At 44.4% G+C, this 288,358-nt stretch overlaps 5 protein-coding genes and 2 long non-coding RNA genes across 20 annotated transcripts; 4 read left to right on the forward strand and 3 right to left on the reverse strand.

The window, feature by feature from the left end:
* The first annotated feature begins 36,342 nt into the window (after positions 1-36,342).
* On the forward strand, positions 36,343-77,779 carry SLC1A4 (solute carrier family 1 member 4). Of its 3 annotated transcripts, XR_008576488.1 has the most exons (9): positions 36,352-36,938; positions 46,889-46,931; positions 48,406-48,468; positions 54,822-54,988; positions 59,049-59,282; positions 60,406-60,600; positions 62,035-62,169; positions 75,192-75,343; positions 77,641-77,779. XR_008576488.1 is itself a non-coding variant. In XM_054821258.1 (8 exons), exons 1-8 carry the CDS (start codon positions 36,427-36,429, stop codon positions 64,812-64,814), a joined length of 1,584 nt encoding a protein of 527 aa, XP_054677233.1. In that variant the 5' UTR covers positions 36,343-36,426; the 3' UTR covers positions 64,815-74,281. The 3 variants fall into 3 exon arrangements, 2 of the variants coding, with proteins under 2 accessions (XP_054677233.1, XP_054677234.1); XM_054821258.1 differs by lacking the exons at positions 75,192-75,343; positions 77,641-77,779 and adding an exon at positions 64,580-74,281 and having other exon boundaries at positions 36,343-36,938; XM_054821259.1 differs by lacking the exons at positions 75,192-75,343; positions 77,641-77,779 and adding an exon at positions 63,904-74,281.
* On the forward strand, positions 77,651-92,871 carry CEP68 (centrosomal protein 68). Of its 7 annotated transcripts, XM_054821252.1 has the most exons (9): positions 82,035-82,649; positions 82,765-82,884; positions 83,473-83,525; positions 86,109-86,519; positions 87,021-88,469; positions 89,839-89,961; positions 90,191-90,287; positions 91,128-91,282; positions 92,423-92,871. In XM_054821252.1, exons 3-9 carry the CDS (start codon positions 83,520-83,522, stop codon positions 92,471-92,473), a joined length of 2,292 nt encoding a protein of 763 aa, XP_054677227.1. In that variant the 5' UTR covers positions 82,035-82,649; positions 82,765-82,884; positions 83,473-83,519; the 3' UTR covers positions 92,474-92,871. The 7 variants fall into 7 exon arrangements, with proteins under 7 accessions (XP_054677230.1, XP_054677228.1, XP_054677227.1 ...); XM_054821253.1 differs by lacking the exons at positions 82,035-82,649; positions 82,765-82,884 and adding an exon at positions 77,695-77,779; XM_054821254.1 differs by having other exon boundaries at positions 82,035-82,884; positions 83,473-83,595.
* A 1,117-nt stretch (positions 92,872-93,988) lies between these two features.
* On the reverse strand, positions 93,989-108,598 carry RAB1A (RAB1A, member RAS oncogene family). Its single transcript, XM_054821260.1, is given in 8 exon segments — positions 93,989-96,059; positions 96,343-96,474; positions 97,525-97,620; positions 98,874-98,969; positions 101,133-101,205; positions 108,167-108,249; positions 108,252-108,518; positions 108,521-108,598. Coding segments are annotated over 8 exon segments (1,008 nt in total). The 5' UTR covers positions 108,584-108,598; the 3' UTR covers positions 93,989-95,861.
* A 2,936-nt stretch (positions 108,599-111,534) lies between these two features.
* On the reverse strand, positions 111,535-135,293 carry LOC129205217 (uncharacterized). Of its 3 annotated transcripts, XR_008576657.1 has the most exons (7): positions 134,931-135,293; positions 134,440-134,578; positions 130,102-130,147; positions 128,581-128,640; positions 128,066-128,122; positions 118,532-118,636; positions 111,535-117,170 (listed from the first exon to the last, which is right to left on the reverse strand). It is a non-coding gene; the product is annotated as an uncharacterized LOC129205217 (long non-coding RNA). The 3 variants fall into 3 exon arrangements; XR_008576658.1 differs by lacking the exons at positions 128,066-128,122; positions 128,581-128,640; positions 130,102-130,147 and having other exon boundaries at positions 134,931-135,036; positions 135,120-135,293; XR_008576656.1 differs by lacking the exons at positions 128,066-128,122; positions 128,581-128,640; positions 130,102-130,147.
* On the forward strand, positions 135,251-160,890 carry ACTR2 (actin related protein 2). 2 transcript variants are annotated; one of them, XM_054822422.1, is made up of 9 exons: positions 135,251-135,383; positions 142,324-142,434; positions 147,238-147,453; positions 151,491-151,563; positions 153,965-154,101; positions 155,114-155,263; positions 155,942-156,087; positions 156,486-156,618; positions 157,832-160,890. In XM_054822422.1, exons 1-9 carry the CDS (start codon positions 135,294-135,296, stop codon positions 158,000-158,002), a joined length of 1,227 nt encoding a protein of 408 aa, XP_054678397.1. In that variant the 5' UTR covers positions 135,251-135,293; the 3' UTR covers positions 158,003-160,890. The 2 variants fall into 2 exon arrangements, with proteins under 2 accessions (XP_054678397.1, XP_054678398.1); XM_054822423.1 differs by lacking the exon at positions 135,251-135,383 and adding an exon at positions 135,667-135,849.
* A 23,853-nt stretch (positions 160,891-184,743) lies between these two features.
* SPRED2 (sprouty related EVH1 domain containing 2) lies at positions 184,744-250,029 on the reverse strand. Of its 2 annotated transcripts, none has more exons than XM_054822420.1 (6): positions 249,419-250,029; positions 211,589-211,766; positions 210,074-210,242; positions 207,311-207,375; positions 187,703-187,852; positions 184,744-187,258 (listed from the first exon to the last, which is right to left on the reverse strand). In XM_054822420.1, the coding sequence occupies exons 1-6, from the start codon at positions 249,463-249,465 to the stop codon at positions 186,608-186,610; spliced, it is 1,260 nt and encodes a 419-aa protein (XP_054678395.1). In that variant the 5' UTR covers positions 249,466-250,029; the 3' UTR covers positions 184,744-186,607. The 2 variants fall into 2 exon arrangements, with proteins under 2 accessions (XP_054678395.1, XP_054678396.1); XM_054822421.1 differs by lacking the exon at positions 249,419-250,029 and adding an exon at positions 221,343-221,441.
* LOC129205219 (uncharacterized) lies at positions 248,735-252,284 on the forward strand. Of its 2 annotated transcripts, none has more exons than XR_008576660.1 (3): positions 248,735-249,426; positions 250,463-250,697; positions 251,232-252,284. It is a non-coding gene; the product is annotated as an uncharacterized LOC129205219 (long non-coding RNA). The 2 variants fall into 2 exon arrangements; XR_008576659.1 differs by having other exon boundaries at positions 250,463-250,653.
* Positions 252,285-288,358: the final 36,074 nt, after the last annotated feature.

Here is a 288,358-nt window from a genome sequence, read left to right on the forward strand (position 1 = left end):
CCTACGTAAGTAGCAAACTGAACAGAGAAAGCAGTCTCTTAACTTTCCAAGTTTTTTATTTCTGCCTCATTTGCTGCTACCTCAGACTAACCAAAACTCCATGTTTGTCTAATATAAAACAACTATTTTTGCAAAACTCTTCAAGCCACAGTAGTTTAGCTCCACCACAATAACTCACCACTCTACTATAGCAAATGTTAATATATGAAAAAACGTGCTGGGTATAAAAAAAAAAAGAGGAGGAAATTATTTAATTTAATGCCTCTACATTTCAGTGCATTTGATGGAAGACAGAAGGCATATTTTTCATCAGCCAAAAAATAGCATTAGTGGAAGGCTACTTTCTTTGCCACGTCACACCTCATGTGGCTGTTGGCTGTTAAGCCAAACCCCATGCATACCACCAAGCTGAGTTGAATTTCATACCCATGGTGCTTCCCCAGAGCAGATATCCACAGAGTCCTTCTGGTCTGGGACCTGGGGAATCCCACCCTGCCCCATAGTTCAGCTCTTAGTGACTGTCATTTTGCATATCTGTGTGATGCCTGGCCAAGGTCTGGACAAAGCATCCCTGGTGTCATCACATCACTAGGCTGTCCAAGGTAAGGCCATGGTCATTCAAGGCCTTGTCTAGACTCAGTGGAAAGAGAGACCATATAGAGGAGAATCCTGCCTAGCTATAACTCCTATTGGGAGAAATGTCTCGTGCATCTTCTAGGCCATTGATTGGGGCAACCCAGGATGACAAAAATCCGTATTTAGGTTTTTCAGAGAACTGCTTGAAATTGGCTGAGACAAATACAAGGCAAATGTGAGGTATATGGGGAAAAGGTCAGTAAATCTTGGTGTCGTACATAATATAAAGGTTTTACAAGGAAAGAAGAAGCTGCTGTAAATAGCAGAAGGGTGATTAGATCTGAGGCTAGCAAAAAAGTTCAGCTGAGAAACAAGGACAGCATAGATAAGCTGAGAAGCTTTCAAGGAACCAGGTTTTTTGGGCAAAGCAACAGATCTTCTACATGCAACAGTCACCTGAAGACAGAAGCAAGATTTTACTGCCAGCTCACGTACAACCTCACTGTAGAACTGAGAGCAACAGCAGAGAAGTTGGTCGGCATGATGGTCATCTGAGTTTGCCAAAAAGCCAGATGTTCCTTGCCATGGGGAAATTATATTCCGCACCTTGGCATCTGGTTCCTGTAGCTGCCAGTAAAAGAACAGGACGGGCACATTGTGTGGAGGGGCAGGTGGCACATTGCAACGGCTTTTTCAAATAATTACCAAGAAGAAGTATTACGACAATTTTTGGCTGAAGGGATACAGATAAACGCTGTGAACAAGCTCTGTGAATGCAGCTCCGGGAATCGCTGAAATTAGCATTTATCGCTTGATATTTCAGAGTGCCAGGGTAGAGGATTTCAAGAATGAAGGATTATTTGGCATTAAACCCCTATTCCTGGTGCTATGCGCATCAATGAACAGATCCCTAAGCGAGCAGCCAGGCAGGCAGGCCATGAGTTATTGTGTGCTCGCTTGCACCAACTTGTACTCTGAGGGGTGAACACCAAGCTCTTGCTAGCCTTCCTGCAGGGTCGGGCATTTCAGAAACTGATCTAAGAGCAAGCAAAGGGCTTGAAAAATAAGACAGAAAACCAGCAATTCTCTTTATACTGCATTCAAGGAATGAACAAAATGCTTTAGAGGCTTTTGCAAATCTGGCATCTCAGTTATCAGCTGGGGCCACACTATTGCCTTCATAAAGCTTCTGTGAGGTCCTGTTCCTGGTGAGAAGAGCAGTATGAGCACAGGAACAACAGCTCCAGGAGCAAATCCTCTGCTCATGGGAGAAGGTTATCCATTGTGGATCCCCACAGGGCAGAAGTTACACCAGCCTCGTTGCTCCCCATCCTGGGCCGGAGGTGCTCCAGCCAGTCCCTCCTACCTTTCCCTGGCTACCCATCCACCACCATCTCACTTTGGCTTTTGCCAGTCTCCACGGGGCTAAAGAAAAGGTAATGGGAAGGTCTTGAGAAGTCTGGAAAAATCAGGAATGCTTCCTAAAACCTTGGCTTGTGTGGCATCCATCTGCTCAGAGCACACATTAGCGGGTTGTTTCTTCTGTTCTAAATTAAAAGCTGTGATAAACTCAGCTGCTCTCAGCTCCGTCACCATCTTTATCCTTTGGAGTTAATTTGCTGAGAGGAAAGGGGCTATTCCCACCTCCTAGATAACTACTGGCCTGAGTGCCCTGCACACTGGGGCAGACCTCTGCATCCCACCGTAACAGATCATGGGTCTTTTTGATTTTCCCAGAGCTGCCAATGGAGCACGGCAGGGTCACGAGAGGCAGCAGGGAATCTTCGGGATGCAGCTTGGACTATGTGCGGTGGACCTGCCCGGCTCCCCGAGCATCGTCGCTGTAATCACGGCGGAGCTTGGCAGATGTCTGAGACACCGACACTAGCAATTAAGTGCAATTATCGAAGGAGGCGTGTGTGTGTTATATGGAAACACAGCCCTGCCGTGAGTGCTGATGTTCAGAGGTAAACACGGAGCCGCGTGGAGAAATAAAAGTCAACTCTCTGAATTTTTATTTTTTTTTTTTTTACAGATCCGCTCACTGTTACAGAGCTGAGGTTTTTTACAGAGACCTTGTTCAGGTGGATGAGGGACACCCCACTCCTCCCCAAATGCCACAGAGGGATGAGGATCTGACCACGTCCTCTGTGCAGAATTACCCCAGCAAATCCTACCCACAGCGGGGATTGGTGAGACATCACCATGAGGGAGTGAGTAATCTCACGAGCTCTTGATCAACATGGTGGGAAATAGGATGGAGAAGGTGATGTGGGCATCCAAAGGACGGATGAAGACAGATCCCACAAACTGGGAGCTCCCAGTGTTATGATTTATACGTTGTTTTGGGTTACCTTGAGCAGGGCTGAGCAGGAAAGGTAGAACAATGACCCAGATAACAGTCCTGGGGAAAACAAAGGAGAAGATGTTTATTGGGGAGTAGCTCCTAGCTGGCTCCAGCCAGGCGGAGAAGAGTTTACTCTTCTCAAGGCTAAATCCGAGATCAAAAGGGAGATCTCAAACATTAGAGGACCCCAGGGCCCAGCCAAGGCTTGGGGAGGAGGGGGATGGAGAGGGATGGAGCTGTGCCTGCTGCCAGCAGCCGAGGAGAGCAACCGCGTCTTTGAAAGAAATAAAAATGGCTTTACTTGGATGGAGCTGGTTTGACATGGTTCTGACTGGCCAGCTGGAAGGGACCACTGGGCACGAAATGCCAGACAGATGTGCCATAGCCACCCGGGAGGGCTGTCCCTCTGCTTTAGGGGACCACTGGACCACCTCACTTTGGCTTTCCTCTGTTTGGCAGCATGCACCACCTTGAGGAGATGCTAACACCTCCCCTCCCTGAAAAAGTAGCTCTTGGGGAAAAAAAAAAAAAAAAAAAGATAAAATATTGCAAGGAAAAAACAACTTTGCAGAACGTCTGTCTTTGGGCTAAGGAGCTTTGAGAGGTATCAAGCAAGATTTTTAAAAGTGTCTTATAATTATAAAACAAGAAGCCATGGGTTTGTGCCAAAGTGTCCTGAAGCTACCAGAGGGATGACCTTGAATCTGGCCCAACGGGAATTGAAGGGGATAGTACATTATATCCCCTCAACTTCAAATTACAAATGCCTCAGGACAGCAGGGTTTTTACATATCAAGCAGAGTACTTGGTGAGAAGATTTGAGGTGAGAATGGTAGCCCTTTATTTTTCTGAGCATCCCAGAAATGTATTAAGGCCATAGGGAATGTTAATATATTTTATTGGACAAGCTGCTAGAGCTGGAAACAGCTTGTCAGCTGTTGGGCACATGAATGCTTCCAGAATAAAAGCAAAAAAAACTTAAAAGCTTTAAAAAAGTGCCCAGAAATACTTCACTCATGCCAACACCACCTTAAATAAACCATCAAAAGTAGCCAGACAAAAAATAGAAATATTCCCAGAAACCAAAGAAGTTCTGTGAGTGTGGATCAGCTTTGGGCAAATTATAGCTGGTTTGCTTAAAAGGCAAAATATTTCCCCACAAAATTTTCCTAGAGAGTGTACTCAATCCTCCTTTCTTTTCTATCAAAACTTGAAAATTTAATTAAAAGATTGATTGAAAACCAGCCAGGCTTGACACGGGTAGAACGTTGAACTAAACAGTTTTCCTTTTATTCAAAATTCTCTTTTTTTTTTCCCTAAAAATAGCACTATAGGAAATCCCTGTGGATTGGCAGGGTATTCTTGTGGTTGCCGGGAGAGCCTGAGCAACCCAGGCATCTTGAACAAACAAGACGTGATGGCAGGAGAAATATTGATATTGTGAATGAACCCAAACGGGGGAATTCCAGCTCTGAAGACTCATTGCATTTTGTGTTGGATCCTATTCAGTGTCCAGGACCAGACAGCTTGTGAGTTCGAAGCTCTCCCAGTCACTGGGGTAGTTTTGGATTTCTTAGAAACGCACTTTAAAAGACAAGACAAAAATCAAGGCAAAATAGAATGTTTCTCATTCTCTGTATTCTTTCGTGTTTCTTGCTTTCCTACTTCCCTTGGTTTATGGTATGAGTCATAAGGAAGATTAGATGATTTGCGGTGAACCTGTACAGCCGAAGAGTTATTTAATCACTTATTACCCAGGCACTTGCTACCTGCTTTGCCTATCTGGAAGTAATTTTATAAATAAACAAACAATCAAACAAATAAATAAATATTTTTTTTTCTCAACTGAGAGCCTGGATATTGGTCTGACATCACTTATTCACATTCAGAATTTGTGTCATGTCATGTTGAGTCAAGCTGTGGAGTTTATCCCTGCATCCCCTCTCACTCCGAGCACTTCTCCATCCGAAGAAATGGGGAATGTTACGAGCAAAGTCCACAGGGTGTTGTTTCATCTATTACTATGCAAAAGGCACTTCGAGCAAGGTTGACATCAAAGTGCTACCGTAAGCACCAAGCGTAATAAGCGCCAAGGAAGGGCTGCCATGATTCATACATCAGGAGAGAAGCAGAGACTGCAGAACAGCATTTCCCTCTCTTTGGTCTCCTTATTGTGGTGAGGTTCTTGTCAAAGGCACAAAAAACCCCAGCCCCTTGGAATATCAGACATTTGTTTAAGTCATGGTGGCTGCCAGAAGATAATAGCCGTCAGTGTAAAATTACATATCATTCTGCATAATGCTGTGCTGATTACCATGAAAGCGATGGCAGTATTTGAATTTTACTCCTTTTTTTTTTTTTGCCAGTCTTTGTTGCCATGCTTAGCTGAAGAGCTCGACGTGGCAGCCTTGCTAAGGCAGCCTTTTGCACTTCGATCTGCGCGGCTGGCCTGACGTCGCTCGTGAATCGCTCTTTTGCCACTCAACAGAAAGTTTCACAGCAGGTACCTGAGGGCAGGTGGACGATCCTACCACACATCATCCTCGCAGAAAGCCTTTGTGGGCTCCTCCTCGGGTCCCCTTCAGCAGCAGCGCCGTATGGCTCTCCAGTGATGGGGGAAGTGATTTCCACCTTCCTTTCAGGTCTGAAGAAGGGAAGCACAAAAGCCTGAAGTCACTTGCCTGCATTCACACCTGTACGTATGGAGTCACAAGGAATGATGTATGCAGCCACTCACCCAGGCATCCGTCAAGTGCCTTTAGCAGCACCAATACCATAATGCTGCCATGAAACAGAGCTCAGCTAAGATTTTCCCTACCACCACCTTGAGTATTTACCCCAAGTATTTCTCTGAAGTCGTGGCTATGCTTCCCACAAAACCCGAGCTAGACTGTTTAAGATGAGCTCAGGTTAAACCGTGACATCAGTGTCATGGTGTTATTGCAGTAGGACAGTCCTGGAACTCTTGACCAGGGGGATAATTCATGAGAGATGCTTAGGAAGGTACTATTTTGTGATGAGCAATTATCTAAAGGGAATCCTCTGCTGAGAGAGGAGAATGTTTTGTAGCCACGACAAAAGCTGGCACTTAATTCTACAGGATGTGAAGAAAAAAAAAAAAGGATTATCACCAACATTTCTCTGTGCTACAGGATGAGACACTGCTTGAGTCAGGGATGCTGCTGTGGGGAGTCAACTGGATTAAGAAAATAATTAAAAGAGATGTAGGAATGAAGTACGACAAGGGGGATAATTATGAAACAAGGAGCAGAAGAAGGGCTGATGTTTTCACCTTAGCAATCAGGAAACCCAGTCAGGACAGCTATTCAGTCACAAATGAAATGTATTTCAATATCTCTGCTTGCCTGGACAGCCGGGGCTCCTGCGATCATCTCCTGTGAAGCACACCCATGGTGGCAAAAAGCGAGAGAGCAGCACATCTGGGGTATCGGGGTAATGTTTGGACAGCCAGATGTGTCTGTCGGCTTCACACTGTGCCCCGCCTTGGTCAGAAAGCGTTTGCCAAAATGTTGAGGAGCTGGAGGTGCCATACTTGCCCATCACCAGCTACTAGGTTTACTGGTGGCACGTGGTCCTGTGGGGCCTGAAGAGCCCTGGTTTCACGCAGCCAGACTCTAACCCAAATTAATCATATATGTGCTGCGCTTAATAAACACATAGGTGTCTCCTTCCTTCTGTCCTGTAGCAATTTAGCTGGTAAAACTGTAATTCATGTGGCACATCCTCGAGTCTCTGGCTCCGCTGCACCCAGTGCCGCTCACGCGGAGCTGCGTCTGAAGTACAGAAGGGGTTCAGGGTGATGCTCAGGTGCTTTCCCGATCCCTGCTCCCACCACTTCTTCTCAAAGGACTCTAAAGGGGTTTTGTGGGAAGCCTGAAGATGGGATTTTTGGACTGTGGGAGGGGTTATGGGTCACAAAAGCATCTGGAAAACATGCCAGGCCCCCTAAAGCATGAGGTATTGCAAAAAAAGAAGGTGCACTGCTCTCAAAGGAGCTGGCATGTCCCCTTCCCATGCAGGAGCTTGCTCTGCATACAGCTGAACCCACCTTTCGTTCACAGCCAGCTTTCCAAAGTCCAAGAATTCACTGTAAACGAGGCTTTCTGTGTTTTAACCCACCCCTGGAAATGCTGTTTCCCCTCTTCCTGGCATCACAAAGCTGCCAGCAGTGCTATTTCAGAGAGCAAAGACGAACCGTTCATCTTCTTCTTTAACACCCTCAGTTTTAGCTTAGGTCAAGACGTGCTCATCTACCATTTTCCAGTGATTCACAAGCCAGAAAAAGATCCTGGCTGCTTTAGAGGAGGGATGCGCGGAGCCCTCAGTCACCGTAAGTCACTTTTCTGCCAAATGCTAATTTTGCATCAGAAGCATGTTTTACTTGGATTTGGAGAGGACTTTTTTTTTTCCTTTTTTTTTTCTTTTTTTTCTTCTCAGTTCTGTCATTTGAGGACACACTCTGCCTGGGAGGTGGTGAGCACCAAAAAATCCTGTGAAATGTGTGGGTGCCAGAGCCTCTCATGTGAGATTTGGGACCAGGTCCTCCTGGGGTGCATATTAGAGTAGAATCTCCTGATTTTTGAGGAGCAACTTCATCAAGTTCGTAATCTGTACGGTGGTCTAAGCAGGATGTTAAAATTAATCAGGAAGGTGAAGTTTCATATAGGGTTCTTCAAGGAGAAAGATTTCTTAGGGGGTCATTGAAAGCACATCTTTTTTTAACTTTTTTTGGTCTATTTGCTGCCATCTATCTTTAAAAACCTTCTTGCCCGGTGGCAGCAATAAGGAAGTCTGGTAGGTTTTATGGCATTTTCAGGACTTTTCCTTTCTGGTGATCTGTATACTTGATCTTGATCTTTAGCTGTGGTGTTCTCCCTTTCTTTTCCTTATTTTTTTCGAGATAAGCCATGTGATTATTAGCTGCCACAGCAAATACATGTCGATGATCCTGAGTTAAGAGGAACTAGAGCAGTCGGTACAATTGCAAGCTCCCCTTCTCCTTGTAGATAAAACTTGGTAGGTCTTACTGGATCCACACATGCTGTCATGTTTAAATGATTAAATGTTGACCCTCAGCGGCCCAAGCCTCAGTAGTATACAGTGAAGATGAAGCTTGCAGAGGACAGGCCTCCTCAGTAATGAAGTCAGTGAGGGTGCCAGAGATTTGAGTCCCTGTTCCCCCACAAACATGGTACAGGCTGCACCACTAGCAACCATGTGGAAGTTTCTCTTCTTTCTTCATTTTCCATCTAATCTAAGATTCAAGGTTTCCACCTAATCAAAGGTCAGAGTGGAGGCCACAGACAGATGACAACCCACAAAGTCATGCTGTGAGATGGCCTTGTTTGGCAGGGTAATGTAGAGTAGCTCCACTGGGAAACAGAAACTGTGGCCAAGTTTGGAAGGGAGGCAGGCAAGGAAAAGAAGAAAGAGGGGAAGCAGAAGCCAGAAAATTCCTCTTCAACCCCTTTCCCACCACTTGTCTCATCACTGTACACTCCCATGAACATTAAGTGTGAGTGAAACAGCCTGAAACACCAAACAAAACACAGGCTGTAGCCACAGAATTAAGACAGAACGAATTAACATAGCCAAACATTATCCCTCCTCTGGGAGATGTGGGACATAACCCAGCACAGGGAAACCTGCTTTGCATCTTGCATGAAATATGCCCAACCAATATCTTCAGCACTTGGTCCCCAAATGAGAGCTTCTAATTATTTATTTACATCTGTGATTGTCTCTGCTTGATGCTCACATACCTGTGTGTGCTGTGGAAGCTCACTAGCAAGTGATGGGAAAGCCCTATTAAATCATTAAGCCTCTCCCCTGAAGTGCGGGCCGCGTGCTCTCGATCTGACAGAAACCGATACTGCAGTTTATCTCTGTCAGAAGCACTGTGAACACTTAGTGTCTGTCTCTTAATCTCATCGTTCTCTTAAAATACCACGTCTTTGGGCTCTGCTGTTATTTCAGCAGAAAAAGAGAAACGTGAAGGGGAGATATTGTGCTTAACCGACCTGATTGCCTCCTGCAGTGAGGTGACTGGGTCGATGAGGGGGAATGGTGGATGTTGTTTACCTTGACTTTCATAAGGCTTTTGACACTGCCTTCCATAACATCCTCACAGGCCAGCTGAAAAAGTGTGGCTTAGATGAGTGGATGGTGAGGTGGACTGAAAACCAGGTGAACGGCTGGGTCCAGAGGGTTGCAGTCAGTGGTGGAGGCAAGTGGTGGTCCCCAGGGGTTGATACTGGGGCCAGCGCTGTTCAACATCTTCATTAATGACCTCAACGATGGGACAGGGTGCATCCACAGTGAATTCACAGACAATACAAAACTGGGAGGAATGGCTGATACACCAGATAGTTGTTCTGCCATCCAGAGGGACCTCAACATGCTGGAGAACTGACCTGTCATGAAGGTCAACAAGGGGAAATGCAAAGTGCTGCCCCTGGACAGGAATAACGGCAGGCACCAGTACACACTGAGGGCTCACTGGCTGGAAGACACCTCTGCAGAGAAGAACCTGGGGGTCCTGGTGGACACCAAGTTGCACATAAGGCAGCAATGCATTTTTGTGCCAAGGAAGGCCAACAGATTGGGCTGGAGGAGGTGATCCTGCATCAGGAGGGTTGTTGCCAGCAGGTGGAGGGAGGTGATCCTTCCCCTCTGCTCAGCACTGGTGAGGCCACATTTGGAGTGCTGGGTCCAGTTATGGGGTCCTCAGTATGAGACAGACAAGAACATATTGGAGAGAGTCCAGCAAAGGGCCAATAAGATAATGAAGGGACTGGAGCATCTTTCATGAGGAAGGGCTGAGATAGCTAGGACTGTCCAGCCTGGATAAAGGAACGCTCAGGGGGGATCTTATCAATGTGTATAAATACCTGAAGGGAGGGTGTAAAGAGGACAGAGCCAGGCTTTTCTCCGTGGTGCCCTGTGACAGGACCAGAGGCAATGAGATAAACTGAAACACAAGAGGTTCCCTCTGAACACCAGGAAATGCTTTTTCACTGTGGGGGTGACCAAGCCCTGGCATAGGTTGTCCAGGGAGGCTGTGGAGTCTCCATCCTTGTGAATATTCAAAAGCCACCTGGACATGCTCTTGGGCAACCAGCTCTAGATGGCCCTGCTTGAGCAGGGGGGCTGGGCCAGATGACCTCCAGAAGTCCCTTCCCACCTCAACCATTCTGTGACTCTCTGATTCCCTTTCTGACTTTTTTTTTTCCAACTGAGGAAGCATTCTCTGCCTCACATTGCCTATATTTTTCTAGGCATCATCAGCCAAGATATTTGGAATCATTAGCCAAGATTTCCAACATGGGCAAACTGAATCCTATTCCCAGGGCTTCAAAGACAGATACTCAGTAACAAGCGCTACATTTCATCAGGTATTTCACCTCTCTCCTCCAAAGGAATGGCATTATAATCATAATCTTCAGTGGGTATCAGCAACTGTAGGATTTTTTAATCCAGTAAACTAGGACTGTGTTATAGCACTGTGATATTAGCAGGGTCTTCCTCTGTTAGGTCTTGCCTGTAATTTATATTTCAGTAGGGGAAACCATTTGTACCCCGCCAGATCCTGAGTTGGCCAAACGTCCACAAGCCTATTGCTAATCTGCTTTCTCTAATGAAAGCATCAATTCCTAGCAGCGATAGTTGTCATTAAATCAATAAGACACGTAACCCATTCTTCTGCTGCCTCACATGAACACTTGAGCAGCTTGTTAACAAGATTTGCTAATGCTGAGGTCCCACAGTCCAGAAGTTTCCCACTAATGCCACAAAACATAATGGTATTTGGCTTATGAAAGAACTTCCCCAGTTTGCTTTGTTCCCCTAAATATTTTAACCCTGTTTTCCCTCTGATTTTTCAGCATTTGAAACCTGTGAAGCAACTTTGCTCAGGTGGAGGTGGTTCAGGCTTGAATGAAACCCTGACAGCAAATGCCAGGCATCGTTTTCTGCAGGTAGTCGAACACTGCCCCAGAGACAGTCAGTTCTTGGTTTGCCCAGCAATTTATTTTTCTCCCAGGGAAGCACTAAACTAACTCCTAGTCATCCCTGAGGGGTTTCCTTCTTTCCCTGGGATCTATTCCTGATAATTTTTTTTTTAATCACTTGAAAGTAAAATAGCCCCCCTCTTATAGTCCCCCAACACTATTTTGGCCAGTAAAAACCCCATTTCTGGAAATCTGGAAGCTAGCTAATGTTTTAAGGATGAGGAGATGACCCCAAGGTGGGCAGAATATTTCCTGACATTAAGGTGCAGCTGATGTGGCTTTTCTCTTGGGCAGCAAGAGCAGCCTGTGCTGACAAGGGGGTACTACTGTGGTGCGAACTAGCCTTTTTTACTGGTTTTACATGTTTTGACCATCTCCCTGAAAGACCTTCATCCTTTCTCCATGCACATTTGTGTGACATAGTGGGATCGAGGACTGGAAAAATAAGGATCATACCGCTGAGCTGCTGGCTTGTAGACCGTAATTAGTTTATGTCTGAAAAGCACAGCAACAGCGAAATGTTTCACATGTGTCTGTTCAGAGAGACGAGCACAGAGGTAAGGAGGGTGATGATGCTAGAGGAAGAAGAGGAGAAATATAAAAGGAGCAAACAAGCTGGCAAAGAGAAGGCCAGAGGTGCTCAAGGACGGAGACACAAGAAGTCAAGCTGATTATGGAGAAGAGGCTGTTCTTTAAAGCATAAAGGGGAGCAGCACAGAGAGATGCAAAAGAGCAGTAACGACAGGGAGATGGATCAGATGGGCAAGCCGTGGATTGAAGGCAAAGGCACAAAAGGGCAAGGACAGATACGTACGGCTTTGTAATTAGTGTCTATGATTTATGTTCGCTGCTTTGTCGTATCATCCTTCCCTGGCAGATGTCCTGCAAGCAGCAGCAGTCAGGGGGGTATTTGGGGAGGGGAGAGAGGGGATTTTAAATAGTCAGGCTAACCATGAGGTATGGAAGGAACTTTCTAGTAGTCTGTACAACTTACCCAGGCAATTTGCATTAGAAATATATTCTAAATTAAGTAGTAGCTGACCTTTTTAAAACAATTTTAAGAGATCTCTTCTCCCTTTACCCCAACATTTGTGCAGGTTTCTGTCCCCTCGGTCACAGCCTGAGCACTCAAAGCTGGTTTGGGTTTCAGCTGGTGGCTGGTGATGGGCTGGGAGGAGGGAAGCAGGAGCAAAGGTGGTACAGGGGAAAAACTTCGCTGGAAAAAATCTGCTGCACTGCTCCCCTTTCTCCTCAGCCTGACCATCCTCTTTCCAACACACACACACACACACAAGTTTCTATCCCATCCGTTGTGCCACGTGGCAATCACTTAATTAGCTGGTGAGGCTGTGAGGCTAATGGAGAAGCTGGAAACCAGGGAGGAGGCTGAGATATCTAATTTTGATTTATTTTCAATGAGTTTTTTCCATCCCTGCTCACACAGTTAGATTAACACCATAAGTAGGGAGCAATGGGCTAATCTTAAACCAGGGCTGGCCCGGAGAGAGCTCCATCACCTCTGGTGCCCGTCATGCAGGAGGGGGCACCCGAAGGAGGAACTAGGGCTGCACAGGAGGAGAAGCAGGAGGCAAACGGGGTGAATTTGGGAAAGGAGGGGTGCACTCCCTTGGGAGCAGAGGTCGGAGAGGCTCGGCTGTTTGGAGGGGGCCAGCAGCAGCCACAGCAAAGGCAAGTGGTGGGGCAGGAGGGATGTGCGGGTTACCGCGAGCTGCTCTGCTGAGTGTCCCTCGGGGAGTGAGTCAGGACTTGTGGGCTCACCCTTTCCTATAATAGTTGGGGCCAAGGGTGTTTACCCTGTCTGCTTGGGCAGCCCAAGCACAGGCACCCTTTGTAGTCCTCCCACCCCTGGGAACCCACCCGCAGCTCCAGGCTGGCGGGCTTCATGCCCAGGGCACCTCGGGACTCGTGTCCCTCTCAGGGGAATCTAGAAATAATGACACTATAGACCCATATATAAATGCAACTACACGAATATATTAACTTTGCTTTGCTGTTCAATAGCTCCAGGAAAACTCTTTGGAGTGAGCACACCCCAGTAAATCACTCCCAAACAGCTAATTTGTTGGCCCGGCAGGACTCACACCATGACAGCCTGGAAATGAGACTAAAAGTGTATTTCCCCCCACCTCATATTCTTCTTCTGGAATTTCTTTTGCTGTTTGTCCTGGTTTTGGCTGGAATAGAGTTAATTTTCTTCCTAGGAGCTAGTACAGTGCTGTGTTTTGGATTTAGGATGAGAATAATGTTGATAACACACTGATATTTTGGTTGTTGCTAGGCAATGTTTACACCAACTCAAGGACTTTTCAGCTTCTCACACCACCCCGCCAGCAAGGATGCTGGGGGTGCACAAGGAGTTGGGAGGGGACACAGCCAGGACAGCTGACCCAAACTGGCCAAAGGGGTATTCCATACCATATGACATCATGCTCCGTATATAACTTGGGGGAAACTGGCCAGTGGTTGGGACCACGACTCAAGAACTAGCTGGGCATTGGTGGTCTGCAGGTGGTGAGCGATTGTGCTGTGTATCGTTTGTTTTGTATATTATTTTATCATCATCATCATCATCGTCATCATCATCATCTTCCTTTTCTGTCCTATTAAATTGTCTTTATTTCAACCCATGACTTTTACTTTTCCCCCGATTCTCTCCCCCATCCCATTGGGGGTGGGGAGCGAGCAAACGGCTGTGTGGTTGTTTCAGCCACCTGCCAGGTTAAACCATGATGCTGTTTTTCCGCTGATCCGCAGGTCCTTTGGGTGAGCATCTGGTACCTGTTTGCCCAGCTTGGCTGCTTTTTCTTGATATCCTGGCATCTTCCCGGTCTTCCTTGGAGGCTGTATCAGCTGCCCTGCCCTTAGCAGAGCTCAGGAGGAGCCTTGCCTGGGAAATGGGGATTTGCTGCCTCTTAGGCCAAACAAGAGCACACACTCGTGGTAGTAAAGCACTAAATCTCCTCTGATGTTACATGTAAGAGATGCAAACCCCTGGTTTTCTCTCTGGTCTGGGGAATAGGCATCCCTGGTTTTCCTCTAAGGGAATCTGCAAACAGCAACTGAGAAACACAAGCCAGGTAAAATACAGGGGTCCCCATTTCCACTGGCAGCTTTTAAGGGAGTCTGTATACCCTAAAAAGTCTGGAAACAGCTGCAAGGGACAGTGTCCCCAGCTTGTTCCTGGCCAGAGCTCATCCCTGTGCTTGGAGATGACCTCTCCTCCCAGCTGTCTCCTGCTTCCCCCTGGAGCCAAGAGCCTGCAGCAGGCTCTTGTGAAAGATGCCTCAGCCAAGCGTCTGTGGATCCCAAATTATGGAATAAAAGGAAAAAGTGGAATACTTTAAGAATTAAATCTTTTTTTATTCTGGAAAGCAAAGGTTACTGGCCCAGCTTGGCTCAGTGTGGTGTTTCAGGTTCTCCAGAGGAGAAATGGAGGGTTCTCCCTTCCTTTCTTGGAGCAGCTTTGACAAGTTTAGGAGGGAGGGAAGTGGTGGGAAGGGATAGGAATGAATAAAATAAAGCTGGGGGAGAAAGAATGTCCTGATATTAATATTCACTGCCCAGTTGCAGATAGGGAAAAAAAATACTTGGACGTTTGCTGCCCTTCCAAAACCACCTTGAAGTGGAAGTTTATAACTGTTTAAAAAAATGTGTATTAAATAATATTTACCTGCCAAAACTCAAGGGGAAAAAAAGAAAAAAGACATCAATTAGAGGGGGAGTGGAAAGTATTTTGACTGAAAAATGTCAAGAAGCTCTCCTAGAAGCACCAACAAGCAGCAGTGACTGTGCTTGTTACAAAACAAGCCCCTCTTCCCTACATAGAATGTTGGCTTTATTTTTCCAGTTTCAAATCACCTACCTTTCCCACAAGAAAGCCAAGTAAACCCCTCCAAACATCCAGACTACCCCACTGAACTCTCCAGAAAGCTTTGGGTAACAGAGAGGAGGAAAGAAGAAAAAAACCTCAGAAACAAAATACGACAGCAAGGTCCAGATCCTCAAAGACCTAAAAATAGCTCTGAGGACTGGGCTCTGCGTTGGCGATGACATTTCAATGGAGAAGCTCTTTCTGTGCATCCTGGCTCCTAGCTCAAATCTGGGCAGGGAGAGGGATTTTCTAGGTGTTTGGGTTGTTGCAGGTTTAGTGGCTTGCCGATGACTTCTAGGTTTTTTTATTCCCTAATCCTACATGAGCACTGTAGGCTGAGAGAGACATAATCCAGGCTCCTTGAATGAATCTCACAGAGTTTTGTTCTTAGACAGAAAATTAATCAGGTTAAGCAGGGATTAGAGGAGACACACCACATGCCCGCTTGGCCACATGCAATCGCAATTGTTTATGTGTGAGCTGGGAAAAAAAATGGTTTGGGAAAAAATAGCTGTAAAAATTACTGGGTGTTCCAAAGCAAAAAACAGTAATAATAAAAATGAACCTCAGAGGTCTGGGGAGACTTTCTCAAAATGGCAATCCCATGGCACTGAACAGCCCTGGAGGTCCGGGGCAAAATATATTTAGGATGGAGCCAGCATCCATGGAAAGGTGGAGGTTCAATGGCTGTGGATGGGTCTGAGAATATCAAGACAAAGCTTTGCTGAGCAAAGAAGGGCTGATAGAGAGAGGATACCTTTAGGCCGCTAAGATCATGAAGATTCGGGTGGTGATTTAAAAACTGCAGTCGCAGTGGGTGGGCGGTGATGGCCCACAGGTTGTCCTCCTCAGACCCAGCATTTCTCCAACCCTGAGAGGCCAGGCCCTGCCCTGCCTGCTGTGCTGGAGCCAGGCTTGCCGAGCATGGAGCGTGGTGCCCGCTTTCTGGATTTTCTATTTTAGGCAGCTTCCGTCAGAGGTGAGGAGTTGAAAGTTGCCATGCCGACAGGGAAATTTCAGGCCCTAAAATAGTCAAAACTTGCTCCTGCATCATGCGAGCGTGCGTATGCTTCCTGCGAGGGAGGCGAGGACTAGGCTAGGAGGGCACAGGGAGGCTGTAAGGATCCTGCCTATGCAGGGGGGAAACAACTCCCTTGAGAAAACATCCATAGAATGCTTTCGGACTCCTTCTTTATAGGTACCTGGATAAATTAAGCAGCAGCAGGTAACAGGCAGCAGCAGCAATGAGGGGATCCTAATGATCACAGCATTAAAAAAACCTGATTATTCCTGTTTTTATGATTATTGTCACTGCTAGAGGCCTTAGCCTCCAGACCGGGGATCCAGTCCTTGGTGTAAGGCACGGAGAGCAGAGGAAAAGAAACCGGGTGGTTTAGGAGGGAATACGCATTTCTCAAGGAGCTCTTGCACTATGCTCATGGGGCAATAGTGGTCCATCACGATATAAAAGATTTGCAGCTATGAGCTGGAGATACCTGAGGGCTGCGCCAAGCACCCAGCTGTGTCCTGCTGATCATGGACCTGAAGCCTCCCGTTGTGCAGGACTAAATGAGCTTGGTTTTGCATTTCCCCCCGCTGTTCAATCCAATTTGACCAAAGATCCCCAAATGTGGGTTTTTTGTTTGTTTGGTTGGTTTTTTTTAAAAGGGGGTAGCCTCCACAGAGATTCCCAGACCACTCAAGGGGATGGCTTTGCCTCTTGCACATGCTCGGGTGAGGTTATTCTCCAGCCTCACAGAAGCACAAATGCAAAGGCTGTCTAGCCGTCCCTGAGCGAGGAGAAAATCAATTTGCTTCACGTGCTCAGAGCCAGCCGCGCTGCCAACCCCAACAGGCGCTGGAGCATGTCTGCAGCCACCAGAAGCGAAGCCCAGCAGAGCCCAGGAGGCTCCGCGCCATGGGGAGACTCAACGTGCATTTTGGCAGGGGGAAATCACAGCTCATCTTTCGTTTCCCGGGTTCTGCCTTTTTTTTTCTCTCTCTCTCTCTCCTATTGTTTTTCCCCACTCACCCCTCCAGCCAGTTGTCGCTCCGCAGTCCACACTTACAAATGTAATTTCTTCTGATGTATGAATATTTTACAAGCGCTCCCTCCCTGGGGACGGTGCCTGCCGAGGAGGAGGCAGCCTCTGCGGGGATGGAAATGGTAGCAAATGACAATCTTAATGAAAGATCTCTTCTCTGAGGGCATCTCTGCAGAAGAGTACACCATCCTGCAAGAGCTCCCAGCTCATCAGAGGACGCCCTGCTATCCGACTGCTTGACTTGCCTTTGGCCATGGATGGTGGCTTGTATAGAGAAATACAGCTTGGTCTTTTCCCAGGATACTCTCTTTCATAGGTATGGAGATGTGTTGGGATGCTCTGGTCTGAGCTCCTTGTAAGACTGATGGAAATATCCTACTATAGACGTACAATGGCATAGCCTAGAGTGTGGCATGATGCTTTGGGTGAATTTTTTTCTACCTGATGTCCAGACAGAGGAAATTCTTCACATAATTCCCTCCATCCTGACACACACAAGTAGCTGATAATCAAAGCGCATATCAAATCCAAACAACAACTAAGCATCTTCACCAAAGAAATGTGCACATGGGCCCATGTTTCCCCATACCTCCATATCTCCATCCCCTCCCAATCTCCTTGCCTGCAGGCCACCGAGAGGGGCTGGCACCCAAGTGACATGTTTTCCCGGGTGCTTGTGACCCCCAGACTCACCCAAGGTTTTTCCATTGAGGCCTCCTCCCCGCTGGATCTCTCATGCTGTGTGGGACCTCTGGCTTCATACCGGCATTCTCTGCCCCATCCAGACTCAGGATGGTCGTGCGCATAAACATTCACATCTGCCTGACCCCAGCAGTATGTATACAGCTGTGTGTATATATCCCACTGTATGTATAGAGCTGCCTTATAGATATCCGAGCTGTCTTAGGGATCTGAATGATACATCTTAGATGCATATTAGGTATTTATCCGAGCAGCAAGCGCAGCCCATGCAGGAGCAGCAGCCACGGTGCTGTCTGTCTCTCCGACAGTGGGTGGCACTGTGCAATCAAAATAGCTTTTCTTCCCCTTTATTCCACTATCTTCATTTTTCAGCCTGGTGGGATTTGAGCCATGCGGTTTCAGAGGGGCAGGGAGCATGGGTTTCACACCGACAGCATCTCCAAGCCGAGGTTCATCGGAGGGGAACTCATACGGCAAACTGCTTCCCTAGGAAAATCAGAAATGGCAAAGTTGCTCTGAAGGCTGAGCCTGGTTTGACTTGTACTCTTCACTTTTTTTTTTTAAGTTTTATTTAAGGAGCAAGATGTGTCTATTAGGAAAAATCGAGTATCGTTGTTAATTTGTTTCCCTTTTTTCTGGCAAAACACAGACAATAACTGCTGGTCCACATTTTCAGGATGGTCTTAGTTTGTGACACTCTCCTACACATTACTTTAAAATATTGGGAGTCGGTATTGGGACTCACTCTTGATAATAAGAGATGTGGAACTCAATTTTCATCTGTTGCAATAATTTTTCATTGCATTTCTGTTCTGTTAGAGATCCAAGGGAGATACTCAGGTCTGGCTTTCATCTGCCCTAGGACTTTCTCATCAGCATGCTCTCCCTAATTAGCTCCCATTGCAAAACTTCTGCCAAATTGAACTGACCACAAGCGAATGACAGTGAGATGGTGCAGTCCATGAGTCCATGAGCGATGGTACAGTCAGGTTCATCACTAGGGAAAAGGACACAGAAATGTTAGCCCAGATTGCTAGGCTTAGCAGGAGCACAGAGCACTCAAACCTGTATGAAAATGATGTTCTCAAAGAAATTAATAAAGTTTCTGTGATATTAGGGAACATGAGCTGTATGGCAAATTGTATTTAAAAGCTGAATGGTATTTTTTACCTAAACCACACCCTTGACAGGGAAACAGTGGGACGCTAAAGAAATAATGAGAAAACAACCACATGTTCATGATAAAAATGCAGAATCCCCTGCCATCTCAATGGAAGACCTGGTTTCAAGGTGGCCCATGCACCAGAGTAAAATCCAGTGTGTTGTGCTGGGTATAACCCAAACCGGAGTTTCTCAGGTGAGGGCTGGTGAATCACTTCCAAGTGATACATCATACCAGGAGGTGTCAGTGTATCCTGCCTCTGCTCTGTATGCTTGCCGGGGTGTAAGGTAGGAGCTGCTCACAGTTTGCAGCTGGGACTGGGTCTGGTGCTAGGATCTATTTGATGGAAAATTGCCTTAAGCAGAGGGATGGGATCAGCTTTCAACAGCAGCATGGTCTGTGGAGCAAAGCAGCAATGTTTGAAGAGGTCAGTAGGGAAATTACCACTTCTGTTTGGCTCTTCAAATAGGACAGGGGTATATCCATATTTGTACAAGTCTTGGTTTCACCCTAAATGAAAATGACCCCTAAATAGGATGATGCTAGGAGCAAAACACTCTGCTCACGCTTTGCTCAGGCAACCCAAGTAATGCGGTGCCCTGCTGAAGTCAGGGTGATGGAGGGTTTGTAAAACAATACATCATGTCCCTGGAGGGTATTTTATCTGAGGGTCCTCCACTCTCTGCCACATCTTGGCCAGTTCACCTTCCCCAAGATGGATGAAGACCCAAGTGAGGAAACTGGAACACAAACATCTTCAGAGCCAAAATCATTGTGTGACCCTGGGAGCCGCTGGTTGTGCCCACAGCACCTCAGGCTCAGTTTAGAAGACAAGCTGTGCCCAGCCTGGCACACTGACTGTGTGGGCACATCCATCAGCAAAGATGTAAGTCATGCCTGGAAAATAAAATGCAAACAAAGCGAGTCTGCAAACTGGAAATGCTCAATGATGTCACGTGATGGGGTCTGTGCTGGCGCTGGCAACCAGGAGGGCTTGGGGAGGCCCTGCTTATGGTGGTGATGTGGGACCCAGCTTCCCTCCACAGAGAGAACATTCCCAGGACCTCAGAAAGCAATAGTTTACCTTGGAGTTGTGAGGAGCTAATCCTTCATTCTTTTAGATGTTTAGAGGAAGTTTTGAGGAGAATAACCATGCTTCATTTGAGGGCCCGAGCTAGAGAAAAGGAGGCTTTTATAGCACTTGGAGCCCTGGTCCCTACACACAGAGGGAGCAGCGATGGACATCAAATCCCCCTGAAGTTCAGCGAGAGGCTGGGCAAGCATACACAGGGTTCATGCAACATGGTGGACACTCATTGCAGACCCCAAAAAAGCTACACCAGCAAAGGACATGACCATGCCAGAGGGAGGACTGCTTTTTCTGCTTCCAGAGGAGACCTCTTTGGCAATTACAAAGCACACTCCACTTTTGCAGGCCAGAGCGAGTGACTGCTGTCTCCAGGTACTCCAGCTCAAGGGACAACGGCTTCTGCGACACCGGTCCATTACCGATCCCAACTGCCTTGTGTCTCCTTTCACAGCTGTGTCAAGGTCACACCCTGCTCTTCTTTATTTTAAAGCAAATGACTCCATGGACTTTATGCTAACACTTTAGATTCTCTAGTGTCTATACATTAGCTTAGCCTCAGCAACCGGTGGGTTTACATTAGCTCATGCTAGCTAGGGGCTGGCTCAGCCTCTTTGCTGATGGTGGTGCCATATGTTTTAGTGTAGCTCCAGCAAGGTTCGTCTGAGTGGGACCAGATGGGAAAACAAGGGGCTCTTGTCCCAGGGGAGATGTCTGGGGGTGAGAAAACACCAGTTTCCCTGAGGCACGCTGCCTTTCTGCACCTCAGCATCCGAACTGGCAAAGACCTCAACACAACATCAGCCTCTCTCCTCCCTTTTGCTGAGGCCCTGGGGTTCAGGCGTACAAACAACACGGGCCAGACCTTCACCATCCCCTTCACAGCATCTGCTCTGCTCGGATGGATGGTGCTCGGTTGCAGGGAAGCACCAGGAGACAACATCCACCGCTGTGGGAGTTGCTGTTGGTGTGGTGTGTTTTTTCTATTTGCTGGTAGAAAAGCCAAACTCTGCCCTCACAATGAAATCTGTGAAGTTTTATTGAAAATCAGGCAAGGTAACCATGGTCCTGTCACCTATGCCAGAGCCTGAGGGGCCAGTTTCTCCTAAGATCAGCCCCACCAGTCCCCCATCTTTCTTCCTCCAATGGGAGCAGAAGCTTATCGCTCAAGAGCTGTTCCCACCATTCCCTTCCCATACAGCGTATGCCCCAGTTCCTCATCCTTTTGGTGGCAAAATTAAATTCAGCCTACGCAGCTGGAAAATGTCAAGCTTCGCCCAGACTTGTGCCTGTCTAGTGCCCACGCAGGCTGCAATGCTCAGAAAGCCCCAAGGCTGAAGCCCTTGGCTCAGACCTGTCCACCCACCTTTGCTCTCCATCACTCCTCTTCATGCTGACTGTGGACATTATGCTTAACGTGGAGGATTCACAGTCCTGGCCTGAAGGGTTTGCCATCAACAAGATGCCCTTTATGAAATTATTTCTGCCAGGGTCGTTTAATAAGAAGTGTTTTGCCATGTTTTATCTCGGCTGGATGCCTCGGTGGGACTGGCGGCAGGTTTGCTCCAACAGGGCCAGAGTCTCGCCCATGAGCCAGAGACTCTCAGAAGTGGCTTTGGCTTTTCCCAAATTAGGCTGCTTGTGACTCACAAACTCGTGTGTTGCTTTCAGATGAGAGAGAGAGATAGAGGAAAGATGGGTAAATAGGCAGACTGGTGCAGGTTTCATCCCAGACTCTGCAAATTGCTTTAGCTAAATCAGAGATGTTGCTAGTGGGCTTTTGACATGTGATTCCTGCCTGCTCCTCAGTTAACCCTTCCCTGGGAGCAGAAAATGAGGGGATTTAATTTCCTCACCAGGACCAAATCACAGTGCTAGGAAGGTGAAATGACCACTCCTGCTTGTCTGCTGTGGGGGCCTGACAAGCAGTAGGACCATGCGATGTGTATGGGGCTCCATCACGGCTCTCCAAGTGGCTGGGGGACCTCCGGGTTTGTCCTGAAATCCTTCACCAAAATCTGTAACCTCTCCCACCAGCCTTCCCATCTGCCTGAGATCTGGAGAAGGAATCTCTGCATACAGTAACCAGCCACAGGTACGGCTAAGGAAGGAGTTGGCAACAAGAAGTTGGGTAAAACTGTCCCATGTCCCCTTCATGCTGGATAGCTGCTTCACAAATGGTGGGCTATAAGCTCCCAGGAAATTATTTTTGAATATGCACAAGGCTAAAGGGGAATTGCTGCATTCCTGCTGGCTGCACAAGAGCTGAGAGTACAGTTACATACCTGCTTGCAACAGTTTAATTATTAGAGACTTGAATTTCACCAAATGTATTCAGAAATAAAAGATGTATTTGCCAGTGAGGCTTCTGATACAATGACAAGAGAAGATCCTAAGATATTTGTGGGGTTTTCACTTTTGGAATTGGTTTATCTGGTGTTAATGAAAATCTAGGCATATATTTAGGAGTTCTCCCACTGTCAGTTGGAATTGCTTTCCATAGAGCCCAAGTCCTGGGGAAGGGCTCAGGGTCCTGAATACAATATTTACCTGTTTCAGAGTTGGAGCTGTGTACCCTACGTGTTTGCATGTACTCTCACACAAACTAACACATCCTTTCTTATTTATCCATTTCAGGCTCTTGTGAAATACTTCTATCAGATTCTGTGCATTTTCAGCTTTGAATGTAATTACTCAATCTTGCTAAAACTGTTTAAATGCGATTAGCCAATGCAATTATACCATAACAGAGCTGGTCCAAAAATTAAAAGCAGCAGAAAGAAAAAGAGAGGAGGGAAAAAAGAAAATCGAGGCATTTGCAACAGATTTTTTTTTTATTACTTTTCCTATTTGACGGTGAGGAGGGAACAACCCTCTGAAGCTAGAAAAAGATTGGTTTTAAAGTGGAAAAAAACAATCCTGCCTTATCATCAGAATTCATTCCTTGAAAACAGTTTTCTGTCTGAAAATGCTGACCCAGGGAAGATTTTTTGCTGTTTTCCCTGTAATCCTCTTCAGTCACCTGGAGGCACATGAGAGATGGCATCGCCTTGTTCCACATGAGCAGGATCAACAGTGGTCAATGTCCCGCAAAGACAAATGCATCCGGAACCTGCTGCAGCTGGCTGGTGATGCTCTCCCGTGAAAGACGCTAAGCCCCGGTGATCTCCTTGTGTTCCCGGGGCAATCATTTGGGGATGAAGTGGGAACCTTGCTCCAGGTCTGCAGGCAAATGCTGTGCCATGCACAGCAGCATCTCAAAGGCTTGCATACTTCTTTGCCCAAAATAGTCCCTCCAAGAACATCCAGTGGTCAGTGCCTCGGTTTTCACTGACAGGCCCTGAGGTTGAGAGCTTTTGAAAAACAGTCCCTTCCTTTGCATTCGGTTCTTCACCATTTTCTGCACCATGTGAACAGGCACATTAAACCTCCAGACACCAAATCAACACGACTCTCCCAGCTCAGTAACGGAGGTTAGAAGCCAGCTGAACAAGTTGAGGCTTACTTCTGTGCATTCACTTTTCATTCTTCATTTGACTAATTAAGCAAGAAACCTGGCTTGTAAATTAATATGATTAAAACAAATGAAGCAGTGTAGAGTACACCCTTAACTGCAGATCATAGGTCACTCCATCTGTACTTGTTTGCTTAGCCCACTCCGGACAAAGTCCTAGCAGGTTTTGAGCATTTAATTGTCAACTCTTCATTTTTTACGGTTCACTGCTTGCAAGCCCACAGATTGCACGGGCATTGAGAGACAAAGGCCAGATCCTGCCCCACTGGGAATGAACTGTATCAACAAGATGGGTGAGCGTGCCACCAAGCTGTGCCTGGCCACTCGTGCTGTACTTTGGATTGAACAGAAGTAGGAGGCAGCGGTGTTTCACTGCCGAGGAATTTCCTACCTTGCAAGACCCACAGTACTGACATCCTGTCCCCATCAGCTTCGTGTTTTCAGCTCAGGCTGGATCTCACAATTTGCCCTGAACCCCTTCTCTGGCTGTTTCCAGCTGGGAGCAAGGGGAGGCCTGTCTCTGGTCACGGAGCTCGTGGCTGTAGCTCATCCTTGTGCAGGTCCTGGGGTACCCTGGCTGCTCCCTTTTATTTCTGCTCAGCACCAGATCATTAGGGGACTCAGTATCACCCCGACACCATTTGCACAATTGTGCTGCAGCACTGGAAGTATCTGCGCTCTCCCTGGCAGCACACATGGTCCCTTGGAGGAGAATTGATAAGAACCCAATCATTTAATTCTGGGGAGGGAAACAAGGGAGATCAAAGTGACCTGTACTCCTGTCTCAGTCGCGCATCTCCTGGCCAAGCTGGGGTGAAAATGTCACGAGGCTTTTGCAGGCGGATCTCTGACCCCTTCTTAGCCAGGCCCAGCTGAACATCTCCTTTCATGCCTCGTTAGGAGCTGTGGCCCCTGTACAGGTAAGTCAGGATTCAGGAGGGATGCAGGGGAGGACAAACTCCAAACACCAGCATTTTTCTGTGCCCCAAGGGCATAGGTGAGACTGCATCTGCCGGCTTGAAGTGGATATTGTTCCTGGAATTTGGGATTCCTTTCGGATTAAGCATCGTGCAGCGCTCACAAGGCTCCACTTAGCCGACATGTCTGAGCTCTGCCTGAAAATCTGATTTCCCTGTCATTACTTCTAAAGCTGTACTTGCCTCTCCTTCTTTCTTGATTCTTTTCATCCTAGCCAGTTGTAACATGCACCTCCCTGTCATGTTCTTCAGATGTACTGCTCTGTTTTTACTTGAACTAAATAATTCTTCATGCTTTTTTCTCCCCCCCTTTCCCAGTATTGGCCCCTTCCCCAAATTCCTGGCGCAGGCAGTTTGTTTTCCATGGTTTTGCTTCAGCTGAGCTTGGTTATTGAATGTGCTTTCTTCCTTCCTTCCAGAGAGACTCCTGGTCCAGCCCCTGGGCTGTTTTTCCAACACATTGTTTCCATGTCTTTCCTGTCCTCCACTCCGAGAAGATTTAGTTTTATCCTGTAAAAAAGTAGCAGTAACCTTTTACATCTCTATTTCTGGCCCGTTTTCTAAGGACACAAGGTGTATTTAATGGTGCTATGCATGAGTATGTATTTGTCTACCTGTTAATTCCCTCATAACTTGAACCCATCGGCCAGATTTAATGAAGGCGGACAGAGAGTTAGGGGGGCTTAAAGACTTCAGTTTCTGAAAAGTCTCTTGAATATGTGTGAGTGAGCAGACAATGAAGGTGCTCTGTGTTTCCTAACCAAAGAGCAGAATAGATACTGTGGTTTTGGGGGGAAAAGCTCAAAAATGTGACCCAAGGGCTCCAGATCCAAAGGCAAATGAAGAACATACACTTAGTTTTCTTTTAAAACCCATACTTTTTAAACCATAAAGTCTCGTGATTTTGGAGGGACCAGACTCATGACTTTTAAACCCTTGGGTATGAAAGCAGCGATGCTGGAGTCTCCTTGCAGCCAAGAGTAGTCAATAGACCATCGCAACCCCACAAGGGTACTGCCTTGCCTCCTCCTGCGTGCTGGTTCCCTGCCAAGCCGTTCCTAGAGGCAGGAAAGCAACACTCCCAGCCTGGAGCTATGCTACTGCCTCCAAATATGTGGTACAGGTCCAGGGAGGGGACAGCACGGGACAAAGCAGATCAAAGAACTGGATGTACTGGGTAAGTTGCTTTACCTTCCCGTGCCTCTGCTTCTCTTCTCACCCCGCAGAAACCCTTGACAGTAGGACTTTTCCCTGCTGTGTCTGTACAGCACCTACCACTACAGGGTTCCCACCAGGTTGTGCCCTGCAGGGAGGGACTGCATCGGGTCCTAAAAAGTAATAGTTATGGGCACAGCAATCTCATTCAAGTGACACAGGATCAGCATCACCTTGGAGAGCAAAGGGGATAGCCTGGTTTGTAGGAGGCATTTCTCTGGGGCTTATGTTACTTGGATGGGTGCCCCTTGGCTACGGTTTGTCTCACAGGCACTCTTCCTAAACAGCTCCAAGGAGATAAAAAGCTGAGGTGGGGGAAAAGGAAAGAAAATGGAAGAGTAGGCAGGAAAGGAAGACAGAAATTGGGAGACAGAAAGCAGGAGACAGCTCTCTTGTCTGTCAGAACAGGTAGCTGCTGACTCAGGGCAAAATATTCCCATTTGAAAACCAAAGATCTTCCCTAGCCCCAGCCTCCAGCATGCGCAGACCCTGCACAACTGGCCAGCGTGGAGTAGGTCAGCATTGCTCCCCGCTGAGGAATACAGTGGAAAACAGCAACATTTGCTTCCTTTAGGAGTTCAAGTCACTCCCTGTATGGTCTGATAATTCAAGGAGGGCTTCTCCAGGGTGTACATTTGCCTTCTTTCCTAACTGTATTTCGCTGCAATATGGGTGTTTTACCTACAGTTCCCACATGAAGAAACCCCCTTAGCTGTAACCCAGCTTCTCTCTCCCTGCAGACAGCTATTTACAGGATTTCAATGGGTAGGTCTGAAATGGTTCCATGTCCAGAATCACCACTGCCAAAGGAAGGAGACGGAGGTCTTTGCAAAGGGCTTTAATAATCTTCCTTTTGCTCTGGCTGACAGCTTTCGGCATGCGTCCCACATTCTTCAGTAGCCCTTTCCTTAGCAATGAATAGGCTTTTAGCACGCTCTCATAATGGTTTCTTTTCCTGTGGCACTCAGAAAAAGCTTTCAGCCTGCTCCAGCTGCCACCTCTGCTGCCTCTCCTTACCCACCAGAAAGATGCGGTGGCTCTGCTCAGCATATCCTCTGCTGCTAACAGAGCCACAGTTTCACCTCTGAAAAGAGGTGGCATGTGAGCAAGGAGTGGAGGATGGCTTTGCCTCTGTTTAGTTTTCTTAAAGCTCCTTTGCAAGCTGGGGGTTACAAGGCTGAGTTAGGACCTTCACCCCCCCGCCACAAGAAGCACACGTGCTCTGCGGGTCAGCAGCCCCAATGCAGGATCAGGGGGCTTCAGGCTGGGGCTGCCACCCTGCTCTGTGGCTGCACGGTGCCAGAGACTGAACTTGCACTCCCCGATGCAGGAGGTCTTGGCTCTGATTTAAGGCAGGTGGAAAGTGCATGCTCCTCCTGCCTTGTTTTCCTCGTCTTAATTCCCAGCGGGGCTGTTACTCCAAAACCTGCAGGGACAGGACTCTTACACAGCCACAGTAGTGTGTAATCTACTCTGCACGGGTATGTTGTTGTTTATTTGTTTTCCTCCTGGATTTGATAATGATGCTACTTAATTAGGGAGCCAAAATTGCTTTAGTTCAGGCTAATAAAAAGGCCTTTGGAGCTTCCAGCATTTATCTCAGACACCTACATTAGCAGGTAGCCTAGACAGCTTTGAAAATTGTACAATAGATAACGTAAGATCAGATTATCAAAGGCTTTGAGGTCAATGAGAATTACAACCCCCAGAAAAACATTAGGTACCTATGTACTTTTCTAGGTCTGGCTAACGCGACTGAAACTGTGGACTTCAGCAGCAAAAAGCTCATTTTCAGTGATGCAAACATGATGGGAGGAAAGGGAGAGAGTGGCAATGCAACACGCTGCTGTGACTTCTCAAGAATTTGAGGTTATTTTCATGCTAACCTGCAGTCTCATTGCATGACTTTCTGTGTTTCCCCTTTCTCTTAATGTTGTTTTTTTGATTTCGCTACCCAGGAAAGCATTGAGTATGTGTTTACCATTTTCCTTATGTACATGTGACTCCCCCACATTTCCACAGATTTCTATGTGTCTTTTCAGGATTAAAGAGAAAATCTACATCCCCCCCTTTCTCCAACATTAAGACAACTGCATTGTGATTCACACAGAGAGTTGGGACAACAGTAAACACAAGGTAAGTTTTAGCCTGGTTCCTAAAATATTGTACATTGGCACATGCACTGGGAGATGTGTCTCTATGTGGCTCCATCTGTCCGTCCCTCATTAATAGCTCTTGAGCCCAGCATGCAATTTCACCGAAATTTCACCAAAGGGTGGAGACCTCACAGGAAGTGTATTTCTGTGAGTTTCATAAAAATAGGCAGGTTGGCTGAAGAGGAACCCTTTACTTCAGCCCCTTCACTTCACAACAGCTGAGTTGCTGTCTGAGATTACTTCTGAGCAGAAATCTGAGGATTCACAGCCTTGGAGACCTACAGCCTTGTTAGATGGGTTGGTCTTAGCATCTCCTGGGCCTGAATGCCAAATTCCCTTCATCATAAAGGAGGGAATTGCACTCGGTGGCTGAACGGCAGCCTCGGACAACAGAGACAAAAAAGCCGTAGCACTTTCTTAAATCTGTATTTCACAGATGCAGCAAGCACAGCAAGGTTTTAGTGGCTTGATACTTTTCATGGGTGGTTAATACACCCACTTGGTGAATCAACCAAGTCAGAACACATCGCTGGCCAGATGCCATCTTCTGCAGTAGGTCAGATGCAGTCCTGCTAGCTACCTGCCTCTCACTGCCCTAAAAGAGATTTATACGGTTCCAGGGTCTTGGTGTGAATGACCAAATACTTTTCTTCAACAGTCTCCACTTCTTATACCAAACAGATATAAACTTAATTTTTCAGGGAGGGGGGGGAGAGCTGTACGCTGACCATTGACATAAACATTATTTTGGATACCCACAATGATGAGGTATACTCGTTTTAGTAACACCGCATCTGACAATCTCAGGCAAAGTGGTGTGGTGCTAAAATAGCAGTCTAAAAAATGGAAGTACTTGCTTTCTCCTTGGCACTTTTACTCCTGTTGCATTACAGCAACACACACACACAGAGCAATTGCTCTTTGCTCCGGGCTAGTTACTTTTCTGCCTAATCCATGCACAGCTGTCAGGGGCCTTGTAAGTACTGGCTGTGCTTGAATCTGCAGCCACGGACCTTGGCAGCAGTGGAGGAAGCTGTGTTACTGCAGAAGCACAGCATCGAGTAGTGAAACAATTCCTCTGGTTGTAACGGGCTGCCTTCGTTAGCTCCTGCCTGCTGACTCTGCTGCCTTGGCTGTAGCTGGCAGGGGAGAGAGGAGTTTCCACCTATCATCAGTCCGTGCCACACTCTTGTGCTATGGTCTCAAGGGGTACAGAAGAGCCAGGAAAGATGCCGAGGGTGACGAAAGCATGTGCTGAGCTCTCTGTGCCACTAACAACTTCTCTTTAGTCTGGAAAAAAGAAAAGACAGGGTTCAAAAAAACAGTGGATGTATTTGCAGGGGAAAATGCATGGAAGGCATTCAAATCCAAAGGACTGCACTTGAGCTGCAGGTTGTTGGATACTTGGAAAATATTCTCAGGAAATATCACATGTTCTTGCTTTGCTTATTCTTATGTTCTTCCTTGCCAGTATGACTGTTCTTAAGATATTTTGATGCTCTTTTTGCATGGCCCCAAGGATCTCTAAAGCTGTGGTTACATCTCAGAGACCTGTTCAGTCCACATATTTGCTCCCACAGCCTCTTGGTGTGGCCACTGTCACACTCCTGCAGCACGCTGGGGGCATGGGAAGACATCCTCATGGGCCAGCGGGCAAAGGGCAGCCACACAGTCCCTTACGTTCCCTGGCAGAAGCTTTACCACTCCTGTTCGCTGTCATCCCAGTTTACTGTCACCCATAATCAGGGATACAGTGTTCATTGTCATACCGTAATCAGGGATAAAATGTGTAAGGATAGAGATTCCCCTTGCTGCTTCTAGCCACTGAATCACAACTGACATTCAGAAATTGCTCATGCTTTTTTCTGTCCCTAATGTAGCTTTTTATAGCATATTCCATACAGCTGATGTAAATCAAGTCGTGCTCTGCTTGTGTATTAATCCTTGAATGCCAGGCAAATCCTCAGCTGTCTAACTTACCTGCCTCCTGCCACCAGTGAGGTGCTTTATCAACCCACAGCCATGGGAGAGATCAGCAGGCACTTCTACTTGGAGCACTTGCAAGTTCTTCATTCAAGCATGTTTCCCATAGTTGAAACCCTCCGATTGTTTCCCTTGCTTCTTTGATAGCAAAGCTTCACCGCGAGAGGAGGTCACATAGCTTGTTTTCCGATCAGCCCAGCTTGTTTTGAAAAGCATGACCCTGCATTTCCCCTGCCAGCTAGAGGCAATGTCCCCTGCGAGGACAGGATGTCACACGTCCAAGATCTTGAACATCTGTGCTTGTCCTTACCCTTTTCCCCTGCTCTTTTCCCACATTACCCTCAAATAAAAATCTCAGGAAGACCCTACGAAGGAGAAAATGCCATTATTCTTGAGAGGCAGTCAGGGCCCTTCTTTTTCAGCATGTACCAGTTTGTTTTAATTCATATGTGTACATGATTATAGTTTTGAAAAAGGGGACAACACACCTAGTTTTAAATTTACTCCTGGCTCAATACAACTTTGTTTCCAGAGCCATTCAAAGGAGCCTTAGAGTAAACAAGTTGGGGGGGGGTGGGGTATTGGTCTATATTTTTCATCTTCTTGCTGGTAAAACTGCATGTGCCTTTGGAGGATAAAGTTAAATATTTACCCTAGGTCAACCATCCCTGTCTGCAGAGTTTATATTTTGTTGGAGTTTGGGCAAGCAAGTGATATTTGCAAAATTCCTTGCCTGCCTCTAGTATTAGAAAATGCATTCACAAAGGCCTTTTTTTTTTTTATCCTCAGAATATTTTGGATCAGGCATGAGAACTTACCTAGCCTGAATCCACGTGTGACACTGTGGTAGGATTGTGTTTGGGACTGGGTTATTTTAGTTGCTAGCCAGGAACCTTCACGCAGCAGAACCTGAGGAATATTCTTGGGATCACTGAGGGCCAGGGAGGTTTCTTTCCCTGGTTTCGGGTGTCTTGAAATCAGGCCTATTCTGGTAAGTCCAGGTGGCTGCGTGTGGGTGGCTGGTCCTGCATCCAGCTTGCAAGTCGGTGGCACCAGGAAGAGCTGAGGATCACACTTCATGTTTCTCCCAGAGGCAGGGGAAGAGCATTTCTGTGATGGGGCTGGAGTCTGTCCAAATTTCTTGGCATCCCAGGCTCAACAAAGTCTTCTTGCCAAGCTAAAGTCTGCATACCAAGGAAGTGCTCTAGGCCTTCCTGCCTCAGCCAGCGTGCTGTGGCTCTTCTGAGGACTTCATTTTGCCTGGTGGAAAACAAGCTCTCTCCCACATGCTTTTCATGTGTTCTGCTCAGAAAAAGGTCACTTTGTAATACAGCTCCTTGGGACACTGCAGGCTGCCCAGAACACCTCCGTTGGGATGTTTGGGAGCACCTTTATTCAAACTTGTCTTTAAAAACACAAATATAAACCCCAAACCCTTCCTGCCCTCTTCCCTTTCATCTTACTCCATCCTCCCCCCACCATGACTTTTAGGCATCAGTCTTCAAACTACTTCAAATCGAAGCAGTCACGGGAGACGGGCTGATAGATGATATCTTTCGAAGACTACAGAGTTTTCTGTTAGGTGTCCCAAGAACGGAGGGTAAGCAGCAGCCAGACCCAAGGAAACTCCTGAAAGCTGCAAAAGACCTTGCAAAAGTCTTACGAAGAGGAAGATAGTGGCAGGAAGACAGAAGGAAGCAGAGGTGACATGATGAGTGTTCACCGCGCTCCTGCTGCTCACAGCTAGCATGTGGTTTTGTAGGAAATGTGGCCCGAGGGCTACTCTAACCTGTGCCAAGAGGCCATGTGTTGGGTGTGAGACTCAAGGAGCTGCAAACAGCTCTTTGAAAACCTTCCTCTCTAGCATAGAAACTCAAGTGTGATTTCTTTCAGACTTTGTGTTGGCCTTCCTCAGGTGTGGAAAACCTTCTCCTCTGCTTCTTATGGGCTTTTCCACCCTCTGAAACCAATGTCGTTGGAGCACTTTTGTGCCAGCAACTTAAAACATGTTGATGTGACCCTATAAGTGATGGAGAAAACACCCACCAGATGGGTTTATTATCATCATAGATTATCAAAAGCTAAGGGCGTAGCAATTGCTACTTTATTTCACATGATTTGCTCTTTCAGAAGTATTTGTTACGTATGGTCTATTATGCCTGTGCTTCGTGGCAGTACATAATAAAAACTAACATATGCAGTAGGACAGATAGATACTATGTGGTAATGCAGAGTGGATTCCACTTTTTTCCTTCCCTAAAAACAAAAATAACAAGGCAGAAGCTCTTTTTAATACCTTCATTCCTGGCTGAGATGAGCAGCACTGTGCAGTTAACAGTCAAATCTGACTTTCTCCAGAGATCACAGCTGTTGCTATCCAGAGGTTTGATTTTTATTACGGAGGCCACCATGAAGTTCAGAGCTAGCTCCAGATGTGGATGTCCTCGGGGCCAGGGTAAATTTATATTTTGGAGGTCAGGACAGAAAAGAAATAGGATGCAGTTCAGATGCCAGGTTAAATCTCCTCTGAGAAACCAAAACTCATCTTGAGTTTGTAATGTTGGGTGAGTATAATATACACAGAAGTCACAGAGGGAGGAAAATAATGTTTTTCTATGATATTGTTGCACAGTCTGGTTTTGGTGAGACCTACATTGAGAGTCAGGGGTGGTGGCATCACGCAATAGAAATTACCTGAAACCCAGGTATCCTAAACCAGTTGCCTCGGTCTTCTCCATACTCAGTGGAGCACAGTAGATAACCCCATGGGAATTTCATCTCATCTGCCTCAGACACACCTTTTAAAAGGGGATGACCTTCCCTGTAACTCTACTGACTATGGAAAAAGCAAGAATTAGACATTAAATTTCTAGGTGCCAACAGCTAGATTACATAGATCCCATCCTAAGTGTCCATCCCACTGATTTGCAGCAAGATTGTGGTAAAGGTTAACAGTGGGAATGGATGAGCAGTAGGAAAAAAGAATTGTAAGCCTTTCCTCCGAGAGGTCTCGATACCAACTTCCCTCAACAAAGCGGGATCTTTTCTGAGGAAAACAGCTCAAAATAAGTCCTGTATTCTGCTTGCTTGGTGCTGAAACATAGAGGGGAAGGACCTGATTCCCTTACAGCCAATTTTTTCATTCCCTTCACTAAGGCTGGAATTTCAAATACCCACCATCAAAAAAATAGTATCAAGCAGAATTTGACTGGAAATCAGCAGGAATTCTTCTTTCCTGGGCCAGTGGTGAAAACTATGTTGGCTCTCTCCTCACTGAAAGCAAAAGGAATTTTTTTATTTTATTTGAAAGTAACTGGATTTCTTTCCTGTTTTGGGGGGTTTGGGTTTTTTTATTATTTATTTGTTGTTGTCTGTCCTCCGCTGATTTCTGGAGGAAGCACCTATGCAGGTGAAAGCCATCTAAGACAAAAAAATTCTTCAAGTCACAATAGGGAAAGTCAAAAACCTTGATTTAGAAGCACCAGCAGGGTGGACATTGGAAACATGCAGACTCACTCACTGGAAAGCTCCCAAGATCTACAAGCGCTGAAATGAAAACATGACACAATGGATCAGTCAACGGTTACTACTGAATAAGTCAGCAGGCTTCAGAGTTAATCACTGCAGCCGACCATGAACTCTCACAGGGTGCAGAAAAACAGTTAGCTTTGCCTAGAACATCTTTGGGATGATGTCCATTCATAGGGTGGGAGGTTCACATGTTCTGTTGTCTTCTTGGCAAAAGCCCTGTCATCTGAAGATATGTTAAGAGAAGAAGGATAACTGTTTAGATCAGTGTTTAAATCAGAAAATCAGGAGGGAATAAAAGGGAGGGGAAACTGGGAATCCGAATTCTCATGAGGTCATTTACCAGGAAACTTGAGACAAGCATGCCTACGTCAAGGAGTTCTTCACAAAGGGTTGGCTATCATCAAACAGCCTTAGCACGGTGTCCTGGTTTCAGCTGAGAGGGTTAATTTTCTTCATAGTAGCTAGTATGGGGATATGTTTTGGATTTTTGCTGGAAACAGCATTGATAATATAGAGATGTTTTTGTTATATGGACCTATTGTTGAGCAGTGCTTACACAGAGCCAAGGCCTTTTCTGTTTCTTGCACTGCCCTGCCAGCAGGATGGCTGGGGGTGCACAAGAAGTTGGGAGGAGACACAGACAGGACAGGTGACCCAAAATGACCAAAGGGATATTCCATACCATATGACATCATGCTCAGTTTATAAGGAGCTTGGGGGAAGAGGAAGAGGCGGGGTGGCAGCATTCGGAGTGATGGCGTTTGCCTTCCCAAGTGGCCGTTGCACATGGCGGAGCCCTGCTTTCCTGGGCATGGCTGAACACCTGCCTGCCCATGGGAAGTGGGGAATGAATTCCTTCCTTTGCTTTGCTTGTGCACGTGGCTTTTGCTTTACCTATTAAACTGCCTTTACCTCAGCCCACGAGTTTTCCCACTTTAACTTTTCCAGTTCTCCCGATGGGGGGAGTGAGCAAGTGGCTGCGTGGTGCTCGGCTGCCGGCTGGGGTGAAACCACGACACACGGGTTAAAAAACATGCAGTGGGATCTACAATTTTGGAGGTGTATGTTCTCGCAGGTCACCTTGCTGTTCTCCTGGCACTGCTCTGAGCAAAGTCAGCCCCACAAAGATGTGGGAACATCCTCCAGGACAGAAGGAGCCTGCTTTTTGTTCATAGGGTGGAAAAGGTTCTATTTTAACTCTTGTACATGTGCTGCTACGGATGAGTTTTCCAATTTAATATGTTCTTCTTGTTCACACTTCCCTGAATTTCTCCCCTTGCTTTTCAGTTTGCATATGGGAACAGCATTTCTGTTCATCGTTTGGTTCTAGAATCTTTTCTCTGCTGAAACAGAGAATAAAGACTTCTATATTTTTGTATTTATTTTATAATTTTCTGTTGTCCTTCCTTTTTCCCTCTTCTCTTCCCCCTTTCATGGGTAAATGGAAAGGAAAAAGGGTGATACTGGGAGAGAACAGCAGGGAAAAATGCAAGGGAAAAACAAAGCATGATGTTTTCATGAGGAATACTCTCAAATTATTAATTAAAAATCCATTTTAGAAATGCTTCTGATGGGGAAAGAAACAATTATTTTGGAGAGTTAATTGTTTATTATTCACAAAAAAAAATATTCAAACCTATTTTAAAAGACCCACGTAGCATTTTGTTCATTTTGAGGTCAGTGGAATTGACCGTCTTTGAAAGTGTTTGCAGATACTTGCTTTCCTGTTTAGTTTAGTCCTTGTTTCCTTTCTCTGCTTATCCTAATTTGGTGGAACATTCATTCCCAGACTTCCACAAACCAAGTGTTCCTCAAAGGGAAAGTTATCAGGAAAAAAAAAATAAAATCAATAAAAATATGTCTGGTATCTTGAGTCAAATTTTGGTGCAATAGCAAGCTGTGAGTCAAGACTTTGCATCGAGCTCTGAGGTGGGTGGTGATGGGTGCAGTTGCTCATTGGTGGTGTCATTGCCTATTTAGTTGGAGACAATCTCCAGGAGCTCCAGCCATGGTGTAGGGATCTTCGGGTCTATCCACAAGGCTGGAAAGCAGAAAAGATTCTTATTAAATCGGGATTATTGCCCCATCACGCTCTGTCAGTCTCTTTCATTAGTCTGGTCTACTCGAAGAGCGAATGTGTGGCTGGTTGTTTTCACAGCACGTTTTCTGCTAGGCTGTGCTTTGCTGATGTCAAGGGAATGAACTGACATGAAGCCACCTCTAAAACCCAAACATCAGCCGAAGCTCGTGCAACTAACTCCATCAACAAACATGACAGTACTGTATCTCCAAGGCCTGTGTGGATTTGAAAGCCCCAAGTGTCCTTTATCAGCCCCCCGTACCATCAGACATCATCTGCTCCTCAGACAACACACTTGTGTGATCAGACGTGGGTTTCAGCCCAGTTCCTGAAGGAAGCGTGCTTGGAGCCCACATGTCTGTGCCACCCTGCCAGCAACAAGCCCACGGACCCACTGGGATGTCTTTGACTGTGGGGACAGGAGGCACACCTGTCGAGGTGCAGAGGATGGCTCCTGCCTCTCCAAGAGCTTCCAAGAGAGGAGGTGAACACTGAGGGGATGTGTGTGAGCCGTGGGACACTGAGGGGATGCATATGAAGCACAGGGACACTGAGGGGCCATAGGTGAGCTGTGGGACACTGAGGAGCAGACACGTGCGAGCTATGGGACACTGATGGGCATGTGTGAACCATGGGGACACTTAGTGGGACGCTTAGGGAGACACTTAGGAGACGTGTGACCTGTGGGGACACTGATGGGGACATGTGTGACCCGCAGGGAGACTGAGGGGGACACTGAGGGGATGTGCATGAGCCACAGGGACACCGAGGGGGGCACTGAGGGGATGTGTGTGAACCATGAGGACACGTAGGGGCCGTATGCGACCCGTGGGCACGCCGAGGGCGCGTGGGTAGGGCGCGGGCGGGTCCGTGGGGGCGCAGAAGTGACGTGCGGAACCCGCGCGCGGCGATGGCGCTGAGGAGACCCAGGCCGGCAGGCAGGCGGCGTGTCCGGCACGGGCGGGCTCTCCTATTCGTGGGCGGGGCCGCGCCTGATCGGCACCACCCCCCGAGGGCGTGGCGCAGGGTCCTGTCAGTCACTCGGGCAGCGCTCGGTAGTGGCACACGAGGCGCCGCGCAGGCAGACGGAGAGCGGGGAGGGCGCCGCCGCTCTGCCGTGCCGGGCAGCATGGAGGCGGCGGCGGATGAGGAGAAGGCGGGCAACGGCCACGCAGAGGGCCCGGCGGCGGCGGAGCGGAGCGGAGGGGGTCGGCTGCGGGGCTGCCGGGGCTTCCTGCGGCGTAACGCGCTGGTGGTGCTGACGGTGTCGGGGGTGGTAGCTGGCGTGGCGCTGGGCGCCGCCGTGCGCGGTGCTCAGCTGAGCCCGGCGCAGGTGGCCTACCTGGCCTTCCCGGGGGAGCTGCTGCTGCGAATGCTGCGGATGGTGATCCTGCCGCTGGTGGTGTGCAGCCTGGTGTCGGGAGCCGCCAGCCTGGACACCCGCTCGCTCGGCCGCTTGGGAGGCATCGCCCTCGCCTATTTCCTAGGCACCACGCTGCTGGCCTCCGGCCTCGCCATCGCCCTCGGCTTCATCGTCCGCCCTGGCGCCGGCGCCTCCGCCCTCAACGCCCCCGGGCTGGGGCTGCCGAGCGCCGTGCACACCAGCAAGGAGACGGTGGACTCCTTCCTCGACCTCGTAAGGTGAGGCCGCCCCGCTCCCCCCCATCTCCTCCCTCCTTCCCGCCCTCCCTGCCGCAGCCGGAGGATGATGACAGACCCGGCGGTGTTGCACGTTGCAGCCGGCGGCTGGGGAACCCCCTCCTCCCCCCTCCTTCCCCCCCTCCTCCCCCCTCCTTTTTCTCATCCTCCTCCTTCTCCTTCTTCTTCTCATCCTCTTTCTCGCTTCTCCAGAGGCACCACCTTCTGCCTAGGTATCCACAGCCTGGTCAGGTTTAGGGCTGCGTGATGCTCTGTGCCTCTTCCCCCTTTTATTTTTAATTTTGGCTGGGTGGCTGAAAGGATGAGTCAAGGCGTGCTCAGAGCTCTGGGTGCCTGGGCCCGTTTTTGGTCCTGCTTGGAGGGAGAGCGGCTCCTGGGTGCTCGCTGCAGGGCAGACATGGCCTTGCCTAGCACCTTCTCCTGCCCCACTGCTTGTCGTTGCCTGTCTCCCGCAGGCAGGGCAGGGCAGCTCTCCCCATTCCTCACACACACCTTTTTTTTTTTTTTGTCTCCTCACACAAATGCCAACCTGCCTTTTATAGTGCCCTCCTGTAGGTTTGGGCATGGAAATGCAACCCCAAATTTCCATTGAGGACATACCCCAGATGTAGTCCAGCGTGAGGACAGCCTGTATGTTTGTGAGCTGTCCATCCCACCTCTGCACCTTGCAAAGACAAGACTCGCATTCCCCACAACTACCTGGAAGCAAGGCTTCCACTTCTAACCAGATCGTAGTCTTTTTGTTTTATTCTTATTCATTCTTACAAAGTTGCAGACTTCACCTTTTCTTTTTTTCTCAGAGCCCATGTCCTGTTGAGATCTCTCTAGCTCTTTAAATAAGAGAGGAACACTTACACAAATGAGGCAAACATCTAGCTAGCTTTTTGAGTATCGGACTTCCAACTGCAGTCTCTTGTGCTTTGATGAATCTTGGTGCAGAATCCCAGATGTGAACAGTTGATGTGTTTTGTTATCCCAGGTCTGGGTCACAGGGAGGTAACCTGTGTACCAGTGAAGTGGCTGGAGAGTTGTGCTTAGCAGATATCTTGGTAATTACAAAGCTGAGTGCATGAGTTTTATTTAGATCATTTGCTTTGCTTTTGTGACTTCAGTTTTTCAGCTGAAAGGCTTTTTCAGTGTGTCTGGGTAAACAAATGTGGCAACAAAGATAAAAAGAGTTTATAAAAAAAGCCAAATCAACAACAAAAAAACCCCCAAACACAAAGCTGTGTTTACAGATCCATGTTAATGTGCTTTTCTCCCCCAGAGAGAGGTATGTTCCCTTTGCACAGAAAGTAAGTCTGGTTTGTCCCATTGGCAACCACGTACCTGGTGTCCTGGGCCCGCCTCTCTTAAGGACCAACAATTATGGACCTCTCTTAAGGACCAGCAATTCCTGACAGAGCACATTAAGAAGTAAAAACAGGATGGTGAGAGTAGGTGGGCTGACTGTGAAGGTGACATGGAATTGAATTGAAATGTAGGCAGGTGAAGGAAAATTACAAAGAAAGGAGTCAGGACAACCAGGAGAGCTGGGAAGACAACTATAGCGGTGGCTGGCCCGAGTACATCCTCGCATGGCTGCTGTAGCTGGTGTTGCATTCCTGTGTTGCCACGCAGCAGAGTAGGAGGTAGCTGAGAAACTGGGCAGGGATGCTCCAGTGAGCTTCAGGCTGTGGGTAACATCTGTGAAGGTGGGAGCAGAAAGCTGCTTCTTGGTCTGGTCTATAAATGCAGGTGGAGAGTTAATCTTTGACGGGGTTATAATGGTGATGGGATTGAGTCCTTAACTCCAAAGTAATGCTCATATCTATGAGACTTTGGTAAAGCATGTGGGTTGCAGAGGGGTTTGCTTCTGGGAAATGAGGGGCCAGGGGCTTTCCCCCAGTGCATGTACAGTGGGCTGTGAATTCAGCTTTTTCTTGGAAGGGCTGTTGCAGCCACATTATTGGGCAGTCCAGTTGTCACAGCAGTGACAACGAAATCCAGTCCATAAAAGACATGTTTGGACGTGGCCACCACTAAAAGTCCCAGTCTTAGCACAAATCCCCAACAGACCCAGGGTGGAGAAAGTTATGTGATTTTCTGGAAATAAAAAAAGGCAGAGAGAAAGAGATGTTGTTGTTGTTGTTTATTTATTTCTTGAAAATATGGGTGTTCTGGTTTGAGCATCGATCTTGGTCCGTGCTGTGGTGGAAGGTACCAGAGTAACCTCATCTATTGCCTTCCATGTGGGTGGGTCTTGCAGCATCCTGCTCTTTGCTTTTCCTTTTCTCTTTCCATCATGAAACTTTGTATTAGATGTATTAGATGCAAGAAAACTTTGTTTTCAATCATGTCACAAGACTGTCCTTCAAGGCTTCACTGCTCAGTTTCAGATAAAAGGTAAAAATGAGGCACAAATAATAGCAAATAAAATAGCTAAACTGAGTCCACCATACAGCACTGAAAGCAGATGAAAATGTAGCCCCAAGGGAGAAACAGCAAAGAGGAAATCACAGCTGTGAATCAGTATTTGCCATGGCTTCTGCAGGGACGACACAGGGTGTCCTTTCCCAGGATGCAGATCCCTTCTGCTTTTGGGTAGTGTATTAGTTAATGACCAAAAGATGTTGCTTTCCATTGTCACAACGATGTCTGGAGGCCAGTTTAATGCTTGGTTGTGGTTTTCTGTTTCCAAGTCTAAAGCTTCCACACAAACATGGACCTATACATGCAGACATGACTTCTGGAAAAGAGATTTATCTTGGGCTTTGGTACCAAAATGAACGATGACTCACTGGTGAACTAAAAGGCTGTCTCTGTTCTGTTTTGTCCATTGACTGTAACCTCCAAGTCCAATTTGTCTGCCTTCCTCTGGCTGGAGGTGCCGGAGCACCCTCCTGGTTTTCCTTCTGGCAAGTGCAGGAGGCAAGCCTCGAACATGCTGTCCTCTGCCCCAGGACATGGGGTGGGGACAGCAGAGCTGTCTTTGAGCCCCATAGCAGGGATGCTGATGGCTCATCTCATCTTGGGTCTGTCATGCAGGCAGCTCTTCGGAACACCCTACAAGGTGAGCATGGCCAAAGGCAGGGAGAGGCTGCAGCTCAGTGATCATGGCAGCAATCCAGCAAGTGTTCAGATGTGCTTCCACAAGGCTGGTGGCTTAAAAAAACCAAACAAAACACAGAAGGTGGGGTGTGGTCTGAACCCAAGGGGGGGACCTTGGATTTCCTTAATTCTGTCCCATGTCAGTGAAGAAAGGCTTCTTCAGAGCACCCAGTTCAGGTTCTTACATTAAGCCAGGCCCTGGAGCACTCTTACTCCACATGCTCGTAGCTGAAAGTGGACCTTGTGAACATCTCCAGAGCATCTGACATGGAGAACAGCTCGGTTATACCAAATAGGTGAGCACTGAGTGCCAGCAGAATATGAAGAGAGTGAAGGGAAATTTTAGAATTTCTGGTTTCGTTCCTTACTTATTTGTTTGTTGCAAAGCAATGGAGAATAAAGAGTGCTTGTCAGCTTGGCTATGAAGTGAGCAGCAGGTGGAGGAAGAGGCTAGCTGTGATATGGTGGGCTCAGCACCCACCTGGGTAGGTGACACTGCAGAGAGCCAGCTTGGCTCTGATGGTGCCAGGCATCTAGCCAGGGAGAAATGGGTGAGGAGGAGAGAGGTGGTGACAAGGAGGTGACTTCAGCCACCGGCTAACACAGCCCACCTATAGCTTGTTGGAAAGCAGTTGAAACAGCAGGATCAAGTGTTTTGCAAGAATCTATTGATTTGTTAACACTTTTGATGGGCAGTTGTCAAGACTGCATGTTTCGATAAGGTCAGAGTTTTGTTTTAGCTCTGATTTATATTTGCTGATTCAACAAAATGAAACAGTTTCACAGGAACCTATTGATCCTGTCAAAATATCCAACAGTGGGTGATCCTGGCATTTCATTTCAGCGAGATCAGTGTTTTGCTGTAATTTTATACAAAAGACTTAATTAGAAAATCTCACTCATCAAAAAGGAACATTTCAACAAAATATTTTATAATTTTTTTAGGGGGAAAAAAGGTCTGGAACAGGCTTTCTTTGCCCAATTTTGGGATGAAAACATGTTTTGAAACTGTGGACCTAGCTTTGAGAAGGGAATTCTGTTTTTAATCCAGCTCTAGCTGTAACAGTCCAGGGATGGAAGGAGGTAGCAGTAGCATCATCAGCTTTTTATAGGAAGGGTACGCAGAGGTCCAGGTGTTTGCCCTGAGCAGTAAGGTCAGGGTTTCTCAGGCTGCCAGGCAAAACTACAAAAGCAATTTTAAATATTATTGCTCCTCACTGCCCTTTCTGTCTCTCTGCTGGAGGTTACCAGCTGTGCTGCCAAAGGGACTACCCACGGCGCCGTCAGCAAGCCTGTGTGTTGGCTACGAGCACCTTCAGAGCCAGAGGGAAGGCAGGCATGAGCTCAGGCGCAGGGAGAAGCCTTGGTCGCATTTTGCTGTCTGGGCTGCAGAACAGATGGCCAGGGTGGACCATGGGGTCCAGAGCACTCATGCAGTGACCCTTGCTCGGGCACCAGTTGCTCCAGTAGCACTTGTTTCCTATAGCCTTGGACTTCCCAATGAGTCACCCAAAAGCAGCAACTATGAAGGCTGTCTCTCACATCCCAGTGTGGAAAGAGAGCAAAAGTTGATCGTTAGGAGAAGAAGGGGAGATGCCACTTTTGTGGTGATAAATAGAGTAAGAAGTGACTGGGGAACAGCTGCAGTTAACACCAACGGCGGGTTCCAGAGATAGGCTAACCACTGGGTTTCATAGCTGGGTGGCCAGCTCTTACTCTGGGATACCCTCAGGAAAAAGGGAAGTAGTAAATGCTGCTGCCCACCTTTGCTTCTGTCGTTTTCTGAGCCTGGATCGTCTCTTGAAGTATAGGGATTGCTGACTGATTTTTTTTGTAGGAACAATTCAATGTTTTCATTCATATGCCTGCACTATCTGGTGGGGTTTTGTTGGGTTTTTTTCAGGAAGCCTCTGAACATTTCTGCTCCTTCCTTTTGTTCTTTATATTCATTACCTTTTACAACTGATTTCCCCCCCAGTTATGTTTTATTTTCCAAGCAACAAAGATGCAGACTGGACTATTAAGGCAAAAAACTACCAAATATCTGCTATAAATAATCACTTTTTCAAGTTTCTCTGTGTTAAAGCAAATGCATGCACTCATAAATATGGAATCATAGAATGGTTTGGGTTGGAAGGGACCTCAAAGATTATCTAGTTCCAACCCCCCTGCTATGGGCAGGGATACCCTCCACGAGACCATGTTGCCCAAAGCCTCATCCAACCTGGTCTTAAAATATGTATATGTCCAGGGCATGTATTGTACATCCACATACATATCAAAAAGCAGATGAGAAAAATTGTTGTGTGATATTGAATTAAAATCTTGGGACAGAAAGAAAAATACAGGTACTGGAGCAATCCAAACTGGGCTCTGGAGGGTTGCAACAGATGGCAATAAAGTTGCTGTCAGTGGACTCCTACCATTGAAAACACTTCATTGAAAAAAACTAGGAGATAGCGCAACACAGAATATTTTTTCTAGGCTTTCTCACAAAAATATGTTTTCAGCAGCAAAGTTTTTGGCGTCGGATGTGGAACCTTTTTGTAAGAAGCAATGCAAGAGGAATGTGTAGTATTTTCGGGTTTCATTCTGCTTGCCTGAATTTCCCTTCGTGCTTTTGCTGCCAGAGCAAAGTTGTTTGCAGAGCTCGAGCAACATAACTGTTTCTAAACAATTATTAATAATAATCCCTTACACATGCAATGAAGGAGTTCCTGTGCCATCCTTATCCTGCTGGTGGAAAGATACAGGGTAAGGAAGAGAGGAATTTGCCCGTAATATCAAAATTGAGAAGGATGGAAGCTACAGCCCCTTTTTGTTCCCTTTACAGCCCCAGGTTTCCTTGATCATCTGTGATTCCCACTTGCAGATGCTGCAGCTGAACTAAGATTTCTGTTAGAGCAAAAATGCAGTGAGACCTTCCTGGTAAAATTGGTTAGGGGAGTAATGGTCCCTTCTTGCCTAGTGGGAGCAGCTTTTCACTGGAGAAAAGAAAAAAGCTGCATTTATCTGGCTGTGCATGGGGAAATGGTGTGATGAGTACAGTATTCAAATAAAGTATTCAGACCCTGAAACTCCCATCCTTGGTGCTGCCGCTTTCTGGTTCCTCTTTTAAGAGGATCCGAGACGGGTGCTTTCTCACACTGTGCGTTGTGCAGGTACGTGGAGGTTTCCTGGCTCAGCCCAGCTGCCACTCCAGCCCCAGGACACAGCTGTCACCCTTGACAGCTGTCCAATGGATTTCTGATTTTTTTGGGGGGAGGCAGAGGGGAGGTGGGCTGTCTGCATGACTTGCAACAGGCAGAGAGAGATTTTTCTGCCTGGTGCTCGGCGAGAGGAATAAAGTCTCGCTGTACCACCTACTTCGTCTTTACACCACAAAGGCGGTTGGGTCTGTGTGTGGGTAATCCATCCCTCCCCGTGGAGCAAGGTCCCAGTAGCAGTGGAGTACCTGGTATGCATGCAGCACGTCTATCCCCCTGCCGTAACGTTGTGTATCGCTGGCTTGTATCATTCGTGCCACGTACAGCAAATTTCATCTTTCTTCATCAAGAGGCCAGGGCTGCCTGATCCCAGACCCCTGTGCCGGGCTCCTTATCACCCAGGCTCAGGGTTTCCTCAGCAGTGTGCTCTTGCGATAGCCCTATCTGCTTCAAAAAGGTAACTGTGTTCTCTAGAATGGGTCATAGCAGTGGTAGGGACAGGGCCATTAGAAACAGCAGCAATAGTGAGGAATCCAGTGATATAACTGTGGTGATTTCTTTAAACTCCACGTTCACATCTGGTACGGGCTTTTGAAGCTAAAAAAACCTTCTCAAGATTTATTTGGTCCACACAGAAAAACCAACTGGCAGACACCCACATTTAATTTGCATGCCAAATTACCCAGCTCATCAGCTTTCCTGTTCCCTGGTTCACCCAGACAGGAGGGATGTTTGCGCTTCCCCGTGCGACTCCTCCACTTGGGTTTGGGATCACGGCAAACGTTGGCTCGCAGGAACAGAGCTGGGTCTGGATTTCTGTGGTGGGTGAACTTTGCCTTGCTATGCGTGATGAGCAAAGCCTACAGGCACAAGCACATGATGAGCCCAGGCAGGTCACCGGCCAGCTTTTGGCTCTCCCTGGAGCATGCAGCATCTTGACCCATTTTTTTAGGCATTGCTGTGGTGTTCTTGCACAAATCCACCTTAAGCTAAAAACCTGTGTCCTGACCCACCCGTAATTAAAGCTTAATTTAATTCGCATGCCGATTGATCTTAGGTGAGCAACGAGTGTAGTCTGTGCAAAACTCATGCCTCTAAGACAAGCCATTTATTTGTTGGTTGTTTTTTATGAGCTGACACATTTTGTTCTTAAACTTCAGGATTTGAAAGAAAGAGGAGCAAAACATTAGTTTATGTGTTGTTGGGACTTTGCAGTCAGGTGTACTTAAAGGTTGGATTGAACAAGAACACACAGCTCTTTCTGAGCTGCTGAATTAAGATCCATATTTTTTACTTAGTGGATTGTCAAAAATGTTCTTTGCTGTCCTCAGAGTTGAGTCTTGCAACCTGTGTTCCAGCAATAGAGTGACTGCTACGTGCTCGTATTTGAATAGCTTTAGTGCTGTTCACACTTGAAGCAAGAACCTACGCCTTGCCTTGCTGTAGCAGGGCTGCTGGCATCACTCAAGTATATGCTTTAAGTATATGCTTGGAGTTAAGTTAGTGTTTAATTACTGAGGCCCATGCCTGACATACTGTGTAAATTATGGATGGTTTGGTTTCTTGGCCACATTTAAACATTGGAGAACCATATTGTTTAGGCTTTAGAATTGCTTCCTTTGGCTTTGTTTCGTCAGGATGGAAAAGCTGATTTAAAAAAAAAAAAGTAATTTGATTTCTGGTTGGTTTTCAGGGTTTTTTTCATCTCTTTGCTTCTTCAAAATCCAGTCACTTTTTTTGTTTTTTAAAAAAAAGTAATCATCCTGCTATGAAAAATCAAAAAGAAATATCCTTATTCTCCTAACAGCATGTTATGTGGTTGGGTTTTTTGTTTGCTTTTGGTTTAGGGGGGTTTTTTTTTTGTTAAAACTGTGTGCTGAGCCTAGGCCCATTTGTATATGTGATATTTTTCTCCCGATAAAAGTAAGTTTGCTTTTACTTTACATGAGGTTTTTATTCACCAGACAGTTCCAGCTGTGCAAGAATTGATGCTCGTTAGCTGTTCCATTGACCTTAAGTGACCAGTTCTTAAGCATCTTTGCAGAGTTAGAGCTTTCTCTCCTACTTTGAGAGCTGTATTCTCAAATTTTAAGGAGAAAAAGTTGCTGTTTGTTTCATGCTCAGTGGAACATAGACTCCAAAAACCAAATTATTCTTAGAGCAATTTGGCTTTTGCCACTGCCTCCTAATACACTTGTAATGGAGCAGAGAGAGAGGCTGAGGTAGTTCACAGCAGCCACTTGTTTGATGAAGGTCCATGTACTTCATGTTGCTGTCAAGGCTGTGGGAAAAGCCTCACTGTGCAGCAGGATAACGGGAGTTATGCAATGGAAAAGACCAAAGTCCTTTTCTGTACCATATCTTAATCTCCCTCTTGCTTTCAAAGATTTGACTCTCCTGCTCCGTTTCTTGCTGTGGTTCGGATTTGCACTTTCCATGTCATTTGTGGAATGATCACAACTGAGAGCCTGGTTTAAAATCGTGTTTGCCAGGGCAGCTACAGCAAAAACTGGGAGGACGTTAGCAGGGCACAGCCTGGAGGTAGCTGCAGCTTCCTCGGAGCAGCTACCCAAATGCTTTCTGCCACGGTTAACTGGTTATGGGTAAGGTCTTTCGTTTCCTTACCGTAAGGAGGTACAAGAACTCTTGATGTACTCGGCTGGCAGTATTTTCAGTTCATACCCGTAACCTTCCTGCCCTCACCAGCTAAGGTCCTGCTGTGACCCCAGAGATCAGCTTTTATTCCTATTTTGCTTTCTGACACAGCAAAAAAGGCTGCCATTTGGCTAGGGGAACACATGCTCTTTGCCCACCACAAGGGGAGAAAGGAAGTGTAACAACTATAAAATACAAGAAGTGAGTTTTTCCTTACGTGGTCCAGTTAACCATTTTTCCTGTTCTTGTTGCTTCATAGATGCACATATCCACTGGATGCCCAGTAGAAGTGTACATCGCTTTGCATACTATTCTCTCTGCAGAAACCTGATGCTCAATTTGCATTTCTGTATGAAGGCACTACCAAATTCAGATGTTGCAACTTTCCATATGAGTTGTCCCTACTTTCATCTGTGCTGTTTAACCCCTTAAGCCCTTGCGGACAGCTGCTGGCCTGTGATACTGTTCTGCTTTACCTTGGTGTTCAGGGAAGCTGACCTTGTTGTGTTGAAGGGTTAAGCCGTTTTCTTAAGTGGATTTTTCTGATTGGATTGTCCTTTGTGTTGATGCTGTGAGAAATGTCTAATCACACGAGTAATGTTAAAAATCTTCCTGACCCTGGAGGCCATAAGCTGTTGCTGCAGCTGGTGCGGCTAAGCCAGTTTCTGTAGCCACTGGCAGATGGGTGTGTATAACTAGCATTGTGTCTGATTGCCTCTGGTGTCCCTACCCAAATGGTTAGGTGTGGCAGACAAGCAGGGACCTTTTTACGTCAGCAAAAGAAGGTGGTGTTCACACCTCTGGAGATGCAGCAAGACATCTGTTCTGTGCTCCCAGAGTATCTTCCGTAGTACATACCTCACTAGTGCCAGTCTGCCTGTCTTTGCAAAAGGAATTCAGTTTCTGAGAGTAAAGCACCTTGGTGTGTTCGTTTCAGAAGTCCTACAAGAAATATTTCATTTTCTTGTTTGTATTTTACAGAAACCTGTTTCCTGCAAATCTTGTTGCTGCAGCGTTCCAAACGGTAAGATACGTGTGGACTTTTGACATTAGCTACAGTGTGCAGACAAAGTGACTGCTCTTTTTTGAAAAAGAGATGTAGAAAGATGTAGAAAGTACCAAGATGTAGAAAGATGTAGAAAGTACCAAAAGTTAATTTATTTATAATAGGTGGGATTTTTAAAAGCACCTGATGTAATCAGACATACAGCTTCTGTAGCAAATGGTTTGATTTTGAAAAATACGCCTCAAACAAAAGCATATTTGTAGCCTATGTTTTGTACCTCCACCAAAAATGTTCTTTTAAGTTTTATACTTTGGGTGCTGTGTTGGGCAGCAGTGGCAGCTCTGCTTTGTGTCAGGCTCCTTGTTACTTTGCAGGAGCTAGCTGGGAAAACCCTTGGGTACGTAGTTTGGAGCTGGGCTTAGAACAGACTAAAGACTTTTAGGCTCCCATGTGTGTAAGCGTTACCTGTTGCCTGATGCTTTTATTCAGTATTTTCCTTTGTATCCCTTGCTGGATTAATTGCTCAGCCTGGCTTCTCTTCTGACAGAGGACAAAGTGTGGTAGGATGGTAACTGGTACCAGAACATAGTGTGGTCTAAACTGATGGACAGTAGCTGTGGAGCTCCAAGAAGATTTTTATTATTGCTCATTTTAGATGACTGGATAGACACTGTTGAGAATATTGCTGTGGGCCAGTGTGATTCTTTATGGAGAAGAATCACAGGAGCAGAATAATAGTTTTTGCCCTAATGGTATTCTGTGGGTTTGCTTTTGTATCAAAACCAAGGTCAAACTTTTAAAATCAAGTTCTATTTTGAGTGTATACATGATACGGTACAAGTCAACATGCCATAAATAAAAACAGGAGCAATACAAAAATATCATTAAGAAAAGGATATGCTGTGATACCTCAAGTGTCAGGGTTCTGTATGTTCAGGGATGAATTAAAGTCCTCCTTTCCTCTGTGCTGCTGTTGTGACAGGTAATTGGCAAGTACATAAGCTTTTCTTTCCCCTATTTTATATCTAAAGAAAACAAGCCCAAAGAAGTACGCCGCTTTTGCGAGGTGTCTAGCTTATTTATCAAAGTAAACAGTTGCCCTAGATTTTAGATAATTTACTGACAATTTTAATGCCTGCCTTACCATTTCCAACAGTGAAACAGTGCAAGTGCCACTTGCCTTCTGCAGGAGTGAGTGCAACAGTGTGGTGTGTGAGCAACAGCAGGGTGGAGGAGAGGGGAATTCCTCGGCTGCTGCCCAAACCTGGCAGCTCAGAGGGTCACAGAGCACTTCTCTGTTGCCACATGGGGAAGGAGCTGCATATGCTCTCACTCCCTTTTCTTGCACAGGACAGGCTCGTTAGCCTCCATAGTACGGCCTCCAGAACAAGTCTTCCTAAAAGTAATCTACTCCTTGTGAAATGCTAGATGATATGGTCATATTGATGATGTGATCAGCAATTGTTGTTTTGTTTGTTTTCCTTACCTGCAGTATGCAACAGAATATAAGATGCTGCTCAGAAACACTACCTCTGGAAATGTCACGTGGGAAAAGGTAAGGTCGCTTCTTAGGTTTTTATACAAACCCTTGTCAACCGTAATATTTGACTACTTTGTAGTCTTTAATCCTTTCCAGCAGTCATTGGAAAGAAACAAGTACTTTTCTTTGCCTGGAACTGTGACACACACAAGCCAGATGAGTTACACACAGCCACACAAGAAACTATGATGGATAGGAGAGTTGGGCTCAACTGATCTGACCCTTGAGACCTTACTTTTAGGCCATGCTTTCTTAGACCTGGTCTCACTTGATGAAAATTTTTGATTAGTCACTCTGCCTAATGTTTCCCAATAACTTTCTGTAAACTTGGAATTAAAAAGCAATCAGGCTGGCTGAATATGTCCCTTAAACATTACTTTTCATTAACAGTTTGGAGAGAAAGAGCTTTTTTCCACTACCCAAGCAAGGCTCTTTAAAAAAACCCAAACAAAACCACCAATGAAGTGGTTAGTTGAGAATTTTTTTCTTGTTGCCATGCTACTGAAATTGTTTAAAGCAGTAACAAGTGATCTGAAGGAGTAAAAATTATAGACAGAACATTACAAGTAGGCTGCTATTGCAGTGGTGTCAAAAAGGAGACTAATTTGCAGGTGTAGCTGAGTGTTACCTGCCATATGTAGCTCGTAGGACTTCCAGAGATGCTCTGTATCCCATTAAGTGGCATCTCCCCTGCAGTACGGGGCTATCAAACATCTTTATTATTGGCCAGAGCCAACATATTGCAGGTCCAGCAATAATTACTGTTGTCTTACAGGCAGCATGCTGTGAAACAGACCCAGTACCCCAGCCTGTGATGTGTCACCTCACTCCAAATGAAATATCTCATGTGCTTTCATGGGATTTTGGGGAGACAGGTTTGAGACTGGAAATGACTTCCAGGATTATTTTCTATTTCTCAGGTTCATTCTGACTCTCTGAGATCAGTATCGGTTGTTGGGTTACTATATTTTTAATATGATTTGAATGCCCCTAGTGCAAGAGACTTGTAATGTTTGTATTTGTCATGGAAGGGCTCAGCTGGGGCTTGCCCACCAGTTTGTAAAACCATCGACAAAAAAGCAGTTTATGCTCATCCAGAGGGACTCTGAAGCGTAACCCTGAACACAGGAAACGCTGGCCTCATTACCTTCTCCTCGCCACGCATAGTGCGTGAGCAGGCGGTGCAGAACGGTGTGTTTCCAAACTCTGCTTTTGGCTGACAGGCTGAACTTTCACCAGTCCCGGAGACAGGGTGACAGGTGACTTGGATGGCACAAGAAATGAGCAGGGGAAAAGTTAGCCCTTGCCTAGAAGCCTGCTATCACACAGTGAGCGGTCTTGCTGGGAAAGAAGGCAGCTCTATCTGGCCGGGCCTCTGCGCTGTGCCTGTAAGATCCAAGATCTGCACTCACCCCATCTGACATGGATGCGCCGCAATGACTGCAGAAGGGCACTGTGATCCCAAAAGAACACTTTCTCTTCTCACACCATTATATCTTTCAGCAGCCTTGTGCTCCTAAAAACCAAGTGCAGTAGGAAAGGCTGTAACAATGTGCACTTAGACATGTGTGTTTGCTTACAGAGTGTAGAGTTAGTTATTCTTCATTTAAGCAGGAGGAAATGAAAGGTAAGTAAGACTCTTCTTATTCATCTTCAGTGTCAAGTTTGATAGGGGGTCCTTGGCAATCAAACACAGGTCAGGGCCAACCTTATCCATTTGGCATAGGCTTGGCTGTCAAGTACTTTTTTTAATGCTTGCTTGAAGCCATCACCCTTCCTCAAGAGATAAGAATGCATCTTTTGGCAATTTAAAACGTGCGATTCTTTTTCAGTTTTCTTCTTTCGTTTTTGCACTTATCAGACTCCTGTTTGATGCAATATCAGAAAAAATATTCTGAATTTGTCAGTGGTGCCTGTTTTTGCCAGCGGTCATGATGTAAAGGTTATTTCCACTATTACTTTTCCAAAACTTTTCTTCATTTGTTGGATCAAAACCAGAGCTGAGCTTCTTTAGTTCCAAAAGACGCCCTACTGTCTCTAGGGAAAGAGCAGACCAAATAAAAAGAAAGCATCGTCTCAGTTTTGTTAGCTCAGTTTCAGGACTGGTCAGACGATACTATTCATGGGTAGATGATGATTAAGTTTGGAAAGGAAGAGTATGATTTTTGGATAATACATAGTATAAATATCATAGTGATAGAAGTTGGGTTCCAGGGAAACAGGATGATATTCCTACCTAATGTTTTCTTTCATCAGCAGAATATTTGATTGAAGAGGAGAAATTTTTTCCTTCTACTTTTTATATGAATAGCATAGAGCAAAATTTTCCATTGATTATATTTTTCCCCCACCACTGGTTAATAGGTCCTGTCTTCTCTCGCTGATGGTATGAATCACGTAGATGTCTGCTCAGCCACGTCCTTTTTGTTGTTTCACATGCTCCTCTCATGTTTACCTAGCTTTCATGGCTACATCCTCTTTGTTTCTTTGGCAGCAAGGCTTCCTGGGGCATGGGCTATCTCAGTTTCCCATCTGCAGCACAGGGAGACTGTGGAGGACTCCAAGTTCCTCTTGTGGCAGCAGTAAAAATACACAAACTGGTGATTGCTCTTCTTCCTCACATCACATGGCTGCATTTGCTTTTCAGCCACTTACTACTTGGACAGGTCAATGTCAGCAGTTGTTTCCTTTGCTTCAAGAGCTAAAAAACAATAGGATCTTCAGAGAGATTCAAGGACCAGAGGAGCTCCATGAATCTTCCTACCAGAACACATAATTTCAAGCAAACAATAATGTGTCCCATAGTTTATCCAGGAACAAAGCTCTCATTAAAGCTGTTTTTGTTTGGTGTCCACAATGCTGCTTGGTTTGGCAGCTCCTTTGAGGTGATGCACTCATGTTAGAGTACAAAAAGGCCGTTCAGCATCTGCCAGTTTTAGAGGCTGGGATTGAGAGGATCTTCCGTTGAGAATTTACTGCTGGACTCTTTCCATATTGTGCTGCAAGGAGGTGAAATTCCCTGAACACTGCAGATTGCTCCCTGCAAATCAAGGGGATGATTCCCTGCAGTATGTTACCACTCTGTGCAAATGATGGGCCTTCTGCCTAAATCTGCAGTGGTGGAAGGCCATAGGGAATATTGTGTGTGGTAAAGAAATTGTCTCAAGAAGGAGAATGGGAGAGCAAGACCTGAAAGGGAGGACAAGATGACAGTGAATAGAGGGAAACAGCTAAGAAGTTTTTGGTGGCTGTGCACAGAGTCCTCCCTCTGTTCACCAAGAATTCACGGGTCCCCAGATCACAAGAGGAAGCTTGAAGGACTAGTAAGCATGAGCACTTGGAAAACAGCAGCAGCAGTGATCACAATGCTGGGAGCAAGGTAGAGAGAGACATCTCTGTGTGAAAGAAGACTAAACTCTGTATTGTCATTCTGGTGAGGTATAGGGGAGTTTGAGGAGAATTGGCCAATTTATGCACAGTAGACCACTGTGAAATTTAAGAGGAAAGGTGAGAAGCCACCTGTGTCCTGGTTGTAGCTAACTGAAGACGCTACTATCTCTTGCCCTCTAGCTTCCCAAGAACAAAATTCAGCAAGCCTTTGGCACCCATGGCTCTGAAGAAGGTGGAGTGGCTGATACTTGTGGGGATTGAATGACCTAGAAGAGCCCTGCACTTCTCTTAGTCAGTGAAGTCACCTTCCAAATTAAGCACTAGGAGCTCTGGTACTGGTTCTCCTGTGCGCCTCCCAAGCTCTGTGACCCCATGTGCCCTACACAGCTGGTGGGAAGCTGAGCAATCCTCTTGCAGATTCAGTACGCTTCTGCCTCAGTCCTGAGACTAGATCTTTGAGAAGTCCAAATGGTAGCGGGTTGCTGGGCTTCAGGCTCATGTGGTTGCATTTAATGAGTTGAGAAGCAAATCTCCAGTAGAATGAGTTTAAAGGGTGAAGATGGTTTGCAAAACATCAGTATAAAGTAGTATAATGAAATTTCCTCCCAGTAACATCCAAGTCAGGATCCTGGGCACTTTCAGCAGCTTGAAACATTGAATTTCTGTTCCATAGCAAAGTTTGATAACTATTTTTTTCTGAATGAGAGCCAAAACAAAAGAGCATTCAATGTTTTAAGGATTTTTTTTTTTTTGTGGAAAAAGTTTGGGCCCATTATGGTAAGATTCTGTTCCAAGCTGAACTTTTCATATTAGCCTTGTATCAAATGATCCCAATATAAGATTTTATATCATAAAATAACAGAAAAAATCCAAAAACCAACCAAACAAAAAACCCCCCAGAAGGCCAAACAAACAACAAAGTGAAAAGTTATGTCAAAATTAGAGTGTTGCATTCACTCCATGTGAATGAAGTAAGTGTTTCTTTTCTGGTGTAAAAATGTTCACATTTTGCCCAGGTTGACATTTCCAAGAGAAAGCTTTGGTTTTGATGAAGTGACATGGCAGCATTATTTTACTACACATTTACTTTCTTCCTGCTAATAAATTAGTCATAAAAATTTAGGACTCGTATATCTATGAGTACATTGTTACTGATAAATTGCCACTGAAATTTTGTTAGATTCTCTTCATCCTTATGGTAAACCTTATCTGCTACCCTAGAGTTAGATTTTACCAACAGAAGTGGAAAATAGAAAAAAGTGTGCATGTCATGTACACAGACAGTTTATTCAATTAATAGGTGGGTGTCATTTTTTTTGTGTCTAATTTTTCTAACCACAGAAGAGTTTAGGGCCTCCAGGCACATAAAACAGAATATAGACAAAACTATCCAGACAGAAAAGTGTTACTGTGTGTGGAGAAAGCAGCACATTTCTTCAGACATCTCTGGAGATATACTGCACCCTATTCTTAATAGCCTGTCCATGTTTTCAATTCTTTCAATCAGAAATTCATTACATACTGACAACTTAGCCCTGAACAAGCAAAAATTGCAGATCCTATATCTAATTATTAAAAAAAGCCAGAACCTTTATTGTTTGTAAACATTTTTGTTAACAGCAGTTTAGCCTTCATGCTTTTGTGTATAATTTATGTTTTATCCCCTTTCCTGCAGTACTTTATTTCCACTTGCCACTAAGAAACAGTCCAGCTTAGTATACTTCCAGCAAAAACATCATCTCAAGTAGGCTGGTTTTATCAGATTTAGCAGATCAGTATCCCGAGTTCTTTAGTCAATATTCATTTCAAGCTTTTAGCTCAGAATATATTTTTCTTTCCTAGTGTTGAGCTAGTGTCTACTTAAACTAGCCAGAAGGGCAAAACTTGTATACAAACCTAATCTGTTTTAGAAGCTCTTCCAAAGAAAACAACAATTTGACATGTTGAGCTTGTACTGCCAAGTTGGGGGGGAGAAACCAGTTTGTCAAAACAATTATATTTTTACAAAGCCACAAGAACACTCATTCAGTTTGTATGATACTACATTGCCAAACAAGGTCCAGCTGTCTCTCAGAAACAAACCGTGAAGGACCAGCAGAGCATACTTGTGAGTAGACAAGTTTTTGTCAATAGGTGGATCCTGTCTTTATCCTCTTACCACACAGCCACATGATTTCTGAGAAGGGGAACAGGTATTTCTTCTGTGCTGTCTGTATCTCCCATGGCTGACGTGGACAGATGAATGAGTAGGTTTCCATGGCTTGCTACCTTTCTCTGCCCCTCTCCCCCCCCTTCTGCTTCATGACATTGGTATTCTCATGGTTTTCACTTTGGTATAAATATTGCACTAAAGTGATGGAGCTGGCAGTTTCTGAGAGCAGATTCCCATCAGAGATGTCAGGAAATAAGAGCATGTTTGGGGCCAGACCGCTGCAAGCCTCTTGCAGGTGTCATTTGTTTGAGGTGGTAGAATATCATAGTGCTGACAGCGAATGATGCTTGGTGGAACAAGCAGAGCTAGGAAGTCAGTATCATTGATATCTGCCATTTATACCTGTGGTCTTTCCCACACCCTTCTTCCCTCCTGGAGAAACAGGGAGGAAAGTTTCAGTCTTTTAACCACACGTGTGTCATTGGTGCTCGTGCTGTTTCGCACCTCCAATGGAGCTTGTCCCGAGTCAACTGGGGAGGTTTGCTGTTCAGGTCACTGAGAGCACATGTATTGTGTTGAAGGGCATGAGGGGAGGTAGTGGCAGGCCCTTTCCAGTGAATCCATGCCAGCTCATAACTAGGCAGGTTTGTATCTGGACTGTGTCCAGATCTTGTTTGGTTCCCTTCAACAAAATAAGTCGTTCTCTCCCACAATAGGTTCTGCTTGTTGATTTCAGATCCATTGGGCAGCAACAAAATGAGGTGACCCCTTTGTTGGGTTTTGTGCTGATCCCACATCTAACAAGCTTCTTTTTTTGCCTCTACAGATCCCTGTTGGTACTGAGATTGAAGGGATGAATATCCTGGGACTGGTGCTGTTTGCTCTGGTTTTAGGAGTGGCACTGAAAAAGCTTGACCAGGAAGGGGAAGATCTGATTCGGTTCTTTAATTCATTCAATGAGGCAACTATGGTCTTGGTTTCCTGGATTATGTGGTAAGTGTGTGACTGCAGATATGTCTGCAGTACAGTATTATGCTCAGTTCAGGAATCTCACCATTTATCCATCTCTCCGGCTTTTTCCTGCCAGATCCCTCATCGCAGCAAAAGTGAATGTCATGGTGTCACATGATGGGGTCTTTTCTTCTTGCTTGTGCCCTGTAATAAGACAGTCACGCATAGCTTAAGGTATCAGTCTGGAACGCTTCAGAGGGCTGCTTAAAAATCCTCTCCAGGACTCCTTTTTGATTAATTAGTTGAAAGGCAGCTTTCTATTTCAAAGCAGCATAAGCCCGTGGCTAGCTGCCATCATATGCCTAAAGCCACTGGCCCTGAATGAACAAAGGAGATGTGAGCAAGTGAGGAATAGGGTCATGTGAAGGCCAGGGATGTTTGTGCTTGGAGTGCACTGTCAAATGCAGTGTATAACTAAAATCATACTTATAGCATCATGCCTTTTTTTGTTGGTCAAAAGGTTACTTGTACTGACCTGAAAGATACCCAAGGAGATCAGAAGGTAGCCCACTCGCTGATACTCATTTGAGAGAAGCCCTGTTGAGTGCAGGAATACAGAGCCCCACCTGTCCACTTGCAACAAAGGGTGATGGAGAACCTATGTCCCTTCGTATAGAAGGGAGGAACAGTCTCCAGGGCTATCCTCTCCATCCTACTGAAACAGTAGTGCTAGCTATTGAGTGTTTTGTTGTTGTTATCAGCAGAGCCTGAGTTATACAGTGGATCTTTAAATCTCTGTTCCTCTTCTGAGATCGCTCTCATTTTCCTGGGTGAAGCAGGAACTAATGTTACTAGCAGAGTGATCAACTGTTTCTTGTTTGTGCTTGCTTCTCCAGAGATGCTTTTTTCCATTTTACATCCCTGAGAGCAGGTATTTCCTAAGGTTGATTGCTTACTTTGTCTCCTGCCTGTTAATGAGCAAATCTATTATTTCACTTACTTCCCCAGAGTCCAGAGGTGTTTATGGGGTGAATGTTGCTCTGACCAATCTCACAAAGCTTTTGGCACCAAAAAAAGTCTGTATGTTAGGATCTGGAGTGCACTGAACTTTCTCAGTTTCTCTTGCCAACCGTGTCCTGGGCTGCATCAAAAGAAGTGTGGCCAGCACGTCGAGGGAGGGGATTCTGCCCCTCTAGTCCACTCTCGTGAGACCCCACCTGGAGTACTGCATCCAGCTCTGGGGTCCCCAGTACAAGAAAGACACTGAGCTGTTGGAGCGAGTCCAGAGGAGGGCCACGAAGCTGATTGGAGGGATGGAGCACCTCTCCTATGAGGACAGGCTGAGAGAGTTGGGGTTGTTCAGCCTGGAGAAAAGGTGGCTCTGGGGAGATCTAATTGCGGCTTACCAGTACCTGAAGGGGGCCTACAGGAAAGATGGTGAGGGACTGTTTATGAGGGAGTGTAGTGACAGGACAAGGGGTAATGGGTTTAAGCTGAAGGAGGGTTGATTTAGATTAGATGTTAGAAAGAAATTCTTTACTGTGAGGGTGGTGAGGCACTGGAACAGGTTGCCCAGAGAGGTTGTGGAGGCCCCATCCCTGGAAGTGTTTAAGGCCAGGTTGGATGGGGCTTTGGGCAACGTGGTCTAGTGGAGGGTGTCCCTGCCCACGGCAGGGGGGTTGGAACTAGATGATCTTTGAGGTCCCTTCCAACCCAAACCATTCTGTGATTCTATGATTCTTGCTAGGGAAGAAACCAGTATTGGAGGAGGCAGGCATCTCTACAGAGCGGTTCAGGCCACCTAAGCTGGGGTAGGACCAGCCTCCTGATCAAGTTTTTTGTCAGGTAGGATGAATCTGGGCCTCAGAGCAGTATCACGGCTGTTCTTGTGCAGCTGGATGGGTCTAGGCTGCTCCCATGAAAACAACAGTACTAATACGTCATATGTAAAAATAAAAATACTCATAAGGACAGCTAGCTAACAAATTAACAGTGGGCCATTTCTCACTCACTTTCCAAAGCTGTTGGAAAAGCTATAAGCTTACCTTAGCAGAGGTATTTTTCCTCCCGTCATTCTGCATTTTTCATTCTTAGTATTTTCCTCCCTCTAAGAAGTGGAAAGGTTTTATTAAAACAACTGATTTTACACAGGCAGATCTCTGTGTTAGTTGCTGTCATAAGGGATTGAAAAATTCAAAGTGTCAAAGCTTAAGTCTTTTGAGTGTAATTCATTGGGCATTGAATACTAATAGGAGGCAGTTCTTGTATTCAGCTCATTACAGTGCTAACACTTCAAGCCAATCAGTTGGTATATAATCCTTTACTTTGTGGATTATCGGGACCACAGCTGACTCTTAACACCGCAGTGCACCATAGCCCTTACTTGTTCCCTTTCCTTCCATAAGGCTCTTGTGTCACCCTGGCATTTATGCAAAATCTGTCAAGCTGCATGTATTTCCAAAGGATACTTTGGAATGGGTGAAATCATACTACCAAGAAAAAAGGCAGCTTGTGCTTGTATCTAGTCCCATTCAAGAGCCACTCTCATGTTTAGCAGCACTTTGGTCTCAACTTTCAGTTCCTTCCTCTCCAGCTTCTTTAAGCAGAAGGATCCAGTCTCAGCTCTGAATCCAGTATTTGTGTTTGCAGAGCTTGTGCAGGACCGGGGCTTAGCGGGATCTGGCTAATCGGGGTGCTCAGAAATGTAGTACAAAGGCAGTATGTCGCAGAATTGGCAGAGGCTAAGTGGGGAAGGTTCAACAGGATGCCTAGAGATTTGGCCAAGGGAGGACAGCGAGAGGATGTTCACATTGGTCTGGGACATAAGGAGGTGCTCTCTGCACAGAACCAGGGAGGGAGAGGCAGACTAGGAAGGAGTGAGTGATTTGGGCAACCTTAAGGCTTGCCCACCTTTCCAAACCTTTGCATGCTTAACCAAACCTTCTGAAGTTTGTCCTGACTCCATAGATCAGCTTCTCTGAACATTGGCATTGGACTGGTGAGGAGAGTGGGAGGAAAGCCATTCTTCATTCCTGAGATGTACAGGCAGATCTTTTGTAGTCATGTGTGTGCCTGGGGCAGGGTTTTGCAGAGCTGAGTGATCTTTTAGTATTTATTAATCTTAGAAGCGGAAATGGAGCATGGACAGCATCATCAGAAGTACTCAGACACAGACTTCCCAAGTAGAGCTTTGGAGGAGCTGACACTGGGCCTGAAGTGGTTCCTGCAGTTCATTTAGTAGTAGTTGTGCTGTAGGTGCAAGGGCAATTCTGTCTTTTCAGGGCTGTTCCCAGCTGCACTACGGGGACCAGAGGTGTGGCTGTGACCTGCAGGTGGCCCTTCCCCTGGCGCAGCTCCAAATGTTCCTGACAAAGAAAACTTCAAACAAATGCTGACGTCCTAAGACGTGGCATGTTTCTAGATAGGAGACATGGGAACGTATGTATATGTGGCTGTTGGCTTGAGGAAAGCTCTGGAAGCATTTAACTTAGCCTTTTGTAGGCAAATAGCAGTTAATTGCTCTTTGGCATGTGCAGCAGCAGCCTTTAGCTGAGCTCTCTGCTATGGGCATAGCTTTTTCTTTCCTGCAGTGAATATGTTGCACCCAGTATGTTTACCATTTTAATGACCTAACTTCATACTTCTGCTGATGGTCACCACATGTGTAAGATCCTACTGTTCCACCCCTTTCTCTGCTCCAGTGACACAATACTGCTCCTTTTTCTTTCCTACCATTTGCTGTCCCTTCAGCAGTGACTTTAGCTTTAGGTCTTTGCCTGCCTTCCTCCCTGATGGACTAAAACTCCACACTGGTGTTTTGTCCTGATAGCTTCTGCCAGCATTTCTGCTTCCTGCTTGGCCTCCCTTCAGCACTCTCCTAGCTGTGTCTTTGGGGGCCGAGGTGAACTTTTTCCATTTGACTGCTTGCCTTCCACCAAGCAAGAGTATTAAAGAGGCCTTCCCAATTTGCTTAACCTGAGTGTGTGGTGAGTAAGATGCGTCAGTAGACGCTTTAAAAGAATGTTATCTCCAGGACGGGAAATGGCATATTTTTCAAGGCTTTTTGTTTGTACTTAATGACAGGCAATATTTCTTTACCCAGGTATGTACCTATTGGCATTATGTTCCTTGTTGGGAGCAAGATTGTGGAAATGGAAGATATTGTGCTTCTAGTGACCAGTCTGGGAAAATACATCTTTGCCTCTATTCTCGGCCACTTCATCCATGGAGGAATCATTCTGCCACTTATTTATTTTGCATCCACACGTCAAAATCCGTATCGTTTTCTCTTAGGACTTATCACACCACTTGCCACTGCTTTTGCCACTTGCTCCAGGTGGGTTTCTGTGCTTCTTTTGGGATTATAGCCTGGTTATATTTGTCACTGTACACTGGTTATATCCCAACACCAAACTGTGTTGAGTTTTAGGTGTGAATGTTGTTCCTGAGATTGCAAAAAGAGATTTCTGAGTGTAGAAAGTCTCACTGCTGTCAGCAGCCTGCCACACAGCACGTGTTGATAATTAGCTGTTGAAAACTATTCCTCAAAATATTGGGACTGTAGCATAATGCTGAGTTGGAAATTTTTTGGGGAAAAGGTGAAAGTATTTGCCTTAAAAAGATCCTGCCAGCTGTCCTTTCAATTTTAAGTAAAGTGAGGGTCAGTAGTGAGGGACTTTGTCCTGAGAAGTTTAGTTCTCCAAGTTCAGAAGGATCTGGAACAAGTTTAGACTAAATTTGCAGGAGCAAAGCAGACTTATTAGCTAGTGTAAAGGGACTTGACATTATTGATTTAAAAGATCTGGTCTGATCAGTTTTTATTTGTCATAACCAAACTATCAAGCACGTCATTTACACTTTCCTCAAGGGACAAACACCTGATCAAATATTGTAACTATATAAAATCATTTCAGGTCATCTCTAAAAGTAGATGCATGTCTTCACAGGAGCTGAAGTACATGAAGTAGGAGATGGTTTATGAATAAAACCATGTAATTTATAATGCAAGAAATCCAACAGTGGTGATGATGATGATGATTATTATTATTATTTGTTCATTTGAGAAGGTACTAGTACAACATTAACAGATATTGCTGTTGTATCTATTGTATTTATATTGGCATCTATTGGTGTATTTTGGTGGTTTGAGACTTGATCATTCCACAGCGCTGTTAGGCTGCATACTGTGTTATGTCATGAGTTCTTGCATCTGGGAGATTAGAGTCCTTATCAGCTATTTCTGGATGGAAGCAGATTATTAAATACCGCTGCTCGAGACCAATAAGGAGAGTCCCTCATGGCTATCGTGACAGAGAGGGACTATAAAATGGCATCGATGTCTTCACAGTCCTGTCTGCAGCATGTTAGAAATATGAAAGCCATGAGATACTGACTTTCCTTTCAGTGCACCTTGATGCTTTATGTTTGATTGTTTTTTTTCCCCTATTCTCTGTTTCTAGCTCAGCCACTCTCCCGTCGATGATCAAGTGTATTGAGGAGAACAATGGAGTCGACAAGAGGATCAGCAGGTTTATCCTTCCTATTGGGGCGACTGTAAACATGGATGGAGCTGCTATTTTTCAGTGCATGGCAGCTGTGTTTATTGCTCAGCTGAACAATGTTGACCTCAACCCTGGGCAAATCTTCACAATTCTGTAAGTGGCTTGCTATTGCAACCACATCTTTCTGGCCCCCAGACACATTCAAGCCTGTGGTCTCTCTGTTAATAGCTAGCAGTTTGCATTCCACATGTCTGACCTAAAGCTTGCAAGCTGCTATGAAACGTAATTATAGGGTGATTAAAGGATGGAGTCTTTCAAGCTTTATAAGATTTGCCAGAATCTCGATTTAATAAAAGGTGGAACCTGGGAGGGATAATTGAATTCTTAACAGACTTTGAACTGCTTAAAGCTGTTTCTCACAAGAAATTGCTCTCCTTCGTTAACCATCTCACTCCCCCACCCTCCACTCACCATTAAGGTGGTAACTGAGGCATGCTGCTCTACCCAGAAAGCTACCCCAGATTCCCCCTCTGAATGTCTTATAAAATCCTCCTGCCAGCTCCTCAGTTCCTTATGTATCAATTTCATACTAAAGACTCTGCTCATGCTTACCTCGGCCCTTCCTACCATGGCATCACTGGCTTCCCAGGTCAGACCCATTATCATTCCCCTCTTGACTGCTTTGGCCCATTATCCCCTCTACCACCTCAGTGCTGCCTCTTCCTCTAGGACTCTCTCCCCTCCGTGCCTGGAATATCCTCCCATGTCCCACATCCCATGAAGTGTCATTCTCTTCATTTCCCTCCTCAGAATCCCTTCTACAAGTAGTTCTAGCCCCTCACTGTGTGGAGAAGCCATAGCTGTATCCACCAGATGCCTCCTAGGGCCAGTTACTGCCATTTTTTTATCCTCCCTGGCCAGGTTTTATTTCCTTACTTATTGCATTTCCCAGTATATTTTTTGTCTATTTAAGGCAGGGCTGGGGCATTATTTTCTTTGTGGATGGCCCAGTTAACCTTTCAGGTACTCTTAGTGAATAAGATGTTAATACAGATCTGAGGATTATTCAGCAATAGCCCAAGGAAAACTGTTGTAGAAATCTGCACACAAAAACGTGTGTAGTCCATGTGTATAGCACACACCCCGCAGGTTTCCACCTCCTGATTTAGGGTCTGAGTTTGAATGCAAACGAGACACAGAGAAGGGAGAGCAGTCTGCATGGCAGACCTCTATACATTTGGGATCGGGAGATGTAATATACTCAGCATATTTGAACTCATACACAACTTGGATATATTAGTAAGGCAGCGGGATATAGTTGTGTTGGTTTTTTTGTGAAAAGGCAATCATGGTATTAAACACAGGGCCATCGCCTTGGTAGCTGCTGTGGATGCCTGCTGAGCAACTGTGCTCTGTACCCATTACCCATCAGCTGGCAGGAAAGGGTTTGCCTGGGAAGCAAATGATCTGTGTGTCCCATGGTGTAGAGTTTGTTTACAATTCCCATAGCGGGGAAAAGTGTGACGTAAGTGTAGAAGAGGAGTGCTGCGGAGCTCCTGCTAACTGGGTACACGAATTGATTTGCAGTGTGACAGCTACCGCATCCAGCGTGGGTGCAGCCGGGGTCCCAGCCGGAGGAGTCCTCACCATTGCTATCATCTTGGAGGCCATTGGACTACCCACCAACGATCTCTCCTTGATATTAGCAGTGGACTGGATTGTGTAAGTACTTGAGGCCACATGTATCTGCTGTTATATGATATGTAGCATGTTCAGCAGGAAACACGGAGCAGGGTAGTCAAAGTAGCGCAGTATAAAATAAAACCTTACAAGATATGGCTGCCTGCAGAACAGGTAACTCTTGACAGATAATGAAAAAGGTGGTCCCTTCTCAATTAAGGCAGTTAGTATGCTAAAATCCCTCTTCAGCTTTTTTACTCGGCCTTTACTGAAACGTATTTCTTCCTGGCTTCAATTCCCTTTAGAAGAATTGTTAAAAGTTTTTTCAAGAAGGTGTTGATATTGCTGGAAATTAGTTGGACAGTAGGAGGGAAGGCAGAAAAAGGAAATTGAGTCTGAATAGTGGTGGAAGGCTTTCCTTGTCACATGTGTGAAGCAGTCTCCATCAGAAGTTGTTGTCAGCTATTGTTTGAACTATTTTTATAGTTTGAGACTGGTCAAAGCACCAACAGAAGTGTCACAGAGAGGTGCCATCCATTGGCAGGGCAGGGACGTAGAAGGTCTGTGGCAGTCACCACAGCTGTGGGCAGTGTCACGGCTGGAACATGCTGCTGGGAGTCACAAGTTTAGTACACAGTATTACCACCTTTCCTTTCCATCTTGTGGGAAAGAGCTAAAAGGTCAGACCTTTGCTTGGCTCCTCCTCTTCTTTCCAAGAGCCATTCTCCTCCTTGAAACATGAGAGATTATCTCCTTGCCAAGCTCTGTTTGGAAGAGCTTATCTCACCACTTAACATAGTTATGTCCATGTTAAGGCCTAAATTTACCTTCTGTTCTACCTAAATTAGATTAAGGAAAGCCTAGAAAATTTGTTTTGCTCTAAGTATTGGGGACCCAGCCACAAATGCATGATAAATGTAAATGCCACATGCAGATGATTTCTTATAGCTTAGATGAGCCCTGTGGAAAAGGATGTCTCTGCTTTTCCTTGAACAAGCATCTGAGCACTCATGAATTACAGCATGCTTACAGTTTAAATGCTAGTGAAGTAACCATGATCTGATAATTTAAAAGCATAATCTGCTTTCAAGCCATCTGGCTGAAGTTGGGTAGTGGGCTGAACTCACTGGTCAGTGGGTCAAGCGATCTGCATCCCATTGGGGATTTTTTCCAGTTGATGGGTTTCTGGGCAGTTTAAGCTGGTTTAGACTGTATATAATCCCTCTGCGTTGCTTTTTGGAAACACCAGCCTCTCTGTATAGATGTGTACTTCCACAGCAGATGTGGAAATTAGGATGCCCAAGGACAGCCTTGAATTCCAGAGGCTGAGGAAGAAGGCAACTCTATTACCTCTTTCCCTTTCCACACCACATGTATCTGTGGAGCATAATCATATTCCTGCAGCTTCATTAGGACCATCAAACTCTTTCTTCCTGTCACCTCTTGGGAATCGGCCACCTCCAAAGGACAGGAGAGACAGGCAAAGCAGTGGCTAGCCCTTTGTATCCCATCTTCCTAAGGGATTACAGTAGAAGTGGTGTGTTCCACAAGCTGTACTTGCAAGTGCTTGGAGGCAAGAGTGAAAAGCTTGCCCTTCCTTTTACTCCAAGCTGCCCTCAGCCTGTGTGATGCTGGCTCCTTAGTTTTAAAATACGTAGCATCTCTTTGTGATCACTGTTTTTCTAGTCAAGGAACTCAGCCTTGTGGTAACAAAAGGGGGAAGGAGGGAGGGAAGAGTCCCATGTCTTGTTCTAATGCCAGCCATTTCGTTACCAGAGAGGACCGCAGTTACAAGTTCAGCACGTGTTGAAGTTATGCTGCAGAATGATTAACAGAAGTCTCAAAAGGCACCTGAAGAAATTGTTCTTCTTTGTGAACCATAAACCTCCTCCATTAGACCCTGGGACACAGTAGTTTTGTGGTGTAGGACCAATGATTATGACAGGTGCTACTAGCAAGAAATCCAGAGAATGCAGTCATTCTGCCTGCTTTTGGAAGCACCCCTTAAGCAGGTGTTTGGGTTAAGGTACAAGTCTGTATAGTTAACAAAGAGAGCTGGGTGCTTTGAATCACCTTCTGGATAAGCCCAAATTAGGTTCCTGCTCTGAACTCACATTTGAAAAACACTGGCCTGGGGAAGAGGAAGAGGAAGGAGATGGGCTGGGAAAAGAAGGATGCCTGAGAAATAGTACCATTGCTAACCCACTGAGAGACCAGAACCAGTTGATAGTAACGGTTGGGCCAACCTTAAACCAGCTCCGGTGCACATTTTTTAGTTCTGAAATGGTGATGATACTTCTGTGGAAAATACCTGTGGTAACAACATCTCCCTTGTCTAGCTCCACTGATGTTAGTGGAGATCAGCAGAGGTGAATCAGCTCCCCTTATTGTGTTGTATCTCTCTTAAGCTAAAAGCCCGCTGATTTGTTTTTTTGTTTCTGATCTTAACCAGGGACCGAACCACCACAGTTGTGAATGTGGAAGGGGATGCCCTAGGAGCGGGCATCCTTAATTACCTGAATGAAAAAGAACAGAAAGAGAAAGAGCAGGAGCTAAAGGAAGTCAATGTAGAAGCAGTTGCTAACAGCAAGTCTGAAGGGGAAACATCGCCTTTGGTAACCCACAAAAACCAAGTCTCCAACACAAGCAGTACAGCAGACCCTGAATCCAAGGAATCAGTATTGTGAACTAGAGGCTGTTCGTCAACGCGCGTCCTAGAGGTGGACTGGGGACTCGTTAACGCACCTAGACGTTTGCAGTGCTAACAAGGGCTGGATGGCTCTTGAAAGTTTTCAGTTCCAGTCTGTTCTGAAACACGCTGGCCTGGGGAAGGGGAGGGAGGTGGGGTGGGCAGAGAAGGGGTGTTGAGAAAGAACACTCACTTTATAATACTATTTTGATATTTCATATGTATACATGTATATGTGTTGTATTTGCACACACATACACATGTATGTGAAAACAATGCCATTGAGACTTCTGGTTTAACAAGACTTCTGTTAGTAAAGGCTCATATGGGTTGCAGATGGGGAAGTAGACGAACCCAGTATGTGCTTATTGTAGGGAAAAATTAGTAAGCTTATTGTGCTGCTGTTCGAATGGAGATGCAGTCTAGAAACTCCAGAGTGGGTGAAAATGTTGCTTAAATTTAGTTTCTGGCCTGGAAACACTTACTGACCATTACAGACACAATATGAAACATTTTTCTCCCACTCCCCTTCCTCTCCTGTTCTTCGATCCCTTAAAAACATCAAGTATATCCTGAAAACTAGCTTTTTCTTTTTTTTCTTTTGTTCAATATCTGAATTAATAGCTTATAGGGGTCCAACCCTTGTTCGTTCCCCCACTGCATTGCAGCTCATAGCAGCTTTCCTGCCTTTTGGTGAGTAACTCCCAAACTTTGGGACCAAACATAGGAGATCTTAGTGCAGATCAAGGACTGGTTTTCTCCTTTCCTCTAACCAAGCTATTAAGGAAAAAATCCAGAGAAAACACAAATTTTGTTAAAGTAATCCCTCTGGTGCTGAAAAAAATGTAGAGTCTGTTCCAGCATAAATATGTCTGAAATAGACTTGCCTGTGACAACATCAAGAAATGAAGAAGTCAGTTCCCTTCATAAAAACACGCATGCTCCTTTGCTAGCACACCATGTCCTGCTCATGTTTATTTAATGGGTCAGTCCAAACAAGTTAAGTCATATCCCTCTTCCAGCAAAATTGAACAGGGAAGGAAAAAATCTGAACGCATGTCATGTGGGAACTGACAACAGGCAAGTCTGAGTTGGCTTGGAAGGGGAAGAGAAGAGGTGAGTTTATAACCCTGTGTAGTTAGTGTAGATCTCTGTGTGTTGGGACAGCTACATACCTATTCCTGCTAGGAGTTTGGTCCTGCTATAAATGTCCTTCCGGCAGCAGCTTACAATTAATAATTCTGGGTGGTGCTGGGCCAGGGTAATGCTTAGTGGCAGATGGTAACCTTAGCTTGAGGCTGAGCCAAATGCTTCTGGATTCTGACTCCACCTTTTTTCCTTTACAACATACTTTCTGAATTTGCACCCCAAACCTGAACAAAGTCCAGCAAACTCATTGCAAAGATCTTGTTGATTTATCCTGGCTTTTTGGACAGCAAATAGTTACAAAATTATGGCTGCACATATGCCAAGAGTTGCCTGGACTTGTGATACTTTCCCTTGGCTACTTTAGCAAGATGATTGCATATGATCAGTCTCCACACTGTTAATTGAGCAATACATATTTACACTTAGCTTTGATATAAAGTATTGCTAAGTCTTCCTTTTTCTTTCTCCTCTCTTGCTTCAGAGGAAGCTATCTTGGAAAGATAACCAGTTGCTGATGTTTATGTTCACGGCACTAGGAAGAGGCAGCTCCAATTTCATAGCAGCAGCCTTCATTTGCAAAGCATCCTTCCTGGTAAAGGGACACAATGAATTTTGCAAAAAGACGCTCAGAATGAGATGTGGCTACCTCTGAGGGAAAACACAGTGAGTGCGTCATTACTGGCTCTTTAATCATGTGCAGCAAGGCTATGCAAACAATCAAAGTAGGAAAGGATTAGTCAGCCCACTGAGAAACTGCAGGTGGAGTTTCTTTTTAACCAGTTTGTTTATAACCATGTCTGCAAAATTTGGTCATTCCTTGGCTCATCTTCAAAATGGAAGGAGACAAACATAATTCTCTAGGGACGTCCTTTGCCCAGTATTTATTTCATTTTTAGCTGATCAAGACCCACTGAAACTTTGCATTTCCTCCCAGTAGAATCATCCCAACTCCTTTCAACTCAGGAAACCAAAAGCGCACTTTGTAGCCGACAATGAAAGTGAACAAAGAGGTGTTTTGAAAAATGTTGGAGGTTTGAAAAAAATGGTTCTCAACAAAACCTTTTTTTTTTCTTTTTTAAACAAGTCTAAGTATTTCTTTGAAAAATCTGAATGCACCAGAACCCCAAATACTTTGATTTTAAAGCAGCATATGACTATCTCAAGGAAGCTGAAAATCATGACTGTTCCCTGCGGGCTGGGTTTTGTAGTTGCATTTTAGCCTCCATCAGACGTTCAGCTCCTCTGATGCTCTCGCTCACCGTGAGACATGCAGCTGGCATCGGGACGTGAGAGCAGGCACTCAGATGACAATTCCCATGAAGCATCACAGCACCATTTCAGACTAGAACATTTCTCAATTTTCAATTTTTTTCACCCCAAAGCTGTTGCCTACAGGTAAAAGTACTCACCTGGGCGAGTCCAAAGGCGGGGCTTCTTCAAAGGCAGAACCATGCCTTGCTGTATTGATCTTTCTTCCCTGTGGTGCTGCAGCTTAATTGCATCACATCCTTGTAGCAGTGTGCCACTGGCTGTGGCACATTCTTTCTGACAGTAGGTCCCAGGAAATGGCAAATTAAAGCAAATACCTCAGAGTCTTAGTATTTTCCTATAGCAATGCAGAAGCTCAGAGTCTTTGCTGAAGAATGCCTCTCCCAGTCCCCACTAGTGGATTGCCACTTTTTGCATCAACGTGAATGTCTATTCCCATCTAAAGCTTGTTAGAGCAGTCAGATTTAAGGAGGTCAAATCATTCTCATAGCAGGAATTTAACCAAGGGAATCCAACACTCCTTCTCCTGGAAGCAGGTGCCATAGGGTTTATATGAACCTTGAGTCTTAACCTGCCAGAAATCTGTAATCTTACAGAAGCCCGACTTTGGACTTACAAAGGTGCCGGTTCTTTTGTTGTTCGTCCACAGCAGAGGGATCCCAGAGTTTTCCATGGAAACAGGAATGTTGGGTAACTACTGCTTGTCAGAACATCTTCTTGGTCTTTTCTGTATCATCTGTGTTAGAAATGACATTTCTTGTTTTTCTGTGATGTTCCCATTCCTCACAATGGCCATGAGGCATCTTTTAGGGCTCTCCACCTGGCTTCAGATTTTTTTTCTTAAGGTGTAAATGTAAATGTACAAATGTAAAAGATTATGCCCTGTCAGACTGTAAAAAAATAGGCACATTCCAACAACTGCCCTTGTAACAAGGTGAATCCTGATCGAAAGCCCGATGAGATAGAAGACTTGCCATTTGCTTCAAGTGGTCAAGGTCTTCAGGTAAGGCCACTGGGAGAAAAATGAAAGGGCCGTTGAAGGATATGCATTTTAGATGCTGTCCTTGACCTGCAGTGCAATGTGTTACACTGGGAGCTTCCTGTTTCAGGTCCCTGTGCAGCCTCACTCCAAGAGGCTATGAGCTGAGATGGCTGCTGGTGCTCAGCAGCAGTGCAGGTGCAGCCAGTAGTACCTGCTCTGCTCTCACCTAGGCACTCCCCAAGTCTGGTGCTGGTGTGGTACTTAACTCTGATGTCTCTTGACCGGATGTATGTTTATGTTCTCCCAACATGACTGTAAATTTGAAACCTTTAGTCAGTTGCTTTTTCTTTCAAGAGGAAATAAATTCCATCTAGAAAACCCTATTTTTCTTTTTGCTTTTAGTCTTTCTTTTGGAAGGTACAAATTCTCTTCTTAGGAAAGCAGGCTACAAACAGCTCACGTCCTACCCTCTGGTGCAGTGATTGCTTGCAACGATTGCTTTTTGGGAGAAAGATATGGGAATATGGAAGAGAAGTGTCTGCAAACATTTGGCATATGCAATCCCATTTGGTCTCTGATACCATTTATTCTTCCACCTTCTCCTTTTCAGTGAAGTTTCTTTGACTGTTTTGGACCATCTTTTATTTCTTCTTCTCAGGTCTGGCTTTCTACTCCATGCTTTATCCATCACTGCCAGATCTCATTCCATTTCCTGGAATGCCTATGCTGTTTTTACGTATTGGTAGCTCAGGTATAAATGGGAAAGTGGACCAAGTTTCGAGGGCTCTAGCTGGTCCTTGGGAAAGTAGTTTACATTCTGCCTTGCTCCTGTCCTTAACTCACCAGAGGTTTGAGCAACTTAGTAATTTAAAGAGTTTCTCTGAGAGCGCGGAGCAGTATCTGTGTCTCATCCTGAGAAAGGTGCTTGTTCTGTGCCGTGAGATGTGGCTATGGATGCCTGAAAAGCTGTAGTGAGCGATGGAGGGTGCCAGCATTTGGCTGCTATTTGGATATTTTTTAGTAAAGACTCATTATTCCCAAGAACTGAGCTTTAGCTCGGTCTCGACTGGTGCGTTGGTAATTGCACTACAAGATTCAGTAATTGCAAAGGACTTGAAACCCTTTTGGGGATGGCTATTGCAATCAGGCTTTTGTGTTGAAAACAGACTAGGGCCGTCCCCTGCAGGGATATGACAAATAGGACTGTGTCCTTTGGACATAACAGAAATGTGGAGCCAGCCAAAGTACCAAATCAGTTGGTGAAACAACCTCTGCTTTGTCTTTTCTGGGCAGCCCCGTTAAAGCCTGAAGAGGCAATGTCCTGACCTGGAGGTGACGAGAGGTTGGGGGGACAGTGTGAGAGGCAGGAGGGTTTCAGATGTGCTTGCTCTGTTCCTATGCTCTTCCCTGGGCATTTGCTGTGGCCAGTGCCAGAGATGGACACGACCCATTGTCACCATTCTTACACTCATTCTGCTGTGGTTCCTCCATGTTTTACAGCAGGAATAACGAAAACTGAGGCATTTAGCCAGTTCCTCTTTCAGTCAAGTCAAAGGCCCTGGTATCTTCGTGACTGACCACCCTGCCATATGTTGTGGGTTATGTCCTCGAGAGCTTGACAAAGGTACAAAACCACCACTTCTTTCTGCAAAGATTTGCAGCGTTGGTGAGCAATCCGGGCTGAATCTTCACTCTGGTCCTCTGCTCGCACAGCACATTTCTGCAGCCACTGGAAAGCATCCTCCTGTTGAAATCATGGTTTTTTCCCCTGACCCTCCCACAGGCAGTGAGCAACGGGCTTCAGGTAGAAAGTCAAAGGACCAAAAGACAAACTCTGACCAAAGGAAAAAATGTCACATCTTCATTGATTTTAAGTGGGCCATGGCAGTTCATGCTTATTTGCAGACCTGCCTGTAAAGACTGATCCTGTGACTGATGAGCAGCACAGAATTAGGCAGGGCACATAAATCCTCTGCCTGTGCTTCCTTTTCTGTAAATTAAGTTTACAGATACTTATCTGTCTCTCACATGCAATAGTGTGGAGGATAGTGAGTCGGAGTGTTGGGAAAGCACTCTTAAGACACAGAGTGCTAAATCTTAAAAAATAATGAACTTCTCAAAAATTCGAAAGGAATCAAATAATTAAAGTATGCATCATGAAGTCAGAGTGGCATTGAGCTAGAGTATGAATGACTGACAGAAAGGATCCAATGTTTGGATTTGCAGGGCTAACTCAGGGAAAAGGGGGGAGCAGTGAGAGTTGCATTTCAAAAAGCAGACGTGATTTAGTCAAGGGGGGCACAGTGCTCTGTTATATCTGCCTCCTTCCATCTCCACCTGGTGTACCATGAAAGCCTGGGTTCAGGTAAAATATCAGACCTCACCATCTAAATTAGGAGCCTCGATGGTTTCGTTTCTGTCTAGTTTCAATGGAAGAAAGAGCTTTTCAACTACAAAATAAACAAATCGTCTTGGCAGTATGGGCAAAAAAGTGGAGAAAAAGAAGGAAGAGCTGGAGGGTTGCAGGGGGAGCATCACAGAGAACAGAGTAAGCAAGTGGACAGAGAAGCTAAAACACTGAAGGAAGCATCTTTTCCGTGGCATTTTGATATAGATAGTATCAAAAAGACTGCAGAAATTTGTCCAGCGTGTAGCAGAGGCAATGCAAATCTCTGTCCGCTGGCTGGCCAGGATTTCAGGGAGAGGCAGACACCAAGTGCTGATGTTTCTGAAGCGATCGTCACTGAGCAACAGTGAAGCATGTTGCGCGCCGGCGTGGGGCTCTGATAAGCTGCTGCTGGCTGCTAGCCATGATCACGGAGGAATAACGGTACTACAGTTCTGGATCAGGGATTGACCCACATTCCTCCTTGTAGGATAGCTGGGACAAATGCTTCTCAGATAGATGCATGGTAGCCATTATTCTCCGAGGACAAAGAAGACCTTGTTATCTATGAAGCATATTGATGAAAGCCATGTTCACTTGCTGCTTCAGTTTCAGGAAAGAGGGAAAAGGGTATGACAAATGATCTGAAACTTCTTCCAGACATTGGGCAGCACATTGAGACAGTTGCCACTGAATATTTTAAGTCTGATGAGAAGCGATCAAGAGCCTTATTTGGCTCCCATAGCTCTCTGTCTTTACATCTGATCACCGGCTTGGGAAGTTAATGTTAACACAGTGTTCATTGTCTGCATGGGGTCTTTACAGACATTTGTGACCAGCAGGCACCATTTCACAGCTGCAGAAGTGAATGCATGCAGGAAAAGTTGAAAGAACACTTACTTGAGTCATGCGAAGAATCATTGAGCAGGCTAGGAGCAGACCTTGAATCCTGAAGCCAAGTTCATTTTTAACTATCAACTATCACATACCTAAACAAAGTAAAATATGGGGGTTTATAAATATATTTTGAGTACTGATACCAGAGTATTAATGGCATGTTAGTGCAGGATGATCGCTTCTCTCTTTGGAGGAATGGAAGGGGAGAAGTGTAGAAGTAGGAGAGTTATCTTCCCTCTAGGATGGATTCTTTTAATAAAACAAGAAAAAGAAAATCTCTTTTTCATTGAAGAGTTCACGGTATGGTTGCTTATCAAATTCTATCTCAGTGTCAGCAGATAGATCATCTTCAGCAGCTATGAAATCTCATTTGGAAGTAACCACTGATCTCAGTGCCAGCATGAGGTGAGGACTGCGGACATTTCAGCAGGCCAGCTGCTTTTACTTGAAGGCCTGCTCAAGAAGCATTTATATGTGTCTTTCCGAAGGCCACAGATGCTGTTTGCAAGGCAAGTAGGCCTACCGACAGGAACCAGCATGCGGAAGTGAATTTTGGGCCAACCCTGTTGTAATGCAAAATTAACAGTGTGGTTTTAAGGCACAGAGACCAAGAAATTCTGTATTAGACGTTCCTTAGGATAGCTTTCGCTTTCTCCTTTTGATAACAACACTGAGGAAGTAATACACTTCTTTTGCAAGCATGTACTTAGTAACTGAAGCTAAACTGCATATGGCATGGCAATGCAACTTAAGTTAATTGCAGTTACATGTTGTAGAAGAAATTACCAAGATAAAATCTCTGAAGGAAACTGTTTACGCATGCCTGAATCCCCCCAGATTACATTCCCACAGAAATAATTGTGCTTAACCATAAAAAATACTCCAAATATATTAACTGGTTTGGATTGTAGCTTTTTTAAGAACCGGAAGGAATGCCACAAAATGGACGGGCCAGGGCCATCGCTGATGCACATTGATGTAATTTCCTGAGCTTTCAGTGGCCTGTGGATTTCTGATGAAGATGATACCTCCTTAGCAGCATAGGGTCTGGTTGTCTTAAGATGATCATGTTCAGTAAAGCAGCAGTAAAATCACATTTTTAAAATCTGTTGGCTATAACTAGAGGGATTTTACGTGCTCACGGTATTTTTACGACATGATGCCTCCCACAAAAAAAATGCGTTTTCTAGATGGTTAGTGTTGATGCAGAAGCAAGGCTTCCTCATTTTTTGATCAGTTTTCCTTCTCTGTATTCCTTTTGCAGAGTCTGCTGTGGTCCTTGGACTCTGCCCAGACCCCAGCAGGACCAGGGTCCTGTAGTACATAGATTAAAGATAATCTAGTCCCATGTGAGGACATAGACTGTCTCACATTCTGTTATGAGGGGATGAAGATGTAGCTTCAACTTTGGAGGGGGGGCTGGGCTGAAGAAAACCCTACTTCATTACGGCAATACCTTAATAACATTTTACACTTAATAAGTCAAATATTTGTGGCCAAGCTAGCCCAGCCCTGGCTGCCTCCCTGCTCTGCCCCACAATAAATGCTCTTGACATTACTTCCCTGAGGACCAGTGCGGAGGTAATATGTTTGCCATCCCTGAATATCACAGTCTTTTAAGAATATAGTCTTATTTAGACTTTCTCTGTCACCATCCTGGCTACGCTTTTGTAAAGTCATCAACAATGCACGTGCTGTGCAGGATGGAGACTATGCGCAGCGCTACAAATAGCTGAGCGTACCTCTGCTAATGGGAGATGAACCTCTCTTTTTGAATTGCTTCTTGTTTATGGCAAACTGAGACTGACTCACTCACCACTTTGTGAGGGTGAAGATTTTGATTAGATTTTGATTAATCCCTCTTGATTCAGGGACAGCAGGACCACCCCTAAGGCATGAGGAGTCTCTGCAGCAGAGGTACACAATCTGCCTTATTATCCTTAAAGGTGCCTTGTCCTGGTTCCCTTCAGGACAAATTCCAAGTTGCTGTTTGGCTTTCAAATATAACTATGCACCAAAGGTGAGAGACTCTGTTATCCCTGGAGACAAGAGGGAAAATGTGATGTCCTGGTGTGGGACAGGGAAAGTGAGTTTCTTTTCTTTATCCTGTAAGCTCTTGGTCATCAGTCGTGCCTCTGATGTGTGTATGCGTGTGTGTGCTTTTATTTCTACATGAACGTATATTGCTCTAATTAGGAGGGAGGATTCTTGTATTTTTATATGCTAAGCCATTTGATTAATTACTTTAATAAAATGACAGATGAACTCTGAAATTCACTGCCATCTGCTCCAGTACAATCCAGTATCACGGATACAAAGGTATCTGCCTTCAGATAAAACCTAGTGCTTAGAGTAACCACTCCATTGAGTAAGTACATGTGCCATATGGGTGTGTTGATCCTTGTGAGTATCTGTAACTGTTCCTGTTTTAAAGCTATGGGTTTGATCCATGTGACTCTGTATCAGCCTTTTTATTATCTACCAAGAACAGCTGTACGTGCAAATGTGCAAAAAAGACCATATTTCTGTGTCTGGGGCTGTGTGGCCCTGGGGTAGGTATTACGGATGTTTACTGTGTAGTGTACCCTTTGGCATAAAAACTCTCCCTGCCTGCCCAGGGAGAAAACAGTCCCGGGGTTCAGGTTGACATGGTTTGTTGTATTAGGAGGGTGACACAATAGGATGCTCTCTCTCTCTCTTTTTCCCTTCTCTCATGGCAATGTATATTTGTTGTCTCTTTGTGTAGCTTCTCAATCTGAAATAAAAATCACCCCAAATAGAATTCATGTTTCCATCTTTGTTTGGAGAAGACCTAGCTTTTTAGCTGGATTAGCCTTGCCTAAGCAGCTGGCAAGCTCTCTGTGACTCCTTTGGAAATGTCCCTGAATGGGAATTGTGTAACTTGGTATTCGGGTCCACTTTCCCAGACCGTGCCTTTTGCCGGCATGCCGGTGTCACTGATTACCGCCATATCACTCCATTTAACCCCTTCCCCTGGAGCCCAGGGCAAGCCTACGCAGGGTAGCACTTCTCCAAGCCCTCTGCACAGATACTCAGCTCTAAAAGGGCTTGCGGAGAGCCCAGATTAGTAGGTATTTTTTTATTGATGTGTGCCATAGTGGAGCACAAGAGCTGACAGACCTGCTGCCTAGTCTGCCAAGAAAACAGAGTTTGTTCCCTGGAGAAGGATTGAGGAGTGGGAGAAATCATCCAGCAAAACCTTTGCAGTAGGCAACTGGACTGGTAAGTTCAGGGTACTTTTGCATTTGACACACGCAGTCAGTCTGAGCAGTGTGCTGGTTCCAGAATTGAGGGCCTGGATTTGCTATCAAAGTGGTTTTGATACAGCTTTTCCATTAAAAGCTCATACATGTCCATAGGGTAGCTTTTATCCTGAGATGCAGAATGAAGAACATCACAAATTCTGAAAAAAATCTACTATGTAAGTGTAGTTTGGTTAGTTTCAAGCATTTAATTCTGATCCCAGAACTAATAAACAAGGGTGAAAAATTTGCAAGAATTGCAAGCACCAGAAAAAAAGAAGTATAATTTGAAGGACCTGCCTCTGTATGACTTACAAATTGTGACTGGCATTGTGTCTTGGTATGGGAATTTTATGAAGCCATCAACGTTGTGGTTTCCAAAAAGCCTCTCTGACCCCGTGGTTGTGTCTTTGTCTTCTCGTCTCCCAGCAGAAACCCCAAGGAGATACCTGGAGGAACACTAGACCAGCGAGCTAACAGAGAAGCCCTCTTGAACCTTAGCCCCTAGCCATTCAAATGCCAGCTTTGGATCCAAACACAGCTGCTGCCTAAAACAAGCAGGTTTTCTGGCACCTTCGGAGGTAAGCAGTGGTTGTCAGAGCTGCAGTGCCTCGCCATTTGAAACACATGAAGCTGTATGAGTCCCATGGAAAAAAGTGGCATGATTGCTTGTCTTTAATGAGAACTGAGTCAAGCCTCAGACTGAGTCCCAGCTGACTCAAGCCAGACATTATTAGAGCTTGCTAGGCATTATTATAGATAATTAGATAAAGTTTCTTATGATATTTCAACAAAGAGATAAAAGTTGGAAGAAGTTCTAATTAAAGTTCAACGACCTTATTCTGTTTTTGTACTACCACCCTGGCCACATGCCTTCCAATTTCTTAATAATTTCACCTTTTTTTAAGAGAAAGAGAAAGATTTTTTGGGGGAAAATCCTCCTCACTTCTTCTTTCTAAAAAGTTATAGGCAGGCAACGCACATTCGTCTACTTCATATGAAGAAAAGCATTTAAAAATAAATTTATAACAAAAGCCACTGCTATTGTTGTAACTTAATATTTGCAGAGGAAATCCAATTATGGCCAAGGAGCAGATTAGTACTTTTTTTTTTTTTTAATCCCTAGTTTGTTTGATTAAGATAGATATAATTATAGGGAGGTGCTTTGTGACTTAGTTAAACGGAAGACAACCCCATTTTGTTCTGCTGTGAAATGAATGGTTTGAGTCAAACAGGTCGTGTGGTACAGCTGCGCTAACAGGTCATCTCTAAAATATGTAGATTGATGTTAGTTTGTTGAAAACCACATCTCTGCTATCTCCCCATTATGAGCATTCAAGCAAACATACAAGTACGTTGTACCTCTCGGGAGTCTCGTGAGATGTGACGTGCATGAAAATAGCTTGGCGAGCTTACAGCTAACTTGCTGTTCTTGCAAGTTCTTGCATCTTGGATGTCAGAGTCAAGCCATCATGCTATGGAAGATACCTGTGGTTTTAGACTGGGCAAGCAGGGTAGCCGCTGGAATTTATTTCCACATTTTGAAAGTTATCCTCATGATTGTAAGGGTTGGGTTTGTCAAAATATATGCCAGGGACCAGGCAAATTACAAACTGGCTCTGAAACCTAGGGCCAGAGATGCAACGCAAAAGCCACTCCACAGGCTTGGGTAACAGGACTTCACCCTCTCCGCAGGATAGTGATGGGCAATGTGATGTAAATTACTGTAATTACTATGTCACCAAAACATGTACCCAATCAGGCAGATCTGGATTCTCTTCATCGTGGTGTGCTAGAGTATAATTAGATGGTGATGCCTACAGCTACTAGAGTTTGAGGGAGGCCTACAAGCATTTGGAACTTGAATCTCACAAACCGAGTAGGTTCCAACCAACAGCAGCCAAATTGTTAAGATTAAACTTCCCTGGTACTGCATCATTGGCTTGAGTGATTTGACTCGCTGAGCATCCTGAAGGCACCAGGCTTTGTCCTTATAGCAGTACCATTCTTGCTGAGGTAGGAAACCAGTGTGGCCAAACTCAGTATAGACCTTACTGAAGGGGACTATGGTATTTATTTACATTTTAAGCTGATTCTACCCACCCGCATTTGTTCTCTTATAGATTTCATTCACTCATGCTCACAAGCAATGAGACATGGTTGTTCAAGTGGTCTGGCCCCTATCACTTGCGTGCAACATACACAACAAATGATGACAGCTGTCAAATCTTCACTAAACCTCCCAGTTTTGGGACAATTCTTTAATGATCTTTAAGAATCGATCGGGTTGTTTTGTGGTGGTCCTTCGCTGCAGTCTCTCTTCCTGCTAGGCTGCCAGGAGAAGGAATGGGAGAGGTGATATGCTGCCATCCGCCTGTTATCAGAGAGGAGGGTCTTTCACGAATGAGTGGTGTGTGCTATAGTCTTATCAGTGTGCAGACCTTCTGGGCTTGACAAAAACAACATAGTCCCAATTTTTTTGCTGGGAGTGGTGTCACTTGTTATTAAATATAAGTTTTTCTTAACCCCCCCTGCTCTACTATTTCTTCTGATGCTTACATAAACAGATTTTCATTCATACGAGTCCAAATATTTCTTTTACAAATCTCTGCGCTGATGACTGGTTCCTGCAGATCCCAGCTCTAGTTTTGCAGACCCTCTCAGTTCTGCTCAGGACAACACACACATGACAAAGGGCCAAGACATCCCAGCAATTAGAACGAAAAAGAAACCTCTCACATTCCCCACTGAAAGCAGCAGTAAAATCTCACATTTAAAAAGTAAAATTAATCCAAATTATTCATTGCCCATTATAATTCACGTTGATTGAAAGCTGCCACCACCTCTTGACCAGCTGGCTCCTGTTTTTATTTCACAGCAATGTGTCACCTTCATCCAACGAGAGGAAAGGTGAAGCGTCTGGACCACATCAACTCCATCCCATTCATCCCCCTCTGCACCATGGGACCTAGCCCTGATCTGCAGCTGTGGGGCTGTTTTAGGGGGCCTGGATAGAGGTAAGGAGATGTTTTGGGGGAATATGGGAACTTGAAACACCTGTCTTTGTGGCTGGGTCTCCTGTTGCTGGCAGTCTGGCCAAGCTGTTCGTGGTGTGATGGGTACATCGTGTGGCCAGAAAGGAGAAATGCAATTTCTGTTTGACCTTTTTCTCAGGCTAAATCCTGCCACTCCATCCAGCTGAGCAACCAAGTGGTAAAGAACTGAAATTGCCCAGCCACTAACACTGGGGTTCATTGCTCTGCACTTCAATGTTGACACTACAATAGATGTCTCTGTAGTTTTTCCTCTTTTCTTCATTAATCCTGCCTTACATGTTTCATTTGCCGGCTGCCTTGGGTGTGCTTAAGTCATATTTTCAGGCACTTCTCCAAATTCAGGAAGAAAAACCAGCAGCTAGCTTTTTTAAGAAATATTTTGTAATAGTGCAGTAGTAGCTATGATGATCTAGAAGAGTGAGGGAAAGTTTGCAAGCTTTTCATGCGTCTTCTCATGACTTTATAAAGAAGCTAAAGCAACGTGGCTGAGTTTGAACCTGCTTATTTAGATGTTACTAGAGTGACTGCCCAGCTGAACAACTGGATTCCTCAGGGCCTACCTTAGGTCCAGGACAATAAATAGTTGATTAGTGACACAAATGTCGGAACAGAGAAAAATCTGCAGGTCCCACCTGGAGGAGAAGGTCTGGGAACATGGAAAAGCGCAGGGCTGAAATTCATAGCAATATCAGAAAAACTAAGAGAAGGTCTGGGCAACAGAGGCTGCAAAGAATTAATCTAGATGAGAGTAATTAACCACACTAATACTAGTAGGAAATGGTAGATTAAGGAGCAGGATCAGGAAGTTACCTACGGGCAGTCAGAAGCATGACTCAAATGCCCGGTGCTGGGATTAAGGCAGATACTATACCAGGGTGTGTAAACAGAAACGCAGCCTGGACTACCATACCAGTTTTGCCTAACCATAGCCAAGCCTGTGATGGAGATTTGGACCAGGTTTAGGTGTTGAGCTTCAAAGAAACATGGCCCAAAGAGTGAGAATCAAGAGGAGAACAAGGGAAACGGTCCAAGATGTGGAAATCCTGACCTCTGGGGAAAAGAAAAGGATTGTTAGCCTCAAGTAGAGGAGGACCTCTCCCTGCAAACGCCTTTCAGAGAGGGGTTAGGCAGAGCGAGCGCACAGTGAGCAGAGTTCTGAGCAGTTTGTACAAAGACAGCTCCTGCCCAGAACCACAGGTCAGAGTTTGCCAGCCAGCCTGTCCTTAAGGAGCGAGGAATGCAGTGCTGTCGGCTTGCAGCAGAGGTATTTTTATAAATCAGTGCCTGAGCAACTTTAACACAGGAGAGGAATAATGTCACTTTGATGTAGCCAACAGAAGCAAAGACGGCTTGTGGCAGCTCCTTCCCACCTCGATGATAACAACACTGGAAGACAGGCAGGTGTACTAACGGGTTACATGTAACATCAACTCTCCGGCTGTCTGAGGCACAGCATCAGAAACAGAGTAATTTTCCAAACGCAGGCAAATCCTCCCCATAGATAATGCCATACTGCTGGCCAAAAGATGGCAAAGTGATTATGACCAGTCTTTCTTATCTCTGCAGTACTCTATTCATATTGCTAGCAGTGCTCTGGGAACAAATAGGCCAGGTCCAAGCCCTGCATTTGCTGACATCTCATCCATCCCAAACATTTGCACTGAAGGACTGAAATTTGATGCTGAAGACAGTGCAGATGCTATGCAAGAGCATATGGTGCACATCCAGGCTTCATCGCAGAGTGTTAACTATCTCGCTTGTAGTGTGAGACCGTTCAAGGTAGAAAGAAATTACAAATTGATGTGCTGAAAACTCTGGATAACAGCGCATCATTGGTTACGGGCATATTAAAACTCTGGATACATAGCTGCTGCTCCTGACGGATATGGTTCTGTACAAAAACATAGATATTCCCAGAAAGAAGGTAGAAGTTTTTGAAGAAAATGGAGTCTTCCTATCCCAGCTTCTCCTATACTAGAAATGCCCCGCTTTCAAATCTGATCATCATAAGCAAGCTCTACTTCACGTCACAGATACGGGGATTATTGCAGAAGTGCTGTCATCCACAGATTAGGTGAAATCATTTGTCTCTGCTGGAGAACCTTCTTGCTGAAAAACACAAGTCTGAAAGAATCCTGAGGTCTCAAATCACCAAGAAAATATCTGTATTAGTCTTTGCCAGCCTTGAGTGACCTTGGGTGGGAGTTTGGCTAGACTTGACCCTACATTATAGATCAAATAAACTAGTTTCTCTTCAGCAAAGTTCCTAACAAAGAGGGCCAGGTGTCAGCGGAAGAAAATCAGTATCATTTCCCTGCAATTTTTAAATAGTCTCTTCTTTAGATCACCAGGGTTTATTGACACCCTCTCAGCATGAGCCCAAGGAGAGGGGAAAGATTTTGCGGTGCTCTGGCTGTTCTTGTAGACATCCTGGCACTCGTTTGATCGGAGGCGGAACAGGACACGAACCTTTCCTGCCGGGGCTGCGACCACAGCCAAGCGCTATTCAGCTCCGAGAACAATGTCTGGCAGCTTGCAAGTAATTTAAACCAGCTAAAAACAGCCGAGCCTGGGTATGAATCATGACCCATCCATGTTTGTTTCAGCCTTTCGACTTGCCTGAAATCAGCTTGGCCTCTACTGGCAGGCAGCTGGCTCCCTGGAGAATAAGTAATAAACAACATTTTTAAGGATTTTTCTTTCACAAGGGCTTTGCCTGCACAAATTCCAACAAAAAAGCCAACTCTCAAAAGCGTGGATCCAAGGCAGGGGGATGTGCAGCCCTACGGAAGACCTGCTGTAACATTCATCAAAGAAACACCAAATATAGAAATATTACATAGGAACAGAGGTGACGTGGGCTTTTTCTTGGCTGTGAGTTTTTCTGAGAGCACCATGCCATGTTATACCGTGGCGTTACAGCTCTGCTTTTTGAAAAAGATACTCCCACTCTGTTTCCCTAGAGAGAAAAAGCAAGACCCTCCAGGATGGTAAACAGGGCTGGTTCCACTGAGGTCAGTGGAAGAGCCAGGTCATAGTGGCCGGGAATCTGGACCGTACTACAGAGCTGGAGCACGCTGCGGGCTGAGGAGCGGGGCCAGAGGACTGAAGCACTGACCGGGGACTTGAGATGCCTGGGTTGTAGTCCTCACCCTGCTGCCAGCCTGCTGAGCAAAACCCAAGACGATCTCTTTGGTCCTTCATGGCCTAAAGCTGGCAGCCATGCTGCTCATAAAGTGCTTTACCAGGTAACTGACTTCTAGGAAATCTCAGCATTATCTAAGAAAATGGCTCCAGGAGCAGATGATGCAGACAAAAAGCAGAATCAGCCTATGGACAGAAACAACAAAAAGGTTTGTATTTTCTAACAGGACACGGGCACGTGTCGGGAAACAGCTGCCCCATTCCCCAAGGAAAGGTCCGGCTGGGTGCAAACCCCAGAGCGGCCCCCTTCAACGTGCGTCGTGAGGACTCAACCCAGAAAGCTGCCCAAGCAGCAGGGCGCGACTGGCGTCCCACAGCCGGCCCCCGGACACGCGCTGCCGAAGGGGAGGAAGGAGTTGCACCAGGACCCCCTCCCGCCTGCCGAGGGGGCTTTGGGTTGCACTCGTGGGATGCTAAAATCCATTTGCCGTTACACGTGCAGTCATTGCTCGTGCAATACCATTTTCAGATGGTTTTCTACCCCAGAAACAGCGTGGTAACGCCCGGAGAGTAGCAGAGGCTGCCAGCGCACAGCTTAGCTCCAGGAAGGTCAACGTACAGGGTTAAAGGAAACGCGCTAAACTTGCAACAAGCTCCTCAAGGGCACTGGAGGTAACGCTGCTCCAGCGACGGCAGCGCCCGCCGGTCCCGGGGGGCTCCTCAAGTCCCCGGTGGCAGGCGGCTAATTTGCTCCACCCAGTGCCCGGCCGGGAGCGGGGCCGGGGCCGCGAGCGGAGCGGGGCGGGGCGGGCCGGGGCCGCCCGCCCAGGGCCGGGGGCAGGCAGGGTCGCACCGCGAGGCCCAGCGCCACGCTCCGCTCCCATTGGCTGCCGGGCCGCAAGGGCGCCCTTGTTGACGTAGCGACCCCCGCTCCCATTGGCTGGGACGCGGGGCGAGGGGCGTGGCGGCGGTGGCGGCCGCCGCTCGGTAGGTGCGGGCCGGGCAGGGCCGGGCCGGGCCGGGGCGGCGGTCCCGGGGGCGGCGGGCGGGGGACCGAGGAGCAGCAGCTCCGGCTGCTGCTGTGGCCTCCCGGCGGGCGGCGTGCGGGGGAAGCGAGCGGCTTTCGCTTTGGAAGCCCGTCCCCGTTACTCGAGGAGCGGTGCATCCGTGTCTCCAGCGGTGCAGGGCATCCCCAGGGTGCGGTGCCTCCTCGCCTTCGTTGCCTTTATTTCTTATTTTTTGGGGGGTTAATCTGCCGTTTTTTCAGCTGCGGAAAGGCTTTTCGGGCAGAAAGCATGCGAGAGAAGGAGCAAAAAAACTAGCAGAGCGCAGATCCCGCGGGCCTGAAAGGCGAGAGCCGGGCGTTTCCCCCCAACGTCAACAACCAAAGTTCCCGGCAGAGCTGCACTTGGTGGGAGATGGAGACTCCGGCAGCGTCGGCCGCTCTGGCCGAGGTCCGCCAGCCCAGTGACACGGTGGGACGTCACTCTTGGTGTCCGCTGGGTTTTGTGCAGCCCCTTGGCAGGCGGCTTCCCTGTGATGACGCAAAAAAGTTCAGGGATCGCTTTCCCTGAGACGTCCCAGTGGACCTGCCGCTGTTGAAATGAATGAAATGGCCACTGTCTTCATCTCTTATCTGGAAAAAACCCCACTCTTGGGTACCGTTTTCTGTGCCGCCCCGTGACTGGTGAGACAATTGAGGGCTCGGGTGTAGTCAGGATTTCTGGCCGTTTTCCTGTGATTTTAAGGCCAGTGGAAAGTTTCCGCCGTGCCTAAAGCTGTGATCGTACATCCCTCTTCAGAGCCGTGTCGGTCCTGCCCCAGGATCTGGGCTGGCTTCTTCCCCTCGTAAGGTTTGATCTTGACGCATCCCCATCACCAGCAACCTGACCTCTGAATTTTTGCGGTTTTGTTGGAAAATGGTGAGAAACCTTATTTTCTAGATGCTCTTGTAGTTGGGAGTTGCACTCAGTGGCGTTAGCATTTTCAGTCCGTTTTGAAATGCGACTTCTTGCCTGATCCCTCTGCGTACGGGATGTGTGTGACTTCCCCATCGCGTTTGCATCCGAGTGTGGTTGCACATCCAGGCTCCCTGCAATTAATTGAAATTGGCTGCCTGAATTAGAGGCTTTTGAAAATGCAGCGAAATCTCTGGTGGCCCTTGGAATATCCTTACAAATTCTGAAATAAGCAGATTTACTCTCACTCGTGTGTATTGGCAAGTTTCCTAGTTTCTTTTTAGCTTCCAATTAGCTTCTGGAGTTTTAATGAACCTGTGAAGCAGCACTTGCTCTTTTTTTAAAGACTGATGGCATCATAGAAATGTATATCACTGCATGCTGCATCCATGAGATCAACAGATAGTCTTGAAAGTTCAGAATAGTTCGACGCTCGTGCTCCAGCGTACAGTTACAAAAATAACAGTTGAGTTGTAACCTATAATTTTTTTTAATGTTGCTTAACACATGCTTTTTAAATTTAAGGTCAAGCTTATATATGTTTTTTTACAGTTGTTTTTACTGGGCTGACTGACGCATGACTCAAGCCACTAAATCTGATGGAGGTAATGATGGTCACGGCATCTTTTAAAAATAAGGAGGTACCAAGGTCGATCATTAATTACTGGACATTCGGTAATTTAAAACTTTGAAGTCTGCTTTGATGCCTTGTTAAGCTTTTCTTTTTTTTGTATATATATTTTAAAATCACCACCCAACAACAGAACTGATTGTTGAGGCATAACTGCGGGTGTCCAGCGCCCTCCCCTCTGTTAAGATTTATATTTACCAGATCATTTTTGGATGTACAGCGCTGCCAGTACGTGCAAGGAGGGATTAGACCCAGTGAGATGCCCATTCACATAATGATAACTAATGATGTTCCTTGCTGAACTGCCTACGCGCAGCCCTTGAAGCAGGCTGTGTGGCTCTGAAGCGGAGCCTGCAATTTAATATGCGGTACCTGACGACTGGCCACCCTGGCAGCTTTTTGCTCAGTAGGTTTTGGTTGGAGGAGGAGGAATCCAACCAGCGAGCATCGCTTATCCTTGCGGCCAAGGCCCTGGCTTTCAAAGCCAGTAAACAAATATATCTCAGGGGATTTTCCAGGCATTTAAATCACCTGTAAGTTGGATTTGACCTTGTGGCATTTGGTTTGCTAATACTTGTTGCGTGACTGTCTAAACAAAACTGAGAGGGACCGAATGGGAGTCAGTGAAGGCTGGCTGGTGGCAGGGGCTGCCTCCGGGGGCTCAGAGAGCACTGGCCTTAAAAATCTATGCGATGCCTGCGTGAAGAAATCACACACATGGGTTTGTTAGCGGTTTGGGATACTCTTTCTGTGAGCATCAGAAATGTACCTTCTGTTAAACAAGATAGATACGCTTACATATATTTTAATGGTATATTGTCATATAATACATAGGGAACTTAACAGGGGCACGTTTATCAATTACATTTATTGCAATTACCATGCCTTTTTTGTTTGGATATACAACTTTTTTGGGGAGAAAAAGAGAGCAATACCGTTGATGCGCGTAGGGTTGTATTTGGTAGCAACTTAAGCGATCAAGTGGGTGATCCAGGTGTCGACAGAGGGACGCGGCTTGCGTGGAAGGCTGAGACAGCTCAGGCTTTACTCGCCCGCTCCGCAGCTGCTGCCGTGCTGAATATAGCTGCCCGGCTCTCGGGGAGGGGGAAGGCAGCTGTGGTGCCTGCCACAGGTTGTGCCGGGGATTCGGTCTCCCCTGGAGACCCGGCGCGTCGTCCCGCCGCTCTTTGTTTGCGTGCATGAGCTCTGCCCATGGGAAAAGCCTCGTCGCCGGAGGGGTGGATCATAAAATGAGGTCGTGACAAAAGAGCTGACGGAGGGAGTGAGTATCAATGTGTTTCCCACTTCCAAGTATTGTTTGGGAATACTTTCTTTCCTCCTCCTTTTTTTTTTTTTTACCTTTACTTTTTATGTCTTTTTAAGTTGAGTTTGCTGTTGCTGTTCCCTTGGCCGGCCTCCCCATCACTAACCCGGCACTAGCTGGGTGAGCACCGGCAAAAAACACTCTGCCGGTGTTTTCCTAACGCTGGCACCCTGGTTCAGGCTGGAGTTGCTGGAAGAGGCTTCAGTATTGCTGGGGCTCTGAGGATGCCCGGCTGCGACTGAGTGGCGCAGAGCCTGCACGTGGGGATTTTGGCAGCGGTTTCGATGCTCTGTGGGGAGCACGCAAGGTGTCATTTGTGTTGAGAGTGTTTTTGAGTTCCGCTAGCTTGGCGAAGGCAAGCAGAGGTGCTCGGCTGTGGCTGGTGTTCGTAAAACAAGATCTCCCGTGTGCTATACTGAGTCTCCTTGATTTGGCTCCTTGGTTGTCCTGCTGCAGATCCCCGCTCAAGCCCAGTGCGGGCAGCGAGAGGGTGATGGTGGAGCATCTCCATGCATGGAGCACCCAGGGCTCAGGCTTCAGGAATAATATCTCATGTTAGAAGGATTTGCAGCAAGAAGCCTTGGGCTTGGCTGTACAGCACGCTTGAAAATGTCATCGTATTTCCATTAATTAATTTCACAAAGCGTTAATTTTATGAATTGAGGTAGAAGCTGCAGAGCAAAGCACCAAGTTTTGGTTTTACAGCCTTCTACCTCCCCCTCTAGTTTTCTATATATACTTCTTGCTTCTGGATGGCTTCCATTTCAAGGTTTTGAGTTTGTCTCTTAAAAACCCCTCAACTTTCCACCCAATGACCTTCAGGGCTCAGCCATGCTAATATGTGCTTTACGTCCCAGGTAACGGTGTCTCATTTGGACCCAGTAACCTCATGGTGCACAAACTGTTTGTGAGATTGGCCATTAATTCAGGAGACAGTTGCACCGTGCCGGCAAGGTATAAAGCACAGGTTTGATCTCAGTGCGGCCAGAGCTTTAATTAGATTTTCCCTGTGTGTCATGTCCTTGAAACCAAAAAACAGTGCTGAGACACGAAGGTTTACTCTTTACTCTGTCCCGCTTGACACTCTGAGATGCAACTTTATGATTTTTGGGGTCTGACCCAGAACATGCTTAAGCTCTTTGTTATTAGACCTACCCAGTTTCTTTACTTGGGTAAAGGGGGACTTGGGAGGGGGGGTGGCGAGTTGCTGCTGCCATGTGTTGTGTATTTCAGAGCTCAGCTTGCAGAAGTTCTGTCCCGATGGCCGTGGATGTGGGAAAATCACTTTCTGAAGCCTCACTGAGCAGGAAGGCCAAGGGCGATGGCAGGTGGGACTGCGCAGAGGTGGAGACGGACTACCCGGAGCTCGCGAACAGCCTGCACCGGCTTTTAGGGGTAGAGGAAGCCAAGCCCTGCCCGCAAGGGACGGAGAGTGTGGCAATGAGCGGACGCAGTCACTTGGCCACTGGTATTACCCAGGGAGGCTCAAGCTACTGCCCAGAAGTGTCTTCAGCACCCACATCCAGATTTCCCAGAGCAAGAGCAAGCCTCTCAGAGACAGAGACGTTAATTTATAGAGCTACCGATGGTGGTGATGTGCCTCGTCATGTTGGCCACCGGTTCCTTTCCTCAGAAGACCAGCAGGTGAGAGTATTGTAGGTACAGGTGTTGCTGCATCACCAGGAGGTCCCAGGTGAGGTGGGGGCTTGTTTGTCTGGGCTGTCCTAGCAAGAGCTTTCTATCTCCTCCAGCCAGAGTGTGCCTACCCCAGCCCCGGGCTAAGCCATGCAGTGGGGAAGGGCTTGGGCTCCGACGCTCCGCTCCCGTATTGCCACCACAGAGCTGGAAAGTTGCTTGGGATGGAGCTCCTTAAATAAGTGCCTTTTGCTGCCAAATGACTCGTGCAGCCTCCCAGGCCCTTGGGATGTCTTTCCTTAAAAACAAGCCCCACTCCGGGCCCCGGGCAGCTGCATGCTGTCCCACAGACAGAACAGAGTTCCCCTTCCAGCCTCTCCTCACGGCAGGTCCAGGGCTTGGCTTTTATCTCCATGTCCCGGCACAAGGGAGCCTTTTGTGTGGATGCTGTGCTTCATTTTATGTGTCTCTCTCTCTCTCCTTTTTCTTTTCCCCCCCATCCTCGAGCAGGTGAAGGCATTGGGCTGTTGGGAGCTGGTGTCCAGCCCTCCCAGCCGGCGCAGCTCTGCAGGGGAGAGCATCCTTGCTGGTGGCTGCCACGATGCCCGTGCTGGCCGGTGGAACCGAAGGCTGGGAGCTCAATCCCCATTTTCCTCCACCCCGGAGCTCCTGCGGCCCCAAACCGCCCCCAGCCCCGAGAGCACCCTGCGGAGCCGCTCCGCATTGAGCTTCTCCACTCTGTCATCAGAAGAAAATGGCCTCTCCAAAGAGCCGGTCCGAAGCTTGCAGGCCAGCACGGACATGCCTTCTCCTGCGGCCACCGCCGCCCGGGACTTGTGTTGCCGGTGGGGTGCAGCAGAAGACAGGGTGCCGCGGGCGCGCAAGCCCTTCAGTCCTCTGCTTGATGACCGCACCACCATGGAGCGCATCAGAGAGATGTCGTCCTACCAAGCTGATTACTGGGCCTGTGCCATACCGGATTCATTACCCCCATCTCCAGACCGCAGTTCACCCCACTGGAACCCCAATAAAGAGTATGAGGACCTGCTGGATTATGCTTATCCGCTGAAGCCAAGATACAAGCTGGGTAAGATACCGGAGCCTTTCTTCCATGACTCAGGAATAGGTTTGGACAGCTTTTCTGTTTCCCCCGAGGGCACATCGAGGTCCACCAGTATCTATGGCCGAGGTGGGCAGGCTCGGGGAAGTGGAGAAAATGGACGTCGGACGTTTGTGGCCTCTGCAGAAAGGTTCTCCACCCTGGGGCCTGGAAAAAGAGGCTGCTCAGGAGCTGACTCGTACTATGAACCTTTACCTATTGCAAAAGCATCCTTCGCAAAGAGTGCTTCCTCTCATCATTCTAGAGGTTTTGCTAAGGATGTAACGACAGCTGGGCCAGGTTCCTTTGGCCTCCCTGCTGCGGATGGGAGAAGCTGCTGTACCAGAAGGAGCTCCTTCCCCAACTACAAAGGGCAGGTGAAAAGCAGTAATAGGTTTTTACCGACAACGCGAGTGCTCCCTCTGAGGAAAGAGTGGGAGGGTGATGAAGAATTTCTCTCCCTGCCTCCGAGACTGCGGGAGCTGGAAAGGCTGGCTCAGTTTTTGTCCAATCTTTCTTTAACTATAAGGACACCTGGGCACGATCACCCTAACCTTCCATGTCACAGCGATGGTAGGCAGCCCCTTTCGTCAGAGATGGCTCCTTTTGGAGAAGCGGGTGGCAGGGATGAAAGAGGGAATATTGAGGATTATGGTCCCTGGCAGCCCTGCAGCTCTCGAAAGCCCAGCTGGGAAAACACTGAATCGTGTGGCCGGATCCACAGGGCTTCATCTCTGCGGGGGCTTCATCTACCGACTGGTCTCAGGGACGCGTTGGATGGGACGTACCTAAACGAACCGCAGGTCAAGGGGAATCTGAAGAAGAGCCAGCAGAGCGAGTCCCTTGCCCAGTGCATTAAGGTAGGCTGAGACGAGAAATAAAGTTTAATACAGGAAGATCTTGCATAAGGTGTGCCTGTACGTATTGCACATTAAGGCTTCCCCTTCTGCACGATGCTTGGTGCCTGGCAGCTGATAGTAATTTATGCAGGGGGCTCACTGGAGCAGATAATTTCTTCTGATGGAGCAAGAGCCCATCTCGCTTTTCCTGTAGCTCAGCACCGGGGGGGCTAGGCTCGGTGGAAATGTGGCACTCTGCTTCCCCCAGCCCGCCCGTCCTGCAGCACCGCTGCAGCGGGGAAGATGAGAGCCGCTGTTCGGGGCCGAACCAGCATGAAATCCGACATTTGCTGCCTGCCCCATCTCTTGGGCTATTTAATGCGGTGTGGCCGGCCTTGCCCTTCAGCCCAGGCTCACTCATCCTCCCCAGACTGGGTCCTACTTAAGGGTGTAGTAAGGCCAGGCATAACTGGCGGGGTTTCTCTGAACAGTTTCCTGATTATTTTGTGAATTTTTATTTTTTGGGCGAGTGATGCCTCATGGCCATCCTGCCACAGGTGCTGTGCTCCCCGCCTAGCCAGGATTGCTCCCCGACTTCCCCTCCATCTTCCCCAACCCCAGGCTGAATTTGGAAGCGATGCTGGGCTGTTTGCAAGAGAGTAATTATTATCATGCACATAGGTGCAAACACCGGCGCAACTCATACTCTCCTCTTGTATGGAAATAACTCTGTCGATCTAAAAGGGTCTTTTCTAGTGTAGCATTAGGCTGTATCTGTTGCCCTAAATCACGGTGCAGGGAGAAGCAGCTCAGCTTTATAGCAAAACCCTGACTCCTGAGGAGCAGGAGCAGGGCTGGAGTCTGGTTTCGGTGAAAGCAGAGGCCCCTGGGTTTCATGCAGCATCTTACAAAAATAATCCCTTACCGAGACGCTTTAAAAATAAATGAAAGCACTTAATTGAATGAGACAAACCCCTGGGGAAAAGCAACTGCAAATTAACTGTGTGGCTCTGGTGAGGAGGAGGGCGTCTCTTCGGCTGGGAGGTGGTGGAGGCAAACCCCTTCCTTCAGCCTGGGTGCCGCTTCTGACACCTCTCTGTAGCAGCCATTTCACGGTGACCCTCAATTCTTGCCACACAGTGCTTTTGGGGTGTGTTTAGGGGTTTAATTTGCTTTTTGCCTTTTTTTTCTTTTTTCTGTTGACCCTTGGTTTCCCAAGCTTAGGGATGTTTGTGTGCTGAGGGGAGGCGGACGCTGCCGGCCCCATGGTGGGAGAGCAGGAGGGAGCAGGTGCTTTCTGAAGCACCGCTGGCTCACCTATTGCTCTCCCTACTGTATTTTTGTTGCAGAAATATATAAGTAACCCCTTTTGTTATGCTTCGTTAAGTAGATGTTTTGCTGCCAGCTGGAAGAGCTTATTCGTTGGCTGTACAACGTCGCGGACATCACTGACAGCTGGGTCCCAGCCATGCCGGCCGCCGAGAGCGTGAAGGCATCACTGCACCGCTACTTGGTAGGTATCGCCGCTGGCTTTTCTTCCCTCTCTTGGGTGCTGTGGGCAGCCAGCAGCACGAAGCAGGACACTGCTGGCACGGTCCAGGTGGGTGATGCAGGGCGCATCAGGTGTGCAAAGCCGAATTTGGGAACCTGCTCAGGGGAAACTGCTCCCCGGGTAACCTGCTGCAGGCGTCTCTTCCAAAAACCCATTCTAAGCAGCATTCCTTTTCTCCTTCCCTTCCCAGGAGTTCAGGAAAGACGTGGCTGACCACCGGAGCCTAACAGAGAGCGTGCTGGAGAGGGGAGAAGCTCTGCTTGACTGTATGGCATCAAATTCGCCAGGTGAGGAGGAGCGCTTGAGCAGGGCTGGTCGTGGACACAGCCGGTGATGCTGGCTGTAGCATCTGCCCCCCAAAATCCCTGGCCCCAGTGGGCGGAGTTTGCCATTCAACAGCTGAATGGGAACAAGAAGGGTTTTACACCTCCGTTGCTGTCTGGAGACTTGGCGATGAGGTGACTTGGAGGTTTGAAGCAATTACTTCCAAGCACTTTTCAGTTGCACCATGCCTTCACCCTCGCTTTGTGCAGTGCCATCCGTTGCAGGTGATGGATGTGTTTCTGCCTCTGATGGGTCCCTTCTTATTTTTTTTATCCTAAAAGGGCAGCATGGCCAGTTCCTGCTGGGCTGTGGGATAGTCTGGGCCTGCAGCTGGGAGGAGATGTTTTTGTCCAGCGCAGGAGGAGCTGATTTTCACACCCTGTTTGCGCTCGGTGCATCCCGGGCAGGTGTCGGCAGCCAATTTGGGGAAACAGCCCAGCCTGGCTGGTGGCGCGGCACGCATGGAGCAGTCACTCTGGTGATTTGGTGCATCCTGCACAAGGGATTTCTAAAGGCCGGGCTGTGTCTGCACTCACCAAAGGGGCTTTAGGGGTTGAGTGCTGCGTTATGGATGAGCTTCTTACAGTCCCAGAGGTTTCCTTTGGGAGCCCCTAGTTCTGTATCTTCACTCTTAACGTGGAGTCTCCTTGGTCACTTCCCACCCCCTCCAAACTCTGCATCACAACTTGGATGGGATGAAGATCAGCTTATTGATCTTCATCTTCTTACAAGATCTCTTATTGCTCTTACAGACCTTGGATTGTCATGTTACTACCACCTCCATCATATGTTTTGTTTTCCAGCTCTGAAAGACACGCTGGGTTTGATTGCAAAACAGTCAGAAGAGCTGGAAACCCACGCGGAGCACTTGTACGAGTCTGTTCTAGCGGCTGTGGGTCCCATGCAGGGCGAGGACGGGATGGAGGATGAGGGGGTGCAGCAGACATCTGCTCAGTGGGTAAGCAGGGGGGGAAACCAGCCGTTCTGTGGCAGGGGAGAGGGAGGGAAGACACTTAAATTAGCAAACACTATACATCAGGCTTTATTATTCTCTCTTTCAATCTGATGTTTGGAAAGCCTGAAAGGAGAAGCAAGCAAGGACCCTCTCAAAATGGATGCCCCATCGTCTTTAAATGTGTGTCAGGGGAAGAGCAGTGTGTCGGTGAACCAGCTGCTGAAACCCAAGAGGGGGACAGAGCAATGGCAGCTCCTTGGAGGGAGCCAGCAGGGTGGGGTGGGGGCGGCAGCAGTCCAGCACGGGCAGCTGCTCCACCCAAATTGCTTGAACAGCAGAGGGAAGATGAGGGATATTTTTTGGTTTGTTTGGTTGGCTGAATTTGGGGTTTGTGTTTTCTTTTTTCTTTTTTTCCCCCCCTCTCAAAAATTCTGCTTGCCATGTCATGGTGGGAAAGGGAAGCAAGTGAATTCAGGTGTAAAATACAGGCTAGAAAATTTGTTTGCAGATTTCTTGAAATCTGCCTTCAAATACAACTGCAGACAGATGTGTTCCAGGAGGGCAACAGTGTTGGGATAAAGGGAGGGGAAGTGTGGGTGCTGTTTGAGGGCCGGTGCAACAGGCACATGGGCTCAGCTGCCCACTGCCCCGTCCCCCAGCTGCTCACCTTGCGGGTGGGAAGCGCCCTAAAACCAGGTCGGATGAGAGGCTCGTGGCTGTTAGCAAGCCGCGGGGGGGGGGGCTAGAGGCGCAGGAAGCACAGGAAGGCTCTTAACAGCTTCTGAGCACCAAGAGGTAGGAATTTAGAACGGCAGGATAACCTTGGCCCCCCCCCCCCCCGCCATTAGCTCAGACTGTTGAGTGCCCCACAGCCCACTTAAAACATGCAGTTGCAAAGGGGAAAAATTATTTCCAATGTTTCCAAGGAGATTAACAATATCTGTAGTAGTTTGTTGTTTTGGTGGTGGTTTTTTTGTGTTGGTTTTTTTTTTTAAATTGCTAAATATACATACTGCTATCCTACACACTACGGAGCATAGGTGGAGGTGATTTGGGGGGGGGGGGTGTGGGGTATTGGTTCATTTGCTGGATTGCAGTCAAAGCACAGTGGCAACCTTAATGCATTTTTTTTTTTTTTTTTAGGTGCCACCTCTGTCAGACCTGGGCTTTGTTAGCCAGTCCCGGGATGGCTGAGGAGAACCACAGCCAGCACCAAACCACCTTTCACCTCCTGCAGAGATGCCAAAGTGCTACGATCACTGTGCGTGGAGTTAGCCAGCCCCGGCTGATGTCAGTTTGGGGTATTTTAACCAGTTTGAGAAAGGCAAGCTGTACAGCAGGTATTTGGCTACTGGACTGTCTAGTTAATAGTGCTATGTTGGGGAGTTTTGAGCGGGGAATGTACAGCTGGCCTTTCTTTGTTGTGGTTTTTTTTTTTTTTTTAATGTAGCTTTCCTTTTCTTCAATTGAAGTGGCCTGTTCCATGTATTAGCGAAATGCCAGGAACACACTGTTTGGTTTTTTTTTTTTTTTTTTAAGTAATCCATAGTGTGCCGTGCAACTCACTTCTAAGTAAAGCCGTGTGATTCTAATAGCTGTGTTCTCAGGTTTTGTTTACGCTCTTCAAAACTGGGTGCTAGAAGCCAAGAAAATAGCAGTGCCTTCTGGTTCTTGGGAGCAAACCGACCTCATTTGTAATTACCCCTCCCTGGTGAAGCAGAGCCTACGGAACTTTGTTTTCTTATGCATAAAGAGCCAGCATGCTATACTAATCTTGATAAAATAGTAAAAAAAGCGATGAGTACGCTGGGGGAAGAACCAGGTTACAGGTAACTGCTGTTACCTGGTGTTTGCAGTAGTTGCGTTAGTGCTGTGCTGATTTCCCTGGGTGAGGAGTTGTGCCTTTCCCCTCTACAGCAAGTGCAGTTCATCACTGCTCCCAAAACACTCATGAAGGCTTTCCAAACCCTTTCTGCAACAGAAAAGGGTATCTGTGAAGCAGCAGAACAAGGTAAGTGGCCAAAAAAAAAGTTGCAGCCAGCTACAGAATGTTGGTACTTGACTTTAATTAACCTTTAAACTAAATGGTGATCATCATGTTCTTGTACAGAATACATCATTTCCGCCTATTCTTGCGAGCAGAACAAAGTGAAGTTTCTGTACTGCACCAGTAGAAGGTGAAAGCATAGTTAGACTGAAGCAGTTAGGAATGGCAAATACTTCACTGGGGTTTGAGGTGTTTTTTTGATACTCTCCCATCTTCCACCTGCTCAGCTTAAAGGACTACTGTTTTTTACTGCCAAGTTGCAGGTGACAACTCATAGATCAGCCTAAGTTCAACAAAAAGGCTCAGGCAACTGGTTACAGCAGGACTGGCCTCACCAGCTTTACCAACACCAGGTCTCATACCTGTGGGCATTCAGAGCAATGTCTAAACAAAGCCTACAGCAGCACTCGCTGGGAGTTACATGCAAGGAAAGGCTCCTGGCGCCTGTTTGCTACCACTTGCAAGGCTTAAGCCTAACCTATTATGTCAAAGGTATTTTGTACTTCAGCTCACACATAAGAGACTACAGTGCCTATGCCCAGGATTTGCAGGCCTGCTCTACCCTCTTCCACACGCAATACTCTGGCATTTAACAGCACAGTAACACCATAACAACTTACAGGAAAAAAAAAATAACCACCAAACAACTGGTGTAGCCCAAGTTGGTTTTGCAATGCTTTTATTACTGTATATATTAACATTGTTTTGGATAGTATGTAGCAGGCATCTTGACATTTAAGTTCATTTGTGCACTTCTCTGAAGGGAAGATGTTTTACCCTCACATACCTCCTGACTTGCTTCCTGATCTGAGCAGCACTCACTACTCCTGCTGCTCCCAAGGAGGAGCAAGTCACATTATATAACGAATTATACCAACAAGCACATCTCTAATAGAAAGCACATCACTTTATTGTGAAGGTCTCAAGTGGAAGAGTTCAACTTAACCATGACAATACTTCATGTATTACAATTGCCTGTTGATTGATGCAACTATGTTGAAGAAAGCTGTTAGCCAAAGTCATTCCCCTCCCCCCCCCCCAAAAAAGTCAGAGGATATTTGCACCAATTTTAGTTTATACCTCACAACATACCTAGGCTATATTTTTACTATCACAGGGTGTATTTACTACTAGGGGAATGTTACATGGTCTTTCAAACATGAGACTATTTACAGAATAGGCTGAACATTTGAGTTTAGATAAAGCTGAACAATTTTACATGTATAGGAAGTGTTATAGGCTAGCTTTCCTGTGGCTTTTAGCTAGACATCAGGCACTAATGATTTGATTAGCTCTGTACAAAGAATCACACACTGTCCAAAACCTCTTGGCTGCTGGTTAGTTCCAAATTGTTCAAGATAGCGCCTTACTTTGAGCAACAGTCTGTTGCAGGGCTTCACTGTCCCCATTTCATCCTTCTGCTGCCTCTACACAGAACTGAATAGAAGCTAAGCTGTTGCACTAAGTCAGAAGAGTATTGATTAAAAGAGGATGGAATTAACAGTATATAGAAAAGACATAATATACCAGTAGAAAGTTATACCACCTCAAGGTTACGTTGAAATCATTCACATTAGGGAAATACTGTTCTCTCCTCTAGTATGCAAAGCAGACAGGAATTTCCCTACACTGAGTCCTTGAGAAATAAATTAAGTTCCAAGCCTAAGTTTGGGAACTGTTGTACATTCAGAGTGCATTATGCCTCCATGAACATTGGCTGGGTGTTTCTGGTACAGCATATGTGCCTTAAGCACCATGACAGCTCAGGCTTTTGGGCCACAGTCACTTGTTTTAGTTGCAGGGAAGGTCTCGGGTCTACTAGAAGGTCTGAGCGCCATGGCTGCACACAGATATGTTTTGTGCACAATGCAAGCCTGATTTCCCCCTTAGCCATACAAATTAAGACAATATTTATCACCATACAGTTTGATATTACTTCCAATAAGTACAATATTTATTAAACATTTCTTCAGTTTTGTTACATATTGTGCAACAAATTACAATATTCTGCAGCCACAAATTATATGCAGAGTATGAAGAAACTATTAATCAGATAGTGTGATCTTTCCATTTATAATTCTACAAGAAGGAACTAGCAAATCAGATCTTACATGTATCTTACTAAATTTTATGCATGGAAAGTGACAGACACTGTTGTGCTGTTTGATACAAAATGGCTAAACTTCATCTTCAGAAGACTAAACCTGACATCTAAACATGCCAATAGAAACATCAAAACAAAAATACATCCTAACCAACCACAGGAAACAGTCTGGTATCAGGAAAAGCAACAAGGATTACACGTTTATAAACCAGCACACAAAGGTTTAAAACAGTTCTGAAAATGAAGTTAGCTGTCTTGAGTCAAGGGAATAAAAAAAGTCAGTATTGACCATTTACAATCTCTGACCTTTGTGGAGACGGTAAGAATCTGTTGTAGTGCAGCTACATACAGTACAATTCAGGCAATTTTTTTTTTCACTTGGGTTCAGATTGCAAATTCATTGTTGTGAGACAAAAGGGGGGAGGCAAGTTTTAGCAGCAACCTCCACTAGACTGCTTGACTGGAGTGCTCTGAATTTTAACATTGGACTTCTCTGCACCACCAGCTGTTGCTCCCGGACCCATTCGTTTTTTAATCTCAGCAGCCATGGTCATGAAAGACTGTTCTACATTTGTGGCATTCTTTGCACTGGTTTCCAAAAATGGAATTCCAAGAGAATCTGCAAATTCCTGCAAATCAAGAAACAGTGAACAGTAAGCTCATACACCGATTCATACCTCACCTTGTTTGCTGGTGCACTTCTGGATAAGCTGCAAGTTCCTAGGCCACCATCCCACTCCCAAACTCCAGTCTGACAATGCCTTGTGCTGCAGGGGGTCATTAAACCACCTGTGTTTACAGCACCTTGGCATCTGTGTACCAAGACACTTCCCTGCACCAGAACTTACTCAAGTGCATTACAGTCCAGGCTAGGTGCTCAACCAAAGCAAATACCCATCAAAACCAACGTACCTTTGCTGTTGTATAGTCTACTACTTTCTTTGTGGTCAGATCACATTTGTTTCCCACCAACAACTTGTTGACGTTTTCACTGGCATAACGGTCTATCTCCTGCAGCCACTGTTTTACATTATTGAAAGACTCCTAGGAGGTAAGAGAACTGTAAGCAAGACCCTTAACCAAGGGGAAAGGTCAGCACTACTCGTAGTGACTGGGAAAGAGTACGAAGCAGTGTACTTACCAATGCGATTCACAACCACAAGAGAACTCTCTGCTCTAATGCTATAGTACTCCCCTGACTGCCTCAGGGTGGATGAAGCAACACAGGGCCTACTCAGCTCCTTTGTCTGTGCTCCAAGCCCTACACACTCAGGCCTTCCTCCCTTGCTGCACTTCCCCTCTGCCTCCCCCCCTTTGTTTTTCCCCACTCCCTATCTTGAATAGTCAACAACTTCTACCATCTGGGACTCTTCCTCCTCCTGTAGGAGAGATAAGACACAACACAGCTGAAAGCAGAGGAATCCCAGGTATTTACAAAACACCAGGCATTTGGTGCAAACCACATTGCTGTAGATATGCTGGAACAACTTTTAACTCCAGAAATGCAGAACTGATATGAAGTTAGTGTCTGAACCCGACTGTTCTTTTTCTATTAATTCAGGAAACACTACACTTCTCCTAAGAGCCCTTCAAACAGGACAACTGCACCAGTAATTTTCAGAGACTCTTCCACAGAAAACACTGGCTCAGTTGTATCCTGCACACATGCTGACAAACTTCTGTTTTGAATGCCAGTTTTTAATTGTAGACCAACATTCAAGTACATTCAGAAATCTTTCAACAATTTCCATCAGTAACTCAGACTTCCCACTACCAAAGGCAGAGTGAGAAGTATTCACACAGAACAATCAATTACCTGCCCAGCAGGTTTTAGGTTAAGCCTAAGATACAACTGCTTTAGAGCCACAGGTCCCACTGCTCCTTTTATTCCTCTGTTTAGCCCCAAACCAGAGACTAACACATACTTGATAAACACAGGCTTGATAAACCTTAACACAGCCTGAAGAACATGGTCACTGTCTCCTTAAGATGTGCCAAGTTGTTAAATTCCCCAGGGGTTTGTTTTTTTTTTTTTACTTATCAGGCTATGTATTCCACCTGGAGAAACTCTCCAGACAGAGGTTTAACACTTACCTGATCTGTAACATCATACACAACTATGATGCCATGAGCGCCTCTATAGTAACTGGAAGTGATAGTTCGAAACCTCTCCTGTCCTGCCGTGTCCCACTACAAGACAAATCACAGGATCAGTTACTGCAGCGTAGCTGTACCAGTGTTACATATCAGCTTCCAGAGATACAGCTCAGCTGATCAGCCATCCAGCTACAAGCATATCCAAGTCACAGCTACAGAAGTGGCTCTGAAACTGCATGCATCAAATAGGATTTGAGAATATCAAGATATTTTAGCTGAGAATTACACTTCAGTAGGTACTTTTCTAGAAGCGCTCATTTGTTTGGTTTCGGATAAGTGTAGTCAAGAGATCTCACTGAAAAAAGCATTAAGCAGTTTTGACCCATGAGGCAGCCATGGCTCAGTGGTCAGAAGAACAAATGTGAGCCAGGGCTTGAAAACCTGTTAGGAATAAGGTCAGAGATGTGGGTCTCTACCATGACCACTCCCTTCAACCACCTTGGTACAGGAGCTGCAGTGAAGGTATTTAAAGGCAACATCCTCTTCAAGGATGAAGCACAACAACTCAAACTTGTGGCCGTAGACTGGACTCCTGCTCCACAACACAGCCTGGAATCCCTGAGTCATTGCCGTCAAGTCCTGAGAGCCTCCGCTTGAGCTGGAAGCAGTGGCTGACAAGGATTGTGTGACCTTGCATAGATATTGGATCTCATTACACCAGGCACCCTTTTAGAGTGCTTCAAGATTAGAGGAAAGAACTGCCAAGTCTCTTCCTCTGCTGATTCCAAGTGAAAGGCCAAAAGCATAACCAGAAAACACTGCCCAGTGCTAAGGCAGACAGGCCAGTTACACACACTTGTGTCAGTTTTTCCATTCAGGTCAACAAAAGCAGAGTTCCCAGCACCAGACAGTGCAGCCTGCTGTTAACAGCTGCTGTAGCATTCCAGCATCTTGGACAACTGTGTGATGTTCTTGCACTTACACAAATCCTTGCTAAACCCTGCAGAACTACACCAGTTTTGAAATGAGAGCACTCCAGCAGAGGATTCTACCCTTCTGCAGCTCACAGCCCATAGTGCCTTTTAAATATTTAAGCTTTCTTTTCTTCCCAGGAGAATAAATTTGGTCATTTCCTCTTTCAGAGAGACAGCCTTGATAAGTATCCTCTTTTAGTGACAGGTCACGGGAAGTCTTCTAATTTTGTAAAAACTGCCTAGCATCTTGTAACAGGAAAGATATCATTTATATTTTAATGATTAAAGTACAAAGATAACTACCAACAGTTATGAATATAATTCCATGCTTCAACAGATTAAAGTACCCAGGAGTTGAGAAATAGTACTTACTATCTGAAGCTTGATTGTTTTCCCATCTAGTTCTATAGTTCTGATTTTGAAGTCCACACCAATCGTGCTGATGTAACTTTCTGTGTACGTGTCATCCTAGGAGAAAGAGTGAACATAAGTGAAGCCAGATGCACCTCTTCTGCAGTCACCTTCTTTATTGTGCAAGAGGCAAGCACCAGGCAGACAAAGGTACCTCATTCCCTGGCAAAAACAGTCTGATCACTCAGGGCAACATACAGCAGGTAGCTAGGTATTTTCACTGAGGATTCACTTTTTGAAAATTCTGCAGCTTTTTGAAAAGCACCTCCAACAAGATTTACATTCCAAAACCTAGTCAAAGAGTCTCTTTTCTGGAAATCCCATGGTATTAAGTCCTTTTGAACTTTTGTAGTTTAAAAAGGAGTCTTTGCTCATGTTGGCAGTGAAGAGCTACTTAGAAAAACCATTACTGTTATTAAAACACCTCAGACTTATTTTCCTTTGATGGTTTTTCATCTGTATTACACAGCAGCTACAAGAAGTCAGAGGCTTTGCCTCAGACACTCCACATCTGAATTTTAGATCCTCTGCTGTCACAGCTGGTTGCTAAGGCAGTTTAGAGTTACAGCTTGGGTACTCATGTTAAGTCCTCTGCTCTGCGGTCTGTGTAAATACAGGAAGGAAAATGCAGCACTGGCTTAGCAGCTTGCATGGACCTGAGTCTCCAGCAGGCCTTACGGCAGACAGGAAGCACTGGATCAGTCTTTGCTACCTTCAGTGACTGTTAGCTTTCCCGCATGAAGGAAGTTTCTACTCCCAAAGTACCAGTAGAATAGAACTTCATGTAAAATATACCACAAAAGGCTTTATGCAACCAACAGCTATCATGAAAGCAAGGGATTTCTTTGGGTTGTGAATGGAAGACAGCTTAGGTAATGCATCTGCCTGAGGGAACACATGCAAGTAAAAATAAAATATTAAGTCTTTTAGAATGGCATGACATGTATTTCCTTAACATTTAATACTCAAAAGGGTATGTTTGAAAAGCCTGATGCTGTTTAACCTACAGTAGGAAGAACACAGGTAAGCGAATGCTGCAGTGTCAGGGTAAAATAGCTTAAAGTCAAATTTCTAAAGGAAAAAGCTACTTAGGTGAAGAAACACCAGATAACTGAGCACAAACTTAAGCTGGCTATCAAAAAAGAAATGTTGGATTATTCACATGAAGTCAAAATTAATTCAAAAGTATCTGCAAGAGAAGCAGGCTAGACTGATCTGGAAGTAATGCTCCAGCCTTGGTGTCACTTCCAGCCCACTGCCTCCAGTTCTGCAAGCAGAGCAGGTTCCACCTTTCCAGCGTTCACACTGGTTTTAGTGTCTCCCTGTCCCAATACAGTGCAAACTGCAGTTGCAATAGCTTTAATTTAGGTGATGCTATTTGTACACAGACCACCATTTCATATTAATGACGTGAAACACAACAGGCTCTTTCCAGAGTGCCCAGAGCAATTGTTTAGGCTGTGAAACTGCTGCCATCATCTTGCAGTAGTATCAAACTCTAGTTTCTAAACTAATGCCCCATATTCTCTCTTCATTCCTCTCCTCCTATGGCAACATAAAGCTGTGCTTTGACATAGCACATAGTTCACTGGACTCAAGCTTCTTCCACCAAGAGCTGTCAAACCCATTTTAACTTTTCCTGTTGACAGGAAAACTAGAGCTTCTTGCATCAAATTTCAGCCACAGCAGCCCACCGGCAATTTTACCATTTATTATTCACTAAAAGAAGCATAAGGCCTTATTATTCCTAGAGTATTATTTAAATTACTTCTCCCTCTGGCTAAGCAATTGGTAGGCCTTTTCAATTAAGATATCAAACTTCATCTGGCTGAAAATATTCAGATCAAGTAGTAACTGATCAAGGTCATGCTCTGACACATTTGTACTCTTCATGCCTGAAGGCACACACCCCAGAATTCAAGTATGTTCTTCCACCTTCAGTGTTCTACCACTAGTGTAATGACAGAAGTTAAATTAAGATATCTTGTTCTCAAGTAATCGGACATATTCTTGATATTATTTCTCTCCCTATTACTCATTAACAAATACATCAGCTAGAAACAAATGCAGAAGACAGGAAGGGTTTGCAATACTTTAATCATTTCTTGGTATACCAGACCTGACACACACCAGTCCTTTCAAGTAGTTCTTATAGCAGAGAAGTTCTTGCTAAGTACCCGGTAGCTTTCTTTACGTAAAGTTTCAAGCATGATCACTTACTGCAAACCTAAGTAGAAGGCAAGATTTCCCAACACCGGAGTCTCCAATCAGAAGTAGCTTGAATAAATAGTCACTGCAGAAGGAAAAAAAATTAAGTCACTTAAAAAACACTATCAAGAACCAAGTTCCTTATAGCTAGTATATTATGATGTTTGAGAAGGGTAAATTAATTCACTACTAGGAAAGTCACCTACAACTCCAAGCTTCTTTATCCAGTTTAGATGCTCTCACAATTTACTTGGTAAAGGAAGTGCAAGGTAGATGTTCTTAACACAGCATTTTTGTGCAGAACTGTGCTTTCCTAGGAAGTTACTCTGGGGACATTACTGTAGCTATCACCAACACTAACAAAAGTCCCACTTCAGCCCTTTGTGGTCTAGGTAAGATTAAAATCATGCTTCACAATTAAGTGCGAGCCTGCCTCATTGCTCAGTTGAGTGACTCAAGTAACATGCAGATGGTAGTAGTAGCTGCTGTCCAGAGCCATCATCTTTGCATCTTCTTTAACATCAAAGGCTTAATTCCACTGCCCAGTTTCACAAATACCATGTAGCTAGCCAAAAGCAACCAATTCTTCCCTCCATTTAAGTTACCCAAATTTAAGTTCCAGCAGAATCCAACAGCACAATATGCAATTTAAATATACAAGCTATGAACACCAAGTTTAGTGGCCTGCTAAAGCAAAACAGACATCCACCTTCCATGACAATTAGCAGCTGTCAGTGACCATTACTCCACTTGCCTTTGAAGAATTAAAATAAAGCTAAAGCCATTGTCAGATGAAAATACATTCATTCTCTAGAGGATGTCAGGTGTGGTATTAGTAATTCTCAAGTCACATTGGAAGAGGTGACTTTTTTGCTTGAGTCTTCCCAACACTGAGGGAACAAGCACAGTATCATCAATGACCAACTAGTCTTATACTTCAGAGTGTAGTGAAAATTTCATTGTTGGCAAAACATTAGATTTTGTGTTAGTTGTAAGACTAATGGGGCAGTTTAATACTAGAGATCAAGTAGCAGAGAAAAAGCAACAAACCACCACTTACACAAGTTATTTTGCTTTGTAAGTACAAGACTAACCCATTCTAGGTTTACAACACTTCAACCCTGTAGTGTCCAGGATTAAGTCCTGTTCTCATTGAACCATAAGAGTTTACCACAGACATTTCTATGCCCACTTAACCAAACTGAGAAGATAAAGTGTATGCAAATGCTTGAAGTCAACTGTCCCCACCTATTACTCCCCAGTACCACCACTGACTCTGGTTGGTAGGAGTCCAGCCAGAAAACTGCATCCACCCCCAGCTGATAACAGCTAAGCAGATGGTCAACTGCTCAGCTTTTCACCACTCCTCTGCCCAAGTGCCCAAATGACTGGCATTTTGGCTGGTCCCAAGCTGCAAGAACATACTCAAGTGAAACTTTTATCAGTTTCTGCAGCACTTCTCTCTAGCCTTGAGAGAAATCCAAAGTGGTAGAGTGTAGCAACTAATAAGCTGATCCTTGAAAATGCAACCTTCTCCCACAGCACAGAGCTAAAAGCACTCAAGTATTAAAAAAACATCAAAGTCAAAGGATGTCTAGCAGTTTATGGTCACAGAACTCACTACCGGTCAAGTCATTATAATACAAGGCAAGATGGTTTTAGTAGAATGACAGTTATTCACCCAAACTGTTCAGGGGAGATAAGTTACATTACATCACAACCCACATATCTTAACAGCTTCAAGATAGATGAAGCACTATTACCGACCTGAAGTGTTACTACTGCTTGCACTCTTACACTGGTGATCACAGACAAAACACATGTTTCTTGAAGCTTGGGCCTGCCCATAAGGTGACACCAAAATCCCACCTCACAACCTGGAGCCCTGAGCACCACCTCCCTGTGTGCTTCAAAAGCACATGTTTGCATTTCCTGTGGCTCCACTTGCAGAAACTCCACCACAGTCACACTGACAAGCTAGTGTTTGATGCATTGTGCTTTAACACAAAAAAATGTGGTCTAAGCCTAAGGATCACTGAAGTGGGACTGTACTGACCAGTGTTACAGTTACCCTCAGCTACTCAGCTCTGCTGCCTCAACAGAACTGAGGCAAGGGTCTACCCAAGAGCAATTGCAGCAAGAGACATTTAAAACTTCTTACCCTCGCTAATAATTTAGTTCCCCAAGAGAAGCAGAAAAACTCTATGTAACCTGGAGACCAACATAAGATACAACAGCTCTGAGACCTGGTCCACTGTTAAACCTATACCTTCTTCCCCAGGACTATGCATAAACTGAAGCCACAATTGCCTCAGCCTTCAAACAGCTCCTTCCTACTTCAGCAGGAAGTTTCAGTTGTTGTTCTCTGCAAAACCAGAATTTTCAGCAATCTTAAATTATTACTTACAGTAAGCACTAATACACTTGAAAGTATTAGAGCTTGCAGCATGTTATAATCCCCTTAAGAATGGTAACACATGAATATTACCTCTATATTGTTTTCACTAAAATCAGCAGAAAAAATTAATTCCTTCCTGGTGTAGGTAAGGCTTCAGCTATGAGTCTGAAAAACTCACTTAAAAGAGTCTCCCCCTGCTTCCAAGGGGAATTCAGGTCCTCTCAGGCTCCAAACATCAAGTAACTTGTCTTCCTGTGTTACTCTCAGTGCTAAGAGCAGCTCCCAACCAGATCTACCCTGCTATTAAATCTTTTACTGTTCAGAACCAAACAAGAGTGATAATGGTTTATACACACCACTACTGTTAACGCAACAAGAACCCAGAAGCCTTAAATACTGGGTTTGACATCTTTGCTATTAAGACCTTCCCTCACTTTGGGCTTCAGTATTCCCAGAAGCAAGTGAGAACCACATGTTCATACGGTGACTTAAGCCACCTGCCTCGCTCCCACCAAAACCAGGACCCATGCCACTCAGGCTGCAGCATGGCTGGAAGTGGCCTTTACTGGGTTAGCTCTGTCTCTGATCTTAGAAATGGGTGTTGTGTCACAAAAACCTAGTTTTACCAGATAAGCAGGACTAACACTTAGATTATCTCTGAACTGATGCAAGTCTAAGTAAAACCTTGCTATTTAGATTTAAAAAAATTAAAATCATTCCATATTCCAATGATACAGTGTCTGCCTTTCTAGGTACAGTTGCTTTAGGACCTTTCAAAGTACAGCAGGTGCCTATAAGGGGCCTTGAGAACTAAATGGGCAGTCTGTTACACATGGTATGATGCTAGAGACAGCTCTCAGGGTATAGCAACCATTTAAATCAAGTAAAATGAAAACAAGCTATGAAAGTTTGCAGAAATCTATTTCTAGACTGCACTACACTGATAGAATATTTGTGTTAATGGGTTAAACCCTAGTGATGTGTCCAACAAGCCATGCAGGTTAATTTTTAGTACCAGCTCCTGAAGAGTTACACAGCCATTTCTGAAGCCACTGAATTTTCCTCTTTAAACCTGAAGACTTAACTCAGCTCTTCCAGTTTAGGGAGCCTTCATAAAGCAGGCTGAGCTATACACCATAGCCCTCTCCACACTACTTGGAGTGAGTGTGAATTCAGGATTATCATGCAACTATTTCTCACCATTTATAAAAGCAAGTTATACTTAGCACCCATAAGAGAGCACATTGGAACAATATGTGCAGCAAGGCAGGTAGGAGCTGTCAGTAAGAGTGAGCCTTTCAAATCCTCCCTATCAGGAAGAGGACATGGTAACTTCCTCTTGCCAAAGCAATATGCTAAATTTAATTGCATCTTGCAAAAAAAAGGCACCTCTAAAACAACCCTGAATTTTTTGAGCAGAGAGCAGCACGCTCCTGTTACATGCATTTTCCATGCAATAATCAGCAAGTTCAGCAGAAGACCAGGAAGTTGAGAACAGACCTGGCCAACGCTGTGTGGAACAAGGGACCTATGGGCCTCTAAGAAACTGTTGTTTATACAGGTAGACATGTGGAGATTTTTAAATGCCAGGAAGGTTTTATGCCAAAACAGACAAGATTACCTAGTCATCTGTCTCCAACAAGGAACTGCTGGAATCGACTTTAATCACTGATGTCAGCTGCAAGTTTACAGTAAACAGGTACTCACAGCAGCCTCAAATCCCCAGTCTTTGTTCTACCACCCAAGAAATTTTGAAGAGGAGCATGACTGTCACTCTGATTGCACACTGTTTGTGTAAGTAAACAGAATCCAGAAGACATAATGCCACTTTGCATCGCAGATTGCTGTTTAGAAAGGTTAGAACACAAACGCTTTCAGATGATTCCAGCAATCCAGAAGCTGTCGCTCAACTGTCATCTACTGAACACCATCACACAAGACTGAAAACCCACACACAGGTAAGAATGCAAAAACCCCCAGATTTACTCCAAAAAGCACTCAATTTCCTCATCTCCCGTAGATTAAAGTATCTAGAACAAGATCCAGACACTACAGAGCACTGACCAAGATTAATTCCTGATACCACTTGGCTGTCAGATAGTTCACCCACCAGTGTGTTTATGCTAGCAAGCCTACTACATGCAAGTTGCAAAAGGGGTAGGAAATGCTGAAGCCAACATGATCTAGTCACAACAGAGTCAATATTGACATTTCACTCATTTAAACACCATAAGAGGGGGAGGAACACAGAAGGAACACATCCCAGTGCTAGGTGGGGGCAGGTGTTTGAGAATTTAGCTTCCAAACATTAACACTAATGTCATCCACCACTTCACTCAAATGAAAAACACACACTAACTAGTCCACTAGTTTCAAGGAAGCTCTCAGAAGCACATCCTCCCTTCAAACCCTTGCACCAGCAGCTTCTAATCCTGTAAATTTAACACAAAATTTGAAGGAGGCAGGTCTTTTTATTAATAAAAACTTTAACTAGCTATTCCACTGACCTCAAAAAGTTCTGGTATGCCCAGGAGGGAGGATGTGGGGCTACAGCCTGATCTGAAGCTGTGATAAGGAAGTGAAAATGTGTACATTATAGGCAAGGCACTTCCAAAAGGACAAACGGGCATCTGTATCTGTTACAGGTAACTAGGAGGTATAATATCATAATCCCGTAAGTCTTATTCCTGGTTTAACATCGATTCAAGTATATATATTGCAGTGAAATATTTTCTGTCCATCTCACCCCACCCTTCCCATCTCCTACCCTCTTCCTGAGGACACAACCCTGTCAGGAAGTAGCAATTTAATATTACAAATTAATCTTTTCCTCTTTGTTTCACTTTGAAGAACTCAGCCATCCTCGCCACCAGGAATGAACACTCTTCACTTAGAATAAGTCTCCCTCACAACATCTTCCCCATCTTCATAGCAGCATTCAGTATCTCATTGCAGGAAACTACTCTCTGCATCAGTCTAGAAAGCCAAGAGGCTCCAGGGAAGGAAAGAAATCTATGGAAAAAGCCCCCTTCAACCTGTTTCTGCACAGTGTTAGTGATCTAACACTTTACCGGCAGTTTCTCTCTACAAAACCCACCAGTCAGCAAGGTAAATGCAAGTAACTCAGAGTCATTATGACCACAGAGGCACGAACAATTTGTTTGTCTTTCACCCACTACCTCCAGCTACTGTTTTGGTGTTTTTCAAAGCCACACAAGCATGCTTGATATGTAATCTTGCCAAGATGTAACTTGAGTTCCTGGATGTACCTCTTTAGTTTTCACCCTCAAACTAGCTGATAATTACTTTGCCTTCTACTCCTATTTGTTCTTCAGGTGATTTTAATGGGCCCAGAGTGCTTACAACCATGCTGCTATAAGCAGAAAGCACAAAACCCAGGATCATGCAAGTCTGTAGCCTCATCTGTGTGGAAAAGCACACTTTGAGGGCAAAAGCTGTTACAAGTATCATTCACTAACAGAAACAATGGGTATCTAGAGCTGTAAAGCCATACCACATGTGCATTTCAATACCATAACCACTTCAATTATATTAGAGGGCACAGTGGCTTCATCATCCCAAAGTGGAGTGCCAGCAAAGCCAGCATCAGTGAAAGAATCCTTAAAGCACTCTTCAACACTAAAGTGTTGAGTGCAACAGCTGGATGTTAAAGTGCTTTTTAAACTAATCCCAAGTCTCTCCTCTTATTCACTCAAAAAAGCCATGAGCAAAATGAGGTTTATTGTCCCTGACATCCTGGTGGGCAAGCCACTGCTCTTACAGTTGCCAGGATACAGACAACTATTGACCAGAGAGCTCAGACATCTTTACTCCCAAGCAGGCCAGTTAGAGAAAAAGGCCATATTCACACAAGGAGGTACAACGACCCTCCAAAAAAACTAACTGTGCCATCACCAGGTTTTCTAGGCAAGTGCTATTTCAGCTCAAGACAGCCCCAAGAGCATTTCATTATCAAGTCACAGCGTTGCAAAATCTACATAGGCAAGAAGTGTTTTGCAAGAGCCATGTGACACACACATGACTTGCAGCTAAAGTGAAGGGTGGACCTCTGACTACTAAGCTGCCAGCAGCAACCGGCCAGGAAGATCGGCTTTCACAAAGAGGTGGTTTTTTATCCCCCTCTCACTTGTTGGAGCCTGGGATCCGATGCATGTTTTCGAGGTCCGGGAAAGTCGCCGTCAAGTGCGCCCATACTTACTTCAGCGCCGACAGCGCTCCCGGGGAGGAGGGCGGGATGCCGAAGCCACCCGTATCACCGGGCCCATGGTGCCGGTTTATAGCAGGGACATCATTAACTTTTCATGGCCCGCCGTGAGGCCGCCCCCCCACCCTCCCGCCCGATGCCCGTAACCCAACCCCCCGGGGCCGGCACCAGGGGCCTAACGCCTGGCCGCCGCCGCACGGCCTCCGGGGCATGGTGACCAGGGACAGGCGACGGGCCGCCGGAGGCCCTCAGGCCCGGCCCTCCCACCCACCTACCCCCCCCGCGCCAGGCCCAGCGGCGGCCTACCCGCCCGCACCCCCCCCCCCCCCCCCCTGCGGCCTGCCGATCGCGCTCGCCCCCGCCCCCGGCGCGGGGCAGCGCGACCCGGGGTCGCGGCGAGGGCCTCCCCCGGCCCGCACTCACTATTCGGGATTCATGCTGGACATGTCCGTGGGGCCCGCGGCCCGAGGGACGGCGAGCGCGCTCTGAGGGGGGGCGGTCGCGGCCTGGCACCTCCCGCCGCCGAGGCGGGCGCTCCGCGGATGCAGGCGTCCAACGGCTCCCGCCTTCGCCCGGCGCTCGGCTCGGCCTGCCCCTCCGCCGGCGCCCTACCCGCTCCGCGGCCTCCGCGCTCGCTCCTCAGCCCAAAATGGCTGCCAGAGCCCAACCAGGAAACGGGGCGGCCTCTTGCCGAGCAGCGCTTACATGGCCGGGGGACGGTGGCGGGGCATGCCGGGAAAGCGAGTCCGCGCTGCCGCTGCCGACCCGCGCCGCCGGGCGGCCGCACCCGCCTCCGGGAGACTCGCTTTCCCGGCGGCCCCTGCGGCGGCGCCGGCGCATGCGCTCCGGCCGGCCTTTCTTCCCTCGGCCCCGTCGGCTCGGCGCGGCGGGCGGTGTTGTCGATTGGCCGGGGAGGAGCCGGCTCGGGGTGACGTTGGCGGGAAGACGTGGCAGCTCGGACGAGTCACCGCACGGGCAGGGGAGGGGCGTGGCCTCGGCGGGCGGGGCGGGGCGCTCACCCACCCGCGGGCGGCCGGGCCGGGTAACAGCGGGTGGGGGCGCGGCGGGGCCGGGCGGGGCCTTGGCCTGCGGGGAAGGGGCCTCCCCGGCCGTGCGGCGCCGCGCCCAGGCCTCCCTCCCGTGTGGGATCGCCCCCCCCCCCCCCGGTGCGGCCCAGCCAGAGTTTTATTTTCCCCGTTGGTTACGTTTCCTCCGCTCCAAACGCAGGCGACAAGGAAATGCCGAGCCCCGTCTCAGCCCGGCTGGTGTCTGACATCCGTGTGACACGCACGTTTTTCCGTCGGGTTTTAAAGTGTTTCACAAAGGCCTTTGGCCAGGTGGGTTTGTTGGGTGGGACGAGCGAGGCAGGCCCGAACGGGAGGGGGTTGTCAGCGTTTCACCTTTAACCCCAGGACGGGCCGGTGACCGCAGGGAGGTCGGGAAGAGGGAGATGGAGGAGGACAACCCGCCCTGCCGCTTCCCTTCGTGTCGGGTGAGGGGTAAAACCGGAGGCATTGTAGTAAAAATAGGAACAACGGGTGGCTGGCAGCGCGACATCTACAGCAGAGCAGGGCGTCCGTAGGAGTTACAACCTCTTTTCTCCACATGTATTAATAACTAACGACCCCTTTTTGCACTGCCACTGCGTCTTTTATTAAAAGCATTTTACAAGCATAATTAGTCACATTTCATAACATTCTTTGGGCACAGTAAATATTACTACGCTCATTTTACTGCTGGGAAACAGGCAGGGAGAGACGGTCGCACGCCTGGGATGTCAGACTTGTTAAAGCTGAAAGAATTCAGAATATAGGTGCCTAGTTTTCTGGTCAACCACTTAAACCAAATTCTTACTGAATATTAAGATCTATCGCTGGCATTTTTAGTTGTTTATGCTTTCAGATTTATTCCTAACAAAGTCCTTGCCTTTTCAACGCCACCAGAAAGAGCACATCACTGCAATGCTACACATCATTCCAGATGCGTACACAGAGCACTGCTAACCCTTACACGTCTTAACAGCGCCTTGTAATCAGCTCGGGAATTTAAATCCTCACTAAATACATATTATCCAACATTATTTCATTACAAAGGGCATAGTATAATACGTTGATCAAAGTTTATCTTCCAACCGGCTCAAAGGACAGGAGGAACAATCCACAAATGGATTGCGAGATCACCGAAACATCCTGTGCAGGGAAGTGTGTGTAGGACTTCATCTTCACACGGCGAGCTGGGAAGCGTTACTGCAGCCGTGTATGTTAATCTGTTCACAAGCTGACTTCCACCAAGCCGCAGGTCACCAGCCATGTCAGTACAGCAAGGGACTACCGAAATAACCGACGTGAATGGGAGTCTTCCTATTGCACAGCAACAGAACAGAGCTGAATCCCCAGAGGAACTGAAATTGCATGGTCTTGTCCTTTCCCCCCCCGTCACAAGATCATGAAAAGTCACTCACGCTCCATGTACCTTCCAGGTTTTAATACAGTTATGTTCAATTTCTTAAAGTAATAAACTTTGCTGACTGTAATTGAAAATATCAAGCATTGGTTAAAAAAGGTTTGGGGCTTCTTTTGCTTTCTTGCATTGCTTGCTAGGTAACATAATCTACATATGAATCTACCACACAAATTACTGTACGTACAGCTTCTGTGGTGGCCATCGTTGAATTCTACTTCCCTTTCCCTATTACTTTGTGTACTTGTGAAACAATACCCATTTGATGTTTGCCGTCAGAAATCCAGCAAATCCTTTGAAACTCTCTCTCCTGTCTCGTACAGCAGGACCCTTGAGATGCTCTGTGGAAGGTGACCAGATATGCAGGAATATCCCAGATGACCAACTTTGTTTAGCAGATAGCACGTCATTTTCTGCTGAATACAAAAATAGTTTTTTCAGGGACATTTTTAACATTTGTCCTTTTACTTTTCTCTTCCCCAGTGAAACAAAAAGCTCCAACCACCCCAATTCCTTGTTCTGTTGTGAGGAATAATGCTTACAGGCCACAGTAAATAGGGCTCTGCCACATACGGTGCTGCATAAATGTATCCAGCAAAGTCAGAGCAGACACAGGGACAAACCAGCACTAGCTAACTATGAAAGCCACAAATCAGATTTACTTCTGAAGTCGGGCACGGGTTAATAAGAGTGTGGTATGCTGTATCATCTCAGAGAAATAATAGCTTCCGTGTCTGAGAAGAGTGTATTTAATCTGTATGACTGAACCAGCAGCGCGGCAGGCATAGCACCCATGGCTGCAGGCTGGGCGTAAGGGCAGCGCGAAAAGTGGGTCTGCTTCAGCTCTGCAGGGAGGTGCAGGGAGGGCTTTCTGCTGCCCTTGTTGCAGGCTGAGGTCATCTGCTGCCGTGATGTCATCTGTAGCAGAGTGTCTGCACATGTACTCGTGTAACTGGATGAACAGGCTTAGGACCCCTGCCTGGTTTCTAGCTGGGATCGCAGTGAGGATTTATAACCCCTGTATCACATTCTGTCCTGTTCCTCTGCCTTCCTTAAGTGGGGATTCATAGTTTAGTCTTGCACACCACGCACCACTGGACAGGCGGAGAGGCCTCGCTTGTCTCTCGCTAACAGGAGCGTAATGCAAGGAGCGATATCAGATGCCAGTTAGGGAAACATTATTCATATACCTTCAGGGCTGAATTCTGCCTGTGCCAATAGAGGCTGATTTTATCCAGTTAGTGAAATCAGCTGCAGAATTTCCTTTGGCTGGGTCCATAGCGCTCTACCAGAGCAGCCTAGAAAAAGCAGCGAGCACAGATTACCTTGAACTGTAATCACCTTCCCCAGTCCCGTCCACCCCGGGGCAGTATCCTGACCCACTAACTGGTGTTTTTGAGGTTGAACTCTGCTGGTTCCTGGTTCCACTCAGGTGAGCTGCCATTCCCTGCTCCCACCTCTCTCCTCCCTAGGCCACAAAAGGCGTGTGCCAGAGAGAAAGCAAGCTGCGGTGGCTGCAGGCAGGTGTAAGAGGGGAGGGGAAGGAGGGAAAACAACGTAAATGATGGAGGAGGAATGTTACAGCCTCATGAGCTCAGGTTTTCATTGCGGTATGGAGCCCACATGCCTGCTCTGCCGTGGGGCTGTCAGAGGGACTGTGAGGGTATTGCCCGTGTGGATCGCAGCCTGCAGAAAGCAGCGAGCTGCATAGGATTTGTTCTGCCTTCCTCTTCTGCCCTTTTTTAATATGAAATGTTCAATATTTTTTAGCTATATAACCACACCACACAGTCGCAGGGCAAAGGGGTCTGCTCTCTACCACTCTACCACAGTTTTTACCCTGAAAATGTCTGTCTTTCCCCTGTGTAACAGTTCTGGAACCAAAGGTAGGGGTAATCAGACTTCTGACCCATAAAGCTGTCCTGTTGGCACAGCAGCATTCAGGTATCATTTGGCTCCTGCCAGTGTCCTTTTCCCTAGACTATGCATAAAATCAGGAAAAAAAAAGAATTTCGGTATTTATTTCCCCTGCTGCCTTCCTCTGCTCTTCCTTTCCCCTCCCCCTTCCCAGTCTGATCCATGTAGTGGGAAGCTCGCAGGCAAATAGATGCACAACAGCCAGGCGGAGAAGGTCAGGTACCAGGAATGCACAACAGCGAGCTGAGACATCGCAACCGACTCTTTTGATACCGGGAGTGCTGGGAAACAAACACTGATTCTCGCTTATCAATAGCAGCATGTGTCTCTCATATTGCTCACAGTCCTCCCATGTATTTAATCTCTCTGCAGGACTTGTCAGCTACTGATGTTTTTCAGACAATATAACCAGTCCATTTTTGGCAGCACACCTAAAATGGTGTTAGCAAATTCTTCTCCTTATTTATTCTTGATTTAGGAAGTAAAGGGCAAAGGAGAAGTAAGTTGCTGATGGAGCTGTGGTACCACTGAGAAGGACAGAACAAACTAATCTATACGCAGGTGTAGTCCGATGTCGGAAGAACAGAAGTGGAGAGGAAAATGGTGTTCTGGAACCATTTAAAAGAGCTGGTCCGCTATCACACATTGCTTCTTACAGGAGGGAGGTAACCAGATGGTGTAGTGGATCTTACCGGTCTGTAAATCACCAGGAAACAGCTGATGTACAGCTCTACCTCTTGGTTTTGCCTCATACGGCCTGCGCTTTCGCATCCTACAGTGAGGGGAACGGAGCCAGCGGTTTCAGGTTGGTTCCAATCACAGGCAGAAGCCAAGCAGATACAGGCAGGGTGGATGTGAAGGGATAGCAGGATGCTCGAGGAACAGATGTCCAACTCTGGTGAGCTACATCTCTTCCGGGAAACTCCCAGGAGATCTAGCACCTTGTTCTGGCTCCTTTCTTCAGAATCCAGGCCCAGTTTACCTCAGTACTGTTGTGAGCATGTGGGAGTTTTTGTGGCAAGTCACTCAAATTTGAAGTAGAAAATTATTTTGAGCAGAACATGAAACACTGTAATAAGCTGGCTACCTATTAACTTTGATATCATTCTTTACTTTTTACTTTACATTGTCGCCATGGTTCAGATTGTAATTTCCCAACCTTGTGCAAAACTGACAATACCACATTTTGTATTGCGTGAGTAGCCATGGAGGAAGCAGGGGGGTTTGGTAGTTGGGGCTTGTGTTACACAAGCCTAGGGGAAGCAGTGTAACACTGCAAGCTTAGGGCAGTAATGAATGCATTTGCTAAAATCATAGAAAAAATATTAGGTTGGAAGAGACACCAAGAGATGATCTAGTTGGTTCCTCTGCTTCAGTTGCATCTAGTTCAATCCCAATAGTGATATTCTTGAAAATGTCCAGAAATGACAGATCCACTGTTCCCACAGGTCATTTATGACAGCACCCACAAGAAAGGTAAAAAAAGCTCAGCAGTAAAATGATTCCAAGGCTAAATTAAGCAGCTTAGGCTTTTACTTAAGGTTGCTGGTGAATTCATTACACTTTACTTCATGTGTTATATCCTGGGCATCTTTTTAATCATAATCTTTAGTGCCACAAGAGATAAAGAAGACAGAGCTGAAGCTAATATGTGAGCTCCCGTAGCTCTATGCCAGCTGTGGATCTGGCCTGTTTGTTGTTTTTACAATGGTGGCTCAGACTCTGGACCACAACTGCGCAACAGGAGGTTGGACTTGGAGGTTGCCGTCTCCTGAGCAACTGATGTCCTGCTCGCAGCGCCCGTTTCCTTCTAGTAAATGAACCCTTTCGTATTGGTGCAGACCTTGGTTGACTGCCACATAGACATTGGGGCAGAGTACTGCTAGAAAGCATGCTTGAAAAGGGCTGGGAAACAGCAGGAAGTAAGAACATGCGGGTTTGCTTAAGTGAGGATCATAGTTCTCTCCACAGATACTGCCAAGGGCTATCTCCTACCTCTGACTCACACATTTTGCAACCCAGCGGAGATAGCAGGGTAGTGCACCATGGAATTTGGTCGCCCTGCTGTTTGCCTAGGTATCTATTTGCTTAAGAGTTTGATACATCACACCAGTTAACATCTAAATGCTCTGGCATGTATTCATCCAGCTGGGCTGGCATCTTCCTGCTTTGCACAGGATGTTATTTAACACTGACATCGATTAAATACTGAAGGTTGTTTTATTGGGTTTGGCAGGTGGTTTTGATGCCAGGGTTCTGGGAAGGGAGTTTCACCCAGTTAAGCTGGAAAGCTTGTATTTTCTTATATATGTGGATGGCATCCAGAAGTGGCAAAAGGATACATTTCTAACAAAAAACAGCAAATCAAATCAGTGGCCATACTTTATTTCATCTTTCCTTCTACTGTCTCACCCCTTTTCTTCAATACCAGCTTTTGTGCCCTTATTGTCTCTTCTGACCTTTTTCAAAAACTTTCTTCTCACTTTTTCTTTTTTCACAGTCCTCCTCTGTTTGCTCATCCTTTTTACACACCTACCTTGCACAGCATCTTCCATACTTTGTGTGTTGCACATTTATGGGGGCCTGCACCGTGTGATTCAACGACAGAATGCCCCCCTTGTTTCATGGCCTGACATTGATGATACCGTTTTACACTTTCCATTATCCATGTTTTGAATTTCTTTCTCACTGTTCTTTGTGCTTTTTTGTCTTTCTTGCCCCTTGGCATTTTGTCCTCTCCCTGATCATCCCTTGTAAGCCCCATCTAACTTGGTTTAGGCCATTCATTAGCAGGTTTGTGAAAATGCTTGCATGTGCATGTACAATTTAGCTGTGTGTCAGGAGACAGAGTCTCAAACCTCTACGACAACATTTGGGTCTGCAATTGCATATTAGACTGTCTTCTGGAATTATCTATTTTCACGGTGGCTACAAATGCAGAGAGAAAGGAGAAGCCACCTCCCACACTACCCAGGAAGAAATACATATCTTCGTGAGGAAAGGACAAGCAACTTTTGCTAAGTCCCATGGGCACTGTCCTCACACAGGATTAATCCGGAGTCCTGCCAAGGCAATGGTTGGATGCACAGTTTGAGAAATACTGTTACAGCTTGAAGATGCAGCGCTAACTAGACACCCAAAACACAGCACATACAGATCTTTTCAGTCCTTGAGCCTCCACAGCCTTCTAAACAGAACAGTCTTTCTTACAACTCTAAAAGTCTTTCTTACAACTCTGTGTTTTTCTTGTCCATACTTTCTTTTCAGTTTCCTGCTATATTTCCTGCCTTAAAATGGCAACAGGCAAATGTCAACAAGGCCATTTAGTCTACCCAAAGCTCTAAATGAAACCTCTATTTGATGCTGTATCTTTCTGTAAACAGGTGCATTTCAACTCAAAGTGTTTTACTTTGTTAAGTATTATGGGATTTGGGGAAATTTGAAAATAGGCTTACATAATTGGTTTATCCTATCAGTAATGTTGATAACCGCATACCTTCCTTGGCTGGCAGACTAAACTTTGAGAAGTCATACACTAAATCAAACTAACAATCAACAGAAAACCAGATGGGATTCATCTTTTATTATTGTTATTCAGCATGAATCCTTAAATGTAACAAAAGCTCAAGGAAAAAAGCTCAGGCTCTGGATCTCTTAAGAGAGACCATCATCCTAACACAGAAGAGACAGAACTAACTGAGGCTAGCTTGCAGACGTCTCATTGATAACCTTTATTTAAAATCCTTCAGATGTCAGTTCAGGATTAGGTATCATCCCTATTATTTCAGACAGAAGCTCATCATCTGTATCATATGAGGCTACACCACTATAGTCCTGTGGGGAGGATGGTACAGATCAGTTTAATAAAGTCTTTGAAGAAGCAAAGAACTGTCTTTGAACACTGAAATAACTGTGATTTTTGGTAGCAGATTTTGAAAAAAATAAAATTAATAAAGGTTTCATTCTGCTTAAAACATTAATCAGTGAATTCAAGGGGTCAAACTTTGCATAGTAGTAAAGCCAATATGAGAAGCAAGCATTCAATGGGTTCTTTAGTCCACAAACAGTAAGGAACCCAGCTTCTGCTTTATTGAAATAGGTACACCTATAGGCTTCAACAAATAGGCAATACATTCTGTTTTACACAACTTATCACTTGAAAATTTTGAAGACCCATCTGTGAGTGAAAATGAGTACACACATGAATCCTTTATCTGGATTGTATAAGGGCATAATTAGGAAATTACAGTCAGGATTCAGCTAAGTGTGGAAAATTTTCCATGCAGTTCAAAGTTTTAATGATTGGGTGAATTTATTTTCCTTCTCTTGCTTGCTCTCTTCTTCCTCCCTACCCCTCTCTTTTCTTTTTGATTTTTTAATGTGTGGTTTTTGTTTGGGTTTTTTTTTAAGATTGTACTGTGTCTGCACTGACCTGGTACACCTATCCATACTATTTAGACACACAACCTAAATAAAGCAAGAAACTCTTAAATTCCATAGTGGTGTTTCATTTTCAAGATAAGAGGCAGCAGCACTTAATTACTAGGAGGCTAATCCTGCAATCACTATTCACTGGAACGACTCAACACAATGGAAGGGTGCTAAGTTGATTCTAAATTATATTGTGTAATGACTGACAAAAAAAACCCCAAACATGAAAGCAAAGGTATTAAGATATCGGACACATTGCTGAAATGTGGTAAAAAGCATTATTCAAGACTAAATTATCCACAGTGGAAATAAATTTTTTTGTTGTTGTTTTTGTTCACAAGGCACACCATGTTAAATTCTAAATTCTGTATTAAGATGCTTAATTTAATTTAATTTAAATCTAGACTGATTTCCAGGTATACCAAAACATTTCTCTCAGATCTCAAAAGACTGTGGGTGAGGGATGACCAATCTGGCCTATTAGTCACCTATGGATTTTCTTGTAAGATGTATTGTTCCATGGCTGGGAGGGTTGTTGCACTAATTCATCAATGCAATCCTTTTCCTCAGATCAACCACAGTATTGAAACGGCACTGATGAAGCAGCTCCGGTATCTCCCTAAAAGCAAACAAAAGGAGAGAGAACAGATATATAATTTCAGGAGCTATAAATGCACCACTAAGAAATTAAAAATTTCACCACTGGCTATTGTGGTGAAAAATAATTACAAATAATATTATTCAAGATAGGATACTGAAATTATTTGCTCCTTTTACCTTAAGAAAAATAAGCTATTTAAAGATCAAGTAATTCATAGTTAAATGCAATCACTCCTTACACACTGCATGCATTGCCTATGTTCATTAACTAATAAGATTCATTTTGCATTGTGCAAAAAAGGTCACATTTTGAATACAGAAGATTATTCAAATTCGGCTGTTATCTAGCACAATATTGCCCTGTGTAACATTCATTCCATAGCTGGGGGTTTATGTCCAAATACAATATCTGCTAAAATACATGGTTCACAAGACATAGTAATATCATACCTAAATCAAGAGCACCAAAAAGCGGGGTGAGGCAGAAACCCACAGAGGCTTATTACATGAGATAGTACTTGAAGAAAAAATAATCAGGACAACTACATTTGCTCTCCTATTTGGTATCTACAAGAAATCCCCATGGAAGAGATATAGCACACATGGGAACAAGGGTGACAGCTTTCACTGTGATGATTTTTTGTTGCTTTTTGTTCTAATACTATAGTTCAGAAAGGGTAATGGACTACTGTGCTGTCCATCAACATGTAATTAACAATATTGGAGACCCCAGCCTCCCTCATTAATTCAAAAGAGTCCACCTAATCTTTTCTAGAGTATTCCCATGTTCTCATTTAACACTTGGCAAACTGAATGACCACCCCACTGAGAGCAGCTATTTTGGGAGGCACATGAAGCCATACTCTCCCTCAAATCCTACTTGGAGTGGTCATTCAAAATTGTGCAAAATAATCACCTACCTTATTTTAGTGGCTACATTTTATGCTCCATGTCATAAACCTGAAAGATTATGGAGGAGGATGCAGCCTATCTAAAATAAAGAGGACAAGGGGAAACTGTGGCAACGTGTAATGTTGTGATGTACACTGCAACCACAACAGCAGAGAAAGCCAACAACCTCTGTAACCACTTTCTATTTATGGATACAACAAAACCTGTTACAGATCTTTCTCATAAAAGCTGAAGCAATGCATCTTCAATTTTTTGGTGGGCAGTCACTGTACATGATAAAAAGAGCTACGTAAAATGAACTGCGGATATGGCATTTAGTCCAGCTGTAGCTTTTTCAGTCTCAATAAACCTATTAAACTCAGCCAGAAATGACTCATTCTTCTCAATAACACTGCTCCAAAGCAATTCACTGCAGAGAACCAAGATACTGGCCTATGATAGCAAGACATAAGATAGTTCCAACTATACCTTTATGTTCATTGCAATTATGCCAAGTTCAAACACATTTCTTCTCCTACTCACTGCACTATATCCTGAAGGACAGTCTGGCGTGCATCCAGTGAGAGACAGGCCCTGAAAGAAATACAGTGGGACACATGTAGTTTGTCTAATAAGAAATGTCTGTTAAATGTTTAAGGTTAGGTTGATCTTAATATCCACCACTTGCTTAATAACTGAGATTGATAAAAGGGAATGACAGGATAAAAATGCTGCACTTTGCCCTTCATTGTATCTAGACATGTATGAAAGTCACCCAGGACTTTAGACTCCTTCCCACAGTCGAGCCAAAAGCTAAGCGTTCAAGGCAGAGCTGAACTGTGGGGAATGATCCTCCGTTTTTATAACAAGATTCCTGTTGGCCTTTCCATCCATTTCAGTTAGGCTCCACACATATACAGCCCATTTGGCAACAGTATTCTCAGTAATCCATTTCCATTTTTTGTTAGTTTATTGTAAAGCTTAATTATTGTAGTTAACTTTTTTAAAAAAAACAAACTATTGATATAAAAATGGAGACTGAACCAATATCATGACGAGTAAGTTTCACATTCACTGAAAGAGTAATAATGGCTGATGCAATCTGCTTGTGCCTACCGACATAATCCCAACCAGCTCAGATAAAGATGTTCCCTTTAATTATAGCAGCACTTGTATGAACACTGTAATGCTTACAGAAATGTTAGTTTAGCAGCAATTTGCCGTCTAAAGCAAGCAAAAGTTGTTGTATATAAAAACTAGGAACTATAATGCCTTGCTTTCACTTTTGTTTCATAGTTACGGCACTGAAACTGTGAAGCTGCGATCTTGAAAAGGCTCCGTCTTGCTTCTGTGTAGAAGTCTCTGTAGACAAGTTTGCAAAACAGGTCTCCCAGGAATATATTCTGATTAAGAAGGGAAGAAAAATTCTATATAGATGGGCTATTCATTTAACCAGATAGGCACAAATATGCCACCTGAGAGGAATCTACTCGTTTTAACCAGCAATTTAAATACCAGAGATTTTAAAAGTGTGGCTGTTCAACTCTGAAAAAAATCTTTAAATTATATCATAGGAAAAGTGACCAAACCAAAAGGAGACATTTGATGCTGGACTTTTGAACGTGCATAAATGAGATGTATGAAGAGGAGTAAAGACAAGTAGGGAACCTCCAAATTTTGTAGGGTGTTCAGGATCTTTTGGGGGACTGCAGTCTGCTTCCCTGGTAAGCTAAGTCCTGAAAAAAAGTTGGTCTGAAAGGTGCATGTTCCTTCCACAGGATAGACAAGCAGAGAGTGAGTTTTACTCTTTTCAGCAGGTATTGAAGCAACTGCTTTAGTGTGTGCAGAAAGAGAGTGACTTGGAGTTTCCTGGCGGGCTGCAATCACGTGCCACCCCTCCACCACTACAGAAGATCGCGTGCTGAATAAACCTTAACTCGTCTAGTTCGAGTTTGAGATAAATGGCCTTTTGCATGTAAAAAGCCACTCTTGTATCAGGCTGTATCAACAGCTAGAGGAGAAAGGAGGGGAAAAGGGAACTTTCAGTGGTTCGATTTGATCTAATGCATTTAAAAAAAATCCTTTGTTTTCTAAAGAATGCTGTTCAGGATAGCAATGGATTGTAAATTTCTGGATGTAAAGAGAAATTTTTGATATGTATTATACTGGCAATTTATGCTGCTTGCATGAAATAATAAGAATTGCCTCCTTTTACTGATTTTTATACAGAATATTATCATATTCTGGCAGAACAAACTACATCAGCTGAGAAACTATCTCACATTGTGTGATGTCTAGTATCTCTGCCAGTATTAGCTTTATGGACCAAGTAATAATATTATGTTAATAACTGCTGATTGCTATTTGTGTACCAGACTGTTCCAATACCATGGTGATGAGCATGCTGTTGGTGTCTGGAACAGATGGACAGAACACAAGAGATATTTGCCTTGATTTTAAGACAAATAGGATTACCTGTTTCATTAATAATGCTACATGAAAGCACAAACCCACACGATTCTATCTCCTGTAACTGACAGGAAGAAAAAGACAGTGCACATTTATAAAGACACACATTGGATGCAACAAACAATTTACCCTAACTTTCAGGGAGAGCAAATCTTTGAATCACCTGTAAAGGCAATGCAGCTGCTTTATGCTGTTAAGAGCGGAAACAAAATTCACCACCTCGCTGTCAGCAACATAACTTCTTTGCAGTTCTCTGCAAAGGTGATACTTCAGGCTGGTGATGAGGCAATTGCCTGCATCCTGCCCAACACCACTGATTCCCCACCTGCTGATTTAAACACTCCTTACAAAGAAGAAGTTGCAACAGCTTTCCATCATTTCTGGAGAAGAGAACTGAAAGAACAATGAATGCCACTTCACCTCATCTTTTTGATATGACAAAGAAATAGGGAGAAAAGTACACTTCAATTCCACTATGTTGTTTCTTAAGGCCTACCACAAGATAGCCACTTTATTCTGCACTCTCTTATTCTTTCACAGAAATGAGGAAGAAAGACCAAGAGACAAAAGAAGAGGGAAGTATTTCCACTGTAGGTTGTGCAGTTCTGTTTAGAATTAAGCCTGTGATATTGGGAAAAAATCATCTCGTGGCAATCCAATCCACAATACAAGATAAGATCCCCTATGCTATTGACAAACTGGTTTTGAATGACTGAAAAAGCAGAGAGCTCTGACACAGAGCACTGGGGCCGTAACAATAACAACCCCTTTCCTATCTCAGTGAAAAGCCAAAAGAGGAAACTGGAATCTACTGCTTTCATGTAAGAGCTGCCAATTTCCCACTGGTATCAGAAGCCAGTCATGTTTGGAAAGGAAATGACCTATTGCTGCATGGCAAAGCTAGCAGGTGCAGATGGCATGTGAACAACTTTCCCAATCACTGATCTGCCAAGGTCACCAAACAGAAAGTACAAATGGTTTTAAGGACAATCATGTGGTTTCTGCCCGGTCATCCACAGATTCTGAAAGCACTTTATTCAGTTTGGCATCCAAAAATGTTTGAAATAAGGCCACAAATGTAGGTGAGGTGTCAGATCACGGCAGTGATGTATTCTCCTCTCCCAACACACACAAACACAATTCTATAAATTACATATGTCAACGAACACTAGCATATACTGAAGCATCACAACCATTCAAATGAACACAGTGGCAATGCCTTGTCTTTTACATTTCACCATCTGTTAATGCAGCCAGAAATTTTGTTTAAAAGTGTCTGCTTCTCCTGCAGCACTGTCTGGCCTGCAGACAACTTCACAATGTCAGGCTACAGCTGAGCTGTGTGAAAGGAGCTGCTAAGCGCCACCGCCAACACTACAAAAGCGAGCACGGACCGTCTCACTGTGTGGCCTTGTAAAGTGTGTCTCAGGATGAAAGGAGCAGCGATCATGCAAAGTGCCGAAAGTCTTAGGAAATGAGATTTAGCATGCAGCCTCTGCTGAACGTGTCAAGCCAGGCCAGGATTGGGGAATGCTGTTAACCATAGTGTGTTGGCAGTAAGCATCAACTCCTCAGAACGAAAATGAGAAAACTTTCCCATGCTTTTGCTTGCCACTTGCTTTTTACTGGCAAATAACACCCATCTACATCTGTCCAAGGAATCATGTCATACCACTACAAACATACAGAGATTTTGGGTAGGTCCCCGTTCACATCTGAAATACGCAGCTTGAGAAAACAACAGGAAACAGCAAAGATGGCTTCTAAGAACCACAGAGCCAAATCAGCACTTTGTTCTTAGTGGGTAAATTAAAAAATCTTCTCTGCTGCTCTGTGAAGCAGGGTGAAACACAGCAAAATGATTTCTGTTTCTGCAGAACTTTGCATTTGCAAATACTGACTGCATTTTCATTTGTTTGTAGTAACAAAAACAGGTTGGATAAGCTAGTTAGAGTGGAATTAATTTAAAAGCTAAGCAATGATAGCTGCACATACAAGACAGCATCCTTCCTTCTTCTGAGGGACGAGTTCCTCTATCCTGAAATAAGCATCTAAGATAGATGGAACAAATCATTTTCTGAAGTGCCTGCTTCTCTTTATTGACTATTGACCATTTGCTGAGACAAGGTGGCTGGAATTTAGGGTGTGATTCATTTTACTTTGTCAATTACTTCTGAGCTCTCTTCAATAAGAAAAGCAAAGCTGTGTACAATACCATCGTGGGTCTCCATCTTTATTGTCTCAATAATTCAGTGTATTCATTTTCACCAGGAAAGAAGCAGATTATCCATGCATTGGCACTAAATTTTTAGCCCAGGTTCTAGAAGTTAACCTACATGCTTTTTGTTAACTTTAATATCCTCATATCTAGCAAAGGTACTGCTAAATGACTACCACATATTGCTCTGGAATGATGAGGTCATATTTCAGAGCATGAGACCAGAGAGTAAAAATCCCTTTATGCAAGCCTTTGCCAGCTTCAAGGAGAAAACACATGAGGAGGAGGAAAGGAAAAGAAATTAAATGAAGAATGGTCCTGTTCATAACTTGTAGCTTTCAGATTTTATTAGATATTCACCAATGAAATCAGTGAAATATTCTTGAGTGACAGGTAATTTTTAAGCTGACAATATTCAAAATACAACCCAAGAAACACTGAAAGTGGTACTGGAAAATGTGCTGTGAGATGCTGTGACTTACACTGAGCATGTTAAGAGGAAAAGCATTTGTCCCTTCTGCAGCCATCAACACATATACCCATCTCTGCTGCCAAGGTCACACAAAAACACCTCTTCCACTCACAGAATCACAAGGACCATTTTGTTCACATACTGCCTCAAGTACAAAGAACATCCCAAACTACTCATTTAGATTCACATAGTACATAAAGTGTTGACAGAAACAGAAAGAGGGCACTTAACCTTCATGATATCTGAAGGATGGCTCAAATTGGAAGACAACTTTGGTTTACCGTGTGTACCCAGCAAACTCATAGATGATACCCAAAGGCTCAGTTCTAACCTGTTGGCAAATATTATGTTCAGTGCAGGAATATGGTCTAAGGAGCCTAAAAAACCACTACTACTACCCTTCTTGGCCCTGGAGTTGATTCAGATATTGGCTAAGCTTATGCAAGCACAGATACAAACAGTCAAGATACCTGTGCTAGTTTACAACAACCCCAGCACTGCTCAGGCAGGAGTCATTTGAACACACCAGTCACGCCAGGTATATCAGAGTGTTGTGAAAGAGTCATTTGGCAGGTTGGACACCATTCTGAATTCCTTAAAGAGGGGAATCCTAATCTAACTACCTCAGTATCGTTCAATATCATCAACTGCAAATGCTGGAAGTAGGGCTCATGCCCTGCAAGCTGACTGCTTATTAGAATTAAAAAAGTAAGGCTTGGAAGGCAGGAGTTGAATACAGAAGTCTTCTATCTCATAGAGTAATATCTGAAATGATATAAAAGCAGGGAATAGAAATTAACTTCCTCAGTTTTAAAAAGAACTTATCCCTGGAAAAGAGCTGTGTTGTTAGAAAACACATCCTAGGGTCTAGTCTACATATAGTTCTTGCAGAAGCATTACTATGTTCTAGAAGCAAAAGTTACAGTTTGTTTAACTGAAATATTACTCTGTGACAAGCCCTAGTGGCCAGTACATTCTTATGGAGAATTTCATCAAGGCAAAGAAATCTTTTTATCACACCTATCTACACAGATTCTCCCATCCTAGTTATCGTAACAGGTATTTTATATTTGGTAGAAAAACTTTTGCACATGGATAAGCACCTAAATAAAGCATTTTGTCTTGTGCAGTCAAGGCATGTAATTTTTTTTTTACATGCAATGACATAATCTAGATGAAACCTACTTTTTTTCTTACTAATTCTGATACAAGGTATACATTACTCTCTTTAGAATAAGTTTTTAGCTGGTGTTAGAAAACATGAGGTAGCTTATTCAAACCCATGCTTGGAGGTAAATGAAGTTTTTAGAAGCAGAGGGGAAAAACATACAGCCGTTTATTCTGAACAGTTCTTCTGATAGTTTCCTCTTTCATTTTCTATTTAAGAAGGTTTTTTTTTTTTCCCTAGGACAAAAGCGTAGCCTGCCACTACCACATATTTCAGCTACAGGTTCTCAAATAGTCAAAGGAAGGTTATTTTTCAAGTCAACCAAAGCACTAGCAAAACAATGGAGTTCTGACCTACTGGAATGAAGATTTGATAAAAATGTTGATAAGAACTACAGATAATTGTTCTGGTTCACAAAATGTGCCTATTAAAACTGATCTAGATACGTGTTCAGGTAGACTGTTTTATGCATCTGTTGCTGGATTTTGTTTTCTCATTCATACCTACTGCAGCTCCCACTTAGAAAAATATATTACTTTGGAATGACTAACAGGTTAAGCAAAATTAATCATATCAGTAACACCTGCCTAAAAATAGTTAAAAAAATGTAATCTAGACCAACACCTGGAATTCTAACTATATGTATTTTCACCTAATAAATAACCAAGTTCCAAATAAATGCCAACAAACCCACCACGAGTACAATTTTTTAAACCTGTACTCCAGCTCTCTACGAAACAGCTTCAAGGACTATAACATGAAAGCAGGTTTTAGTGCTGATTCCATTTACCCCTTCTATGCCCCAATTTGAATTGACCTTGCCAATGCTGGAAATCACCAAATGTGGAGGAAGTGCCTTCTCCAACTGTTCCAATTTCCTAAGGAAAAAAGGCCTTTGTCATATTTTGTGTATGAGTGACTGTTTCACTGTCTTCACTTCTTCTTCAAGTAACTTTTGAATCCAGTGTCTGCTTTTCAACTAAATTTGAAAATGAATCACAGGTTTCAAGATACAAAGTTGTCACAAGTTTAGTGGAGGTAGGCAACCAGCTAGGAAGATGATGAGATCCAAATGGTGCCTCCAACCATGGAAAAGGATGTAGCAAGAGCCCCGTTCTTATCAGACATCAGACAATCCATCTAAGACAGACACAAAGACCATCCAGGTCAGGGGAAAAACTTGCATGAGACACAAATCCATTGGAAACCAGGCTTCACTGATTCCATTGCTCATGGACCTACTTGCTCATTTCTCTTAGACTTTCCTACCACAGAGAGAGCTAGGGTTCCCTAAATATTTGCTCATGCCATTCACAGTCCAAGTTATACTTCAACTCCATCCTCTTCTTAAAAACTCCAATGTATATTTAATGAGGACTTTTTTCCACACTCAGATCTCCTTGGTGCCCCAAACCACTAAACAGTTCTTCAGATACCCTGTTTCTACCTATCTACATTTTTTCTCAGTGTAAGAAATCATTTTCATGTTTGGCCTTATTTAAAATGTGATTCTGCTCACTGGCATTAGTTTGTAAAAAGTATAAGCCAGTCTTTTTCCTTCTGTTTGTTGAGCTTAGATATTCAAGTACACAAATGGTATTCATTTATCTTTTGTGCAGGCAGAAGTCTTGCCTGTGATGCCATATGCTTGTGCATTATCAACAGGGCTTTGGGTTATGTACAGATGATTTCTTCTACATCTAGCAATGCCAGTGGATAGGATTAACAACCGCAGAAGTTCCTCATCACTCTTCAGATGTGCTAACAGAAGAGTTTATGGGAGTACTGCTAATTCAGGTGAGGCAAAGCCAGCTGCCGGCAGTACTGCTAATTCAGGTGAGGCAAAGCAAGCTGCCATATCTCAGACCAGGATTTTAAACTGCTTAAAATAATCTACCTAATTGTGTTTAATATGAATTAGGGAGAACTCACAAAACCTGCTCTGTGACAGGTCAGTATGTAGCAGCTAGAAGGACTCATGTGGCTGTGGATGGAAAATCTCTTTCCGCTGCGCATCTAGATCCGGAACAAAACATCTGTCCATGTTCTAAACTAGCCAAGGCTGCAGCTACTGTTGTCCTAAGAAAACCAAGAAAGAGAAATAGAGTCTTTAAGACTCTAAAACCACCTACTTAAAAAAAAAGGAAACCATATTTCTCCAGCAACACAGACATTATAAGGCCCAAGTTTATTGCTCTTTTTCATAGAGCAAAATACCTTTTGGCACATTCTCCAATGCCATAAACATGACTGGGAAGGAGCAAAAATTAAACTAATACACAGAACAATGTTAAGACTCAGCCTTCACCCTAAGAGTACTGATCAGTACTGATCAGCTGTATGAAGCAAGTTTTGCACATTCTTTCACAGTTTCAGTGGCCTTATTTAAAAAACAAACACACGTAAAAAGACAGGCGCTCATCTTGACCCCAAATAAATTTAAAATTGCATCATTTTGATATTTGAAACTTAGCATGTATCTTCTAAATGAACAAATACCTTGTTCTGTCACAGACACTCAAAAATCATGTGTGTTTCAAACCTCTTCAGCATCAAGTACAGTACATTCCACCTTCACAAGGATACAGGAATGTTTAAAGACAGCGTTATCTGAAAGAGCACTGTGACAACCATACCCAGGTACCCCATCTACACGTAAGAGGTACAGCCTCACATTCACTATAAGGGAGAGGCAGGCGTTCACATTGTGATAGCTATCATCTCACTCTAGAACTTCCATAAACCCAAAGTACAATTACTGCCTGTGCCCTGTCTTTGCTAGTGTCCACGGAAGTGAGAGTTATCCCCATCTGAATAAATTCTTAGCAATGCAACTAGTGAAGACTAGCGTCTTGGACATCTGTGCCTCAAAGGAGAGCTTGAATGAATTTTCAGTTGTCTAATAAGAAATGAGTTCACACTGCAAGCTTTCCCTTACTAGAAGGTAGGATCTCCTTCCTCCTCCCAGCCATCCATTTTCATAAAATTGCTGGGAAGCTGGAAGACTGGAGTCCTCTGCTTTTCTTCCATACGAAATGGCCAACAGTGTTCCACGTTATTAGTGCTGAATGTTGCAACAGAGTATGATCACATAAGCCTTATTTCTTTAGGGAACTGGGCTCAAAGAATCATCCCCCACCCCCTTTTTGCACTAAAAAGACAGCTATTAACTCACTGATCTATCTCCAACAGATGAAGGAGGTGAAGAAACAAAGCAAGTAAGTCATGATGTTAACTGAGGAATAAATTACTTGTTGGTAGTCAGATGGAAGAAAAGCCTCTGAGGAAATTTAATCACCACGCCCCGGTAGTTATTAAAGGACTGTGTGGAAGCCATGGCTGGGCAACTGCTTATGCAAACTTAGGAAAATGTTTGCTTAATAAAAAGATTAAACAAAAGGTTTCATGACAATGTCTGCTGTGTCTAACAGAACTGGACTGTTACGGACTGTTACAGAACACCTGATCTTGCATTAAGATCCATCCAGGTAGACTATTGTGTCTGTGAGGAGCAGACAGATTTGTGCATGCACAGGCTAACTGAAGGATTCCAGCCACAGGGAAAAAAGAAAAGACTGTAATTTTTGTCTACGGGCTGTGACAAAAAACAAGTTTAGAGTTTAGAAAATGAGTTCTGTTATGGATCAAGGCTTACATACATGTATACTTTCTAGGTAGAACAGAGTTGCAACTTACTCTATTTGAAGGATTTTTTGCTTTGCAAACTTCTAAAGGGAGGCTTTTCATTTGCATCTGAATGAAAAAAAAAGTGAATTGAGATTTGGTCCGAAATACCAATATTTAAAATGTGGGGCTGTAGGGAAAACCAATCAATAGATATGCAAAATTTACAATAAAATTTACAAGTGAAATTCCTACTATGAATACCCAGAAGAAATAAGCAATGCTGCAGAACTCTCTTGGATACATTTTGATTGTCCCAGTAAACGGTACTGTTCACATTCTTCAAAAAGATTAGATGTCGCATGTAGTTAGTGTGATTCATTTTATCTTTTTTTGTCTTTTTCCAACTAAGCATTTTCACAGGGGAAAAACAATGATGTCATCAAGTTCCCCTCTCTGCTGAGACTGGGTAATTGCAAGGTTTTGTGTTGATTTGTTGATTAGAAAATTTCAATCAGCGATATTATTAATAAAAGCAGGTTTTCTTGCCATTACTTTGTGGTAGTTCATGAAAGAGATAGAAGTACTTCATGACCTGCTTGTAGACCACAGTCAGGGGATGAAGGATGACCCAACCTTCCAGGATACTTAAAAGGAGAACCAGAATTAGACACACCTCTTATGTGAATAAAATAATACATTATATTATTGGGAACTATTCTTGTTTGCAACATGATTGTCTCCTAGTTAGAAGACACAAATCCAGATGAGAATAAGACAGATTAAATTCTGCTTCTCTACTGTGCTGCAGTCTTTCCTTCTGCAACAATTGATCCAAATATTAAAAAGTCTAGGAAAACTCGTACAACCCCACATTAAAATTATCAAATAACTTAGCTACATTTCTAATTATCAGGCACAGAGCTATTTATTGCCATCTTCAGTATCTAAGCTGCTTGTCATTACGATGTTTAAGAAAAAGGGCTCAGATTATTTGTGTCCAGCTCTGATTCCAGTTTGGATCTGAGCTTAACTGAGTTGCGACTCAAGACTGCCACCTCCTGTCTCTTAAATCCCTAGTCACTTACTGGCTGATGAGTAACCTGATTAGGGTGCTTCTCCTAATATTCCCTTTGCTTGTAAACTTAATTCTATGTAGAAAGGATGTTTCTTAAAAATAATCAGACACAAATATTTACACAAGTTGCAGGAAGTAGAGCAGCTATGCAGTATGTTGTATCCATCTTACAGTTACATTTCCATGGATATCCAAAGCTATTAGACCTAATGAAAATCCAGAAGAAGATTATTTCCTTTTCAAGCAGCACTATGCTGTGTCTCACTGTTCTGTGTTTCAACAGACAAGCCTATCCATTTTACTACGCACATTAATCAATGCCAGATAAAAATACATTACTGACATCTGAAATGTGCTACTGCATTTATAAACTGTTGATTAAAGGGAGAAAGATTAAAGGGAGAAGGGTTGCATTTTTTTCCCGACAATTAATACTAACTTTATGTACAAGTGGCGTCAAAACTGCCAAAATTCAGAAATTAGAGGACAGGCTTATGCTTTGCACACTTGAAATGTCTGACAGTTTGCTGCTTGTAATCAATTAGGCGGCAACCTCAGAGTCTTTTATTCACATCTGAGACTTTATCTTCATGAGTCTGGCTACTGGAATTCAAGTAAATGCACATTCTGTGATATTGTCTAGTTTGAGACCTCAATATCCTCCTTGTAAGGAAGCACAAAAATTCTCATACAAAAGTTTTGACCACACCCAATCTTCACCTACAATTTACCAAAAAACCCCCACCACCCTTTATTTCCTATCCTTTTCCATCTGTTTGCCTTATTTCATTTGAAACACAGGGAAAATAATCTCTGCAAAATTGCTAATTGAAAGTTTCAGATATTTTTCAGCATAACAAGAGAAGAGAGGTTTTCTTTATTTTAAGTTAGTGGTGCATCCGCTTATTTGAGCTATTTCTCCATTTTCACTCTCAGTCTTAGTTTTCAGCCTTTGCATAACCAGGGACCTGCTTCCAGAGACCTGCAGTAAATACACACTAATTAAATAATACACATAAATTACTGTTACCTCAGGTGTCATGTTCTTTGGAACATTGTTTCTTTTCTAAGTATTCCTGTTAAAAAGAATATAAGGGCAATTCTTAAAATCCAACAGCATGTTAACAATATTTTCTTTCTAAACAACAGCATTCCATTGTTGTGTTTTTACAGCAACCAAACATATACCCATGTAAAAGCAAGCTATAAAAACTGAATTTGAAAATGCAGAAAATGGATAAAGAATGGTAAAAAAAAAAGCTGTTAATCAATTTCTTTAAAGGAACATTCACTCATATCGGGCTTAACTTCACAGCAACAAAGAATGAATTGATTTGAAACCACATTCTTTGAAAAATTGAGGTGCAAATAGACTTCAGCTATCAGAACTCTACCATCAGCACATTACGTCAAAACACTGTTTTGCATATGCAGCAGATGAGTTTTGAAAACTGCATTTATTTTTTAACAAGTCAGTGTTCAAGCTCACAGTATTAAAAAGTCAGTGTTGTGGTTAATGCACAGGACTGGGTAACATGATTTAGATTCTAGTCTCGGCTCTGCCTCAGACTTACCCTATGAGATAATCACCATTATCATTTCAGAGGTGGCATCTAATTTTGGATAACCCAGCTTTGCCTGCCAGACTTTAATGTCTGGAACCCAATTTTCAGAAAATGGTTCCATTGACTTCAGCTGGTATAAAAAGAACTCAAAATCTCTGGAAATCAGATTCCTGAAATTCTGAATTTCCATTGGTAGCCATATATATCTCTGCAATGTGTCCACAAAATGTTACCGGTGACATAAGTGGAGAATTCAGATTTATTAATACTTTGCATCTGCTGCACATGCCTAAACAACTACTAAACATTTAGGGCAATGGAGAGCAGGGTCTAGAGCATCCAGAGACTTGCCATGAGTAGAAGTGTCCAATGTCCAGTACACCTTACCAGCATTTCAGTGCTTCAGCTTAGATCGTCAGAAATTAAAGTGTTTCAAATAAGAAGCCATAGCTGAAAAGGCAGATTTTCTTTACCCTAAAACTATTTGTGGCCCCTAACTTTCAGTGAAATCAACATAAGTATATGCCCTGCAGGGATCTGGACCTTTGTGACAAAGCATCATCACATATACGGTGATCAAAATTCGTTATGATTTGCAATGTCTGAACTCTGTAACTTTGAAGTTGTGTTTTAAAAATTTTGAATGGCAGATGCGATTCACACTAGAGATGCTACATGGAACCAAATTTGAGTTTAATTTAAAAAACAAAGTGACCTTTACAATGTGTTCTTATGTTTATTTGGAAATGAGTCAACAAAAATAAAAGTCCATACTCTGTAACCCTGTGACACTAAAGAGGAAAAACGTTTTCTCCACCTCGTGAAGAAATGTTATTGAAAAATCCCCAACAGTAAAAACCTGTCCTCATCACATTGTAATTGAGCAGCCAAATATCTCATTCAAGAATCCTAGTGTAACCTACACTGGATCACACCATCTGTGTGAAGATGTTTTGCAATTATGCTGGTACTTCCAGCTCAGATGACTCAGAATGGGTGGTGCTCCTGGGGAGGAGAATCCAGACCCTTTTGTCCTTCACAGAAATCCAGGCCTGCTGAGCACTCTCATCTGACGCAGTTCGACACCAGAGTTGTCTTTTCTTAGCGGGAAAATTATCCTGCATAGGCTACCATGACCACACTGCTTCTGGCACCTGAGCGAGTTTTGTTTTGATAACCAGGAAAGGTAGATATTCAAGATCTGGTAAAGGTTAGAGTCCCTTAATGCTAATGAGGTAGTCATACAATGTTGGAGGTGTGTCTGTTGAGGGCTTATCTGCCCTTTAAACCATGATCTATTTAGAAGTATTCAGACTTCCTGAATGTTTTGAACTTACTATATCCACTGTTTCATAAATCCAGCAAATGATACCCAGTTTAGTCAATTCTAAGGGATGCTTTCTGTGAATATTTCTAATCTATTTTTGATTAAGTAATAATGAAATAATTCTGAGACACAGGTAAAATGCCTCAATAAGAAACAAAACAGATTAATACTAATACTTAGGTAGAATGTCTTTCCCCTGCTCTGCAAAAACAACATTGGAACCGGCCTCATCAACACAGGAACTGGCTTCAGTTTCCCCAGCCAGCACAGAGCTGGCGTGCGCAAATCCTGTACAACTACGCTGAGAGAGAGGGCTCGATAGGAAGCAAAAGTGGGACTCAGAAACATTCTGTTTGCTGTGCTGTGTGGGAGATGTCATCTGTTCCTCCCAGACCCTCCTTTCTCGGCTACACTGAGCAGACAGCTCAGTGGGACAGCTGTCCCAGTAACTCATTTTCCCTTTCTGTTCTGAGTATTTCCTGCCTCTGTTCGTATAGTTTCTCTGTGCCTGCACATGGCAAGTTCTTAAAAATCTATTCACCTCAGTATAAGAGAGTTGTTGTACTTTATCTGATAAGCTTCAGCGCTCTGCTTAGTCATCATACTTCTATTACCTTCTATCACGAAGACTTGCTCTCTTGCAAAAGTCACGGCAAGTCACCACACCTTCTCCTACTAGAAAAACTGTGGGTAGTTCTCTCCATGGCTTTACGAGCAGCAGCAGTTGGTGGACATTAGCTTTTTGGAAGAGAAATCTTCTATTCACACAATATTATGCAAAGGTTACTTTTCAACTTACTGCAAAAAAACTAAGTTATGAAGTATATATACAAAATTACTCTGAAAAAAAGAAAAAATATTTTCTTCTGTTTGCTTATTTCTTTACAACCTTCTAAGCAAGTTGCACTAACTAGAATATACACAGAATGGAATATGTGCAATATATACACAAAGAAGATAATTCAAATATGTATGGTACCCTATATTTTCACCCAAAAATTCACTGATTTTTAAGCTTTTCCACTTCAGGATTTCTTTGCATCATATGACTGACCTACAAAAGAAATACCAATTCCTGTGTATTTTGGGTGTAGTTAAATTAAGTCTCTGTGACTATGATTTATTTATAAGTACACTGTACTATTAGCAGAGTTCAAGCACTTCACAAATACTGATACTCCGCAGGATCTCTGCGGTGTTATGCTGTTCCTCAACACCACTCATGCGGACAGCAGATCTCCTTCTCTGCTGACACACCAGTGGATGCACTGGCATGGAGAAGACATCCTCTGTTACCCAGCAAATGACACTGACAAGTACAGACCACGACGAAACTTCCCTCCCTGTTACTAACAAGGTTGCTACCATGCTCTGCAACTTTCTTCCTACAGACTCTGCTTTTTTTTTTTTTCATTAGAACAAGAATTAGTATCTCAGTTCAACTAAACTAGTAAAATGAGCTTTAAAATAGATTTCTGTGCAAACCACATTACATTTCCTCTCCCACGTTGTACATGACCTTTAATAAAACACCAAAATCTTTTAAGGCTATCCAAAAACTGACAGCAATAGTTGGTAGCAAGAACAGCAATGGATTTACTGACTATACCGTGAGTACATAAGTTCCTCCTTAATAGGCCTACTTCCGGTACAGAACTTGCATCCTTTTGATATGTAATCTTATATGCTATGCTAGAAGCAGCAAATTAACCATTTATTTTGCACTGGTTGGCAGACTTCAATATCACTTTTTTTTGAGTTACTTTAATTACATTGCAATTTCCGACTGCAGTTCTCAAACTAATCCTTTGTCATACAGCATTTTCTTTAACTGATAGTCTAAATCCCTGGTAGGAAAAGGCTCATATGACAAGTTACAGGGGATGTATATTAATGTAATAAAATTAAAATCTGGTGAGTATCTAATCTCAGAAAAGTTAGTGAAGGCAGTTTGCTCTTTAGCTTGCTCTTTCTTTTCTTCAGGTCTGCCAAATTAAAACACAGTTTGCCTCAGAGCAGAGTAAGTTTTGCCATCACTGTACATGAGGAGGCATAGCTGAAGTATTCTGTCTGACAAATCAATAGATGAGTTGAACCCAAAATGAAACATTTCTCATTCAGAGATGCTTTCTTCATGAACTTTACTATGATTTGGTATGGTACCATATCCAGCTTACTGAAATCAAGACATAGACAGGTTAAGTGATGTGTCCAGAATTACCCAGCAAGCAGAGCAGTAAACAGGGTATAGTTGCCCTGCCTGAGCCTTCTATGCCAGGTTCAACAAGCTGAGGGATTTCAGATATACAGCTTAACTAATTTTTCTGGACAAAGAGCAGGCTTTTAAGGCTTTACGCATCTGGCTTCAACCAGCAATGTAAATCCTTTACTTGCATAAGTATCAAAACATCATGCCCTGAAAAATAGATTAAAATAGGACTGTTAAACGTATCTATATTAAAAAAGCAATTCATACCCAGGTAAAGCTGCTACTGCTCCAGAGTGACCAGGATGTCCTTCCATTATAGCTGCATGGCACTGGATTAGTCCATGTTTGTTTGCATAGCCTCTTCATCCTACTAGGTGATGCCCTGTCTTCTCCTCATTCTCAGTAGCTGGATATAAGTAAAAAAAAAAAAAAAAGTCAAATATTATGGCCTGTATTCTGGTATTTTTAAAATTTCTCATTGTTCACACTAGTCTGTAAAATTCAAGGCAGAAAAACCAATTACAGTCACCATTATTTATATGTAACTCATATAACTATAAAAAAAACTTGGGCTTATATCATTTCTGCTATGCCTAATTTAACAGGCCACTGTTCACAGTGGATTGGCGTAGCTCATGGTACAGAAGTAAAAAGGGGGGATTTTTTCCTCACTTCTTGAGTCTCATGGAAGTCAGTGAAATTTTGGGCAACACAAGAAAAAGATACTGGGCTGTTAGAGGCAAGCCAGGAAATCATACCCGTTCTTTCCTGTGTTTGGAGTGCACCAGACAAATGCAAACTGTTTGCCAGGCAGGCCTGGGCAAAACCTCTCCGGGAGAGTAAAAGCTCTTCTGGGATGTCAAGCTATGAAATAATACAACTGTAATGACAAATAGTTCTTTAACAGCTGCCGACTTCCGCTCTGTGCAAGGAGAGCTGACATAAACCCGTCGCGGCGCAGGCTGCTGGGGAGGGGAAGGTGTGAGAGGAGCGGGCGGGCAGCCCCTCACACCGGGGGCAGGCGGGCAGGCAGCCCCCGGGCCTGCGGCCTGCTTCCTCAGGAGGCGGGGGACGCTGCTCCTGCCCGGCTCCCTGCCACGGCTGCCCCGGGCACCTCATGCATGCGCTCCTGCGGCGGTAGAGGAACTGTCCGTCTGTCTGTCACGACAGCACAAGCAGCCGAGGGGAGCTCGATGACCCTGCCCGCCGAGGTACCGACCCCGTCTCAGCATCGGTGAAACGCGAAAAGAAAAAAATAAACCCGGTTGTTTGGCTCGGTTTTCGGGCCGCTTCCCTGTCCGGCAGCGGCCCGGCGGCGGGCCCGGAGAGGGAGGCGGCCTGTGGGGACGGGGAAGGCCGCGGAGAGCGGGACCGCCGCCGCCATGGCAACGGGGGCGGGCGGGGAGGGCGGGGCGGGGCGGGGAAGAGGCGGGCGGCGGCGGAGGGGGTGTCGCCGCGCTGATTGGGCGGTGGCGGGCGCTGACGGGCTCTGACGGCTTCCGGCGTGCGCGCGCGGCGGGCGGTAGCCAGGGCGGGCGCGCGGGCGGGAGGGGGCCCGGCGGTGGAGGTTGAGGCGGCGGCAGCGGCCGGGTCTGTGTCGGTGCGGGGCGGCGGCGGTGGCGCGCAGGGATGGACACGCTGGGCAGGAAGGTGGTGGTGTGCGACAACGGCACCGGGGTGAGTCGCTCCAGACCCGAGACCCGCCCTGCCGCCGGGGCGGAGGGGGGTGGGGGGAAGGGGAAGCAGGGCGACTCCCCCCCGACCCGGCCTGGCTTCCTGCCGGCACGCCCGCGGGCCGCGCCCGGCCTGCTGCCGGCGCCGCTACCGGGCCCGGCCGCCTTCCCTCGCCGTGCCAAGGCGCTGCCCGGGGCCGGCGAGGGCCGCGCCGCCCTCCGCCAGCCCCGGCCCGCAGGCAGCCACGGTAGCACGGGAGGTCGGTGCGGGCCTGCGGAATGAATGGGCGGGGGGAGCTCGGCGCGGAAAAACGCTAATCCCGGCGGTTTGCCGGTTGTTCGCTTGTTTCTAAACCGGCTGAGCAAAATCTACCGTCGGGGGTCTTCGGTGGTGTGCCTGGTGTGCGGATGTTGTGCTGTCCGCCCCCCCCCCCCCGCCCTCCGGCATTTTGCTGTTTTACCGTGAATAGCTTCCTTCTCTATGCGACCTGAGCAAGTCTCTCTGTAGCAACAAGCATTTAACCAAAAATACCATTTTTTTAACATTCTGAATGAGCGCATTATACATTGAGTAACCAGGGATGTGTCCTCTGTATACAGGATTACTAGTTTTAGGGAAATGGGTTTGGGTTTTTGGGGGGTTTTTTTTCAGCTACTGGTCAAAATGGAGCATCATCCTTTCCTTAATATCTTCATTATCTGCAGCATACTCAAAATTGGCATTTTTTTAATCGAGAGAGCCCCAAAGGTTTTCTCCCCATCTTTTCACCTTTTCCGCTCTCTGTGAGCATGCAGGCACCCACTAGAGATTCATCCTTTTGTCAGTGCTACGCAGGCTTTGAGGTGCCTCGACAGGAAGTGAAAAAGATACCATTTTAAAGCAAACAGATAAGATGCTATAAGTGGATATTTCTCCTTGGAAATTTTGTTTAGAAATCTAGGGTTTCCCCCAGTAAAAAAATATTGTGGAGAGTTAACAGCGTGTAAAGATCTCTTTGCTGGCAAAAAAAACCCAAAACAAAAGAGGAAGTGTTTTTTTTTAATATATATAAACACTTGGAATAAAGATTAATTATTTTTTTAAAGCCCAAGAGGGAATAGTTGAGACAAAGGATGTTGTCATTAGAGATTCAGCATCCTGAATTAGAGGGTTTTCCAATTAGCATCTGAAATTATTAGAATGGTTCAGGAAGAAGAACATTGTATTTGACAGTTCTGGGGTTCGACAATTCTGATGTCTTCTCGTTTTTCCTCCAATAGCAAAAATTATCTTTAATAGGGCTGGAGTCTGGAGCCTTTGGGCACTTTTTACACTGTCATTTAGAAAAAGGAAAGAAAAAAAGGTGGCATTTACCATTTTCTTCTTACAAAGGAATGTACAAAAGGAAGCTTTTTTTTGTTGGTTTTTTTTTTCATTGTTTAATATTCTTATTGTCAGGTCTGTATATAAAAAAATTAATATTAGAGCTTCATCATTTAGTGTGGTCCTTTACATAGCAATAAATCATTGAGTAGTAAAATGTTTAGTATATGGGTAGTGCCAGCAGTGTTGTGCTGTGGCTGGCCTCAGTAAGCTGTGAGGCACGGGGTAGAAGCCAGTATTTTTATCCAGTTTCCCAAGCTGGGTTTGCAACACGGGTTTTGTGCAGCGTAATATATCTGTGTGTGCTTTTAAATCAAGACACATCTTGGAATGATACTTTTTTTATTATTATTTTTTTTTCCTCTGTGAGGTGTACCGGCAGGATATAAATAACTCTTAACAGTGGAAGGTGCCTTTACAGTGCTGGCGCGGAGAGGAGGGGCCTGTGTCACTTCAGCTTGTGTTGCTTTGGGCTGTGTTCAGCCTCTAAGAAGAACAACACATGTATGGAAGTATCCTGGCCATGGAGTTCATTCTGTGGGAGAGCAAAGTATCAAAAATATTTGTTAAATCAGTTAGCTCAAAATATTTTCGTTGATTTGGGATAATTAAACTGGAAGAAAATTCCACTCAGTGAGTCTTGAGCCTCAACTGCTTATTGAGATTATCAAGTAGTCCTACATTGTCAAACTAGTATTTTTATAATAATAATTTTTCTATATGACAAAGAAGAGCTGCTTTATTTCAGAGTGATTTCTGTTACACTGTGATATGTCATACTTAAAACCATGATTGAAATTAAATCTCTTGCCAGGTGCCAGAAATATTACATAATAATGGAGAATATCTTTAGAAAAATCAGATGCGATTTTAACTTTAGACTTGTCTTTGAAATTTACTGTTCTTGTTATGCTGCATTATGACTTCTAGTCTATCTGGCTGCCACCAGTCTTTGAGGAAGAGGTGACTAGAAGGAAGTTCTTGCAACATGTACTGTAGGAAAGAGGCAGGCAATGGCACCTCAAAGCTCTAAAGCAGTAGAGATGGAATTGGTATAGGACAAGCGGTAAGTTACTTAGTGGCCTGTAAAATTGCTGTAATTGTATTTAGGGTTTTTGTATGAGTTGCATCAATTGAAAGAATCAGGCACAGAGACCTGATAAGAATATTAGTGTTCATTTTAAAACATGTCATGTGACCTGTTTGTGAGCTTCCTCATTCTTTTTGTTTGAAAGAATACTTATACGTACGAGTTCTTACTGCTTGATGACTCAGTAGGAAGTGAAAGAATCGGTATAAACCACAGTGAAATGGAGAAGAAACTATATATGGTAAAACTTCTTACATACGTGGTCTTGCACACAGGCACGCTAAGTAGCTATTCTTAAAACATTCTGAATATATATCAAATGCTTGCAAAAATAAATGGTGATGAACTCTTGGCTTCCTTACAAAGATGTATATATTCATTGAGTGTTGATGTTATTGTTCCAGATATGGTGTATACTAGGCATTGTACTGAAATTATTTGATAATTGTTCCAGGGATGTGCACAATAAAGGACAGAAGAGAAACAAGTGCACTATACTTAAATTTTATTAGAAAGTTTCAAATTGAGAGTAGAGAGAACAATGAGTATTTAATATCTGGCACTGGAAAAGAGAAGCTGATTATATTCCAAACTACTGCAGTTCATAACGTTTAATTGAAGATTTTGGAGGCTCTTCTGTGAGGAAGGGGGAAGTATCTTATGTTTCTTGTACCCCTTCAGGATCTACTGTATGGATACGTTTGTGTTTCTTAGGTGCATTTACCTATTGGCGATTTTACCAAATCTGGTTCTTTAGCCATAATTTCCAGTGTTAGGTCATCATGAACCTACCAAACCAGCTGAATATTCAATTCCACATCAAGGAGAACACTACAGTGGGGGATGCTGTCCTTGATGGGGAAGCTGACGTACAAGGCTGACTTGTTCTCATCTTTGCCAAATTTTCATGTAGCCTGTGGGGGGACAGAGTTAAAATTTTGCCCCATCTATCTACTGTTGAGTTTATCAAACTTTATAAAAAAAGTAATTTTTAAGGCACTCTGTTCTGGCCTGGAAGAGGTAGGGAACAGACCATGAATGTCCTAGTTTAATGCTGCTCATTGTAGTTCACATAGATTAAATCTGGTTTTGATTGTGTTTTAGGCAGGCTACAGAAATGACAGTCTGCTTTTAAAATCTAGGATTTATTAATTGCCAATATTGTTAACTACCTGAGAAGATGTGTCAGGGCTTTAACGTAGAAAGGGGCTGGAAGTTACTGTTACTGTTCAGATAGCAAGAACTTAGAATAGTATTTTTGTAGGTTGGCATTTTCTAGGCCAGCATAGTTGTATGTAATTTCAAGAGGTATTTATAAGGTTGGCCGAGAGGTGTTTACTGTTTTTTGTGCAGTAGTCATTTTGGTCGCATATCTCGGTGGTTGCTATGTAAACCTCAGGGTTAATTTGCTCAGTCAGCAGGATTTAAAAGTGTGGGTAGCTGACCTTGAGGGGTGCTCTGCTAGCTTGAGTCATAGAATCACAGAATGGTTTGGGTTGGAAGGGACCTCAAAGATCATCTAGTTCCAACCCCCCTGCCATGGGCAGGAACACCCTTCACAAGACCAGGTTGCCCAAAGCCCCATCCAACCTGGCCTTGAACACTTCCAGGGATGGGGCCTCCACAACCTCTCTGGGCAGCCTGTGCCAGTGCCTCACCAGTCTTAACAGTAAAGAATTTCTTTCTAACATCTAATCTGAATCTAACCTCTTTTAGTTTAAACCCATTACCCCTTGTCATAAAGATTCATTTAGGTGTAACTTCTGTTGACCAACGCAGTTGGCAATGACTGGTAAGGAAGTTGCTTCATGCTGGGGGAAAGAAAAGGAGAAAAAGCTGTAAGCAAATATATGGGTGTAAAGGAGCATGGGCTACCTGGAGGTGTTTATGGTTGTACTCAGAACAATTTACGAAACTCTGAGCTGGACAATGGGATTATATGGGCTGTTTTAGAGAGCTTCCTTCTAGCTTGACTAGGTCCTGCACAATTAAATTTACAGCAAGGATACCTAAATGTTGTAGTCACAACAAAAACTCTGCCCTTGAATGCAGTAATTTGTGAAGTCTGAAATGAAACTTTTTTTAAAAAAAGTTTGGACACCATTATTTGGACTCGGCTCAGTCCTTCGGAATGTCTCATATGTCTCCTCTGGTATAAAACTTTTGGTAAAGCCTTCTGCTGTATTCAGATAGCGTGATCCAGGAATGCTTGTGGCTACTCTTTCCTTTCTTACAGCAGCACTGCATTCTTGAATACACAGATAAGATCTATATAACTACTGGGTACTTCTGGCCTTAATACAAGCAAAAGAGTTGATAAGTACTTGCCTTTTCAGAGAACTTGGATTAAAGGAGAATGAGCGAAATGAGTTGTATACACAGTGTCATTCTTCAGGTATTCCAAACAGCTCTGCCATTGGAGACAGCAAGCACTGAATGGGTGAAAGAAATTAGGGTCACAAAAAGCAAAAAAAAATCCCTTCCCCCTGTATTAGCTCAACTTTAATGAAAACATCTCTTGGCTTTTTCTGTAACTGGCTTTATAAATTTTTTCTGAAACAGGTGCCCTTTTTACTGCAGTAAGGTGAGTAATTTAGAGCAACAGAAGGTGACTTTTCATGTTACCGTTAGTGTAATGGCAGAATTCCCATCAGCTGCAATTAGCTGTACTCTTTGCTGTGATAATTATTTCAGTGGCTGTCTTCAGACCTCACTGCAGAAAACTCAGTGAACGTTTTGGAAATTCTGGCAGATGGCTTTTAATACCATCTGAAATGGATAATTAAGCTTTGGGACAGAGTCCGGAGGAGGCTGTGAATTGTCTGTCCTTGGAGGCTTCCAACACCCACCGATCAAAGCCCAAACCAACCTGGTCTGAATTCAGTGTTGACTGGTTTGTTGGATGAGACAGCTCCTGAGGTTCCCTCCAACCTGAAGGATCCTGTGATGCTATGTTACTGCTATTACACCTAGATAGTTGAGTCATTGTGCAGATGAAAATGCATAATGTTTAGTTTGGACTGTAGGATATTGTTCTGGCATGCTGGTGTAGCACAGGATGCTAAATACGCATCAAAAAAAAAAGAGAAGCCTGCTCTATGTGACCTGTAGGCAGAACATCAGAGTAGGATAGCCAAAGAGCATAATTTGCTGATACCCATGAACTAACATGGTAACTTCTTGCTGGCACACTTAAAGTTCTTGTTTTACACCTGAGCTTCCTCTAGTGACTGAGTTATTTTTAATTTTTTTTTATGCTCAGTTAATCCTCACTGTTTTCTTCATGCGTGTTCTATCTTGGGACCCAGTGATCTAAAGCTTCCTTTCATACATATCTGGGTAACAAACACTCTTTCAGAGTATTTGGTTTGAGGTGAACAAACTACCATCAGCTGAGGTTTTGGTTGTGCTATTGGTTTTAGAAATGCTTACTGCAAACTCTTATTTTTATCCTTAAAAGAAACCCTGAAAACTATGAATCTCTGAGAAATCCATCTGAATTGCACAGTTTATCTGCTAGTTCGCTGTTTAACACTTTTAATAACAGCATAACACCTGAATTCACAAAGGTTTGAGTTTTTTTCTGATGTGTTATTCGTTATGCTACTGTGTGCTCTAATTGGAGAGGTGATTTAATTTGGTCTTATTGAGTACTCATTATAAGGTGATCCATTACAAAATGATGGATTTCAGGTTGCTAGAGAATTTTTCAATAGAGTGGCAGGAAATCCAAATTCAAACACTGGACTCTTACACCTCTCAACATACTTAGTCATTTTAATACCGTTCCTCAAAAATCCGACAGTCTGATTCAGAAAACATTCTGGAAAATACTTTAATTCAGTTTTACAGATCTAAGCATCATCTGAAATGTGTAAAATTGATTTGAAAGTGTAAATCCAGTTGGTTTCTAGTGGGACACATGTTCCTAAATTTGGGCTTTTAATTTTTTTATCCCAAACCAGGTTTCTATTGGTAAACAAAAGTAATGCTTATTCTAATAAAATTATTTATTCCTTTTTCAGTTTGTGAAATGTGGCTATGCTGGCTCAAATTTTCCGGAGCACATTTTTCCAGCTTTGGTTGGAAGACCCATTATAAGATCAACTGCTAAAGTGGGAAACATTGAAATCAAGGTAACTTTTTTCATTATTATTCCTTTCTGACAGATAAAAATATTTAGGGCAGCTTTTGACTTATGTAATGTTTGGAAAGGCTTTTTTCCTTAATTCCCCTTTATGCTCTTCCAGTATCTCCTGATTCATTTTTGTATTGGTTTTTAGCCTGTCACAAAGTTATTAAGAGAATAATCTAAAGCACTGGAGGCCTTCAGATAGTACAACTGAGGAGGCAGCAGGTAGGGCTCAAATGGTTCTGGGCAAAAAGAGACTTCAAATGCCAAGATATACGTGATGTCAAGATTAGAAATGGGACAGAAGTGGTCGATGTTTGTCATGGAACTGTACTGTGAGATTCTGAGACAATGTTGAAGAACTCCTGGAGCTTCCAGGTCTTTCTGTACCGTTTGCTTTCTGCTTACAGTTGATCATCTGTGATCTTGTATGAGATGTTTAACCTTGGTTGTGTTTGCATTTCATTGTTTCTATTGTTTTTGTTTTCTTTTCTTTTTGCTGTTGATAGACAGCAAAACTAACTGGTACTAGTTACCAGTTACGGATGGAGAGGCTGTGTTCAGGCTCCTTTGTCTTGGGATGCTATTCCAAGCTTGGAATGGGGTGGGGGAACCTTTGAGAATATTTTTTCTGAAGTCTTGGGAGCTATCGTTTCTCACTTTATTTTGTGATTAGAGAGTAACACTTCAAATGTTAGTAGTTGCTTCTGCAATACAGGCTTCAGTGAATGTCTTGGCCCTGCTGTGGTTACATCCTCCCTCCTTGCATTCTCACCACGCATTCTCACCTTGTGCTGGTCATACTGCATGTGCAGTCATGTGGTGAGCCACTTTAGTGAGCTGATCCAGCTGAAAAAGAGTGATTTCTTTGTCAGATAAAGTTTTGACTGCCTTACTAGACAACTGTGCAAGCTCCAGTTTGAGAGCAAGGCATAAGCAGGAACTTGAGGGAGAAGCGGGAAGCAGTGCAGAACTGTAGAAGCCCTCACTTAGGCCAGTGAAGGTCAAGTAGAACCACACATGTACTGGTTTTCAATTTTGCTTTCCCTCTTGCTTCTGAGCAGTAGCTTAGTAAAAGGGGAAAAAAAATAAAAGGAACAAAAAAAAAAAGTCTGCCCAGTCTTGTTCCTTATTTTCAGAACCCTATGGGTGACAAGGAGAACTTCAGTTATCTGATTGCTGCTGCTGCCTGTAAAAAGTTAGCAGTATCAGCAGAAGGCCATGCTAAGAAGTCAAGAGGATCGAAAAATATCAGACCTCTCCAAAATGCCTTTTTTTTTTTTTTTAAATACTGCAGTACTGCTTACCTTGTGTCAGGTAGGACAATTTGGTTGGAAGGATGGAGATCTTTCACAGTAGATAGAAGTTTTTGTGAGGAGAAGGGAAAACATCTTCCTTTCTCTTGCAAGACTTGGAGAGGTGGTTTTTCAGATGTTTACTTGAAGTTAATGTGACAATTTCTTCAATGAGATCCTGGTAAAGTTTATAAAGTTATGCAGTAATTCACAAGTCTTACATGAAATCTCATTGTTGAAGTCATATATTCTTTCTAGCTGATCTGATACAGCCTGTCCTGCCAGTTTGGGTATCCTTTGATTATCCGATAACTTAGTTTGATATCATTACAGATGACAGCGTTGAATTGGAATGATAAGAGGTAGAAGTGGGTAATTTCAGTGTGAAAGAACCAGTAACTATCATTTCGCATGCATTGCCCATCTTCTGCTTGAGCATGGATCACATGGGTGTATTTTAGAGAGTATAAACTGTGTCTAGATTCTTCCTAGAAGTTTTATAGCATCTGCTTGTCACTCTTTCTTAAGGAAGCAGTGTATCAAGAGAAGAAATCCCTGCCACAGATACTTTGGATATCCCTGTAGGATAGTAGTCGAGTGCGAGTGCTGTTTTTCTTTGCGAGATTCTTGGAGATTTCAAAAAAAAAAAAAAAGAGTATATTATATAGCAGATGAGTTTTATGCCAAAATCTAATTGTAGCCATTCACTGCAAGTTCTTACAGGATAAGTTTAAAACTAAGTAAAGGAAGCTGGCAAGAAGATTATCAGTTTAACTTTTCAAAACTATTCAGAGAATCTGTCATTCCCGTGAAATTCAGAAACTCTGTGCAAAGAGCCTGGAAGATGATCAAAACAGTGGTTATCATCCATCTATTGAGTTACCAATTTCAAGTTGCTTTGTCCATGTTTTCCTTCTGGATTTCTCATTCCAGCCAGCAGCAGGGATGTAGCTTTTTCCTCCTACTCAGAGTCCCCAGTTCAGGACATAAGCACAAAAGTTCAGTTATTACGGGGATTATTTTGCTTAAAATTGCAACCTTAAAACTCTAAAACCAGAAGCATAGATGTTGCTCTTGGCTTTTACTGACTTACTAGTTATGGTCAAATGCCATGTGCACAGTCTTGTCTAGTTCAGATTAACGCCTTGCCCAGGGTAAAAGTCCAGTGTTACAGAATACTTATTGCACAGAATCCTATTTATGAGAAAATAGGCAGATATGCTGATCTCGTTTGCAACGTAAGATGCATAAACGTGCCGTGCCATGCCGCTGACGTAGCAGTGGCTTCCTTTACAGAGACATTTTAATCTGAGATCCTGAGAATGTTAGTTTGGCCCTAACTAAACTAACTCAGATCATTTCCTGCTGTACATGCATCTCTTTTCAGCCTATTTCTACTGTGTACTTAAAATAATTTGAGAATTTCATTTAGGCCTTTTCTGACTTTCTTGCTTCTACCTTCTTTCTTCACCTTTCTTGACCTGTTGAAGTAGAATAACAAAAAGATGGTAAGTGAGGTGCCCCTGTGCTATTTGTTTACCATTTTTGCTTGATGGGACCTAGTAGCTGTTATGTTATTTTTTTATGCTATTCATTGTTTTGTCTTGTCCTACGTTTTACATTTGAATACATACTTACTTTGGATGTTGTTCATTGCTTTGGTTTACTAGCAACTAATTCATGAGAATATTTTATGTATTGCTTCTAAATGCTACATAACCTGTAGTTTTGCAAGATGTAAGAATAACTCTCAAAGATCAACACGAGCTCAGCATCTTTTACAGTAGGAATTGCTATGTTTAACATTACAAACCAAGAGCTTGAAAAAACTTTCAGATGTCAGTTATACAAATATTATTGATTATCAAAGTGGTGGAAACATTGAATGTCACGATATGGGTTCCTCTCTGCAAATTCAGTTGTGCTGTCCTTCCTCTTCACCTACCGAGTGCACATGTTTGTTAGTGTGCTCTTGAGAACAATTGTTGTGCCCTTTAACTTTGTTTTAAAAGGGCATGAAAGTTTTGTGCAACTCGCATTGCACATCTAAATAGCGGCTTTTCCTGGGCTATGTCCTGTTCCGCAGCATAGAGCCTCAAAGAACAATGCACAAAGAAGGCTTCTGATTCTTCTAGATGATGGAGTTTCTGTCCTCTTAAATTCTCAGGAGTAACATGGCTGCCTGGTGGAGTTTTCATAGTACGGTTTCACTAGAGTAGATTTGATATAAAATGTGAGTGTCTTGACTTCTGTCTTCTGTGCAGTTATCTGCCGTGCAAGGAAAAACAAATAAAATGCCTTGTCAGGGAGAGGGGTTGGAAGAGGAATGGTTTGATTTAAACTATTTTCAATTAACTTCCTTTTTCTATGGCCAATAGTAATTGTTTAGGTTACTTCTTTAAAAAAGGCATTATAAAGTGGATGCTGGATTTTTCATTGTGCATTGTTTTTCCCTAGCATCGAATTGTAAGTTGAGTAACCCTCACTTTGAAGCTTTCTGTGCCACAGTAACTGCAAACTTCAGTGGCATATTTTTGTATGAAGCAGCTGGGTTTCTTGCAATGAAATGAATATAACACTAGTATGGAAACAGTGTTATTGGTACCTAGAAATAGGTCTTTGTAGGCTAAATATGATCAAGTCAGTTGAGGCTTCTTTAGAAAAGTATGGGATATAATAGGGAGCAAAGATAAGATGTTTCTGTGCATGTTTCTTCTGGGAAATACGTGGGAAAGGAGAAGATGCAGTGCTACTAATTTGGATGTGCAATGTTTGCATAACTAATTAAGCAATCTGTTTATCAGTGTGAAACGACTGTACAAACTGTGCATTAGTTGATTGTGTTTGTGTAAGAATGCATTACTGGGGTTTTTGGTTTGGGACTGTCGGCATGGAACAGATGAGGGTATATTTTATATTTAGATGTGTCTCTTCATACCCTATGACATAGACAATATGTAAACCATTGTTTCTTTTAACGTCTAGTGTGGAACTTCTAATCTCTTATTTGCTTTTGCTACTGTTCAGTATGCTTATTCACCACTCATTATTCCTTTTTTGGTATTGTGCACAGAAATTTGCAACATGCATGGAAAAATATTCTGCCAATCCCACCTACTACCCTTATGTCTTATTTTGCATCTCAGCCCTTAAAAATTAGTATTTGATAAAAAAAGTTTTGAAGGTGTCAGTGGAGAAACATCTGTACTCATAAAGGTCTTTTGTAGTACCTAGCTGTAACAGGGTTTATTGGTTTGTTTAAGGTTAATTGGAAAATGGAATTTAATAAAGTTTATTTTGGAAAAGGTTTGGGATGGGTAACAGCCAAATTTAAATACTACATGAAGTAGATTCTACTCCTCTCCGAAGTACCTGAAAATGATTGTAAAATGTGGGCATTGTATAAGAACACAGTTGGACACAGGCTGGAGCAGCTCACTGTCATTCTTGAGGATTTTGGTGTTTAGAAAACTTTGCAAGTGCTGACATGTTTCTCTATTAAAATTTTACAGGACCTCATGGTTGGTGATGAAGCAAGTGAATTACGCTCAATGCTGGAAGTGAATTATCCGATGGAGAATGGCATAGTTCGGAACTGGGATGATATGAAGCACCTCTGGGATTACACGTTTGGACCAGAAAAACTTAATATTGACACAAAAAATTGTAAAATACTACTCACGGAACCTCCCATGAATCCAACTAAAAATAGGGAGAAGATCGTGGAGGTATGTCTGTCTACTAGAAACTGATATACATTGTCAGTGAAGCATTGCTAAGAGCTTTTAATTTCTTGGAACACCTGGTAACTGTCTGAAGCAAAGCAGTTCTCCTGTTTGCTAACCAAAACTCGTCCTCAGCCATAGTCATGAAGGCTACCGTGGTTAAATCCAAACAAGCTGATTTCATTCAAAAGCTATAAACAGGCTGCTTCTCTCAAGCCATATCACCATTAAAACACAGAATTGGAAATACATGTTTATCTTCGTGTATCCAAGATACATTGATTACTAGCTATTGGATGAATGTTAATTACTTGAGATGACTTGGACTTCTGTAAGCCAGCAATGCTTCAGGGGAGATTGAGGCTGGAGCAAGATGATGCTTACCACCAGATGGAGCAGTGTTGCTGGAGGTAGTTGAGACAAAGGTGTGATGACAACCAATTCACTAATCTTTGATTAATGTTAGGGACTATCAATGAAAGCCTTCTAAAAAGGAAAGCCAGGCTCTTGGATCCTCGATCTCAGAGTGCTGCCCCAGCTGACCTAAGCTCCGTCTGAACCTTGTGTTGATGTAGGTTGTCAGATGTATATTGTTTAGCTCTAGTACCATGTGACAAATACTGGATTTTGAAGAGCAGTAATGTTTAACAAGAACAAAAAGTTTAGTTTCCTGGTTTTTTTTCTCAATCATTATAGATATTTTAAATTAATGTAAGTATTCAGTGTAACAAAAATGTAATTAAAAACTGCATTCTAAGTCTGAAACCTTATCCATTTATCGGAACTTTGAATATGAAAGCTTGTGTATATATTTTTCCCCAAATCTGTTGCTTAGTCTAATAAGAATGTATCTTTATCATTACCAACTGACCTTTCCTTTAAAATCCTTTTGTTGTCACAGCTACAGTATTGCTTTCTGCAACGTGGCAGTGTATATATTTGCGTTAAATCTTTTCTTTCAGTGACTTGGGAGCAAGTGAAGTATAGCAAAGTTGGGAAAACTTAATTGAAAAAAAATCAAACTGTACAGTCTAAATTCAGCATTTCTTACCATTTGTGGGCATTAGGTACCTATTACCTAAGCATTATGTAATGCAACGTTAGTAATACTGTCTATTGTATATTGGTCAGCTGTGGTGTGATAGACATAGCAGATTATTCTGGGTGGCCTCCATGTAGAAGGAACGGTTGAATTTCCTGTTCAGGCTTCTTTGCTTTTCAGCTGTCTACAATAGTGTTCTTGTTTCTGTTTTCCTGCTAAACACAAAAGGCTGGATTTTAGTTATTCTGGTACTGAGTAATTTTATACCATACACTGAAAAGCCTTCTATGGCTTCTGAACTCTGATACAGTATTTGTATTGCTCCATTTGCTTTTTTAAACCATTCCAGAGATTGTAGACACTTAATTATGATCCAGAAGATTAGGGAGAAATAGAGTACATTTTTATAAATTTGAATTTGAGTTAAACAGAAGCTCATTGTTTCTGTTAATATTTTTAATGGATCACAGTGATAAAAGGACTAGCAATATCTAGTTTTCTAACTGCAATATATTTATACTCCTTCCATTTTTGACATGGACTTCTCCTTTTCAGGGAGGCTAGCCCAATATGAAGCAGAGGACTGAATTAAGATTTTTCCTAAAGCCTGCAGTAAACATAGTAATGTCTCTGCGTTTTGTGATACAGTGCAGTAGCATTTTTAAAAGAAAAGCTTAGTCATCTGGACCATATCAAGATGATAGTTAATTATATACACTGGTACTTCATTCTACTTCCAGTCATTCTCTTTCCTCACCCCATCGCTCCATCAAACTCAGCTATGTAGTATCAGCAGCAAGTGTTCACAGGACAGCTATATTGTAAAAATATATTTTTAAAGTGCCGTTTCTTTCATAACATGTACAAGACAACTAGTTAATTGAGTGTTTGCTGTTTGTTTGTCCCTAGTTATCTGCTGCATTCTTATTCTCTAATACCCTCAGGAGCAGCCAGACTAATGGCATATCAGGTAGCTGTAGAGATACTCTAGCACAGTCACTTCTCCTAATCCCAAACTAGTGTTCTTTAGCTTTTTTCCCCAATTTTTAGTTCTTTTCTATACCAAATTAGAACATCACTTTGTAGGTAATCCAAAAACCTGTTGTCACAGGAAGAAGAATATTTTCAGAACATCCTGCTCAGTGTTTACATCTTAAGATTTGTTAACATATGTGTCCTGTGGCAAGGCATTTTTCCTGTCAAATAGAACAGACCTAGATGTCTTAAAGAATAACAACCCCCTCAAAGGCCTGCATATAGGTTGTATAAAAGGGTTTTGCAGTGGCTTCTAGGGTTTTAGTACATGTGAAGGCATTAACTAATGCCATTTGAATATTCATTTTGTTGTATGAAGATGATAATCTAGATTTTTCTTAAATTAGTTTTTCATTTTGCAAGCACTCGGGTTGTTTGAGGGACTCATCCATTGGAATAGTGCTGGTTTTAGACAATGACTACTCAAACTGTTTTTGAGTTGCCCTTTCAACTGTTCCTTTTTTGGCAGGCACTTCTGCTTCTTGTTTCTGAAGGTATCGTGTATGTGCTAAATTCTGGCCAGTACGGAAGTGACTAGCCAGCCTTGCAATGTCTTGCTCATGCTTAGCCCATGTACCTGACTACTGTATTAAATTTCCTTTTTATTACCCAGTTCATGTTGGGGGTTTATAAAAACCTGAAGCGTGATGTTCTTATGGCAGGGTGCTCTGCGGCTCACCTCCTCTGTGTTCCTTTCTGCTTGACTTCTGCTATACTGCGTGCTCACAGCAAATACCCGAGAAAGGCGGCATCAGTCTTCCCAGGGGTTTTGCAGTGTGCTCAATACAGCTATGAAGTAATTAACTTGACTTCGCAAGGATCAGGTTTTTTATATGGGCCAGCCGTTTAAAATCACACTATTCTGACAGAGGAGGTACTTTAAATAGTTCAGAATTCTAAAATTGTGAGGCATCAGCTCTTTTTCTTTAAAAATATTTAGGTATCTTTTACTTGAGCTGTGGGAGTACTTAGGATTTAATCACTTTCTAATTGTAGAAGTTGCAGAAGTGCTCAGGAGGCTGCAGAATAGCAAAAGCAAAACTTCTGTATGTGCTGGAATAATCAGAGTTCATCCGTTTTTCCTGGTAAAGCATTTTGAGGGGAAAACTGCTGTGTAGTATGACTTGTTTACTTGGCCTTTTTTGTGTTTATAAAGATGACAAGATCCTATAAACTCTACATCCTTTAATCTTAGACTCTGTTTCTTCACTGAAACTAGTTTAGTGGGTAGGGGAAGCTAGTTTACAAGACAGGCAGTTAATTTTCATGTTTCAGTAAGAGTTCTGCAAACCTGTGGTATGTTGTAACCAAGCAGCCCTACCTGTACTATTTCAATTGTAGTGGATTTTATGCTAATTTTAGAAGTTTGTCAGCAGTTGTGCTTTAAAGAAGGGAAGAAGGCGACCCAGATGCTGAGAACAGCCTGTGACACAGGGCTGATTCTAGGCCTATATGTGTAGGAGTCTGCCTGGTCTTTACTTGGCCTAGCCTGCAGTTGTACAAAGTCTGTAGGGCTTGATATGAAGAAGAAAAATACCTGAACTTCATTAAATTTAAAGCATACACCTTTAACAAACATTTCATTCCCAAGTCACACTTCAGTAATGAAGTACTTGGCTGGCCTCCCACTCATTAAGCACTTTGGAAAATGGCTTAATAAAGCTGCAGAATTTGGTATGTGGGTTTCTTGAAAGTATTCGCTTTCGTTGCTAAACGGATGTAGAATATTTCATATGGCTCGTCTTGCATGAACAGGTAAGGTATAGAACTGAATGTACTACTTACTGCCATAAAGCAAGTAGGTTTCTAATGTTTGTGTAGAATCTGTGTGATGAAATTTCTCGGAAAGTGTTTTTGATTAGTAAAAATACAGGATTGTAGAAATACAATTTTCAAACATACATGAAATTTCTTTTAAATTGTTGGCCTGTTTTGGACATTAATTTTTGCCTTCATTTTACAGGTTATGTTTGAGACATACCAGTTTTCTGGGGTGTATGTAGCCATTCAGGCTGTTCTTACTTTGTATGCTCAAGGTAGGCAAAGATAACTTAAAATCTGTTTAGTTTATAAATATGTTGCTGAGCCAAAGTACTAATATGGTATTAATGGGTCTTGGGCTTAATTTAATGCTGTTGTAAGTAAGCTCAGCTCTTACTTACAGGCTTGCTTTTTGTTTTGAGGAGCTATTGATAGGTATTACTGTCAGTGTTATTTTCATCAACCAACTGTGGAGACATGCTTGTAAATGCAAAACCCTGGTTTATCAAAACTGTCATTGTTTCAGGGTGTAGTAGTTTAGCCTTTGGCATGTTTCCAAGTCTTAATGACATACTTTTGATTTTTCTGATAAAGGAAAAATTTATTACCATAAGTGAATTTCAAGATGATGACCAGGTGACTTTTGCACTATTTTTAGTTTAAAAAAAAAAAAATTGTTTATCTACAGCAAAAGAATCTAGTATAAATGATCCTCAGCCTGAGGAGAAAATTATGAATTTACTGAATTAGACAGAAATTCTACCATTGACTGCAACCGATTTTAAGAAGTTACTCAAGTACATCAGTTGTAATAACATGACTCCTTACATCTGTTTACTAGTGGTTTGGTGTATTTAGTTGTCACATAGCAGGACATAAATATCCTTTTCCATTAACGCGTCACCATAGTTTCTATGTCCAAGAGCAAAAGCGATGGTCTACTGGAAGGGTGGTTCTGTTATGCAGGTCATTAAAACTAGTTGAACCAAAACCACTTTTGCAGACCTGGATATTAATTTTATTTGCTGTGATCTGTGTTATTACTCTTTTTTCCCCTTGTATTTTCTTTGGTTTGATTCCTTGTAAATATTTAATTGACTAACATAAATTCCGCTGTAATTGTACATGTATTTTACCATAGTAAGTACTTTTGTGAATAACAAAAAGCAAAACAACTTAGAGCAGTCCACAGTGTTTCTACATACTAGCATCTGAAACAAATTTGAAGATCTTCTAAGACATAAAAACTAAGTGGCATGTAAATAGCACACTTGCTTTTGAAATTAAAAAAAGCTCTTTAAAACATTCTACTTATGTATTGCATTAAACATTACAGTGGTGGCTAAAATTACATAGAGAGACATGCCTCATTTCAGTGCACCACATTTTGTTGCTGCTGTTAAAACTCTCTTAAGCCTAACTGTTGCTTTTACCTGGAATTCTGTGTGCTTGTGTGCTTTTTAAAGGCAAAGGGATGTATATATCAAAACCTAGTTCTAATTAGGAAATTCTTTAGCAGTTCCTCACAACAGTCTTTTGGAGTTAGGTGTAGTCTCTTGTGACTATTTCCTTCCTTACTGTGTGTGTCCGATTGCAAGACTTGTTGTGTTTGCATAGCAGTTATTTCAGTTCACTAATAAATCTGAAGATCTGATCACACAGCTGAACCAAGGTGTGTTCTTTGGTTCATTTGAGGCAAATAACCAATTTGTTTGCCTTCTGTTTACAACACTTGAGCAAATTACAGTAGCCAAACCAATGTACCTTGCCATTATGTATTAAATATTCCTTCATTATTTTAAGGTCTTCCCTTAAAACATATTTTCTTGCTTTAGGTAGCTTGTGAGAAACTATAAAACTGTTTTCTAAGCAACTTTAACCATTAATTCTTCTTATTATTTAATTTGTTAGTAAAGTATAGAAACTTCTGCTTTGACATGTTTATGATATCTCAGTTTTGTACACCTTAGAATTTAATGGTGTTAAGGTAAACTTTTTTCACTGGATTTAATTTCTTCAGTCTATGAAAGTGGATCTGATTTAGCCTAACGCTACTTCTGTGGGGAAAAAAACGTGTGCTGTATAATCCAAATATTCTCGACCTTATGAAAGCATTGTTTGTTTTTTGAATACCAGTCAAAATCAACGAGTCCTAATAATTGTAACAAGATAAACTTGTGGCCTGAATACCTCTAGGATTCTTTGTATTTGAGAAATTAATATAAGGTTGTACCTATACAGCTGAATCTGAAGAGGAATTTGTGCCCCAACAAGCATTTAATGATCTTAGATATTCTCTTTAATTAGAATGCAATTTAAGATGTCAAAACACCAGATAAAATTGTGAACGGTAGAGTTATAAACATCTAGGAAAAAGCAGAGGTAATACTTTTTTAAAAAGTACTTTTTAAAATTTAAATACTTTTTAAAAAAATACTATTAAAAAAAGCATTTGTTACTGTGAAAACCTTAAGTTTAGAATCCAGCTGAATGGAAATAACTGAATTTTAAATTGTGACTACTTTTCCCAGAATGATGGCTGGAGGAACAGAGGTTGTGTTAAGGTTACAGTAAAAAATCCTATCTTAAACTCGCTACTATTCTGCTCTGTTTATGAAGGTGCTAATAAAAGTTGTTGTTGGCTTTTTTTTTCTTCCCTCCCTGCCATTCTTTTAGGTTTGTTGACTGGTGTTGTTGTGGACTCTGGAGATGGTGTAACTCATATCTGCCCAGTTTATGAAGGTTTCTCTCTTCCTCATCTCACCAGACGGTTAGACATCGCTGGGAGGGATATCACTAGGTACCTCATCAAGGTAAGGTGGAAAGAATTTTTAAGGTGGAGGCTGGTATCTGTGGTACATCAGTTCAAGTTAAAATCCCTTGATAGCAAGAAACCACTATACATTTTCCCTTTATTATTCATATGTTAACTAGAATCATAAAATCACAGAATGGTTTGGGTTGGAAGGGACCTCAAAGCTCATCTAGTTCCAACCCCCCTGCCATGGGCAGGGACACCCTTCACAAGACCAGGTTGCCCAAAGCCCCATCCAGCCTGGCCTTGAACACTTCCAGGGAGGGGGTTGCCACAACCTCTCTGGGCAACCTGTTGCAGTGCCTCACCACCCTCACAGTAAGAAATTTCTACAGAAAGAACTCCTGTATTCTCTGTATTGCTTCAGTCTATCCTTATGTTTTCTCATCTAAATTACATGTCATATTACTGATATTATTCAGAGACTTCACATTTTCTTAGTGGCAGTCTTGTAGGAAGGGATTTTATTCCATATTTGGGAAGGAAAAACTCAAAAGTTGGCTTTCCTGATGCATAAAATGAAAACAAAATTGTATTCTATCAGTTCTACTCATCTATTTTTTAGAAAGACTTTTTCTTACAATGTGGAAAACAGTGTAGTGATTCTTCCCTGATTATTAAATAAGACAGTATGTTTTATAGACTGTTTGGTTGGGTTTTTTAAATATAAGCAACACTCTGGATTGACAAATCTTAAGGTTAAATTGGAATGCTGGAGTGTTCTGAAGTGAAGTCCTAAACATAAGAATTATTTTTGTTACCTTTCACTTGTTTTTCTAATGGTTATACTGAAAGTTGTAATGATGAAGAAAGTTTCCCATTTGGAGTAATGCTGCTGCTATTCTACTTTTCTGGTAATAATGGGTACACTGTGACAGATTTGACTTAATACTAAATTAGAAGTTAAAGAAGGATGAACTTTTAAAGGTAGGTATTTGAATGTATCCATCTACTGATAAAGAGATCTGGGCTGTTCCTCTTGTACTGGTAACCTAATATGTCCCCTCTAGCTCCTCTTACTACGAGGGTATGCTTTCAACCATTCTGCTGATTTTGAGACTGTTCGCATGATCAAGGAAAAGCTATGTTACGTGGGATACAACATTGAACAGGAGCAGAAACTGGCATTAGAGACCACAGTACTAGTTGAATCCTACACGGTGAGTGTTTTGAGACAGCTTTTCTTGTCCTAAACTTCGTAGGTTTAAATTCGGATAGCATCTAGCTTTGATTCCTTCTAAATTTTTCTTGGCAGTAGCTCACTTCCCAGACATAACAGTCTGTAGAATCAAGATTACTTGGTTCTGAGAACTTTTAAAAGCTTTTTGTTTTCTTTTCAGATTTTCCATAAGACTTTGTACTCATTTTTGCCATTGTAGATCCTTGAAATTTGAGTATTATGGTACAGGAACTTGTAGAGAAAGTGGACTTAGTCTAGCATGTCAGATTGTTTCTGCTTCACCCATCTAGCAGTGACACATGTGAGGCAAGAATGGTAAACTTGCTCTTAGTGGGAACTTCCTGTGATCATGCATGGAAGAAAAGAACTGCAGGAAAGCATTACTCTTTTGAATCGATATTAGGTGCTGTATTGCAAGGAAATGTTCGGTACGTCAGTATCGATGTATCTGGTCCTTGATGTCTCTAAGTACATTGCATAATGATTGAAGAATTTGTATCTTCTTTTAGTAGTACTGAATGACTTCTTGCAGTGGTGACAATTATCAACAATTTCCTGTTTTAAAGCAGTAGGAAACAACGTAGGTCACTTCCTCTTGGTTTGTTTAGTATCCAGGTGGCTAAAAGTAGTCTTCTAAATGGTGTTTTTTCTTCACTAGCTCCCAGATGGCAGGATTATCAAAGTTGGTGGAGAACGGTTTGAGGCACCGGAGGCTCTCTTCCAGCCTCACTTAATCAATGTAGAGGGGGTTGGTGTGGCTGAATTGCTGTTTAACACCATCCAGGCTGCTGACATTGATACCAGGTAAGAGCAGAACGCTTAAATTCCTCTATCAGGGTGTGAGGTGACGCAAGAACTGTGTTCAAACAAAGTAACGTCTTTTGCTTTAGACGCTAATGTGTGAACTGCTAGGGGAGCGAGGGGTCAATCTGAGATGACTCCTTGGAGCTTAACAGGTTGTCTGGAAACTTGACTATGTTGGTATGAACAAGCAAGGATAAAATCTTGAAAGCGCAATATTGTTTTTAATGCTGCTTTCTGGGACGCCTGGAAAAGCATGAGCAAGTCTGCCAGACTCATGCAAGAGCTGTTTTTGTGTAGTGACTGTTCTTTGTATTTACTTCTCTGTACGTACAGGTACCTACTTGTACTATGCAACACTAGAAAGACTATTTTTTTAGAAAGACTTTTTTTTTTGTCAGGTCTGAATTCTACAAGCACATTGTGCTGTCTGGAGGGTCCACCATGTACCCCGGGCTGCCTTCACGACTGGAGCGGGAACTTAAACAGCTCTACTTGGAACGAGTTCTGAAAGGAGATGTGGAAAAACTCTCGGTAGGTACCGAGTCGCTGCGTTATTGGTGTGGTGCAGAGGTTTATCCTGAATTCCCACTAGAGGGAACCAAGTAGTCAGAAATGACAGAAGCTGTGGGTAGCCCTCCATGCAACTTGCAAAATTGCTGCCTCTCTGTTCTTCGCGCCCCTGCGTTTCGTGTAGGTGGCTTGTGTGTATATACTCACAATAAAGCCATCGTCTAATCTGTGCTAATAGCAAGTAATTCTTGAAGTCTTGGGTTAGTTTGAACATAAAATGGGATGATAAATGCTAGGGCACAACTTGTTATGTAGGTTAAATGAAGCTAATGAGGTTTCGTGCCTTAAGTCATCAGTGAGCAAAAACGATATTTTTTTTTCTGTGAAAGCTTTGGTTCATGCTACCAGTGAAATACTCAAAAGTAAGAGGCTGGTGTTCTCACACACCTTCAAGTGGAATAAATTTCCCTTGTTCATTGGTTACTGTGATAAGCAGACAACAGCCACACACAGATTACAGAGGTAACGCTGCATTGTAATGCTGTCTGCTTTTCAAGGAGATATTTACAGAGAAAATTCCTTTGAGTGGAGTTCCTAATGTTGAACTGAATTGAACTTCCCCGGTTCTCAATACAGTGTTCCTTGAACATCTTCTGCAGCTATATGGAATGACTCAATTGTACAGAATGTTTTAAGTCTAAAACAGTATTTCATACATAGCTTTGACTGTACTCATTTTTGCTCTTGAAGTCAAAGACTGCTCTTTAGCATTGAGAATTTAAGGGAATATTAATTAGTTAAGCTGGTCTAGATTATATAAATTTAAATCTATTCTGTCTGCCCTTCTAAAACTTGGTATAATTCTGAAATATTTTGTGATTTGATGATCTGGTAACTTCTGATAATTTTATCCATTGAACCTTAGGAAGTATTTCACCATGTTCATGAAATTTAAAAATACGGTCTTTACTTCTGATTCTGACTCCTGGGCTTTTTGCGGATATACTGAAAGTATAATTTTGGGGAAGGCGTCAATAGCTGACTCTCATTTCCAGTGCAAAGTAGTTATTTTACTTCGGTTAAGCAAGCTGGGCGCTGTGCTAGCATTTCAGTGTTTTGGTTGCGTTTTTCTCACTAAACAGTTTCCACTTCATCATTCTGGTGGAAAGTACAATTTTATTTTGAAGGGCTTTGTTGCAAGAATCCTCGTAATAGTTTCTTTTCTCTTTCTTAGAAATTTAAGATCCGAATTGAAGATCCACCTCGTCGAAAGCACATGGTGTTTTTGGGTGGTGCGGTTCTAGCAGACATCATGAAAGACAAAGACAACTTCTGGATGACCCGACAAGAATACCAAGAAAAGGGAGTGCGTGTGCTGGAGAAGCTTGGTGTGACTGTTCGATAAATCCCAAAGCTTGTTCCGATCACATGTCTAAAGCTTTTTTTTTTTCTTTCATTGCCAATCTCTGAACTCACTCAGCTACATGCTATGGAAAGGCCTGTCTGTGGCCTTTTGACCCAAAGGTCAGGTTTTGTTCTGGTTTCTTGGGGTAGCTTTTGTTAAATGTTTCTTAATGTGGCTAAATTTGACTATTAAATTTGACCACTTCCCTGCAAACAAAACAGAGCAAGAGCAGCCTGTCTACTTCATTGTTCCTTCTCAGTAGGCAATTGGGTAATTCTGGTAGGCTTTTTCTTCTGGGTTTATTGCTGTAGTACTGCTAGCTTTTGTCTCTAGTTCACAAGGGGTTGTGTGCCTTTTTTAGCATAAGAAAACCTTTAAACAGGAGTTTTCGCTATTGGATCATTGTGGTGGTTATTTTTGCATCCTTTCGCCTCTCTCTACATGAAGATTATTTTTTTTCTTTCCTGCAATTAGGAATTTTGATTAAACATTGTTAGAAACTAGTTTAACGAGCTGGAATGGCTTTAACACACTGTTTCGATGTCATGTGGTTCCATGCACACTGCTGCCTAAAGTGGCTTCTGAGGTGGTTTAACCTTAAAGGCGGTGGTGGGGCTTTCATACTGTATTTCTCTAAGTGGGCATGTACACAGTTGCCACAAACAGAGAAACACCTGATATTCTGGCAAATGTAAATTTGTGGCCTTAGGTGTCTTTTTCTGGAGGGAGGAGACAGGTTTGAGCTGTGTTGCTTTTCTGTTAAGGGACAACTGGGGTCAGTCTGACCAAAAATGCCTCTTTTTATAGCTAAATTTTGGTACCGTGTTGTCTCAGCATAGCAAGCAAGAATGTTAAATTAGCTATTCTGTAATTGTTGAGAAACTTAGATATGCTGAGACAGGAGCCTCTAAACTTCTGAAGAGATTTAATACTTTCAGAAATGCTTGTGAAAACTGTAACTATAGATATTAAACCCCCCCAGAACTAAGTTTTAAAAGTCTGATGTTTTAAGTGCTTGTATGTACATCAGAAGCACTTCCCTTAAACTTTACAAGTATATTAACCTAGTGCCAAGTAGTTACTGCAAATGAATGTTTCATTGACCAGTGTTTATTGCAGCAAGCAGATATTTATAAACAACCACTGGCAGTAGGTTATAAAGAATGACCTATATTTGTTCCAGTTAAAAATAACATTGGAATATGAGATGTTGTTGGTTGGTAAATATCCACAATTCATTTTGTCCGTCTTGATTTTTGATACTTAACGTGGGATGGGGAAGGAAGTGAAAAACCAATGATGAAAATGCTGTTTCCAGAAAGTACATTAAAGCTGAGTTGTTCTGAAAAATAGAAGTTGTCACTAGTAATTATCAGCCATCTTCTCTGAGTATAGTTGCCTGTATTTTCTTCCTACTAGCAGACTGGTAACTAACTTTGCAATAAAATCTGCCTTACATAAAGCATAGCAAAAACTGCTTGCATACACACGCCAGTTAGACTTAGTTCTACTTTGCTTGTCATGGAAACATTATATCACTTCTTACTGGTTTTCCAAGCCTACCATAACATTTAAGCATAAGGAAGTTAAGATCTGCTTTTGACTTCCAAACTTTGGAATGTAAGAGATATGCTTTCATATACTTGCCATTTGTCTACATCTTCACATTAATAATTGACCCCAGGAACATGGAAATATTAAACTCCCTTGGATTCTTAAAATTTGCTCTCTTTCTAAATCGAGCAGACAGCTTCCTTTTGGCTGAGCGAGCCAAACAAGCAGAAACCATGTCTGCGTTTCTTTAATAACAAGACAGTCGCTATAGTATTGCTAGTAATGACCATTTAATTATAGGTGGGTGGGGTTTTTTGCAGCTATATTTACTCTTAACTTGAACAATATGAATTTACAGGCATGCCGGTCATGCCTCAGTGCATGCACTTAAGCAGTTACTAGATTTTTGGGGACGTGAATGTAAGGGGTACTCTGAATTCCTGTAGTCTTCTGAACATTTAATACACAAGATTTAAAAATGCTGTGGGCTTGCTTTAGAGCTATGGTTTCTCATGTGACTGTCTCTGGGCTTTTTGGACAGTGTTGAGAATCATGGAAATAAACCAAAGAATGATTTAAAAACCTTTTTTGAATGACAATCTGTCATGTGATTTTTTTCAAATCTAGGCCTTGACCCTGCAACCCCTTTTCTAAACCATCTTCTCCCCCGTTCATTGGCTTCAGTTAGGTATGTGCATGTTTGAGTAAAGGTTTTGGAATTTGGCCCTTTCACTAAAGAACTTCACAGTACCATGAGTAATAAATGTCAGTTGATTATGCAGAATCTTGGGTTTCCATGGAAACCATGTATATATTAAAAAAAGCAACTAGCATTTTAAATTGCAGCTATCATGGATTCAGAAAAATGCATATGTAATCCAAATACTGAATGGGGTGTTCCAGTTGTGCTCAGTGTGGTTTTCCATGTGTGTGTTTGCACACACGAGTGTGTGTGTGTTCTCTCAGCTGACAGTTTCAATATTGCTATGAAAGCAATCTGGTTTTAAAGTTGGTTGTGGGTTTTTTTTTTTTAAGACCAAATAACTTGAGTTGTATTTGCAATATGCTTCAGCTCCTATAAAATTAGAATAGAAGATGCTGCATAAGTTGTAAGTTTCTTGGGAACATCCTATTTTTAATGTTAAGCTGCTTCAAACCCCGCCCCCTCCCCCCCCAGTGTTCTAGGATGTTAACTGATGTAACACAAATGGCTTTTTATACAGTTCTGAATAATGTTAACACACAACACTGGTTGGGACCATGAATGGAAATAAACATCTATTTAAATTGACAGGTCTTTTCAATACAAAAATAAAATCAGATTTTTTTTCAAAGTAGACTATGTTTGCTTTGTTTCCTTTGGGAAATCACAGTTCTGTCAGTTTTTCTCTAACTTAACTTCCATCACAAAACTATTATGAGCTGCTTATGCAGAGGAAATCTGACATGACAAAATAACACATTCCCTATTGATTGCTGTCACAGAGTGAGAAAAGTACCTCTACTCCATTCTCTACCCAAGACTCCACTCCCTCCATCCTAGTTTCTTTAAAAAGAAAATAAAATCCTTATGATTAGACAGGAATCATTTTTAGTTCAAGCTTTATGCTCTCTACTGCAAAATGGGAAGAGCCCTCGACTTGTACGGACTTCAGCATCCCTGGCTAAGCTCAGAAGCCACGTAATAGTGCTCTTGGAAAAATCTTGGCGTTTTGACCTCGTGCTACTTCAGCTGCATCCCTCATTGTAACTGATAGAAGAACTGTATGAAGGGTAACGTGTAGCATTTAGAATGATGCACTGGTTTGAAGCAGCTCTTGCATCTGGAATTTTGTAATTCTCAACTTGCTGTGTGGATTAGTGGCTGGCCCACTAATCACGATGCATTTATCTGGCTTTTGAAATGAGCTCAACCAGCCTCTTCACCCCAGCTCATTGTACATGCTGTTCTGTATGTTCCCCAGGCATCATGTCCCCAGTAGGATAATGGCTTTGGTTTTCTTAGAGTGAACCAGTATGTGCAGTTTAGTTCTGGGTGCCTCTGTCTCAGTGGCTAGGTCAAACATATGCTATCTTAGGTAGACAGGATTTTAATAGCAAAAAAAAAAAGCTCCCAACCCCCAAATATTTATTCTATCACTGTGCATTCTTTGGGGGGAAAAAAAATCAGGCTTTACCTCTGCTCAGTAATAATTCATGTTCCCTACTCCTCCCCTTTGGCTTGCTTTGCCTGACATGGCTTTTGTGTGGAAAGGACTAAATACAGCTCAGTTGACATTTGCTAGTCAACTTTTTCAATAGTGAATTCCTCCCTGCGGGCACTTCATCTATTTTCCACAAACAAGCTTCATTAGTTGTTTCAATACTGTGAAAAATCAAGTTTTGTTTTTTTGTTGTTTTGATTATTTTTTTTAAATCCAAATATATCTCTTCCTGTGTTCCAGCAAGCAGGAGAATGATATAAAAAAAATGGGTTTGGACCTTTTCAGCAAGTATTAAAATCTAAACTAAAATATTGCTTTATATGAGCCCTGCCATGTGATACTTGTTCCCTTCTATGGGTTGGTTTGTTGTCCTGGTGGTGTAAGTCACTGTCACTTTGCCATTATAGGCCTCAGGAAAAAAAAAAAAAAAATCTTTCATTCAGAGTAGGCTGCTAATTTTGCCTCTTACCTTCACTGCATTAAAACATTAAGATCAACTTTAAGTAACATTCTCCAGGTAAATGACTTACCTTTCAGTAACCTGTTGTTGCAGCCTATTGTCCCAACTAACAACTGCATGAAACAAGATAGCAGTGCACATCTCATTGCCCAGACAGCTGGAGAAGGGCTGCTTGCCCTCCTTGTGCCTTGTGCTGAGTTCTGCTGCTGAAAGAAGGAGAGAAGTTCAGGGAGGAGAGGAAGCGTGGAGCTTTGCTTCTCAATTTTATTTTTTTCCCTTTGAAAGCAATTCCTTAACATTAAAGATTAGGGAAACAGTTTCTATTCTGGGTGATGAGTAAAGCATATTAAGAGTCTAAGCAGAGACTTGGGATGATGCTAAGGGGCATCTTCCAACTGCAGTACTTGTGTTCCTTCCCATACCTTTAAAAAAAAAAAAATTAAAAAAATCTCTGTTCCCCAAAGCCTAGGAATGGTAATTAAATTGTAGCTGCAGGAATAATGACAGATATGGGCCCCTTGCCTACACCTTTTCATCACTGCACCCGTCTCCCATCTGCTTTTTGTTTGCCCTGAAGCTTAAGTGGTTTCAAGATCCTCCTCTTGCACGCATGTTCTCGCCATGTGCCCATTTTAAATCTCTCCAGGTATTTTAATGAATTAATTAATTGCCAGTTGCTGACCTCAACACAAGTACATCCTGTAAGTCCTGACTTGCATCAGGCACTTTTCTTAGCACAGCAGCCCTTCTGGGGGCTACTCCAAATCTAAACCTTCGTGTTGTCCAATAACTTTGTGTTCTAAACCACTCTGTGTAACCCTGATGTTGGCTTTCCCTGCCAAAGCAGGAAAGGCAAGGGTGGCATTAAGGACATGAAAGGCAGTATTTCGGGAAGCACCCAACCACATAATTTCCTTGGAATATTTTAGGGTTTTCCCATTGTAGTGGGTATCAACACTACCTCAAACTACCATGGGGCATGTCCAGTAAGAGCAGGTGAGATTTATATTAGCACCTGTAATACTGGTAAATTGTCCCCTCTAAGAAAGTCTTCTTGTAAAGGAGGTGCTAGCACTTCCCATAGCCTTACTGGGTAATAGCCTGGAACACAAGCCTTTGAAACGTGGTCAGTGCTGGAATCCATGTAGTACCACGTGAGAACAAAATGCTGTAATGATAATTGCTCATTATCTAATTATACAAGAACTTACAGCCCCAGAGGGTGAACAACTAATTAAATGGTTATCCACTTTTAAAATGGCAACAAAGAAATGAGGAATATTCATTCTTTTGGCTCTTGTTCCAGTACTGTTAGCAAAGTCACGTGTTCCTCGAAAGGTGAATGAGGCAGTCCAGGACAGACAGAGCTCTCCCCATCCTGATGCTCTGAATGCCAAAGGGAGTTATTAAGGCAGAGAACTTGCTTTTAGGAGAGTAGATCGCTTACTCAAAAGTAACTCAACTTTTGAGCTGCAACTGCAAATTAAGGAGGATTCACTGACCCGGGTTATCTGGGAAGGCAGCTGATGCTGGCCTTCAGAGCAGTATGGGTTACCTTTTACATTCAAGGAGCTGCTTCTGCAGAATTTTGAAGAGAATGTATCTGAAGCACTTGGTCCCTGTGGATGCAATGTGCTGGGGATGGGCCTTGGTTTTACCCCATGTTGGGGCATGCTGTTGCCACCTAGAAAAGAGCTGCCTGACAAAAAAAAAGCAGCATTTCCCTGTATGATTAAAGACCCTGCAGCTTCTCCACCAGCAGCAGTAGACCTCTATCCTGAGTGCTGAATCCACCACATTTAGCACCCTAGGCTCTAATTTAACTTTCTAAAAAGTACCAGACAGCTTCTACCTCATCTCAGGGCACATGCCTTCCTTCAGAGCCCTCATTCCTGCCTCTCAGCATTCGTATGCTATTGCAAAAATACCAAGAGTCTCGCTGATTAAACCAGGGGCCCCCAAATTAGCGGAACATGCCAGCCTCTTCAGAGCTGACAGAACACCTCTGACCTGCTGGTCTTCGCTGTTGTGGGATGTGAGCAGGCCTCCTCCTGGCAGTAAACGTGGCTCTGCAGATATCAGCAGGACAACACACTTCTTGTGTCACAGCAGAGCTCCACCAAGCACCCGCTGCTGAGCTTCTGCGGGACTGGGAAACAAAGTGTTGCCCTGCCTGTCCTGCCTATGAAACCCAGTACTGTGGGCATTCTTAAAACGCAGCCTGTAGCTGTAAAACACAACTGCGTGGTTGTGGTGCTCCCCAGTAGCTCACAGCTCATCCCTGGGACACAGCAGAGAGCGGTTTGGAGCTGCTGGCTTTGGAGAGGTCTGCAAAGCCCAGATTATCTATCCCACCAGAAAAGCCCCCTCAAACATAACCACCAAACACAGAAAGCAGAATTTGTGCCCTTTCCAGACCCAAGGACTAATGATTTTAATCAGAAGGGCATAATTGTGACTGGGAATGAAATTTTAGCAAGCACAGCAACACTTAGGCAGTTTCTGGGGAGCAGCTGATGTGCTCTTGTCCACATTCTTGCAGTAATGGGCGTGTGTACATTTTTGGGTTGCCGCTGATTACAGAGCTGTTAGCTGGATGTCTTTTATATTGAAGTTGGCTTTTCCCCTACTTTCCCCAAATACATGGTGCAAGTTTCTGCTGTTAAAGGAGGGGTACTGACTTGGGAGGTAGGTTGGTCCCTTATAAATCAGAATGCTTGCTATTTTTGGAGGTTTTCTTAAGGAGTGGAGTGGGTCAGAAGGAAGTGACTTTTTTTTTTTTAATTCCCCATCCCCCCCGACATTGTAACACAGTTGTTGCTTTCAAGAATATGCATGGTCTGTTTTCTTCAGACTATTGGCTCGTCTGGTAAAATAATTAGCTGTTAGGCAGACAGAGGGAAAGGATCACATCTGCACAAGACAGGAAGACTGGGACAGTAGAAAGGGAAAAAAAAAATCCCTGCTTGAATCACAGCTGCCCACCATGCATAGTAACAGAGCTTGCCAAGAATATTCAAATTGATTTAGGGAGAAAAGCTGAGGAAACCGTTTAACCCCAGCCTGCTTGGATCCATGACAGTATCTCTATAGGCTGCTCCACTCCTGCTTTGGGCCAAAAGAAAGGTTTTCAAGCCATGTGTTTCACCAACCATCCTTTCTCCATCCCCCTTCCCCTTTTACAAGAAGAACACAAAACAGACTAATTGCCAGGCATGAAGCGGTGAGCAGCTTTCCACACGGTGAAAATAACCAAAGGTGGGAACATTTATTTCATACTGATGGGATTAAGTTGTAATTGGATCATGTGATTAAAACCAAGAGCCAGGCAGATTATTTGTGACTAATTTCAGGCAATGGGAACCTTTTTGCTGCCTGCTCTACACTCTGAATTAGGCCCCTTCTCAACAAAAGTGGTCGGCATGTGCATCATCTGCAAACAACCTTTTCAAGTGTGCTAGTCCAAAATTACTTGCTCGAGAGTTTCTGAGCACACACATCCGCTGCGGATTGTTCGCAAGCAGTTATGAGGGCTTTGCATCAAAAAATAGGAGTAGCAATTAGTTCGGACATGTGAGTCATACAATGAATCCCTTTCCCTACTTAAATAAATCTAATATCCAGAATCTGTAAGGATATGCTCATTTAATGATTAAAAAATAGGGTGTTGGGAATATTTGTTCTAAGAACCTGTTGCTTCTGGGACCGTATCTTCCTACAGGAGACTGAGGCTCAGTCCCAGCAATCTCACTGGGATTAATCCACAAACGGATAAACGTAGAAATGCACAGAACTGTATCCAAAGAAAAGTGCTATAATGCAGGTGTTTCAATACTTGATTTCAGGTGCTGGTGCTCAGGTTGAAATCTGGAGACCTGAACACCACCTAAGCTGTGGGTGGGCCTTCCTTGCCAGCTGGAGCGGGGAACTCCAGCGTTCAGCCCCCTCCAAACCTCTGCTCAGCTGCAACCTCCCTTACAACAGGAGGCCTTTGGCACATAAGCTTTTTTCCAGTTAAAATACAAGTTCCCTGGGTACCCAAATGTGTGCTGTGAGGCAAATGCAGATCTGCTGAGACCCTGACAGCACTGAGCAGCTATGCACTGTGTCCATGCCTAAACCACAACAGGCCTCACCAGCAAAGCGTTCTCCATCAAGCTCGCCTGTGGAGCCAGGCTGGAAGATGTGTGTGCAAGATGTTTTTGGATCGGGTCTCACACAAAAACAGCTGTGGGAGGAAATGGGCCCGGTAGTCAGACCACATTCACCATTAATATTCATTTATGCACAAATACTAACACAATCATAGATGCCTTCTAAAGGAACAGGCCTAAATACCCCCAGGAAGAGACACTTCTGTGCTCTGGACAAATGATTTAGAGGCCACTGAAAGGAAACCCAAACCCTCTTCCTCTATGAAAAGGGACTCTCTTGCAAAGAGTTCCTGCCTATGCATCCTGACAGGGAGGAGACATCTCCTTAAAACACAGGATTAAGCACCTGAATGGCTTCAAGGGGCTGCAGCAGTGTCCTCAGCCTCTCTTATTTGCCAGGTTTTGGCAGCTCCTTGTACACAGCTGACCAACTCCTGGGGATCCTCTGCACACCTTCCCACCTGCACCAGCATGAAATGGAGTACCTGACAGTCCCTAGCACTGGCAGCTTCCCCAGGCTGCAGAAGAACTGCATCCTTACATAGATTCAGGTCTCCAACTGCTCCATAGCTCCTGCGGGAGAGAGATGATCCTCCCCTCCTGCAGCACAGGAGCACTAAGCAGGTATCAGATATAAATGTACGTTGCAGAAGGCTCAGATATGGGAGTAAAGCAGGCTGTATCTGTAGTTAGGTGGATATGTTTGAGGAGGCATATTTGTAGTTTAGTTATAAAAGGAGGAAAGAGGTGCAAAACAGAATCATAGCAGAGGTAATGACATATTTTTCATTTTCAGTGTGATTAACTGGAAGCTCCAACGTCGCATCCCTGAAGCTGGCAGGATTAAGCACAGCAACATCCCAAAGAATGACAGAGCCCCAAACTTACAGCAGCAAGTCAAGTCATCAGCTCTTGGCAAGACAAAAATGGAACAGGGAAAATACAAGTGAAGAAAATAAAAACAAACAGAACGGGAGAGAGACAGAGAGAGGAAAAGAGGGACCACGCTGGAGGGAAGGGATGCCATCCAGAGGGACCTTGACAGGCTGGAGAGGTGGGCCTGTGCGAACCGCATGAAGTTCAACAAGGCCAAGTGCAAGGTCCTGCACGTGGGTCGGCGCAATCCCAAGCATGACTATAGGCTGGGCGAGGAATGGACTTGGGGGTATTGATCGATGAGAAGCTCAACATGACCCGGCAGTGTGCGCTTGCAGCCCAGAAAGCCAACCGTGTCCTGGAATGCATCAAAAGAGGTGTGACCAGCAGGTCGAGGGAGGTGATCCTGCCCCTCTACTCTGCTCTTGTGAGACCCCACCTGGAGTACTGCGTCCAGCTCTGGGGGGCCCCAGTACAGGAGAGACATGGAGCTGTTGGAGCGAGTCCAGAGGAGGGCCACGAAGCTGATTGGAGGGATGGAGCACCTCTCCTACGAGGACAGGCTGAGAGAGTTGGGGTTGTTCAGCCTGGAGAAAAGGTGGCTCCGGGGAGATCTAATTGCGGCTTACCAGTACCTGAAGGGGGCCTACAGGAAAGATGGTGAGGGACTGTTTATGAGGGAGTGTAGTGACAGGACAAGGGGTAATGGGTTTAAGCTGAAGGAGGGTCGATTTGGATTAGATATTAGAAAGAAATTCTTTACTATTAAGAGTGGTGAGGCACTGCAACAGGCTGCCCAGAGAGGCTGTGGATGCCCCATCCCTGGAAGTGTTTAAGGCCAGGTTGGATGAGGCTTTGGGCAACGTGGTCTAGTGGAGGGTGTCCCTGCCCGCAGCAGGGGGGTTGGAACTAGATGCTCTTTGAGGTCCCTTCCAACCCTAACCATTCTATGATTCTATGATTCTATGACAAGAGAAAGGACCAGGGTAGGTGGGAGGAAGGAAGGAAATGAGATGGATACCACTGGCTTACTATTCATGATTACACAGTCAAGACCACTGTCAGAGACACATTTGCTGGTGACAATGCAATCAAGCATAGCTTGAGGATGCCCTTTAGAGGATGCCCTGTCCCCCCCATGGTTTGTGCAAAGTGGCAACAGTCAGCGTGCAAACATGTGGCACTTCACCGTTTAGAGCAGAGCCAGTGCTCATCCCTGGCCAGACAATGTAGTCAATGAAGTAAGGCCTGGATGGGATAAAAGAGATGTTGAACAGTGCTTTAAGGGGCCAAGGAAAATTTTTACTTGTTCCAGCATTGCATTTTTATTTAAAGTACTTGATGCACTGAGAATTACACCCTACTGGAACCAGCTATTTCACAGGAAGCAGAGCAAAGATGGAGGTCTGGGTTTTCCTCAAAGAGACAGTTCCACTTTGAGTGGCAAAGCCTAAAAAAGTGCATAAGCAGGAGGAGACGTAGAAACCTTTCTCCCCAAGCTTTGCTCAAGTTCCCTGCTCATGTCGGAGAAGTTATTAAAAGGGTAGGGAGTGTAAATCCACTAACACCAGGAATCTATTTTCTTTCAAACCAAATTCCTCTGTGAATCGCTGTGAAGAAGAAAACACACAAGACCAAATTCAAACCCCATGTTGCTGCCTCCTTAGGAGCCTCGGATAAATGGTTAAGCATCACCTTACACTGATGGTCCGTCTGACTTGCAATATCTGCACACGTAAGACGACACCTGCCAACTTAAAGGGAGATACTTGTGCACAACAGGCAGGATGAAGCCTTAAAACCCACTATGAACTACACTTTTACTGCCAGAAGCAACATTTTAATCTAAGTATTGGCTCCTGACAGAGGCTGTATTCTGAGACTCTACAACATCTTTGCTCCATCTGAATAATTGCAAGTGCCTGTCTTTAATCTGTTTTCAAGAATTGTTGGGTTTGGGGTTTTTGTTGGTGTGTTTTTTGGGGTTTTTTTAAGTACAAAAGAAAATGTTTCTGTGTATACATTCATGGCAACAGAGCTACACAGAGACATAAACTAATGGAAGGCCCATATGTTGAGAGAATATCATATGTAATGAGAACTGCTGCATTTTTGTAAAATGTAATGGGACAGATACGCAGCAGCTGTGGGTTACTCAAGAAGCAGCTAATTTAGCAAGCTGAATTCAAGGATATTTCCCAGATCTCCCAAACAATGAATAGCAGTGTTGTTTAAGATTACCATTATGCCTTACATCCTCCTTTGACTGGAAGCAGGGGGAGGAAGCCTCTATCTGTGCTTCTGGGGCAGAAGTACATGATTAGTGCCTAGCTATCATAGGAAGCCCCAGGGGAGCAAGGGGGTCTGGACTTGAAGGAAGGAAGGAAATCGTGTAGGATAAACAAAAAAGAGCCTCGGGAAAGCAGTTGAGATGGGCAAGACTTGGTGAAAAATAGAAAGAAAAAAAGAAATGCTGAAGGGATCTATTTGAGTTCTAGCTAATACTAAACTTTAAAACAGAGACACTCTTTTCTAAAACAGCGTTAGAAATTTAGCTAGTTCATATTTCTACACATTTAGGTTTGTTGTAAGGGAAAGTATTAATAATTTTAAATATACAAATAGCAGAACTTTTAAGGTTCAATTACCCTTGGATTTTACTTTTCCAGGGATTTTACTCTTCCCCCCCAGCCCCAGAAAAAAAGAAGGGAAAAAAAGAAGGAAAAAAAAGAAGGAAGATACAGACAATGTGGATGTAGCAGATGCAATCACAGCTCCACTTCACCATTCACTACTAGATTCACTGAGAAGACAGGGCTGGTGTGATCTGTTCTCCCAAGGTGGCCAGGTGGCCAGTTTGCCAGCAGCCCAGGTACCCTGTAGCCGTCCCAGAGGGCCACAAACTCATTACAGCTGTGGCTGCCTTGGGCCACAGCACAGCTCACTAGCCCCAGCTGCCCTGAATTCCCATTGCAGCTGGAGCTAAGTGCCTTGTACTGGAAAGGTGGATACACCAGGGGACTCACACCAGGATCTGCTAATTCCTATGTTAAAATATATTATATCTCCTGCCTTAAAAAAAAAGAAGAAATTAAAATGGGGCTAGTTCAAACTCTTTATCAAAATCTCAAAACTCTTTATATTTCGTGGGGAAAGTCTGTGCAGTGACAGTGTCAGTGCTGCCAGGAGTAAACTGCTGCATTTTGCAGACACCCTCCTGCAGTTTAGAGGCAGAGGGGGGAGGACAGCGACCAGCTAATCTGGAATCCAAATTTGTTACAGGTTTCACACATGTAAACAAAAGCAGCCAGGCCATGCAGACCCTCTGGGGCCTTGTTACATCAGCTCAAGGAATATTTGTCAAGCATAACACAAAACAATCCTCCCCCTGCAAAAAAACCCCCTCCCTCAACAAATTAAGAGATTACCTGAGTGAATAGCATTTGCAAAGTATTTTCAGATATAGTAACTTGTTAGGAGTAACTGAAAAGGAGATTGTTGCATTAAGACAGATTGCATTTATCTGGTTTCCAGATCCTGATGTTAGAATTTCTTCTTGTTGTACCATTGAGATAACCGAAGGCTCTATCTCCCTATAAAAGAAAAACATTTGATTTCCATGCAAATTGAATGAATTTACACAAGAGAAGTACCAGGAAAATCCACCTCTCCTGGCCAAGCTCTTCTCTCTGCTCCACTGGTGGAAATCAGGAGTAAATGTCTGAAGCCCCTGCTGTGCACTCTTGGGGGTAGAGCAGAGCAGAGACTCCTGCTTTGCTGACAGAGTCATTCCCACAAGCCTGGCTTTAGAAATTTATTATAGTAACAGGCTCAAAGCAAACCTTTTGCTTAGTTACACAGAGAAGGGATCGCTCCTTCTGTTGAAATCAATGTTAAAACCACTGAGTGGCTTATGTAATGTAGCATCGGGCCTCCAAAGTGTTTTATGACAGAGCACCTCTGGAGTCAGCAAAAGGCTATCTTGGGCCAAGGACTTTGCTCTTTGCCATATATGATCTACACATGCAAGTCTGGGGTGTAATTCTGCTCCTTGAGTCACAGCTGAAGTGAGGTATCAGGGCTAAAAGAAATAATGGAATTACCTGAAATAATTACATTTTAAAATAGACATTTTTTTCTTCTTAAAACTTTTTAAACTGACCCTTTATGTTTAATGATAAACAAATACCATTCTGCTCTCATATCAGAGCAAGGTTCCCAGAGCAGTTCATTACTTTGCACAAGGACAAAAGCACAGCCCCTTAGCAAGGGGAGCCTGAATTTATTCAGGACTCCATAGGAAACAGCTGTTGCTTTCAACCCAGCTTCTCCTTTATCTCCTTTATTGTTTATTCATGTCTCAGTTAATACTAGCCACTGTGAGGTCAGGACTCTGCACTCCAAAAAGCTCCTCAGAAGCTGATGGAACTCAGCCCAGTGCCAGTAGGATGGAGGAGCTGGGTTTTACATTATTCAGTTCCCAGGTGGTGACAGAGGTAAATTCATGACTTCATTAGCTAATAGCACAGACTAGAATCAGGCCTTTGCCCCAGATTTTTGCAGAGGGGGCAAACATTCAGTGAGTTGCACGAAGGAGACCAAATGCAACAAGCTGAAAATGGATGTTTTCCCCCTTCTTCTCCGAGTTTGTTGACACTTCCTTTGTACTGCAGAAGATGTTTACTCCCCCTCTCTTCTGTAAGGATATAGTGAGCAGGATTACACTCAAAAACCTGCACATGTTTATCTGTAAAGTCTGTGTTATGGTGCCATGGCATGCAGAAGCGGCCAGAGCCCAAATAGCTCAGGGATATGTCTACAGAGAAGCAAGGAAAAGGCATAACGCAGTGACCCCAACAGGTATTTGCTGGAGATACTTGCTCCCAGGCAGGGGGAAAGATGGCAGTAATGAGCCCAGCATGAAGAACAGGAAAATGGAAGGCAGGGCTCCCATGTCCTCCTTCTAACTGCCTTCATTTGTCTCTGTTTCCCAGCCAAAACGTGGGCGTAATTGTTCAGGCATAGCATGAAGCTTTAAAGACTCACAGTGGATACGGCGTAGCGGGAGGACAGCATGATGTCAGCAAGAAGTGAGTTGTTTTCCTCAGCAGTGGAAGAGTTAGCGAGGTAGAAATTGAGGGATGTCAAGACTTTAGTCCAAATTGGAAAGAGCATTTGAGCTCACCAGATTGGCAGGGGACGGAGGGACAACTCTATGTCTCCCCCTGCAGAAAGGCTTGTTGATTTTCCTGAGTTACGAACCATTGAGAGCTGTACACATCACTCACACTCTTTAAAGCACTCCCAAAGCAGCGTCCCCATGGGGAGAGAAAAAACATGAGTTTGCCACAGAGAAGGGGAGAGGAGAGGTGAATGCCTGCTCGTAGAGCAGACCTCTTTTCATTTAAGAGCAGATGACAGTGTCACTTATTTTCACAGACAGTTATTTAACAGTCAACATAAGGAAGCATCATGAATAGAGAACAGCAGACAAGGCATAAATTATACAGCTAACTAAAGAATATGGTTCCTACTCTACTTTAAAATGCAGGCCAGATGTCTTCAGATACAGTTGACTGTTAGTCGGCGTGGCAAAACCCTTTCAAGACCAGCTAACTCAAGTCACAATGTGCGCTTGATTCGCTTGGCTGAACGGGGATCTTCCTGGGCTGTGAGCAGGATCTACGCGCAGCTGAAAATACGGTGGGAATGAGTCAGTTCCTTGGAGCTTGTGTGGGAGGCAAAGACAGAACTGTGGGTGGCTTCAAAGTGTTAAACAGCCTTTTAAATTCAAGCCCAGTTTCTCTGAGGAATAAGGAAACAGAGATGTTCACCCAGTCTGGATTTAGTTCGATGCTTTGGGTCGGCCTTGAGAAAATTGCTCTCTGGTAGTAACAGCCACTTCCCAGGCATGCAGGTCTGCTTGCTTCTAAGCCAGTTCAGCTTCAGCTACAATTCTGTGGAGTTTAACAGCAACCCAGTTGTTAGTCCCTCACCCATAGCAAGGCAGCAGCAGCTGGCCCTTCTCTCCTGACATCTGCAGGCTGCCTCCAAGGCAAGACAGAGCCTGACCAGCTCCAGGTCAAGCATTTATCTGTCCATCTTTGCTCCCTGTATCTCACCCCTTTTGCTCAAGCTGCCTGGGATAATAACTCTGCCAACACAGGCATCTTGGGTATCCACTCCCTGCGATGACAGAGCGCTGCTTCAACCTTTCCAGCTCTGTATCGGCAAGGAGTTTCCCTGCCCCACAGTCTATCATTCCACCTCAGGTATCACGAGCTTTGGGATGCGGTCCTACCCACAACCAGTCTGCGCATATGGGGAAAGGGGATGTTGTGGGTTAATTTACCTGGCGCATTGTAAATTCGGGCCCCATCCAGTTACCTCCTGCCAACTGTTTGCCATCAGCCCCATTCTCCTAAAGCGCAACCGGAGTCTGGTCAGCTCTAAAGAGGATTTATTGCTTTTACTGGATCAGGCTTACCCTTCCATTTAAGTGGATTAATGTGGTTTAGCTCTAACTTAGCCCCACGCAGCATTAGCCAAGTCAACATAAAGTTCCCTACTACTGGCAATGCTATTGTTTTTTCCCTGTCATGATGAATTTTTAATGGTCTTTATGTGCAAAAGCAGCTTTGCAAAATCTTAGGGTCCTGCTTTCCAACTTGGATGATTTGGCATGTGAAGAATGCAATGAATATTTAAACCTGTAGTTTGGCATAGCCTGCACAGAGCAGCTAGAAACCTAGCCCTGGTGATTCCGGGACTGGCCAGCAACCATGCAAAACCCCCAGCCCGGAGAAACAGCATGGGAAGCTTGTGGGGATACATCAATCTTCAGTGCTCAACCAAAATCACCCTAACCCATCATTCTTTAGATTCTTTTAATTAACCTCAGGATTCATATGGAAGAGCTGTACGCGAGTGGAGCTATGGTTATTTGATAGATGACTTGGATCACTCTGCCGGTCGTATTTTATTCACATGACAGTAACTGTTGAAGGCTGTTATTTACCACTGGGACCAGGGTCCCCATCCCAGTAGATAATGTGCAACCATGTGGTAACAATCTCTGCCTGGAAGATCTTACAATCAAACCAAATCAGACAAAAGGGTCAAAAAGGAAGGGACCCCTCTTTTGCCCTCATTGTACAGATGGGTGAACTAAGGGCTCACACACACATTCAAGCAGCCACCAATTAAGAGTTTACTGTAACCCCTTTGTACGCAGTTTAGCCCACAGCAAAATCAAGGCAAATCGACTTAGCTTTATCGGCTGTAAAAGGGCACCCGGTTCAGGAGCCATCACAAGAAAACCTCCATCATCCGCTTGAACACACAAGGATAGATGCTGGAATTTGGCCAAGACAACGTGGCTTTCATCTTTTACATGAAAGGGGGCTCCCTTTGACATTTTGAGGCCCACTTTTTTAAAAGCTGTTATGCAAACTTTGGCTCACATGAGCTTGAACAATATGGAGACGTGTACAATCAAAACTTCCAAAGCAAGCAACATTTCCACACGCTGGACCCTGTTATGCAAAGACGTATGCAGGAATGGTCCCATTGACTTTTGGTACCAATGTCCCCTGAGCCATGGTTTCTGTTTAGATATTAGCACGGAAAGATGCACGTTTCTTCAGAAATTGCTGTTGCTCTCTACCTCAGTGTGGCTTTCTGGAAATCCCAGATCTAAATATTGGCAGTTCTGTGCTATTTAATTTGTGAAGCCATCAGACTTCCTGTAGCCAGTGGCCATCTTCACACATGATAATATTTAAGAGGCTCCATAAGCTGGTATGTCATTATCTCAGTGTGTTAATTGATTAAGTCTGGCCTACGTATGGTCAGCTGGACTATTCCCTTTGGATTGTTATTATTAGCAAGACCCAGACATTTTAAGCCTTTTGAAGCCCAGGAATCTCTCTCATCATGCAAGTAGAAGCCCAACGAAATCTCTTGGAATCATTGACTTTCCAGCTATAATAATTTAATTTCATAGATGGAAAGATATCATATCGATGCACAAGCAAGTGAGGAAAAAAACGTGAAAGCAGACTTCAATCTGGCAACAAAAAAAAAGCCAATCATCCACCTACAGCCCTTCAAAGATACAGCCAACACTCTCAGCTGAATTAACAAATTGTGAAGCAGACCCTTTAGCAGCTACAGCCAGACTGAAAAAAAACAGGGCATTACTTGACACATTTCTTTGCCCTGATTGGGAAAACATGTCACTTCCCTCCTAGATATCACTGGTATATGTTAAAACAAGTATTCCAGAAGCGATGAAAACAACAGCACTTGGTTTCCAAAGGATGTGTCTGAGCATGACTGGCTGTTTAAGAGAGAGGTATGGTGTGAAAGTGAGGTTGCTTTTATGGGGTGGATGTTTAGTGTCCAGTAGGGCATGACTGCCAGCTGAGTTTATCCACAGGTAAGGCATTCATAACAAGGCTTATCCCACATTGTTTTCCCAGTGTCTAATCAGGGATGAGCTCAGCAAGAATACTAACAGCTCTCTGTTTTACCTAACTGCCTATTTTTATGAAGCCTGTAGGAAATTAAATTCTTCAGGACCTCAGTTTGGTTTTCACCAGCCATGTGGCTCAAGAACTGTAATGGAGAGTAAGACAAGCAGAAGATTAACAGAGCAAATTCAATTCTGTTAGAAACCAAGCTGAAGTTGAATTTGTGTGTGTCTTTTTACTCCAAGCTGTGATTAAATTCAATGAGGTGCAGAGCCTTATGACCCACATCTTAAAAAAACCCCATATCTACTATTTTAAGCGCTCTACAGCCGGATTTCTGGAGATGCTGATAATCAGTAGTTCATGTTGAAGCAATCAACAATTGCTAAACAATCAAATCAGAAGTCTCAAGTTAGGATCCAAACATCAACCATCGAGTTTCTGCATCAGAACCACTAAGTTTCTAGTATTTGGCCTAATTGCTCACCTGGCCAGGCCTTGTTTTAAGCAAAGCAGGTCTTTCACTTGTGTTGCTTGTGACTAAGAGTGAAAAGATGGCCCTTAAATAGATTGCGATAGCAACTCAGGCTGCAGAATTTTTCTGTATTTCTTTACAGGGGATGGGAAAATGCATAGAAGAGCTTTGCACAAAGAAATAAAAATGAAGAGGCATTTTGGTATTGTTCTATGTATTAGCCAGGCTCTTAGAAAAATAGCTGCTGATAATTAGTCTGCTGTATTTTGGGGGTGATTATGTATTACTGAAGTGGGATGTTTGCCATTGACCTCAGTGGGGCCAATGTTTTTACACCTACCCATCTAAGAAATCTTACAGGTTTCAAGAAGAAATTAAGACATTCAACACCTCTCAGAGCAAAGCCACTTGTACTTAAGAGCCTAAATACGGACTTACACCATCTCAGGCACCCAGTTCATCCTAGTTTATATTCACAGCTACAGCACAGCCGTCTTTGAAAGTATCTGAGTCCCAGAAAACAAATATTATAAATCCAGCTCAATGTCAGCAATCTGACAAATAAACAAAACAATAAATTTGCTGTCTTTTCACTACCCGCCTCATATCCTTAATCTGTTTTGTGTCTTTTGACACATAAGAGGCTTCAGAGAAGCTGTACAACAATAAGAATACAATATCATCCCAACAACAAGAAAATTAAGGTTAAAGGATCCATAAAAGGGGATTAAAAACACTTGCCAGGAGAAGGATTTGGAGGAGGAGACACTGGCATTTCCAAAATGGTTGCTATAGGGTTGCAGGTCCTGATGATCACATTTGCAGGGCTGTCTGTATTAAAAAAATGGCTAGGGAAAAACCCTCAAACTATCACTTCAGCACTAGAAAAATCTCCAGAGAAAACAGTAGAAGGGTTGCTATGGCATTTCAGAGAAACCAAATACATTTCAAAAAAATTTGTTAGGTTTAATGAATAAACTCACATTGCTGTTACATTCAATTGGATTTGTTTTGAAGAGGCACATAAACTTTCCTGTTTGAAGGGATAAATCAATGGCAAATTGTCTGATGTTGGGAAGAAATTTCCTCTGCTAGCAGATGATTCCAATACAGAGTTTCTTGTATTCTCTCCCTTTGAAGTATCTGGTACAGGCTGTGGTTAGAGACAGGATATCAGCCTCATGAACCCCAAAGACATTTTGTTGTAGCACAAAGTTCAGATGGTCACAAACAGCAGTTGTTCTGGTTAGAAAAAAATATCACGCATTTGCTGGAAGTTCAAAAGCTCTCTGCTCAGCACCTGGATTTTCTGCTCTTTGTGCCACATCTTTACAACCACTTCCTTCAGGAACTGGCCATAAAATGCACTCTGATGGTGACAGCTCTTAAAACATTATGGATGTGAGTGGGTTTGAAAACACAGTCCTTTCAGGGGTGCATCTTTGTTACAGGACCTTTATCTCATGTATGTTAGTACATAGGAACCCTTTCAGCCTTTTAATCTTTGATTGGAAATTCAACCTAATATCAGAAAGAATTGCTGCCAGCTCAAAACCCTACAAGCTGTCAAAAATGAGTGAAAGGTGGCTGAGGGAATGTCCCTGACAATTTGTCACTTTTTAAGTCAAAAATGCTTCTTACACTTTTTTCTTTTCCAAGCTGGTTTCTGAAGGTCCAAGTGAATGAAACAACCTGGCAATTGGGCACAGGAAAAAAGGTGACAGGCTAAGGTGCAAAGGTTAAAACCAGTGATCCTGGGGTCCCACAAAACCCCTCCTCAGCTGTCAGCAGGATGCTCTCACTACTCACTTACCCACTTGTAACTTTGCAGGAGCAGAAAGTGGGTCCCATTTCGAACACAGCGCTTTAAAGGCAGAACAAAGGAGCTGGTGCACTGTGTAGGCTAAGAAATCCCTTTTTACAGACTTATGCTGTCATTGTACCTAGTGTTCCTTAGGAGCATGGGGGAGGGAGAAGACCATGGAAAAGTCACCTCAGGGAGTTGCGAGCGGAAGGGGTACTTTGGGTGCCAAACCTTGAGATACTGGCATCCAAATCCTGCAGATCCCAGGAGACAAATCCTGGCTTCACTTAAGTGTATGGGATTTTTGCCACTGACTTAAGTGGAGTCAGGATTTTACCCCAGGGAACTAGGGAATGCAGTCTCCTGCCATCAAACGGTCTGTTCTTCTCCAGTTTTCTTCTAACTGATGCTGGAATGAGTCCATTTGTTCAAAGTCTAGGGTAGCACAAATGCAGAAAATAGCATTGCCTCTGTGATGAGTGCTAGAGTTTTGAAATTAAATGTATGTGGTATTTCCTGCTACCTCTCTGACACATTACAATCCTTCAAATCTCTCTGCAAAGACAGGGGTAAGTGTGAGGACTTTGCTCAGCCAGCAGCCTGCTCCAAGCCTGTGGCACTTCTGGCCACACGTGGAAGTACAGCTATGTCTCAGCCCTGCAGCAGCTGGCAGAAACCATATCTAAACTGTGGCATCATCGCAAAGGCTGACTTGCTCTGGCTAAATGGTTTGCACCAAACCACTTCATTTCAGGCAGATGAATGAATGCACAAGCTTTCTTAGTCACCAAAATGCCCATGGTTTCCCCATGTGACTCTCAGGTCACAGCAAAGCAGATACTCCTCTGAGCTGAATACATCTCTCTACTTCACCCTATCACTATTTCTCTTTCTGCATTGGAAGCCTTCCCATTTCTGTGGCTGGCTCAACCACTCAATGGGGTTCTGGGGTTTTCCCCAAGACGAGGACGTTCACTGAGGTCTATTCACTAGGCGAATAGAGAAATCCTGCAGCAATACCCAATGCTTGGGGCCACTGCACAGAAAACCCCATTCATTGTTGCCAAGCCACCAGGGTCAGCCACACAGCTGGAGTTTTACCTGTTTATTTATTTATTTAAAGGGTAACTATCACTTGGGTTTTTAGCTCATGTTGGTAATTTCAGATTTCTGCTCCAAAAGGATATGTGGGTGCGCACACATGCGTATATATATGTATATATACATTTCCTGCTTAGCAGCCTGAGCCGCAGTGTTGGTCTGAACGCTCCTCTCAGAGGCACAGACCACCTGCCCTTCCCAGCAGGAGTACACAGAAACTGCTGGGGGTACATCAGGCCCCGTACCAATACATCACTGTGACCTTGGGAGCTTCATTTTAGGTACCCATCAAAAAATAAAAAGGACAGTATTTCTACTTATATTTCATATCTGGGGTGAACCATATATCCTATACATCTGCATTCAGTCCTAGCTTCTACTCTCTTCTAGCTGCTCAGAGTTTTCTGAAACAAATTTATTGGGATTTGAATTTTGCCATGTCCAGACTGATGAACAAAACCAGCAGAGTGTTGCTTCTTTTGGCTGTGCACATTGAAATGCTCTCGGTTTTAAGTTGTGGCCAGCACTTTTGCAAAATGTGGTTGAAAGTTATACTTTCTAACCTGGCTTTTATCATTGTTCTCAGGAAGTTGTAAAGAGTAAGCACTTTTAAAGTGAAATCACTTGAGTTTAGTAGTTCTGGAATTGGGCTTTTAAGGTTGGAAATGGCCCTCCAGGGCACAAGGACATTACTGTTTCAAATTTTAGAAGTGTCTGAGCTTTTTAGTTTCTGAATCACGTCAGAGCTAAACATAATCTGAATACCGGAAATCTCAGATTAGAAGATAGGGTACATTTGGGAACATATCAGACCTGGTACTTCAACATCAAGGATCTCACTGTTTACACTGACATGTTCCCTATCCCTGTTCTTTTTTCATAAGATTGAAATCTCACATCAAGAGCTTAAACAGTTAATAAGCTAACATTGCCACAACACTGAAACAGAGAAATTAAGAGTGTGAAAACCAGAAAAATGCTTGCTTAAAGTGGTAAGCCTGACACTAGTCCTGTCAGTTCCCTTAAAACATATTGGCCAATTCTGCAGCTCATTGTGACATAACCTTAGAAAATGCAGAAAAAGAAATGTCAGTTCATATTACACTCCCTATATAATTAAGAATAATTATGAATTCTAGATACGAATTAAGTTTTAAGGCTGTGTATGACTTCGTAATGTCTCAGCCATCCCAAAGTATGCATTAATTCTAGCTCCCCCATACAATGATATGTATTCTTAACATCAGTGACTCCTTAGGTCATTGCATGAATTATATTAAGTCTGAAAATGACTTTGCACTTTCCTTGCCACCTCAGAATACCTACACATCAGTGCACAGAGCTGTGATTGCATCTGCAGAGAGCTGGGGTGTGTTACAGTCCTCGGAAACCTTTCTCTTTACAACCACCCAGAGTGCTGCTGTGAGATCCTGTCTCACACGACGTTAGGCAGCAGGCTTGAAATCTAGCAGAAGCCAAACCAAAGTCTGTCAACTCTTCCTAAATGAATTTACAAGTGGGGAATGGGGGAATGAGATGAATGGCATGGGATGGTTGCGCCTGAGTGCAGGGAAGCAACTAAAAATATTTGTAGAGATTTAAGTACACCACCCCAAAAATACACACATACTTTCCACCATTTAAATATCTTGTCTCTGGGTAGAAGCCAAACATTTTTCTATTTATTTCCACGTATGCCACCAAGATACTAAGGAATTTAATTGCCTAATTCAAAATGTTAAGAAAATACCAGAAGGCCGAACATCCTGGAAAAGGACAAGGTGTTAGGAGGATGTTAACTCATCTAGCATGGTTGGCTGAAGAAAGGAAAGCATTTCCGGTTGCTAGTGTTGTAAGCTCACTCTCAAACGACTTGTGAAAAAGGCACATTTGGTCTGTAGGAGAAGCCAAGTTCTGCCTGTGATAAGCATTGGGAACGCATGCAATGATACCTCTTGTTTCTGGGCATCCTGACAGCTACTTTCAATTTGCATTTCTAAGTGGAATTAGCAGAGAATGGAGATTTACACATTCCTTGCTGATCGGGCAATGGGTTTGGTTTGTGCACCATGCAGCCAGGGTCCTGTAGAAGCCCAAACCTCCCAGGTAATCTTCAGAGTAACAGAAGAGACAACCTTTGGATGAAGATGGTGGTGGACTTGTGCTCAGGATACTTGTGCCACAAATTCCCCATGTGACGTTACACAAGTCATTCAACCTCTCTTGGACTTACTCATTTTCACAACAGAGGTAAGTCAGGTTTGCCTATTTAAATTACAGCTCTCTGAGCAGAGTGAGAAAAAACATTACTGAGCGATTGAAGGAGGCTGGGTGAACCCTCCTCATGCAAAAATTCTGTCCCTGAAGGTAATGCTGGGCAGCTGCAGTCACTCCTGAGAAATGCTTGACACGGTTAACGTGGTACCTTGCAGGAAAACAGCTGTTGTAGCTGGAGAGAACCACACTGGTTATCCCTCACAGTTGCCCTCCATTCCCCTGCAATTCCTGACCTGATACTGCTTTAATGAAAAGAGGCTTCTTAGAAGTATTTGCAGGTTTCCTGAGTGAGCGCAACCAAGAAAATCCTCTCCTTGCCCTCCATCTCTTCAGTTTCACAAGCTACAAGGAGAAAAGTTTGCACAGGTGGGACTACTGTGATAACATTTGTCTGAACCCAAGGATGCCATCCCAGGGGGTGAACTGGGCCGTCACCCTCCTGCTGCCAAAGCTGGGAAAGGAAAGGTCGGGAGAGCCATTCTGACCCAAGCAACAGTAGCAGCACATTTGGTGTCAAGTCTTTTTGCTATAAAATCCCAAGCTGCGTTTGTCAGCACCTAAAACTGAGCCTGGGTGAAAGGACATGATTCTAAAATGCAATCTGTATTACATTTACTAGTGAAATATATATATTTTTTTAAACCATAAAATACTCAACCTTGTTTCATATGGTTGTAAGCTTACAATATCTATGTCTTCTCCAAACTCAGTCTCCTTGACTGCATCTTGCCATGAGGACAGTACCTGTCCCAGATATCAGCAGGAGTAAGCCTGGGACCTCCGTATTGATTAGGCTGCAGAAAATTGATTGTCTTTCGTGGTGCTGTGTATCTTGCTGCTGTTTGCATTTTCCACGGATCCATGGTCCAAACTTACCATTTACTGGTTCAGTTTAGAAATCTCCAAGCATAAGCAGCCCCTTTGATTCACAGATAAACATTGCAGGCTCCAAGATACGTGGCTTAGCCAGGCCTTCTACAGGACAAACTGGATTTGAATGGCCAGGGAGTCTATGGCTGAAGTCTTCCTGCCATAATTAGTCAAGAGAGTATGATGAACCGTAGCAACAGGCTGGAGTACCTTCGCCCTTGGCTTAGCTGCTGATAGAGTGAACACTGACACAGACCAAAGGATTTTGTGTGCAACAAGAGTCCTCCTGAACACACCACCTAACCCACAGTGCATGTGCTTCTCCTGAGGCCTGCAAAGTCTTTTTTTTTTTTTTTCAATTGTAACAAATATATACTTGTATCATAAATGTAAACAGAAATCTATGTTTATATGAGCATATAATATTTCTGGAAATACATGAATACAAATGTAAACCAATAAAAAGCAAATGTGGACTCAGGATCTCAGCAAAGCTCTAATTCAGCCATCAAGGTTATTTACGCAACTGCAACGTCACCCCGTGTGCTGGGTGGGTAGAGATGATGCAAAGCACTGCCGTAGTGGGGAGCAAACCTTTTATCTGAGAGGGACATGTATAGTTTGGCACTTGTGCTCTTTGCCTCCCCTCTTACACACTGCTCAAGGCAGCTTTGTTACACAGCAGCAAAACAAGCAGCACCACATATAAAAAAAAAGGATCAACAGCTTGGTTGTGTTACCACTCACCTACTGAAAAATAAAACCGGGTTTTTCAGAAGCATGTGGTGTTGGCCTAACTAGCTCCCATTGGAAATAACTAAAAATTCAGATACACTCACTTGTTTTTCTCCAGTTTCCTCAGTCAATCGGCCACAGGCTGGTGTCCGTTTTAACTGGGTTACTCCTCTTCCATCTTCCACATGAAACCTCTCTGAGTGGGGATGGCAGTGCCAGCTGCCCTAGGTGTGTCTCCTCAGTGGCAGCAGTGGCATCTGACCAGCTCCTGCAAACTCCCACCGCACGCCCTCGAAAAGGTGGCCCTCGCTTTCTCTCTGCTTTCCTCTCTTCTTTGGGGCCATACAGCTTGGGTGCAACACAACAACATAAACCGATCTCCCTGGTGTATTTAGCCCAGCCCAAAGCAGCGCACGGTATGAGGGCCTGGGGAGAAGAGAAAGAAGAGCAGGAGGGGGATCTCTGCCACTGTCATGGCAGCCAAGGCCTCCCAGGGTGCAGCGCCACCAGGCCAGGCCACCCCAGGGGCGTCCTACCCCAAAATGTGCAGAACACCTGAAAACCACCTAAAAAAACACTTGAAAAAACATGCGCCCTCATACTCCCTTGCTGTGTTTGGGCAAGTATGGCCCATGCCCGAGGCTAGCAGCATTCATCACTGAAAAACATAACATAAATCCATTTTTTTCCTCAGAAACCCAAGGCCTTGGGGAGGCAGCTCTGGCGATGGCCCCATGTTTCCCAGCACTGTTTAGTTTTCCCCTTGTTTTCCAGCCAGCTGAATAACAATAAACAGTGTCATTTTGATATGATGTATTTATATTTACATGGTACATTTTAAAGCAATAGCTACACTGATCATACATATTAGAAACAATAAAAAAAGAAGTTAAGAACTAAAATGTACATCATACACTTGTATATATATTTTTTTTTTTTTTTACACAGAGGTAAAAAGGCTTATAAAAATCAATACAACAGGGTTTTAACTTTTAGTATATAGATACAATAATGATGAGGCTTCAGGCACTTTAATTTGTTAACGTGAGCGACAGCTTGGAAAAAACAAAAAAACCCCAACATTTCCACAACAGGAAAAAAAATTTGGTTAATGTTTTGTTACCACAGATACAAAAATAAAATCTGAATAATTTCTCTCAAATGATTGATGTCAGTATTGCAAAGCTGACTGGGAGAACACTACACACTGTTCAGCAGCAGTGTGGAAATTAAGGAGAAATATTTACAAAAAAACACCCATTTCTATCATTGTGCCCTTACACCACTGCCTTCACAAACCAAATAACACACGTAGCAAAATCTACAAGTATTACAAAAAACCCAAGAGAAGAGGGAAGAAGGAGGGGAAGAAAAAAAATTTAAAAAAAAAAAGAGGGATTTTTTTTTTTTAAACTTTTATTTCCAGACATACAGAAAGTCTTGGAGTATGTCTACTTTACTTAAATAAATAGGGGCACTTCAAGACCGGACAAAAAGCTGTAAGATCTTTTTGTAGTGTTGTGCTTTATAAAGAGAAGATCTTACAGATGTTTGTTTACATGAAACAACTTTGAGAACAGAAATGAAAGGAAAAGGTTGTTCCATTAATTTTTTTTTTTCCTCGAGGCTGGCTTGATGTTTACTAGACACCATTGAGAGATTTGTCAACTGCTATTAGGCACAAAATATTTATATTTCATTCAACAAACCCAGACACATCACCCAGAGTGTAACACTCCATCCCTTTTCCACTATCATTCTTTTTTTTTCCCAACCGAAAAAATCCCCAGCAACTGCTACGAATTAAGCCTACCAAACTCTATAGTGTATAAGCACATTGCATACTTAATTCATGTTTGACTAAAAAGCTGTGATTAACTCTCAGAGGAACCGTTGGGACATTCCACCAAGAAAGAATGGCAAGCGTTCCTTTTAGGTTTATTTGGCAAATTAATTAAAAAAAAAAATTCCTCTCTTTTAAGACTGATGTCAATGTGCAATAGAGGGAGGGAAAGGACATGCGCCCACTGGCAATTTACTGCAGAAAGAAATTATGGCAGGAACAGCAGTGCCAGCTTTGACAAGCCAATCCCTAGCTGCCTCAAAGTATTCAGATTGTACTATGCTAGTTAGAGCTCACTGCGCTAAATTTTTTTTTTAATAAAAATTATTTGGCTATTCCTTGTAATATATTAGAAAAATACTCTTTTTCCAAGCTAATTACAAGCCTTGTACACAAGACAACATGACATTAAAAAAAAAAATTAAAGTAATCTTATCCTGCTGTATGCACCTTATGCATCCACTTGATAAATCTGGGTGGTGAACTGGGGAGGGGAAAGCCAGGGAGACGCTTCGGTCTGGCTCCTGCAAAGACTCACATGCTTAATCCTACACACAGACTCACAGAAACACCAGTTGCACACGCAATACGTCGAGACACGTGTAAGCATCTGGAGGACTGGGACCGCAAGTCAGGAAATGGAAGTGGTGGTTAACATCCTGGCTTTTGATTTTAAATACTTGTTTAGATTGCTAAATGTAGTTTCTACCGTGGACACGTATGTTCTCAGGCTCATGTATTATGCAGAAAATAAACAAACAAATACAATTTTCCATATAATCCACCACTTAATGCAGCATTTCCCCAGAATTGCCATAATAGTGCTTTTGACATTGCATTGTTAGTAAATCTTTGCATAACGACAATTTTCCTCATCTGGGACCTTAGTGTTTTATTCACAGATCATTACATGGCTAGCTAATGAAGAAGTTCCCTTCTTTTGGGCAGAACTCTGAAAACACAGTTTTATTTTTCCAATGTTATTTAGGGAAAAAAGAAAACCCTAAAATTTAAGTTTCCCTTTCAAGTAGTGGTCTGAAATGATTACAGGTAAGGAGAACTACCAGATTCGCAATGGTTATGTGACTATGGTAACGGAGCCTTGCTTTCTGTTCACAGAGCTTTACGAACAGAGAAATAATTTAAGATGTTTGCTGAAGGAAATGACGATGGACTCTAGAAGAGAAACTGCAGCTTAGATGGCTATTTTGGCTTTGGAAAACAGAACAAAAACCCCAAAGAAAACCAGTGACAGAAATACTGTGTTGTGGTACAAGTTTGTTACTAGCACACCTTCTATACACACACAATAACTTGACAGCAAGTTAAAGTATCTTCCAAGTGATATTTCATTCACTACACCACCCTGTTTCTAGAAATGCCAAAGCTTGCTAACATGTCGATGGTACCGCACAAGCGGAGGCAAGACGGACACAACCTGGAGATGTTCTACAATCCACCACCATTTAAAGCAGTTCTTTTCTCAAACTCATTTTAACTGAAAAAAAATAAAATAAAATAAACATGTACAAGACAGTCTGTTTTGATTACAGATTAATAATACAAAAGTCTATGCTGTAGGTTAGTTAGCTAGAACACTTGATGAGCAAATCAATGCAGTGTGAGCCCCAGACAACCAAATGTAAAGCGATCCGAACTGGTGGTTTCTGGATGCTGTTGGGCACAGTGGCTGCATCAAAATGAGTGATCTCAATGCTCCAAAACCAATGTGTTCTTTGAACTACAGGAAAAATGTAACACTTCAAATGCATCTGTAGTCATCCAGCAGCTTTGTGTTTTCCACCACAGCACCTGCACATGACCCCACAGTGGTAACAAGCCCGAAGCGGCAAGTAACAGCACATACATGGAGCAATGAAAGACAAGGCGATAAGGGCCATCCACCGGAGGCAAAACATTTCATCACTGGTGTCACACGAGCAAGGATCTGTATAGTCTCCTTCTGGATCGGACATACAGTGATAGAGCATAGTGTCTGCGCACCACATACAGCTCACTCGATGGATGCAAGTCTTGACGCGGTCTGGAGCATCCTGGCATTGACCCCGTTTGTTCTCCTCATGGTTGAACATGTCCCTGCAGTACACGCACCGTGACCTCTCACCATCTTCCTTCCGCCTGGGCTTGAATTTGACAGGTTGAGTCTTTATCACAGCACCCTTGATATCTTCACCCAGGTCAAAGTCCGAGTTGTCTACGTAAGGATAAGTGTATTCATGTTTTGAGGCCTCACTTTTGGCAAAACGTACGTAGGAGTCCATGTCATCAGGATCAAAGTTTTTTCCTCGTGCTGGGGCATGGCGATAGTCCTCGTATCCAGTCATCCAAATCTTTTCCCGAGGATTGATGCGTACTATCTCCTCATCATCGTCTGGAAAGTTGACGTGCCGGTAGGATCGCGGTACTGACTGTGGAAGTAGGGATGGAGATGAAGAGGGAGAAAAGATAAGTAAGCTCACGTTGCTATCAGCAATCACTGTCTCCTTGCTTAGCGAGAAGCCGATATTCAACAATTTTGTCTTCCCTTGTTTGTACACCCTTCACCATGACCCACTGCTGAGTTTCAGCCTTTGGCTCAGCAATTAGTACAACTGTCACAGACCCACAGTGGTCTGTGTGCACATGGTACAACGTAACATATTAAATCACAGTGTAAACCCATTTTTGGTGCTTTGGTTTTTGTTTGGATTTTGGTTTGGTTTTTTAATTGGAAACCATTTATAGCTAACTGAGAAGGAAAGGGGGAGAAAGGAAGGGGGGCATCTTTCAGGGATGTGGGGAGAAAACCAACCACCAGTCTTAGCTATGGCAGACACAGCCCTTTAGGTGGCAACACTGGGAAGAAACCTTACTTGTTCTAGATGGTAGTGGTCAGAGCTATAATGGTCGTGAAGGTGTCCACGAGTGCAAATTCTTCGATGTTCGCAGGATGCAGGAGAAGCCAGAGTTCGCACAGGCTGTTCCCTTTTTTGAGAGGAGTTAGAGGAGCTATCTGTAGCATTCTGTTTTAAATGGAAAGGGGGGGGGAAATCGTCATACATTCAGCTGTTCATGAGGTATTGAGAGAGATGTTTTGCCACTCACTCACTGACTTTGCACACACCTGCAATACTGGCAACACCTGACAGCAGGCACCTTCATAAAGTTTCACATTAAATGCTTGAAAGAGGTAGATCTGTTGCCAGGCCATAAAAACTGCCACCACACACATGGAAAAATAATATGCCATAGCCTACCTGTGACATATTCACCAACACCACTTGTATTCACTTGGCATGTTATTTGTTATACTGGGCATTGCAGGATGATGAACATTCAGGCTAGAAGCTACCTCTGGAGAGCAAAGTTAAACTCCGTCAAATGATGCAATTGTGTACGTCCCATAGGCAGACTCAGAGTGAGCATCTGTGTGCCCAGGCTGTACCCCACTAGTTACCCAGGCTATAAAAATACTGGCAATTTTGTTAACCTGCAGGCGTCCCATTAAGCCAAAAACTCCTTTACACCTTCGTGTCCAAACCCTCACTGAATTCCAGTTCATCACAGGCTACTTGAATAATCAGCTTTCCTTCAAAACCTCCTTTCCCGCCCCCCCCGGCCCTTCTGTTACTTATCTCTAACATACAATGAATGTTACTTGTGTTTTTATACATTCCTGGCTTATAGTGAGCACTTTCTTGAGGTTAATTAGTCACATCATTACACAACAACGATCAGGAAAGGGTGAAATATCACACAATAACACGCTGTTGCCAATACCCACGGCTTCTTAATACATGTATTTCTCCTCCTGGAAAAATACACAGCAGGGTACCAGCCCTAGCCATCCTCTCTCCATAGCCCTTCCTTGGTTAAAATAGTTTCCATACAATATCTGGACATTCAGGATTTTGCCCATTAATTCTTTTCATGGATTAGTTGGATTTTTTCATATTACCATGAAACTCAGAGGACAGCTGTTAAATGCACTAACAGATCAGGAACAGGAAAAAGAGCCTCTGTGCACAATGATCAGAAGAGCTGTAACATTGCACGTGCCTAAAATCTTGGTGATTTGAACTATGAAAAATCTCCATCCCCTTCCAACTAACAAGCTGTGCTGCAGCTACGAAGAACGCAGGGAAAGGTTTCCATTTGCCACAACGGTTAGCTAGAGATACAACCTCAAAAGCGGCGAAAAGTCGTATTGGTAGTGGGACAAGACTGGTTTTACCTGAAAAACCTTCTCTCCTTGTCAAGAATGCACTCTCTAAATATTATTGTCCAATGAATCATCCTAGACACATCTCTTACTCCAAGATTACAAGAATGCTCGTTGTGGATATTTGTTTATTCTGAAAACAACGCTCTGCAAGACCCTGTCCAAATGTGAGCACACCTTAAAGCATTACAACACAAAATATATATTGATCCTCTTTAACTGGTATAGCGCTTAAAAGCACTGAACTCCCAACTTATTTTGCTGAAAGCAAATATACAGATCTGTTTGCAGTGTGGTGTAAAGCCAGGCTGGGTTATCCAAGAGGTGCAACAAGCAGGATGAGTTTTGAATGGCTGACCCACCCATTAGGAACAGACTTTTAATGCATGTGTTTGTTTTGGTTGGGTTTTTTACACAAGTACCTAGAAGCAGAACAGCTCTTAAGATAGTTAAGAACACCTCTACAATGTAACCGCACTCATATTCTGGCTCTTTTTAAAAAGTGATTTCATCAGCCCAGTCCTCTTCATAACTTAGTAGACAAAGGCACTTCAAATCTGGCATTTAAACCCTTCAAAGCTATTTCTTGTGCTAGATGTTGTAGGACCTAAAGTTATAGGCACATTTTGGGGATATTTCAAAAGAAAATGAACAGCTTCTACAAGCAAGTACTTTGTAATAACATTAAGCTTCCAACCTATTTGGAAAACCTGAGAAGAGTTAGTATTTAGTTACAACAGCCACCTCATACCAGTACCTTTTTGTAGCGCTCTATGTGGTGCAGACCCAGATACCGAGCTGTAATTTAAGCTTCTCAGAACAACAACAGAAAGGCACACACCCCATAGTCTGCGCAGCCTTAGTCTGCGGCATGCTCTCAAAGTTAAACTTTGACTGGCACGAACCAAAAAGGAGGCAGGGCCTTAACACGGTGCCAGACCCTTCACCTTCACTGGAACCATGGACGAGCCCTGCTGGGACAAGCCTTTCGTGGATACGCTCCCAAAACATCGTGGGTGCTCATGGTCAAAATAACAAAGCCTGGGAAACTTACCCAACTGGAGAAGGTTGCACATACTGGCCTGCAACCCCCTCACCCTCCTAGATGAAAATAAAAATCCCAAACTGGATATAACTGCTAGATAATCTCAGCGGGGCAGCTGGGAGCTATAACCAGCCCTCCAAGCAGCGTGCTATTTGCTGCCTCTCGGGGAAGGCAGTATTTCTGCAATAGGCAATTGGAAAAGAGGCTGTAGTGATTTTTATCTTGCCTGATTCTTATCTACCCTTGCTTTCCTCCACACCTTATTCTCCTTCAGACCTGGCAGGGCAACTGAGCCTCTCCTCCACATGTGTTGACATGGCTACAAAACCTGTTTGCAGCATACCACAGAGGCTGCGGCTCCGGCCTCCGCTTTCACCTTATTAAAAATTGCTGCATTTCCATGTTCAGTGTCCTCAGATTAGAGGGGCAGCGTGCCAACACAAACACTTACTCTAAGTGCCCAGAAAGGGAGAAAGCAAGCTACCCGAGACTAGGTCTCTGCTCACTCTTCCGTAAAAAAGTTCACGCTGGATCCTGGTTGGTGACGCTAAGGGCAACTGGTTGACAAACGCAGTGTCTGCGGGGTTACATTGCTGACCAGTAGCTGGGACAAGCACTGTTGCTTTCCACCAAGGTCCCTCACCAAGGCTTCAAACTTCTGTAGAGGAAGAGAAGGTTCTCAACACAGGTATGACTGGTTTGAAGACTGGGAAAAAGGGGTAGAAAATACCTCCCCTCCCAAGCAGAAGGCCACCAATGAACCCTACGTGTCTATACCTGTGCTGGTGAGCATACTCATGAATGATCTGAAGAGGAGGTGAACTGTAAGATGACACCATTTTCTGATGAAACTTAAGCTATTCAGGAGAATAAAAATGAAAGCTGACCCTGAAAACTTGCTTAAGAATCTCATAATGCTGAGAGACTGGATGTTAAAAAAAAAGTTAATTACCACTAAAGTGCAAAGTGACAGAAACACCATGATCTGACATGTAGAATGATGCACTCCAAGCCAGCTATTGCTGCTCAGGAAAGAGGGCTTGGGGTTAGAACAGGCAGCCCTGTGGCACTGTCAGCTTGGTGGCTCAGCAACAGATTAAAAAAAAAAAAAGGCAGTAGCAGTAAAGATCATCACCAAGGCATAGCATGTATCTGCAGCGCTCCCCCAATCTGTCTGCGGTTCTGGCCTCCCCTCCACCCTGCGTCAATAAGGGTATTCCCACCATGGCAAGCGCACAGAGCAATGGTCAGGACAATCAAAGATTCTCAACAGCAGCTAACTAAATAGCCCGGATCCCTCCAGCCTGGAAAAGAGATGATGGAAGGGACCATGAAGATGGGAATGGACACTACAGAACCATGAGTCACATGGGGAATGAGGGTTGGGCGTAATTATTCTTCTGGTATCCTTCAGAAGAGAAGGATGCATAGCATTTACTGGAACATGCTCAGGTAAGGTTAAGAGAGGAGTACTTCTGACAGCACCCACAGTTAAAATGTGGTTCAAGCAGCCATATGGAAACCCTCAGAAGAAAATATGTGACTGAAGATCAAGGGCATGATGCTCAGGCCCTCAGAAGCCTACTATTTTCTCAGTACCGCTCCACTGGGACTGAACGTGGACTTGGTGACTGGCAAAACTCAGGCACGTTCTCAAAGAAAAGGCACTCTCGTCTTCAGCCAAGTGCCACTATGAACAAATGATGGCAAGACGTTGTCAGTGATGGAAGCAGGGAACAACTTCGGTCCCCCATGACAAGACTGAGTCTTGGCTAGGATTTTCTACCACCAGCATAGCACTGAAAATTTTGGGGAGGATGGCAGAGTGGGAAGACATGAGAGGTTTGTTGCGGGTCACCCAAATACAACACACTCGCCTACAGGAATACATCTAGAAAGGATGTGCTCTCCAGAGCCAGGCTATTCCACTGATGGAAAAACACGTCCCACACCACTGAGCCACTGGTCTGTCAGAGAAACACCATCTTCCTCTAATGTCTGTTGAAACCAATCCAGCTCCAGTATTTGTTTTTGAGGGGAAACTACTGAAAACACGCCCAGTAGCCACATAAGAGAAATGAACCCAAAACTAAAGTTGCTGGAACACAGAGTCCGGTAAGAAACTCTGTTTCAACATGCCCTCAAATGCTCAATTAGAGAAATTTGTGCTGCACGTACTAGAGCTTTGCGATTGCTATGGCGGTCACGAAGTCTTGTGGTTTCACTGCTTGGATAACAAAATCATTAATCATGACCGTAATAGTAATTTTATAAAACCCGTGCTACACATTTCCCTTTGCAAGTGAGCTGTACATATCTGAGCAAGCACACGTACCACATGTTTGATATGGCTGGTTTGAGAAACAACACTGTGCTTCTACATGCAAATAATTGCACTGTGATAATTAAAAAAAAAGAGTAGTGTCCCTGTTTCCCCCTCAGACTTTCAGAAGTGACTCATTAAATTAAAAAACCCTAGTCATTAGTAAAGAAGATTATGTTAATCATTTACTGCAGTTTACTTCTCATTGAAATGGATTTGTTACACAAGAACGGCCGGCTAATCAGGTGCCTAAGTAATATTCTGAGATAAGCATCTATCTCAAAAACCAATAAGAAAAAGCAGCCGCCTTCTGCTCCTGAACTGGACTGATCACCTTGCCTCTAATGGTTTTACAGAATAGCCTCGCCCCATGTGATGCAACATCCAAGGGTGACTACAAAAAAGAAGGTTCATCTCAAAATTATGAAGCAATACAATCTGCGGTAGCTTGTCAGAAATCAGTTGCCGGAGGGAAACTATGAAGCTCTGTCACATGTAACTTCCAGAAGTGCTCTCAGCCAGCTAAAGCATTCGCAAGGTTGCTGTCAAAAATAATTGTGGGTCAAGCAAGACAAGACGGGTTTTTTTCCCCTCCAGGATTTTAATGGTTACATGAGGTGGAGAGGACAAGGGGGAATAGAAGTATGATGTTGAACAAGTAGTTTTGCAAGGAATGGTCCTAAAGGAATCAAAAGCCCGTGCCAGCCTGGCCTTTGCAAAGCACAAGCCCTCTACAAGCCGACCTGCTCTCTGCTGCCACGCTCCGCTTTGCTCATCTCCCAGTGCCATGCAAGCCCACTCACTGCATCACCTGTATCTGAGGGGCACTGTCAACACACAGCATGGAAATGCAAAACTTGGTGGGGGCTCAAGGTCTCATTTTTACCAAGGCAGCCTTCTGCAACAGCCAAAGCTGCTCACAGCAGCTCCTATGTTTGCTTTGGGAAGCCTGGACATCTTAAAGAAGACCCCATCTTCACCTGAAAAGACATCCCTGCTGTCCCCAGGACAAGAAACCCAGCTCCCTCATCAATTCATGGCTTGAGGGTGAGCCTGGAAAAGTGACAGCCGGCAAGCTGCATCCTCCCTGCAGCCTGACCGCCTTCGTCTGAGACCTGCGCGATGAGCTCCCCGCAGGCAGTCAGAGCCCTTTGTTTGTGTGCTCTGCCCAGGTGTGATCCCTTGGGAGCCCCAGCACAAGCCAGCTACATTGCTTGGCCCTTTTCGTTTGCTGGAATAAGGGAAAACACAGCTGTGCTATCAATACAAAAAGGAAAAATGATAAAGTCGTCGAAATAGTACAGTAAGCGAGCAATACTGAGCTAAGCGCCAATCTGAAGTTTATCTGCAGAGCCTCCGCTGTTTATGAACTCCACAAAGAGGAAGTCTCAGAGCTATTTCGGATGCATGGCAAAGAAACTTCCACCTTTCCAAAGAAATGAAGATAAAATATAGTCTCCCAGAACTCCCTCAGCTTAATCTTGCCAGAACAAGTCCTTCCTTTTTTTTTTTTTAAGCCTATAGAGATATAGCACTTTTGAATTTCACAGAGAAAGGAAGAGCAAAAAATCCTAGTTTTTGTCTCAAAACACATTTTCCTCTCTATTCAAGGAAATCAGAAAAGGAAACAGTTGACGTTTTCCATCCACCTCCAAGCATACCCCATATACTCAGGACGGCTCACATCAAAGGGGGCTTAGATTATCTAAGTATTAAGAAAAAGGTTCAGTGTGAAAAATCTTTTGAGACTCCTCTCTCCTGAGCACAAGCTTTTAATTTGTCATGGCAAGATAAAGCCATGGAAGAAAATGCTTTTGTCAAATTTCTGTTTGTTTTCTATCACTGAAGACAAGACAGAAATTGTATTGAAGAAAACCGCTTCCATACATTTTGGAAATGTTTTGACACTCTCATCCACTGAGGACTACTGGAGCTGAATCTAGTCCTATTCCCTAGCAGAGAGCCTGAAGAAAAACTTCATGTTAGATCATATTCCAGTACAGTTCAAAGACAAATTGACTGTATACAACCATTACAACAAGCATGGATTCAGATTTTTCTAAAACCAGAACAGGACTATAACTTCTCAAACGTTTGGACTGTTTCCTAGTCACCCCTTACACAAATACCAATATAAAGTGCAGAAAGCTAGCTAGTTTTACTGCTACCTTTTTTATTTTTAAGTTTTGTGGTTACAGCTTTTAGTGCCAGAAAGATGCTGGTGGCTGTGCTGTCTTAAGTCAGCAAAACTTAAGGAACATTTACAAGGATTCAGTGCACAAGATCATGTCCATTAAGCTAATGCTAAACCTGCTCCTGGCATCATCAGTCAGTTCTGCATGGACCGCAGATGTGGCTTAACAGCTCAGAGGGGTAAAAAGAATCCATGAGAGTCAGACACAGTTAAATGATATGGCAAGCGCTCAGATGTGCTAAGGGGGAAACCTCAGTGAGATTTTCCTGCTTCACTACTTGCCAGTGATATAAGGCATCAGACACATCTCTGCAAAAGCAGGCATTTGAACAGGTACAAAGAGAAATGACTGCAAGAGTCAGAGGAGGATTGAAGATAGTACCCCATTTCACTTGAATTTAGCCTAGGACCAGAGGCTGCGAGCGGGTCCACACTGTATTTCCTTCCCACATGATACCCCTTGCCTTGCCCTTACTGCACCACTGGGCTAGCATACTGCTTCAATGGAAGGAAAAATCTTTGCATCAGGTGCTTATAAGGAAAAACCAGAATGTTTTAAGGGGAAAAAACCCCAAATCACAAGCTCCCGCAGCAGCACAGCGATCCCACGGTGCAGCGGTGAGCATGGGATGGCTGTGCCCAGCCACGAGGCGCTTGTGGCCTCGTCAATCTGGAAAGCCTCTCCTTACCAGGACTCCTACATTTCCTTCTTCGTTCCTGTAACTCCTCCTTGCTGTGTCCTGATTGGATTTCTCCATGCTGAGATGAGCTACATTGCTTCAGCAGGATCTTTTTACCTAAACCTGGGAACTGCTTAAACCCACCAATTACTTAAAACCATCTAGGGACAGAGGCAGGCTTTTCCTTTTTGCATAAAGGGCTCTGTTAATCTGTTGATGCCTTGGAAATGACATCCCAGTACAGACTACAGCATTGTCGGGATGATCAGCTGCCCAATATTTGTGTTCGTACAGCTCCGCAAAGATTAGCAAAGCCTCCCTCCTCTAACAAGTAATATTAGCCACGATACCCCAGCTGTTCTCTGCTAAGGCCATGAGAGATGGCCACCGAGGTCCACACTGCCATGGGGAAGTGATGGTCCCCGCTTCTCCCTCCCACCAGTCCCATCACCTGCTCTGTGCGCATGCTTGGGTGGAGAACCACAGGAATCCAGCCCAAAATCATTTTCGTATCAGCTCCCTGACTGCAGCTGACCACCCGCTCTAGAGGCTTGTGCCCTGATGGCACAGGAGGGTCTCTAGGCAAAACAGGGGGTAGAGCTGGGGGGGTCTGGAGAGGGAGGTGGGTGCCAGCTCCTCTTTAAAGTCTTCCATCTTTGTCCTGCTTATCATCAGCATAGTTCCAACTCATTTGCGAAGTGCTAGCTCCTAATTTTAAGATGCTAACAGGGAACTTAGCATGTCCTACGCTTTTCTTTCGGAAGACGGGTAGGGATGCTAGGAAATAAAGGAGAGAAGCCCAGCATGGGGGTGTTAAGCACTGGATGTACACAGGGGATGGCGAGAGCCTGCGCTGCTGCCGAGTGCAGCCGGGAACAGATGGCTTCACATAACTCACCACTGAATCTCAGCTCTTCTATACAGAAATTTCCAAAGTGGGGCGGGAACTAAGACTGGGGAGGGAGAAAAATGCTAATGAAAATTAGGTTAGCTAAGCTAAAAGAATCGGTGCACCTAATCCATCATTAATGTCTTTGCTATGTACAAATTCAACACTTCAGCCTCTAAATTCAGCAGCATGCTCCTCCTATATAATATACCAGGTTACAAAAGGAGGGGAAAAAACAGTTAAATGCAAACTTCCCACAGCAGACCAATATGATATTTTAAGAAGTCAGTTAGGGGTCATTTATTCACACAGTTATGAGCATCCACATTATTTTAGCTGGAATTCAACACCAAAATAGAATCCAACAGCTGATGCAAACTTTTAAAATACTCTCTTCACATGCACTGCAAATACGTCAGGCTCTGCTTAAAAATGCAATGGTACTTCTGCCTTTCCTTCTCCTTTTGCAAACAGAACCAGAGACAGATGAACTGCTTCCTATAATCACTTCTGATTTAATTTTCGTAAAATATTTACGAGATACAGGGCGAGCAGACCCTTGGCAAAACACATTAGGCAGGTGAGGGAAGGAAACAGGGCTATTTAGATGCAGTTGTTTAGAATGCATTTCTGCACTGGGCAGAGGTCCATTTTAAGTTCCTTGGACTCTTGTATTCTGTTGTTCGTCCTCAGTTACTACCAAACACATGTCTGGGGGTGGAGGGAACACCAGTCAGAAGGTTGGTTTGTTGTGGTTTTTTTTTTTTTCTTTAAAGGGGTGAACGGGGGGAGCCTGCCACTTTAAAGGAAAATCATTCTTGAAGCTTCATGTAAAAGCACATTTCATTGCTTCGCTTTACCAAACTCCTCCTTTTCCTTTCCAAACTCTCCAAAAAAAGAAACCCCAAACAAAACAAAAAAACACATTTGAGAGGATGCAACCAAATTATAGTTAGACTAGCAAAACTCAGGTGCAGACTCCAAGCAGCCTGAATTCTCTGTGTTTTGGTTTTTTTTTTTTCTTTTCTACCTGTTACATGAGACAACAGATTCACACCACATTTGCCAGTGTTTAAACAGCTCGTGGAAATCACAGCCTCCCTCCCAAAGGAGGGCAACGTACTCATTTGCCCCATGGTTCTGACTCAGCCCCCTTCATATCATTGCCAAGACGGATGCTCCAGCTCTCGGCACCAGGAGCCAAACGCTTCCCCCTGTCAAAATTCTGCAGGGGCTGGGATGTCGGGGCTGAGCACGGCTTTGCCCACTCGCTCCAGACCTGCATCCCTCTGGCCCCACCAGCGCTGCTGGGTTGTGCGCCAGGCGACAATTCTCTAATCCTCTCCGCAGCGGCGTGGGAAGTTGTCAATCATTGCTCTGTCCCCAGCCAAGGCTGCCTCTTTCCAACCGTGTTTACACCCTGCACGGGGTCCACTCTGTTCATCACCTTCAGAGGCAGCGCCTGGGGCTGGGTGAGACGCCCCAAATCTGGCCGGCATCCCTGGTGCCTCCACCCCTGAGCACCCTGAGACAGAGCGTTTTCTTCAGACGCAGCAGCCAGAGGGATTGTAGCTTACGAGTATAGCTGCTTGCTGAAAGCAACTTCCTTAGGTTGTATATTAAAATAATAGAAAAGGCCATTTTCTGTCTTTGCTGACTTTTCAAGCACCATGCAGCTGAAAAAGAACTATACGCTTCAAAGGCTAACTGCATAGCATGGATTAAAGAAGGAATCTAATGGAAAACTAGGGTAATATTTTCAAGGTAAAAGCGTAATATTTGGCTGTAACACATCCCCATCGACACTGCCTCAGCTATCCTGTCATCTCCTCCTTGTCTTAATTGAAGCATGAATTTGGCAGTAGCAACACGAAGGAGGAAATTGCCATAAATACTAAGCCAGGTTCAGCCACGAGTGCAAGAACCACCTTATTTGTACCACTGGCACAAGCATGGCAAAGGCCCGCGGTGAAGCTGCCTTGCAGGAGGCTGTGCATCCACAGCCGGCGGGTACACAGCAAGTCGGCACGATGAGTATTAGTGGGGTGGTGCAAGTTTTTTGCAGCCCACTTAGCTGATCACTCCTACAGTTTCCCTTGAGCCAGCACTTCTGTTTCTCCAGCCCTACAGCAAGCTGGCTCAAGGAGCTAAACCACCGGAAAAGTATTCACTTTCTTTTATAGGGCTAGTTTTTGGTTCACTTCCCCAGGCTGGCTCAGCGCAGGGTCAGCCGTGGTGGTGAAACGGGGGACGGCAGGAGCCCCTCTCTGCTCCACCGGCTCTCAGCAGCGCCAAGGCTGAGGATGCATCAAGTCAAGTTGTATCCCTGGGCTGTGGTTTCATACGGTGCTAAAATAACCCCTGCAACCTCATTCCTGCTCCCCCATGCCGGCTCCGCTCTTGGCATGGGTGGGCTGCAAAAGCAAGGTGGGGGGAACCAAGCTGGCTGGAAAATAACTTGCTTTTCACCAGCGTCTTGCCTCGAATCAGGTCCCCCTTACATAATGCTGAAGAAATGCCTGGGGAACCACAGCCGAACAAAAGCAAGGCCAAAGCGAGAAGGCCACAAACCCAGTCTGCAAAGCTCCATTGACAAGCTGAGGTAGGCAAAACCGCCGCGCTACAAGCATGGAAAAGACGAGCTGTACTTGCAAACACTCCTCCTGGCTGACGTCGAGGGATCAGAGCTATGCAAGGGAAACAGCAAGGGCGACGGTGGCTGCTTTTGGGGACGAAAAGCAAAGCCCACCTTCAGCAAGGGGTCCCAGAGATGGCTTTGTGAGCAGCCAGCAATTCCGGCTCCACCTGTGGATGCTCACCCCCTGCACACCCCCTTTACCTGGGCTGCTGCCTGCAGGGCCATGCGCTAAGTCCAACTAGTAGCTGATCCAGGTTAACAAATAATCCTTTTTGTAAAAAAAAAAAAATAAATAAAAATAAAAAAAAATTTCTTCCCCCTCCATTTTCCTATACGTTAAGAAACGGCAATTTCGTCTTGGCTATGTTTTGTTTCTGACACATTTGTGCCTTAAGCACACAAATGCACTAAAGCATTCAGCTCCAGATGAATTAAAAGGGAACACACTCATAAACAGCTTCGCGCTTTAACTCATCACATAGTTTAAGTACATTACTACACAGCCAAATTATTTCTTCAGAAGACGAACACACGGCTAGCTGATTGCAAGTGTGAAACGGTGCTACAACACTCTCAGATCACAAATTCATCAGCTAGAAACTACAGCTACGGAGGCACCAGTCAATTCACCTTTGGTCAAGGAATCTTACAGGCAGGTTTGTTGGTGACACTTCTCGGCCTGAAGCCTCAGGTGAATGCGTATTACAAGAAAACAGGCTTTCAGTCATCTGAAGATTACTTATATGAATGCAAGTCTGGTTATACCTAACAAAATAATTAAATAGAGTATAAAACCAAAAGAGCCAGCACACTAAAATATGCCACCATATCATCATCTAAGCACAGGGAAATGTGAAAACGGATGCTAAAATGAGAAAGAAACAAAAAAAACCTGACAAAAAAAATCTCTTGAACTGCTGGGGCAAACTGAACAAAACCCAATACTTAACTGGTGCACAAATTACACCACTTAAAAGTTCTGGCAAGATACAGCTATAAGGAAACTTCCATCACAGCAGAAGATCAGATTTCAGTTTCCTGCAGGATATATCCCAATCCCAGCACAGGACCAACTGTGTTTGTATGTGGGAACGGTACAGAGCCAGAAAATACACTACAAAAATGGTCTTGAGAGGAAGAATTATGACAAGAGAAATTGCTTACCCTCAGCAAAGTAGCTCAACACATCCAAGTCGCTGCTATAATTAACTACATAAAAAAACTACACAACAGTGAAACTTGGAGTATCTGATAGCAATACAGATATTTTCTGCTTAATAATTTGTTATCGAATGACAGATGCTCTCATCTTGTCTTCACAGACACCCCGAACACCCCAAGCTCTCAGGAGGCTGGTATTTGCCAGAAAGGACCGCTTCCTGTATTTGGGCTGCTAAGGTGAATTAAAAATATAAAATAAATCACACCTATTCTTTTGGGTCTGGTTTTCTGCCTCCTTCACAAAGCGCACATGACCAACCAAATTTCTGACTGCATTCCCATCATCTCCCCGCCGGTGCGGTGGTGACTGCTAGACCCCTGGCGCGCTCTGCAGTATTGTTTAGGTGATCCCATCTGTGCCAGGGGCTCAGGAGTTCGAAGACTGTGTGTGGTAGAACAACCAGACTGATAGCTTGGTTTAAAAAAAGGTGGGGGGGCGAGGGGGGAGAAGAGGTTTTACTATTTTAAAGCCTTAGACTGAAATAGTGCCAAATCAACTGAAGTTCAGTGCACATGGGAATTGTGTTAAACTGCTTATTCCTGATCTCAAGCATGGAAAGCCTGCTTTGCCCACCAGAGATTGACCCGAAAGCAAGAAAATACTATGATAAATACAACAGAGCAATACATAAACTGTGCAAGATCTCTATTTCCCCCTCCTTTCTTTTAAAGGAAGCAAATAAGGCTTCAAATCTACCCCACACTTCTCTCTCCTATCAGATCCCCTTAGGTCTTCACTTGATTTACATCTCATGAATCCGTTACATACATAAGAACAGATTTTATGCACTACATACCTCCACACCACAGTAATTTTTGTATTTCGTTCTGTCCGGAGGACAGGCTGCGAGTGAGCAAGGACAACCTATAGACTGAAGTACACAATAATTGCCCCTACAGTTTTGAAGGGCTTAAAGAAAAGAGCAGCTGCCATCCCAGATCACAGGAGCGATACCTCCATCTCAGCGACAATTGTATTAAATTATCAGAGTGAGTATAACTTGATTGTATTGGTAGAAGAGTAAGAAAATATATGGGCTCATTTCCAGCATCGCTTAAAAGAAACGGGGTATCCTGAAGGAAAGGGAGAAACACAACACTATACAAAACCTGACAGCCAGAGAAAAACTTTCCACTTGAATTTCCCGACTGAAAAATCTCTTTGAGCATCGTTATCCATTCCCACCAAGTGACATGAATTTGTTGCGGGCAAAGTTAGCCTGAAGAAAGGCAGGAAAAAAAAGGAATAAAAAGAAGCTAGCTTTAAAATAGCTGGATATTCAGGACCTTTTCACTATTTCAGTGGCATCTCTCCTGCCTCCTGACCCCTGGCATAAAAGCAGAAACAATTTCACCGAGAAGCTGATACACCCTGGTATTAATGGGAGGAGGAAAAAACCAATTAAACTATGGATAAACTAATGACCTCAGACTCTGGGACTATCTTGGTAGACAGTCTGCTGGAACAAATCAAGGCAGATTTCACAGTGCTGAAGTGGGAAGAGCAAAAGCCGTGTTCAGGCGTGAGCAGCGACTGTTAAGTTGGTGTTGCACTGGCTGTTCAAGTGCAGGACAGGACGGGGATGCCCAGAGCACTGCATATAACTTGAGAGACCCAACTATTAAAAATATGAATAAATCTCAATCCAGTTCATTGCTCAAAGACAGGAAAGATTTTTTTCTGTTTGTTCGGTGGGGTTTTTTTGTTGGGGTTTTTTTTTTTGTTTTGGGGGTTTTTTTTTTGAGGGAGGGATTTGAGCCTGCTGGTTTCTGTGTGTGTATATTTCCCTCTTCTTGGCAAGTACTTTTTTTTTCCCCTCTTAAAATCTGAATTAGAATAGCTGTGGTTTACAATGCAAGCCCAAAATCCAGACATCAGAGGATGTGGCTAGCAGCAACGAACCCTTTAGCCGTACATGCAGAACACAGCTGGCTGCTGAGCAGGAAGAATAACATAGGTAAGGCCATCTAGTCCTATTGCTGTGACGATGCCCTAATCACTTTGCTCAGCCTTACAAAGCAAACACGGTAGATTTGCTTACAGCGACAACCTTAGCATCACACCCCACTACCTCTGTACAGAGCTGTGCTCCTCCAAAAGGCATTTTTCCTTTCTGTTACTTTATCTTAGGAGGTGTGGGACGAGAGATGCTCCAGCATCGCATGGACCTTACAAATTTATTCCAAAGGAATTAGCCTGGGTTTCTACATGTCTGCTTTAAAGAAAGAGAGCTACAGTGGTTCTTTAAAAGAACCATCTGAACGTGCAACGACCAAGCCAGCAAGAAAAATTAGATTTAGTGTTTATCTAACTAACATAAATCTTATAAATTTTAATAGTAAGGCTGTAACACGCTTGAGGCCCACATGGGAGATGAAAGTAGGGAAAAGGTTTCATGGAAAGGCAGCAGGGAGAAATCTGGTTTTTTAATTAGGAAACCAGAAGAGATGCAAGGAGGACTGTAACGTTAACATCTGCCACAATCTGGACCGCTACAGCAGAGAATGGGTAATTGTGCCTGTCTCTTAAACAACTGTCAGCAGTGTCCAAGCCACACGACAAACTTCCTAACTCGAACATCCCCGAGCACAGGAGTACATGTTCATGCTGAGAAAAAGGCATGAGGGGAACAGGATCGCTCCAAACACAACTTTGTGGTGAAAACAAGTCTGAAGACTTCTGCTGGAAGCCTGGGGTGAATCCCAGCACCAAGACCCTGCACAGAGAAGATAAGTGGTGGCAGCAAGATCTGCCCGCATCGCCTTAGTGAAGCAGGAGAATATTTTCCCCATCTTGTAGCTGAGGAACTGAGGCAAACAGGCTTTTAGCCAGGAGTTTGCAAGAAAAGCAATGGATCGAGTCCAGGTGTCTTGAAACGCAACCCTGTAGCTCTGCCGTGCACCTCTAGATCATGCCTGGTGTACCTGCAAAATTCTACAAGTCTCATTTTGAACAAAAACTAAGATTTCTTCAAAATTATCGATTACATGAAACACCTATGATTGTAACAAGCGTATCAAACTTAGTAAGGTTGGGTTTTGTTGTTCTCTCCTTCACGTTCCCCCTCTGCAGAAGAGGACTGTAGCCATTTTTAGGTTCACAAACCAGAACTGACATGGGAGCTGTTGCTCCCCCTGCCAGCGGGTGTCTTTTCTTCAGCACTAAAGCAGGCACAAGGCTGCGGATTTATCTGAAAAACATGAGCAGGGTTTCAGCTGAACTGGTCATAAGGTTTCAGAATGAACACCTCTGCTTTTTCAGATGGGTTGCTAAGAGAGACCATTTCAGGCACTCTGCAGACTCTGGAAGACATTGACCTTTCTTTCCTTGGCCTCAATTCACATTTTTCACTTCATGGTCATGTGGGATTATTATCTGTAATTGAAAGTAAAAGTGTAGATTAAGGAAAAAATTTTGCACAAGAACTCAATTATATGGCAAATTCTGTGGCTGAGGAAATACAGAATATATTCGGTCCTTATTAAACGTTCTTTCTGAAACAAATGTTAATTAAAGAAGGCTGAAGATGCAGGCTGGATGGATGAAGACAAACAGAACAATCTCAGACTGTTGCAAAGACAATGTTTCCCCCAATGGAGACAGAACGGATGGCTAGTCTTACTCAGATTGCATCTCTTGAGAGGACAATTTATAATGTACAAGACAGAAGAAATTTATTTGCTAACATATGGAAAACATTTATGGGCTCTACCGAGGATCTGGAATTAAAGAAACACAACTACATATTGTTAAATCTTCTAAATGGAGATTTCATTTAAGAAATAAGCATAGTCCCCTCCAGGCAGTGACATTTATTTCTATACACTTTTGCTTTCTGCCCTAATAGGTATGAATTTCGGAACAGAGGTTTGTATCGAGTTGCCTAGTTGCTGTAGGTCTAATCCATAGGAAAATTATTAGATGGCAAAGTCCTGTTTTTAAAGATATAACCCACGCTTCAGAACGATGGATGGGGAGCATACGCTGTAGGGATGGGGCCAGGTACTGCTGCCCAGGTTACAGCCTTGGCACTGCAAGTTACACTGATGGGAGAAGATAAGGCTACTGACACCAGCGATGCTTCCCAAGCAAATGCTCACATATCCACAGCTGCAGATAATTCACCCCCTTTAAGAACAAAAACCCCCACCTTCTGGTACAAGAAAATGATCCTCCATTAAGCCACACAAGATCATAGCCTGAGGGAGAGCTCTACCTCTGGGGCAAACCTTCTCTTCCCCATGTAAATAACTTGCTGGATGCCCGGAAGGGTTGCGTGCTGGCTGACAAAGAAACACAATGGATGATGTACAAGTTGCATGCACAAAATTAGGCACAAAGTCATCATCCCACGGAGTGGTATTGAAGCTAGCAGAATCAGGGACAGTATAAAAACCCTGTGTCAATCAATATCCAACAGCCGTATCAGGGTCAGTCCTTATATGTAATGAGGGCGGTGGTTTTAAAGCCTGTACCATTACATTGGTGCTGACACGCAAGATAAAGCTGGGGTGGCCATCTGTAAAGCAGTGTAAGAAATGTGAAGCTTTGGACCGGTTGTGGTTGAACAGATTGAAACATCTTCAAGGAGGGGCAGGACCTCGGGCCAAATATTTGAGGCAGCAGCGATGGCTGGGATTTTCAGAGATGGGTAAATGACTGATTAAATGACTCAATCATGCAGATGCTTTTGAAAATTCTGCCGCACACAGTTAAGTTTATTCATGCATGTGTGGGAGAGGGGGAGGACTGTGAAGATTTTAATAACTACCTTAGGAAATAAGAAAGAACAAATGCACTTTCTCTTTAAAACAGAAAAAAAAAACCAAACAAAAAAAAACCCCAAACCTGAAAAAATCCACTGCTGTGGCTGGGGAAAAAGAGTTTACAGGAAAGTTGTAAAGAAGTTTTGTGTGCAAGAATGACCAAATAGACTATGATACACAAGTCAAAAAGAAGTGCAAAGAAAGAATGAAACAGAAGGGTAAAAATAAAACAGATCACAGCCCTATCAATTTCTTCCAGTCTAAAACCGCTCCACACTTCAGTCTGTTATTTCTGGCTTATGCAGACTTCATAACTCCACCATCACCTACCAGGATTCCCAGATAAATGGGAAGCCGAGAACTTCAGAGAGCTTAATGACTGTAGTGAAAGGAGAAACTTCATCCAGAGAAGGCAAAGAAGAAATATTAAGGAAAAAGATGCTCCTAAAGCCTTGCTTTTGGAGGACGACAACGCACCCGCCCTGATGCGACAGCTTCACCAACAGTTCCTTGCAAGCTACCACCATCTGTGAAGTCCCCCCCTCACCCTCCCTCTGGAGATGACACAACATCCAGAGAGAGCTGCCAGGCAGGGCACAACCCGAGGTGTGAACGCCCCCCTCGTCCCCCTCGATCCCAAGGTGCCGATCGCAGCTGAGTTTTCCCTCCTTCCTAACGCTATCAAGTAGCTTGCTCCTCCTTCTGGACCAAGCATCCCACCCATAAATATCTGCACAGCAGGGGGTTATCTGTCACCTGCCCAGGGTCAAGTAGGGGGGAAAATCTCTCTCAGTTTTGGCTCTTCACTTTGAATGCAGGAGTTTGAGAGATTTTGATGCAGCTGGAGCACCATTCATCCAAGTTTCCCAATGCAAAGCAACACCTACTTAAAGGCAACAACTTCTTCCTCCCAGTAAAAAAGTACCCTACAAATTTAAAAATGAACACTTAACCACAACATCAAGCTTGTGGGGAAATTCAGGAGCACTCACAGGTCCCCAAACGTCAGCCAGTTAGATTTTAGCAAAAATATCCTTTCCTATTTCCACAGGCTACTTTTTACTGCTTTAACACTGAGCATTTCCACGTCTGACCCAGCGAGAGCTGGCACACACCCGCCCAAGGCGCATTTTGACGGTTGTCCCCTTTCTGATGAGCACAGAAGAGCTGCACACACGTCCAGCGTGACCAACATCCCCAGCAGAGCACAGCTCACCTGGCAAATTTGGGGACAAACCAGCATAAATTGGTAAAGTGCTCTGGTTCCAGCAGTGCCGCCCCCCCCCCGCCTGTCCCATCCCAGCGCCCATAAATCACTTCTGGCAGGTAGTTGGGAAGCAGCTGCTAATGATAGTTTTGCTGCGGAGCGCAGGAAGTCACCTTTTAACCCTGCCTGCTGTTGTTTGTCTCCCGGAGCCGTGACAAAAGGACAGATGCAGACAACATGCCAGCCGTCGGGAGAATGCGGTCAAAACACGGCAGGGAACCTGCCCTGATCTCACACCGGTGAAACATCACCCTCAAAAATACCTTTCAGTTTCGGGTGCTTCCTGATGCCCATTTTCAAAGAGCTTGATGCCGGTCCTCAGTTTTCCCTCATTCACCCTGAAGATGCAGGGAAGCATCCCAAAGATGACATTAATGGAGTTTGCTGCTGCTGTGCTGAGGACATCCCGCCTTCCACCCTCCTGACACCCAGTCCCCACCTGCGCTGTGGGACAAGGAGGGCATTTATAATCTAACACGTGCATGGGGGTCTGAGATCGGAGCTGAGTAAATAAATTTAATAGACAAAGCATTTGTTGTGAGCGTCCTGTTTTCAGCCCAAGGAATATCCATGATCGGATTACAATTTCATCCGACATAATTTTTATCCCCCCCCGCTTTTAAAGCGTGCAAGTGTAGCGGGGACAGTATCAGCTTCTGTTTCAGAAAGACTCCAAAACATATTTCAGATATTACCACAAATTAAATACAAGCAACTTACTCCTACATAAGTCATCGCTTGTTAGGTAGATGGCATGCTACTGTGCCTTCCTCCAGCTGAAAAACACTTGTTTGAACTGTCTACATTTCATGCTCAATGAAAGTTGGCTTTTGTTAACAATTGCAATACAAAATCTCATTTCCTTGAGTATGCACCTGAGTAGCAGCCATCTACTCTAACTTGTGGGAAGCTTCTTAAGGACAGAGAGGGAGATATTAAACAGGTGTGTGCACCACTCAGACCAAGTCATAGGAAATTTGAGAGTTACCATTCGCTCACTTCTAGCCCTGACAACACCTGCTCTGCCATGCTTTTCACACGGCGACAGGAGGCCAACAGAAACCCAAGACTTTACCTTCTGGAGAGGGTATACTTCCATCAAATAAAACACACCCACTGGCCAAACATGACGACAGCTGGAAGCCAACCCCGAGGCATAAAAAGAAAAACCCTTTCCAACCTGACTGTGTAAACTGGAGCGTAAAGGAGAATGACCTCGGGTGAGGTGTACTTACAGTGAAGACATCATCATCGCCAACCTCGGCCTCATTGTGAAGCGTTGACGAGGAAGTCGTAGACCCTAGGAAAAAAAAAACCAAACAGCTTTTTAAAACACATGACATTTCTATGCAACTTTTTTTTCATTAGGCCGGTAAACATTTGGATTCTCACAAGTTTGTATATTGCAGATGTGTAAGAGCAGCTCAAATTAAGGAAGAAAAATCCATCTACTAGTAGCTGGGTTGGAAAGGTAAAATCTGGAAGTGTTTCTTGACATGCAACTGTATGGCTGCCAATGCTAATTAACTACGTTAAAAATAGCAGTTAACATTTCCAATTACAGAAGACTTTAATTTCTGAAGAACAGTGAAGCTACATACTAATCAGTGCTCGAGATTAGATACTCAGCTGTCAAGAAACCACATGATAGTTATTCTTCATGTATTCCCTAAATCGGGGGGGGACGGGATGGACTTTTTATTTAAAAAAAATAAACCTCACTTTGAAGAGTTAGATTGGGTTGTTTTTCTTCTAATTTTGGAAGCTGTTATATATTGTAAAGGTCTTCTCTGCTACCAGCTATTTCTCAGAGAACCACTTTGCCCCACATAAGCGAAGTATTTGAAAGGAGCTGAAATGTGTAAAACCATAGACAAGAGCAAAACACTTGGGTGCCGTTCTCATTAATTACATGGCAATCGCCTGGAAAAGAGGGAAATTATATTAAAAACCCCTTCCTCCAACCCCTCTCCCCACCCTGCAGGTATCCCCCTCCAGAGCTGCTCAAAAGTCTGGTCAGCACCCACATCGCAGAAGGGCAGCGGGGAGGGTGGCACACGCCATCGCTGGACCCAGCACTGAATTTATGCTGTGGCTAAAAGGGGGTGATCCCTCTACCCTACCCCTGGCCAAGGATCCTGGAGCCCCTTCCCGGCTGGCTTCACGTGCCATGAGGCTGCCAAGGAGGGTGGGCATTAGGGCCACATCACATCCCTGACTGAAATAGTTGAACAGTTTGTACCACCTTCATTCTGGAAATTTTTAAAAATAATGTACTTTATATAACGCTATCCGCACCAGCCTCGGCTGCTCTCAGTTGCATCATCACAAAGATGCGCAGAGCTAAGTGCGAAAGCCCACTTAAAATGCTAAGTAACATGAAAACATTTGTGCCATTTGCTACATTAGCTTTAAAAGTAAAAAAATCCAGACGCTCTACAGAGCTACATAGGATTCCTGTATTTGTGCACAAAACTTCTTTACTCCTGATGCTACAGGGAACAAGCTATCGGTTAAAGATTAATAATAAATCAGCAATTTCATGAAGTTTCGAATGCACATAGCTTGTTGTGCTTGATATTACCTGCTCAATTTGATCAACTACGTGAACAAAAAATGAATGATAAATGAAATCCACTGCCCGACGCTGTGTGTGCACGAGCCAGTTATTGTTTTTCATTCAGAAAGCCTTATTTGGAAGTCAAGGAGGAACACATTCATGAGGATCAGTCTGTGCTGTTAATGGGATAAATATAGATTTGCTGATTTTGAAGTATCTGAGATACAGCAGAACTTGATTTTAAATACCTCCACTATAAAATGGATCAGAAAGAGCAGAACAGGAGCTGCCACATGCAGACATCTCCAAAACACTACTCAATACAGGTGAGTTAACTCCTTGAAACTTTGCACAATCCCCAAAACATCACTTCTATGACTCAAAATGCCTCCCAGTTTTAGCAAGAAGAAAGCGGAAGGCCTAGCTGTAACTTCTTCACGTTAATGGCACAGGAAAAAGCAAATGAGTAACTAGTTGAGAAGATCCTTCCTCGAAGCGATGAGGTATTTACCAGGAAAGAGCCCTGGCGCGTTATTTCTCTCCCAGTATCTACCATTTCCATGTTAAAGCAAGGACAGGGCATCCCAGAATGTTAGAGTGTCCTGTGGAGCTAATGTCCTCAAAAAATAATATAATCTGTATATAAAAATATCCTGGTCACACCGGGTGAGAAGGAGAAAGGTTTTAGACCACAAAGTCCCTCCATAAAGGGACATGGTTTAAAAAAAAAAAAAATCAAGCAAAAAACCCCAAGAAGAATCAAATTTCATTAAAATAAAGTACTAATGAATTATACCTGTATTATGATTGCCTGATTGCAATGAAATGTGAAAAGAAAAAACTTATGACAACTTCAAAGCACAGGCAATTCAAATGCATTTTTTACAGAATTAAAAAAAACCCCAACAACACAACAAAGTCTTCAAGAACCACCATTGGACTAAGAGGACGCAGACAAAACTAATTACAGAAAAAACCCCAACAAAATAACAAGAACAAAACAAAGTTTTATTCAACTCCAGGCAGGAATTCATACTATGATTTAACAAAGACTCAGTATGATGAGATTCAGCTGCATATAAAGAGCCTGGGCTATTTGAGTTGCCATTATTAACGTGAAACTCAAGCCTATCAAAAAAAGCAGTAATAACAAACTGAATGATAATTAAGGGAGGAAGTCTGGACAGACCAGGCCAGATAGGATTGGAAAATACCTGGACTGATATCTCTTCTCTCCTTAAGGGACGAGAAAACTCAGTTCTTAAAAGTATGCTCGGGCTTAGTCAGCACAGGGCAAGTGCCCAGCTACACTCATGCACCAGAGACGTCCAAGCCAAAGAAATTATTTTAAACCTGCCCCTCTTCCCAACTCCGTGACTCAAACCCCCTTCCTTCCCTGCTCTTCCAAGGGTCGAAGTGGCAGCCGCCGCCACGATACCTTCAATGAGGTCCTCGATGGCTTTCCTCACTCCTCTGTCGAAGGCTCTAGCGTCGGCGGGGCTTTGAAAAGTGAGCCCGAACTTTCTGTTGTCGACTTTCCAGTGGTGGAAGGTGGGGTTCGCCTTTGTGTACACCAGGTCCTTCTTCACAAAGCACTCCAGCACCACCTGGGGGGGCACGAGCCCCAAAAGAGGAGCAGAGTCACTTTTCCAACCCCAAGGACAGAGCCGTCCCCGACCTAAAAACAAGCCAAGTCTCGCGTAGGGGAACATCCTTCCCTACCAAATGATGACTAATAAATGCCAGACACTGTAATTGTTCTCATAACCATCACACATTCATCTTTTGCTTGCGCTTTGAGTAGGTGCTTCCTCGCTACCCCTGGAGCCTGTTTCAAGACCCAGTGTGGCACAGGTTACAGCTAGCGTGGGCTCAGGCAGAAGGAGAACTTCTTCCCTCAATAATTTTGCTCGACGGAAATTTCATCCGCCAGCAACAGATTTAGGAGGTGCTGTTACGCTCCCCCACGTTTTTTTTTTTTCTTCCTCCCTCACCCCAGCCAGGCACTCATCTCAAGCTTTGTTGTGCCAAAAACCATCTCTAGGGTGACGCTCAGGAAGAACAGGAATGGCTTGCAAGTCTTACCCCGTCCCCCAAACCCACAAGCATGGCTCGAAAATACTGTAAAAAAAAAAAAAAGCATCCTAAGCAAAATAGTATTGCAACAGACAAGCTGTACTTGAAACAGCTTTAAAATACCAGTCTTTTTGAAAGCAAGATCATTTCTGACTCAATGATTTATCCCCCCCGCCCCCGCCCCAACACTGAGTTCGCAGAGCCTGTGCAGGGAGCGTGCATTTTTAAGCTAGCCCATATCTTCACAGGAGCAAATTTCAGAAGAATCAAATAGTTAGAAATGAGATAACAAACCGTAACATCTAAAATGGACCCTGGAAACAGGGAAAAGGCTTTATTGAACTGATTTGTGTGGGGAAAGAAGAGAGCTCTTTTTTAAATAAACAGCTACCAGGAGAAAGCGAGTGCGTCAACTCATAAGAGACAACTTGTCTTCATATTCTCACTCTGCTCATTCAAACCTTGAATGGCACGCAGCATAAATAATTCATGGCTGTTTTAAAGGCTTGCGCTGCATTACTCAGTGCAATGTGACTGGCTTCATGGGTTCTTTAGACTCCAGGTCACTTCTCACATAACTCTGCTAGGTCTTAGGAAAAAAACCCAAAACAACCCAGGTCCTTTTTCAATCATCAAAGGGGGGTCTTTGCACATGGATGTAAAAAAAATTTACCTGTTCCTTCCAGGTGGTGGCATGACAACCTAGATAGCAAAAGATGGCAATTCTAGATAAGGATGGGTTTGTTTTGTCCGATCTGGTACTAGCTGCATGTCTGTTTTTCATTTTTTTAAAAAACTTGCACGAGAATACAATAGCAATAGATTTGGGATAATTCTCATTATAAGAACAGACAAAAGTTGAATTAGGTTCTATTACCAGTTTGTCTTTCTGCCTTTCACCATGGATTAGAAATCCACTTCTTCCATTGCCCTCTGGGTACGTGACCTTGCAGACGCCAACTCTACTGAGACCGCCTCCTTCTTGCGGCAACCATCCCCCACTGGAGTCATCTCGGGTCATAACCACAGCTTTGACTCGCACAATATAGCTGTCACTGCAATGGTAACAAAATAAAAAGAAAACCTTTTGTGAGCATCACATAGTCTCATTGGAGCGCTTTTCCTGAGGGCGGTATTTAGACAGCATTGGTCTGGTCCCAACACAGAGACATCCAGTCCAGGACGGAAGTCCACCTCTGTGGCAGATGGTCTTGACAGCTCAAGCCATCATAGGAAAGACACCCATCAATCAGCAAGGAATGAACCCACTGGGTTTCCAGACGTCAGCATACAGATCAAACAACCTATGGTGCCAGACACCTCATGCAGTTGGGGACCGGGACCAAGAGAGTGGAGTGAGCCAGGCAGCACCCCAAGGCCACCACCCACAGGGGATGCATTGGGGCATCAGGTCTCCAAAGTGTTGGAAGAACATGTGGTGCTCAAGTAACACATGAACAAAGTGTTTTAAGGTTTCTGTGATCAAATTAGTGAAGCGGGCTTTGGAAGACGACACTCAAATTCCTCTGCAACTGGGACAGCCTTATGGGGGAAAAAACCCACAAGTGTGGTTCCAACTGGTACCTCAGATAAAAGGAGACGGGAACCATGTCAGCTCAGGTCATCAGGACCACACCATGTCCCTAAAACAGCTCCACCAGAATTTCAAGGGGCTTTCAAAGGTGACACATCACAACCTCACCAGAAGCTATTCCGGAAGCAGTGAGAGATTTGAGGGTGATCCAGGTGCCCATCACCACGGGTCAAAAGAGCCCCCACATCAGGCTTCTTCCCACACCCTTTCCACGGAGCAGTTACAGCATGGTTAGACATCAGCCACATGCAACCACAGCACTCTCTGCTGCAGAGACACCCATCAGCACCCACAAAGATGCCACAGGGCACTCAAACCCAGGCAAAACTGGGAACGTCAACAGGGGCTAAAAGAAAGGATGCATAAAGAAAATTGCCCAGTAATTGTCCATCTCCAGGCCATCAGGTGAGCTCACCAGGAGGAAAAAGCCCAACCTGTCCAGGGCTCCAGGAGGAGGCCTTTCAGAATGACAGGTATCATCCTTTAGGGAAAGGAATTTCTCCTTGAGGAATGCTCTGTATCCAGATCTTTTCCCAGCACCCTGAAAACCATGACAAGGGAATCAGCCCTTTCTATCCAAAATTAAAAAGCAGCAGTAGCTTTCTTCATCCTGCACCTGGTAAAACCACCTCTTGTTTTCAAACATTATTTTTGCATCACTTTTGTAATCCAAGTGCTAATACTTGAGGTCCGAGTTCCCCTTTCTCTAACATGACCAGATTTTATTTCATACCTAAGCAAGCAGCCTCACGGAACCCACTTGAAGGCAGTTTTGACGACAGGCCAAGGGAGGCAGCGAGCATCTTCTGGGCAGAGGTGCCCGGGACCAGCTAACCCCTTCTGCAGCTGGACAGATCTCGCAGAACACACGCTGTGATTTTCCCTTCACTGGCTTTATTTTATGGATACTCTAACTTTCTCACCAGACCTACACAATGAAGGCAGTACACAGATGCTTCAGGTTCATCCTCTATTGCTCTGAGGAGTTTGCCCTGGCTGATTAAAAGCTCTTCAGCATGCTCAGATACATGGCCGTACCACAGCTGACACATGCAGGGCATTCACAGAACTGAGAAACAAAGTTTTTAAGAATATTTTCGCTCCGAGTCCTTAAAGCAGCATCCTGGTACAGGAAACAGGGCAAGCACGTCTATAAACAGATCCAGTTACCTTTTAATTTTCTAATGAAAACCCATTTCTAGATTCTACCAGTGACAACTTTAATCTCTTGGCTTCCTGATACTCAGAATTAAGCAAAATATTTCAGCTAATTTCCTACCATACAAAAACTGAGCTGCTTCCATCCGAGACAATTTTTATTCTCCTCATCTCTCTACTGTTCCCATATGGTCCATAAGGACTAGCAATTAACAGATAAAGAACAAAGGAAGCCAACAATACATTTCTATATAGTTCTCCTGCTCCCCAAAGATCCTTTCTGGACTTATTTTTAACTCTTTTCACTTCTGGGGAACTCCCATTAAATTTCAAGCTCTCTTCTAATGTTGGAGCTGCTTTGATACGACCTTCTTTCCCATCCTCCCGCAAAGTCATCCACAAAAACTGCTCCTGCTCCTTCTTCCAGGCTTGGAAATTGCCACTAGCAATATAGCTTCCTGCGGGATTTACCATTCGCTCTTACGGCAGCAGCCGGAGCCTTCGGCTGTCCCAAAAGTAACAGCGTCTTCAGTTACTTTACTGCAGGAATCGTCCACTTAAAGGAAAATTAAGAAAGCAGCAGCTACTCAGTAATTTGCATCAATTACTTGCGCATTTCCATCACCTTTCAGTGATTTCTCCAGGCTCTTAATTATGTTTGAATACTAGTGGATCCCTACACATTAAATTTAGGTCCCCCGACTACTATCCCTGCCCATTATAATCACACCCTGGTGGGGCACAGAGCCATATGGTTTTCATTTTCATATTCGTGCTGATATCGTGACCCATGGCTCTTACAACCTCTGCCACCAAGGCCACTGATTTCACCCACATGCCCAACAGCTGCATGACCAGAAGCAACGCCTATTAGAGGAAAAGACAGGCACTTCGTTAACTCAAACTGTTGGTTCTACTTTTGAGCAGCATTTTTTTTTGGAAGTTGGCATCCTCACCCTGGATTGCCTCATGCACTTGGTTCAAGGTCTTGGAGACCAGCGAGAACACAGACAGGTTTTGGACCAGGATTGGCGGCTGGCATCCGCGTACATCCGAGATGCTCCCGTGATGCCAGAGGGTCAGGGATTGGGGAACAAGGGGGTGAGGAAACAAGCTGGAATAGAAGTTTTTTGACCCAAACGGAACAATCTGGTAATTTGCTTTAATGGAAAGTGGATGGATTGATAGTGGAGAATAATTTGCTGGCTTTTCAAGAATATGTGGTGGAGAATGAGCTTAAAGGAACCTAAATACAAAGTGAAAGACGTTAAAATTTTTCTCCTTTGATCATTACTCATTTGTCTGTCACCCCCAAATACCCAAGAGAACACCATATAAGCTGCATCTCCCCCAACCTGAAGAGCTACCTCCTAAAATATATCAAGCCAGAAAAGCTAGTCTCCATTCCACTACCAGAGCAAGAAGACCTCTGCTCCTCTATTAGAAAAGGAACTTGTCCAGCAGAAGGGTTCACCTTTGGCAAGGTAAGCAGAGCTCTGGCTCCGTTAACGTAATCCCTTGGCACATCTTCCTGCACAATCAAAAGTCACCGGTGATGTCCCCATCCCCGTTGCTACTAGATACCTAACACGCAACCTACACCAAGGGACTTTGGGGGGAAAAGAAAAAAAATAAAGAAAGAAAAAAGGTGTTTAAGGCTTCTTAGGGCTTGATATCTTGGATTAGTCACTGGACTCAGACTCAGAAGCTGCACGTTGAATTTTCAAGGCTACGCACTGCTTCCTTCAGTTTTATATGTCAAAATCTTGCCTGCTGTTTCCATCCACAAGCCTAGAATAGGCAATGCTTCTTTCCTTCACGCCAGTGTTGATAAATACTTGGGAGGTACTCAAATATTTCAGGTCCATATAAGGACCTTGCTTCCTTAGCATAAAAGCTGTTTATTTTCTTTGCTATTTAATTTTACACGACTGCACCGAGGCTCTGGCTGGTTGCAAGAGCTCAAAATCCTCCAGAGTGATCTGCAAATCCCACATGCATGTCACTGCTAAAACCCTGATGCACCGAAGCAGCGAAACAACCATGTTCAAGTCATCCAGCTGCACTTTTATCGTGGCAACTGTAATTTGAGTATTCCAGGAGAAATGGTTAATGAGGTACGTGAAAATATTTGGTCCATTACCATTAAAGAGATACCGATTTCCGCTGAGATTAGATAACGCAAGCCTTTCGTACACTTAAAAATGAAAGAGCTAAAAAAAACCCACAGCAGCCTTAGTTCACCTCATTTTATTGGCTTCTTAAACTTTAAGACCGCTCTAATTGTCGGGTTTATGGCCTACGCACTACGCGTTTCATGCAAACTATTCCTAATTACACTCTTAACTGGAATACTTTGCTATCTTAACCCTACAGATTTGTCTTCAACAGTCTTAAAAGCTTGGGAAGAAAGTATCTGCAGGGATTACCCAGCTGCATGGCAGCCAGCCAGCATGTTCCAGGGCTGCTTCAGGTTGTTCGCCCGCCCCACCCAGAGCAAAAAACCATAATGAACTTGGGGAGTAAAGGTAGCGCAGAAAACCACGTGCTGTTTTTATTGGAAGGAAAAGAGAGCCCTTTAAAAATTATAGCTCGTGGGTGTGCATATTATCTATAAAAAAAAATTTAAAAAAAAGAAGTGTGTGCATGTATAATTGCTACTCTGAAGGGTATTGAGAATTTTCCTAAACAAGAAGTGACTGAATGATTACCTTTGCAATAACTGAACCACGGCTGCATTACCTATAGCCTAACTTTTACAAAGCATTTGTGCCTAAGACACAGGATAACAGGCGGATAAAAAAGTGCTTTCCTCCAGCACGCACGAGCTGCATTGTTAAGTGCAGCTGACACCATCCAGTGCTCTCTGACATGAGCCACATCACTTACAGCAACTGCACCACAGTGAAACCAATGGGGGAAAAAGCTCAAATCCAGGACTAACCAGCAAATAATTCCTTCATTAGTTAAGGCTTTAATTTTACCAGTGTCTTTGAAAAAGGAGGGTCAAAGTACGCAGCTCCCCTCCACCAGCCGCTCTTCTTTTCCACTTTGCTTCAAAGGCAGCAACTGCAAATACCATCTGAGATGTCTATAAATCCCAAGGTGTGTGTGGGGGGAAGTAGTTCAACCCACCACATTTACTACTTTCCTTTAAGTCACATTTAACATCTAGAACACTTTCCAGACACCTTTCATAATTCAGTAACATTTTTTCCTCTAGCCAGGCTAGTTAACCAAAACATAAATGTACAGACTTCCATGCTAACGCAGCCATTTGGCACTTCAGTATTTTCCTCCCTTCTCGACTTTCCAGCTTACAAGGCCAGGAGAGATTCAGGTCTCAGACAAAACGGTAATTGCATATAATGGGTTTCAAAATTATGGACTGCTGTCTTTAACGCATCCACATTCCCAGATCCCAGGGAAGAGCCAAAAGGACAGCAGGAGGCTGTGAACACAACAGCAGCAGAGGTCGGGCTGTTCAGCTCAACTGAACCGCAGACACCGGGCGCTTAAACACAATTTAAACTACATGGATCCATGCAAATTTAACTTTACGATTACTGGGGCATAGACTGTCTTTGGCTGAGCTGCATGTATTTCACGGTGCTCTCACTTCGCCCTCTGTCCCTGTCCCAGCAGCTCTGACAGCCGGAGGTAAAGCCATCCCGTTCTGCCCAGGTCATCCCTGGAAATTATATTGCAAAGATCCCCTCTGGAGTTCATCCCGCAGGCATTTTGATGGAAGTCATGAAAAACTGCTGGGTTTGGAATCCCACTTTCCTGATCTGATGCTTGGTTCATGAACCTTCTAGCAAGGGTCAAATACCTGCAGGTCATAACCAGAATTTTCTTCTTCAAAATCCTAACTTATCACTTTGTCAGAAAAAAAAACTTCTTAGTGCACAGAGCCACAGCAAAATAAAAGTTGGTATTTCGATGTAATTTAAATTTCCAGCAGGTCTGCACCACTCTGGTCAGATGCAATGTTGAAATGGAGCCTGTAGAAAACCATGGAAAACCTCCCAGAAGTTTTCCTTGCCCTCACCTCTGCATCACACCAGGAACACAGAACCACTGCATCTGTAACCCATCCCTAGTATAACAAATTTGCAACCTATATTTTCCTGTCTTTTAAATCCAATACTGCCAGAACAAAAAGGCATCTGCGAAATTTTGGTTTCCACCCGGGTCAGATTAAAAGACAGTTCGGTCTCCACATGCCTCGCTCCAGAGATGCTGGCCTAGTCCTGCAATATGCCTGTCCTGGGGCACTTCATCTCAAACCAGGATTAACCTTACAAGTCAATTCCAGGACATTTCTCTCTGTCTGAACAAAATGAGAACACTTTGTTGGCATTTAGCATTTCCTCCCAGCTTCCCTCTGAAAACAGAATTTCTTCTTCCAACTCCCCAATTCACACCTGGCTACTGAACTGAGTGCGGCAGCATGCGTTCAGCTTGCACACTGACCATTTTACACACACACACAAAAAAAAAAAGAGGGGAAACCCCCTTATATTAACTCCAAGAACACCATTAGCTGCAGAAGGTGGAAGAGGAAAATCCTGTGTTGAAGGAAGCACTCATGTAGGATTTGCAAATCACTGCCAGTACGTTATGAGACATGCACAGTCCTACCTGCACATCCCATAAAACACCCCAGATTAGTTTTGCACAAAGGTTATCCACTACTGTGAATTTTCCTGCCAAAAACCTTGTTGCGTGCAGCAAAATAAATCCAACCCAGCAGGACGATCACTCTGATGGACTGCAAGGAGCCTAGATGCAGCAGGGATATTCAAAGGCTCAAGCGCCTTCAACCTTCCAAAGCTTGTCTTCCTATACAACACAGGGCTTCATGCAAGCAGCAAGAGGCTGGAGCAAAACCAAAGTACCACCTTTTCATTTTACTTTTCAGTCCTTGATGCCTTTCTGGGTCTAGAGCAGCCTCAAAAGGAGAATAAAGAGGGGCCAGGTCCTCCACGGCCAGTGCCCACCAAGCCCGGGTTTGCTTCCAGCGCTGCAGCCCATCCAAAAAGCTTCCGTAAGAAAGATTAATAGCAGTTTTGTTTGGGTTTTTTTCAGAAGGAAAAGGACTTCTCAAAAAACCAAGACACCTGCAACAATCCAGCCACCCGCCTCCACATCTCCCTTAAATGCTGAGGCAACTATGAACAAAGGAACCCTTTCACCAAAATGTTTGTTAAACATTTAAAGCTGATTTTATTGAGTTTATTAGAAACAGCTCTATTCTACTTGCTCAATTGGGATTTCATAATCCCATACTTATTTCAGATCCTTCCAGGATGTACATGGAAAAATTATTTTTTATATATATTTATATATAAATTTTTGCATATATTAATATTAGTTTGGGGTTTTTTTTTAAATTTATTTTTAAAGTGACACACACAAAAGCATCAGCTTCTGCCACGAGAATAAGTCTTGCAGCACCTTTTTACAATGCAACATCCCGGCTAATTTGGATACACCAAATTAGAGGATGAGACCAATCATCTGCTGCAGACAGAGCCGCTGCTCCTTACGGATCCGGTGTTAAAAAGCAGCAGGGTTTGGCGCAGGCAGGGCACCATGACAGCTATTCGCACAGCTGCAGGGTCGGGTGGTTTAGCCTTGCACAGGATAAACGGGTTTTTGGCAAGTGCAACCTCTCCTCCTGCACCACACTTGCCAAGCGATCCTCAAAAAGTGCCATACACATGGGCAAACCCCCAAATGAACTTTTTTTTTAGGGAAAAAAGCAGGCTTGCAAACATGCTGATGGCCAAGCAGAGATCCACTGACGCAGCTTGAGTGCATGGATTTTAAGGGCTATCCCCAGAACTTAGCTTACTACACAAACAACATTGAATTAAAGTGAAAGTCTACCTGCATCAGGGGCAGATTAACTTATTACTCATTGTCGTACTGAAGCATTTAAGTAATATATTGTTGAAACTGTCTTAGAGCTATCAAAATCCACAGCAAAAGTTGTTACAAAAATACCCCCCGCTGCCAATATTTTTTTTATTTTTTTTCCCTAAAAGACAGCTACAACACCACTGCGATGCATGCTAAAGACAAAACTTTTAAGGAAATCTCTTCCAAAAAAAAAAAAAAATCACAGCGAACTTTCATCTCACTGGAGAACAGAACTGCCCGAGGACCAGCCTCCTTGCAGCTTTACATGGCAGCTGCTATGTCAGTGATTGCAAATTACAGGTTTGGGGTTTATTTAAAAAAGACTTTTCTTCAAAATTGTTTAATGGATCAATTCTGCAATAAATCATTATAGCTGCACAAGACAGTATGTCTTGGAAAGTTGTAAAAGAAAAAAAAAGAATCAGTTTAATAAGATAATGCATTTAAATAATTTATCCTGCAGCTCATGAAGCCAGCATGCAGTACAGGCAATAGTTGCACACTCAAGTCTTCCTATTTTTGTGCGAGCGTACAAAATATTAACAGATTTCAAGGAAAGCTAATTAGTATTATCATTTACTGTAATGAGAAATAAAGTTGTTATTGCATGACAGATGGTATTTGTTTTATATCACATGGAAGATAAGCAAAAAGCACATAAAAGCTTAGCCAAACAGGTAGTTGCATGAGATCTGCATCCTGAATTGATTTTTTTTTTTACTCACTGAAAAAAGCCACAACTGACTTCCTCATTTTTTTCTAACATACTGACCATAAACACTCTGTTACTGTTAACCTACGTTAGCTAATGAATGGCGATATTTAGCAAAAATAAGAAATAAAACTACCAAGCACAGCAACTGTATTCCAGCTTTAGAAGTTTTACCGCCCTTCTTATTTTGTAAAATGAAACTAGAGATTTGATACCGCTCGCCAAAAATTACAGAGGAATGTAATGGAGAAATCTATTCAATTCACAAGATGACGGGATTTCCACATCACCCTCTTCCCCATCCAATGAGTTTTTGCTGTCACACCTTAGACCGCCGTGATGCCCATGATGTCACCAAACGTGCTGGCCAGACAAGATATCCCATTACTCCTGTATAACACCACATTTTGCAGATGAAGCACTACCCATCCTAATGCAGCCATATTACGGAATGAGAGAAAATAATGCAAGGCGTGCTTATCTTCAGCTACAGAATCAATGATACTCCGCAACATAAAAATAATTATGTATGCACACATGCATATACATAGCATGTCTGAAAAATTCAAAGTTTACAAAAAGAAGAAAACCAGAAATCGCTCACCCTAAGCAATGTGCTTTTTCCCCCCACTCTCCTCCATTTTCATGGGTGAAGAATACAACTATATTTATCCCCTGTAAACATCCTCCCTGACATGTATGATACATCTACAAAGGGTAGCCAATATTTTGAAAAGTAATCCTGTGACTCAATTCCAGCTGAATCTATATCACAGAAGGGAGGAGGGAGTAAGCAGGATAATTGTTGTCTAAATCTAAAGGGTTTTTATCTTTTGTCAGGTAAATGCATTTAAAAAAAAAAGACGACATTCTCAACTACATCAAAACCAACACGCACGTTGATTTTGCCTTCCACCTCTCTTTAACCCCCCATCCCCAATAAGCATCCATGGAGAGGGACATCAAGGGAAGCAGCTTCCCAGGCAGCATCTATTTTCCTTTCAGTATTTAAGAAAGGGTGCACGTTAAACCATCACTTCTGGAGAAAAAAACAACCTATATGCAATCATAAAAGAAAGCCTGTGTTTCACAGAAGTCATGCATATTCACTGATAAATTATATGCTTATTTCGAAAAGATTCAGAAGGGCTGTGGGGGCAGATGGGGAGAGGCGGAAAAAAAAACCCCAAGAGTTAAAAAATACGAAATTATACACAGCGAGAGCGCACACACACTTACCTGCTGGGGGATGCCATTTCCTCTACATTTTACACCCCGACTGCTCTGTTTTACCATGATTGCCACCACCAGCCTCCCGATTGGCATTGGCTGCCCCGAGTCCCAGCTGGCTGCTGCCCAGCGAGCTGCTTTCCCCCCCCCCCCCGCCGTGCGTGATTCAGTCTCCTTGAGGGATGTGCTGCATTGTACCGCGTGAGTCATCCCAGAGGTATTCTGCATATTACAGCCCCGGCCGGACCATTACTCATTCGCAACATCCTCCCGGCTCAGAGAGCACAAGCGCACGCACCGACCAAAGATCCTTGCTTCCCCACCCCAGTTATAGGCTAGAAAAAAAAATAAAATTATTACGATACAACTACCATAAACTAATAACGAGGGCGGTTAGCAGCGGCTGACGGAGCAAACACGCTGCCGAGAGGTTGCACCAGACTGGCGGGCGCGTCACCCGCTCACCCAGGACTGCAAACAGGTCCAAAGTTGAAAGCAGGCGTCATCTCCTCCGGTAACCCTGGCTGCACTTTATTACCCAAAAGCTGCTAACGCAGCGCTGGGACCAAGGGTCCAAACAACTCAATGGGCTTCGGGGAAGCGCTCAGCCTCCCAACATGCCTGTCTCCATCGCAGCTTTTCACAGGATTTTAAATACTCCCAGTTTGCAACAAGTTGGTATTTATACCTACCAGCTATAGGTCCTTGTACACCATACCTTTGCAGGCAGCCCGTGCAACTGAAGTGCTGACACAGCAACACCCCTACGCACAAGCTTCATTTCGGGCAGTTGGTCTCAAGCACTCCCTTGCTGCTGAAAAGCTTTCATAACCACTTTAACTCCTCTCTCAGCCAGTCTGCCCCCCTCAAAGTTATATGATCATCCCTAAATGCCCTCTCATTTTTTTTTTAAAAGCAGAAATGTTGCTCAAGAACTGCCTCAGCACCAACAACAAGAATAAAAATTGTGACACTAGGGCTCTGAAAGCAGCTTCTAAAAATACTTGCCCAGTTTCTGAACTAATCTACGCTGAAGATTAGGCAGGAGTTGGGAAGAAGGCTAATTTCAGTGTTTCCAGACTTAGCTGCTTCTGCCTTCCTTAAATCCAAACCGTTTTAACCTTGACTTGGGGCAAAAATCCCTTCTTCCCAGGATGGAGAAGGGTGCCCAGATAATGCTACCTGGAAAGCATCCTTTAGGAAGGCTACATCCCCATTTTACAGACAGAACCTAAAAATCACACATGCTCTTGAGAACTTCAAGCTTAGACGATGGAAACACAGAGCTCAAGACCACCAAGGTCTTGAATCCACTTTCAGTGGGTAGACACCAGGCTGCACGGAGGATGCTGAGGACATCCCGAGTTGCCAGACAGAAGCGTTTGTTCACTGCTTCTCTCCAGCACCCAGCGAGCACGCGTGCAGGCATAGCGGCAGGCACCTACTAGCAGCTTGGCTGGATTTTGTCAAGACAATGGACTCAAGCTACAGTCCAAAGCCACGCTGAAGGCAACAGGCAGCATTTTAAATTTGTTACAGTGGGATCAAGCGACAGCTGCATTTACCCTATTGCAATATAAAACAGAAAAAAGGTCCTTAATGTCTTGGGCAAAGGGCACTCCGTTTTGGTAGAAGTGCATTTGCAACCACTGCTTAACTCATTGGCCAGTCAGAGCATCGTGCTATCCAAGTAATTAAAAAGAAGAGTTTTTTTTTAAAAAAAAATTTTCTTGTACATCCCCAGTTCACAACTCGTCCTACCCAGACGTGCCAGGATTTGCTGCCTTGCTTTCGTCTTCAAGCTCTGCAGCAGCTCAAATGCTTAACACAGCGCCCAGCGGCTCTGTCCTCAGCTGTCTCCAGCAAGAAGTCAGCACACAAGTCCAAAGCAACGTCAGCCAGAAAAACCAAATAAAGATGCCCGGCCCTTTTTGCTGTAAGTCCAGTTTCTAAAGTTTTTCTCCCGAGGGATGGGGGAAGATGAAATTAGCCTCCCAGTGTAAGACAAAACTATCTTTGAATAAACCATGTTGTAATCATATTTTTGAAATAACAATTTGAGCGGTTACATCTCCCCAAAGCTTCCCTGTTTTCTTCCCTTCCCACTGCTCCACAGACCAGCCCACCACCGATACTCTTAGAAACCCGAAGGACAGCACACGGCGAAGCTCGGGACCGAGCACCCGCACAAGGACACGCGAAGGAACAGCATTAACAAACACAATTCCAGCATTACACATCAAAAGCCGGGTTTACAGGGAAAAGCCATCACGCTGTAACGCTAACGCATTTTCACAGCTGCCGCAGGGTAGCTCTCAGCTCACAGGGCCGGGTTGAGCCACGACTCGGGTATTTTCTCCAAAGTCGCCTGCTTGCTGGTCTGCCAGGAACAGGGCAGATAGGGAGAAACGCTCTGTGCATGAAAATGCAAGGCACAAAAAAGATCTCTGTTACGAACGTTGCAGCACGCTCAATGCATATGGATGCAAATAAAGCCCTGGCCTTCTGTCTACACTGAGAAGTTGTTGGTATCAGTCAAGAAGAACCACCACCACCTAATTCAGCTGGCTTCAAGCCTGCTCCCAAGGGTTTTCTCCAAAGTGGTTATCAAGTCACAATAGTTGCGAGCATCAACTGAATCACTGGTTGAGTTCTTGTTTTTGCAAATGTTCTTTAAACTTAAGGCTGAGCTAACAAACCTCAGCTCCAGGGTTGTCAATGCTGCTGCAGTTCTTTTTTTACTTATTTTTTTTTTCCCCCTTAAATACTGCCCTGTGCAGTACATCTTAGCATACCCATCCCTACTAGCTGGGTGCAACACTGAAATATCCTCCAAAGCTTTTGTACATTTCCCAGCTGGGACCAGAGCAGCTCTAACACATCAACATTTTCCCCAGTTTCCAGCGGGATGCATGCTGCTACAGGGTTTTGCTATTAGAAATTTAAAGTAAACATTGCAACTGGAGAGCCAACAAGGCAGCGGATCTGTTTTCTGCTGCCTGCCGGCCAACTACAAGCACGGTTCAAAGAGCTGAGACTGGTCGGAGCAAGAGGGGTCCATTTTTACCATAGATGCTAGAGTAATTGTGATTAAGACAATGAAATTCAGATACCTCGTTAATGCCAGTCGTATTAGTGAGCTGAACATCTGCAGCACAACATTAATACAGGACACAGGACCAAGCCCTGACAGCTTGCAAACCAGGAAAAAAAGATGTTTCGGCATGCAATTTTGGTGCAGCATAGGCTTCCAAGTATCTGCAGCCCCACGTCCGTACAGCACACTCTGAAATTTGTAATGTCTCATCATCTGGGAACACCAGGCAACCTACCTGAGGTGTTTTATTCAAGATTTATTTGCTATGGCAATATTGCCTAAACATTGCTTGCTGTGCTTTGTGAGGGCTAAAGAAGGTTGCTTTTCTCCATTATTGTTTGAATTAAAACAACAAAACAAAACCACAACAACATACAAAAGACTTCATAGACACGGCCAGTGTAGCCTTTTTGTCCAACACTTCAGAGATAGCCATTTCATTTATGCTATCCTTGTTTGACCACAAAGTTTTCTTGAATACAGTGTTCATTCAAGTTGCATTGTAGAGAAGCATAGCAGAAATAGGAGAAAGAGTAGAAAAGCTGATCCTCAGGAATGACTTCAAACTTTTTATGATGTGCTTGGGGCTGCTGAATATTCAGAAGCACTGAAATGCTCCTCCCTACCTACCATTACCACACTTTCCCTATTTTCCATGAAACTGGAGTAAGGCTTTGCCGTGCTGTGCAAAAGCAAGGTACTATTAAAAGTACAGCTGAACAGTGCTTCAGCAGTCGAGGGGTCTGCGGGGGGATAGGTGGTCCATAAAGGCCCATGTAGGAGCAGTTCTGGTCACGGCACAGCTCGATTCTGCTTATGGATTTCTGAATATAGGCTTCACCCAGATGTTAAGCATTACTAAGCATGATGCTTTCCCAATGCAAATGCACCTTGAGTAGTGCAGGAAAACTAAGGGAAGAGGGAAGTTGCAGTATTTAATCTCTCACAGAGATCACCTGATCCAAAACAGAGGATCCATCCCTTTCTCTTTTCACAGTTGACTCCAGCAAGCTGCAAGCCACCAGCACAGTGGGAGCATCTCGCCATTAACGCCTGGCAGCAACTGCTCTGCAGCTCAGGCCGGGAGGCCATCGTCCCGCCTGCACTAGTCCAGGCATCCAGATCCTTACATACAGTACAATACCAGGTCCTAGCAAAGGCACAACCTGTTTATAAATTACAGAGATGCTAAACGAGCACAGCAAGTTGGAGGCAGCATTTCCTCACCATTTCAAACTGCAAACCAAGGCAACTCTCTATATATCAGTTTTAAAAGTCTGTCTTCAGGTGACTGACAGCTTGCAACAACTATTTTTCTTTTCTGGGAGTTTTAAAGCTTAGGCCTTGGACAGACACGTCATTCTCATAGATGAATGGACCTTTGTACATCTGGATGACAATAAAAACCGACCCCAGCATAGATGGGTATTTCCATCCAGGATGCAGAAAGGTTCTGGGTGGAGGCCATGTGGGTTTAATTTTCCTGCAGACAGATCAAAGGAAAGCTGCTGAGTCTTACTCGACTTCAAATAAACATCCATGACCAGAAGAGAGGTTACACAAATGACACGCACCGAGCTCCTCCGTGCCAGAAAAGCCTCGCTTACTTTTCTTCTAATTAAACTCTTCCACCATAGCTCCTAATTGATACCTGGACAAACAGCTATAATACATCCCAGGAAATCTAGCCCTGTACTTTGCACTCACGTAACAGAGTTGATCATCAGAAGGCAGGCTGTGAATTTTGATTTTCTTGATTAAAAAAAACTGATAAAAAAGGCTAGTAAAACCCCAAGACCTTCCTCCTCCTTTTTTGCATACTTATATACTTAGCTCAAAGGAGAGGTGCTTTTGATGTCCTGCCTCTCCACGGTTTGTATCTGAATTTGTGTTTTTCTTGCACCGGTATCAGTATCTCCTAGACTGGCCAGACAGCAGGGCACAACTTCCTCTTTCAAGTCGTCCGCCCGAAGAACTCCTTGCCTCTACGGGCCAAGATCGATCACTGCCATGAAGGGATTTGTACCTCTTACCCCTGAAAAAAACAATCGCTCACAACACAGGTTGAGAGGAGCTTGACTTGGCTGGTTGTTCCTAAATCAAACTTTTGTTTCATTTCAGCTTTAATCTAGAATGTCTAATCTAACAGGCACTTTACTCCAGTTTATCTGCAACAGATCTCAATTGATGAAGTATCCCCAATATTCCTAAAAAGAAAAACCAAACCTTTAAGTATGAATCTTCTTTTAACATCTAACCACTGCATCTTTGCTTTCCCCTTCTATAGGATAAAACTTTTTCCCATGCAAGTACTCCCAGAGTAATGATGTGTACCCCAGACCATTTGTCTTCTCCAATTTCTTCTCTCCAGATTTCAAATCACTCTTGCTGCTCTTTCTGAAGGTTGGCGCTATCTTTGGCAAAGCCCTTATGCCAGGACTCAATACTTTATCCTAAAAGCACCTGCAAAGGCAGCAAGATACAGCAGACCACGAGGCAAGCACCATGATACAATAACCTTTATCCACCTACGTTTCTAAATCCACTGAAAACTTTCATAAAACTGTGCTGACCAGCTCCAAGCTCATACGCTCGAGGGAACAGTGACTGCACCTCATCTCAGTTGGCTCCCTGTTTTGCCAGGGACTGACTTAATCTGACCGGCTTAAATTTTCAAGATCATTCTGCCTTTCCTCCAAGTGTTAGTAAAACATTATCTTGCCCTTAAAACATACCTTGTCCAGCCCTTCCCACTGCTCTGGGGAACAAGCTGCTATTTTACAGCCTTAAAGGAGGACGTTTAATGCTGATGACTCTGCCTTGATCTTTAGTAGTGTGGGAATTATTTTATTGTCAATTTAGGGTAAGGACCCTCACAGCCTGCCTCTTCAGGAGCACAGAAATGACACGGGGTAGGTTTCCCCTCCTGCATAGAGTACACCTGCCCTGCAACAGGACACCTAGCATTAACTTTCTTTTTTAAATAAGAATATCAGAAAGCACAGCTTTCAAATTACCAAAACTCTATAGCAACTAGAGATTTCTCACCAACACCTTTGGTTTCCTGCAGCCAACTGTGCACATCTCCCAACCTCTACTTTGTTCTCCCTTCAGCCAGCTTTCCTGTTTACATCTCTGCTGCCGCTTCCCTTGCAAAGCAGAAGGGCTTTGGAAAAAGCACAAACAAACAAGCGTTTCCTCAAGCTGCAGGCAGTTGCGTGCCTCTCTTCCTACCACCATCCTTCACCCGGTCACAAGTGTCACTCGCATTTAATGGCTTATATTTCCTGTGCTCTGTTTTAACAGGCAGATCTTTTAAATGCTACAAGATACGGTGGTGTGAAGTGCCCGCTGAATACATCACTGGCAAGAGCCATTTTGTTCACATACGGCAGAGAAATCAATCAGGGGAGATCACTTTGGGGTCGTCCTATATTCTCATTCTGACGGGTAAGGATGAGTTGTTCAACACACTGCATGTTCATCTTTTCATGCCAGTTCCTTCCAAAAAGGTTAAGTTTTGGGTACGTCTGCCTAGGGACAGCCAGAGTCCCTCTGGCATATCTGAGGGTGACTGAAGCCTCCCATGGCCTTTCTTTTTAACAGCAAAGATGGTGAAGGAGCTTCTCATCCTGTTCCCATCAGGGTTTTTGGGTGCACTCAGTATCAGCAATCTCAAATCTTCTGGGTTTATCACAGAATACCAGAACATCAGTGCCCCACACAAAACGAAAAAAAACGGCTAAGCTTAGAAAATATCTAGTAAGAGCATATGCGAGTCTATTCATTCAACAGGCCACAACACTCTGTTTAAAAACATCAAAAAACTGAATACTGAAGAAAAGCGACACTATCTTCTTGCTGCAGATCTGCAAGAAGAAAGCATTTACCTTTTATCTTTGGGCAAAGCCCCATTTATGCTATACATTGCCCACCTCCAATAAATTAAGGTAATGTCTAGGAGGGAAGAAGATATACCCTGATTTTTTTTCCTAACCTCCCACTTGTTTTTCACTGTCTCAAGCTGCATTACAACCACTCCATGCATGTTCAGCAGATGATAATGGAACCACAAGTGTTTATCTCAATTCAAAATGGCTTATTTTTTTTTTCTCCTCCCCTTAAACTCAGATTTAACTAGGGTTTTAATTCCTGTTTACCAAGGACACAAAATGATCAGGAGGTGCATGCCTATCCTTCAATGCCCCATCTATGAACTCCGTTTTCTTTTTCCTTAAGGTAGTTTCATCCAGTTATGAGTCTCTGGCTTCCTTGTTTTGGATTTACCTGCCTCTGCCACCATGTCTGCTAATAGTCTGGAGCAGGAGAAATTTTAGAAAGGAAGAGCCTTGGTCTGAAGACGGGTCTCTGCTGCAGCCGTGCAGAGGGAGGGCAGCTCCATGCCCAGCACTCCAGCAGGATGTTTTGCATCCCAGACAAGACAGCAGTGGAAGCATGATGTGCCCAGACTGCCCTGCAAGGTCTTGCTGTCCACTAGAAATTAATATTCGGAGAAAACAGCGATGGGGTTTCGGCATGCTAAGGGAGAGAAATAGGCACGCATTGCTCAAAAGCATGTTTAATACGAGCTTTGCTAAACAACTTGCACCGTTATGGGAAATCACAAGTTGTCAAGTTGACTGCAAAAAAATCCAAACAAAACAAAAAAAACCCCCAAAACCCAAGCCTTTCTCAGTCTGGTCAAGTGTCATTTCCAATATTAATCTGCAAGGTGGGGCAACAGGTGATTCAAAAAGTTATGCCTTAAAAGACCTGCAAGATGCTTTTCTGCCCAGGATGCCTTTTTATTAACATCAGCATCATGAGGAGGCAGGTGCCCAACCCATGGGACAGCCCTGGAGGAGCCACCAGGCCAACGCTGTGAAGACACCGTGGATATTGATGCAATCTAGCACGTGCTGCAGAAACCCGAGGCAGTGCCAGCACGTGCATCGAGTTATAGCTGGTATAATAGACCCAGGTTCAGCTGATTCAGTGACAGAGTCAGATAATGACAGCTCCATCCAAAATAGAAAGCTGAGGTGCAAAGCCAGCTGCTCATTCCAATCCAGCATTGTCCCTTGGAGATGCATGACTGATGTATACCATCGGTTTTGAGGTAGAAGGGAGAAACCACATCCCTGCTTCAGTCTGTCCAGATGTGCTCAGGCTGTAACAAGTTCATGGAGAACTTGGGAGTCAAGTCCCCATCCACCACGTGCATGCATGCATGTTTAGGAGGAATATATTTAAATGCACATGTTTAATGCATGTATTTAAAAACTGAACTGAGATTAGCTAAAAATAACAAAAGTTAGTAGCATAGTGGCTGAAAAGATTGCCTCCATCCTGTTATGAAAGAAGGTAGATTTAAATTAGATAAAAGGAAGAAATTCTTCACTGTGAGGGTGGTGAGGCACTGGAACAGGTTGCCCAGAGAAGTTGTGGATGCCCCATCCCTGGAAGTGTTCAAGGCCAAGCTGGATGGGGCTTTGGGCAACCTGGTCTAGTGGAGGGTGTCCCTGCCCATGGCAGGGGGGTTGGAACTAGATGAGTTTTAAGGTCCCTTCCAAGCCAAACCATTCTGTGATTATAAGAAGGCAAAGCAAGACTTGGATGTAGAAAACAGGCAGTTCTCTGTTGACTCACAGCCAATGCTCACCTTGCTGATAAATTAGGTAGAAATCTGTGACCGTCTTGAAACAAGCTCTAGATGTAGCAGCATCCCTCTTCCAGGAGTCTAGGTAACACTTAGACAGGAGACCTCCAGATGCACTTATAACCAAATAAATGAAGTTTAGCTGAAACAATGCTTCGCCAAAACCAACACAAAGACAGTGACCTCTGGAATTTGGGGCTACTTGCAGATGTCCTAAAGGATGCCATCGACTAAGTCATACAAAAGGTACTTTAACCCCTGGCAGTAATTCATCTAGATATTTTTTCTAGCAAAAAGCCTTATTACTGAGGGAGAGTTTCCTATTATTTGCAGGAAAATTCACAAGAGAACAAGTAGATACTAATTCGCTAAAGAGACAGATAAACATGTACAGGAAATACTTCTATGAAGGTCCTGATCCTCTGAAGATTAATAATCTACAGTACTGGAGACAAAACCATGACACTGAGGAAATAAGCAAACTATAAAAACAGGAAGAAGTGGAAGTTTATTTTTTTTATGTTATTTTGAGTGAATATTTGTTTTTCTGAAGCTTAAGATACCAGCAAAAGCCTCCATCTGCAGATCACACCATTCTCTATACAAAAGCAGCTGCAGAGAGTTTCCTCACCCAGGTCCCCAGAGCTGGCAGTCTGGGGAGGCCATCCCGCACATTTACAGATTAGCTGCCTCCCTAGCCAACATTGTAAGCGAGGTGAAAACCGAGTAAAAGTCATTACAAGTCACTGAAAGGGCTGTCACTGAGTGGACAATGTTCTGCAGGTGGTACCAATAAATCAAGTTATTCTGCTGTTGCATTTCCCCCCACAAACACAGCACGAAGGCACTCCCTCCAGATACGTATTCCGGTATATTTACTGTAATACTCGATATTAAGGTAGTACTTGTTGGAAGTGTTTTGCCACAAACAGAAGTTATCAAGAAAAACTGTTCTTGACTCTTCCACCTAGGTTTTTCTTCGCATGAAAATAAATTCACTGCCATGAATTACAGTCCCTCCAAGGATGCAGAGGGGACGTGCTGAAGCCAACCACCGCTTCCACAGCGACTTGGTGACACAACAATTTTCGGACTATCACAAGTCACCTAAGCTGAGCAGACACAATCACTTTGTCTGGAGGTGCTAACTTTTTCTTCCATCTCAAACATCTCATGCCAGCTCATGGTGGCATCACAACGAGCCCTCGGACTCGTGTCACGTCTTATGCATAAGCTGTCTTAAGTGAGTCAGGCTGAAGCACGGCACTGCCCAGGGGTCTTCTGCTATTAAAGGAGGTGGGGAGAGTAGGGGACAGGGACACTACATCAATTTATCCTCATCCAGGAACTTTTTGAAGCGACTTCTCCACCTCCTTCTTGCAAAAGCCTGCACAAAATCTTGATCATTCCCATTGCAACCAATGCTACACAGATTTACTGAATGCCACTCTAAGAGCTGAATTAAGCTCACATCTGTCTGCTGAATTCCCAGAGCATGGAAAGCTGTAACTACAGAAATGGAGTTTAACTTAAACTTTAAAAAAGGTTTAAGTATTAAAGCTTCTGAAATGTTCTTGTCACTTTGCTCTTTAGTACCGTATACTATTGAATTATTTTTGTCCACTGGAAGTGATCCCTTTGAACTAGGGCGTTCATCGCTTAGGAAGTACAATTAAATTTCCACGTAAGTCAGCAGATGTTAGTTAACTATGGAGGACAATCATCTACATGAAAAAAAATCAAGTCCAATACTATCAACCCAGCTTTCCACTTGGATCTGACCTCTACCACAACTGCACTGAAGAACTAGATGTTATTTGTATGCTTACTGTATGGAACATTTGTATAGATATATAAATATCTACATATTGTAACAAATATTAAGCATTTGCTATTTGTCTGAGACAGAATATACCCAGCCACATGTTTTCTGGTTCGACTAGGACAGCGACTGACTACAACAGTACAGTCAATTAAATTGCAGTAAAATCAGAGAAACAAAGATCTGCCTCTGAAACGACTTAAAACTTCCGTTCACACAAATTATTCCTGTCTGGAGAAATGCCGATGCTGCTCCAGTGGCGTAGAGCGCATCAACATGCTCCTCGATGACGAGGGATAAGCAAAGGTCTGTGCTCAAAAGCCGACCTGAGCCAGCCAGGCTAGCTAGTGGGCACCGGCCTTATGCCAATTCACATTCCCTTTTCAAGTGATTACTTACATTAAAATCCTGCCAAATTGCTGCACATCCAAGTACACCAGCTGTTAATCTTTTCTAATTTTTGCTTTGTTTCCCACATGTGTTAGTGTAGCGGGTTTTGCACAACGAAACATTTTATACCACCTCATAGCTCCTCGAGTTAACTGATGGTATTGGTAATTAAACAACTCGCATCAATTACAAGCAGAAATTGGAATAATAATAACAGAAAGAGCCCTTGAGCGCCGGCTTCTAGGAAATCTCTATCCAGGGCGCTGTTAAAGTTCATGCTCTCTGACTAATTAAATATTTGAGGCAGCGGTGAGAAGCTGCACTCATATACAGTGCTCGCCAAGGTTCCCTGTGCTTTGCACCCCGAAAAGTCACCCAGAAATGTCATTTCAATCCCGAAATGACACCCAGATATTCTGGCTTCATCCCTTCTTCGCTCTAGACAAAGATGAAAGAATGACCTACCAAAAAACCCCGGGCAATCCTTCCACAAAAATACCAAACTCCTGCCGTTAAGGCAGTTCATCAGATGTGAGCCAATTAGCAAAATACAACAGTCTATTTTTCTCCATAGCCCGCCAATACCCAAGAGATACTTTCAGAAGTCATAGATTGGCTCTTCAAGTCCCTTTCTTCAAAGCATATAAAACCAGTATGAAGTAACTAAAAAGCACAATAAAATGACGCGTGCCTTGTCCGAAGCAGCCTTCCAAGCTTTGGCAGCCCTGGTTACAGAGCACTTGCTCCACAAGGACATCTGTAAGCCAGGTGATGCTGAAAGCATTGGACATCTGTTCTTCTGGGGCACCTCATGGTTTCTTGGCTTTTCACAACCCTGGCTGCACGGGGAGTTTTTGCCTTACCCATTAAATCAACCAGTGTTGAGGTCGATGGGTACTTCAGTAAGTCAGAGATGCATGTCAATGACATCAGAAATAAAATAAATAATAATAATTAAAAAAAATCAAGCAGCTTTAAAAATTTCCATGGCACTTAGAGACTGTGGACTCTCCTGCCAACCAAGGTAGCAATGGGAAAGGCTGGGCTCTGGTGCCAGGGACCCCAGACGCCCATCATGCCTATGATGACCAGCTGTTGCCAGTATGGAGGATGGTACGGGGACTATTCCAAAAATCCTGCTCTTGATAAGCGCTCGGAACTTCCTCGTGACCCTCTGCCAAGCAAATGGCACTGCAAGCTCAAAGTGGCTCCTCGCTGGCTTTCCTGAAATGCTGCTGTGAAATGGGCACGGATGGCTCTGATGAGCCCAGCGGTGCCCATGCCATTTCCAAATAGCAGATTTTTTAACAACTTTAACCTGCTAACAGCTGGCAATGCAATAACCAGCATCTACGGGCTGCCATTTAGATTTGCAGGGCTAAAATAAAGCTTTTCCTTTGATACGGAGTAATTTTTGCTCAGTGCCCCACTGCTTGTTCGGGCAGGCCTCCTATTCACCTGGGGCAAGCATGCTCTTCAAGCTTAATTAGGTAATATCCCAGGCTAAAGAATTTAATAGTTAATTGAAACATCGTGCCAACCTATGGTGCTCCCTGCATGTCTCTCATGCCTCACGTAGTGGAAGTCCAAGGATGGGAGAGCAGCTTGGGGCGGGGAGAAAATTTAATTTTAGCCAAAAGAACGAACATGTTCAGCACGCTGCCTAGCTGAGGAAATAAAATAAAAATCTACTCTGCCACAATCCTGCTCTATGACATGAGCAGACTAATTTATGCATGATCCATAACACAGAGGAGAGCTAAATGGCAAAAAGCATTCACAAAACTAAAGCTACAGCCGTAGATTACCTAAGCTAAGAGCACCGCGTTACACAATGTGGGGAGAAAGCCTGCACAACCCTCAAAGCTACCAAACCCTCGAAGCTACCAAGCATGTGTGCACTGACACGTTGAGGGAGCCCTTTGCAAACCCATCCTTGAGTCGTCAGGATGGAAGGCATGGCTTTGTAGAGGCTGCTGGCCACGCTCAGGCAGGAGACTATATCTTCATGCTACCTCCCAGGCACCAAACATACGGGAAATACTTTCTTAAATAAAGAGGTTTCTTGCAAACTTACATATCCCGTGCCAGGTCTTTGTGTGTTTTTGTGCCAAATCTCAGTGAGATTTTTTCTGTGTCTGCCTGCACACATTTGATCGGAGGGAGGACAGTAACCATCTTCTGACCTTTACAACAAGGCACTCCTGACAAAATTAAGGCTATCCTGCAGAGGTCTAACCACATAGAGAAGCAAATATCTTCCTCAGGCACAAAAGAGCTTAGCATTTTTAGCATTTTAATTAGATCATGAATGACAAAGCCACATTCCTGCAAAAAAGTTTCTGTATTCAAGATATTCCAAAATAAAATTAATATAGAGACTGGATTTTATCCTCTTAGGTATCTCCTTCCCATATTTAAGTCTACAATTTTCACAAGAAGTTAAACATAAAATAGCAAGAACATGCACAAGCTGTGAACATGCACAACCCTTTCAACTTCTTTCATTCAATTAAGCAAAGAAACTCTTGCACAGCAGCATTCAGGTTCCCTGCGATGCAGCACTTTCCAATGAGCCACATCTTCCTTCTCTCCAGTCTTGAGTTTTCTCTGGATTTTAAAAATTTACCTTTGCTACCAAGGGAGTTTCCAACTCTTAATTAATTATACAGCAAGAGATGCCTGAACCAGGTGCTCAACCAGGCACGCTCCTATTGGAGCCATCCAAGGAAAACTCTGGTTTTCTGCCATCTCACAAACTTAGGGAGCTGCAGGGACAGCTCAGGCAATCTATAGGTAGGACCTTCCTGGACCTTTTATTATGCATCCTCTCATAAAGGATTTGAAGTTTCTGGAGGATTTTTTTTCTGTCCAGAAGTTGAAGCTAAGCATCAGATCAGCAAAACACCCCAACAGATTACTTCATTGATGAAGACTTATCATTTTCAAGTGTCTTGAAATGCATGACATAACAGGAAAATTTACCTGTGGATTGAAGAAAACCTTTCTGCATTTTCTGTACTTGTTGTAAGGGACCTCAAGCACAGCTTTAGGCACCAGACAGTTTTCTCCTAACACAACAGCGCTTCTGTAAAACGGGGCACGGTTCCCTTTATCGTTTGCTTTGCACCATGGATTTCCATGCCGCGCGCCTTTCCTCGCCACCCACAGCCATCCGTCATGCTTCAGTCACCTCTCCCTGGTTATTTACTTAAGGCTGGGTACAGCCAGGAATTCCTTCATGTTACAAAATGTACAAACGTGCTTTTATACAGTGCATTTCGACGCTGGAGGGTGCTCTCAAGAAGTTTCCCTTTTCTGTCCTGAGGAGCTGGTTTTACTCAGAAGTTCAGGGAGCAGCAGAGGTTTCTTGCTGACAAAAGTCACATGCAGAAGTAAAGGGGCTGAGCATTTATTCCTTCCACCTAAGGAAACAACAGCTTAAGAGCGGTTGGGTATTAGTTGTTGGAAGCCTCTTTCAATTAAAGAACTTGCAAAACCCAAAGCATCCCTCTCTTGGGCTATTTTGTAAACAGAGCCTGGCTCAGCGTGACCTTGTGCTCTTCACTGCTTCACAGAAGAAGCCAGAATTGGGTTTTCCTCTGCAAACATCACGGCAACTCAGCGTTGCCAAGCAAATGCAGTACCTGCTGTCGTCATACCTCTGGAGTCACCTGAAGCTGCACTGGCACATCTGGGTCACATCAAGAGCACAAAGCGATGAGGATGAGCCTGAGCTAGCAGTTGGGGTTGAAGCCAACAGCACGTCCCCTGCTACCCTGCTGAGCATCCGCACCTTGCCAGAAGCCAGAAAGTAAGACGTGGTTCTATAGGCTTAATGGTTAAGAACAAAGCCAGATGCTCTGTACCTGATAAGAAACATACCTCCAAACGATAAGCCAAGGAAGACACACACCATCTGACAGTGGAAGACACTGTCTGTAAACACAAAGAAGATTCATTTCTACCGGTCCAAGAAAAATACAGTCACCACCTTCCCATGTCCCTCGTAGCAAGGGGTGACCCAGCTGGCCCAGGTTCACATCATGGCAGCTTATAAAACCACAAACTGGAAAGAATCAGTACAAAACCAGTATTTTTTCTGCTGACCCATCACGTATCAAGTCCACAAATTTCTCCATCATCCCATCCTTCCCTTCTCTCCCCACTGCCCCCTGTTACACACAGGGATGTTTACTTCCATATACACTACAAAAAAATCCAGTACTAACTGTACTCAAAAGCAACGTTGGTAGCTATTTACCAAGTATTTTTTAATGCATCCTAATATTTGGACTGTCACTTTTATAAAAAGAGGAGAGAGGATGTGAAGGATGTCTCTATGATGCTCAGCTCAAAGCTGAAGGCCAGCTAACATTAGCCATCTGAAGACACAACCTCCTCCAGGCTCAGGCACGTTTCCCTGCAACCACCAGCAGCAGTTTTCAGCTGGATCCCCGGAAGTCTACTGAATGAGTCCTTTACAGCATTAACTGCAACAAATAACATGTTATATACTGTCTTCTACTGTTCCACAGATGACCTGTCAGATACAACAGATCCAGAAGCCCCTGGCAAAGCATCCGGGTTTTTCCACCCTCGCTTACAGGGCAGGGGTTGCTTTACTGTTGGACAAACGTGGCACGGGCTGCTTTAAATGTCTACAGTGCAAGCAGGCAGCCAGGGCTCAACACCCAAGGTGGATGAACATCCGGAGAAGTTCCAACCGGGGATGCTCATTTCTAGTCCCACCTCTACCACTTGTACCCCAAGCACAGAAATCAGGGCAACTTTTTCTCTCTTAAAACACGTATAGGGAAATACTACTTGCAGTTGAGTATTTTCAGAAGGGTACTAGACTCACATAGAACCACAACCTGGTAAATGGTCTTGCGAAAAATTATTTCTCCTGTTCCTGCAGCAGCGAGGAAGCAGAAGAGGGAGACTCTAGTAATATTTAACTGGTTTTTCTTGATACAAAGGTTGCACAAAGGGTAAGTGTTTTACTGAAAACTCAAAATTTAACAAAAGGCACATTTTCCTCTGTATCATTTTACCCCAAATCAACACACAAACCTTAGATAGAATTGTAATCCAAAGAGAATTGATTTGCAAAAGCACCCAGTGATTTTATTGCTTAAATCACTGTGGAACTTGGAGCGCATTTTGTTCAACAGAGGCAAAAACCAAAGCAGCAAGTGCTCTCCTACTCACTGCTATTCCTCTTTGGCTTTGTTTCTTCAAGTCAGCACTGAGAAAGCAAATTAAGCTTCTCTCAGCTCTTATAATCACGTGAGTTACACAGCACCGACTCCAGAAGTTTATATATTTTCTTTTTAAAACATGAATGGGAAAGTGTATACAAACACCCTTCTTTCTCCATCCCTTCCTTCCCATCAGGAGGAGTGTTTGTTTTTTTATTCGACCTTATGAAAGGTTGGGGAAGCTATTCCACCAATACTCTGATAAAGGTAGCCCATACTTCCTTAGAGATATAGCAAAGGGAAGGAGGGGAAAAAAAAAACCCCACCCAAACACCCCCACCAGTAACAAAGCCGCTAGATATATTTTTTCATTACTTTTGTACAGAACGGCGAATTATACCAAATTAACCCAGTTTACAATTCACCTAGAGCTTTCCTGAACAAGAAAATACAGAGGTGCACGGACACAGAGGCACTAACCACAGCAGAATTTTGCACTCCATAGCCAAACCCTCCCACCCCAGATAAAAACGCCTCAGACAGGGCTTTTTGTGTTTCAATTTATAGATCTTTATGATCACCATTTCTAAAATAGTCCATGAGGCTGTTAACTTTAGGGAACAGTCTTTTTTCTTGCTTATGAGGGTTTGGGGTAATATGGGGGGCTTTTCTGCATGCCCTGGAAGTTTATTTCAGGGATCTTGTTTGAAGGCATGCATGCAGAACCAAACCAAATGAGTGGTTGGAGCAGACTTTGTTAAGCCATAATTTTTTTTTTTCATTCATAAGCTGTGATTTCAAAAGGCTTCTTAACTGCTCACTGGGGGAGGCTCAGCATGGCTGAGGTCAACAGGCACACCAACCTCCACACCCAAAAACTGGAGACCCTAGCTAGATGTTGGCCTCCAGGTACACAAGCATTTCTGGGACCTAATAAGACTGAGAAAGAAGCAAGAATATTTTTAATGTGCAAGCACAACAGAGAAGTTGGGTAAAAACATCACTGTACCACAAGCACACATATTTTAATATTGACCAGCCCAGCATCATGCAAGATGGCCATGGCAATCCCAGGACCAACAAACTCTTTTGGAGTTCAATCCAAGGCATCAGAATAAGCCTATTTCTGCCCCCCCCCCCCCCCCCCCCTTATCTGCTGTCTGTTAATCATTTGTAAGCGTACCACATACATGTAAGCACTTTTAGGTGGGGGAAGACCCCCACACACACATGCACACATCAAGTCGAATGGATAAAACCACCACTCCTCCTTCTGCTTCTGCCCATCCACACCAAGCCACACAACTCTGTGTTTGGAAGGATTTTAACCAAAAATGGTCACTTATCCAGATGAACTGACCTGGGAAGGTTTATGACTTCTGGGTAAGGACGAGGGAGATGCAGACTCTTTAATAACTGATAAAAGCACAGACAGACCTGATGAACAGCTCAAAAAAAAAAGTTCATATTTATCATAGAACTTGTTTTAGGAACTACTGTAAAAAGGCACATCACTGACCCGATAAGATCTTCCAGACCAGTAGAGTTTATGTATACATAGGCATAGGGGAAATGGTTTATTTGGGCTTTAAGGTTCTTCCTGTAAGATGCAGTGTTTATAAAGGGTATTTCTAGAACTTCCTGACTGCATTTGTGAGACCGTGCTCTCCCTATGCCTCCAGCTCCTCTCCACACCAGCCTACATGTCCACAATATTTATACCCAGCGCCTTAGGAGTACAGAGGCTGTAGATGCTTCACAAGAAGTCCTGCAGTTCAGCAGGGCCAAGCTCCAAGTCGCTAAGGTGGACAAAATACAGGAAAATTACAGTTGTTCTTGATGTGTTTTTTTCCCAGAAAAAATTGCAAGTTATCCTTGTCTATATAACACATAATGCTGTTTGGGTTTTTAACTGCATCTTTAAAATGCATTTAGTCCCCTTTCTCTCCCTCTCCTACCACTCCCCCTTTATTTTTTTATTTTATTTATTATTTTTAACCAAGCTAGCTAACTCTCTACATTTCACTTCCTTCAGACAACAAGCAGAAAGTTCATTTTTAGCATCGCTTAATAACTTTCCAGCCATTCAACATTTGGGCTCTCATGCAGTGTTACTATACCAAAATGCTAAATACTTGTAGAGGGGAAAAAACCACCCAAAAACCAGGAAATTTTTCTCTTAAGCAGCTCTAGTAGTTTAATTGTACTGCAATCTTTTATTCTTGTTTTGAAACACATAAAACAAGCTCTGCACCAAGTTCTTCCTCTAGTTCAACTGAACATCAGATGCCTTTTTTTAAAAACACAATGTCATTCAAGCAACACAAGCATCAGAATTACTATTTTACAAAACTCTATACCATTTCCTAACCTTTCTATCTTTACAGCCACTAAACTGCATACATCCAGTAACAACATGTAAAGCAATGACGGGCTGCAACCAGCTTAACACCTCCCATGCCAAGTTTCAGTCAAGGATGAATTATGTTGGCAGCGCTATAAATCTCCAGCGATAAAGTTTTTGCTGTAACTTCACCAGTATTTAAAAAAAAAAAAAAAAGCATTAAGCATGCTTTGCTGAAATATCAGTGACTTTTCTGTAATTTATACACACACACTTTAAAACACGGAGTGTAAAGAGCTCTGAAATACAGGAATTTACGCTGTGGTCTAACGGGGGTGGCTGGACCCTGTCTGTCCATCCTTACTAAGGCAGTGAGGGGTTTAATAAAAGTTAAAAAATAAAAATAAAATAATTTAAAAAGTGCTAAGGAATCACCTTGGGGTTTAGGAAATGTGATCAAATAAGGCGGCTGCATTGCCAAAACTGTGGAGAAGATGGTAGAAGGCAGGTCTAGCCCCCGCTTTCAGCAACGTGCTCTCCCATGCAGCTCTTCAACGGCCAACCTGGCAGTGGAGGAGAGGGAATTTCTCAGCTTGCCAGCATCACGAGGACCCACTGCATTCGGCACCTAAGGCAAAATGAGGCACTTGGCTCTCCATCGTGCTGCTGGACTTCTGTCCTTGCACCCCCGACCCATGCAGTACGGACAAAGGATGGAGAAATGCAAAGGTCCAAGAGTTATAGGAATTGTGCTATTGAACAAAACCTAAGTTAAACAGCTGGAAAAACTCTGAGCATGCTTTGAATTAGCCCGGGCGATATCTATGTAATTTTTAAGAACCAGACTGTTTGTAAATAACCTGCAACCCCAGACCCAGCCCTGTAGCAGCGGCCAAGTCTACTCGCCAGCTCCGCTGATGCCTTCCAGCAACTCGTTATGGCATCCCTTTGATTTCTGGAATATAAAAAAAAGTAGCTCTCTAGTATTAACACCTGGATACTTTTGCTTTTTTCAGCCCTCAGATCTTGTAAAGACCCTATGAACAACCATCCCAGTGGTATCCTCCTGCTGCCCCAGCCCAGAGGTGGGGTGATGGGCTGCATGCAGAGGAGGAAAAGAGGCTCGTGATAAGCCGCCCAGGCTGCTGCTCGCTACCAGGGCACGAACCCAGCTATTTACACCCCCCCCCTTTGCCTCATTTCATCTCAACTCGAGGCAAAGCACACGCTTCCCTATATGCCGCAACTTGAAGCGTTAGTAACGTTATATCAGCTTGGGGGCATACCTTTCCACTCGTAAAACCACGTAAACAGCCAGCTTGCCTTCCAAGCACTTAAAAACCCAGGCAGGAGTGTTTGGACATGTCAGCGGAAGAAATTCAGTGAGCGGAGGCGAGTCGAGCTTTCTGCTTTCAGCAAGCGCACGATGGAGGGGGGGAGCACGATGGGCATCTTTTCAGGCAGCATCCCCCTCGCTGTCAGGACCTGCTCAAGGTGCTGTGGGTGAAGAGTCATTTCGGCTGCAGAAAAATGAGTGTTGTCCATATTAAAGGGAGGAACCCCCCACTTAGAAACACATATATACAAGGCTATGGGAGAGCCTTTTTTCACCTCATGTTCTCCCCCTAAAAAATGTTTTTCACCACCAGTATGTAAATTAGTAAATAAAAAGCATAAATGGTCTAGAGACCAAAAAAAAAAGTTACACAGATGTGCTTTAGCTTAGATGCTAATTGCTGCTATTGGCATCAACCAATCCTAAGCATGGACTTAATTCCTATAAAACCACATCATTTAAGAAACACTGTATTTCCACAGGCCAGGGGAGGATGAGGAAGGAGCTGGTAGGCGAGACCATGGTGCTGCAACAGGCTCCGGTGTTTAGGGAAGAAGCTTCGTGATTTCCCACAGAGTTTTGAAACTCTGCTGTGCAAACACCTTCAGCATATTTCAGCTATTGCAAAGTAAACTAATCTTGCTCTTAACTACTCACCAAACAGGCAAGTGATGCTAAACAGTTTAACATACAGTGCAGGGAGGGGAGTTGCCTAGTCTTCAGACTCACTTTTAACTAGCAAAAAAAAAAAAAAAAAAGAAGAGGTAATGGGACTATCCCAACAGAACATATGTATAATACAATTAAAAAAAATAATCTAAGCGTTTCCAGACCTCCTCGGTACTTGAGTGCATGTGCAGAACATGCTCCTGTCCTTGCACGGCAGCACAGGTCCTTACAAGCAGAGAGACATGTTTCCCATACGCTAGATCAAAAGACACTATCAGGTTTTACAACACATCTCCCAACACCACCAATGCAAGTCTCACAAAGAGCAACAGCAGAGGTGTAACAGCGACCAACTCAACCTTCCTCTTAAAAAAAAAGGGGGGGAAGTGGTTGCTCTCAACAGGACACACACTTTTGTTCCTAGAGAGAGAGAGATGCACAGAGGTAACAAGTCCTGATGTTACTTTTGAAAGGCCATTTAATACACATGCAAACAAAAAAACCCACTTTAATTGTTTAGGTAGCTCATTTTTTGGATTGTATTTTGCCTAGATTCTGCAGCACCTCGGACAAAAAAAAGCACTAGCTAGCAAGGAACAAACTCCACCGCTGCAGTAGTCTTCAGGCCATGAAATGCTTCTCTCCTTGCTAGGCACTGCCGTCAGAGTCCAAGCACTTTATGGTGGTGGGCAACTCCGCAATCTTGCTTTTGAAAACACCACAGATGGGGAAATCAAGTAATTTTGTTAGAGAGCCCTGTAACCCCTCCTCCCCACATCTGCCAGTAAGAAGTTTCCTTCCTAGCTGGAACAGCCATCAGCTATAGGGCTCAGCTGATAGACTCGAGATCTCTCCTCCGATTACAGTTGAGAACAAAGGGGAGGGGAAAAAAAAACACCAACCCACAACCCAAAACATAGTCCTTGAAGTGTGAGTTGCAAGCAAAGAAAGTCAAAGAAGAAAGTTATTCAAAAAGCCTAAGAACAAGGAGACTGAAGACAAAAATAATAATTTGGGTTAAATCTCACTTAGACCTACTGCAACAGGTATAACCTGCTGGCTATTGGCAGAAAGGTCTTTGACAGCCTTGAAAGCATTCTTTGTAATGCTGCTTTTGATAAAACACAGCTTACTTTTAAGGTGAAGCATCTACTTCTACTGCATGAAGCAGACAGTGTTTTGCTCCAATGGCTACATCAGGCGCACGTTATGGGAGACCACCTTCCCCCGATGCCAGGGAGAAAATATTGCCAGCAGGGTTTGGTTTGCAGCTGGAGTTGCGGCGATGGCAGAAGTCTTGCTTCCAGACAAGAGTGACGTGAAAATAACATAAGCAAGAAGGAGGGGGAAAAAAAAAAAAGAAGAAACCAGAAAACCCAAGAGTGCAGGGGAAAGGAAACGAAAGCACAAAACAAGAAGTGAAACGGAGAAAGCGGGTAGGAAAATGCAGAAACCCAGCGGAAGGAGGGAATAGCCCCACGTTGGCTCCACACAGAGAGCTGCTCCAGCCTCAGATGGAGGCTAAGCTACACCTTGCGTGCCAGAGCGCCAGACAGCGGGTGCTAGAACAAATGGCTTCCCTGGGTCCGACAGGGGTAGGGCAGGGGAGGCAGGAACCACCGGTGACTTTGCTAGAGGAGGGACAGTGATAAGATGGAGCAAACACATCCTCCTGGACTTAAATGAGATGATCTTCCTCTGCCCACCCAACATTTGTTTGGCATCAAGCTGGAGTAGGAAGAGGTGAGGAACATCACTATGATATTTGCAGGTACCAACACCGATGGTCACACCGACCATGATAAAACCTCCCAAAACAACTGCGCCAGTGGGCAGAAGCACAGTATTTGGGCATTGCTTTGCTATTCTTGCTGCACTAGCAGACTTCGCCTTGGCTCCGTTTCTGCAACCCAGCACCCTTGACTCACTGAGAGGAGGGGACCAGCAGACTGCCAGCCTTGCCACGCGAGGAAATGAAGCGTGAGAAACTATGCGGGCAAACCCCAACTTTTGCTCCAAAAAGCTGATGTAAAACCAAAGGTGAGGGTTAGGCGCAAAGGGAAGGCATCAAGAAGGTGGCTGGCGCAGCCCGGCTGCATTTCTCTGTAGCTTCAGACTATCAGGTTTTCAGTACTGAGCAAGCATCAGAAAAAGAAATGATTAAAGGAAATTTGACAAGGAAAGGGGGTGGATGTGGGTAAGAAAAAGGGAAGGAAGGAAAAGAAAACTCACAAAATCTTGGCAGAAAACCAATAAGTAAGAAACAAACCAAAAAAAGCATTAGAAACCATCAGCTGAGCTTACCCATGCCAAGGTGGAAAGAAAGGGTCAGTGCAAGCAAGGTGCTGGGAGATGCTGCACTGCTCTGCTTGCTGGCAGGCTTCGAGAAGACCTCTCTTACTGGTGCTGGGATTTACGCGACAATAGCTTCTCACTTGCTTTTCGTAGTCCACAGAAATGGGGACTGCTGCGGCTCGCATCTGCTGTCAATCAACTCCACCGTCTATTTCTGCTTTTTTCAGTCAACCGACCTTCTTAGATTTTATTTCTTTTTAAAGTTCTGCACTGTTTCAGAAGTGTAAGTCCTCCAAAAATCAAATGCTCCACTTAGCAAACAGGGCATATACCAAAACCACAGTCTCCAGAGCTGTACTTTTAGTTTTACTGATCTCTGTGCCCTCTCCACTCCTGTACATCTCTTCAAGAAGGATGACCACCTACTGTTAAAAAAGGGGGGGGGGGAATAAAACAAACCACTTTTTTCAATCAATTTGTTGAAAGGAGCAGTTCCTATGGCCAAAGTTGGTCCCAATGGCAGAGAAAACAAGAGGTGCACCTTTGCTGATGAGCCACAAGATCTCAACTTCTGCAGAAACAAGGCGCTGCCATTCAACAGGCCAGATCAGTGTGCAACCCTGCTCGTGTCAGGATGGGGCCAACTGCCCGCACCCTTTTGGTACCCAAACTTTCCAAGTATGTCTCTCCCAAGTTTAATATCTCCGGAGGATCATTTATTCTTATTCTGCTGAAGGGAAGAAAATTGAATTTACCCATTCCTCAAGCACGCCAGAATGCATAAGAAAGGAAAAGGAGGGACCGAAACCAATAGTTAAGTAGTCTCCCAGTCCTCAGCTCCTGTTTTCCAGCCTAGTCCAGGAGAAGAAGGACAATTACCATCATCTCCCTGCAGTTTGGTGGCCGACAGGAAACAATTTTGTGGTTTAAATCCAGCTACCAGCAAACCAAGTCCACGCTAAGAGCAAGCTTCGCCGCACAATGTACTTTTGTTTGCAGCCTCAGGATTTAATTAAATGAGCAGATAAAGCCTACCTTTTAACCCACGCTCGAGGGTGCGCCCCAGCGAGATAAAAAAACAGGCTGCAAAAACAGGTCGAAGATGATCCCATTGCTGGTGCGGCATCTGCGCCATGCTTGAACACTGTTCCACCACCACCGTCCCACCACGCTTCTACCAAGGGGAGCTTTGCCCAAAAAACCCTCACTTTCTGGCCCAAAGGTAGGTTGCTGAGGTTTCTCCTCTTCAATACAGGATCGGGGTTATCTGAGGGCTGCCTGCAGCTGTAGCGTGGACCAACGTGCTGAGAAATTAAAGTCTGGCTCCCTCCTGCTTGTGGCAGCTCTCTTGCCACAGGTCCCCCTTCCACTTTTCTGACCAAACATCCCCTCCATATGTCTTCCACCTACAGCTCCTTTCCAAGTCACTTCCAAGACAGAAGTAGAAAGGGTAAATCGCTTTTTGGTTTTTTTTCATCCTTCATCCAACAGAGCTATTATTCCCTTATAAACAGCAACTTCTCCCAGTAACCGAACAAAGCAGCCACTTACATGTCATATTTTAAACAGGCATGTTTTCAGGCCAAGAAATAAACAGTTACATTTTGGCAATCCTTCATTTCCTGTCCTATTTGCAAGCAATAATGTCATGACACACAGTGTGTCCCATGCCTTTCTCCCCAGCTTAAGCTTGCAGAAAAAAAAAGTTAGCTGAATGAGCCGCTTATGACAGCTACAGAAAAATCACCAGCATTGGGTAAAAGTGTGGTAAAAACAAAGAGAAAAAAAAAAAAGAAATTGTTTTTTCAGTGTAAAGGGCAAACTGCAATATTGATAGACTTAGCATTCAGAGCAGATGTTGCCAGTCCCTGCTCAGTGATGGAGGGAAGCGGGATTTTGGGACCAGCGAAAGGACAAACGAGCGTTGAGTCAAGTTTAATTTTCTTTCCCTAGAACAGGAAAAATACATCACCCCAATGTAGCGTGATCTCTCGCTACATTTTGCTGTCCTATATGACACTACAGCAACCCCCTACACCGCCCGAGACGCATCCCACTTAACCCAGCTTGTTAAAAACCTCCGGGGGACCAGTCCCACTTGCAAACACCTGGCACACACGCTCCGGGCTCGCTGGAATACATCAAGCACACGTTTGCCGAGCGGCGGGGACACCCCGGGGACGCAGCCGCTGCCTGGCTCGGGCAGGGCGTCGCAGCTCCATCCCAAGCAGCGAAAGGCTGCGGACCAACACTTCCTCGTTCTCTGACCTTTTCCATTTAATTACTTCCTGTGACTTTCTTGGAACCGTGCATCGGAACGAGCAAGCGGCAGCCTCCGGGCGTAACCAAATTGCTTTAAGGGTTCAGCTCCATCCTCCTACTTACAAGTGGAAAGAAGCCAGCAGCCCACCCGGGAGCTGCCGGCTGCGGAGGGGGTCACTGCCAGCGGTGGGCAGGCAGCTGCCCCTCTCCCGGGTGCAGGCAGCGCTGCCCGAAACTCTCCCACCACTTATGCTCAGCGCCGCAGCTTCATGCCTCTGATTTATTACCGGGCGCCCCCGTTTCCCCCCACCCTGCAACGTGCAAAGGAGAAATGCAGCAGTGATGGAGTGGGGGGAAGGAGGGAAGCAGAAATAAAGGCCAAGATGCAGAAAGAGGCGCTCACTTCACAATGACAAATTGACCTCTAAGTATTGATCTGAAATGGTGCAGTCATGAAGGGACCAATGAGTTTCCAGCATCCTAAGCCCTATTTTCTCCCTCCTTGGTTTTCATAAATTGTTTCAAAACTCAAAATGTTATTGAGCTGTGCTCAAGGAATTAAAAATAATTTTTAAGAAGTGCCAAAACCAGGGGGAAAACACCCCCATAATTTACTTGAAGAGGGTTATTTTAAAATGCATCCTGACACTGGTCCTTTTTTTTTTGTAATCTGGCTGTTAACATTTGCTCACAGTGCACTCAGTGAAATGAGAATAGCTATGCAAATTAAAGCCAGATATCTAGGGCAAATAGCACGCTATACTACCATTGTTCTGACAGCTTGAGAAAACTTATCAGGAGAGCCTGTCCTTATTTCTTTTAACATCATATATATGGAAAACAACAAAAAAAAATTAAATCACTTCACCCACCACCGAAATGAAAAACAACCCATGAGTCACCAGCTTCAGCGACGCTATCAATCAATGCGAGTCTGGAAGCGAAGAGCTTACGGAGGAAATCATGGCTTACCTAAAACACCTCACCGTGCCCTGCAAGGTGAAGGCCTGGATTAAACTGCGACAAGCCCAACTGCGGCCTCCAAAACAGCCGCTCGGGATGTGCACCGGGTAAGGACCACAGTGCATCATTTACACTGAAAGCCAACACAACCAGCCACCAAGAAAACAGCTAACACTGGGCTGCGAAGCGGGTGGGGTACTGGCTGCCTCTGGCCACCAGCGCTCCTCATCTCCCAGGGACCGAAGCACAATGTCACTGGGATGACCGGTGACCCCAGGAGAGGCGGCGTGACCCAAGAGCCTCCCTCCCCAGCCCAGGTAGGACGCACACGAAACCCATCAGCCAAAGGCTCCCTCGGCATGGCAGTGCGGCAGCACGTGGAGGAAGAATTTGCTCCAAAACAAACTGCAGCCTACAATTAAGGAAAAAAAACCCTCAACCATCAGAGCCAAGCACTCGCTGTTTTACACTGACACTCACCTCCGCACCGAGCCCTGCAGGAAAATGCATTCGGAGCAATGTCTTCCTGCGAGATGAAGGTTGGCTAGCACCAGCTTTCGTCCGCTGCACAGGTTAGGTTTGCCCCTGCGCTCTCAAACCCAGAGACAGGGACCCACCTCTCCTCCTCTTGTCCAATTTGAGAAATGAAACAAAAAAAAAACCAAACCAAGAACCGGAGGGTTTTTATTGAAAATGAGTTGGGCACATTTTTCCAGCCTACTAGGTCATGGCAATCCACGAGACAGAAATGCAACTTTTTTTTTTTGGGGGGGGGAGAACCATACTGACTTCAAAATAACCACAATTTCAGAAGCTACATATAAACACATATTTATAGTCTCTTCATTAAGAAGTGCCAAAATAACAATTCCGCTTAACACATGCATTGCAAGCAGAAGCCATTTCCTTCGCCACTCGCATTTCTCCAGTAAACAGCCTTAAAATAAGTTTGATGTTACAAAGGTGTAAACTCAGCACATGCTGCCAATTATGATTTTTTCAGGCTCCAAAACTGAGCCGAAAAATTGCACAATTTTGACAACCGCTTTATAAGCCCTAGGAGAAGTCATTTTAAAGCGCGGTACATCCTATGGCGCTTGGCACGAAACCAGTCCTGCACGCAAGTGAGTCATTTCTCTTGACTGTCAAAAGCCAGAAAGAGATAGCCAGGAACAACGTTTGGGCCAGCACGGCTTGTAAAAGCCTTTCCTGTAATTTCCTTGTAACATCTTTAACTTTTATTTTGGGGAAGAAATATTTAAAAGAGGGAAAAGAGCACCGTCAGGCATTTTGAAAGCCTCGGTGCAGCCTCTCAGGGGGTTTATTTGCGGGGAGGTTGAAGGAGCGTTCCCGAGCGGAGGTGCCTTTGCCGGGGGGGTGTCTGCGTGGGTGCAGCAGGCACCCGCGGCCCCCCGGGGCGAGGGGGGGTGGCGGTGAATGGGGAGGCCGCCGGTGACCGGGTTTATGAATGCGGCGTCATGTGACGGCGGCGGCGGCCGTCCTCCTATTCACAAAACAGCGGCGGCGGCCGGGGCGGGGATCCGCGACGTCGTGTCGTCGTCGTCCCCGTCCCCCCCGCGCCGCTTCCCGATTCCCCCCCCCTCAAACCCCGGGGGTGCGGGGCGGGGGAAGGGGAACGCACCGCCGCGCCGCCCGCTTCCGCCGCAGGCCGCCCCCGCCGGGCGCCCCGACCCCCCCAGCCGGGGCGGGGAGAGGTGGCGGTGAGGGGTGCTGGGGCGGGGGGGGGGAGGCGCGCCACCCCCCCACCCCTTTCCCCGCACCCCGGCGTCCCCGCGCCTCCCGGGGGTTTTTATGAATGAAAAGGCGGTATGCAAATGAGCGCGGCCCGGGGGGGAGCGCGAAATGGCGGATGCGCGGGCGGGCAGCGCGCACACGTACGCGCGTGTCCGTGTCCCTCTGTCCGCCCGCGGGGGGGGTGGGGGGGGGGGAGGGTTTGAGGGATCCGCACCGGCTCCCGCCAGGGCAACAAAAGGTGGCCCCCGCCGCCCGCCCGTCGCCCCCGCCCGTCCCCGGCCCCGCTCACTCGTCAGGGTAGGCTTCCTCGGTCATCTTCTCCCCGTCTAGGCTCATCCCTCGCCGCGGGCGGCCGGGCTGCGCCTCCGCATCTTCCTGCGCTTCACATGGCGGGGGAGGCCGCGCCGCGGCGGGCCGGGGCTGGCGGCCGCGCCGGGCCCGACGGCGCGGGAGCGCGGGCGGCGGCGGGGGGGCGGGGGTGGAGGGGGGGGGTTACGGCCGCGCTCGTCGCCGGGCGGCGGCAGCGGTAGGGGGCGGAGGAGGAGGAGAGGCGGCGGTCAGCGCGCCGCGGGGGCGCGGCGGGGCGCGGCGGCGACGGCGGCGGCGCGGGGTCCGGGCCCGGGGGAGCGGCGCAGCGCCCGGGGGCAGGCGGCGGCGCCGGGCCAGCCCCATGGCCGCGCTCACGCCATGGCGGGGCGCCGCGGGTGGCGGCGGAGCGGAGAGGGAGGGGGGGAACCCCGGCAGGAAGCGGCGGCGCTGCCGAGCGGCCGCGGCCGCCGGGAGCGGGCAGGGCAGCGCCGGACCCAGGCGGGAGGGAGGGAGCCGCGGCGGCGAGGAAGGAGGAGACGCGCCTGCCAGTGGCACCTCCCCCGCGGCGGCGCGGCCCGCCCCGGCCCGGCCCACCGAGCCCCCGCGGCGCAGTGCCCGGGGTGCGGCCGCCGCCCCGCTCGCCTCCGCCCGCCAGCACCGCCCCCTGCGCCGCAGCCCCCGCGCCCCTCCCGCCGCCGCTCGGCTCGGTCCGCCTCGCTTCGGCTCGGTCCGATTCAGCTCGGTTCGACTCGGCTCACCTCACCTTGTCCCGGCTGAGTTCAGGCTCACTCAGCCCCGCTCAGTCCTGTTCAGCCTGACTTAGTAAGGCCCGGCTCAGCTCCATCTAGCCCATCTCAGTCCTGCCCAGGCCTGGCTCACTTCAACCCAACTTTGCCCAGCTTGGTTGGGGTCAGCCCGACCCAGCCAGGCCCAGCTCAGTTTGGTTTGGCTCAACCCAGCCTGGCTCAGTGCAGCTCCTTGTCATGGCTGACAAGACCCGTAGGAAGGATTTACTTTCCCATAGGCGATTAATGCGATGCCGTGTGCGCAGCGAGGAGTTTGACAGCCCGTTGGTAGAGGAGCTCAGGGAGGCGGCGTTGCCCCCACAGAGCCACGTCCAGAGGTTTCTCACCAGCCTTGGGTTCTTCCCTCCCCATCTTGCCCTCTACAAGAGCTCAAATCAAGCCTTGGAGCTGTGCTCAGCAGTGCTACGAGGTGAGCGTGGGCATGCTGGTAGCATCACACGGCTATTTTTGCAGGTCAGTTTAATTGGCTTTTGCTACAACAAACAGCACCATAACTGTAAACACTCTCCCAACTTGTGGTGTGTCCACAGCTACACTGTGGCCTCTTCTCCTGCCCTGGAAACTTGCTTGGTCCACAGAGGAGGGGGTGACAGGAGCCGACTTTTGAAAAGAAAGTTTGGCCCATGAGGTTGAATAACTAGCAGTGAGTTTTAGTTTTGCTTTCTCCATCAGGTCCTCTGTGACCTGGGAGAAGAAATCTGTCTGTCCCACCCAAGCACATCACCTTGCCCTTTCGGCCTCCGCTGGCTCCTCAACCGCAGCATCTCTTTCCCATTGTGGCTGGGGAGATGTCCCGTCTCTGCTCTCACTGTGCAGGGATATTCAGACCCTGTATGGCTGTGATTTCTAAGGAAGCCATTTACCAATTTATCTTTCGAGTCTAGTCTATGGGATTTAATCTTGAAGGGGCCTTCAGATTTTGGGGTTGAAATTGTGTTTCTGCTCTGTTGGGTTTCAGTTTCTAAGTGCTGTAAATTTTCTTTTCAGGAACAGAACTGGAAACTTGGAGAAAAATCTGTGGACTGCTAGTAATGCGATGGAGGCAAGAGCTGATGAAAGCTTTGAGGTCTTCTTTATGGGAGGTTACCCCCAGGGAGAAGCAGCATGTCCTCTGGAGATGGTACCAGAAACTGCAACTTTGGTGGTGTTACACCACTATAGTAACACACTTGTCATTGCTAGAGGTTTGGCCATAACACCAGATAACGTATGAGAGTACAAGCCCCCTTCCCTCCCCTTGGCAGCCTGTGGCATGCTCATTTGGGTGGCAATGCTGCCTCTCTCCCCATCCCCATCCCCTTCCCACCCATTCATTCCTCTGCAAAGCACAGTTTGACACCCCCTCGGCTCTGCAAATGCATCCAATGTTGGGGAGTTGCACTGCTGGATCTGCTAAATGGTCCCAGCTAATAATACCCCCCAATACCTCTTTATTTTGGAAAGTTATTCAAGGATCCAACTTGCTGAATGGCATGATAAACATCTTGGCAAAGCTGAGCTGGCAGCGAAAGGAAGTGTCAGGGCAGGAGTAAGCGGTTGGGGGCAAGGAAATGGCAGGAACGTCTTCAGCTGCTGTACCGTAAAAGACCAGATGTAATGATTTGACACACTTCCACCCATCCTATGTCTTTTTTTTTTTTCCCAAACGACGCTGAGATTGCACAGACATCTAACATCCTTAAAATCTTTCATGCCAAAAATTTCCGTGGTCAGCAGGAGCATCGATGCACATGAAGTGGTGAGCGTGGCATTTAGCAGTTGGCTACTGCAGAACCAGAATAAGGGGAAAGTTATGGCCACGTGAAAAACCCAGTGTGCAATCATGTAATTAAAAGGCCGTTATAGTGCATATACCGCTGAGGAGAACTGGGTATTAATCACTGCCTGATTAATGCTTGAGAGCTTGACTGTATGATCTGGATGTATTTTTGTGTACTTGTGTATGCGTATATTTGCCCCAATGGTGAGAAGCAAACATGTTTGAGGCTTGGAAGCCGAAGTTTTACTCGATCTAGTTTCTTGAGTCATTTCCTGTGGATTTGTGAGATCTCACATTTGATCTCTGCTTTCATTGTCTTGCTAATTTGGAAGCTGCTAAGCTGTTTGTTCTCTGAATGATTTCTCTCTCTGTGCAACTATCACTTTCATACCGATAACTAGTGAATTTTATTTTTCTAAAATTCAGGTTACCGTGCCGGTTCTTGTGAGTAGCACTTTCAAGATGACTGACTTTTCTGAATGAAAAGGCTCTCAGAGGTGCGATTTCTGTTTGTGCATTGTGCTGTCTGTACACAGAGCTTCTGCTTACACACAGAATAGCGCTTCCCTGTGATGCGATCGTTACGGTACCTAGAATTAATTAGCCATTGGTGGCAGAGCTTCAAAACAGCAGCTTCTGCATACCAATGATTTGTGTGCTATGACAATTCTGCATTTGATATTTAAAAGGAATGTTTATTTTGCAGCGTAATGTTTTCCCCGTTGCAGAGAACCTGGTATACGGACCTTGCTTCTGCTTGGACTGAAAATGGACTTCCCCCAAAGTGCTGTTACACTTTTAGCTGGTGCTTTTTTGGGGTGAGAAGCATTAGAATTTGAAGCGGCAGAGTTTAGGATGGCATTTACTGCAGGCTTGCAACATAGCCTGCTCCCTTCACCCACTCTTGCTTTTAAAACCCATACCTTTCAGCTGAAATCTTCCACGCTGTTGATTTAGGAACCTACATATGAATGTTGGTACTTTGTTGACTGTGCTAGTTTCAATGACTTTTCCACTGACTCACATGGTGACTTTGAATGAGTGAGGAGTAGAAGTCAGCAGTCCTGAATCACACCATCCTCCAGACACTTACCCCCCTCCCCGATAATTCTTTCGAGCAGCAATCATATTTTAAAAGCAATGATTACATCCATGTTTTCCCCCATTACAATCGCCCAGAATTTAAGAGCTACAGAAACGATTTGCGACATTTGCAGTCAGCTTGAAAGCTTTCAGGGTTGACACATTTCGGGAGGTCACACAGTTTGGAAATACAATGGTTTCTTTTTTTCAGTAGGAGTGGGATTTCAGCATGCGTTTTGGAGAATTGTCAGGAGGATTTCGGGCACCTGCCAGGGGAAGAGGAGGTGGAGGGCTCCTCGCAGTCTTCCCAGGATGTCCTCCTGAAGGGTGGTAATTCCAGAGCAGGAAAGCAGAAAGGGACCCTGGCTGCCAGATGGGCTGCTTTGCCCAAGATCTGACCATCCCACTGTTTTCTCCATTTCTTGTTTTTTGTAACCATGTGTTTTATTAGGACAGAAACTGGCAAGAAAGCTTATGCGATCTCTTCACTCCTGCATGTGTGCACCTCTGTACAGCTTTGAGATGCTGGGGCTGCTGGCTGGGGGGGGAGAAGGGGAAGGGAGGAACAGGGAAAGAGAGTAAAGATCTCCAAAATAACCCAGTGCTCATCAGGTCAAATAAAATAAATGGCTGGTTAGAGGAAAAGCTCAGTGTTTTCAGCTGAAAGCAGAGGTAGAGCAGGACCTCAGCCCTTTCTGGACACCACAGGATCCACCTGGGCCACATGAAGGTATTGGGCCACCTGGCAGCCAGGAAGGCATTGACCAGCGCTTGCAGTCAGCCATGAGTCATGCGTATGGGACAAACCTGGTTTCATTTGTACCTGTATTCATGAAACTACGTGCTTTTCTTCACCCTCTCCCAAAATAAAAGCAAAGTTTATTGAAATGAGGGGATTGTGAGGAAAAGGGGGCTTTTCAAAACCCTTGCTTTCCTACTGGATACTCTGATGTCCTCTGAATATTCAGTAGTAAGTGATTTATAGCCCTCCTGTCATGATGGTTTGGTGTTTCCTTTGTGTGTATAACTTCCTTTTGATATAAAGGGATGATAACAAACCCAAATTGTAATCTCACAGGCACATGACACATTGTCTTTGTGGTACAGATAGCAGGAAAATACTCTGATCTTAAGTTCAGTGCTTCAGCCTCCTCCCTACCTCCAAATTTCACCCTGGTCGCAGGGGGCATTAGCAGATTTAGGGAGACAGCAATGTTGGCAGGGGCGATTCCTTCAGACATGCTGGTGCGGGATGACGGTTTTTGGGAGTCCCACTAGAGTCGAGTCCCCAGTATGGGCTCAACAAGAACAGAGCTGCTTCCTGAACTTATTGTATACCTTATTTTGCCGAATGCTTGGAAGGAAAAAACTGCTACAAAACCTTCACGTATCACCATTGGTTCCCCAGCAGTGCTTTGCTTCTGCACGTTCCCGGCTTGGAGCGTGCCCTGGCCCATCAATCAAAAAAATAAATGTGCACAAACTCTGCCAGTGTCATGGATGCACTAGCAACCTCAGGATTAGTCCAAAAGCCAGGCTACTTTTGGCCTGAGGGAGGGGCTGCTTTCCTCTCAAGATGCCTTTCCACCCTTGAGAAGTTTCTGCATTTATGATACAGCTGTTTCCAAGGCCTCATGGGAGCTGAATAAACAGATGCCAAATAATCTGTTTTTACTTCAGGGAACACAAAAGTGGATGGATCTGGGAAAAACACTGGAGCTGTAAACACCTTTTCCTCCCCTCCTTGGGAATTATTTGAATTAGGCTTGAGCAATTAAGTGTATTTTAAGAAAGTTGCCTTCCAATACCCAAACATCACTCAATAACCAGTGTTCCTCCCTTTCTCGCACAGCTAATGCCTGTATCTCCTTTATTGCAAAGTTTTTTGGTCGGCCTCAGCAGGTGACAGGATGAACTGTTGACTACTTTCTTTGGCAAAACCAGTTTTTGTGGCTTGGCCTGCTTTTCTCACCTAGCGTCTTGCTGTGAGTAGAGGGGTCCTAGTTCAATATCTCAGCAGTTATAATTGCAGGTTTACCCAGTCCAGGCCCAGCCGTGGCAGAAACCCCCTCACAAGTATTGACCAGGAAAGGCTTTTGGAGTTAAATTAAACTTTTGAAATATGGAAATGAGGACATGGCTGGGTCTGTGTTTAGTGGCACATGGTACGCAGGGGAAACGAGCAGAACGAGCGTTGTATGTACCCTGCCTGTGTCCTCCTTAACCGAGCCCTTGGCTTCAGGGCTGCTCAGTGACACTGACCCACGCAGTCCTTTACAGATGCTCGACAACATTTAATTTCAAAGCATAGCAGTCCACCCTCTTCTCCAGGCAGATATTTTCCCTTGTGTTAATGTCCTCATAACAACTCCAGCTAGGCAAATATAGCACGTGGCTTCTGAGTGTCCTGGAAGGACTCGGAGGTGGATGGTTAGAGCTAAAGAAAGTTAATGGGTAACCCCATGTGCCACTGGATGGCTTTGCCAGGGATAAGTCGTAGCACAGGATGAAGAAGCTGGGAGGAGAGTTTAATGGTCCTGCAGAGAGCACCACCTTAGACAGCCATCCTCCAAGACACTTGCACTGCTGTTCCCGAGGATTCCCATGGAAAATAATCACACGCTCCTTTTATGCCCTTGTAATCACGAACATATTATGCTTCCCTGCCCACTTCTAAGGAGAAAAGTAATTAGTCACCCCACACAAATCTTTTGGGACTGTACATATACTCTGGTATGTATTCCAGCTCTGTCTACAAGGGAATGAAGATGTACAGCTCTGCGCTGTGTCTGGTTATTAGCAGACGCTGCCATATGCCGAAACTGGGTGCAAGGCCTTTCACGTGCTTGCTGCCAGCCGCACCTCCAGCAGCGTTTGCTGCCAGGGTTAACGAAGTCCAGAAATGCAAGGCCAGGTTATGAGAGCTTCATGCTTGCAAAGCTAAAAGCATGGGCTTGCCTCTCTCACAAAACTCCCTTGTTTCGGACAGGAGCCTCTCTAGTCTCTTAGCGGAAAAAAAAGGGCCAGTTATTGCTGGGTGCATGTTCTGACCTTAAAAGCTGAAAGTAAAAACAATCCAAGATGTGGGGTGTACTGAAAGCAGCAGCTGAAGGGCTGGTTTTGGTTCATTCTACAGTCAATACCATCGTGTTAAAATTGCAAGCGGGGAGGAGCAGGGATTAATTTAAGGTTTATTGTGACAAAGAAGAATTATTTAGAAAGTGCTGGAAAACAGCAAATGGAAGATATTCTGGAAAATAAGCTTAATTTCCATAGTCAGGAGTATTGACTTACATTGCAGGGAGTGTGAAGGCAACCTCTTAGATCCATGGCAGGTAAACATTTGCCTTTGATTCTATTTTTTTCTTGGAGTCTATAAACCCCAGCATTTACACTTAAACGGATGTGCTGAAAGCTGTGTTTAGGAAGAGAATTTCATCCCCTCCTGCATGTACTTTTAACACGTGGTAATTGTTTAACTGCAGCTTTACAAAGTATGGCTGGAGGGGTGGTTTGTACGGGAGGAGTAATGTGGCACTGATGATAACTGCCTGATTTGGCCCCGCTGAAGGCATCGGCAGCAGGATCAGAAGAGACTTTATATTTTAAATAGCTATAATGTACCGTTAGTAGGTTGTGGCAAATTCCTGCCTCCTGATTTCACACTTCGGAGAGGTCCCACTGACAACATGGGGAACATAACGTGTATGCTAGGACCATGCGCAGCTTCAGCGTCATACATCTTCGATGTGGGCATGAATCTCTGCAAAATTCTGTGCCTCACTTCAGAAAGGTTTTCAATTGCTCTACATTTCTGAGGGAACAAAGAACAAGATCCTCAACAGTATCCAGACGCCTAGCTTCTTATACATCCCCAACTTGGCAGCACTGTCTGGCACTTTATCACCTTTTTTTTTTTTTTAAACAGGGAGCTAGAGAGGTTATGAAGAACACGTTTTGGTAACTGATGGTATTTTGTTTAATGCCATTGGTTTTGTCTTCATCAGACCTATACAGAGTCTGGGCTTTTCCTTTATTTTTCGCTTTCTGCTTCATCTCTCCCACTAGATCTGCTCCTCCCATACAGTGAAGTCCAAAACTCATTGAATTACCCTAACCACATACGGCTCGTATACATTACCTGCATGTAACTGCTGCTCCTCATACCAAAGCCATCGCCACACTACCGGTATTTCCTTTATTACCGCATAAAATGCTCTGGATAACTGTGACATTGAAAAGCTGCTTATAAATCAGTTCCTGCTGAGCTCTAAAGAGATTTGGGTCTTCTCTTTGACGTTTAAGGAAGTAACAAATGTGAAATGTCTTCTACAAGACTTGATCAAAGGCCTGGGAGATGGCAGTCTGAATTTTGGCCCTTCTCTCTCGGAGTCTCAGGCAAACCAGGATAACTCTTTGTCTTCCTGAAAGAAAGATGGATAGCTGTCTGGCTTTAAAATCTTGGGAGGGTGCAAAGAAGAGGTGATTTTCACCTTGCTGTAGCAAGTCAAGGTCAACTCTATCCCCTCTGCTGATAGACTTTACCTCTGCTAGTAACAGGATGAGCAAGGCAGCCTTTGAGAAAAGGCACCCGAGCCTGCTGCCTTCTGCTTTCTGAAGAATACTAACAGTGGAAAGGACTTTGTGCCACTACTATACAGCTGTCACCAAAATCACAGCCAGAGCTTTACTTGACTATAAAATCTGCTATACCAGAAAGCGGTGGAAGCTTTGCAGTAACTTACTTTGCTGCACGCAATTACGCCAAAAGGGACTTTGACCTTTTAACAATGGCACTTCATTATACAGAATTTTCTTATATTAATTTTCCAAGTATCAGGGGGAGATAATCATTGAGGAACATGAGATTATGAAAAAAGATCACAACTTTTGATATAGTTAGTGCATCTGTCTAATCACGTCTTGTCTTATATACTAATTTTCATTAGTATATCCTTCACAGTTGTTTCTAAGGGCGGAGAAGAGCATTGGTCTTCCCTTACAGCAGAAGAAATCACAGCCCGAGAAGATACCCAGGTGTCAGGGGGAGAAGTCAGACTCAGGAGCACTTGGGAGTCATCTAGGACAGGAAAACGACTCCACTTGAGTTTAATTCCCCGTGCTTATTTACATGTGTCTAATTGCTTGGCTGTAAGTGGTATTTAAATTGCCTAAGCCCCTCTGTTCCCTTGTAATTTACTATCAGAAAGAACAGAAATAAACTCTAGCATGTTTGTGAGACATACCAGCATTACTCCAAACTTATGAGAATTTTGAAGTAAAGGTAAATGCTTCAAGCCTAAATACCACACCGCTTATTTTCTTCTTATAGTTTATATCAGCATGGATTAAAATGAAATGCTGCTGTGAAGTTGCCCCATCAAACTGAACATGGTTGTAATTGTTTGCCCGGTGTAGCCTGAGTAAAAGTGCTCCAGTGTGCATTTCCACCATAGGAAAATCCTTTACTCCCTGATTTCCAAGTTTGAAAATAACTCTGTACAGATGAAACACATTTTTCACCCTCCAAAGAAGTGTTTTCACCTACAAATACTTTTTGCTGCCTAAACAAGAGCCCTTTCCTTTGCACTTGTGCCAACATGTAACTTGGATAAAGAATTAAACTTAGATTCTTAGTTATAATGCTTCCCCCGACTTTTTTTTTTTTTTTAATAATGACTGTAAGACATATGCTGTCTCTCTTCTGAATTTTAATCTTTCTAATGAAGGTGTGTTTGAAGAAGGCACACCCTTCAGAAAATGTTTTGCGGTATCATATTTGTGCCTTTAGTGTTGAGGACCAGCTGCCTTTTCAATTTTAAATGCACTTTTCAGGGTCTTACATCACAGAGGCCTAAATTAAAACACACTTACCATAAAGGGGTGCAGCATATGCATTCATCCTGGAAATTGTTCTGCGACATGAAAGATATCCAAACCCTATATGTAATTTTGAAGATGAGCAAGGCTTGGCCTTTTAGATGTCCCACGCGAGGGAAGCACCCACATCCCGCAGAATTGCAAGCTTCTGAATCATGGAAGTCGGATCATAAAGCCTCTAATTCCCACTGGTTTGAAGACGTGTATGACTGCAAAAATTGATCCTGGTGCTGAATCGGGGGTGGCCGACCACCTGGGAGGGTGTGAGCCTGTGCGGGAACCCCTGTGGCCAGGCACCCAGTGCGGCCCAGGCAGCTGCAGAGCTCGGGGATGGGGTAACTCTCCCTTTCTCCTGCCCAGCTCCTCCACCCCATGGTTTTCAGGCTCAAGGGTCAAGGTCTGGTGGTTCCCTGTGGTGTGAAGATCTTGCTCAGTGGTTTGCAAGCTGAGAAGGGGTGATCATGCCTGGTGTAAAGAGTTACTTACTTAGCTCTAGGTGGCTTTCTCTTCGTTAAGACTATTGGAGAAAATTTTTCCTCTCCAGTATGGTGGTATAGACCAGGAATAATACCACTGTTGCCTTTATTTTGGATATATATACCATGGTGAGACCAGCAGCCGGCCTTTGACATAGCTCCCTGAAGTATGCAGCTATGGAAGCCTTGCCACGGGCTGTGAATCCAGGCAGAACCAGAGTCCTCCTTTCTCAGTTCGTATGAGATTGATGCCAAATTCATCCTCCACCTCCATGGCTCCCGGGAGCCAAACCGGTAGCTTCAGAGAGCCATCAGCTCCATCAGCCTGCAAGTATACAGAGAGACCCCCCAACCTCCAGCCGAAGTGAGGCTTCCTCTTCTGCCTCTATTCCACAGTGGTCTTTATTCGTAACTTACTGTTGGGGGGGAAAGATTTTGCCATCCGTTTCAAGTATCAGATATTGGCAATCCCACTCCTAGAGCGTCACAGTTGGAGAGTATCCTGGGCTCATTTAGGAGGCACAGTGCTCTCCTGTGTCTAGACATCGTAGTAAATGTTATTCAGCTGCCTGCAGGGTTACCAGGCTCGACACAAATGTGCTAGCCAAGCTCAAAAGGAAGAGGAAATATGGGAATATTCACCACCAGAAGATACTACCTCCCTTGACATTTTCATCTGCAAAACAATGGCTTACAGAGAGTTTTGAACTGGAAGGTGTTGTTGACCTTTTTCCTCTTTTGACTTTTGTTTCCTGTAAGAGAGTCTCTGGAATTACTTAATGTCATCGAGTCCTAGGGATTCCCCTCCCTGTCCTCTTCCAGTTGTGTTACATCTCCCAAGTTCACTGTGATACAAAATTGCTGAGGGAATACATTTCTGTTTAAACTGGAAGCCATGAACACAAGAGCTGCTCCTCCCAAAGGAAAAGTTGTTCTTTTTACTTCCATGTCCTCAAATAAATCTTAAATCTTTGCTCTGTACCTGGGTAGGTCCACTTGGGACTTCCCAGTTTCCTATAAATTCTGATTTACACTCTTGCTGAGTCCGTGGAACCAGATACTAAATCCATCTTACTGAAAAAAAGAAAGAACAATAAAACCCTAATTGAAATGTTTTGCTGAAAAATGTCACAGCGTAGTGATTTTTGAAACAAAAGCCCAAGAAATATTTTTTGCTTTTCTAAACTAGGAAAAAAAATGCATGCGTATACCCCTTTGGTTGAAGTGGAACTGCAAAAGTCTGATACGTAGTCCCAGCTTCAGGGAAAGGAGAGCCTGGCTTTGTCTTTTCATGTGTATTTGTGTGTTTTTGTGATGAATATTGTAGGGTCTGTCTTGGGAAGTTTTGTCATGATGTCGAGGAGAAGGTGGCTGTCCCAGGCACTAAGGTGGCTCCTTTGGAAAGGGTGAAATCTGGCTGCCTGCCCTCAGGTGCCCCTGAACTCCTCCATAGCCTCAGCCAAACCGTGGGGGCTCTGCAGCCCCCTTCTCTCTGACTCAGGGCAGCCAGATTCCAAAGGCTTGGGTCCGTCCTGGCCTCCTAACAAGTGTCTTTGGGATACTGTTCTGATTTTCTTTTCTGGATATGTTTTTTCTCCCAACAAGCCCTTCTTAATATGCAATGAGCTGACCTTATTCCATGCCAAGATGACAGGATCCTCCCTTGCAGGAGACACCTGCCTGACCCATCTCACCACTCTCCCCAACTCTTCCTCCCTTCACTGCTCCTTTCTCCCTTCAGAGTCATCACTCATCTAAGCACTTCATAACTTCAGTGCATTTATACTGCTCTCCCAGATCTCGAGGGATAAATTCCCTGTCGATCCCACACAGAGGGATCATTTTTTCTTGTGCAGTGTCTTTAGGGTGCAGCACGAGGTCCTTGATGCAGGGATTCCCTGGGTGAAAGCCAGACGCCACGTTCCCCTCCACCACATCAAAATGAAAGCAAGCTTGGCTACAGCAAAACGACAGAGCAGTGGTGGACCCTCATGTGTTTGGGAAGACGGTGTAAGGCACCCAAAGCTTTACTTCGGATTTTCAAGAGGTGCAAAATGCATGGATGTGTCCGTCAGCGGGACCTCCAGAAGGACAAAATGTTACTGGGATCCCCGCTACAAAAAGCTGCCCTAAGGTTGGTGTCACAGGATTTCCGCAAGCTGGTGCTTATCTTCTAGACAAATCTCTCGGGGAGGAAAAAGTCAGACACACACACAGGTACAGTGAGCACAGCTGTCTGTTGTGGGGCTGTAAGGAACCGCCGGAAACCCGCGGAGGAAGATGCAAAAAAAAAAGTGAAAAGGGGAAAGGGGGGGGAGGGAAGAAGCTGTTTTTCTCAAAGCTTGGCTGCCCTTGCAAGCAGAGTTACATCCCAAAAGAGACACCCACATTAGGCAGGTTTAGACCATTACAACCTTTCCATATTCAGACCGTTACAACCTTTCCGTATTCTATAGATGCTGAAACAGAGGGAAAGAAACTTTGCTGCACAAGAGTGCAGAGGTTAACGTGCTGTTTTCAGGGGAGTGCACCCATGAGCCGGCACAGCAACTTGCTGTGCTCATAAAGCTCGTTTCTGCTCTGGAGTCGGGGAAGCTGAGCCATGAGAGCAAATCGACTTGCCAAAGCCGCACAGTAAGTGTGACAAGAGTTAGAAAGATTAAATACGAGCAGATTCCCCTTACCCTGCCCTGCTTCACACGCTTATGCAAAGACCATATCTGCAATGAACGTTTTAGATGCTCCTGAAATTCATGAGTCAGACAGCCTGGATAATACCGACTCACTTCTATAGAAGTTAAGATTGAGTAAAAACAAGGCACCTGAGGGTTTGGTTTGCCCCAAAGGAACTGAGCTTTGTTGCTTGCTCTGTGTTTGCCCATGGACTGCAGGGCAGGGAGGCACAAAGCAGAGAATATGCCCTCTGGAAAGACCTGGGAAAAAGACAGTTGCCACAGTTCAGGGGCTGAGCTGGAAAATGGAGAGAAAAAGAACTGGATTGGGTCAAAGTGAAAGAAATGGCTGTGTGGTGTTGGTTTTTTTTGTTCGGGGGAAATAAGAAAAAAACCAACGTGTTATTTTGGGTCAACCCGAATTGCATTTTGAATGTAATGTTTTGTTTTGAGGTTAGTTACCCCTCATGCTTGTCACACTTTCTTTTATTTCAGGTCGCTTTTGAGTGGAAAATGCCACTTCAAAATAGCAAATCAAAGGGTTGTGTTTAAGAGGCATTGAAATAAAATGCTGTGGCATTTTCAAAACAGTTTCTTTCAAGAAATATACATATGTATATGCTTTCCCCCTATATTTTGGGTGCAGTTGAGAATGTTTGCCATGTTTCATTCATTTTGGAAGCTCCAAAATTGCATGTTTTGGGTTTGTCTTTTTTTTCTAGACATTTTTTGGGGTTTTTTTGCCTCATTCAATTCCTGCTGAGCAATTGCTTCTGCAGAAACAAGAAAAGGGAGGCGTGTAACCTGGGGAATGGAGGGGTCACAGCTCATATTAGCAAAAGCCCCCAGGAGTACTTGCAAAACTCTTAGTTGTGTCTTCAGGGCACAGGGGGAGGCTCACAACAGCGCCCGGGGCAGAGCCCAGGCTATGGCTGAAGGCAAAAGCATTACCAGTTCCCTCTTATTTCCCAACAAAGATTTTGAAGAAGCAGCATTGAGGAAAGAGTTAAGGCAACAGGAGATGGATGCGTGCAGCTTTACGGCACTTGGTTTTAAATGGCTATGCCGCTGGACGGTTGGTTTTCTAACATCCAGATCACCGGCACCAGCCTTTCATCCCAATGAACTCCAGATTTTCTTAGTTTGCCAGCAGGTTGTATAGAGGTAGATGTGTAGGGTCATGCGAGAGGTGTTGGGGCTAGTTTTATTAGAATGCACCCCATCCCCTGTGGGGCTCTGCAGAGCTCTCTCCTTCAGTGGGTTACAGCTATGGGTGCAGAGGTGCACTCAGAGCTACCTCCTTGCTCAAGCTGGGGTCTTGCTCACCAGCAGGCAGGCAAGGGACGTACGGAGAAGCAAAGCGCCTTGTGCTCACTCCAGATAAGAGAGGTGATGCTGATAGGCATGAGAGAAACATCTCAAGCAACTGACTGAAGCAGAAATGTGGTTTGCAGCTCCAGTGTTTGCCTGACTTGTTGGCGCTCTTGGGCAGGGACAGGCGGGAGCTGGTCCAGGGAGACTGCAGCTGCGCTACGATGTCCAGCAGATAGTCAAGTCCTAAAGCTTCTCCTTCCAGCTGTAACATCTAATGTGAAGGCAGTAGCCCTTTAAAACCAGATGTATGGTAACTGGCAGCTTAGGTGATGGGCATTTCCTTCCAGACCAACAAATAATGCTGTGTGCTGTGACTAGCAGGGGACAGAAATTCTGAATTCGAGCCATTTTAAGCTAGCAAACTCTTTTTCTGATTTTCCCAGAGCTGGCCAGCTGTGGCCTTCTGTGGTTGCTCCAGCATGCGATGTTTTGTAATGAAGTGGTGGGGTCTCAGCAGGCCTTATTCTGTCACTAGAACAATGGAGCACGGACTTTCTTTATATCCTGAAGGGCATCAAGTAATAAGAACAAGAAAAGTTGTCCAGCTGTGCTTCAGCTGGAATAGTTTTCTCTTTTCATTTTTTCAGTCCGCCTTAGTACACAGCGCGGCCGCCTAATTCACTTACCTTCTGAGAAGAGTACTTAAAATGTAAATAGAAAACTGGATTTAAGAAGTGGTGTGTGTCTAGCATGAAGAAGTAAGAATTGCCCCTGCTGGAATAGCTTTCCTTTCATTGGGATTATATTAAGGAGGAATTTGGTCTGCTACTTGGCAGCTCTGTACACAAGCTGAATGGTGGCATCGTTGGTGGTTGTTATTAACATCTAGAAATTCATTCCTAACCTTAGTCACCTCAGGTGATTTGCGCTTGAAAAGATCACATAGCCTGGTAAATTTGGTAAGGGTAAGTAAAGGCATACCAACCCAAACTGCCTTCTGTCTGGCCAAGGACATGGGTTACTCAGGTTTCTTGGCAGTGCTGGTGCTATTCAGTACTTTGGTTTAACCCCCTGCAAAGTCCATGTAGAGGTGAAGAATTGCGGGCAAATTGCTGGCGGGTCCCTTAGCTCAGAGGAGTGCTCGGAGGTGGCTATCAAAGCTTTCTGGGGCTCAAGGTGTTGCAGAGAAGGAAGCCAAAGCCTGCAGGAGATGTCCCTGTGAAGGTGCAGGCAGATGTTTGCTGCTTGCAGCCTGTCTCCAGCTGCTTGTCACAGCAAGGTGAAAATGAGCCCAATAATCAGCTTAAAGAGAAGATCTTGAAGGGGGCAGGTCGAGGGACCTGTGGGGACAGTGGTGATGGGAATGACTTGGCCAGCGCAGCTGCAGCCGGAGGAGGAGGTGTATCTCCACCCATATCCTCCTGCTGGGAAAGGATCGCCTGGGAGGCAAAGCCCATCTCAGCAGGGACCTGGGGAACCAGGTGGTGACAAAACGATTCCCCTGCACCCACTGAAGCGCATCAAGCGGGGTGCATGGGGGATGGCTCATATGTTAAGCCCATCATACTTGCTATCGGATTTTTTGTTGTTGTTGTTGTTGAAACCACTACAGAGAGCAGCACGTTTCCAGGAGCCTGGCTCCAACAAGCAAACTTCCCTGTGGCTTCCTGCCGGCTTGGGAAGGATTCGTGGCTGGGGATGCTTTACCTCTTCCGTGCCAACTCGACTGGAGCCATGGTTCTGGAGATGGTTCTTTGATATCCTATACAAAGGATTGTTCTTTGTGGCATTTTTGTCATGAAATAATATGTTTCTGCAGAGTTTAATCTGATTAAAATACAAAGAATTAGGATGGGGGTCTGGATACGTGCAAAGTAGTATTTATGTATCTGTTTCTTTTGTTAATAGATAGGCCTGCCAGTTCCACAAAAACTTAAGCATGCACTTAATGTTCCCAGTGGCTAATCCCATGAAAGTCTACTCCCAGCGTAAAGTCAAGCACACACGTACATCTGTATAAGGCACGGACTGCACAGCCCCAGTACTGGTGTGCTGATGTAGGGCTGTTGCGTTGTGAATGTTTGCATGTCTGGAGCGTCTCATCAGACTCAAGGATGCATAAACCCTCACTGTCTGGATCTATAAGGTATTAACTAGGACTTGGAAAATGGAGGGCTGGCAGGGAGAGGCAAGGCGTTACAGTTAACGATGTGATATAATGGTAGAAGGCAAGCACAGGATCATTAAATAATGACTTTGGTTGTCCATTATTTACTTCAGCCTTCCTTCTGCCTCTGTGAATGCTGACTCCTGCGCCATCACTCTAGCAATGGCACAGTTGTCATCACTTTTTTCAAATGGATGCTTTTTGTTTAATGTTTCGAAAGCAGGCCTAAAACGTACACAAGTATCAGTGTTAGGCAGAGGGAGAGAAAGCTCAGAGATAATGCAGTATATGCACATAGTAAGGCATGTGCCTTATCTCTCAGTAAAATTGGTGAATTACTATCAGTGCTACAACAGCATTCTCAATTACTGCAACAACTTACCGCCTTTGATACAAGATCACCAGAATTTTTGTCTGCAATCTGATAAAAAGCCAACTGTACCAAAGCAGCAAAGAGATTAAAAGCAAAACAAACAATTAAAGGAAATGGGGGGGTGGGGGGGGTGGGGAGAGGAAACAACAAATGAAAAATTACAGGCTAGAATTTTAATTATATGACGTATTTTATTCTGAAAGCTCTTACCATATATTACAGTACTGTCTTGAAGTCAGATCTGTTGCCCGTGTGAGACTGGAGTGACTTACACTGGTGTGTAGGTTCTGCTGTGCTGTTACAGGATCTCTAGAGCATCTGTGACTCTGAATCCTTCCTTCCTGCAAGGACCCCATAGACCTGGACACTTGGGGAGATGTGCTGGGTTTGGCTTTCCTTTTAACCTGAAGCAAAAGTCAGCTTGAGGCTGCCAGATTGTGCCTGGTTTCAGATCAAACCCCTGTGAAAGTAGTGAATTGAGTATGGTTTCCACTCAAAACCATAAATCGGTCTTGATTTGCTTGAAACTTTGCCCAGGTTTTTGTTGGTTTTTTTTTTCTTTTTCCCCCGCAAACTTGGCCTGTGTTCTAGGTTTGTAACAAAACCTAAAACAAACATCACTGGGTTTCAGGTTTAGTTGTGAAAGTTTAACACAGAAATCATTTTCCTCCGGGGGGAAGGGAGGATGCTGGCCTCTGCGCTCAGGCTGAGATTCGGTTTTTATTTTTTTTGAGAATGATGGTGACAGTTTGTAATTTTTACTTTGAAAGCAGCTGGAGAAGAGGCTTTGGCTCAACATCTGATCTGAAGGACAGAACAGAGGAGGGTGACCATCACATCCCCGCTTGGATCTCCAGCCTGGTTTTCCCATCGCTGTTAGCAATGGGGAGCGCATTAGTGCGGAGAAGCCCCGCTGTCTCACTGCTATGCCGTTTAACTCAGACCAGCACAGCTCTGAATCAGGGTCAGCATTTGAGAGCATGGAGGCCAAAGATAGCAGGAGGACAGATTTTTGCCTGGCATATGGTAAGATCAGCAACTGGGAACCATGCCACCACAAGAGAAGGAGCTGTAAGAAATTGCAGCTTCCAGCTCACGCTGAATTCCCATCTCACCAGGAGTGAGGCTTGTCATGTAAGAAAGCAAGACACCATCCATTAATTGCTGGCAGCATTTTGTCTTTCTGTGAGATAGGAGCTTCCGATTCCTCTTGTGTTTCTCCCAGCAAGCTGAGCCTCACATTTCAGAAAGAAAGTCCAAGCTGGCGTGCTACCCTTGGTCTGGTCTGCATGGCAGGGAAACCAGGACTCCAGCATTTTCCCAATTAGCCCAGCGCTCCAAGTGCTCCATGTGCCATGTCGTGCCGTGTGAAACAGAGATTTTTTTTTTTAAACTAGATTACTACTGTGTACAAGGTCAAAGACTACAGGAGTTACTGTTTGCCATGCTAAAACACTGCTGCTGTCTCTGATGAGCACAGATATGCTGTGTGGTCCTTACAGCTTTTGACCCAGAGGCGTGAATGCTAACACCAGAGCCCTCTCCATGTGCCTGGCTATAATCACAGGAAGCTCATTCATTACTCAGGTCCTGAAGATATGGAAGTCTTGGTAATCAGTTTGGATGGGAGGGGTAAATTAATCATTTCCTTTTACACTTGTTGATAGAGCAATTCATTCTGTCATGAGAAAATTTGGAAGTGGGGGGGAGTTGCAGTAAACTGTGAGTAAAACCTGAGATTTCAATCAGATGTTGTGGTCCAGCTTTGCTGCTGCTTTTCTCTTTAATCTTACTTCCCCTGTTTCCTCACAACAGGGCCTTTTTCAGGGCTAAGCCACACTTCCCAGAGCCAGCCTTTTGAGATAACTGGGACAGCAGATAGCTTTTCATCCAGGGAATGGACTGGGAACCTAGGGAAGTGTATCTGCTGTTCCCTGTCAGGGGACCAGATGAGATCCTGGAGAAAAATGCCCAAGGCAGTACAGCTACTATTATCTCCAGCCACCAGCAGCAAAAGCAGATTAGAGACCTCCTATGGAAAGTAGGAAAGGAGTGTCCCGGGCAGTTGGGACAAATCCTTTCTGCCTCTGCCTGGCCTGCTGGGCACTGCTGAACTCTCCCGACTTGCTGTTACAAAAGAATCTGAAATAACACTCCTTTGGCTGCTGCCCTGGGCTGGCTTCATGGGACGAGGGAAGTAGTGCCCATCTACAGCAGTCTGCGTCCTTCTCCTGGCACTGCCTGACTCTTGCGGGGATATTTTAGCCTCTCCAGAGGCAGCTGCTGAAATATTGTTGAGCATAGAATTGGAAAATAAGGAGAACTGAAGCTGGGGCTGGGGTTTTTGTTTTGTTTTGGGTTGGTTTTTTTGCTATATCAGGCTTTAAACTGCTAATTCTAACAATAACATTTGAAATCGTAGTCAAATAATACCACCATGTGTTTTAGGGACATTGCTATCATGGTGGTTTTAGATGCTCGTCTAGGTCCTACCAATGTTGGTGGGGTGCGTACATAAGGGACCTTCACGCTACTTCATAACACTGAGGTCTGAAACCAGAGATCATTAGCAAAATGTTCTGTGTCAAATCCATTTAAACGTCCTACATCATTTAGATACAGCTGTTGTCACAGGAAATGAACAGTGCCTTTGCATGGCTGTTGTATTAGAAGAACTTGCTCCTTATTTTACCTAATTGCTTACCTGTCTGCCACAATCTTGTTGTGCTAAGTACATACCTTCTTAAAGCTCCTTACAGTGGCTATTTGGTAGGGTGGGACTGGATGTTATTTAAATTAGAAGAGGGGAAAAAAAAAAGAGCAATTAGTGTTTCCTGAGATCACAGGATCACCTTTCAGTTGCACCAGTGGGAGATAAAGCTTGTTAGTTAATTGGAAGGGCTGAAACCCCAAGGCACCAGATGCCATTGCATTTAGAGACTGCAAAAGAAGACAGAAACAGATTTTAGTCTGCCAGGATTGCATGAGTGTGGCTGCACTTTCCATTTACAAAATGCAGCTATTACTGTTTTTATTTAGTTAGTACAGGTGTGAAATGGTCTTTTTTAGACCTTTTTTCCTTTATCTGTATTGAGGCAGTGAAAATGTTACATGCTACCAACCCAGCTGTGCACCATGTTAGTTTATGGAGCTGACAAAGGGGTTTTAAGTTAATCCAGCTGATTTGGGAGTGGTCTGATACAGAGCTGACTTCTAGCTTCATGCTGATGACAAGCAGCGGAGACTGGTCCCATCAAAGAAACTTGGTACTTGGTCTTTAAGCTGATGTAAGTGCTCCTTCTCACTCAGGTTGTATTGGTATGATGCTTTGGATATTTATAGTTAAAGCTGTCAGCGGGCAAAACACTGCAGACAGACCTTGCCAAATCAGGTAGTACCAGCTGGACCGAGCTTGGAGTGAAGTGACGAAATGTTGGCTACGTAAACACCTGTAGGTTGGGTGTTGGTAACCCCACTGCTTGCCAGGACCTACTGCTGTAAGGCAGTAGCCACAGCTGCTCCTTTGTCAGTTGATGGCCAAAACCTGTATTGATTGTGCCAAACCATTTGGTTTCTGCTCTTGCTCTGGTTCCTCATGTTTTGAGTGTAGCTCCTGCTCCTCATCTCCTGCTGTCTGCCTCGTATTCCTGAGTGCTGGTGCCTATCAGTGCAAGCAGCAGTCTTGTCAGCAGTTCAAATCCAGGGACGTAGCAGCTGGGGGGATTTCCCTGCTCTGCCTGGATGGGTGATTGGGCCTTCCAGTGTGCTAGGGAGCACCATGTCCAAAAAGGGTTTTGAGAGTTGCCTTCCTGAGAAGGCAATAAATTTAGACCTGTCAAAGATAGACGTTACTCTGGCAATACAATGCTTTTGTCTATGGGATTTTGGCCCTGAAATGAAGTGATTCTTTGCTGCTATAATTGTACCTAGGCAACATTATTACTGACAAAATGATGTAGTTCAACCTTCCCTACCTCCTCACAGCACTGCAATCCAAATCACTGGGTTGGTAAAACAAATGGCAAAGTTACAGAAGAGAGCTTGAGCTGATCTAATGGCAGATTGCTGCTAGCAGAGGGGAGCATATCCCCCCTTTCCCTGTCCACCCCCTTTCTGCCCTTAACTGTGACTATTCTGCTTCTCCCTTTGTGCCAGTCTTCAGCCTGTCTGGGAGCCTTCAGTTGAATGCACTGAACCAGAGGCTTGAAAAGTGAAAAAGTAAAACCCTAAATCTGCACACACACAAAAAAGGAGAATTTTTGACCACACTGGTCAGCAGAGGGTGGAGTCCAGCACATGGGAAGGGAAGTGACAACGCAGAGTGAAAATGAGAGCTGCAGTGAGGATGGAAATGGGATAAGGAAGGAAAGAGAAAGGAAGGAGGAAGAGGAGAGCAATTAGCTGTTATTTAAGCCCAGCCATTTGGTGGAACTTCACCACCTTCCTGTAGCCCAAGTCTGATGGTGAGAGACCTGTCCTCTGCCTTGCATCTTTGGTGGAGACCTTTGCCATTCGTTTGCAAGTGGGTCTGGCAGCAGCAACGACAGCCACAGCACACGCCTGTGTGCAGGAACGCGGGATGCACACAACAGTTTGGGACCCCCTGCTCCGGACATCGGGATTAAGCTGTTGGCCTCAGTTTACCAAGCTCTACTGCTGGACACATTCGTGCACAAAGACCTGGGAAGAAGCAGGGAGCTAAGCTCTGAGGCAGGGAGGAAATGAGCTGAAATGACTGTAAGAAGCACTGTTTTCAGGCTGCAAGACATGTAATAACTAACCTGAACAAAAGCTCTCTATCCCAGCAAGGTGTTAATTATATGCCTTGTCTTTCTGGATATGTGCGAACAGGGTCTCTTTGCCCACTGGGAACAATAGGTGTAATTATTATTTGGTTGGAAAGAGAGGAAGCCCAGCTGCCTTTAATGCACAGGATCAAATGCAGGCCAATAAAGTGTACACACACGTGGCCTGCACTCTGTGGCTTAGTGTAACCTACGGAGTTTGCCAGTGTAATTCTAGGGTGTGGAAAGAAATCAACTCCCCCACTGCTGGCAAGGCGCTGGTGTAGACAGAGCTATGCTGACAGATGAGTGTTTCTGACAGCTTAGCGTGTCTGGGTACGTAGGTGGCGTTGCTGTAGGCTGAAATTCCCTTTGGTGGCACAGGCCATGTCTCGGCTAGGGGGTTCAACCCATGCTGCTCCACGGCAGTAGCTTTCACAGGACGGGCAAGGACAATTACACTTTTGTTGTTGTTACGGCAAGATATCTCCTAGCCCGGGACAACGTTTTTCCTGCTTTAGTTTGCTGGTGTTCCAGACGTATTACAGGGTACGGTGTATGTTTCTAACAGTTGAGCTCTGTGTTTCAGTCTCTGGCTAAGGAGTGCCATAGGGGAATGAAATCTCTGAGGCTGAAGCAGGAAAGTATTTATGCCAGAAAGTGATGCAGAGCTGCTTGGGTCTGCTGGAGGGAGGCAGGAGGGCTGCATCATGAGGACCTTGTAGAGACAGAAGACGACCCACTCGAGCCTGTCTATATGACACCCTCTCTCCTACCATTCCAGAGCTAAATTGGAAGATAAATCTCAAAAGCCATCATAAGACTCTCCAGGTAAGGACTGATACTGCTCTGTCTCCAGCAGTATCTGCACAATTCTCCCTGTGTAAGACATGCAGAACAATCCCGTGGCACAAAGCTGCCCAGCTCTGCTCCCTGCGACAAACCCTAGATGCTGCTCACCACCTCTTCAGCACACTCTTGGTATAGTGTATTCCTCCAGCCTGCTCATTTGCTCCTTCACTTTGGGAACCAGAGGATTTTCCCCCTCCCAGCTGAGCACACAAGTGTGGACCGTTATGTCAACATCCATGCTGGCTCTGATTTCAAGAGTTGACTGTCATCAAGCATCAATGTCACCAGGGAGCTTTCTGCTAGGTACGGTCCAGACAACCGCTTGGACCGATCTTGTTAATGACTTATGTGCAGCTGTAGAAGAACATGGAAACCTTCTCTGCCAGAATGCTAGAGGAATTTCTAGGTTTAACCCTCCATGGAGCATCCTAGGATTTGAATGTAAATAAAAAGGCGTCTTTTGGTAAATGAGATTAATTTTATTAGGAGGGAAAATGTAAGAAAGTTAGCATTAAATTTGTTTACAAGTACAGTAAGCGTTGGTTGGGAAAAAAGCATAGAGACCACCTTATGGATGGCTTAAACAACTATGGCTAACCAAAATCTGAGAGTGCAAACATAGACCACAGATCTTTCTGCTACCTCCTCAAAGTGTAGGGACTGGGCAAAGAGGTGCTTTGATGAAAGTTTCTTTCCTTCTGCTAAATGTATGCTTTTCCCGAAGAGGTGCCATGTAGAAAGAAGAAATCATGCTAAAGGCGTAATTTTGTTTTCCAAGTCAATGTTTCATTTGCCTCCTCTTAGAATATACATTTCTTTGCTTATGATCTTGGCATGGCTGTACATATTTTCTATTCTCTTCAGGGGTGGTTTGCTTTGTTGTCATAGCAATGCCTTCTAACTCCTGCACTCACCAGTTTCTTTTCAGGTTCCTGCAGGCTGCAACCAGTCCCTCATTGTGATGATCACATCTTCTAGCAGCTTCAACACCTCTTTTTTTATCTCCTAACTATAGGCTCATTCAGTAGCACTATTCCAAAGAATTCTGGCCCAAACAGGTTTTCAGCTTGAAGTTTAAAAAAATAAAGAAAAAAGGCAATAACATTGTTTGTATCTTTTTTGGGTTTTCATTGTTCTACTGATGATCTAATATTTCAACATTTTTATTCATTCATCTTCTTAGCTTTTCTTGGACATGAGCTATAATTGCCTTGGTGATCTGGCTATTGGAGATGAGGTGCACCAGGCTCATCACTGTTGCTTGAGGACTGGTTTTCCCTAGGTCATGATCACAATGGCAATGTGAGGCTGGGACCAGGCCAGCTCAAACAAAATTGTCCCCTTTTCCTGTGCAGCCTTGCTCAACAGCTTTCCTTCCACAAAGCTCCACTTTTAGAGGCTCATCACCTCTCCTTGTGTCCAGCTCCACCTTGAATGGCTGGTGAGGCAGAATTCTTCAGTTGTTCACTGCTGTGCCAGGCAAGAAAGAGTTACAGCTACAGGAGTGAGGGAGGCTAGATGAATTTCTTAAACTCCCCCCCCCGCCGCCATCCAGGGCACTTTTAGTATGAAGTAGATCATCCCAGCCATGGGATATTGCTCAACATGGGCAAAGTGGGATGGGGTAAGAACTCCACTTTGCACTCAACCTTTGGGCCCAGCTTTGCTGCGGGCTTCCCTGCCCTTGGGACAAGTCAGTCCCTCCATCCTGCATGTCAGCGCACCCAGGGCAAAAGGGAGAAAAACACTCTTTCTGCCTCACGCGGGAGGGCAAAATCCTTCCAAGCCCATCTAGGCTTAGGTACCCCCATGGAAGGGATGATGACAGATACTACGTAGGGAGCTCATAAACTTTCTTTGTCATTTCTCCTGCCTGTGGCAGACCAGAGCAGGGAGAACTGTGAGTTTGAAGGTACTGCTCAGCGGCTGCCCTGAACTAAGGCAGGGATGCTACTTTGAGCAATGTACCTAGATTTAAGTTGAAGTCTGACCTCCTTGTATTACACCTCTGGTGTGTTCTGCAGCTGCAGGTTTTATATGTATATGGGAATATACATTTTCACAGGATAAGGTAATTCTACCATCTTCCACTGCACAGCTCTCCCTCATTTTGTTGATGCAAGCCGTGTATCTGAGAGGATACATGAGGCTTCCAAAGTAGCAAGCCAAAGGAGCCGTAGCCTATACGCTCACCCCCAAATATTTTCTTGAGACAGATTATTACAAGCTCGCATTCCACCCTTACCACACAAAATACAAATCACAGAACAGAGATGGGTCCTGCTCCAAAGAGCTTTGTTCATCGCACAGTGGCTGTATGAGGTTGCTGGCTAATATTTTGTTGCTGTTGGAATTAGTTTCAATATGAATCAATACCATTTTTTTTAGCGTGGTAGGCGCATACGCTATACAATTGAAAGCAATTTTAAAGGAACTTGCGCTTTAATGAAACTTCTCTTAGGTTTCAGTTCCAAAGTGACTATCAGGCAGGATCATTAGTTATTTGCTGTCTTTGTAAACATTACATTCAGTTTGGATTGTTGTTGTTGTTGTTGTTGTTTTTTAAATCAAAGATGTTTGATTTTTTTTCTTCTCTTTTCCCAAAGTAGGAATATTTATCTTTGAATCCTCCAACAGCTTTGGAATGCAGCCTCCACACAGACTTTAATAGCAAAACCCACTTCTTCTGACTCAGGGACCATTTGATGAAATGTCTAGAGAAGCAAAAAGCAGCAACAAAAAAAGCTTTGCACAGATGCTTCCCTGTGACTAACAGAACGTCCACCCAAAGTGGAGAGAGTATAAGTACGTTTGTCATATGTGGGTGTATTTTTCCCATACATTCATTTTTAAAGCTATGCAGTAGAGCACTATAAAATTATAGTTTTACAAATAAGCATTATTTGACCGTCACTGGGCTGAGCTGATGACTCACTCCGTGACCTCCATGCAAGTCATTTGATTTTCTTGTTCCTCAGTAAGACTAGCTGGGAAACAGGCTGAAAAAAAATAAAAGACAAACCCAGAAGACATTCCTGACAATATGTTCCCTACCTAAGCTTTGTGTGTCGACTGGAAACACAACATTGGAAATAACAGCTTTACAGCTGTTGGCTTGATGTCTGTGCCCAGCCCTGTAGGAATTGTGGGTGGCCAGTGTCTCTGAAAAGCTCACTCTAAATATGGGTTGTGGTGTCTGACCTATTCTAAAACATTAGCAGTAGAAGACTTGCAGTCAGCTGCCAATATCCTTATAGTGTCCCATTGTCATTGTGGTGCAAGCTGGGTCTTTTAGCAATGTAAATGCACCGTCTCCAGATGCACTCGGAAACATTAGCCCTACAATGCAGAGCTTACAGGCTTTGGCATGTCTCTAGCCATCTCTGTCCTCGTTGTTCACTTTCTGGTACCAGGTTTCTCCTTGATCCGAAAGCTACATATTTGCACATAAACACATTTTTTATGAAAATAATTTAATTATGTCCAGAAAGCAACATAGTTGTATAGTGTTTCCAAGGCCCAAACTATTAATTCATCCAACCCCTGCAGTGTTACCAGCATTTTGAACACTTCTTCACTGTTCAAAAGTTGTGGGGCAAATCTCAAAGAATTACCAGGTCACTCTGGTTTTAAAGACTCAGTGTTTGCTAGCCAAATCTGGGTGCCTTTTCTGGCTTTTCTTTACAGCACATCTAAGTTATGGTTTTGAAGTCTTCTTTGCAGAGGATAGCAAGAAGGAGAAAATAACTTTCTTTAATGCCACTGGGGACTGTATGCAACCTCCTGGCTCCAGGAGCAGGGGCTTAAAGGGTGAGGCTTAGAAAGGCCTGTCTGGTTTGCCTCTGTCTTTGTTTTACATATGTTTCTAGTTTATTTTCCTGTTGCTATTCATTGCTTTTTTGGTTTTGCTTTCACTATGCTTTTCCCTCTTTTTCCACCTAAGGGGCCTTGACCTAATTTGAGGAAGAAACAGCAGTTATCTTAAAAAGAAATCTCATTAACTTTATTTTGACTCCTTCTTTCTGGTCACCAGTTACGCGAACCCCTCCTTCCAACCTGCTGTCTAGTGTAATTGCTACCTAGGAACAGCAATGTTAAGCTTTCTGTACATACACAGTGACTTATTAGGTGTCAACTCTGAAGCATCTATACCATACCTCGAAGGCACAAGCTTGCTTCAGAGCTGATTCATGACTGACAAACCAAATCTACTGGATTTAAGTGCCACAGCCAAAGAAATAATTGCCCTTCTTAGTTTGCATTGCCTGTCCATCAGGAGCTGGCATTTCTGCAGCAGGGTTGGAGAGTGGGGCTTGTTTCTCTACGTCTTTAGGCCGAGTTCATGCTCTGTCATTTAGATTATGCGTCTGATGAGGATAGGACAATGATACCAGGTGAGCAAAGCCAGCGTTTCCCTATGCAGCTGTCCTGCTAGCAGGATTATCTTGCTGGCCCAATGCTGTAGCTGTCCTTGTCCTTGTGCATTGTGGTCGGCTGTCTGGGAGAAGACAGGGGTCTGGGATGTGGGATGGGTGAGACCTGCAAAAGGATCCATGTCAGGGACAAGCCTGCCGAGCAACGGAGCTTATGAAGCGATTATGAAGTCAGCCCCAGGAGGGTGACTCCTCTCTTCTGAGCATGTAAGCTGCTGAAGCTGAGTCACAGTCCCAGCCGTTTGGAAGGACGGGGGGCTGGTATAAAATATAGCAACAATTAACAAAAGAGAAATGTACTGAATAAGAGCCGCCTCCATTTCATTTTCCTTATGGATGTTATTGATTCATCACTCTAGCAGTCCTGGCTCCCACCCAGGATGCAAAGGGCATAATATAGATTGTCTGGAGGCAGTGGCTATGGAAGATAAGGAATATTCCTGTTCAGTATTTTGTACAGGAAATCATCTTGTATGTGTCCTACCCAAATTGCTTATGTAGAACAGCAAAACGTATCTTGGGGAAAGAATCGTGCCGGTTTGGATTACTGTGCTATTTGAAGGTGGCTATTACCAAGTGGGTAGTATCTGTTGCTGCAAGTAGTTGTTCGGGGAGCAGCTGATGCAGTGAAAGCTGCTTCCTATGCATCTGTATCCCATGCCTCTCTATACACAACCCTATAATTATAGCCCTGCACCACCTCCAATTCTCCCCATCATCTAAGTCCCACCTGCTTTCCTGTATCACAGCACGAAGCAGCAGACACTCGTGGTGGGAAAGCTCAAGTAACCAATGCATAGGCTGGCTGGTGTGTGCACGCTGCTGGGTCACCCCATGAGCCGAATGGGTGACCGTGGAACTACATGGTCTTTCCTAAAACAAGGGCATTCATTTGGGTATCTTTTCCCAGCCCAGCGCTGATTTTCATTAAGCTCAGTGAGGTCGCAAAGATATTATTTTCCTCTCTGCCAAATTTAGCTGGAATTGGCCAACAGGTTTAAAAGCATTTGAATGGGGGAGGAGGGTGGGAAAGGAGAGCAAAACAGACAGCAGGATCACATAAGCCTCATTTCATTAGGAAGCCAGGCTAAAAAAAAGAGAGTTTAACTTCTAGCTATTAAATTTTTTTTATTTGTCTTGAACACTTAGCTGCACAAAGAGAGCTGGTTTTTATCCAGACCAGTTAATAAACAGGTGTCATCACTGGATATGTTTGAGAGATTGTTTTTCTGTTACCTATGTGAGTGAAAGGAATATATACTTGGAAGGGGAAACTGGAGGAGTAGAAGAGATTATGAGCAAACAGAGGGGCCAATGCTGATCATATACAGTTAAAATTATTTTTACCATGGTAACAAAAAGTAACCTCCCCTAGAACGCACTTGAATCTGCAGAACCAATGTAAGCAAAGATAGTGATAAAGTATGTCTTGTTTAGAACATAATTCATGGCAGCTCCAATGAAATTCTTAATGAAGTGTGATATTTTCCTCTTAAAAATCGTTTTTGGAAAATGGGAGTGGTTAAACTCTTTTAATCCTCACTTCCAATGGTTGCCAGCAAAATCTGATCCAAGGAGTCAATTAGATTCTCCTGTGCGCCAGGTTTACTTATCTCCTCCTTGTGCATTTAATCGCTATGTAACTCTTCTCATTGCCTGCACAGAGTTTAGGATTGTGAAATCTTCTTTTCCAAAGGTACCACACAAACATGGGATCCTACAAAGCTAGTACCATTGCATCTGTCTTGTAATAATGAGCACTGTCTTGAAAAGGAAGGGGGATGCTTGGATTTAAACGCAGTCTTAGGGAAGACTTCCCCCCAGCAGTTATGGTTTGCTGGTGAATACAATTATGTGTAAGCAGAAACTTTGCTTGGTTCTTGTGTGGAAGAAGCTACGTATGAAAAAAAGAGTGCGTCTAAATGCTAGAGTCTGTGTCTTACTACTCTAAGCCAGCTGTCTGAAAGGAAATGGTCAAAATCTTGTCAATCATTAAGAAAGAATTTGTTTTCCAGATGTTCATAATAACCCTGTGAATATATATATATATAAAGGAAATGTGACTCCTTACTGAGGACCAGGGCTTGCCACTCGTGTTTCATTGACATCAGCAGGACTCCTCGTGTCACAAAGGGCAAATATTTTCTGAGGGCAGATTCCTGTTCTGAACCCTCCTACGTCATTTACGTACATGCCATCATTACAGGATTGCTCAGAGGCTGCTGCGGGTGACCTCTTTCTTCCCGTCTTCCCCACACTTACGGTCACACGTGTGTGAACCTCTTGGACTCAGAACCAGAGTACTAATGCATGTGGTCTGGGCTGGATCTAGATGTTATGTATGGCATATGTATGGATAGGAGGCCTTCTCCAGGATCACCAAAACATCTTTAGCAAAAGGTTAGTGGTATGTTTGACAAGGGTCATTCAGCTTGGGAAGCCACCGGAGCCCAGAAGGACACTCATTCTCTTCTCCATCTGGTTGGACCTATGGAAAGATAACACCACTGTTGCTTTGATGGAGTTGTCCATCTAGCATCCACTATGGGCTTCAAGGAGAATCTGTTGGCTGAGCTCAGCCCACCAGCTCAGACTGTTTGAGCCAGGCTGTCTGATTGTGCCTGAAGTGGATTAGGCAGCACTTAGATAAGGTGATCCCACCTACACAGTCGGGAAGGTGGTAACCCTCTAGCAGGCAGGAGCTGATAAGTAAGTGGGAAGTGGGAGGTGGATACATCTTCCAGCAGAGCAGCTGTTTGCATCCCAGCCAGGTCTTTTAGTCCTAACTTGTAACTGCCTTCCAGGGGTCAATTGAACAGGAGCTGAGGCTGCCGAGCCTTGCAAGAGACCCACTTTAGGATCAAGTTGTTGCATTTAGTCATTTTTGGAGGGATAAGTCCAGAAAGAGGGATTTAGTAAAGATGTTAGCTTTACCTTAACACCGAGTCACCATAAGATGCTGCTGCACATTCCTAGCAACAGGAAATATCAGGCATCCTTTTAGATGCTTAAGCCAACTGTATCCTGGGCTGCATCAAAAGAGGTGTGACCAGCAGGTCGAGGGAGGGGATTCTGCCCCTCTACTCGGCTCTTATGGGACCCCACCTGGAGTATTGTGTCCAGCTCTGGGGGCCCCAGTACAAGAAAGACATGGAGCTGTTGGAGCAAGTCCAGAGGAGGGCCACAAAGATGATCAGAGGGCTGGAGCACCTCTCCTGTGAAGACAGGCTGAGAGAGTTGGGGTTGTTCAGCCTGGAGAAGAGAAGGCTCCGGGGAGATCTTAAAGCAGCCTTCCAGTACCTGAAGGGGGTCTGCAAGAAATCTGGAGAAGGACTGTTTATAAGGGCATGGAGTGATAGGACAAGGGGTAATGGCCTTAAGCTGAAGGAGGGTAGGTTTAGATACTGGGAAGAAATTCTCTACTGTGAGGGTGGTGAGGCACTGGAACAGATTGCCCAGAGAGGCTGTGGATGCCCCCTCCCTGGAAGTGTTCAAGGCCAGGTTGGATGGGGCTTTGGGCAACGTGGTCTAGTGGAGGGTGTCCCTGCCCATGGCAGGGGGGTTGGAACTAGATGAGCTTTGAGGTCTCTTCCAACCCAAACCATTCTATGATGATTCTATTGTATAGACAGACTGCCGGATTTTTCACTGCTCAGAAGACATAGTGAAAAACAAGTTGGACTAAAGGACAGTGGTGTCACAGGAGCTGAGCAGAATGAACTGGCCATGGAAAGGAAGAGTTTCGTAAAGCAGAGGCATGAGATCCTGGAACAGTCTCCCAGAGCTGAAGCCTCCCAGGCCATTTGGGTGCAGAGTGGCTCGTTTGGAGCTAGCACTTGGCAGCTTGGCCAGAGGTCCCAGGCTGAGAAGGGGAGGCCGCCTGCGCCCCAGGCGGCCCTTTTGGTCCCCAGATCAAGTGCTTAAACTCTCCCTTCTCCAACGAGCGTCACTGAGGTCATGGTTTTCCCCGGGGACGCCAGGAAAGGGGCAACAGCTCTGCGGGGCAGAGGGCGGGCCGCCCGCGGGCCCCGAAAGCCGTCTTGCCCCTCGGCCTCGGCAGGGCGCAGCGGGGCGGCGAGCGGCTCCGCGACATGGCGGCCGCTCGCCCGGCGGAGCATTTCCGCGCCAGCCAGGCGCCGCCGCCAGGTAGAAGCCGGCAGGTCTCGGGGCGGCTCCCGTGAGCCGCCACCGCCACCCCGCCGGCTCCCCTGCCTTCCCGCCGGAGCGGTGTCCGGGCTGGCTCTACGTGAGCTCCCCGGGCCGCCCCGCCGGCCCCGGCCCTGCCTGAGTGGAGGGCGACATCTTGTGGCGAGGCGCGCGCCGGGCGGAGCATTGCAATCGGGCCCCCGCAATGGGGTCTGTCACCCCGACTGCCGTCGGCGTCCGTCATGGCACTCTGCCTCTTCTTGAAGGGTTTTCTGCCGGGGCTCCCCGCTCTGCTCGGCTGGAAGAGGTAATTCTGAGCCGCCGGTGGAAATTATTGCCTCAGCTGGAGCATCCTTACCTGAGGGTGGCTAAGCTTCAGCTGAGGCCCCCCCCCCCCCCCCCGCTCCGGCCTGCGGGAGGGGCCCCGGCCGGTGCCATGTGTCGCTGTGGCTTGTGCTGGGCCTGCCACGTGGTTTAATATTTCTGAAGGTGGAGACACCTGTAAAGGGAATAGAAGTGGGAATCCGGCTGGGGTTGGCATGGCAGCACGGGTATGCAGAACTACACCCTCAAGAGCGGCAGCTCTGACATGTTCTCGGTCCACTTGTGATGTGGTGGGAGACAAAAAAAAAGTGGAAAATTGAGGAGTGACTGCAGTGAGACTCCTGTTAGGGAGGGAGAAGCGGCACTCTGAAGTTACTCAATTGGGGGCAAATTGTTTGAAGTTTTTCCCCAACATGAAATGTCTTAAGTTGGAAGGGACCCATAAGGATCATTGAGTCCAACTCCCTGCTCCTTGCAGGGCTACCTAAAGTGGCCATGTATTACTTGCCATGATTATCTAAAATCAAGCACTGTCACTCATTTCCTACACAAGGTCTTTTCACCCTAGTATGAAATTGCACTAGCTTTTCTTCAAGCAGAAGCAGGTCCCTGTTGCATCTTAGTTTCTTCAGTTGCATAAAGAAGAATGATTTGTGGCAGAGTGTCCTCCAGTGTTGTTACATCCCACTAGGTTTCCACACGGATTCTGATGAAACCACAATGTGAGGGCCGACAAGTAAACAGATTAGTTATCCACTGCTGTTCCAGTCCTACTCGTGATAGAAATAAGGCTAAGGGAAGGAAGCTGGTGGTGGACTGGGGATTAAGAAACATTGTTTATATTCCTCTTTCTGCTAGTGAGTGGTAAAATGACCTTGGATAAATCGTATCACCTTTTAAAGCCTTGGCTTTCCCATCTATAAAGTGAGGAGCAGTCCCTTACAAAGCACTTCAAGACCTTTCAAAGAGAATAATAGGATTTCTCATTACTGAATTGTTCCACAGCCTAAGAAGCCTTATTTTTTTTAACAACTGTTTCTGATTGGTTCTTTAAGAATTTCAATAAATTAATTTGCAAAGATGATCACTTTTATTTTGTTTCAGTGTTGAGACAGCAACACATATTGTCTTTCAGGGAAGGGGGTGGTTTGTGCAGTTTTACTATTCTATATATTTTCACTTTACTAAGATGGATAAATAAGCAGATGGCTCATTCTGATGTAAGATTGCAGTCAGAGTTTACAGGCTATGAATTAATCCTGCACATAAATACTTTAAACATTTCTGCTCTTTTTTGTGTATGTAGAAATAGCTGCTTTACAAACAGTCTTTTGTATGAGTCCATCTCCATTCCAAATAGCACTACTTTGTGTGAAATATTATCACTTGCTTTCCTCATCTGTATATTGTTGTATAATAAAATGCATGCCTAAGGAGAGAAATTTGTCCTGCATGGGTGCTGTAAGCACCAGAACTTCCCCCTGAAAATGATAGGAGCAAGGCCGATGGTCCTGGGTAGCCTCCTCTAGGTGACCCTACTTGAGCACAGGGGTTGGACAAGATGACCTCCTTCCAACTTCAACCATTACACAATTCTGTGATGCCTCTGAAAGTCAGTCTGTGGATTTGTCTGGCTTTTCCATGCCAGGCCTGAGAATGTTAGTCTGGGAAAACAGGACTATCTTTTTGCTTTCTCCAGGCATGTTATGCCCAGGGGAATTTGAGAATACCTGTTGACCAACAGGATGCAAGTCACAAACTTTGCTCCTGTCTTTGTTCCCAAAGGAGGTGTATAGGCACAAAAGTGCTCAACACAAGTGCTGAGGTCACACAGTGTATTGCACTTGTCTAGTCACCATGTACCAGGAGACAGTCAGTGCCGTTGAACAGATTCATTTGCCTTACAAGGATCAAGGAGATAGGATGTGATAAAGTTCCCCAAATAAGGAATAGCGTAGCATTGATGGAAGGAATTTTCTCCTTGTTCCATCATCTCTGGAAGATAACTTACTGGCACATCCTCTGCAGTAGCAATGGAACTCATACCTTTGAGTCCTGGCACATTGTGCCCTCCTCTCATTTGTCTCATGCTTTCATGACTCAGTCCCCCCTTTGCTCCTGTTTTGTGAGAGTGCTGATTAGCCTGCTGCCCTCCCTCCAGCTTGAAACGTGGGTCCAGCTGAGTCTCTGATCTTTAAGGAGACCTGCTCCTTGCTAATCGTGATAGTTTTAATAAACTGATTATCTGGGGGGTGGGTGGGCTATTTTGGTATTGTGATCATCACCGTGTGACGCAGGTCCAGCCAGGAACATGCCTTTGCCCTTGTCCTCTGAGGTCCCATAGAAGAAAGAAAGAAGCAGAGGTGGCCACAGAGGCCATACTCATTGCAACAGAAAAACTTAAGAGCTGCTGATTCCTAGAAAGGATCACAGCTGCCCTGTGGGAATGCATCTTCACATAACGTGGAATTAGTCTGCAAAACTCATTGATGCTAGATTATATTGGGACCAAAACTCAGCAAGAGACAGAGAGAAGAAATCCTCTTTGCCTGCCTAATTAAGATAACCAGTTTCATAATAGTTTATGCTAAATGTGTTTTTTGAAAAAGACACAAAACCTGATGGAATCAAGGTGAAGTCCAAATACAAGGATGGGGAACAGATCATTGTTGATCTGTAGCGTCCTGTATCTTTCTCCAAGATGGCTACTGCTATCTGCTTCCTGAGCTGGAATTGGGTAAGATTCGGTAAGAAAGTTCCTAGGTGGGACTGGGGGTTGTTCAGGTGTCCGCATAAAAGGAGCTGGTAATGTCAGTCAATCAGCCAGTTCAATCACACATCTCTCAATAATCATTGCTAATCATTACCACTGTCAATAGAGTAATCAAAGAACTAAGGACTTGGGGATAGACTCTTACCTTTTGCCTTTTGGATGGCTTTCTCCAGCAGCATAGTGCAGCTTCTGGCCGGATAAAAAGCATGGAGAGACTGGCCACTAGCATTGGAGCATTTTGCTTTGCTATTTGAAATTTTGCATAGCTAGGCAGTAATAGACAACTACTGTGAATGACCCCCAAAAGAAGGAGCCAGCAGCTGTCTGGTTTGCACTGGGGTGAAACCTGCTCTAGAAGCACTGTTGCCATCGTTAGCACATTTCATAGGGAGATAATGCTGGGAAAGGCTTTCCACTCTCCTTGTGAGAGGGTTTGCTCTTATCCTCCATGAGGAGTGGTCCAGTATGTTGGTCTTTTAGTCCCTTCTGTATCCTATGTTAATGGGGACTCCACAACTTCAGAAAGATGCTCTGTTCTCCCCTTTATAGAGAATGGAATGATTTTTCTTAATTGTTCCCAGTCAGTCCGTCTCATTCTTCTTGGGGGTTCTGGATCTATTCCCTTGACAGCTCCTTGCCAGACTGCTGTTTCTGAGAATGCTCCGCCTTCCTTGGGCTGTAGTCTTTTATTCCAACCACTGCTAATCAGTACATACATAGCTGCAGAACATGAAGTAGCAGCTCAACACATTAACTCCTTGGTGGCTGGGTAAGTATGGGGTTTGAACTCAGCAATTTTTCTCCTCAAAGAATATGAAACTATGGAACTTCCTATTTTCTTCTGGGTGGTCTCTTTGGAAAGGAAGCACTTTGCTAAAGACTAAAAGAAAACCTGATATTAAGGAATTGCCTGAGGAATATAAGTTCCCATAGGAGAGAATAGAACAAAATTTCAGTCTCTAGTCTCAGCTAGTGAGTTATTTTGGGGAAAAGATAATTGACTACACGAATAATCATATATAGCATAATAGAGCAAAAATAGCAATCCTGCACATGACCATCCTTCATTCTGCTTCATGTTTTTATTTTCTTCTTTGTGCTTAACAGGAAACGTTGAGCAAGTCCCACAGGATTGGCAGAGGTTAGCTTCATCAGCTAGTGCATTTTGATGGAAAAGGTTTTAAGAAATGTGATTCCCTCATTTCCCAGGCAGAGATGTATGTAGCTCCTCCATATTCCATTGGAACTATCCCATCCCTAATCCTAGAGCATCACCACAGTGGAGGAAGATCTTCAGCTCTTTCACACTATCATAGCTACATCAAGATTGATTTGTGGCTGTTGAGGATAAGCGCCGTGGGGCTTGGTGATCTGCATCTGACTTGGTTGATGTCTTTAATTATTATGAAGGCATTTGGAAGCCATTCTTAAGTCCCTTAGGTATTTCAGTGTGATCATGATTTTCTCCCCAGTGCAATTGTATATCTTACGTTGCTCTTTTCCTCTTTTGGTTTTCTAAGTGATCTAAAAGTTCCACTGCCAAGAAGAACAAGGAAGATGAGGCCTATTTTCCCCATTCTTTGATCTTTAATAAATTTGAACCAGTAAATTATATCTGCTAGCAATTCTTCTGTGTATCGTATCTCTCAGGAAACCACACCGAGACTTCTATAACAGTTTAAGGAGAAAAGTATGCTGAAATTAGCCTTTCATTATCTGTATTTGATCAGGGAATATATGGCCTAAAATTTATTTATATTTTAGTAAAAACAAATCAGTGGCTTTTCAGATCCCAAAGCAAAAGACAGAGATAATACAGAGAATAATAGCCAGAAAACACATGAGCTGTTTTTGTTTTCTGTGTGTGTATGATTGTAGACAGAACCAACAAGATGATACTGAACCAGGTTGACGTGTGACTCTGTTAAGGCAGAAACAGAAGATCTTCTTTCAACAAGAGGGAAAACAAAGACAAATTCCACAAAACCCAATACTGTGGGGAGAAATCATTTTCAGGATACACACACTTTGGAGTGGTAATGTCTGGTGCTTAGGCAGGGTGAAAAACTCTCAAGAGGTACTGCAGAAAGTCACATATAAGTCCATCTCTATATCTTTGGCCAGTTGTCTACAACTGACTTTGTGGCAATGTGTATATAGGAAAAAAAAAAAAAAGATTGGACCCTGGAAAGGATGCTCTGTGTGTATGTATGTACTTATACACATATATATGTACAGTTCTCTACATACATGGACTGAGCACATGCATGTTTATGAAAGAAAGTTTGCCTTCTCAAATTGCCAAAAGAGAGTTGTGCCACCATAACTGCAAATTTGAAAAACAACTTTGAAGGAGATGGGGTGTTTTGGGCCAGGATTGGTAAAAGATGCCTTAGGAGCAGTGAGAGTTGGATTTCAGAAATGCCTGTGTGTGGAATCCCCAGATTTTATTTGCTTACATATCTTGGTCATTTAAAAGAGAGTGCTGGTTACCTACATCCTTTGGGCTGTGGAAAATAACTGCATTTTCCCCATCCCAGAAAATCTGCCATTGAATCCAGGTGCAACGAGTATTAGAGGAGGCCTTGCACTGTGCACTACCTATGCTGGACATTTTGTTCTTTCTTCTTAACAGGAAAAGTTGAGCAAATCTCACAGGAATGGCAGAGAGACCACCTGGCCACGACTGGGCGTTGTGGTCGGTCTTGCCAGCTCTCCGTGTGAATTCAGGAAAGGGAATCACTGTGTTGGCCCCAGAGCTGAAGGGTGGCACAAAAAATGATACTGTAAGAACTGCAGCCTCAATGAGCTTTCAGTTCCTTATCACTCTACTCAAGGAATTTGCTGTTTCTGCTTAAGTGGGACTTGTAACTTTAGAAGAAATAATTCTGTGTATCTTGGCAACAGCTTAGACTTCCCCTGAGGTCTCAGTTATACAAGACCCTGTTGCTTCAGGCACAGCATTGTCTGTGCTTGTGTAGGAGTGTTAGGACTTGAGTATTCTGTAGGCTGCGGTCACTAGATGGCAACATGATCCCACACAGAGGCAGGTTTCCTATTCCCTTCCTTGCAAGACACAGTCTGTGGAAGGAAGGACCGGAAGATTGCATTCAACTTCCTTGATGCCTAGAAGCTTTCTAAGATGGCAGTCAGTGAATATAGCCTTATGGGAGATGTGCTGTGACTGTGCCAGCATCTGCAAGTTACTTCATATTGCCAAATTCTTACTGTGTGCAAAGGATCACATCATCTGCCTGTAGGGATTTGTAGTGGAAAGAAACTCAAGTCAAATAATTCTTTCATGGTGGTTCTCAGCACAATATTGTTTAAACATCACTTTTGACTTTCTGCTTAAGTGTATGCATGTCTGTGTGCACACGACTGCATTTATACAACAATTTTTATCTTGTGCCCAGCTATTTAGAAGACCAGTCCCTCTGGGCATCAAGACAAACAGGATTCAAGTGCGCCTGTAGGCTATTGGTACTGCGTTGCCACGTTCTAGCTTAGCTCAGTGGGAAGGTGGACAGCAATGCCGGTGCATCACATTTTCACTTGCAGGTCAGCATTTCTCCCAGAGTTGGGACATCCTCTTTGCTGGAATAGCTACACTATCTCAGATCCTGCTAAGTGGACGTTATGGGTTAGCAGTGACCATTGCTGATGGTGGAAATATGTAATCCACAGACTGACACAAAACTGCCATCACAATTATGCAAAGATTTCCATAACAACTAGCAATTTTCATCTGCGTTAGACTTGTTCCCATCCTTCCCCAAGCTATAGGGTCAGGATATTTAACAACTGCCATGTTCAGTGATAATGAAATTGATATGTCGAGGCTCCTGAGGTAACTCATGTCTTTATACAAGATTAGCATTATTTATTTGTCTGAAGGCATTGGTGCCTCTGTTATGTGACAGAATATTTATCAATTTTTTGGAGTACTACATACCTCCTAAACACTCTCAGACATATCTCCACTTTCCAAAAGAATCATCAAGGGAATGAACATTCATTAGCTATGTGTTTACAGTAAGTGGATCACAAACTATTGGCAGGATCTGGACATTTGTGTGCCAGCTGACTTGGGAACCTTTGGTGGCTGAGCCTTTCAGAGTGATTGAGATTGATGGGAAATTATTTCAGGGGCAGGACTCCTGTCTGAGTCTGTTATCAGCTGTAGGAGCACTATCTTCCAAAGGTGAATTAGTCACCAAGTACAGATAACTTCTCTGTGCCAATACCCTGCCATCAACCTGCAGTGTTTTGTAAAGAAAAATGTCATCCATGCTGTGCAATGGAAGACACTGTTTTCTCTCTGCTAAGTTGTTTGCCTGAGACTTTTCTGCAACTTCAGTGCAGACAGAAGACATACTTGGTTGTCTGGCCTTCAGTGGGTAGTGTAGGTACAAACCAGTTATTGCTCTCAAACCTAAGCAGGTGTATTATTCCAGGTATGTGAGAAATCTTACACTTAACAAGCCAACCTTTCTCTTCCACAGCTGCACATTAGCTTCTCATTCAGCAAAGCGCTTCTTCCTGCATCTAATTAAAAGCATCTGCATATGTTCTCTTGAAACCATATCTTTAAGCATTTGGTCCTTAAAGACCTGTGAAATTGAATCAGTTTGGTTGGAAGTCATTTTATATTGCAGATCATTTGTTTCGTAGTTTACTGTGACGAGGTCACAAGAACCTACTTAAGAGCTGAAGGAATCTAATGGAGGCAGTACATCTGTTTTAATATGCTCCACCCGTGGGCCACAACTGAGAAAGGTCAGGAAAAAACAGCCTTCACTCTGCTGCCTGAGCTAGTGGCAGTGAGTCAATTTCTATTGTTATTCCTGGTCACACCATTTTGAACTACTGATGTGCATGAACATTTCCTGGTGCACTGGCCTCAACCAAAGACATCATCTTCATATCTAGCCTGACAGAAAGACCCTTTGTAGGGGATAGATCCCCTATCACTCGCTTACATTCCGGCAGTACATTCATCCTCAGCTGACACTTCCTCCACAGTGACTCAGAAACATAAGGGAGCATAAGGAAATATCAGGGCATGTGAAAATATA

This window comes from Grus americana, chromosome 3 (genome assembly GCF_028858705.1).
Source record: "Grus americana isolate bGruAme1 chromosome 3, bGruAme1.mat, whole genome shotgun sequence".
Classification (NCBI taxonomy): domain Eukaryota; kingdom Metazoa; phylum Chordata; class Aves; order Gruiformes; family Gruidae; genus Grus; species Grus americana.

What these genes read in the sequence shown, in the direction of transcription:
- SLC1A4 (XM_054821258.1), top strand. Translation starts at nt 36,427, where the DNA reads ATGGAGGCGGCGGCGGATGAGGAGAAGGCGGGCAACGGCCACGCAGAG. An exon ending in GCTTTTGCCACTTGCTCCAG is followed by an intron (nt 59,283 to 60,405) that starts GTGGGTTTCTGT and finishes CTCTGTTTCTAG; the next exon opens with CTCAGCCACTCTCCCGTCGA. An exon ending in TTAGCAGTGGACTGGATTGT is followed by an intron (nt 62,170 to 64,579) that starts GTAAGTACTTGA and finishes GATCTTAACCAG; the next exon opens with GGACCGAACCACCACAGTTG.
- CEP68 (XM_054821253.1), top strand. An exon ending in CATCACTGCACCGCTACTTG is followed by an intron (nt 89,962 to 90,190) that starts GTAGGTATCGCC and finishes TTCCCTTCCCAG; the next exon opens with GAGTTCAGGAAAGACGTGGC. An exon ending in AGCAGACATCTGCTCAGTGG is followed by an intron (nt 91,283 to 92,422) that starts GTAAGCAGGGGG and finishes TTTTTTTTTTAG; the next exon opens with GTGCCACCTCTGTCAGACCT.
- ACTR2 (XM_054822422.1), top strand. Translation starts at nt 135,294, where the DNA reads ATGCGCTCCTGCGGCGGTAGAGGAACTGTCCGTCTGTCTGTCACGACA. An exon ending in TCTTACTTTGTATGCTCAAG is followed by an intron (nt 151,564 to 153,964) that starts GTAGGCAAAGAT and finishes CCATTCTTTTAG; the next exon opens with GTTTGTTGACTGGTGTTGTT. An exon ending in GAGATGTGGAAAAACTCTCG is followed by an intron (nt 156,619 to 157,831) that starts GTAGGTACCGAG and finishes TCTCTTTCTTAG; the next exon opens with AAATTTAAGATCCGAATTGA.
- SPRED2 (XM_054822420.1), bottom strand. Translation starts at nt 249,465, where the DNA reads ATGAGCCTAGACGGGGAGAAGATGACCGAGGAAGCCTACCCTGACGA. An exon ending in AAAGGCAGAAAGACAAACTG is followed by an intron (nt 210,243 to 211,588) that starts GTAATAGAACCT and finishes GTGCCCCCCCAG; the next exon opens with GTGGTGCTGGAGTGCTTTGT. An exon ending in GCGATGATGATGTCTTCACT is followed by an intron (nt 187,853 to 207,310) that starts GTAAGTACACCT and finishes CATTTAAAACAG; the next exon opens with AATGCTACAGATAGCTCCTC.